Consider the following 255973-nt stretch of genomic DNA (forward strand, 5'->3'; position numbering starts at 1 on the left):
TGGCTCTGAGCTGCTCCCTTCCCGCCTCCCTGCGAGCAGCACACGCTTGCTCCCACACATTCAAATCACCATCGCTGACCTGAGCTCTTAAGCAGGGGGCAGGATGAAGGGCTGAGCATCCCAGTGGTCCTGCTTCCCAGGGCTCCCTGCCCCGTGGGGTTCTGAGGAGGTGGCATCAGCACTTGGCTGTGTGGGAAGTAGGGGTTTGGGATCAGCTGAGGATCTGGAGCTGGTCCTTCCAGGGTGTTTCCAGCAGAGCTGCAGCACCATGGAGCAGATGAAGGTGCTGTAATCCACAGCTGGAGCAATGGGCAGAAGTAACCTTCAAGTATGTGACACCGCAGGTAAATCACCTATTTTACAGGAGCTGTAGAAGCAGAGGTACAGCCAATGCTTGGGAAAGGGGGATGGAAGGGGGTAGAACTGAAGGAGAGCCAACAAGTTAGAACAACAACTGGGCTCTACAAGAGAAGGTTTTGGTGGTAACTGAGTTACCCTGGTGTTTCCTTGTTTTGAGGCTGTCTTCTGGTTCATCTTGGAAGAACTCCCTAAAAACAGGAAAGCATTCCCTGGACTACTCTGTTTTTAGGGAAAAGCTGCAGAAAGGATTAATCTTAAATTCCCCAGCAAAGCCAGTTCTCAGAAGTCAGGTGAATTCCCCATGGTCAGCAGTGGTAATGTACCAAGCTTTTGGCTCTTTTCTTGCACTGAGCAGAACAAGGAGATGGTAATTCCTGCAGAAACATAATTAGAATCAAATGCTTAAGCATTTAGAACAGCTGAATAACCTGATCTTGATGTGCCTCCCCAAACCAGCCCTGAACCACCCCAGCTGCTTTGGAGGCCAGGCTGAGCTTTCTGTCACTGACCCTGGTTCATGGAATCTCTTTATGACACTTAACCAGATAACTTGCTCCTGGGCATTTATGCTGGAATAGATCTTGCTTCTTTAATTTGAGTGGGATTTGGTCTGTAATCTCTTTTCTGGGACTCTGGTCATCACAAATACTTGCTGTGAAAACCTCCTGTAAATTAAGGGAATTTATTTGGGGAATTTGGGGTTTTTTTCTTAATAATGTTTGGTCTGCAAAAAGACTCTGACTTTTCCTGAAGGGCAGGAGCAGACCGGGGTTAATATGGCTTGGGCCAGATGCAGCAACCCTGTCCACTCAGGCTGGCTTCTCAGTGGGTTGCAGGAGGGGAGAGACTCTCTGGGCTTGTTTTGCCAAGCCTGTTGAGTGTATTCAGTGCTGCTCTACTCTAGCTCAGCTTTCTGGAAATCCTGCAGACGTTGCCTTGTCTTCATTTATTTTTAGTAGTTAATTGAGTGATGGACATCCTGGCTTGAGAAGACCCCAGGGAGGATGAGGCTGGGACTGTCTGCCTGCCTTCTGTGTCCCTCTTCACTGAGAAGCCTTTGGTGCAGCTGCTGCCCAGGGGCCACAGAACAAGCCCTAAACAAGTCCTCCCTTCATGCTATGGCTCTGAAGAACCATGGAGCCACGGAGGGCTCCAGCGTTGCCTCCTCCTCGTTTGGGACAGAAAAGCCATTTTCCCATCCTTGCTGGCAGGTTTTCAATGCACGGGGCTTCGTGCCCTCCCCTCAAGCGAGCATCTGCACCCCCAGCACTGCGGCAGCAAAGAGGAAGCTGTATCCATCTGCCCCCATCCTTCCCACCATCAGCCACCCTAACCTCTGCTGCCTGGGGCTCATTTATCTTTCTGTCTGGCAAACCTGCAGGGTTTCAGCTTTTATTCAATGCTGTGGGAATGTCACAGCTCCTCTTCCCACTACATAAAGGTGCTCCTGAGGTCGGCCCTGCCAGCAGCTGCCTCCCAAATCTGGGATTTTCCCAGCCAAAGCTTTACAGCCCCCCCAGCACCTTCAGTGCTGGGAAGGGGACACCAGCACTTCACCCTCCCTCTGTGCTCCAGCCTAGGCTTGGAAAAGAGAGGTGCAAGGCAGCAGTGGCAATGGGCATTGTTTATTGGGCTGGGACCCTGCATATCCCCTGGGGGGGGTACAGCTGCCCCAAATGCAGAGGCGAAGGTGGCAGGGGGAAGCCTCCTACAGCCTTTCTATGATAAATAGTTAAACTGGGGAGCGCTGCAGGTGGGGCAGGGCCAGAGCTGCTGCACTGCGCCAGCAGCTGGGCATGGCTGTAAAGCCAAAGCACGTGGCTGAGAGGGGTTGGAAATGCCAAGTGGCTGCTCAGCCTTGGGATGCACTGCCAGCATTCCCCACCGCTGCTCTCCTGGCTTCCCTTTTCCCCTCAGTAAAACAAGGCTTGTGCAATGAGCGTCCACATTCCTAGCTGCTTTTGATCCTCTTGGATGCCCACAGGTGTGCCGGTGGTGTGTGAGATGGAGCAGGGCTTGCCAGGCTCTAAGTAGGGATGCTCTGCCCTTCAGGGTTGCTGTTAGTGGGCGATTGCTTCTCTCCACAGCAAGGCTGCCCTGAGCTGGGGAGGCCTCCCCAAAACTGCTGCTGCTGGGTGGCTTGAGGGGCAGCAGTGGTGCTTGTGCCCAGCCTGAGCCTGGAAACGCAAACTCTCAGCCTTGCAGAAGGGATGGCTGCTTGCAACCAAAGAAAGCATTTATTTTGAGGTGGAACCCCCCAGGGCAACCTCTCTCAGTTTCCAGCACCTGCTATGCTCTGCCTTTGCCATATCTGAGCCCTCCCTGCTCTGAGTGTGGTGTGGCCAGGCTGGGGCATGCTCCAGCTGCTCCTAAAGGAAGGGAGCACCTTAGGGCTGGGTATTGCTCTGGCCCATCCAAAACCCACTGAGGCCAGGGAGAGGCATTTCACCAGCTCGACCAGGCTCTAGAAAAGCATTTAATTTCCCTCTGCTGCACTTGAGCACAAGGGGGTGTTGCTGGAGGAGCCAGCAGGGACAATAGGGACCCCATCGCAATGGGGCTGGTCAGCATGTGGCCCTCACGGTTGCCTGAGGCTGTGTGAGCTGGTGCTCCCAGCCAGGCTGGAGGGAGCTGGGAGTGAAGTGGGATGCAGAGGCAGACAGGGGGTGGGGGGTGTAAGGGGCTGAGCAAGTGCATCCCTGGCCCCACCTCACATGTGGGAGAGGCGGATGGGGTAGGTGACCATGTTGAAGCTGTCCCAGGCGAAGAGCTGCCGCTCAGCAGGGTTGTAATCCACCATGCTGAGGTAGCGGAAGCGGTTCTTGAAGGGAATGCTGAGGGCCCGGCTGGTGCTGGTGGTTGTGTCGTAAGCGAAGTTGATCGTGGCATTGGGTGCCGAGTAGCTGCTGACAGTGTAGAGGGTGCCACAGATGACAAAGGAGTTGGCCACCCCCTGCTTGCGTATGTTGGTCTCCCAGGTGCGACGGATCTCCAGCGTCTCAGGGTTCAGCTTGGAGAGGACAATGGCTCCTCTGGCCTTCTCAGTGCTGTAGATCACCCAGAGCCCTGTCTCATCCACCGCCAGGTCGATGTCTGTGTAGCCCCCCCAGGAGTAGGGATACTGCCCGTGGTAGCCAGCGCCAGGGATCTCTCTCTCGGCCGTCACAGCCTCTCCCCGCAGGTCGTATCGGGCCACAATGCGGGAGTGACGGGGCTGGAAGAAGAGCCCACCACGGTACACGACGGCCCCAGTGCTCTCCAGGGGCTGTGGCAGGATGTGCACTTTGGCAGGGTAGCCCTGGGCCAGCTGCTCGGCTGCCTCATACTGGAAGAGCTGGCGCACCTCTGTGCCCACCACATCCACGCGCCAGGTGGTCTCACGCGTGAAGGGGGGCACGGGCTCAGGGTCCTTCATCCACACACCGTATTTGCCAGCAATGGAGTCTGCCCGGCCAAAGACAACAGGTTCCCCCACCCACACCAGCTCGCCACAGCCTGCACAGGGACAAGAGGAGAGAGAAAGGGGTTATCGCTCGGCAGCACTGGCCGAGGCCCCCAGGAGTTGGAACTGGGAGCATGGCGCTGGCCGTGCTGGTGGCAGTACCCGAGTCCTCGCTTCCCGGGTGGCTGAGCGCAGTCTCCTCCAGCAGCTGCGATGCAGGAACCTCTGTCCTCTCTGACTGCAGCTCCTGGTAGGTGAGGGGCTGCGGGTCCCAGCGAGGGGCTGCGGCAGGACCAGCAGCAGTGTGAGCAGGGGCTGAGGCCCCTTTGCCACCCCGTGCCCCCTGTGCCGGACCAGTGACCCCAAACCGTGAGGCTCTGGGTGGGAGCCCAGTGCCCTATCCCATCTAGGACCGCTCTGCACCCACTGACACCGCTGATCCCCGGCGCTGGGCTTTGATGCTCCGTGGGGGAAACCCCTGGTGTCCTTGGATCGGCTCGGTGCGCCAGGAGCTGCTCAGCACCACTGCAGCCCCCTGTGCTGTGGGGTGGAGGATGGGAGGGAACAGGGATGGGGATAGGGATGGGAGTGGGGATAAGGATAGGAGTGGGGATGATGGGGGTGGAGGTCGGATGGGATGCTCCGGCCGCCAGCCCCGGGTGAGGGCCGGAGCAACCGCCGGGCCGGGCAGAGGGGCGGCCCCGGCCCCGCTCTCACCTTTGCCGGGGGCGCCGGGCGGACAGCGGGCAGCGCGGAGCCGGGCGGCCTCCCGGGCGCTGCTCTCCAGGCGCCGGCCCAGCTCCCGGTTCTCGCGCTCCAGCCGCCCCTTCTCCTCCTCCAGGCGACTCCGGGCGCGCAGCAGTTCGGCGCAGGCAGGCTCGGCGCCGCCGCGGCTCTCCAGGCGGCTCAGGCGGGCGGCGAGCGCGGCCAGCTCGGCGCGCAGCTCGGGCCCCGGGCAGCTCCCGTCCTCGGGGCTCGCCACCGTGAACGAGTACGTGCAGCTCCCGGCGCCCGCATCGCCGCGGCGGAGCGAGGCAGGCTCGGCCCGGCAGCCCAGCGCCAGCGCGGCGCACAGCAGCGCCCACGCCGCCCGCATCGCCCCGCGCCCTCCGCTCCGCCGCCGCTCGCGTTTATAGGGGCGGCGAGGAGGGGTCGGGGCGGCCGGCGCGGAACCTTCCGGATGCCTGCGGCGGCTCCCGCCCGGCTGCGGCCGCGCTCCCCCCGCTGGCCGCGGTCCTGCCGCCCCTGGAACAGCAGCGTGAGCGCCGCCCGCCCGGAGCCGCGCCAGACACGGGGCCGCGCGCCCGCGTTAGCCGCGCCCCTCACGGACACCGCCTACACCGGGGCCGCCCGCCCGTGCTATCCACGCCCCTCGCCGCCACGCCCCCTCGAGGCACCACGGCCCCGCCCCCTCACCGCCCCGATCGATGTCTCAGCGGTCGGAGCGCCGAGGCGGTCGATGGGGCAGCTGAGCGCGCGCAGCCCCGGCCGCTTCCCGCCCCCAGCGCGGAGCCCGGTGAGCGGCGGGGACCCTGCCGGGCCGACCCTCCCCACCCCTCCCCCCGCCGCGGGGCTCCCCGGTTCTCTCAGGCCCGGGCGAGACCCTGCTCGTTCAGCCGGGTGACCGGGCCGTTCCCATTCCTCGCCGCAGGCCTCTCCTTCCGGGCGCGGAGCCGCCCCTCCCGCGGGCAGAGACGATGCCGCCGAAATTCAAGCGGCACCTGAACGACGACGAGGTGACGGGCTCGGTGAAGAGCGAGCGGGTGAGTGCTGGGGGGCCGGGCACCATGTCCCCACCGCCGGCCTCCCCCTGTTCGCCCCTCCTCCCGTGGACCCCATCGCCCCTTCCTCCGTGTCTCACCGTCCCTGTGCCCTCATCCCTACCCTCTCACCATGTCCCCCTCACCGTGTCCCCCTTCTCCCCTTTCTCTCTGTGTCCCCCTCCCCGTGTCGTGTCCCTATTCCTCCCTGTGTCCCCTTATGTTGTCCTCCTTGGGGTCCCGCGGCTGTTCCCCACCCTAGGGAGCCCGCGGTGAGGTGCCTGTGGCAGGCAGGGGGCTGTTAGCAGGTCCCCGAGGCCCCTGGTGTCACCTCAGTACAGTGCAAGGTGCGGCCCTATCGCCAAAGAGATCATGCCACCAGCCTAGAAGCTGTGTCATTGATAGCAGCAAGGTTTAGTTTATGAGGGCCCACCGGTGCAGCAAACCTTATCTGTGTGTTTTAAAACAAGACTCCTTAGGTAATAGGCCTGTTTTGAGAACCTCTTTCAGTTTCCTTAGGTAGTGTCTCTGGCCATGGGATCCCACTGTGCTCCAGTCTCCTGCCTCTCCACAGGGCCTGGCTTGAGCACATCATAGTTTTCACCACATAGCCGGCTGAAGGGCACATGTGAAGGTACCCTGAGCTTTACAGCTGATTTTTCCTGTCACCAAAGTCCCGTAACATTTCAGGCCTTGAAATACAGATTAAAGTGATGCAGTTGCCCATGTTAGACAAAGTGGATTTAACCTGATGCGTTTGTCCTGGGGCCATACTGTGCCAGGCCGTAGTCAAAAATACTGCTCCAGCACGTGATAGCTGTGGGTCGTGAGGATCCCGTGTTGCCAAGAGTGGTTCCTTCATCCCTTGGGGGACGCAGTGGCTGAAACGATTGCGTGGTCCCGTGCATTGCTCAAATCAACTTGAGCAAATGCGACCAGGATGGAAGCATAAGCAAGCTTCAAAATAGGAGCACTGCGCTTGCAGGTAGGAGCCCAAATTCACATACATGGGAAGCAGCAGCTGCTGGTACCATAAGAGTCACCAGTGTGTTCTCCACTCCACGAATTTACTGTGCAAATTTCCCCTTTTGATTTACTTTAATAAATGCCGAAGTAGATGTTACTGGGTGCCCTCAGCTTGACTAGGAAATTCCTGCTGCTCTGGTGGAAGAATTGAATTCTAATAACGTCTTTGTCTGAGACTTTCAGGCTTAAGGGGGATTGTGAGGTTGCTTTTAAAAATCATTTCGATTGTCTGATGTGGTGTAGTGGACCAGCAAAGCTGAGTCCTAGAGGAGCCCTTTGGCACAAATTGAAAGAGCTATCAGACCGCTCTGCTTTTCCAGCCCAGCCGTAGCCTTTGCTGGAGTCAGGGCTTTGCAGTGGCTGATCCCTTGAGATGTGGCGTGTGGGAACACAAGCCTATTTATTCCTTTTCAGTTGTCCATCTTACACCTGCAGCCATCAGATTGTTGGAGAAAGCTTGTCCAAGGAGTAGATCTGCCTTCCCATATAGATGGGATACCCTAGGGTGGTTGTAGGAGACGCTGACATCTTTTGAGCAGCTGCTGTTGAGGAGTGCAGCCCTGGGGATTGTCCTTTAGGCAAGCAGAGAGGGCCTCCCTTACACAGCTGGCCTGTGCAGGGGCTCTCCCTGCTGCTTTCCAAGGTGGGGCCTTAAGTGCTGGTGCACTGGTTGCTTCTGCATCACAGGGAGTTGTACTGATCCTTAGAACTGGGATCTGAATGTGTGCACCAATTGGCCACCGGGGAGAATGTGGTTTGGCTCAGTGGCAGAGGTGTGAGTTGTTCCAAGGCAGAGCTGCAGAGCCCTGTGTTGCTCTGTGCTTTACAGAGATAGCAAATGCCGGTGAGGTGATAATAGCGGCACAGAGGCAAAGCTTGGCCCTCAGTCACAAGCAGAGAGAAAGAGCACAACTCCAGACACCTAAAAGGTACTGTTGATGCTCTCCGAAGAAGAGCTGATGTGTAACCTGTGGTTGGAGACTGCTAATTGCGTCCTAATGGCTGGAAATGTGTGCATGGAGTGGTGGTTGTTTATTGACAAAGTGGTTCGGTTTTTTCTGTTTGCAGAGGAACCTGTTGGAGGAAGATTCAGATGAAGAGGAAGACTTTTTCTTGTGAGTTTCTAAGTGGCTGCTGTAGGGAATGCAATATCGTTAACTGCCTACGTGTCCGAGACTAGAGGTGTCGAGTACCAAAAGATGGAGGCTTGGGAGTCAAACCCTTTTATTCCTTTGAGATTATCTCCTGGAGCCTTGGCATTGAGTGCAAATTAAGACTTAATACATGTGGCCTTTGTAAGAGTGGGGTGTCCCACATGTCCTGGGATGTGGGAGGGACTGATAGGAGGTATGAGAACAATCCTCAGTCCACAAGGCATTGATTCTCTTGCATATCTTTTGAGTCTGGTTTAAAAATGTGGTTTTGTTTTGTCTTCCAATCCTGATTGCTCTCTCTTCTGCCTGCAGGAGAGGACCTTCTGGACCAAGATTTGGACCCAGGAATGACAAGATCAGGCAGTAAGTTGTTGTTCCTCAGTGTCACACAAATAGTATTTTATTCTGGCATTGCAAGCTCCTGCTGCTGTCCTACCAAAATATTTGTGTAGTTCTAAATGTGAACGTGGTTTGTGCTCACTTTCTTCTGATTGATATCTCCTGCCTTATGTGTCCACAGCTAAGAGAAATATCAAAATTGATTCCAGCTATGTAGAAATTGGGCATCCACAGAGGCGAAGGGGTAAGATTATATCGCAGTAGCACAGTGCAGTTTCTAAAGCCCTTGCTGTATTCAGGTGATGACCTGTTCTATGCTTTTATGAAACTCTTTTTCTAGAGCATTAACCCTGGATTTTTACCTTTGCTAGCACCTTTTTTTATTGTTTCATTGCTTTTTTCTTCGTCCTGTAACTTGCTCCTCAGTGTTTCAAGAAAGCAAGTGGTCAGGAGCACACCAGAACCATGTGTTTTGGGCAGCGGCTGGTCCTCTGGCCACTTCTCCAGATAAAAACCTGATACAGGTGACCTAGAGATGAGCAGTGACTCAGCAGCGTCAAAGCAGCTGGTAAACAGGAAACTATACAGCTGGAGGAGGCTGTAACAGTGGGAAGGAGGAAGGAGTGAACACTTTGGATCCTTCTCCCATCGAGTCATTTCCTGTATGATGCTTGTTCTGGTCTCCAGTTTGTTCTGCCATTTCCTATGAGGCATGCGATGGTGGCACTTAGTGGAAAGGGGGGGATATTCCCAGATCTATGGTTTGCGGTTTCCTTTGCTGATCTCCACCAAGCCAGAACAGAGATCTGTGTGGGGACTGGTGACCGATCTTATTCAGGCTTGGTTGTCTTGCTTGCCTCCTGAATCTTGCTCTTCCTTAGGGATTCTTTGCATGCCAGGAGGAAGTGAGTGCAGCTCTGAGCTGATTCATTGCCAGCATCAGTGTCAGGCAGCGCTTGCCTGTGTTCCCGCTTGCCATGTTACCTTGAGGGGCACAGTGCACCTGAGTTACACAAGAGGCAGCAGGTGGGTCCCTGTGCCCTGAGTCTGGGGTCTCTGCTCCCTCCAGGGTGCGGTGGTGCTGTTGGCAGAGGCACCCGATGTTTGTGGTAAGCCAGAGTGGATAAAGCCTCCCTTCTAGGGCAGAGCAGTGCTGATCTGGAGTGAATGGGTGAGAATTGGCTTTAGGAGTGGCGTCCTGCCCCTAGAAAAAGGTGGAGAGGGGATCACACCCATCTACCCCTTTGTCCTTCTATTCTGGAAAGGAATTACAGAGTCTTCTGTCTTCCTTGTGCGATGGGGGAAAACGAGAGCTCTTCTAATCCTACTGCCAGGCAGAAGGGAGTGAGGGCTACGGTAGAGGATAGCACGGCAGCTGTGAAAGGGAAGAGGAACAAAAGAAGAATTCACCCAGGAAGAGTTCATAAGTGTGATGTGACTGATGCCCAACACACATGAGGCTTGCCTGCTGCCAGAGATTGCCTGTCTAGCAGACCAGGAATGGGATATGTCCCTTGGGATAACGAATGGCTACATCTGTCTAGGATCTAGAGGATCTGGTATGAAATACTATCAGTTTTCTGCTCTCTTCAACATTGATTGCTTTGTTTAATAAGTACTTGTAGCATGCAGTCATCACTTCTTGTTGGGGAGCTTATTATTAGCCCTTGTCCTGCATGGATTGATGCCTGGTCTTGTAATAATGCAGTTTGCTCAGGTTTCATCAGAGGAGGAAAAGGAGTGTTGGGTTGCTGCTGAAACACTGTAAGGAAAAGACATTTGAAGGAGGAATTTGGGCATTTGGAGAGTTGAGGCATAGCCGGGCACAGCTAGAGAGACTGGGTGGAGGATTGGTCAGAGGAAAACGTGATGGGATCATGGGAGCAAAGGTGCAGAACATGTTGAATGTGAGGAACAAGAGTGGAAAATTTTCCTAGCTGTCCTTGGCACTGAAGGGGCTTAGGTCAGGGTGGAGAGTTTGGCAAGAGAGACCTTCAAGGCTGGCTCAGCTGCAGAAAGAGATGGGGAGCCTGCAAACCTCAGAGGGCAAAGAGGCGAACAAGAGCCAGTAATAGTGCCAGAAGGAGATGTGACAATCCTGTCTGTACAGTCTGTTGTGCTGACAGGTCTGGATGTTCAGGCTCTGTTGTCCCAACAGCTGCTCATTTAGGATGGAAGTTTTCTGATGACTAAGTGGCCACATGAAGTCTCCTGGCCTCCAAGAGCTCCCTGTCCCTGGGCTGGGCTGGACTGGAGCTGAAAGGTGGCTTTTAACAGGTTTTATCATTTTCCACAAAGTTACAAAGAACAGGTAAAGGAGAGCTGATCTCTCTTTTCTGCCTTTGCTTCCAGGTCTTGTGAGAAGTCCTGAATGTGTGTAGTAAGAGCTCCTAGTAACCTTTTGGGGGAAGGTGGGATACTCATCTTACACCTGGGTTTCTTTTATTTTAAATAGGAGCCTCTCATCACAGGTCATCTCTTGAAAAACGTTAATAAAATCCTCCCCCTTTTCTGCACTTCTTGACTTTCTTCATCGCTGACATTTCTACTTTCAGGGGATTGTGCTGCTGGATTTGGGTTCCGGCATGTGCTGACAATGAGGTTCAACACGCTGCTGGGGATCTCCAGGAGCCAGGTCTTGGTCCTTGTGATTCCCCCATTGCAGTGCTGGGGGATGGGCAGCATCCCTAACCCCAGTTACATCCCAAGGAGGGGGAGGGTTTGAGGAATGGTTTGAAGTTCACAGTAGCTTTCCATGGTCTGGCTGCTCGCCACGGGAAGCTTGATGTGCTGTGAACCCCAGCCATAGTCTAGGCTTTGATTTGAATGTGATACTGTGACCATGCTGTCAGATATTGTTGATTCTAAGCCTTTTGAGGCCTGAAAGTCTTCAGGGCAGCAGAGACTACTGTCTTCCTCACAGTTGTAATGAAGCAGCAACTTAAAGACTAGGATTGTGGCACTGTTCAGTGCCAATACCTTGTTATTAAGTACAGCAGAGGTGTCTGCTGGGCAGCCCCTCTGCAAAGCGTCATGCCTCATGGAACACCGTGCTGCAATGGCCTCCTGCCTTTGTGCTGTCTCTCTGGCTTGGCTCTCCATCCTGTTCCATTTTCCTTGGGTTACAGCCACAGAGGGGATTTTGGGAGTGATTTGCACCAAAACACACTGCACTATTAATATCACTGGGGTGGAAAACAGAAGTGTGTCATGCTGGCTGTAAACAGCTGGCTTGGAGACAAGATGCAGCCTTGAGCACCCCATGTTGCGTGCACGGCCTGTTTACGGTCTCTGAAGAATGTAGCACTGTTGTTAGTCCAGCACCATGACCAGCCCCAGAGTTTTTCAGTAGCTAACCCAGTGCGGCCAAAATGGAAAGGCTTATTCCTCCTTCTCTGGACCAGGCAAAGCACAAGACAGAGGAGCTTAAGCCAAGATAAGCACCGTTAGGTCTGTTGTTGTGGCTTTGATGATGTGCACTTGCTCTCCTTGTTAAATGCGTCATATTTGCAGTAATTGGTAAGAAGAAGGGTCGCGGGAGACATAGTTTATGCTTTCGTCCTGCTCCCCTTCCTGGCAGGTATTTATTCTACCATATTTCTCTTGAAAATCTGGCAGGAGTGAAGCATATGAAACATATGTGTCAAAAGCCAATTGCTCCCTAATGGAAGATATGCTTCCTATCAGAGGACTCATTCTCTCTTGCCAAACAAAACAAGAAAATATTTTCTTCATAATGTGATTTCAGTTTCCAACCTCGAGCATGCCAAACTAGTGGGAATTGTTCAATTTCCTCTGATAATGCAGGGCCAATCCATAGGCTGGGCAGCTTTTAGTCCCCTCCTAGAGAGGCGTCTGTTGCAGCAGCGGTAGGTGGGAGAGAGCAGAAAGCAAGGACTGCCTTAAGACTCTGTGTGGAGACCAAACTTTCATTCCATGGCTCAGTCTCTTCCTTCCTGTTTTTCCAGGGTTTTCTCTTAGAGCAGATAGCAAAAGGTATTGGGGTGCTTACATGCATCTGTGATCCATGGGAGTTACACTCCAGTATTTGCCAGATTTGGAGCCTTGATTTCTCTGTGCCTTTGTTCTCTATCTGTGAAATGTTTTGATCCCTCGGGGACAGCTAACAGCACGCTGGGCTGGTAGCAAAGGCACGCAGCATCTTGCCAGCAGCTCAAGTGAAAAGTGGGATGCTGAGATGCAGCTTGGGCAGTGGGACCTGTGACCATAGGTGTCTCCCAAATGCTGGTTTGCAGCAGAGCAGCTGGAAGTTACACACCTGCCCACTCTGCCTGGAACACGTTGGGGTGCTCTTGGACTGCAACAGCACCTCTCCAGGCTCTGACCTGCACTGGTAGGGATACGGGTGGCATTGCATTGGCGCTGCACTCTCCTAGATGCTTGGTAACCTTGTGTGCTCCAACTTGTTGTACCAAGATAACTCAGTTACAAATCTGTTGTGAGAAGAAATCTATTTTTTTCTTTCAGTGACGTTCCTTGCTTGGTTTTGGAACAGTACCTGCAAGCAAGGTGTGTGCATTTCCATTGCGACCACTATTGTTTATGGCAGCTGCTCCTCATGTGTGTGTCTCAGCACAAGAGAGCTGTGTTCTCAGCTAGAAGCATGTAGCTGGTAGGAATACAGGAGAAACTGGTCAGTGTGAATCTGTGTCTCTAGTTAATTAATTAGCGGCTTGGTGGCTAGGATGGGGCCCTGCTCCTGGTTCTGCAGTGTCCCATTGACTGTCCTTAGGCAAGTTGCTGAACAATAGCTTCTTCAAGGGGTGCAGTTGAATCTGGTGCTGATGTAAAAACCATGATTTTAGCAAATAAATTCAGCTTCTGTGTCTGTGAGATGGGGAGGAGAATGTTGTCAGTGGATCCAAAGAGGAAGATGTTGTGACTGGATAACGTGGGGAGCAGGAGAGTGCTGGTGCTAAGCAGGCACAAATGCTGAGGTGGTAGCAATCCTTCTTCCCCTTGGGCACACTGGAGTGGTGCAGTGTTAATAGGAGGCCTGTGTTTCTGGTAATGTGGAGAGCTGCTGAAGTGGCCTCTTCCTGCTGCATTTTGTTATGCTTCAAGTCCTGAAACATTTTTAATCAATGCGACCTAGGTTGTCAAACCTAGGACTTAGGCAAAGACGGAGCTATTTCTGTTTTGTTGCCCTGTGTGTAGTGTTGCCTCCAAGACATTGCTGTTGCAATTTACTTTCTGGGAATGGTATGTCTCAAACAATGTCTTGTCTCCCTAGGGCCCCAAGAAATTTCTTATTTCTATCTCCAGGAAAATAAAAGTGTATTAGCTCCAAAATACAGACCGGAACATAGCAGTATTTTTCCACCAGGAGAATTTTTCTCTCTTACCAATGTGGTTTTTTTATGGAGTGAATAAATGCATTTATAATAACCCTGTGGGTGTGATTCAGGCTACTTTTTTTCTGGAGTGACTACCCACAGAGTTGCGTAACCTATGAGAAGATGAATTATAAAACTTTGTTTAGTTCATATCATCCATTTCCTTACTGTCCTCTCGATGCCCTTGGCAGAGTGGGTTTCATTTAGCAGCTTGGTTCCCAGAGGAGGGACTGCACCTTGCTGCTCCTATTTCACCCCAAGTTATTTAGCAAAGGTGTGGTGTCAGGTTCTATGAAATCTGGAAAGATAAGGTACAGTTTTTATATTTCTTCCCTTTCATGTGAACTCTTCTGCAGCAGAGATGCCCACCAACAGCAATCGATACCTTCACTTATTGCGTGTGTATGTTAAAAGTGTTACAGTGGGTGTCCCGCTTCTGCTGACTTTCCAGTGTTCCCTTTGAGCCCCTTGTGTTCCCCTGCCCTTCCTGGGATTGCCGGAGACCACCCCAGGTGATGCTGTGCCTCTGGCTTTCTTGGCATCCTGTCAACCTCCCTCTACTGTTGTCCCATTTTGATTTTTATTGGTGAGCTCCTGGACCCTGTCAGCCTGAGCTACTCTGAGCAAGGGCTGGTGATGCAATGTAGCTTGTGGTGTCTGCTTCTGCTCCTCACGCTGCCTTTGCTCTGCTCTAGTGTCCAGAACCAGGTGGATGAAGTCATCGACGTTATGCAGGAGAACATCACAAAGGTGATTGAAAGAGGCGAGCGGCTGGATGACCTACAGGATAAATCAGGTGCAAGTCTAAATAAGCTCTGCTGGCCTTTGTCCAATATCTCTTCCCTGTTGCTGGGCCAGGTTACCCATTTTTAGTTCAGAAAGTGCCTAATGATGGACCTGGGCTTGTATTTGGAGCAGTTTTTCCCAGCCTTGGGCTGCAGATAACGCTTTCTGCTGACATTTTCTTCTTTCCACCTTCACCTCCTGCTGCTCTGCACAGAAGCATTAGTTTGGAGGTTTTTGGTTGCTGTGATGTAGGTGGTCCATCAGGCTAAGGTCGATCAGTCTGTCTTTGAGCAGCCCTGAGCACTTCAGCTCTCTGCTGGCTTGCTGAGTGTATTTGTGTTCTCAGAGGGCAGCCAGTACAAAGGGGGCTCAGTGGGACTCAGCAGGTCTGTGTGTGCTCTAGCGAAGGGCGTCACATTGGCGTCTGCTGAGGCTTTGGTGAATCACGCTTGTGGTTGGGTCTTTTGCCCTAATGCTGAGTTTATTGCTTACAAGTTGGTGAAGTGAGTGGAACGAGTGGATGCCCTGGCTGTGTGTGCACTGCTGAATTGCCTCTTTCTTTCCTTCAATAGAAAGTTTATCAGACAATGCAACAGCTTTTAGCAACAGAGCCAAACAGCTTCGAAGACAGATGTGGTGGCGAGGCTGCAAGGTGAGCAAGAATGGGAAGAGGTGGGGAGGTTGTGGATGCGGAGTTACATGTCCTCTATCGGAGGGGATAGAGAAGCTCTGCTTCCTGCTGAACAGATGCTGGATGGCAAAGGCCTCCTTTCAGGTAGACGCAGCTACGCGTGGCAGCCTGTGTAACATGTCTCTGTGCATCTCATGCAGATGAAGGCAATCATAGCACTGGTGGCAGTCATTATCCTGCTCGTGGTCATCGGTGAGTAGCTACAGGCCACTTCAGCCATGTCTGGCATTGAAATACTTGTATTCCACACTGAGTTACATCTGAGCTGCTCCTGTCCAGCTCCACTCTGCCTTAAGCAGTCATAAATGGTGCCTGCAGTCCAATCCATGCTGCTCCTCTGCAAGATCTAAATGTGCATACAGAGCAGCTGGCTCAAACCACATCCTACTATTGCCAAAGAAAGGCAACGTTGCCCTCCCAATGTTGTACTGATCCAGGGTTGGCATTGACTGATTCCAAGGCTGATGGGAGTAGATGGAAAGAGTTTCAGCCTGGAGTAATCTTAACCCAAAGGCTTCTCCAAATATATCAACCGTCTTGCAATGTGTCTGGTCCCTGTAAGTGCTCCTCCCTGCAGCTGCTGGGGTGCTTAATTTTCAGCAAATAGCTGTTGTGACTTTGCTGTTGGCCCCTTCCCTTGCTCTCTGCCCTTCCTGGTGTCTCCGAAGCTCCCAGAGCAGACATGTCACTGCTTTTCCTACCAAACAGGTAAAAATGACCAGAGCATGTTTCTCTTGGACACAAGTAGTAACTTAGCCCTCTGCAAGCAGAATGATGTGCTCCCAGGTTCCAAGCAGCCCAGCACAGCAGCTCAGCTCCTCCATGCCTCTGGATCCGGAGGGTTTTCCTCCCACCAACCGTAACCAGGGGCAGCCGTTACTTCAGCAAAAGCCTCACGGCCTGTTGCCCTGCTGACACAGAGCCTGTAGCGGGAGAGGCAGAGCTGGCAGCAGGGTGGGAGCATTGGAGAGAGGGAGAGACTAATGGAAAATCCCATCTGGTTTAATTTTGGGAAGCTAGAAGGAGATGAAGGTGGCAGGAAATGTTGTCTAGCATGTGTGCGGGCAGCAGATTGCAATAGCTTAAGCTTGGAAACACTTTCCCTTGCAGCTGCCTGGTGTTTGTCACTACAGAAATGGGAGGAGGGGGATCTCTCTGGCAGGGATGGGTGTTGGACACAAAGGTGTGTGGCTGAGAGCTTGTTTCTCTTTGTTTTCCAGTACCCATAGTCCTGAAGTACCATACCTGATGGGGCAGCTGGAGGCTTCGGTGGAGCTGGCTCTGGTATAACTTAACTGCTGTGTAATTTAAGTGAGATATCTGTATATAGCTTTGAAGTTGTTTTTCTCCAAGGAGTGAGGAGGCAGCAGCAAGTAGCCAGTTCTAACAGAGCATTTTAAGAACTGCCAAATGACCCCTGTTTTTTTTTTTTTTTGGTTGAGTACCTGTTCCTGCTGTCAGACTCTCTTTATAACAGTGGATTCAGTTCAGTTCTGTTTTGCATGGAATTCTGGACCTCTTGTTTGGAGCTGGCTACTTGCTGCAACAGTTTATCTGTATATATGGTTGAGTTGCAATATTAATACCACTTCAGCAGTTCCCTGCTGCCCACTGTGGAAGGCAGAGGGGCCTCTGTCCTTTCATCAGAGCGAAGAAGGTGAAAAGTGTCTGAAGAGGGAAATACCACTATGTTACAGGGAACTGACCCTTCTGTGGAGAACTGCAAGGGTGGTTCTCTTGTTCAAAAAAAAAAAAAAAGAAAAGAAAAGGGGGGTGGCACAGAGAGGGGATGAAATACAATCTGGAAGACTTTCTGGTCCTGCCATAGGAATGCACAAGCTAAGTGTTCTCAGTATTGCTGCTTAGAGCTGTGACTAAAGACATTCCAATAAACCTATTTTTGACTGTACCTCTGGAGTTCCTGCATGTCTTCATAGTGTTGTGGAGGATATTCAGGGTGCTCTGCTGCCGGGAGCCCCTAGAAAAGGGCTGTTTCAGTGTTTTCTTCACCAGAAGCAAGAGTTATTTGTAAAGCCCACCTCGCCCACTGATGTAAGAGACAGCAGGAGGGGAGCAACTCTCCTGAAGTCTGCCCAGGGTAAACAAGTCCATTTCATATTCAGAGCCCTCCACATAGATGTGATGGTTGTGATCCCGAATGCCAGCCTGTTTTCACTTCCCTGTGATCTGGTGGGGTGAGGAATGTTTCCACACAGATGCACTGGAGGGCCTGGGGAGGTGTAGTGCCCCTGTGCTGGACTAAACTTGTGCGCACGCAGCCCAGAAGGCCAACCATATCCTGGGCTGCATCAAAAGAAGGGTGGGAGCAGGGCGAGGGAAGAGATTCTGCCCCTCTGTTCCTCTCTTGTGAGACCTCATCTGGAGTATTGTGTCCAGTTCTGGAATCCTCAATGTAAGAAGGATATGGAAGTGTTGGAACAGGTGCAGAGGAGGCTACAAAGATGATCAGGGGGAGCACCTTCCATACGAGGACAGGCTGAGAGAGTTGGGGGTTTTCAGCCTGGAGAAGAGAAGGTTCCGAGGAGATCTTATAGCAACCTTCCAGTACCTGAAAAAAGCCTACAAGAAAGCTGGAGAGGGACTATGTATAAAGGCTTGTGGTGATAGGAGGAGGGAGAATGGGTATAAACTGGAGAGAGGCAGATTTAGACTAGACATTAGGAAGAATTTCTTCACCATGAGAGTGGTGAGACACTGGCCCAGGTTGCCCAGGCAAGTTGTGGCTGCCCCATCCCTGAAGGTATTCAAGGCCAGGTTGGATGGGGCTTGGGCAGCCTGATCCAGGGGGATGTCCCTGCCCAGGGCAGGGGGGTTGAAACTGGGTCATCTTTAAGGTCCCTTCCAACCAAAACTATTCTATGATTCTAAACAAGAGCTGAGCTCCTCTATCTGTGGGTGGGATGACTGTGTTTTGACTGTATGGTTGGGTTTGATGATCTCAAAGGTCTTTTCCAACCTAGTGATTCTATGATCTGTGGTCTCTGGTGTCAGTGGTATTTCTGTCTGCCCTTTATTTTTGGGACCCTTGTTCATCCAGCCTGGAGCCTGTAACTTTAGCTGAGCTGAGATCAGGCTTTCCTAGTTCTCTTTCGGCTGTCTTTATTTTGCTAAGAGAAGCATAGTTCTGCTTAGAGTGTCTGAAGTGATGTTGGAGAGGGGAAATTGTGCCCCAGGGAATTCTTAGTGCTGTGTTCCAGCTTCCTTTTTTGAGCCTGCCACCAGGACCTTGTACACAGTTTCCACCTAAGTGGCAGTGCTGCCCCATGCAGAGAGGGGGATTAAAAGTGAGCACAGCAGGCTGGAGGGTCAGCTGTGATTACAAGCTCTGCTTGCCCACCTGGAATATAAACAGGGCTTTTCCCCTCTGAGCCTGGGTCTCTCCAGGTGGGAGCCAGAAAGCCAAGCTGTTTTTTTCCTCTTGAAGGGTAGACTGCTTTTAAGATCAGGCACCCAGCAAAAGGGACAGAAATAATCCTGCCTATGCTTTTGGCTACTCTCCACCTGCAGAAGAACAGAAGGGTGGATGGAGAGGGACTGTGTCTGTTTTTGGGGAGGGCTGGAGGTCTCGCTGAGCTATCTGGCACCTTTTCCAGCCAGTTGGAAAGTGAGTTGATGTTGCTGTGAGCCTGTGTAACAGCCGTGTTGTGCCTGCTCTGGCCTTTCTGCAAGGGCTGGCTGTACTCTTGGTGCTGGAGAGCCCTGCCACTACCTCTAGCCTTCTCTCCCAGCCTCGTCTTTCTTTTGCTGCTGCCACCTACAGAAAGAACCTGGTGCCACAGCAAAGCGTCAGGACTTCAGATCCTTGCTGGCACCAGGTCTGACCAAGAGAAGTTTTGCAGTTGTTTGCTAGAGGCAAAGACTGGCTTTAAAGCTGAGCTAAGGGCCTTGGAAAATAGATGCTGATAGAACAAAGGCTTCCCTACTGTACTAAAGAACTGCTTATAGCTGCCAAATTTTCAGCAACTTGTCCTCAGGGAGTTTCCAGATGGCATGGAAATTGCCTCAGTGGCAGCACTGGTGTACCACCCCAAGAAGTGCTGCTGTTATCACCATGCTGGCAGTGCGCTGCTTCGGACAGGCACAAATGCTTTTCCAGCTAACCCAGATCCATGGAAAATGAGGTGGCAACGTTAGTGCCCCTGACCCATTTGTGTATCGTGTCTGCCTCGGACTCATCCTTCGGTACCCAAGGGACTGGACCAGGCCCAGCCCAGGCAGCCTGTTCTTGCCCTGGAAAAGCTGGCTTTCCTTGGCCGCACTGCCAGAGTGCTTTTCCAGCTTCTCCCAGGAGGCTTGGGTGCAAAAGTTTATACTTGAGATGCAGGACAGGGAAAGCTGCCATGGCCGAGCTTCTCTGGGCTGCCAGGATTAGGTGTTGATCAGTTTTAGATTCAAGGCACTGCATACAGAGGTCGTTGTGAGCACAGACATCAAGAGACCAGCTCTGGCTGCAACAGGCACCACCAGCAGCAAATCAACTGTCCTGGTCAAAGTCTATCACTGTGATGTTACTATGGAGCGAGTTTTATAGAGTTTTTCAAGGCTAAAAATGTCTAATCTCAAGTATGCTACAGTGCAGTCCTCCTTATGGCCTGTTGAGATCCCATGGTATCTGTATCATAGAGAGGACTGCTGGCTGCAGCGAGTGGAAATTGTTGTTTCCAGTAGGGCTTTGGGGTTGGTTTTCACTTACATCTTATGATGGGAATTTTACAGCAAAAACAATTGCTTCGCCCAAGAGTAAGGTCTGTTTTATCCATTCCCACTTCGCGCAGATGGAGCTCTTCCTTAGCTACTGTTTTCCGCGTGATCGCTCTTCTACAGGGAACGGCATGTTTGGCTGGAGCTGCGTCCCTGGGGCAGGGCTGGCTCTGCCTCCGGAGTGGCTAACGCGGTGACACAGCGAGGTGCCCATGCCGAGGGCGGCAGCGACCGGGGCACCAGGGCTCCCCGCGCCTGGCCAGACCGCAGGGGAAGGATTCCTCCTGGCAAAAACCCCCTTGCAAAACGGGAGCTTCTCAGAGGGCGCTCCAGGCCCCCTCGGCTGGGGAGCGAGGGTGGGAGCAGGGCCCTGCAGCCGCCCTCGGCTGGACCCGGAGCGCTCCCGCGTCGGAAACCTGGCTCTGGGGAGTAAACAGTGGCGCTCCTCCCGCCGGCCGCTAGTGACCCCGCTCTGGTGAAACACATAGGCCCCTCCGCTGAGCCGGGGCGCAGGCCCCGAGCCGTTGCCGTAAGTGCCCCCGGGCTCGGCTTCGGCGGGAGCCTCCCCCATTGGCTGGGAGGGGCGCGAGAGCGGCTTCTGATTGGCGGAGCTCACCGGGCCGGGCGCCATCCATGTTCCTGATTAGCTGAGCTCAGCGGGCGGGGCTTACGGGTGGGTCTCCACGTGTGATTGGTGAAGCTTGGTGGGCGGGGCGCTACCGCGGCTTGTGATTGGCGGAGCTGGCGGGGGGCGGTGACTCCGCAGGCGATTGGCGGAGCCCCGCGCGGGCGAGGATGGCGGCGCCGGCCCGGCGGAGCGTGGTGTTCGTGACCGGGAACGCCAAGAAGCTGGAGGAGGTGGGGGACGGGGCTGGGCCCGGCGGGACCGGGGCTGGCCCTGGGGGCGGGTTTCAGCCGCTTTTCCCTCCCTGCCCGCAGGTCACTCAGATCCTCGGGGACGCGTCTCCCTACGCGCTGGTGGCGAAGAAAATCGACCGTAAGTTGGCGGGGGTGGCACCGAAAATGCCGGCAAATAAACGCTCTCAGGCTCCTCTTGGAGTTTTAGAGAGCAGGCGTCCTTCATCAGGGTGAACTACTGGGTGGAAGCGTGGATCTGCTGGAGGGTAGGGAGGCTCCAAAGGGATCTGAACAGGCTGGACCGCTGGCCTGAGACCAATGGCATGAGGTTTAACAAGGCCAAATGCCGGGTCCTGCACTTGGGCCACAACAACCCTGTGCAGTGCTACAGACTAGGAGAAGTCTGGCTGGAAAGCTGCTTGGAGGAGAAGGACCTGGGGGTGTTGATTGACAGGGACTGACCATGAGCCAGCAGTGTGCCCAGGTGGCCAAGAAGGCCAATGGCATCTTGGCTTGTATCAGAAACGGTGTGGCCAGCAGATCCAGGGAGGTTCTTCTCCCTCTGTACTCAGCACTGGTGAGACCGCTGCTCGAATCCTGTGTTCAGTTCTGGGCCCCTCACCACAAGAAGGATGTTGAGGCTCTGGAGTGAGTCCAGAGAAGAGCAGCAAAGCTGGTGAAGGGGCTGGAGAACAGGTCTTATGAGGAACAGCTGAGAGAGCTGGGGTTGTTTAGCCTGGAGAAGAGGAGGCTGAGGGGAGACCTCATTGCTGTCTATAACTACCTGAAAGGAGGTTGTAGAGAGGAGGGTGCTGGCCTCTTCTCCCAAGTGACAGGGGTCAGGACAAGAGGGAATGGCCTCAAGCTCCGCCAGGGGAGGTTTAGGCTGGACATTAGGAAAAAATTTTTCACAGAAAGGGTCATTGGGCACTGGAACAGGCTGCCCAGGGAGGTGGTTGATTCACCTTCCCTGGAGGTTTTTAAGGGACAGGTGGACAAGGCTCTGAGGGGCATGGTTTAGTGTTTGATAGGAATGATAGGACTCGATGATCCAGTGGGTCTTTTCCAACCTGGTGATTCTGTGATTCTATGATTCTAGGGCTGGGCAGCACAAGGCAGTGATCTCCATTGGTCCCGTGCAGCGAGACAGGAGCTGGGGCAGAATGGGTTCCACACTTACACACACGTGTATAAATTTCCCCCAAACTTTTATGCATATTCTGTCACGCTCCGAGGTCTAATTTTAATGTTATTATGAACTTCACAATAGTCAAATTTCTTGCTCATTTGGAGCTTTGGCTCCAGCTCTGCTTGACCTTGCTTTGAGATGGGGAAACACTGCAAACAGGTGAGGGTAGAAGAAGACACCTCTGTTCAGCACAGATCATGCTGAACACAAGACGTTATCATCTTCAAAAGATGAATGGTGTCTGGAAAAAAACATCCTGTCTGAGGCACATTCTGTCTGACTGTCAAAAACCACAATTACTTAGATGAAACTGAACTCTGCTTTACCTTATATCTAAATATTCTGCTTTTTGTAATAGTAACTACGTCTTGTATTGGGGGGCGCAGTGGTGTGACCTGGCCCAGCCATTCCCTCAGCAGCAGCTTTTGTGTCCACAGTGCCGGAGTACCAGGGGGAGCCAGATGAGATCTCTGTGCAGAAGTGCCGTGAAGCCGCCCGGCAGGTCGCTTGCCTTCTCCTTCCCCTTTGCCGCTGGCTGGAGCGGCGATGTGAGTGCGGTAGGGCTGGCAGACCCCAGCCCTGCAGGGCGGGAGGCAGCCAGAGCTGCTGGGGCTGCTGACCAGACCTGTGGAAACTCAGGGACGCATGTGGGCTGCACTCCTGCCTCCCGCTATTTCTGGATGATGATGAATTCTTGCTAGTGACACAGTGTTTAGGCAGTTCCATTGCTGCCCTTCCAGCCTCTTGTGTCCCTTGGGCAGCAGGAGAACATGACAGCTCTTTCAGTCCAGCCCCAGCGCTGTGAGACACAGGACTTTCAGTCAGCTGAAGCTTGTAGTGGATCACCTTCTGGAGCTGTCTCTGGGATGGGTGTCTTAAAAGAACCAAGCAAGGACTGAGACTCGAGGAGAATGCAGGTGTTGTTCTAGAACATGGGCTTTCCCACTCTTTGTCCCACAATTCCTGCCCCCCAAGAGGGCGGGAGGTGTTCAGCTCTGCTTGTTTTTCTCCATGTTAGATCCTCCCTACCACACTTAAGCTGCTCTGGTGTCCCTGGGGAGAACATGGGTTTTGTTGTGTCTGCCTCTGAGGTGAAGAATGTCACTGGCTGATGGATTTTTGTGGTGTTCCCATTATGGAGATGTGAGAATAGGATAGAGCTAGAAAAGGGGTTGGAAGCAGTGCCTTCCTCTGGGTCTGACATTTCCATCTCTTGGACTTTTGCGGTAGGTTCAAGGACCTGTTATAGTAGAGGATACCTGCCTGTGCTTCAATGCCCTGGGGGGGCTACCAGGACCATACATGTAAGTAGGAGGGCACTTGCTTCACCTTTCCTGTGAACTCTATGGAGTTAGGCTCGCAGGCTCTGCTTCACAGGGGATTCTCCACATGCCAGGAGAATTAGTGCTGGGGAGGTGGAAGTTGACCCGTGCCCTGGGCTTCATCCTGCATCCCAGGGACTGGGCTTGAATTGTTTGTGCCTTGCTGTAAGGCACGGTGCAGGATGAGAAAGACAGACCTGAATCAGTGGCTTTGGCTCCCGATCTGCAGCACCTGCTCTTGCAGCCGGCTGGGAGCCTGGTCCCACAGCGGGCTCGTGTGTCAGTGAGGCATCATGTGTTTCAGCTGAACTCTGGGATAAGAATACTATGGGTTCTCATAGGGATTGCTTTAACCCAATAGGTAACAAGATTATTATGTTACGGTGAATCTCCTCTAATAAAATGCTGCCTTAGCTCCTGGAATTAACTTTTAGTGTGATTAATTCTTCAAAGCTATCTCTGCCAACCTAAGTGAAGACATAAAAGCTTTATGTGATGAAGTTGGCACTAGAACTGGGTGTAAGATGTGAATGAGTTGAGAACTGTATTTTGGCATGTTGTTGCTCCTGAGTGAGAACAGGGCTATTCACACAGACACCCCTACTTCAGTAAATTAAATATCCTGCTGTTTCCCTTGCATCCCATTCAGTTCAAGAGCTATGTCCATCTTGTTGGTGAATAGTTCAGAACAAGGTCATTTGGCAGCACATTTAAGAGGTATTCAGAGGGCTATGAAAATGTAGACGACATCTCAAGGATGCCTATATTTCTGAAAAATAATACCAAAAATTAATCTTTATTCTTCCCCTCCAGAAAATGGTTCCTGGAAAAACTCAAACCAGAAGGTACTGCCATTCGTATTACTGCTCTGTACATAACTTGGTCCTTTCCAAATGAAATTAATCCCTGCCTGTGCTGGGTTCTGCTGAACATGCTTTCCCACCTCACTGCCCATTTCATATCTGGTTCCTTTTGGCCTAACCAGCTCTGTCCCTTTGTGTTCTTCCCTTGAGTCTCTTCTGTGCCCTTCACGGGATGTTGTTTCCCCCATTAGCTTCAGCATCACCCCTAGATGCTCAGACTCCTACCTCCACAGGCTGGTGGCAGGGCTTGTGAAACCCCGCACCTGTCATCAGGGTGACCTAGAGACCTTCTGCTCCCTTTGGCTTCTGTGCCAGCACCTCCCCACTAATGCTCACCTCCCCTGTTGTGCAGTGACTGCCTTTGATCCTGCAGTTAAGAGTGTGGCTCCAAATCCCTCACTGGCATTGTGACCGTTAATCACAGTAATTCAGAGTGGACTCGAGTCCACTCTGATGCTGCACACTCTTTTGCTTCTGCTCCCAGATTAATAGCGAACCTCTGCAGATCATGCTACTTTAGATCTGAGGTGCTGGCTTCTGTCATTTGAGGGACCCAGAGCATCCTTGTGCCTGAGCTATGTCACACCTTCTGTAATTCCTCTCCTGTGTGAATGCAGATGCTCCCTCGATCCGTCTGAGGGAATGGCGTTAACGCTGGGATCCTCTCTGTGTCACTCAGGGCTGTACAAGCTGCTGGCTGGCTTTGAAGACAAGTCTGCCTACGCTCTCTGTACCTTCGCATTCAGCACTGGAAACCTGGAGGAGCCCGTGAAGCTATTCAAAGGCCAGACTCATGTAGGTGGTGTCCCTAGGGAAGGGAAGATGCCTAGAGGAAGGGCTGGCATGTGAATTTCCAAGCAGAGTTGGCTCTCTTGAGGACAACTTCAGTGGCCTCTGGTTCACTAAACACCCTTGGAGCTGGGAAGAGGCTGAGGGAAGGCGTGGGTCTTGGGTGTTGCAGCCCTTTTGTGCAGCTGCACATGGTGAAACACCGTAAACGTTCCCTTGGTCTCTTCAGCCCCCTCGCCTCCCTCGGGCAGGTTTATGTTTGAGTGTAGTCATTCATTCTGTTAACTGGGAGGGTAAAGGGGCTGCCAACATAGAGCGGCACGATGTTTGGGACCGCTAATTCTGTTTATGCCCTGGGAACAAAGACAGCAGCATATACCGGGCCTTTGATGGCCACCGTGTGAGGTATGGCTGTGTGCAGCTCTTCCGCCAGTGTTTGAAATGTGACTGCAAGGGAGGTGCTGCCAAACCACGGCTTACAGTACTTTTTGCTTTCTCATGGCAGGGGCTGATAGTGGAGCCCAGAGGCCCTCGAGACTTTGGCTGGGATCCCTGCTTTCAGCCCGATGGCTACAACCAGACGTAAGTGGTATTTTACGTGCAGCTCTTTCAAGAAAGCCAGAGTCGAGGTAGTGTGTGCTTACAAGGAAGGGTGGCAAGGGCAAAGCACCCGTGGATCTGAACGCGGTGGGTTCTGGGGGTCAGGACAGCGTTGGCTTTGCCAGCGCGTCCCTGCAGATGCCCTGCTGGAGTCCAGCAGGGAAGCGCTGAGCCGAGACGGAACTTGCTGTCTGGGGGAACTCATGCTGTACTGTCTGCTGCTGAGACGTGTGGCTTCTCTCCCTGCAGCTACGCCGAGCTGCCCAAGGCGGTGAAGAACTCCATCTCCCACCGGTACAGAGCGCTCAGCGAGCTCTCCACCTTCCTTCTGCAAAGCAACGTGACAGAGCTCTGCTCCGCGCCCAGCTAGCCTCGGCCTGCCCTGTCCGGGTCGCCTGACACCCAGGAGAGCCCTGCTGCGCCGCGAGCTGACATTAAACCTGCTCCTTTTGAAGGCGACGGTGCCTTTTGCCTCCTGTTTTTGGTGCTGAAGAGGCGCTGCGGGGCTGGGGGGCGTGGCCTGTGTGCTGGTGGGCGCGGTCTGGGTCGCTGGGGGCGTGACCACAGCTCCACGGCCAATGGGAAGCGACCTGTGAGGAGGCGGCCAATGGGCTTTGCGGGCGCGCGGCGCCCCCGGAAGCAGTCAGCGCGCGGGCACGCGGGGCGGGAGCGGGCATGGAGCTGCTGCCGAGCCGCCCCGGGGAGTTCGGCTCGGCACGCTACTGGGATCGGTTCTTCCAGCAGCGCGGGCAGCAGCCCTTCGAGTGGTACGGGGCCTTCGCGGAGCTCTGCCCGGTGCTGCGCAAGTACGTGCGGCCCCGCGACAAGGTGAGCCTCCGCCGGGCGGGCGCTGGCGCGGGCGATGCGAAGGCCCCGGTGAGCGGGAGGGGCTCAGAGCGGCCCCGGGCTGCTTAAAACATCCACGCGGTCCCTAAAGAGATGCGGCAGGGGCATCGCTTCTCCGCCCGTGTGGCCGTTCTGCAGGGAAATGCAATCTCGGGGCCTCGGGAAGCAGGTGTGGAGGCGCCCAGGTGTGGTTTTCGTAGAGGGCTCGTGGCTCTGGCTGATATTTGTCCGTAAGAGGCCTTGGGGTGCGTTTCCAGAGCGTTCTCACCATCGCGCCGCGCTTGTGCTGCTCCCCAGGTGCTGGTGGTGGGCTGCGGGAACTCGGAGCTGAGCGAGCAGATGTACGACACGGGGCTGTGCAAGGACATCATGAACATCGACATCAGCGACACAGTGATCCATCAGATGCAAGAGCGGAGTGGAAGCAAGAGGCCGAAAATGAGCTACCTGCTGATGGACGTGCTTCAGATGGACTTCCCTGATGGCCACTTCCAGGTGGTGCTGGACAAAGGCACGCTGGATGCCGTCCTCACTGACAAAGAGGAGGCCACTCTAGCTAAGGCAGACAAGATGTTTGCTGAGGTCAACCGGGTCCTGCAGGTAGGAGGGCGCTACCTGTGTGTCTCCTTGGCTCAAGCCCACGTGCTGAAGAAAGCAGTGGAGTACTTCTCCCGGGAAGGCTGGGTTGTGCGTGTCCATCAGGTGGCCAGCAGTGGGGACAAGCAGCAGTTTGTCCTACCTGTCTTTGTCTATGTCATGACAAAGTTCAGGAAGATCTCTGACTCGGCACTGCAGATTCTGGAGATCTGCTCTGAGGAGCAGGACAAGCCGATGCGAGTGGAGAGTGCAGAGCGGCTGGTGGCAGCAGTGAAGGACAGGCAGCACTATGCCCTGCTCTGCAGCCAGCTGAGCAAAACCCCCTGCAGAGAGCAGGTTTCCCTGGATCTGTGCAACAGAGAGAGTGGGAAGCCTCGCTACACGCTGCATGTGGTTGACAGCCCCTCAGTGAAGCCATCCCAGGACAATCACTTTGCCATCTTCATCAGTGAGTACAGCTTCTCCTGCCTGCAGTGGGACAGTGCTCTGGCCAGGAGCTGCAATATGAGCAGCAGTCCTGGCCCTGCTGAAATCAAGGCTGGAGAAGAAAATAAACCACCTGTGCAGGGTTTGGTTGATGTTTTAGTCCTGGCTTTGTGGTGAGACATGTGTCTGCCTGCAAGCAGAGATCTGGCTGAGGGGTTCCCGTCTGGCAGCAGAGGGATGCTGCCTGCCCTGCCTCCAAGGTGGTGATTCCTGTCTTGATGCCAGTGACAGCCCTTGTAGTACATCACTGCATAAAGCCAGGGCACAGCAGATGCAGCTGGAAAGGTGTTGCTGGTCATTGTGAGCAGCCTGACTTGCCAGGCCACTCAGGGCTGTGCTTTGCTTTTGCACTTGACGTCACCAAGATGAACCAGGCTCTGCCAGCAGCTCTGTTCCCTCCCTGTGTGCCTTCAAAGCTGGGGCTTAGCACAGCCTGGAGACAGGTTATGAGGCTCTTGGACACCCCTTTCTTATAAGATGTGTCTTTTCCAGCCTCCTGCATGCGCCTGCCTGCCCAAAATGGAAAAGGTCCTGGCTCTCTTCGTGGCTGTGGAGCAGGGCTGTAGGCATGCAGTGGTACCTCCTCATCATGTCTTGCCATTCTCTGCAGCTCCTCTCTTGGGGGCCGGGGCGGTCACTTGTAGACCAAGGCTGGCCCAGGCTGATGGCAGCTCCTTTTGCAGTCCCGCAGGGCAGAGAAACCGAGTGGCTCTTTGGGACGGAGGAAGGGCGGAAGCAGCTGGCCAGCAGCGCGGGCTTTGGGCGCCTCGTCACCGTGGCCCTGCACAGGGAGCAGCACTACGAGGGCATGGCGGGCATCCAGGCGGAGCTGTCGGGGAAGGTGATGGAGCTGGCCCCACTAGGACTCCCTGCCCGGCAGCAGGTGAGCCCCGCCATCTGGCTCACCTGAAATGGACCAGGCTGGCTCTCTGCCAGCAGGGAGTCCCTCTTCCTCGAGAGAGACCAAGCTGTCACGTGTGACCTGGCTGCCTTGGCAGGGAGGAGGCTGGTCTCAGGTGGAGCCCCTTTGGTTTCTCAGTTCTGCTGGCTACCTTGGCTAGGAGGTAGGATTTGAGGTGCCTGCATGGTAGGGTTCAGTGTCCTTGCCCTCCAAAACCCAGCATCTTAAGAAAACCAGGATCCAACCCCCTGAGAGCATCCGACCTTTTATTAATCCTGGCTTTAACTTCTCCTGTCCCTTCTGTCTCCTTATTCCTGCCCCAACTCCTCAAACCTGAGCTCTTGCAAGAAGTCTCGGGCTGTTTGCTTCTTGTATCCCAACACCTGTATAGGAGGGGAAGCCAGTGTCCCATGGGCTGATCACCAGGTTCCCTGTGGCTGCGAACAGCACATCCCACTGCACCCATGACATGTCTGCTTAATCCCAGCACTTTAGCCATGGTCAGGACAGCGGGAATGCCCGGATCTGTTCCTGTAGCCTGTCCTTCCTCACGTTGGTCCCTGTACTCCCTGCAGGTGCCCTTCTTGTCTGCGGGAGGGGACATTGGGGTGCGGACTGTGCGGCAATGTGACACCAGTGCCCTGAGCGGGGAGTATGTTGTGGAGGACGTGAAGGGGGACGGCACCTGCTACTTCCGACGCCTCATCTTCCTCTGCAACAGGAATGTGGTGCAGTCGGAGGCCCGGCTCCTGGCCCCCATGCCTCTCCCAGGTATGTGGGGTGGGGGCCAAGGGGGACTTTTTGGGGTGACAAAGAGTGGGATTGATATGGAAGGATGATAAAAATGCTGCCAAGACCTATGTGCCTTGTCCTGGGGTGGCTCTGGCAGTGTTTTTTTACTCTGCTGCTTGCCCCTGGGTTGGACAGGGGCTGAGGGTGGCTGGTCCTCAGAAAGCATCCTTGTGTCCTACCTTGCTTTACCAGCTGATGCCTCCTGTCATTCAGGCCAGAAGAAACGGAGGAAGGACAAGAAGAAGCTCGGCCCTGCTGAGCCACCGGCAGCCGTTGATAAGAGCTACCTGTGCTGCGAGCACCACAAGGCCATGGTCGCAGGGCTCTGCTTGCTGGGGAGCCCCGACTCCCTCCCAGGTGACAAGGACAGTGGTGGGTGGCTGTGGCAGAGGTAGGCATGTGGATGTTCCCATGCCCCAGCTCCTTGGGGGAAGGGCTTTCCTGGCCAGGGCATCCCCAAAGCAGTTTGGGCAGGAGGGAGGGATGGGTGATGCGAACACAGCCATCCCAGCAGCTCACCCGTGTTCTCTCCCTTGGCAGGAGCCCCTCTTGCAGTGCTGGTGGTGGGGCTTGGCGGGGGCAGCCTGCCCCTCTTCATCCACGACTACTTCTCGCAGGCCCATGTGGCCGTGGTGGAGATCGACCCCTCCATGCTCGAGGTGGCCACGTGCTGGTTCGGCTTCTCCCAGGGTGACCGGATGCGTGTGCATGTCTCTGACGGCCTGGACTACGTGGCCAAGGTGGCTGCTGAAGGTACTGTCTGATGGAGCATCCTAGGCACCCCATTGCATCCCAGGTTCCAGTCTCGCCAGGTCTGTGCACCTTGGAGGCCTGTCTTTGCCAATGTGCACAGGGGACCTTTGATTTGCTGCCACCCCCAGCACCAAGGGCTGCTGCCATGGGTTTCATTTAGAAAGAGAAACCTGGGAGAGAGAGTAGTATCCGTAATGTGACAGAGAGACTGTTCTTACCAGCGCATACGTGTGTGCCTCGTCCCTGTCCCGTGGGATAACAGAATCCCAGAACTGTCGGGGTTGGCAGGGCCCTCTGGAGCTCATCCAGTTCCACCCCTGCTACAGCAGGGTCACATCAAGCATGCCACACAGGAGCGCATCCAGGCATGTTTGGATCTCTCCAGAGCAGGAGATTCCACCCCCTCCCTGGGCAGCTGGTTCCAGTGCTCCGTCACCTTCACAGGAAAGAGGTTTTTCCTCATGTTCAGGTGGAGCTCCCTGTGCCCCGGTTTGTGCCCACTGCCCCTTTTCCTGTTGTTGGGCACCACTGAGTAGAGTCTGGCTCCCTCCTCCTGACTCCTGCCCTTTAGGTATTGATCAGCATTGATGGGATCTTCTCCATCTGCTCTTGCTGAACAGACCCAGGGCTCTCAGCTTTTCCTAATAAGAGGTACTCCTGTCCCCTCATCTCTGTGGCCTCTGCTGGGCTCTCTCCAGTCATTCCTTGTCTTTTTTGAGCTGAGGAGTCCAACTGGACACAGGACTCAAGATGGGGCCTCCATAGGTCAGAGCAGGAGGAGAATCTCCATCATCCTGCTGGCTACATTTCTCCATGCACCCCACCTCCATGTACCACCATCTTCTTGGACACAAGGGCGCAGCACTGGCTCATGGTCAGCTTGTTGTCCACCTGGACTTCCAGGTCCTTCTCTGCAGAGCTGCTCTCCAACAGGTTAACCTCTACCACGTACAGGGGATTCCTCCCAAGGTGCAGAGCTTTATGCTTGCCTTTGAGCTTCATAACAAGTCTGCGCTCCCTCCTGCAGCCCCAGCCCAGTATGACACCATCATGTTTGATGTGGACAGCAAAGACCTCACGCTGGGGATGAGCTGCCCGCCCCCAGCCTTTGTGGAAAAGCCCTTCCTGCAGAAAGTGAAAACCATCCTTAAGCCAGAAGGTAGGAGGGGAGATGTAGCTGTGCCTCTGCAGCCCGGCTAGCCAGTCCTGGGTGGCGTTTGAGTATTGGGTCTGTGCCACTGTGTCTCATACTGGAGAACAACAGCTGTGGCCAGGATTGCTCTGTGGCATCTGCTGCTCCTGGTTGGTTGCGGATGTGGGTGTTTTAGTGGGCGTTGTGATAGCAGGGAGCGGGTGGCCTGTGGTGCTGCTGGGTCAGGCAGGACAAGACATCCCCAGGGGACAAAAAAAGTTTGTGGGAAGGCCAAGAGAGTAGGTGGTATCTGGGAACAGATCGCGTGTGAGCCTGCAAGCCGTGTGGCAGCAGGGATGTCGAGACGGGCCAAGGACAGCGAGGGGATGCCAGTATTCCTTGAGCTGCCACAGGGGAGCCGTTTGTGCCAGGGTGGCACCGATTCAGTGGTGTTCCTGCACGGAGTGGGGTGGTGTGCATGGGCTGGCCTCAACTCCCCTCTCCCCACCAACTCTTCTGCAGGAGTCTTCATGCTCAACTTGGTGTGCCGTGATGCCCGGCTGAAGGAGTCTGTCCTGGCCACCCTCCGCGAGGTCTTCCCACTGCTCTATGCACGTCACATCGAAGGGGAGGTCAATGAGATCTTGTTCTGCCAGCTCCGCCCCAAGGGCCGGCGGGACCCTGTGGAACTGGGGGCACGTGCCCAGGCACTGGAGGGGGCCCTGCAGCAGCCTGGGCGCCCCTGGGACACATCGTATGCATTGGCAGACATGCTACAGGCCATCAAGATCCTCTGAGAGGGGCCCCAATACTGCTTGAATGAGAGGTGGCCCCACATGGGTTCTGTGGCCCCTCAGTGGAGGGCTGCCCGTGGCAGGGGCTGCCACCCCTGAGGGGCTGATGGTGGCCTGGGTCTGCTTGAAGGACTGGTGCAGAGAGGGGCTTCCCAGGAAGGGATTTGGGACTATGGGAGGCCGTGTGGCCCACGGGGCAGCACTGGGGCGGTGAAAGGAGGGGAGATGCTGTGGGTCCGGCAGGACTGTGGGTTTTGGTCTGTCCACGTTGATTTCCTGTTGTGGGATCCCTCTCATCATCCTGCTCTCTTCAGTGCTGCCTTTCCCCACATCTCCACTATCCCTGGTCACTGTGTTTCACCATGCCCCAAGCCTGGTTGTGGATATGGGTGGGTAAGCTGAGAACTGTGAAAATAAAGTGCTCGGGGCTACTTGGAAGCCTGAGGTGCTTTTCCAGGCTTGCTTCTGCAGCACCCAAGCATCTCTGGAAAAGGTACGGTCATTTCCACTCCTCAAGGGCACATCCTGGGGACAGGCAGCTGCCCCCAGTGCCCCACTGCCCACTCCCTGCTCACCTTCCCCAAACTGGACCCCACCATGTGTCTGCCCCTCTTCTGCATCTTCACCAGCCATTCCCACCATGACCTGGGCCCTGTAAACTGTGCCCCTCCCCCCCCGTAACCCTCTTCCCTCAGCCCCCTTGGACCAGCAGGGACCCAGCCCTGTGCTCAGGCTCCTGGGCACACCAACCCATGGCCACCACCTTGCGTACCCAGTGGTTTCAGCTCAGCCTTCCTGCGGGATGGAAAGGCAGCAAGAAAACACACACTGGGATGTTTCCACAATACCCCATTCCTGCCCAGGCAGCTCAGTTGTCCCTCTTGAGGGTTTCTGCCGCGATTGAGAGACGGGACAAGACTTGAAACAAGCAAGAATGTCCATTTTATTGTGTTCTTAAGACATATTTATACTAGTTACAAGAAGCGTGTTTCAAACTGATTGGTTCTTACACTAAACTAGGCGATCACAGATTGGTTAATACAAAGAAGCCTTTTTCAAACGTTTACTTCCTTCAGCAACAACAATAGTTCTTCTTATCAAGGTAACTGTCTCCCAACCACAGACACCTGTGCTCATCCTCACATAGCCAGTACTCTTTTGTTCCTTCTAAACAAAAGCCTTATCTCGCTCTTCCCAAGGCCTGCGGCGACAAGTTCCAGCACTTCCAGCACATCCTCCTTTATTAACTGATCCCTGCTGGGGGTCTTCCTGAAGCTAGCCAAATCCTGTCCTACAGGTTTCAAAACCTGGTCCCTCACTGAGATTCAGCTAAAGAGCTGGCCCATGGGTCCCACAGCTGGCCTGTTGGAGCTCCCTCATTCATCAGAAGTCATTTAGGGGCCTTGTCTTTCTCCCCTGCAACAGTCGGCACCAAAATGAGTCTGAGTCACTGTACCAAAGTAACCAGTTTGCAGATGCCGAGGTGACAACCTGCTCAGACCCCATAATGCTTTGCTACTGAGCCTGCACCCTTCTCCTGTGCTCTCTTCCACCAGTGCCCTGAGCAAGGACATCTTTCTGGCAGCTGCTTCCTAAAGGAAATCCTCCACAGGCAGTCTTGACATCCCAGGGTGGTAACAACACACCCGAAGCAGCTCCAGGAGGGATCTGACCCAGCCATCACCGTGGAGGCAGCAGCAGTTGTATCTATTGCTGCTGAACCCACCTTGCCAGCTTTGCAGCTTGTGTACCCTGTCCCATCAGGGTGGTGGTGGGCTGGCACTCATCATCCTGTGCTTCCTCAGCAGGACCTAGGTCTCCTCTACCTGTGGGAAATCAGTTTTGTTTAGAAAGCTGAGTGAGTGGGAGCATGAGCTGGAGGGTTTGCAGTTCCCCATGGAAGGGACACCTCAAGAGCTCTCACCCTGGAACTGAGTGGAGATTGCAGCTACTGTGCTGATGCAGAAGACAAGACTGCTGGTGCCCAGGAGGCACTGTGGGAGTTGTGCCAACAGCGAACACATTCCTCTGATCCGTGACTGTGGCTATATTTGAATTTTAATTTGCCGGCAGGTTCTGCTTTGCAAACCGCTCTGTTCAGATCCCGTCTCCAATGCTCCCTGCCTCATTCCCCTTCACAGAGAGGGACAAGCCAGTGCCCTACTTTCTCCCTCAGCTGACCCACCAGTGCACAGAGGGAGCAGATGCTTTTTTTACGTAAGTGCTTTTGATGGTTCTCGGGTGCTGCAGAGAGGGGCTGGCCTGCTCCCCGCCTCAGATAAAGGGTGGCAGTGCAGCCACATACCCTCAATACGCTGCTCAGCACCTAGCTGCTCCTCTGCACTGTGGTGTGCTTGGGGCAGTGTGTGGGTGCTGGTCAAGAGGAGAGTCAAGGCTGGAGCTTGGGCTGGGTGGAAGGCTGCCTGCCCCATGAAGCTACTTTCTAAAGCTGCTCTGTGATGAGCACTTTTTTTTTTTTTTTGAAAGATACCTATCATCCAGCCAGCTTAGCGATGGCAAAATTATCAACTGGATCAGCATTTATTCTATTTTAAACTTTGTTTTTAGTCCTCAACATAATTCCAATGACATAGGTTTGCGTGCATGCCCTTTATTTTACTAAAATCATCTCCTTTCTTTCCCAGGAGCCCACACAAAGGTTGTGTTCATCCCTCCCTTGTCCAGTTCTGCCTTTCTGCTGTGCTTCCCAATAGCTGCCTAAGGCTGCATCCTGGTGGGAAAACAAAAGCCATCTGTGAGAAACAACGTGAGGACAAAATCTCAGTTCATTGCAGCTGTCCTTGCAGCTACTCATGGTCCTACGAGCTTGGTCTGGAAATGCATTTCGGCTGGAAAATGGAAAATTCATAAGTCCTGCAAATACCTGAATCCTCCTCTGCAGATAAAATGCTCTGAGGCTGGAATAATTGATGTGTAGTAAATATTCCCCTCTAGACAGCCAAAACATTCAGCTAAAGTATGCCTTTAGCAACTGTGTTTCTGCTGAGCATTTTGGCAATTTACTCATGTTTACATCCCTAACTCCTCACTTCCTTCCTTTGCAGCTTAGGCTTGCTGGAAGCGGTGGGATGGAAACAAGCGCTACTGTCACTTAGCAACCTCTGTTTTCTCCTTTCTGGATTTCCCAGCACAAAAAGAGACAGCTACATAACTCATCGCCAGCTGGGGATGCTCCAGTCTGGTCTAGCCTGGATCACTCTTGGAGCATCATTTCTGTGTCTTGCCACTGCTCCAGTGAGAGGGCCAGTGGGAGTTGATGCCCTAGGTTTTGTGGTCCAGAGCTGTGAAAACGCCTTGTTGGGGTAACTGTGGACAGGCAGCTGGCAGGACAGTGATGCTGTGAGGCAGGCAGTGGTGAGGTGCCACACATATACTGCGTACAGTATTACCTCCTCTGGTGTCACAGCCCAGCCCCCTGCTCTGCAGAAGGATTGGAAGTGGCTGGGCTCTTGGGAAGAGGATGGAAAGGGATGAGGGATATGCAGTCAGCCATTTAAAGTACGTCAAGCAGCTGGGAGAGGTTCTGTAGTAATAAAACCTGCAGGGACAGAGAGCTGAGGCTGATTCCCTTCAGCTGGGAAGAGATCTGGTGGGGGTGAACCTGGCCCTGCTGGCTAGGGCTGCTGCTGCTGCTGCTGCTGCTGCTGCCGCCGCCGCCGCCGCTGCTGCTGCCGCCGCCGCCGCCGCCTTGGCATGGCAGGGTCACAGCACAGCAAGGGCTGCAACAGCCACATCCCGGAGGGTGAAAGGGACAGGAAAGAAATGCAGCAGCCGCTACTTCTAGTCACTGCTCTGGAGCCTCTCTGGCTTTTTTTCACTGGCTTTAATTCTGTCTTTTGCAGCTTTGAGGTCTGAGCTCTCCTCCTGCCACACATGCAGGCATAATGCTGACCAACCCATTCATGCCAGCACTGCAGAGTGAAAGCCACGGAGCTCCCCTGTGCATGGTGCCCCTTGCCCGCAGCTCCTTCAGCTGCCTGAAGAGCTCTGCAAGACTCCGGATTTGTGTCTGAACCAAGGAGGAGGTGAGGAAAGTCCCTGGAGAGAAGATTATGCGTGAAGGAGCCTGCCTCTTCCAAACGGCTCCTGGGGGAAGGACGCAGCCTCATATGTGCTCTGATTCCCTGGGGCTCTGCCTGCTCTCCTAGTACGGGAGTGTGCCTGGCATCTGCAAATCTCCTCACTGGTAGTTTATATATAACCCATTTTTCATGAAGAGAATTGTGCTGGTGTGTGTTTATAAAGGAGCCTAGAGACCCGATTAAAATCTCCTCAGTTTTAATGTCACACTGCCTGGTTAGGAAGAAGTGTCTGTTTGTAAGTTTGTAGGCTACAGCTGTGCCTTGAAACCAGAGTTTTCTTGCCATATATTTTTCTGGAAGTCGGGGCAGGACAAACTTGTGGTCCATAAGCTTGATCTGAAAGGCACTGGAGGGTTCAGCAGGGCTAGGGAGCCCAGGCAGGCTGTGCTGGAGCCAGTGACATCTGGAAGTGAGCAGTCTCTACTGACAGAGCTCAGGGTGCCACCCCAGAATCAGGACACCCTTCCTGCCATGCCAGGGAGAGGGGGTCAGCGAAGGTCATCTCTCCTTGTCGAGCCTGGCATGTGGTGAAAGGAAATGATAGATATTGTGGGGCATAATGGAAGCACAGGGTAAAAATAGAGTATGTTTAGCTAGCTGACCAGCTCTGTGCTCCTGCTGTGCTCCTAGGGATTTCACTCTACATTCACCAGGAAAACTGTTTCTTGCATGGCCCTCTTATGCTGGTTTGGGTAATTTTTTTTCAGGGTTATTCATTACAAGAAGCATTGCAACTGTCTCCGCTAGTATTGCCCCTGTTTCTTTTAATTCGGTCGCTCTGAATCTTGACAATTTCAGAAAGCCAGGCTGGGCTCTGCATGGAAGGTCGGAACAAGCTGCCTGGAGAAGGCAGCTTGGAAAACCAGGGACCCGAAGATACACATGGGTGTCTTTCCTCTCCTCTTCACTGCTCTGGAGCTGCTGGAAAAGCAAGCACCCTCGTGATAACATGGGCATGCATAATGAAAATGTTCCTGCTTTCTCCAGGAGGTGGGAAATCTATACTTGGCTGCTCATGACTTCTCCCTGGTGGTGGAGAGATTGTTGTAAGTGATGGAATTGCAGGGTAAGGATGGCCACTTAGCGGCTGTAACTCCATTTCAACAGACAGTTTGGTTTGGAAACTTCCCAGATTTGGTGGAATAATACAAACTTTTCCTAATCATAGATTTTTTGTATTATTATTTAATTATGGAAGCAAACAATGATGTAATTTAAAGACATGATGGACAGATCTGTTCCCCATATTATCAATTTGAAGCTGTTCACAGTGTTGCTCCCAAGGCATCCTGTCTTTCTTTAATCTTCATTTGTCTCTTGTGGAGATGCGATCCTATGGCCAGGCTGCTCTCCTACTGATTGGAATTATTTCACTAGGGCAGCACAAAATGCTCCAATGTTCAGACAGGGCATATTTGGCTGGAACATGATACTGTTCTTCCCAACTTCCAGCCTCTGTAGAAACCCATGAACTGGAGTTAGGCCAGGCAGCTACTCCAGTGCCTCCAGGCATAGCCTGCCCACTTGGGAGTAGGGAAAAAAATAATCATGCTGCTAATTGGTATAATTATGTCAATAACCCCTGGGCCTCATCTAGATAGAAATGATCCCAGAGGCTGTGATGCTGGGGAGGTGACTGAGCTCACTGCAGCGGCAAAGCCTCTGCCAGAGAAACCATCTCTGTGTTACAGTGATTAAAAACTCCTTAGCCTGAGCTAAAGCAAAGCTGTGCATTTGTTTCCTAGGTTAGAAGTCAACCTGTTGTAGAGCATCATTTTTTTACACTTATTGAGAGCTCTGGCCAAGATGTTTTGATAATCTTCCAGCTCGTTAGTGCCTGCCAGCCTGTGGGATGTTTGCAGTTCCCATTGTTTTGCTTTTCACACTGAGTGAGGCCAGCGTCTGGTTTAATACATTGGATAACTTATCGCTACAGGACTCCAGACCCTCTGGTTTGGGTATTTTTGTGATGTGACCACTTCCACTAATCACAGCTAAATCTCATCTCTGGTGTTCTCCCATCATACATTTTTTTGTATGCTTCAGCATAAAATTTTTAATCAAACCCACTGTAGAGATGTGGCTCGGACCTTGTTATTGCTTCCCAGCAACTGAACCACCCACCTGCTGCTAGCCCTGCCGGACCCAGAGTCTCTGAGTGTCAGTGCCGTTTCCCAGGGCTCTCTGTGTGCTGTAGGGGTAGATGTGGTTCCCACTGCTCCTGTTCCCATCGCAGGTAGGAGCTGGGAGGAATTTGGCCAGTTGGACTGCTCCAAAATACCCTGCTTGGCAGACCAGGAAGCACTGAAGACGGCTGTCCAGCAGCTCCCATGCCAGCAAGTGGGACCCAGCTCCTCTGTGTGCTCCTGGTTTGGCCTTGTTCCCAGTTTGATGCTAAAGTCACAGATAAAAAGCACGTGCCAGGGGGTCACAGGGGATGCTGTAGCCCTCTCGGCCAGTGGGATGGGATGGTTAGCTGGGGTCACAGCAGCAGGACAGTGTGGCAGTCCTGTGGGTTGGTGTGTGGACTTGGGCAGGCTGTAGTCCTCACACCCGAGGTTCCCAGCACTGAGGCCAACTTGTCTGCCTGTGGGGATAAACCCACACGGCTGCTTGAATGGACTGAGCCAGCCGTGTGCCCAAATGGCCCAGAAGGCCAATGGCATTCTGGCCTGTAGCAGGAACAATGTGGCCAGCAGGAGCAGGGAGGTGATTCTGACCCTGGGCTCAGCATTGGTGATCCCACACCTCAAATCCTGCATTCAGTTTTGGGCTCCTCGCTACAGGAAAGACATTAGGGAACTGGAGTGTGTGTGGAGGAAGGAAACAGAGCTGGGGAAGGGTCTGGAGCCACAAGGGTCCTGGGAGTGGCTGAAGGACCTGGGGCTGTTTAGCTTGGAGGAGTCTGAGGGGAGATCTCATTGCTCTCAGCAGCTCCCTGAAAGGAGGTTGTAGCGATGTGGGTGTTGATCTCTTCTCCCAAATAACAAATGATGGGATGAGAGGGAATGGCCTTAAGTTGCGCCAGGGTAGGTTCAGATTGGACATGAGGAAGTATTCCTTCACAGAAAGGGTTCTTGGGCCCTGGCACACACTGCCCAGGGAGGTGGTGGAGTCCTCATCCCTAGAGGGATTTGGAAGACGGGTGGATGAGGTGTGCAGGGATCTGGTTTAGCAGTGGGCAGGTACGGTTGGACTCTATGGTCTCAAAGGTCTTTTCCAACCAAACGATTCTATACCGTGCCCGGGTAGCAAGGGCTCCAGACTGCCAGGAGGCCCCCACGGATGCTCTCTGTGAGCAGCTGGCCCACGACAGTGACCGGGTGGGCGGCTCTGGGGGTGCTGGGTGGGGGAAGAGGTGCTGCCACCACAGCGGTCGGGGCGGGGGGGAAACCACCTCAGCAGCGCGCGGGGGCGGAGCCAGAGCGGTACGGAGGGCGCGGCCTGGCCGAGAGGGGGCGTGACCGTGTGTGGAGGGGGCGCGGTCTGGCCCACAGGGGGCGTGGCCTTTCCGCGGGAATCCGCGCGCGTGCGCAGAGCGGCGGCGCTACCTGGCGGCGGCGGCGCCGGGATGGAGGGTCTCATCCCGCTTGTCAATCGGCTGCAGGACGCCTTCGCGGCGCTGGGCCAGAACTGCCTGCTCGACCTGCCGCAGATCGCGGTGGTTGGCGGGCAAAGCGCCGGCAAGAGCTCCGTGCTGGAGAACTGCGTCTCCAGGTGAGGCGGCGGGGGGCGGGTGTCTGTCTGTGTATGTCTGTGTGTATCTGTCTGTATGTCTATCTCTCTGTCTTGGTGTTTGTGTGTGTATCAGTGTGTGTATGTATCTGGCTGTCTTGTCTCTGTGTGTATGTGTATCTGTCTGTCTTTCTCTGTGTGTGTGTCTCTGTGTGTGTGTATCTGTCTGTCTCTGTGTGTGTGTATCTGTCTGTCCTGCTGTTTGTGTGTGCATGTGTGTGTGTATGTATATCTGTCTGTCTTTCTCTGTGTGTGTGTGTATCTGTCTGTCTGTCTGTCTCTGTGTGTGTGTATCTGTCTGTCCCTGTGTGTGTGTGTCTGTCTGTGTGTCCCCTCCCTGCCCGCAGCGCTGCACTCCCATACCCTCGCGGCAGCCAGCGGGGATGGATGAGGTCTGGGGGGGCCTCATTCCTCCTCCCTGGGACAGAGGGGCTCTCGCTCCCCCTCCTCAGTCCTGGAGGACTTGTTCCCCCTGCCCTGGTGCCGTAGGGGCAGCCTCGCTTTGCGCACTGTGGCTCCGCTGTGAGCACCATGGGTATCAATGTCTGGGTCAAAAAACGACGTCCAAAGCCCCAGATCCTGCCAAGGGCTCTGGGTCTTGTCAGTCGGAGGGTCTCGTACTGTTCAGTACACTTTGTGCCATCCTATGGCACATATGTGTACTGGTGTTATTGAAAATCACCAGGAAAAGAAAAGGGAAGCCCCCTGTTTCTGGTGGCCCTTTGGATGGGCAGACCACATCTCTGAGGATCTCCCAAAAAGTTCATGCAGTATTCGCTACAGATAGTGTGCTGGCTCCTGGAGGGAGTTGGGTGTCCTCGGAGCGTTGCTTTGTACAGAGGAGTTAAAACAATCTTGTATGGCAGCGTCTGGCAGGCCTTCAGGTGCAGAAGTCTTCATTGAAGGTCATATTAGATGTTGTGTCTCTCCACAACCTGGCCACATGTCAGATTGCAATATCTCATGATACATGGTATAAAAATACTGTACAGTAGTTGATTGTCTCTACTGCAGAATTTACTCTTGCTGTGTTAAATGTCAACTCTTCCTCATCTTTCTGCTTAAAGACTGTAACTAATTACTGGTATTGACAGAACTGCCACCCTCTCAAGTTTAGAAAGTGCAAGTGAGGTTCTTGGAAATCACTACTGGCCGTCCAATAATTAGAGTTGTTTTTAAACCGCTTTAAAAAGTATTTTTGTAACCTTTTGCCTTTTTGATCTATGTGTTCGCAAAGCTGTGCAAAGCATGTGTGTTGAGGAGGAAAGGCATCTTCATCTTTCTTGCCAGCAAGCATATCCTAGTCTGTGTGTCAAAGCCTTGTTGGGGTGGTACCCGCCTGAGATTTGGGCTGAGTGTGGTGGGCTGTGGGCTGATGTCTTTCTCTGGATCCAGCTGTGCTGATGGAAGAGGCAACTTGTTGCCCCCCTGCTAGAGGAATGTCTCCGTCTGATCCTTAGGTGGAGGAGCAGTTCTTCTGAGTGCAGCACACTCAAGCTGCTTGGATGTGCAAAAGGTGAAAATGAGCGCTTTATGCTTATCTGGCCCATTTGGACAAGAGGCTTGAACTCACAGAAGTGAGCTGTCGACATTTCTAGGAAGAATTATGGAGAAAAGCTAAGGTCGATGACTTTTTTCACCACCATAATTATGTGTTATGCCGCCTGCAGACACTGCAAGAAAGTCTCTTCAGAGACTTACAGACTACTGTGGAGCCTCAGGGTGTTTCTGTCAGGAATGATCTGGAATTTGGATTTTTATTCAGCCTGGTCTCAGAATTTCATGTTTTATGCAGTAACTTCTTAAGATATAGTACCAAGTGATGTGTTGTGTCTCCCTGCTTGCAAGCTTGGAGCCTATTGCAAGTGTGACATTAAAATGCATTAATTCTAACCGATTCCATGAGACCTAAACATTTGACTTGTGCCTTTCCTCCAGACTGAGTGAGTATGTGTGGTCAATCCATGTGTACTTGCTAAGCCATGAGAACTTGATTGTGAACCCTTGAAACCAGATTCATAAATATCCAGGAGACAGGAAAAGCATTTTGCAGAATAATGAAGCTGCTCTCTGCAGAATTTTATCACTTAACATGGTCTTAATATGGCTTATAGAGGTAGTACATCTCGTTGTGTAGACCTGCTGCACTCATTTCTTCTTGTTAGTGGTACATTGCATGACACCTGATTAACCACAGGGCAAAAGTTAACTAGTAGCGACACAACTTTGAAATTCACATAAAAATAAAACAGTCCCGGCATTGCTCTCAAGTTTGAGCATTAATTCTTATGGAGTTTTGTTTGGTTTGTTGTTGGTGGTGGTGGACATCTAAGATCTCTTCAGGAGCAGCTGTATTTGGTAAGAGGAAGGTAAGGTCTTGCTACAAACACTGTTGGGTGGTAGCGCTAGTATTTGTTTGTTAGGTGGTTCTTAACTCTGGTATGAGATTGGTTTTCTGTTGCCTGTAGCCACTAGACCGTTGTGCCCGTTTCAGTCCTTCACGGAGTCTTTAACTGTGTAAGGATGACTTTTTTTTTTTCTACTTGGGCAGAGGAAACTCATTTTCTGGCTTGCAGGTGGAGCTTCTTCATGGAGCCTCTCTGCCCAGGAAGCATGTTGGACTATAACACGTTACCCACCATCTAAGTTATGCATGGCCAGAATTTTTCAGAAGGGTTGTGAGGGCTCTGGCATAGTTCTGCGGGCTGTCAGGTGGTTCTGGATGTGCGATCCGAGTCCCATTATTTCTGAAGCTGCTGAGTGACATGCCATCCATCACTGTCCCCAGGGCAGCACCAAGCCCTATTTAGGTGCATGCAGCGTCCTTAATTACCAACCACAGCTAGAGAATATGTTGGGATTAGGTTGCATGTGTGAACTGCACCAGTGCTGGTGTTTCATGAGAATGAATCCTGCATGTTTGCCTGCTCCAGGAACTGTGTGACACCCAGAACCATGTCACTGTAGGTTGGCTTGAAACAGGGCTGGAGAGAAGCAGTGTCAAAACTCCCAGTGTAGCCGTTACTGTTACTATTTGGATTAGCATCTGCTAAAGGATTTGGAGAGTTTGCTCTTCTCTTCTTGCTCCCCTGTGTGCAAGTAGACGTTGCTTCTTTTGGTAGTCAAGGGCTGTGTTTGAAGGGTTTCCTCTCTGGATTCTGGTAATGCTTAGATGGAAACAGATCCCAGAGCAACCTGAGGACAAGAGACATTTTCATCTATGGGTTAGACCTTCGTCTGTTCCTAGCTCATGGTGCTCGTTTGAGGAAATGGTATTGTCTGAAAAGCAAATGATCTTCTTACTTGCCTCTCTTTGTAACGGGAGTGAATGTGCCCTTGAAGTCCTGAGCCAGGGTTTGAGGCAAAGGATCTAGTGCAGTCTTCTGGTGGGAGACAGATTTAAAAGCACAAAGGGGGTCAAATGTCTAATACTGATGGAACACAAGCTTGCTGCTTTGCTTCAGAAGTGCAGGACCATGGCCTCACCTAGTTGTTTGTGCTTTTTAAATGTCTTAGTTTTGATAATGATAGGGTTACTTAAAAGAGAACTAATGGCAGGAAGCAATGCCTGTAAACTGTATTTGGAGAGAAAGCATTTTGTACTATTTCCTATATCCAAATGGGCTTTTATGGTAACTAAAGGCACAGATGGCAAGCTACTCTGTCAGGGCCTCTTTCTCCAGATTTTAATCGGAACCTTATCTTATTCTTACAAATAGCAAGAAATTAATAATTAGATTTCAAAGCTGAAAGATCTTTACTTCCTTCTATGCTTAATATAATATAAACTGCATGTGGCCAAATAATTGTTTTATAAGAAATGTGAGCTCTGGATTGTAAGCCTTTCAGTCATCATCAAACAAGTGCTTTCATTTTCAGAGCTGGAGGTCTAATTTTGTAATACAGCTTTGCGGCTTTTTGATCTGAGATGCTTTTGATAACCTTAAGGCCATGCATGTTGTACGGCTATTTATTATGACATACGTGCTTAGGGTTTTTTTTCCAAATTACAATTCTTTGTGTGCTCAGCTCATTCTTTTTCCTTGAGATGGCGGTTGTGAAAAGGCTGCTTTGAATCATTTAGGGGAAGAGAAAGGGCTTTACATCCGGCTGCTGAAGCAGAGGATTTCTCCAAAGAAAGTAGGCGCAGACTTAGATTACCTGCTTCCTGGTGCAGATCGGTGCAGATATTTTATTCTGTTAGGTGCTACTCATCAAAATAAAAACTTTTAGACAGAAAATTCTCCTCTTTTGTGGAGCAGGCATGAAAAAGCGAGGCAGTCAGAGATACTTACTGAAGCAGGGTGCTGTGTACTCTTTTTCTAATCTTGAGGATCTTCTGGAAATGAGAGTCAGGCACTCCTTTTCCTGGCTAATTAAGCCATTGTACAGCTGTATTGAGTGTGTTAGTCTAGCTATCAAAATACTTTGGTGCACTGAAAGCTAGAATTGTTTCTGGGTATTCCATTCCATAGAGGCAGCAGTAAACGAGAGGTTTACTCCCCAAATACACATTTACATTTGGAGCCTGTAGAACAAACTTGGCCATTTAGACAGGATATAGATGGCCTAGTTTTGTCCTTAGATGTAACTCCAGTGGGAATTTTAAGTTCATTTTTGTATCAAGTCTTGAGTATTGATACATGAAAATAAAGCAAACAAATGTACAGATTATTCTTCCCCACAAGTAAAAGTTTTCCTCTAAAACTGTTTTGAGGATCTGTGTCTCTTATTTCTAGCATTTACGTTTTACAGATTTCTTCTGTTTAAAGATTTCTTCTGTTTCAGGAGAAGCTGTACTCCATAATGAGGCATAGTATCAGGAGCCATGACCTATATTCTGGCATTTAAGTTCAGTGTATTGAGTGGTTTAGAGAGATGCTAAATGAATACATAATACTTAAGACTTCTGTAAAGTATACCTGTGAGAATACCCATGCAGATGGTCATTGGCGTACTAGATACAATTAAGGCTTTGCAGTGGTTTAGTGAATGCAAGCTTAGTGTTTGTAGTCTGAGATGCAGACTTGAGAAAAAATTCAGAATCCTGCAAAAAGCATCCCTCAAGCCCCTAGAGTCTGGTGTCAAGTGTACTGAGACATCGGTACTGCGAACTCAGGGGCAGTTGTTACTGGAAGTTCAATTCATCATAGTACTGAAGGTGACTGCACTCCTCTGAGCATTTGTAAAGGTCACCTCATGAAAGGTTAGGGATGTGTGAGGGTTTCTTTTCTTGTCCTTTTTTGTTTTCAGACCACAGGTATCCACTTTACTTTAGATAAACTTCCCTGATCCTTTATACAGAGGCGCTTCTGAAAAGGCAGCAGGCTGTCTGGCTGTGGGCTCTTGTGTAACGCTTGTAAATCCCAATACTCATGTAGCCCGCAGTTGGGATTTGATATTGATGAAATCAAGAGATAACAAGCACCTTTGTTGTCTCGCGGTTTCTTGATGGGCATTGCTGCTGTTAATGTTTCAGGCTTACGGTATTGCCTTTGTAGATAAAAGAGAAAGCAAGGCTTTCCAGTTTGTTAAACAGATGTGAACAATATGATTGTTTGGACTTCCACCTGTAAATATAGGCAGTGATGCTGCTGTGGATTGCGGCAGAGAAGCGTGGACACTGGTGGCTTCTCTGCTGCTGATTCAGTGTGACCTCAAGCTGGCTTTTAAATACTACCTGTCTGTGTCTGCATGGATATGCCTTGAGTCTTTACTCTGTCTTAGCAGTATGTGTAGTTTTTAGTCCTTTATTTTGAAGTTACTTCTCTTCTTAAAGCATATACTGTTAAAACCAGTGTGGGATAACTACGATAGCAGTCTAAAACTATTATGCTATTATGCACTTCTCTACTTTGTGTGATGGCTGCTCTAGATACCTGTGTGACACCAAAACTGAACATTGGGTTCTGCTTTCTACAGCTAAGATGCAGCAGTGCTTCTTTCCAGAAAGGGACCCTTGCTGGCATTCAGTTTGTGTCTGTAATAGCTTAGTCTTGAGAGATATTGTGTTTGTGGTTTGATATCAGTTGGTCAGTGAATACATTGATGATATTCTCTTTAGTATTCATGGGTTTCTTTAATATCTGCTTAGACTGCAAGCACGGAGAGGCAGAGGACATTTTTGCCTTTTCTGTTTGTATTTTTTAAACAGTGTTTCAAAATAAAGCCTTCTCATATGCAGAAGCCTGTGAACTCCCCATGTTTGCTGTGCTGATGTGTCATGGGTTGCTGGGAATCCTTTTAATGCCATCTGCCTGTAGCGTAAATATGCTGAGAGCAGGAAATGAGCATTATTTAACTGTGACCTTGCGTCTTTTTCTTCAGCAAGTTTTGTCGGGATGAACAAGGCAGCATTATTGAACCAGAGAGGAGCACAATCCCATTGAGCTGCGTGCTTGGCTTTGATGTACTGCCAAGAGCTGTTTTCTGTGATAGCTTCTGGGATACAAGGGAGTCTGAAGATAAGAGAGGTTTTCAACTCGAGTGTCATGATGTCAGCTTGTATAATTTGTATTATATGTGAAAGTTACACTTTTCATTCAGTACCTAGCATAATATTTCTGCATCCTAGCACCTGTGCAAAATCACCAAGATGTCATTTTTCAGCTCTACGGGAGATTTACTCTTTGCTGTGATACTGCCACGTTTCCACAGATGATATAATCAAAGCTGGGTTAATCTTAAGCACTCAGTATTTTGTTTATGATGCACAGCCCAGCTGCTTCAAAATGCATACATATATTCAGTGATGCTTAGCTGTAGAGGATGCTCTAAAATGGTCTGTGTGTAACTCACCTGCAGAGAACAGGCAGGGCTCTACGTGGCAGGCATGGGAACCGCTGTAAGACATCTCTAGCCTCTGCTGCACAAGAGTGGATGGGATGGGCTGTGTTCCAGATCTGCTCAGCAGCTAAGTGAGAGGCTGCTGAAGAAATTTTTGTCATGATCCATCAGAGGCAGTGTTGTGCCTTTGCCTCTCACCTGTCAGTTTGTTCAGGTGCTGAACAAATGTTGACAGAAGATCCCGTGTCTGTCTCATCTTGGAAACAGGCTGGAAAGCCACAGGAGTCTGGGCTGAGACCTCCCGCGTTACGACTTTGTTAGCACTCTGGGAAGTAGCAGCATTGAACACTGTTTTGGTTTGTGGTGAGAGGAGAGATGGAGGGATCATGGCTGATGTTAAATTTCAGTGTTTAGCTAAGCAGTCTTTATATTGTCACAGGTAATATGTTCATTTGCACAAAGCAGGTTAAATGGAGAGGTAAAAAAAGGATGAAATGGCTAGAGAAGAGAAAGTGTTTGAGAGACTTGGATCACTTGTTTTGGAAACATCCCCCTTTTATCCCTTCCTTCAGTAGCTGTTCTGTCTATAAATTCAGGCTGTCTCTATTCTGCAGTTCCCATTGTGTATACATTCTGGAGGGAGTGGAAGAATTGAATCCAGTTACATTGCAGCTCTGCAAAATAATCTAAAATGGCTTGTGTTGTACCAAGAGAAGTAATTGTAGAGTTTGATACCTTGTTGGCCACAAAAAAGATAAACAGATTTTCAGACTGCTGCTGAAGAGCCAAGGCTTTTGGATCTGAATTCAGGACAGGTTGATTTGGGAGTAAAAGCAGGAGCTTATTTTGTGTGGATTTTTGATGGCAGCACTGAAATTTGCAATATTTAAAATTGTCATCATGACAGGCTATCCATACACAAATTATTTGCTAAATGCAAGTAAATATATAGTAGTTAGCTTCATGTAGCTGCTATGCCTACAGTGCTGGAGACATGTTTTCTTTCAGATCCTTGCAATCAGGTGTTTTTTTCTGTTTATATCTGATTATGTCATAGAGGAAAATTTTACTCAAATATTTGCTAAAAAAGCATTGTTAATAGCATCTGGCAGCTGTAAGTGATTAAAAAAAATACAACTTTTATTTAGAGCACTGAGAACAATTTAAAGTGAATAAAGCATTTTTGTTATTAATTTCTTATGTTGAGGTACAAAATCTTGCTGCATTAGTATTCATCTTGAGAATGCATGGGCTTTTATGCACCAACATCCTATGCAAATTAGTCCTGTCCTAAGAGCGAACATATCTGATCCGGGAGAATGCCGTTGTCCTGCAAAGTCTGCTTTTTTCTTTTCAACAGAGAAATTCTGTTGGGGGAGGATTTGTTTTGTGGTTCTCTTCTCCCCTGGAATTGATGGAAGGCACCGTTGGGCAGGAAATAGTTGAAGCTTTTGTAAAATCTTAAAAGAGAAAGAGGAAAAAAGGCATTTTCACTAATGGAATTAGGATGACGCAGCAAAGGTTTGGATGCCTGCCAGGGTGGACAGATGCATTGCGCATACAGTGCCTTCCCGGCAAGGGTGCACATTGGCAGCTTCCCACTCTGTTAATACAACAAGCCTGCGGCCCCGGCACAATCACTGCAAACAGAACACTGTTCATCTCACCACTCTGGTGGGCTTGCCTGGCAAGTTTTCATAGTTGTCCGTGGCAGGTTTTCAGTCCTGTAAGCATTATTGAGACTTTAAAACTTTCTATTTCATAAAATGACGTGCATATTCTTCCCTGGTTCATTGAATGGGCTTTCCTTTTTCCATGCAGAAATGCACACTCTCTCTGGTGTTGAAATACAACATTAGATTTGGGGTACTAATAATGCTTTGTGCCTTCTTAGACTTCTGTTCAAAAGTCCCCTGCTTTGGAGAACCTTTGACTCCAGTCATATTTAACGGAAGACTTCACCACTAGGACTAGAGTAGGTTCTGATTTTCTTATAGCCCTATGATGTTTGCCTTAACAGGGTAGATGGAATAATTTCTGGCTCTTCTTGAGCAGAAATGCTGCTGCTCCTTAAAGAAAGCATCTTCCAGGTAGAAGTGTAGTGATAGTGTTTTTTAAGCCTGCTCTGTCTCCAGTCTTCTGCATGAAAAGGAAATCTCAAGTTTTAGGCTTTCTTGCTTTAGTGTTGCTTAAGCATTGTCACTGACCATAGTTGTTACAGAGATGCCCAGCTAGTGTGACTAAAATCCCTTGCCATCCTATTTGAAGTTCTTCAGGGGGCTTCAAAAATACCTTGTTTCTCACCTTTGGAGTCAACGTGAGCAATATCCCCATAGTTAGGTCTGTTTCTTTTTTTTTTTTGTACTATTCCTCTTGGGTTTTTGCATGGTTGGTCTCAGCTCCATAAAGGGCTGGCAGAAGGGAGACCCAAAGAGGCATTTTGGGCTGCCAGGTTGTAGTGCTGTGTAAGAGTTTTAAGACTGTTTTTTTTTATTCTTCTTGATTCAACTTGTGTGCTTACCTGAAAGTGATGGACAGGGTATCTGGGGTGTTTCTGGTTTGGTTGTTCAGTGCCAGTAGTAGGAGGACAGTGCTGGCTTCTCAAAGACACCAAGTTTATCCACCCTTCTTGAAAGGGAGAGATAGTTAACAGCCCTAGGATGTCTGGATACTCACTTTCTCATTCGTAAAGACATGCCCAAACTGCATGGGCTGCAATGTGTAGTTACTGCTCCTGTTTTCGTTCAGCAGGTTAATTAAAATGATCTCTCAGTTGAAGGAAGATTTACCTTGAAAGAATGACTACTGCCAACTGAGACCAAATGTTGTTAGAAAAGTTGAATTGAGTGCTGAAATGCCATGATAAAGATGCCAGCATCTATGCTGTGCGGTTTACAAAAAGCCCTGAGAGGCTAGTATTGAGCGTTGAGAGCTAATATATATGAAATCACGAACAATACACAGCCTTTTAATGCATTTAGCTTGCCTGATAATTAAGATAGATATCATTGGTGTTCAATAAAGAGGCTTAATTATTTTGTACATCTTCATGTGAGCCCCATTATGTTAGGCTGAAGTTTTGCAGTCATTCAACAAAACTGTGGGAGACTTCCTTGACTGACAGACATTGTGCCAAAACAAAAAGTGTTTACTCCTCTGTAACTAATGAAGGGAGGTGAGGGATCAAGTGGTGACTGATAATAAGAACTGGTCTCTGTATTTTGAGCCAGTTAGGAAGAGCATATGTAGCCAAATATAAGCATGATGTAGAAAGCGATGTATACTACTTTATTACTGAAAAAACCCCCTCATTATGTGATTGAGAACATCAAGGCAGATGTGGTTGACAGAGGCAGTGCCTTAAAGCTTTTGTGATGTCTTGAAAATGAGTCTCAGGTTCATCTTTGTACTGTTGTTTGGAGAGCAGGGGAACTGTGCTTCCAAAGCCGCTAGGGAAGAGTGAATACAGTGATATCCAGTGTCAGTGATGACAAGCTTCCTCTAAGAAAGTACTTCACTTGACATTATGAATTTAATGCTGAAGAAAGCTTCTGCTTAAATGCAAATTATGTTTCCCATTGCTTTGTAGAGAGCAAAAGTGTGTGAAGGCTCTGTTGCTGGGTCCTCTGTGGTGGTGGTGAATACAGGAGCAAGAACTGGTGTATAAGGTTCGTCTATAGATATCAGTGTGCAAAGACAGGACCACTAAATCAATGTTCAATCATATATGTGTTATTGTTCAAATAACCTATTACACCTGACTACATAAAAACTTATAAACTTGCTGACTTGCCAAATGGTGCCATTTTGCCCAGCAGGAGATGGCAGCAAGTTCCTGCCAGACGAAAGAAACCTGCTCCCCTCACCCAGACAGCAAAACCCCAGATCCCCCTGGTGAACAAGTAGCAGGTGCTCCAGGTGGAATCCAGCCCTCAGGATGAGGATGATGGCTCCCACAGCCTAGAATCCTTCCCTAGGCTGCACCATCCTCAGAAAAAGATAAAAACATCCTCTATCAAGAAGAAGAGGAGGGTGATTGTTGTAGGGGACTCCCTCCTAAAAGGAACGGAGGGACCCATTTGCAGACCGGACCCGCTCCACAGAGAGGTCTACAGCTTACTGGGGGCATCAGTGAAGGAGGTAGCTAGAAAACTTCCTTCCCTGGTCCACAAGACAGACTACTATCCTCTGATAGTAGTCCAAACTGGTAACGATGGTCTAGTAAACAAAAAGACCAAAACCATCAAGAATGACTTCAGGGCCATTGGGAAAATGATGGAGGGCTCTGGGGCACAAGTAGTATTCTGCTCCATTCCAAGGCTAAATAGAGAGGAGCGGGAAGCCAGGAAGAAGAGTTCGATTAATGCCTGGATCCGAACCTGGTGTGAGGAGAGAGGCTTTGGCTTCTTTGATCATGGGATGGCTCACGCGCCCCCAGGCTTTCTTGCTAAGGATGGGACACATGGATCTCCTAGGGGGACTAAAGCCCTTGCTAGAAACCTAGCCAAGCTCATAAATCAAGCTTTAAACTAGATGTGAAGGGGGAGGGGGTTGAGCCCAGGCTAGACAGGAATGAGCCTGGACGTGGGGAATTGGTGATTGGGAGAGGGTGTGCTGGTGAGGACCACCAGTACCTCACCACACAGAAAGTGGGGAAGAACACACCCTGGGGTGCTAAGGGAGATACGGGCACTCTGGTGCTAGCTACTCCAGTTACCAGGCAATTGGGAACGAACTCTGTTCCCTCTAAGAGGGCTGAAGGCTCGGCAGCTCAGCTGAAGTGCATTTACACCAATGCACGAAGCATGGGAAATAAGAAGGAAGAGCTGGAAGCTGTCGTAGGGCAAGGAGCCTATGATGTCGTTGCCATCACGGAAGCGTGGTGGGACAACTAATATAACTGGAGTACAGCTGTGGTGGGGTACAAACTCTTCAGGCGGGATAGGAAGGGTAGGAGAGGAGGTGGGGTAGCCCTCTTTGTAAGGGAGGAGTTGGACTCCATTGAGATGGATTGTGGTGATGAGGAGATTGAGTGCCTGTGGGTTAAGATTGAGTGCCTGTTAGTCTGACCTCAGTGCCAGGGAAAGTCATGGAGCAGGTGATATTGAGTGCTATCATGAAGCACATGCAAGAGAATCAGGTGATCAGGCCCAGTCAAGATGGATTCACAAAAGGCAGGTCTTGCCAAACTAACCTGATTGCCTTCTATGACAAAGTGACTGGGCTGCTGGATGAGGGAAAGGCTGTGGATGTATCTTCCTGGACTTCAGTAAAGCCTTTGACACAGTTTCTCACAGCATTCTGCTTGAGAAACTGTCAGCCTCTGGCCTGGAGAGGCGCACACTCTCCTGGGTGGAAAACTGGTTGGATGGCTGGGCCCAGAGAGTGGTGGGAAATAGTGTGAAATCCAGCTGGAGGCCAGTGACAAGTGGGGTTCCCCAGGGCTCAGTGCTGGGTCCAGCCCTGTTCAATGTCTTGTTCAATGACCTGGATGAAGGCATCGAGTGCACCCTTAGCAAGTTTGCAGACGACATTAAGCTGGGTGGAAGCATGGATCTGCTGGAGGGAAGGGAGGTTCCAAAGGATCTGAACAGGCTGGACCGCTGGGCAGAGTCCAATGGCATGAGGTTTAACAAGGCCAAATGCCGGGTCCTGCACTTGGGGCATAACAACCCTATGCAGTGCTACAGACTAGGAGACGTCTGTCTAGAAAGCTGCCTGGAGGAGAGGGACCTGGGGGTGTTGGTTGACAGGGACTGACCATGAGCCAGCAGTGTGCCCAGGTGGCCAAGAAGGCCAATGGCATCTTGGCTTGTATCAGAAACGGTGTGGCCAGCAGGTCCAGGGAGGTTATTCTCCCTCTGTACTCAGCACTGGTGAGACCGCTGCTCAAATCTTTGTTCAGTTCTGGGCCCCTCACCACAAGAAGGATGTTGAGGCTCTGGAACGAGTCCAGAGAAGAGCAGCAAAGCTGGTGAAGGGGCTGGAGAACAGGTCTTATGAGGAACAGCTGAGAGAGCTGGGGTTGTTTAGCCTGGAGAAGAGGAGGCTGAGGGGAGACCTCATTGCTGTCTATAACTACCTGAAAGGAGGTTGTAGAGAGGAGGGTGCTGGCCTCTTCTCCCAAGTGACAGGGGTCAGGACAAGAGGGAATGGCCTCAAGCTCTGCCAGGGGAGGTTTAGGCTGGACATTAGGAAAAAATTTTTCACAGAAAGGATCATTGGGCACTGGAACAGGCTGCCCAGGGAGGTGGTTGATTCACTTTCCCTGGAGGTGTTTAAGGCACGGGTGGACAAGGTGCTAAGAGGCGTGGTTTAGTGTTTGATAGGAATGGTTGGACTCGATGATCCGGTGGGTCTCTTCCAACCTGGTTATTCTATGATTCTAGGATTCTAGGAGAAGGAGATGTAGCATAGTGCTCAGAAGTGCTGCAGCTTCAGGGACATGCATATATTCTTCTCCACTCCACCTATCCAGCCCAGCACCTTTTATCTTCCTCTTGGAAAAAGGGTGAGCAACATCACCCACTCCTCATGTGGCCAGCGTGTGAGCAGGCTCAGTGTCAACTTGTTTGTCCCACACTAACAGTGATTATGACACCATGCCCTATTCCTATAACACCTTTCCTGAGTACTGATGCTCCTTCAGCTGTGCTTCAGGTTCTTGTAAATAGCAGGCAGTTCCAAACACTTTTCTAACTTTTCTACTTTTTTATCCAATTCCCTGCCTGTTATCTGCCTAGTTAAGTACAAACACCCACATACTTTCTCACTGCAAGCTGGCTAAAAATTGTTGCTTAAGCTAATTCACTACTTTAAAATTCGCGTGTACAATACTTTAACAATATGTATGTATAATTTGTCTATATATAAATATATCATGTCCAACAATGGGCTGTTATTTATTATCTCTGATACAACTGGCGAGGTGGAATGAACACATCTGCCAAAACAGGTCTTCAGATGTGTATTTTTAGGGTTAAGAATTCTTTAGTTATATATTAACTGGTTTGAGCTCACGGGTTTGAAGAAGTGAACCTGAGGGAAGAAGTTAGATGTTGTCAATTGTCTCTCTTCTGTAGGCTTGCACTGGACCATGCCTTTGTTCTTTTGTAGCACTTTGAGGCAGAATGTGATCAATGCAAGAAACCCAAAAGCCTTTAGCAGTACTTTTGGACAGCGTCCATTCGCCATAGCACTGAGAGATGTTTGCCTGTCTTGACACGTGTTGCTGTGCACTATTAAACAGTGCCTTCTTAGTTCAGCAGCCGGTGCAAACCATGGGTGCTAGCAGGGCTCCTCGGGTGCCAGGCTGGAGTTGTGTAATAAACACTGGGATGGAAAGAAGTCTAGGAAAGCTGTTGGCTTTTGGCACAATTCTTTCCTATTGCAATTGAAACTGCATTGCAGTCCATGGCAGATGTTGGGAACAAAGGCTGTTGTATACAGTGTGGTTGGTGTGGTTGGTGTGAGCACCCATGGGATATGGCCTTTCTGTGCTTGAGGCTAGGCTAGTGGGAAAACTTCTACAAGATTGTTTAGCCTGGAGAAGAGGAGGATGAGGGGACACTTCATTGCTCTCTGCAGCTCCATGAAAGGAGGTGGTAGCAATGTGAGTGTTGGTCTCTTTTCCCAAGTAACATGTGATGAGATGAGAGGAAATGTCCTCAAGTTGCACCAGCGGAGGTTTAAATTGGATATTAGGAAATATTTCTTTACCAAAAGAGTAGTGAAGCATTGGAAGAGGCTGCCCAGGGAAGTGCGCACTCTCCATCCCTTGCGGGGTTCAAAAAGTGTGTAGATGTGGCACTTGGGGACATGGTTTAGTAGGCATGGTGATGTTGGGCTGACAGTTGCACTGTCTTAGAGGTTTTTTCCAATCTCAATGATTCTATGATAAGTAACTGAACCAATGTTGTTTGGAAAAATGAAGTAGATTCAGATGGCTCATTTATGCTCTTCTGTAAGAGAATTATGACTCCTGTTCTGATGTTTTTGACAATTCATCACTATCAGTTTTAGTTGTTTCCAGCTATTTAATTAATGCAGTTACTGTCTCATCATTGGCATTTTTCACCAGTATTTGATTTCCTAGATTCCCCCTATGTTTTATATGAATTAATTATATTGTTATAAGTGTAAATTAATCACCATTTATCCCATACAGTTCTGGCCATGGAGCTGATCAAAGTGCAGAACATTTCTCAGCGCTGTACTGGCAGACCAAAGCAGATTCAAGTTTCTCACTTGAAACCAGAATTAAAGTTTACATGGTGGTGCATCATTGCTCTTCACGCAAACTGGGGATTCTTCTGTTTTCTCCTTTTTTAACATAATAAACACTGCTGGTGTGCTTGAGAGCTCCTAAATGAAAGCTTCTCCCCTACCTGGAAATCCCCTCAGGGCACATGATGTTTAAATTTTGTTTGTTCCATACACACTCTTTTCTTTGGAAACTTTAAGTCTGCCTTATAATAAGGCAGCTGCTCTGAAGGAGCCCCTGGCTGATTTGCCTTTCAGCACTTCGCTATAGCTTCTGCCCTGTCTGAAAATTGAAAGGGTATTCCCATTTTTTCCATGTGTCTCTTCCCATTAATGATTTGCCTTATTACTTTTTCAGCTTATTTGCTTCCTGAATGTCAGTCAGAGAGGGTGATGTGATATGATAACAGAAAGACAACACAGACACTTCCTTTTTTGCCTTACAGTGAAGTTGTATACTGTACCAAAGATCTGGCCCCTGACTATCTGGTTCTTCTAATCTTCTAAGGTGATAGCATGGACATTGGTAACTTCTTTCACTGTCCTGTGGCATCAGTTTTTTGAGACCTGGGTTTTAGAAAGTCAGATTTATACATTTATACATTAAATGACATTTCAGTAGATATTTGTCCAGATCTCTGATACTGGAAGTGGGCTGTATGTCCAACACAATTTACCTGAGACTAATGCTGTAGCTTGGGAACCAAGAATGGGAGGGGAGAGACAGAGATATGGGTAAAGAGGATGTTCTAGTCTGTCACAGTGAGACAAGGCTCAGCTCAATTGCTTCACTCGGTACCAGTGGACGTGTTCAAGTACAGATATTTTCTTACCCTTGGTCAAGAACTGTCACCATGCAAGAGCAAACAGTGAGTTAACATCAAGTGTCTTGTAAAACTGAAGAAATCCATGACGGAAACTTTTCAGTTACTGACTGAGGCAGATAGTGAGGAGATCCCAAAGATCCAGTCAGTGCTCAGAGGAACCCATTTCTTGTCAGTAGACCATCTGAAAGCAAAACTGAAGGAGACCCTCAGCAGCCCTTCAGAAAATGTTCTGAATGTTGACTGCATCAATGCAGCCATGTGTCAGCTCTGAAGGGAACTGGTGTGAAGAGGATTGTAGCTGATTTTCTTAAGTTGTTAAATAAAATGTTACATGGTCTCATTTCTTTTATGTGTCAGACCTTGCTGTAAAGAGTGAAGACAGTGTAGTGTATGTTGTGTGGTAAGACATGAGTAATTTCATACCTTTTAGGGTAAAAATTATTTGGCCCTAAAAATATTTTCCTCTTGAAAATATTGAATGGTATTCTAACAGATGAATGCATTCTAGGGTGGATGTGTTGCTGAAGTGATGTTCTGGAAGAGCTGGCTGCCTTTGCATTTGATGTATTCAGTACTGCTGAGGCAGCACTGGATGGGCTTTGCTGCCGGGCTCCAGGCTGTCCTGCCACAGCAGAGTTGCAGCTGAGCTGCTGTAGCTGTTACCAGCAGAGCACCTTTTGCTTGAAATATTCTGAGAATAAAGATGTAAAAGCGGTTTGCTTCTTAATGTAGGATGCACGTCTTTTAAAGGAGCACATCTTCCATTTCCAAATTTATTCCTGCACAGCGTGTTTCATCATTGTTTCCAGCACCTTGTTATTCAATACCCTTGCAGGTACCCACAGGCTCACTCCCCCACTGCAGAAGGCAGCCTTTTGTCTTGTCACTGTCTTTGTGCACAAATTCCCAGGCATGTCCTTTTGAGGTGGTTTTCTTTGCAGCTGCTTCAGCTCTGATTGTGATTTTCCTCCCAGCTCTCCCTAAATGGATCTGTAGACACTAGCCACAAGGCTTGGAAAAGTGTCTCAAACTGAGGTGTGCCACTGGGATGGAGGCACACAGTCCTTTTAGCCAGAAGGAAACTTTGTGACTTTGCTGTGTTCTGTCCTATTATTATATACTTGCTGCTGAAGCTTTGAGCTTTGCTTTCTTTTCTTCTTCAAGAAGCCATTTAGTTAGATGTTTTAGGGAAAAATGAGGGTGTGGGGCCATTCCTCATACACTGTTTTTTTGGGGTTGTTTTTTTTTTGTTGTTTGTTTCTTTTTTTTTTTTTTGCCACCATTAACAAACCCTGTGTAGAAATTTGTCCATATTGGGGCTGGGAGGGGAGGAGGGAAGACCTGCATCCATCTTTTCTGCAGTGTTTCTGCAGAAGCAGTTGTACAATATTTAATCAGATTCGCTTGCTGATAGAGTTGTAATGTGGTCTTACATTTAATGAAATAAAAAAAAAAAAGCAAGTTATGTCTCAGCTTTGACTTAGGCTTCTGTGTGTTTAACTGCCTTTTTCTACAAGGAGAGTTTGTGTATTTATTTGTGACATCGGATTTGGGCTGTGCAGAGAAAGTGCACAGATGCTATTGCCTTGTGGCTAAACTGAAACTTCAAATGGTTAGAACAAAAGTATTTCCCTGTCCCTTTGGGGGCAGATTTATCAGGTTGAGGTCGATGCCTTTTCCATAGAGGTAACTTACCCATTTCAGCAGTTAATGGGGGGAAGATTTCTCCTGAACTCTCCCCGTCAACCCCTTTTTAGCCTCATTTTTTTGTCATTTTTTCCACATCAAACTGTATATTTGAAGCAGAAGCCTAGTGCTCTCCCACTGCACAGTGTTTAAGCTCCTTATGTGGTCAGCACAGGTCACCCTCTCACTGCACAAGAGTCTCTCTCTGCTGATGCTTGCTTGAAGCCGATGCTCTTTTTGACAATAACCGATTTTTTAGATAGAGAGGGTTATCGGATGCTGTCTGTTTTGGACATGTTAAGAGACCCATCTGAAGGAAAATTGCCACATTTCTCTCCAATTTTGATGTTGAGGGAAGGTCAGTGTCATGTAACAAGGATTTGCATTAATCCAGTGTTCTTCATCTCTGAATGTGCTTACTCTGAAGCAGAAAATCAATAAGTCTTTTCAGCCTTTGACTCCCTAAGAAGCATTTTACTGATGCATGTAGTGCTGTTGAGGATGCTGCTTTGTTTTGTGTGATCAGTTTGTCCTGAATGGAAGTTCCCTTTAGCTTCTTGATGGAAAAAGGTTTTATTTATTTTTTTAAAAGATCTGAAATGCTTGAAAAATAAATGTATGAAACTGCCATCTCAACAGGAGTTTTCTACATCCTGGGCTGCTTTCATTTCAGTGCATACAGAGAAGTAGATAGGTTTCTATTAAAAGTGACACTTACTGAGACACAGGTTTCTCTCTGTTAGTAGGTACTGAAATTGTGATAGACAATGCCTTCAGCATCTCTCTAAGGTAGATCTTGTACCCTGTTGCCATCTCAAGTATTCTTAAATGTTGCAGCTCATATAAATCAGTAGTTGTGATGTTCTTGCATTATTTTTGGTTTAGAGATTACTTGAATTCCTGATTAATTGTACTTTTGCCTGCAGATCTATATCTGAGTATAGAAGTAAATGAGCTCACCTGAGTTTGAGCAACCTCTCATTTTATGGTGTGCTTTAGCTTCAGTTTGCAGAGTAATCACACTGTAAGCACACATGAACAGATACTGAGAAAGCGAAGCTTTTATTTTATCTAGAAATTAACATTGTTCTGTTCAAAATGCTGTGGACTTCTAAAAGAGTATGGACACAGCTGGCAGCCAGTCCTGTTCCTCAGAGCCTTAGAACTGCTCACTTACGTGATCTTTTTATTTCCGTTTTTCTGTGCCTAGATGTTAGGTTAGGAAGGAAATCTTCAGAGCTTGTATCATGGGTAGGGTTGCCATATTTCTCTTCTGCAGGCAGCCAAAGTTCTGTTACCTTGTTGATGCTTATGGAAAAATGTTCACTATTGTTACATTCCTGAGCATGTCTTGACCAGGGACTCCTCAGACCTAATATCCTCTGATTTGCACAAATAAGTATTCATAGATTTACTGTCCAGGTTTGTTTTAAACCTTGTAGGTTTCTGTGCTGCCTTAAAGTAACTGCTAAAATCAGACATCAATTAATTAACACATATGGAGGTACACAATGATTATAGGTAAGATGTGGTTCCTCAAGTGGCTTGAGCAGCCCCACCTAAGCAGCTCTGTCTAAAGGGATGACAGGGCTGTATCTTCTTGTTTTGATTCTTGTGTCCTTCTCCCCACCTCTTCCAAACACGCTGCAAATTCCAGCCTCGCCCTTCATACTGGCGCTAGTGTATGTGACAGAATGGCTACCCAGATCAGCTCTGCCATTTGACTGGAAATTCACACCCTAACTGTTTTCTGGATTGCTTTTCACCTAAGCTGGAGAGGTGAGTTAGCAGTGGTGCTACAGCAGGCACGGAGGAGGTGCAGCATCCCTGATAAAGCAGGAAAAAGCAGAGGATTTCAGTGAGCTAAAGCTGATTGTGAAACTGTTAACCTCTGAATTTTATTCTTGTAAAGATGCTTATTTGCAGGCTGTGCTCTTCAAAGCCCCTCACTGAACCTCATCTCAAGCTTTGTATGAGTTTAATAGGTGTAGCAATTAAGGAAGACCCTGGGAAAAAAGGTCTGTTTTTTTGCTTTGGGTTTCTGATCACTGGTTTTGTAACTAACAGTTGGTTCCAAGTTTTTGTAGGGTTTCCATTGTATAGGCCATCTCTCTGTCTTTGGAGGCATGGAAAGGATCATGGGGATGCATGACAGAGTTTCTCTTTGCTTTATTGCTTGCTTTCTGGTCCAAGGAGACTCCTTCCTGCTGTTCCAGACTCTTTCTAGGGTTCAGCATTCACTCAGGGCCTGTTGTGACAGAGCAGAGCGTAATGATTTTAAACCAAGAGAGGATAGATTTAGACTGGATATAAGGAAGAAATTGCTTACAGTGAGAGTGGTGAGACACTATCCCTGGTTGCCCAGGAAGGTAGTGGATGCCCCGTCCATGGTAACATTCCAAGGTCAGGTTGGACAGGGCTCTGAGCAACCTGATAGAGTTGAAGATATCCCTGCTTCTGTAGGGGGCATGGACGGGATGTACTTTAAAGGTCCCTTCCAGCCCAAATCATTCTAGGATTCTATGAAAAACGTCCGGGCAAATGCATTGCTGGGCAAGTTATTTGGGGATTTGATCTGGCAGAAGTTAAGTGTGTGAAAGAGCAGGTGTGGAGTGCTGGTAATTTGGTTTGGTCAGAGCTTTTGTGTGGGGTGTGACAGTTCATGTGTTCATATGCCCATTTCCTCTTCAAATCAAGCACAGGGTGAGGACGTGTTAATTTAGAGAGCCCAGTAAACATGGGTGTGGTTTCAGATAGTCTTACTGTGCAAAATGAGTTTTGAGGTGTTATATACAATGGTCATGAAGAAGGAGAATTGGTAGTGCCTCAAGACAGTAATTTAGTTTTAATACATATTTGTCTAATGACCTACTGCCATCCCAAACTAACATTTAACAGCCCTACTTTATAGCAGTAAATCCATCCCCACCAACTTTCCATTTTCATTGCAGCTGAAGGTATACAAGAAGCTCCAAATTAGTCCAATTTCTTATAAAATTGGACAGTGCTTTCTGAGTAGTAAACATTTATTTTTTGTTTGCAGGGATTTTCTTCCGCGAGGTTCTGGAATTGTAACAAGGCGACCATTGGTCTTACAGCTCATCACTGCAAAAACAGGTAACCTCTCTCTCTTTTTGGTTTAATGCCTAGACAAAGTGCTGATGTACTTCAGCAGGGAAAAATATTCCAGGAAAACTTAAGCCTTGTGAAGAAAGGTGCAACTCAACTGTCTGGAACAAAAGCCTGCTGCTTCAAAACTGTATGCTCAAGACCAGTTGATCTCATTGTCCTATCTGGGAAAGCAGTGAAATCTCAATCCTAGCACACATACTAAATTTATTACAGGATCAGACTTGAAGCTGTTCAGGAACATGCAAAGTGTTTTCAAAATCAGCTTTGATGTATTAATATGTTTTGATTGCTTTTTGTGACTTGTCTTTTTTTGTTGGGCTCACTGCACTAAGTAGAGCAGAAGGCAGACTGGGGGAGAAAAGGCTTCTGGGTATTTATTTGGTCATAAATAAAAATGCGGTATATGTGTGCCACTGAGCTAGGTGACGTATCAAGATCTTTCATTAGAATTCACCACTTTCAACTTTTCCAAGGGGCACTTAATTGTGACGACGGAAGAAATGGGACCACACACAACGATCAATGTGATCCAAGTGAAGCCGCTTTATTTGGGTTCGTTCTGCTTTTATAAATTGTTTAACCTTAGCCGGCCTTCAACAGCCAGCTTCCTAATTTACATAACACAACAGAGTCGTTATAACCTTTTATAACCCTGGCTAAGGCTTCCCAACTCCACCCAGCCTCAGTGCTTGGGCTGCTCATTAAATGCTGTAGCCACCCATCAATTCCCCCGTTTTCTTTTTGAGCAAGTTTTCTTTTTGACCCAAGCACCATTAAAAGCATCAAAACACTTAACACTACAATAATGGCAATCAAGATAAACAATCCTTGCTTTAACGCTCCAACAAGCCATTTTCTTGACTTGTGACACAGCTTCAAGAGCTGCAACTCCTGGGGCTAATAAGCCGGTGAAAAATTTTTCCTCAAAACTCCAAAAACGTATTGTATACTCGGTGTAAACAACGTTAACTTTCCCAAATAACAAGGTCCACCAACTGGTTTGCTGGGTATTCCGCCCCATGCTCTGTCACCGCAGATTAGGAAATATCCGGGTGGGAGAGCCTTTTCAGAACCGTTATTCCAAATTCCCTTTTCTGTAAAAAGACCCCCCTAGATGTGACGTCCTCTTGCTCCGTCGTCTTCCGTTCTTTCCAGGGCTTGATCCACTTTTGTGGCACCCAGCGAGGTCCAGTATCTGTTAAGACACAAGCATAACCTCTTCCTGTCATTTTTAGTTCAACAGGTCCTTTCCATTCACCTGGGTCCCAGTCTTTGTATTGTACCTTGATACCTTGCTGGTCTTGATTATTCAATCCTGACTCCAGCGAACGATGATGGATTACAATAGGAGGACTAGTAAACGCAAAAAATTCAACACACAAGTCTCTTTTGCAAGTCGTTCACTAGGGGGCAATACATCTCCCCCTTTTTGTTTTTGCAAAAGTGACTTCAGGGTTGCATGGGAGCGTTCAGTGATTGCTTGACCTGTTGGGGAATGTGGGATGCCTGTATAATGATGGATTCCCCATTGAACACAAAAATGTTTAAATTTTTGAGAAACATAAGCCAGACCGTTATCCGTTTTGATTGCCTGAGGTATCCCCAAAGCCATTATCGCCGCGTACATATGTTTAATCACATGTTTTGCAGATTCCCCAGTCTGTGCTGTGGCCCATAAAGCCATAGAAAATGTATCCACAGAAACATGTACATACTTCAATCACCCAAACTCTGGAATATGGGTCACGTCCATTTGCCATAATTGTAAGGCTTGAAGTCCCCTAGAGTTTACTCCAAACCCTAAGCCCATACCCTGTTTTTGTCAGTCCGGACAAGAGTTAATTATACCTTGTACATCAGACAGAGGAATATTAAATTGACGTTTAAGTACCTTAGCACTTTGGTGAAAAAATTCCTGCGAGGCTTTGGCTTGCAAAAAGAGATTTGTTCGGGGATCATTCCAAATTGTGGCAACAAGGCAATCAGCATGATTATTCCCCATCACCAAACCAAAATTAGGCTGATGACTATGTATATGAGTAATAAAATACTTATGCTTTCGTTACTCCAACAGGTATAGCAATGGCAACAGTAAGGCATGTAACACCGTATTTTTAACTTCTCTTATCATGGTTCATTCTATTTTACAAACTGTGCCCACAACATATAATGAGTCAGAAACTATATTAATAGGCTGTGATGTATATTGTTGAAATACCCATACCACTGCTCGTAGCTCCATTGTTTGTAACAAGTCACCTGATTGTATGGTCAATAGCTTATGATTCCATTTTCCTTGCGTCTGCCATGTAATAGCGGCCCTCCCAGACTTTTTGCCAGCATCTGTGAAAAATGTTACACCTCCCACCGGTGTTTCTGGACGCTTTGGTACCTGTTCAAAGGTTTGGTTCTGTATTAAAGGTAAAATTTTACTAGATGGAAACGTGTTAGTAATATCTCCCGTAAAGCCTGCTAATGCAATTGCTATGTCATACGAATGTTCCATAAGCCACTCTAAATATCCTTTGTTAATTGGTAAATAAATTTGGAAAGGCTCAGTTCCAGATAGTTCTAGACACCTCTTCCTACCCTTCATTATCAATTGACCAAAAAGTTCCAGTCTAGTGACCACAGTATTTTTTGGCTGATACAGTAAAAATATCCATTCTAAAATCTGAAACTTTTGTTCTGTCTGTCCCAACAGACACAAAGGATGTTTTCGATCTTGACCAGAGGTAACCAATACTAGCTCCAAGGGCTTATCTGCCACATAACGAGTTACATTAGCTTTTAAAATTTTTTCTATGATTTTGTTCAAGGCTTCCTTCTGGTTATCAGTTAATTGTCGTTTGTCATCTGCTGAACAAGTGGCTTGTAACAACTCCATTAACGGCTGAAGATCATCATTTGTAATTCCTGTCAGTGGTCGGACCCACTGGATATCTCCTATTAACTTTTGGACATCAGTCAACGTTTTTATATTAGTATGTATAGTCACCTTCTGGGTCTTCACTATGTCATTGGTTATTTGCCACCCCAAATAATTCCACGGAGATGATTTTTGTATTTTTTCTGGAGCTATTTTCAAACCCTTTTGTTCTAGCATACATTTTAAGTCTGTTAATACCCGATTAGCTTCCAAATGCTCTCCAGCCACTAATATATCATCCATGTAATGATACACCAATAAGAAGGGATATTTTTGTCTAAAAGGTTGCAATGCCCAAGCAACAAAATTCTGAAATATCGTCAGAGAGCTTTTCATGCCTTGGGGTAATACTACCCATTGAAAGCACTTTGCAGGTTCCTGCTTGTTAATAGCTGGGACAGAGAAAGCAAACTTTTCCGAATCTTCTGGATGCAATGAGATTGTGAAAAAACAATCTTTCAGGTCCACTATAAACAAATTCCAATCCTTGGGTATCATTACTGGAGATGGTAGGCCAGGTTGTAACGCCCCCATATTCTGCATAACGGCATTAATTGCCCTAAGGTCGTGTAACAAATGCCATTTTCCCGATTTTTTCAGAATAGTAAAAATTGGAGTGTTCCATGGGCTGGTTGAAGGTACTATATGCCCTGCCTGTAGTTGCTCATCGACTAATTGTGTCACTATCTGCAGCCTATCATGAGATAGCAGGCACTGATTGACCCATACAGGAGATTCAACGAGCCATTTAAGTTTTAGTACGGGCTTGTCTGGCTGCCCATCAGTGGTCGCTCCCCAAAATTTGATACCAAACATGTCCCCATTTGAGACAACACGTTTCGTCTTAATAATGCTACCAATCCACCGTGTATTTATTTTGTAGTCCTTTTCATGGGCATTGGTGGCTACCCATGCATATAGATTAAGTGAGGTTTGGGTTTTTTTTAAGTAAGGGATGCCTCTCTAAATTTGGGAGGCTCCCCTGGACAGGCTCCCCTGGGCAGTATCTTGATTTGCTGAGGGAGAAAGTAGCCAATAAATCCCCTTGTCTGTTTTTTGTGAGCAGTGCAAAGTAAGCCCACTGGCTGCTTTTTGGCTCGGCTAACGATAGCTCCGCTAGTTTTCTCAGCCTGGTGGAGCTGGTCCGCTTTCCAAAGGGAGCTATAGTAGCGGCTATTAGTCCCTTTGTCCAAGCGGCTGCAGGCATTTTCTTTTCTCGAGTGGGGGCGCAGCTTTTGTCTGGGGGCTGCCGCTTTTTTGCCGACCAACGTAGGTCAGATAGGGGCAGGTCAGGCATTAAATATCGGGGAAACCCCTCTCCTATTCCAGGAATAGGGATTTCAATCTCATCATTCTGCTCCCAAAATCTATTTCCTCTACCCCAGCAGAATCCTGCTTGAATCACAAAGCACAGTGCTCCCTCAGGCTCCTGCAATCCAGCCAGCTCCCTTAGGGCACATGCATTTGCTTTCCCTACAATAGAGGTTTCAGACTTCTCCCCCTTATCAATAACGATTGGGGGTTGGAGTTTGAAGTCAGGATCTGCATCAAGAGCAAGATCAGGTTCTGCCACCCCGTCATTAATAATGATCAGGGGTTGGAGTTCGGGATCAGAATCGGGAATATGATCCGATTTCACCACCCCCTCCTCCCAAAAACAATGAGCCTCGTGCTCCGAACGAGAAAAACCAGCCTCATGACACCCCCCACTGCCGTTTAAAAGCGGCAATGTGATGCCTTCTGTTTCACCAACAGGACCCGCTCGAGCCACCCGCTCGGACTCTGGGGCTGCATCCAACAGCGAAAGAATTCTTGGACTGTAAGGTCCCTCAAATTTTTGCTGAGAAACTCTAATCCTATCCTCTCCCTCATAAGCAACCTCTGTTTCGAACAGGGGTCAGAGCTCAGGGGCATGATGAGGCAGCGCCCTCTCATCCCAACAATAAGCGTCCGCTTCCCGATCACACAAATGCTCCCATGATAAAAAGCAAGACGTTGGGAGGGGGACAAGATCAACATGACTAGTTGTCAAATATCTGCAGGACAGAAGGTATGACCCGTAAATATAAAATCTAAAAGACTTTGTGTAAACGGCGATTGCAAACCGTACTGCGTGCAAGCAGCCTTAACTTCTTTTAACAATTTCCAATCAAATGGATCCCACTCGCTACCTCCCGTTTGTGTATGAAGTAAAACAGTGTTAGGAAAGTTACACTTAAAGTAGGATAAACACTGATCATCGACTAATCAAGAACTAAGACTGAATGTAAAAACTGCATGATTCTGTTGATTCTTAACGTATCCTAGCAACAGACCCCAAGGTACTTGCTCAAAGGACCTCATGTGACAAATAGAATCCAGGTGTGCTTAGGAAAAGTACGTACTAGCTACCCTACCCAAGTAGAACATATACCTGCAACAGCCAAAAGACCATCATAAATCTTGTGAAAGACAGAAGAATAGGTTTCAGGAGGCAAGAAAGATATACCTGAGCGGTCAAGTGGAGATAAGTGCGGGTCCAGCCAAGAAAAATCGACGAGTTTGCCAAAAGAACAAGAAGTAATAAAGACAATGCGAGGAAGACTACTTACTTCATCTGAGGAAGACTATTTACTTCATCAGGATGACCCCCAGAGGGGGCCACGCAGGCGCAATAGAGACTGATGTCGCAATAAGGCGATGAAGTAACCTACCTATGCATATGTATTAGATAATGAAGTAACCTGTTGAATATACAATAGATTGCAAAACTTTTAGAGAATAAAAAGCGGACGCGATGTGACGGTCTTTGGAACCAGATCTGGGTGTGTACCCCTGGTTCCCGGGGCCTCGAAATAAAGCACCACATATAACCTCCTAGTGTGGTTATGTGTTTGTCATTCTGCTAACAACAGGATAAACTTCCATAGTTACCCCTCCTAAAACTGCATCCCATATTACCCCCTGCCAGCGCGCTCCCGGCCCCTGACACCTCGCCCCCCCGGCAGTTCCCACAGTATCAAACCCTGTCGGCACTTGGAGCAGAGCAGTCAGTTCGGGGCGTGAAGACTCTCCAGGATAGTCCGCTGGAGGCGGTTCTGGCAGGCAACTTCCCTTCTCCTGACGAATATGAATTTCTTCCAGTTTTTTCATCATCTTTTCAAAATCTTGTCTGAACATGGAGTGCTCAGGGGGTGTTGAGTGCTCGGAATTTTCACTGAACGCAGATGCGGAGGTACTGCCAGTATTGTCCTGATTCTCGCTCATAGCGGCGTAAGCCTCTCTCTCCGTTTTCACTTCACAAAGTTTCTTTAACTAATTGCCAGAGGGTGAGATATTGCCAAAGGCCCTTATTTCCTTTAGTACATACATCACTTAATCTGCTATGGTGTAGCTCAGTTCCCTAGCGTACAGAAAAGCAGCTGTAGTTGTCCATCATCTAAGTTTTTTTTGTGCTGTTGTTGCTTCTAAACCAATGTAAGCAACAAAGTCACTAGTTTACTATGACTTTTACTTAAGATAATAAAATCAAATGAAGCAACATCTCAAAACAGCATATAAAAATAAAAAGTGCTCTTTAAATAACGTAACACGATGAAACAGGGGAAGAAACAAAGTTGAAGCTGCCCGCAGAACTTTAGTCTGTCCCTGTGTATGAGATGCAATTAAGTTTTTGTATGCATTTTTTCCCTAAAAGGTCTTTTTGTTGCTCAGCAGGAAGGTACCCTTCTGTCTGCCTGGGCTCCCATTTTTTTTCTGAACGGGTGCTTGTAAAGCACATTTAGTGTCTCTATGAAGTTTTCCATAGTGGTTATACTTTGGAAGAGAAAGGAAAAAACTGTGGAATCCAGTATTTCAGTATGCTCAGCTTAGAAGTGTCAGGATTTTTGAGTGTGTAGTATGTGTATAGTGCTTTATATCTATTGAAAGACGAAGATCGTTTTAGATGGAGATATGAATACTTGCCATTTCTGCATATCTGGCTTTTGCTTTCTAACAGAGCTTGTGGAAATGCAGGAATAAGCCTAGCTATGGAGAATCCAGCACCATGTTAGAGCAGAAGGAAGGAAAGAATTGAGCTCTGAGCTGGCGCTCCTAACTGTGGGGAGATATAGAGTAGTAAGTGAACTCCTACACTCTCCCCTCAGCTAGTTAAATACTTATTCTTAGATATCCATCCTAAACTTACCCCAGCTGATCTGTATCACCTTGTTTCCTAAAGTCATCAATGTTACTTGGTTAAGAGGGCAAGGAAAGGGCTTTTCCCTCTTTCTGTTTTCCCTATTAATTTGCTCACATAGTATTGCCAGCTGTAGGCAAGCCTCTAGGTTTTGTACAAGTACCTTTCTGCTGGGAAGTAGTTCTTCATTATAACTTAAATGGCACAACAAAAACTTTAAAAATTCTGAGAACAGACCTTCCACCTGATTTTGTGTTTCCTGGATGTCAGGGCATATTTCTCCCTTTGGGAAATGCTGTGCGTTTCTTGTTCGGGCTTCAATGTCAAGATCTTTAAAATGCAGGCTTTAATTATTTTGTTACTTTCTTTAAACTTTATTCCCTTGTTGTTGTTTTTGGAGGTGAAATTCCAAATAGCTTTGTCTTTGAAGCCACCTTTATCTTTCTGAACTAATTTTAAAAATGAAAATAAAGAAAAGCACTTAAAGAAGCACAATGTTCTTTTGCAGGAAGCAGATGCTGGACTGATTTTTATTAAGTCCATAATTATCTAAAATGTTATCAAAAGTGGTTAGAGGAGTGTATCAGATTCTTGCTGCTGTAGCTGGATCTCTAATGCTAGGATCTCTCTTGACTCCTTTAATCCTCCTTTAATCACTGACATATTTTGGTGGCAGCGATACAATTCCGAAATGGCTTTATGGCGTTTGCACTTCCACATCCATGCAAATACTGTATTCTGCTGAAATCTTGGAGGCAAAGACAAAGGTTTTAATTAAACATTGCAACTAACAAGTCAGTCTTTTAATAGTTGTGACTATTTTTCTCTGGTTTTGACAATATGAGATATACCTGGTAGCATAGAAAAAAAATCAAAGTGTGAATGTTAAAAATAATTTACAGTCCTCTGGAGGACTGATTCGTTCTTGACTATCCTACTTTGAGTCTCTCTTGGGGCTTCCCAGCTGCATTTCAAATGAAATTGTAAATGTAGCCTGTATCCAATAAATTACTGTACTGGCTAAAGGAGTGGGGGGGACCAATCTCCACCTTGTGAAGCCAAGGTGGCTTTCTTCTTGCAGCAGGGCTAATACTCTTCCCAAAGTAGTTCTTTGGCAGTCCTGCAGGCAGGGTCACAATTTTTCTTTCTTAGTCTTCACCTCATGTTTTCAGATCAGTTGTTCTTCTTTTACGGAAGTGGCATATACCATGTCTTGCTGGAAGACAGATTTGAACCATGTAAACACCACCTAGAAGTCACAACTAACAAATAGTTCCCAACTGATGTCAAGCATGCCATGTTATCCAAGTGCAGCTTGATATTCTTCTCTCCTGGCCCTGGGCAATTCCACAGTGCTGGGAATGTTTAGTGTCAGGTCTAACCAGACTGTGGTGCCTTTGCTATTGCTAGTTTCTGAAGGAGCTCGCAGTAGAGAATGGATTTGGTGAAAGTAGTCCCACTTGGGAAGGTGCGGTTTCATGGTTAGCAGGTGCAGGTGTGGACAGGGTGCTGTTAGCTGGGAGGCTGAATAGCAGTTTTTACCTGGCAGCTATGGTAAATCAGCTTTGCCATCCAGAGGAGGTACCTGGGAGGAATTCCACTGGGCTTTTCCTGGGTGAGAAGCTGGATGTGGAAGCAGTTTATTTGGTGAGTCTGATGTCTGAATTCAGGCAAAATATATGCTGTTCTTTCTGTATTTGACTACATCTGCCTGAGATTGAGGGAGCTCAATCTCTCTGACCAGAAAGCGTTTGTTCTAAATACTAAACTGATATTTCAACAAGTTCCAATGAATGTAGGGTGCTGGTCTCTGACTTTTTCTACCCATTAGTCCTTTTCAGGATGAGGAATGCATTGTGAATTCCTGTAGCTGTTCTTCTAGAAGGTTTCTTCCCCGTATGTCTTTAAGATCTAACTCACAGCTGAGCTGCGACAGGAATTTCAAGGCTGTGTTAGTTTTCAGTGGTCTTGGAGCAATGTAACTAAATTCTGCATACGGTATTCAGTTCCATTTCAGCTCTCTGCAAGTTTTACTAGTAAACATGCTAACCTGTACCGGTTTGTCATGTGTTACCATAATTTCGTTAAGGAGGACTGTGAGCTGGTTTTTTTTTTTCTTCCTTGAGTTGATGTGCCTCAATTTATATATTAAAACCCGTTTCTTAAACATTCTGAGTTTTTGTTTCGCAGCTTTCAGTATGCTTGGTGCTTCTTTGAGCCAATACATCAGGAAGATTAAATAATTCTTGTAGGAGTTAATAGATAGTTTTAAATGGTGCTGCTGAATAGGCTTTGGGAAGGCAATAGCTTGAAACGACTGAGAAGGTCTTGAGAGGTTTTTTTTTTTCTTTTTTTTCTGCTGCCATACATTCTGTCTAATCTTAGACAACTTGTTTTTCATCTTGCTGTGCTATCTCCTTCCTGTGGAAGTGGAATAATTTATCTAGATTTCTTGAGACCTTTTTAAATAGCAGTGAAAACAAAAAATGTACTTAGGTTATGAGTGAAGGCTCTGTTGTAGGTCATCTCTTTGTTAAAAATACATTGGCTGCTGTTTGAGCCCTCAGCACAGGAAGGGCATGGATCTGTCTGTTGGAGTGAGGCCAGAGGAGGCCATGGAGATGACCTGAGGGCCAGAGCACTTCCCCTACGAGGGCAGGCTGAGAGAGTTGGTGTTTTCAGCGTGGGGAAGGCGCCAGGGAGACCTTAGAGCAGCTTCCAGTACTGAAAGGGGCTCCAGGAAAGCTCGGGAGAAGCTCTTGATCAGGGAGTGCAGGGATAGGATAAGGGGAATGGTTTTAAGCTGAAAGAGGGGAGATTTAGATAACATCTTAGGAAGAGATATTTTCCTGTGAGGGTGGTGAGGCACTGGAACAGGTTGCCTTAGAGAAGTGGCTGCCCCATCCCTGGAAGTTTTCAAGGCCAGGTTGGATGATGCTTGGAGCAACCTGATCCAGTGGGAGGTGTCCCTGTCCATCGCAGGGGGTTGGAACTGGACGAGCTTTAAGGTCTCTTACAACCCAAACCGTTCTATGATTCCATATAAATCCTCTTATGAGTTATTTACAAGTTAAAACATCTTGGCTCTCAGAGGGTTGCTTTCCTAATTTTGTTCACTATTTTTGGAGGAATTTCAGGTTTTCTCCTGGTCTTGTTTCAGTTTCTTTGCTAAAGAAGCAGCAGATAACAGATTTTGAAAATCATTATCCATTTTCCATTATCCAGTTTCTAGATGAGTCATATGCAGTATCCACATTTGTTTTAGTTCTGTTAATTAGAACACTTAAGCGGGAAGTAAATCACCATAAGGTTCAAAAGACACTGTGTCTTTTTTGTGATGTCTTGTAGATGCTGTCTTCTATAGAATTTGCTGAGCTTTAATACAGGGATCTGGTGTTACGAGGTTGCTCCTCTAGCATACTCGTCTTTTATTGCCACCTGGTGGCAAAACCAACCCTCTAACAGAAATGAAAAAATTATAAAAGTAATTTAGATTGGTTATTTTGACTAACTCAAATGATCTTCCAGCCTTCATCTGCAGGAAGGCATTTGGAGGTCTTCAAGGGCAAAAACTTGAATAGAAAGGTGCGGCAGGACCAATGGGTGCTTTGCAGGGAGGGGAGGAAGGCAGTGGCTGCAGCTGTCTCGGTCCCCTCGCTGGCTGCTGCTTATTCAGATGGCAAACAGGGATGCTGTGGAGACCAGTAAAGGTGTGGGAGTTGCGTATCAGAAAAGTTAAAATGTGATGTCACCATTGGGAAAAGGTGGTCATGACTGGTGAACTCCTTCTTGAGGTAGAGAAAGGCTCATCACCCAAATAGGGCTGCTGTGCTGGAAGAAAGGGAGGGCGTTGCCAGTCTGGCACCTGGATTTAAGCTGTTAGTGTAACCTTACAGAGGCTGCAAGTCTTCCTTGCTGTTGTCTGCATGTGTGTGTATTGTAACAGTGCCTGGAGTGGCCTGAGCTCTCTGCAGCACAGTGACTGTGGAGGTCTGGCCCACTGGCCTTTAGAGTTTAGCCAGTTCTCCCCTCGGCATCCTTAAGTGGGGCATGGGCAACAGCTCATGGTGGGACCAAGGAATCATACCCCCAGTACTCGATTTTACAAGTGGTTCTGTCTGGAAGGCTTTTTTTCCTTGATCTCAAGTGGATGATCAGTGACAACAGGAAAGGTGGAATCCCTTCACTGAAAGGCTGGAAAATGGCTCTGTATTTGCCCATCTTCAAAAAGATAATAAATAAAAGTTACAGAAAAAATCAGTCAAAGTTAATTTTTAGGAAAAAGAAATCTGTAATTAGTTATTAACTAACAATCTGAAAGGAACTTGACATGAATATCAGCCAACACAAATTCATCAAGGGAAAAAGCCACCCATTGTATCAGTCTATTTTTTTTTTGTTTATTACAGGGGAACAGGCTTGTAAATAAAGATGTGGTAGGTGTCTTTAATCTTGGGTTCAGTAAAGGTTTTTAAATTGTCTCAAGTGTTTCTAAGGGTTGTTCCGTGTCTTATCAGGTGGCATACCTAGCTCAGCTCTCTTTAGCTTAGAGGTGGATTTATCAAAGATCTCAAGTATGTATGTAATTTAAATGGTTTGAAAACAACAATGACATCTATTGTTAATAACAACATAACTTTGTGCTAGATGAAGTCATAAAGGTGCAGGGAAATAACTCGCAGGAAAAACAAGGAGCATTTTCAAAAGCGCTATCCCATAATGCTTGTTTGTATTTGTCTAGTGTAATCAAAACTGAAGAGAGAAATAATCACTTATTGTGACACTTGTGGTTGGATGCTCTAAAGAGAACTATGCTGTGATAGCTTTTTAATTTCATTTTCCAAGTTGATTTGGACGAGTCTGATGAAAAACAAAGTATTCCACATGCCAAGACAATGTGTTAATTTTATATCTAGTTGTTCTTAATGTAACTTCAGTTTATGCAGTTTTATTTATCTTCTCTGTATGCAAGCTGAAAACTGAATATTGCGTTAAGCCTATGTGTATGCAGTGTAGCTAATGGCATCATTGCCAACGACAGGCTGAGGCTGAAAGGAGCAAAACAAAACGCTGCTTGTTCCTTTGAACTTTCATTCCGGTAGGCTGTGTGTGGCACCTCATGTTATGAGCCATTGTAAAGTCTCTTCCTTGAGAACTGGTGGACCATAGATGTCACTGGGAGGAATGGGCTATTGATAAATATTAACACAGCTAAAACATCGTAAATGTTTTCATTTGAGTTACCTTGAAGCCATTTCAGACAGGAACTGTTTCTGTCCTGAGTGTTAAGCAGAACAAGAAGAAAAGTTTCCTTGATTATCAGCTGTGTCAGTCAATTGATTACAATTAGGCACTAAGTATTAATTGTTGAATTTTGAAATATTTTTCTGAGAAAATCCAATGAACCACTGGAAAGAAAAAATGTAACTGAGAATACAATTTATTTAGTGCCAGAAGCAGTGCATGAAGAGCTGGGATAAAATAAGAACCACTTGTCAGCTTTTTTTTTTCAGTAGGTAGCAGTTTTCCAGCTTCCAAGGTAACAAATCTTACAAATGTGAATTGTCAAATGTGCTGGAACAACTGAGATATTTTATTTTGTGCACAATACTATCTTTCACTTTGAAATTTTTGAATATTCCATGTGTTTTTTAATTAATAGTTGACAAGAAAGATAACAACCCCTATTTATTGTAATTTTGCTGCTAGACCTAAAAAGGAATACAAGATATTCTTAAGTTATCAAAAGGAAGATGGAGGTTTTTGCTAGGTTGTCCCTTATTTTAAAAATAAGATGTGTATTATTTTTGCCTTAACAGGGGTGGGGTTCCATGTCCTTTGAATCTGGAGGGATTATGGTATTGTTGCGCAGAAAGGTCATTGTTCTTTTTCCCTTCCTCTCTCTCCCTTTTGGCTTTCAGTTAGCTTCAACTGTTGTCATGATTTCCTGTGTGGTTTTGACTGTGTGTCTGTCTATCTATCTATCTGTCAACAGGTCTGTCAACAAAGTCAAAATCTTTCTATAAATGCATCAATAGTAAAAGGGACAGTGTCCAGTCTTTTTTGGATGCAAAGGGAACAACTGTGACAAAGGATGAGGACAAGGCTGAGGTACTTAATTCCTTCTTTGCCTCAGTCTTTAATAGTAAGGAAAGTTGTTCACTCTGTGTACATCCCCAGGAGCTTGAGCAGATCAAAGCCCCTTGATCCAAGAGGAGGTGGTTAGAGACTTGCTTGCCCAATTAGACACCCACAAGTCTAGGGGGCCAGATGGGGTCCATCCAAGAGTATTGAAGGAGCTGGCGGATGTGCTTGCCAAACCCCTTTCCATCATCTTCCAGCAATCCTGGCTGCCTGGGGAAGTTCCCCTGGACTGGAGGCTGATGATGTTGCCCGTCTACAAGAAGGGTCACAGGGAGGATCCAGGGAACTCCAGGCCTGTCAGTCTGACCTCAGTGCCAGAAAAAGTCATGGAGCAGGTGATATTGAGTGCTATCATGAAGCACATGCAAGAGAATCAGGTGATCAGGCCCAGTCAACACAGGTTCACGAAAGGCAGATCTTGCCAAACTAACCTGATTACCTTCTGTGACAAAGTGACTCAGCTACTGGATGAGGGAAAGGCTGTGGATGTATCTTCCTGGACTTCAGTAAAGCCTTTGACACAGTTTCTCACAGCATTCTGCTTGAGAAACTGTCAGCCTCTGGCCTGGAGAGGCGCACACTCTCCTGGGTGGAAAACTGGTTGGATGGCCGGGCCCAGAGAGTGGTGGGAAATGGAGTTAACTCCAGCTGGAGACCGGTCACAAGTGGTGTCCCCTGGGCTCAGTCCAGCCCTGTTCAATGTCTTTATCAGTGACCTGGATGAAAGCATTGAGTGCACCCTTAGCCAGTTTGGAGATGACACTAAGCTGGGTGGAATTGTGGATCCGCTGGAGGGTCGGGAGGCTCTGCAAAGGGGTCTGAACAGGCTGGACTGCTGGCCTGAGACCAATGGCATGAAGTTTAACAAGGCCAAATGCCGGGTCCTGCACTTGGGGCATAACAACCCTATGCAGGGCTACAGACTAGGAGAAGTCTGTCTAGAAAGCTGCCTGGAGGAGAGGGACCTGGGGGTGTTGGTTGACAGCCGACTGAACATGAGCCAGCAGTGTGCCCAGGTGGCCAAGAAGGCCAGTGGCGTCTTGGCTTGTATCAGAAACGGTGTGGCCAGCAGGTCCATGGAGGTTCTTCTCCCTCTGTACTCGGCACTGGTGAGACCGCTCCTTGAGTACTGTGTTCAGTTCTGGGCCCCTCACCACAAGAAGGATGTTGAGGCTCTGGAATGAGTCCAGAGAAGAGCAACAAAGCTGGTGAAGGGGCTGGAGAACAGGTCTTATGAGGAGCGGCTGAGAGAGCTGGGGGTGTTTAGCCTGGAGAAGAGGAGGCTGAGGGGAGACCTTATGGCTCTTTACAAGTACCTGAAAGGAAGTTGTGGGGAGGAGGGTGCTGGCTTCTTCTCCCAAGTGACAGGGGACAGGACAAAGAGGAATGGCCTCAAGCTCCGCCAGGGGAGGTTTAGGCTGGACATTAGGAAAAAATTTTTCACAGAAAGGGTCATTGGGCACTGGAACAGGCTGCCCAGGGAGGTGGTTGATTCACCTTCCCTGGAGGTTTTTAAGGGACAAGTGGACAAGGCTCTGAGGGGCATGGTAGGACTCGATGATCCAGTGGGTCTTTTCCAACCTGGTGATTCTATGTTTCTGTGATTCTGAAGTGATTTTTGGGAAACAGACCTCAGTAATGATATGTAAGGCCCTTTATTAATCCATATTTTCTGATCAGGTCTCTTGAGCTGCTGTTCTTTCTTTGAGTACCAAACAAGCTCTTTGCCCTGATGTATGAGGGCTTCTTACCAAGAAACGTTTTCTTGGGTAAAACATCTAAATGGAACTTGGAGATCAGGCCTTGATTGTGGTATTAAATGAATATACACAGCTCTGTCCAGCCTTCCTCCTGTACTGATGCCTAGACCTTGTTGGGGCAGGGTGTAAGCTTCTGTCTGTGATCACCACTTGTGCTCTTATTTCTGATTACAGCCTTGCTATGTGAGATACATCTTTGTGTTCTGTTTCATCGTGTTTGAAGCAAGAAACTCCAGTTTCAGAATCCTGAGTTGTGCTGCTTCTTACATAATTTTAGGGCAGGAAATTCAGAAGGATGCAGTTGTTAGTATTTGGATTAAAGAGTCAAAACAGGGACCTGGTGTCAAGTTGGAGTTTAACAAATCAGAGTTTATCTATCCCTGATTCATAGGTGATGCTCTTTTAAGGTAAGAGGGCAAGTAGTATGATATTGAAGACTTAAGAATTCCTTGTTTTCTCCCACTTCAGCAAAATTGCAGCTGTAACTATAAAAGCTTTTACAAACTTTGTAGGCGTGGTTTGGATTTCAACTACAAGAAGTCTTTAGGAAATGAGGAGTTGTGTTTAAAAACCATTACAGTGTTTTTAATTTATCTTATTTTTAGAACGAACTTATAAAAATGTACAGAACTCCTTTGTTAAAATAATTTGTGACGTGGATTTCAAAAACAAATGCCAATTATTTTTTATGATATAGAACTTGAATTCCTTGTATTCAATTTTTTGATATATTACTGGCAAACATAAAAATAAAACCTCAGAATCTGATTCACAATCTCTTCCTTAGTCTGTTAATGTAAATGGTATCTATTTGAATCTTTCAGGTTGTTCCAGAAGATGACGTGCTGAAGATAAAAACAGCAAATCATACCCAGTCTGTTTGACTCTTTAACTAACCCTTTCTTATTGCAGACTGGTTTTCATCTGTGCAGTCGTATCCTGAGCATGTGTTTATATATAATGCCTTCCTGACATTGATGATGACATCCTTTTGTGCTTACACATCTAAAGAATACTGGGGGCTTGAAAGTGGGTGTCCACATCTATAAGCTTGTGAAATACAGAGTTGCTATTGGTGTTTTTCACAGAGTATGCTGAATTCCTACATTGCAAAGGGAGAAAGTTTACTGATTTTGATGAAGTTCGTCAGGAAATTGAAGTAGAAACAGATAGAATAACGGGAATGAACAAAGGCATTTCTTCAATTCCTATTAATTTAAGAATATATTCTCCACATGGTAGGTAAAGTCATTCTACTTTACATTTCTGTCATGTAATGTATTATTTATCTCTGTCTGTATAGCTGTCTCCTTTTGTATATGTTCTTGTTGTTGATCAGAAGTCTTCTGGGTTGAAAAAAACTTCTGAAATGAAAGTTTAGTTTTTCCAAAGTAGAAGTAGGTATGTATCTGGAAGAATCCTTGACTTCTGTGTTATGAAGCCACTCTGTGGTGGAGAGCTGTTGCCACTAGAGCTGGGCGGAACATGGACCCTCCGTCCCATTTGATATTCTGATGTTTTAAAAATATTCTCACTCTGCATCAGGGAGAATACCTCCCTAGTTAATTAGTACCTCCCTAGTAAAAATAAATAATTGGAGATGGGAGCCTTGGTGGCAAAACTTTTTGCTACCCTACAGATGGGTTCCCTGATCCGTGATCTGGAAAGCCATTATGTTTCCTGCCCTACTGGATGCTTATTGTTCACTGTCACTAAAATATATATTTAGACAATAATAGTGTTTGAAGCTGCTTTCTGTTGTACAGATCAAAGTTAGGTCCTCTGGTTGCCCTCTGCCCAGTTTGATGAAGGCAATCTATAGAAAATGTTTTGCATTGAATCTATTCTGAGAGAAGTGTTTGCCTGAAACACTTAATTTTTCTAACCACCTCATCTAATGTCTTCATTGTGAATCAAAGGACAGAAAGATTAAAATGAGAGGATAGGTAATTAAAGAGATGCTGAGCCTCTCTTTGATATAGCACAAGCAGCCTTGGATCTAAACATATGCCTGTGAGCCCTTCTCTGCAGTGCAGATGTGCCATAGCTGACTGGAGAGGAGCTGGACTAAATGCCCCACCTCAAACCTTGTTTGTTGAACATGCTGACTCCAGGAGAAAGTGAAAATTTCCTCCCTAGTGCTCTTACTTAGTTTTATTGGGATCAATCTTCTAGTACAGCAACTGTAACCTGTATTAGCCAGACCCCAATATACTTGTGGTGTTTCCTTTCTAGGAACTGCATTTTCTCCCTTGTCTAAACGATCCACTGCTACCCCAGCACTGGCTGAACAAGCTGGGGTGCTTCTGATTGGTGTTGTAGCCTGTCCTGGGGAAACCATGCTAGAGCAAAATAATTTTGTTAGTAGATAAACTTTGTTTCTTACTTTACTTTTTTTTAAAAGAACTTGCACAGTAAAAAAGAAAACCAAACCCCAAACCAACAGCATACCACCAAACCCCCAACCAACAGCATACCACCAAACCCCCTAATGATGATTTTTGCTGTGTAAGTTAGGTTAGCTATTGACTTGGCTAACTTCTCTTAACTGGAGACACTGTTGAAAGCATGGTCAGAGGAGGACTGTGTTTTTGTTTTGTTTTGTTTTTTAAAAAGAAGCCTGTTTTGGGTTGATTTGAAGGATGCAGTGGGAATCGTCTGTTGTCTGAGCACCTGTTGGTGGAAAAAGCTCAGAAAGCCATGTTCATTTTTCTAAGAGCATTCAAGGATATGCAGTGTAAGTGTTGTTCTGTGCGAGTAATTCTTCTTGGCACATGTGGATGGGATTCACCCTAGGGTATTGAGGGAGCTGGCAGATGTGCTGGCCAAACCCCTTTCCATCATCTTCCAACAGTCCTGGCTGACTGGGGAAATCCCACTGGACTGGAGGCTGGCTGATGTTGTGCCCATCTATAAGAAGGGTCACAGGGAGGATCCAGGGAACTCCAGGCCTGTCAGTCTGACCTCAGTGCCAGAAAAAGTCATGGAGCAGGTGATCTTGAGTGCGATCATGAAGCACATGCAAGAGAACCGGGTGATCAGGCCCAGTCAACATGGGTTCACAAAAGGCAGGTCTTGCCAAGCTAACCTGATCGCCTTCTATGACAAAGTGACTGGGCTGCTGGATGAGGGAAAGGCTGTGGATGTATCTTCCTGGACTTCAGAAAAGCCTTTGACACAGTTTCTCACAGCATTCTGCTTGAGAGACTGTCACCTCTGGCCTGGAGAGGCGCACACTCTCCTGGGTGGAAAACTGGTTGGATGGCCAGGCCCAGAGAGTGGTGGGAAATGGTGTGAAATCCAGCTGGAGGCCAGTGACAAGTGGGGTTCCCCAGGGCTCAGTGCTGGGTCCAGCCCTGTCCAGTGTCTTCATCAATGATCTGGATGAAGGCATTGAGTGCACCCTTAGCAAGTTTGCGGACGACACTAAGCTGCGTGGAAGTGTCGATCTGCTGGAGGGTCGGGAGGCTCTGCAAAGGGATCTGAACAGGCTGGACCGCTGGGCAGAGTCCAATGGCATGAGGATTAACAAGGCCAAGTGCCGGGTCCTGCACTTGGGGCACAACAACCCTATGCGGTGCTACAGACTAGGAGAAGTCTGTCTAGAAAGCTGCCTGAAGGAGAGGGACCTGGGGGTGTTGGTTGACAACCGACTGAATATGAGCCAGCAGTGTGCCCAGGTGGCCAAGAAGGCCGATGGCATCTTGGCTTGGATCAGAAATGGCGTGACCAGCAGGTCCATGGAGGTTCTTCTCCCTCTGTACTCGGCACTGGTGAGACCGCTCCTTGAGTACTGTGTTCAGTTCTGGGCCCCTCACCACAAGAAGGGTGTTGAGGCTCTGGAGCGAGTCCAGAGAAGGGCAACAAAGCTGGTGAAGGGGCTGGAGAACAGGTCTTATGAGGAGCGGCTGAGAGAGCTGGGGGTGTTTAGCCTGGAGAAGAGGAGGCTGAGGGGAGACCTCATTGCTCTCTACAACTACCTGGAAGGAAGTTGTGGAGAGGCGGGTGCTGGCCTCTTCTCCCAAGTGACAGGGGACAGGACAAGAGGGAATGGCCTCAAGCTCTGCCAGGGGAGATTTAGGCTGGACATTAGGAAAAAATTCTTCACGGAAAGGGTCATTGGGCACTGGCAGAGGCTGCCCAGGGAGGTGGTTGAGTTCCCTTCCCTGGAGGGGTTTAAGGCACGGGTGGATGAGGTGCTAAGAGGCATGGGTTAGTGTTTGATAGGAACGGTTGGACGCGATGATCCGGTGGGTCTCTTCCAACCTGGTTATTCTATGATTCTATGATTCTATGAGTTGTGATGTTTCAAATATTAATAGTACTAATAAATCCAGAAGTAAAAGAACACCAGGGAAATGAATGTACTTTTCAGATTGTCAGACACACTGTTTGAACCACTGACAACACTTCTATACTTATAATGGTGATCCTGTGAGATTTATGTGATTAACATTTGTCTGCAGACATAGATGCGTTGACCTCTTTAGACATGTTTGACATACTAACCAGTTTTATGATCCTGTGTTTTCCGTGTAGTATTAAGCTTGACTCTTATCGATTTGCCGGGAATCACTAAAGTGCCAGTTGGGGATCAGCCTCCAGATATTGAGCAACAGATCAGAGACATGATAATGCAGTTCATCTCTCGAGAAAACTGCCTGATCCTGGCTGTAACTCCAGCTAACACTGATCTGGCCAACTCGGATGCCCTGAAGTTAGCTAAGGAAGTGGACCCTCAAGGTAAGCATAATTAAACATAACCAGTTTTTGTTCTCAAGTGTAATATCATAGTTGGAAGTATTAGACCAGCCCTTGGTGAAATAAAATTTATGATATATAGATTCTATGTGTGTATGTATATATTCCATATATGCTTTAACATCACAGTAACTGTTTTTTAATTCGTTATCATTCAAATAATGATGCTGTAAATGTATTTTTAAAATTCTGTCACTATCTTTTATAAGCAAATGGGACAATGCCTATCTAGGAATTTTTGTCATACCTTGCAAAATGGACTATGGTGCTGGTGGGATTTCTGGATATGTCATAAATTTTATACAGCTGTATCGTAAGAATGCTGAGTCTTGTTAAAGAGACTTGAGGAACACATTACAGCACTGGAAATCCTGATCTTTTCTTTTCCAGACATATCATAACGTGCAGTATTGTGTGATAAAAACTTTGAGAATGTCACATATCTGTTGTTATGTAATTGTAAGATGCAATTGTTCTTCCTAAATATGAATGATTCTTCATTATGTTTTCCTCCTGCCTCCACCCTGGTCAGGCCTTAGGACCATTGGTGTGATCACAAAATTGGATCTGATGGATGAAGGGACAGATGCGAGAGAAATACTGGAAAACAAACTACTCCCTCTTCGTAGAGGTAAGAGTGTTCAGTTTCCTATTTTCTTGTAAGTCCAGAAGTAGTTTGGATATGGATGGTGTTTGTGAGTCCTGGAGGTGAATCTAAGGATACACTGGACTAGATGTGTTCCTAGCTTTTACTGTTACTTGTTCAACAAACACGAAAGGTGACTGTGCTAAAAATACTCTGTAAGTAAAGTAAGTTGTTGGGTTTTTTTTCCTGGACCTGAAAAATATGCTGTGTATTCCAGAGGAAGCAAGGAATGTCAGCAGAAGTTTCTAGCTAGTTTTCTCTTCTCTGCCAGGTTGCTGTTGCTTATAACAGAAGAACCTTTTTTTTCTTTGCATGCGACAGAAGCAGGCACCACAGCTTTGGTGATGACACTGTAAACCAGGTTTTGACCCCTTCCAGCAGTATTCCATGCGTTTGTTCTGGCAGCTACTGCCACAGTTGCTCCTTCTGTTAGCAGTATCAAGAATTTTGATTCTACTTGTAGTTTATTGATGAGACCACCATCCCCTCCCATGGAGCGTATTGGTCCAGCATACTAGAAGATGTTTTCCTGTATTTTGCTAATATTGTATTATTTATCTATGTAGACTTGTGTGTGTGTGTTTTGATTTTGTTCTGAGGGGTTTTGTTTGTTTATTTTTGAAGTGGTTTCTTTGAGGTACACCAAAGTTTCAGATACTTATGTATTTGATATTAGTGATTTAAAAGGAAATACGTTTTATGCACAAACAGGATGAACGATTCGGACACCAGGAAGGTCTTTGCAGTACTTGCAAACAGTATCTGAAATAACAGAATCATAGAATCATAGAATGGTTTGGGTTGGAAGGGTCATTAAAGATCATCTGGTTCCACCCCTGCTGCCAACACCTCTCTTTAGACCAGGCTGCTCGAGGTTCTATCCAACCTGTCCTTGAACACCTCCAGGGATGGGGCATCCATGACTTCCTTGGGCAGCCTGTTCCAATGCCTCGCCACCCTCATCATGAAGAATTTCTTCCTAATGTCTAATCGAAATCTTTCCCCTTCCAATTTAAAGCTATTCTCCCCTTGTCCTATCACTCCTTGCCCTTGTAAAAAGTCCATCCCCAGCTTTCTTGTAGGTCCCGTTCAGGTACTGCCAGGCTGCTATAAGGTCTTTCTGGAACCTTCTCTTCTCCAGGCTGGACAAGCCCAACTCTTTCAGCCTGTCCTCATAGCAGAGGTGCTCCAGCCCTCAGGTCGTCTTTGTAGCCCTCTTTTCAAAGACTGAATCAGACACTGAAGGGCAAGGAGTGCAACAGAAAACTGTAAGACAGCAGAGCTGCACAACTGAGTGGATAGTCTTCCTCTTAAGGACTTTTTTGGCATTTGCGGGGGCTTGGGGGCATTTTGCAAGCTTAACTCGTGCACATTCCCTCTTTGTACAAATACTAAACATAAGGCACATCCTGTTACAGCTATAATAGCGATTGGCAGTGCTTTGCTGCCTGAACTGGAAAGCTTTCTTTGAGCTAAGGCAGTCTAGTTCAATTTATTGTGAATTCAGTGTTTCAGGCAATAGCTGCATTGACTAACCTGTTGGTTTTGTGTTGGTTTAGGTTATATTGGTGTTGTAAACAGAAGCCAGAAAGACATTGATGGGAAGAAGGACATAAAGGCAGCTCTTCTAGCAGAAAGGAAGTTCTTTCTTTCCCACCCAGCGTACAGGCACATGGCAGATCGGATGGGAACTCCGTATCTCCAAAAAGTTCTAAACCAGGTAAAACTGGAAGCCTTTGTGATGAAAGGCAGCTTTTATAATGATAGGAGCAGTATAAATCTTTATTAAAATTAATGTTGATCAGTGAACCTCACTTGGTGTTTCCTGTATTAACCTTTCTGATATTCACAATCCAATAAGCAGCTGTATATGATATGTAGCATATGGAAACTTCCTGTGAGATGCAGTTTGAGTGTTACTGACAGTTCTGAACTCCCTTGTTCTCTTAAAACTGAATACAAACATGAACAAGATTTGACTCCCTTCCTGGAAGTATAGCTTCTTGTTCCTTAATTATCACATTTCTTCTAGTTTAAAGAGATTTTTAGAATTCAAATTTATAAATTTGGGGGGAAGACATTTTTAGAAATCATGTATCCTGAGGGTTCACTGTATGTCTGTACTTTAACCTCAGAATCTACGCTTTATTGTAGTTTTTATTAGAAACATTGTACTGTATGCTAATGATATAAATGACAACTAAGCAGTCAGAACACTTTGTTCATACTGCCTTTGTTTTTCCCGAAATATTTGGAGTCCCATGTCAGATCACATCTTCCTTCAGCAGGATACAGAGGTCTATCTCCTGGTTACCTCAGGGAGAAACCCTTCCTCACTGTCCAAATGGGGACACTACCTACAGCAGGCTTGGAGTAGATAATTCTCTTCACCATTTTATGTCTCTAGGCATTACTCTTATTGTAGCGCCATTCCTTAGCTTGAATAACGTGTGACCCTAGTGACGATACATCGCAGTGAGTTTGAAGAGGACAAGATCAGGTCATACCTGCCTCTCTAAAATTACTGGTGATGCTAAGATTGTGTTTGTTAAACTTAGTTTATCAGCTGACCAGTGTCAAACTTGATAGCGTTTTTTGCAGTTCACTATCAAATTGCAGCCTTTGATCTGGAATAGACAAAGACCAGGGAAGCCTGGCTTTGTCCCTTTTGGACACCAGCTGGGAACAGCAGAAAAGTTATTGATTAAGGTAGGAAACAAAGTGACCGGCCTGCTCAATTTCTTGCTACGCTGACTTTGCAGCTGTAACTTGACAGCCAGCTTATGGCATGCTCTGGACTCACTCCAAAAGAATGCTAATGCCTTCAGAACTTCAACAGGATCCAAGAATTCACTTGTATCCTGTAATTTTGTCTGCATTTAGGATGTTGTGACTTTTTTTATATCTTAGAAGTTTAATCCACATGTCTTAGTTTTGAGGTGGAAGCATGAGCTGTGTATTCCTTTGGACTGTCTTAGCTGTCCTAACTAGCCTTCCTTTATGTACTATTAACTTGTTTGTGAGCTGTTTCATAAATTTACCTATTTCACTATGAACTGCTGGTCTTCTGTTGCTGTTTGTGGAATATTAGATATGGGAAGGTCTGGTAATGTTTTGGTTTCTCTGCCTCCACGAGGTGGTGCTCCAGGGAAACTCCAGCTTTTGGGTTTTGTGCCTGCTGGGTCTGCTGAGCAACTTTTATTTTTAGTTTACATATCTTGGTATATAACATTCTTAATTTATCACTTATCTGACTGGAGTTGGAAACAGGGTTTGCAGCATAGAGCGAAAAGTCCACTTTGGTTTTAATCAAGGAATGGGAACAATGGAAGAAGTTTATTGTGCAGGTATAAATTGATGTAAATAAATTGATAGTACTGTTTAAACATGTTATGACATATATATGCGAAAATAAGTGAGATAAGCTAAACACAGATCAGGTAAGCTTTTTTCTTCTCTCCTTCACATTATTTTCTAGTGCTTCTAGGTATATTTTCAGAAATTGAAAACCAATAATCTTGAGTGATAGAACCTTTGTCAGCCAAAAATCAAGTGTTTAAGAAAGGTAAAGTTATATAATCACTAATATGAGGGTAAAATCTCTTCCCTTTAGTATACTTTGTACAAGGGAGCAGAAGTCACATGAAGGTGTTTTTTTCCCAGTGGTGGAGAGTGCTGAGTAGGTACTCTGTATGTCTAGACTTCCCTCTGTATCTATTCTCAATGGGCTGTGGATGCTCAGAATCTTCCTTGTCCCACCTTGCCTTGAGGCTGTAAAGTAAAGGGGTCATCGTGCTGAACAAGTATGTAGAGAATTGGGAAAAAACTCCCTTAGGAAACCAGCAAAATGGGACTGGTGATGAGAGGCCACTTCAGGTTAAATATGTAATTTTTATAACTTTTCTGTGTGTGACTAAACAGGTATGTAGTAACAGGGCTCAACGAGCGAGAGGACGAAGGAATTTTTCAAGCTTCCTTGCAATGTGTATGCTAAAAGGACATGTTGGTGTTCTATAAGTCTCTATTGCATCAAAGATCAAAAGGAACACACTGGTAAAGTAGCACAGGTCATGGCTGACATGCTTGGCTGTCAGAAGGAATTGGTTGTCTCCTTTCTTTCGTCTTTATTAGTATAAACGGACTTTTATTTGCCTTTTAGCAACTTACCAATCATATTCGGGACACCCTGCCAGCCTTCAGAAGCAAACTCCAGAGCCAGCTGCTTTCTATAGAACATGAAGTAGAGGTATACAAAAACTTCAGACCAGAAGATCCAACCAGAAAAACGAAAGCGCTCTTGCAGTGAGTGTCTAGTCTTCTCTCTGGTTTTCTGCTTTGTATAGGTTAATTTTAGTAATCCTAGAAAAGAGAGAAAGTGAAAGGAAAAGGTGCAAAGATGGTCAAAGGTAAGAAACTGCTTCTGTTTGTATAGACGCATTTTTCAGCCTGTCAAAAAGATGATCTGAAGCAAGTAAGGGTATTGTATTAGAAGTGTGTAAGGTGAGGACTGAAAGAGGAATAAGGAATGCTTCTTTTCCCAATACAGAAGCTTGGCTGTCCAAAAGAACTTGAAGATAGCCACGTCAAAATTAATCGTAGGTGGTAGTCCTTCATGTGATGTACACCTAAGCCACAGAGCTCTTTGCTGCAGGAGCTGTTACTAATAATCATGTGCTTTCAGAAAGCAACTAGGCAGACTCTTGGGGATGGGAAGACATTTAAGGTTTTAAGTACAAGAACAAATTCCTGCTGCTCTTTGGAGCCCACAAACAACAATTTATTGAGGTCAAATGTGTTTTCTGGAAAATATTACTGTGTGCATGCTCTGATCTCCTAGGCACTTATTGTTGGTAACTGTCATGATAAGGCTTTTGTTCTGCTGTAGTGCAGCCATTCTTATATTCAAGTGATATTGTATTGCGTGGGTGAGAACCTCTTTCTTGTGCTTTGCCTCTCTAGGCACACATCTGACAACTGGCAGCAAAATAGGTGATATGATGAGCTACTTGTGCTTGTGTTAAAACCGACTTGCAGATGTTGACCCTTTGGGGCTCAAGAGGTTGTGGATTTAATATTGTTGTTGTTTGTCAGTGGAATTGCAATGATTTTTTATTTTTTAATTGTAGCCCTTTCTAGTCACTTCTCTCTTCATATGTGACTAAAATCTACCTCTTAGAAGAGGAAGCATCTAAGGAAGAAATAGAGATGTAGAACGGCTCTATCTCTTCTTTTTGTATGACTGTTGTCATATCATACTCTGACTGATTTTAAAGGTTTTCAGCCTTTTCAGTTCTCTGGGATGGATGGATACCATGGTATCGTAACAGTGCATAAGTTCTGGATAGGACTAATTCTCTACTTAGAAATCTGGAATTCGGAAGGAAAAATAGTCACCTGAATGAGAGAGGCTTTCTTGAGCCAGCTGAAGACTCTGATTTACTCCTTGTTTTTATAACAACTGTACCCAAAAGAACAGCTGTAAGTCTGTTGCTCATAACTTTACTTCAGATATTTTCGTTGCAAAAACAGAGGAACATCCCCTTTGAATCTGCGATGACAATGCAACACAGGTGGTTTTATAGTTCTGTGGTTTTGGTGTCTGAACTGCTAGAAGTACATGAATAAGTGTTGTGAATTGCTAGGCATTGCTGGTATCTCATACTTGTTCTGCTATTGTAACATGTTCTAAAGAAAAATAATTTCACTCCAGTAAGTCATCCTACTCAATATTTCTCTGCATAGTTTCTTCCGATTTCTTCATTATGAGTAGATGCTATAGTTAACTATTTTGGTCAGTAAAAACTCTCTTTTTTCCTTTTGGGCTGTGGAAAGTAATGTAACTAGAACTCTTTCCTCTGATTCTTGAGGACAATTTCCGTAATGCATAGAAGGAAAAAAAAATCTGCCTCACTTTACCCCATAAGATGCTCTTAAGCTTCTGCAGTCCTCTTCAGAAATTGAATTTGGGGCCCTACACTTGGACTGTTTTTCTAATTCTGTTAATCTGGCCATGCAGGTAGTTGAGGTTTATGTACAGCTGATCTGCAGTGTTACATTTTTGGCAAAACCTGTCATTTCAAGTTTTATGACCAAATGCCTGTGCTTACTTTAAAAGAAAAAAAAAAAGGTTAAATGGAGCTGTCTCTGAATCTTTCGTAACTAGACGAATGCTCATGTGTGTTCTTCTGAATGCGTCTGCTGCAGAAGCCTAAGCACAACCAAGTCAACTTGGGCTTGTGGTACTGACAGCTGCCACGCTGATGTGTTAGTCCTACTTCTGGTGCTGGCTTTTTGACGTAGGAAAGTAAGTTCTTTAGGAATTTCTTCCAAATTTTCCAGCACTGGATCAGCTTAGTGGCTTGATTCACATTATGCTATTGGACTGTATATTTTGAAAAATACTAGGAAGACCAAGGTGTCTATGTGGAGACGCTCACTCTCCGCAAATGGAACCTTTTGCCATACGATTGGAGATTTTTGCTTCTGGTGGTCTGTCTTGTTGAGCTCTGTGGTTTCTGTAACAGCGTCTGAATATGAGTGTGCTTTTGTATTCAAGTACAATAAGTATTATAAATTAAATGTTAGGGCTTTTATTTGTTTATCCTACTAAAAAGACTACCATCACTTGTTATTCTCTTAAACAGTTAAAAATATATGTAATAAATAATTATGTGATCCCTGATAAAACATAAGTGTACTCCAGTACCCTGCGGTATTTGTAGCTGAGTTTGACCAACAGTTTCATAAACAGTATTTTTTTAACAAACACAACATTTATAAGGAAAGAAAATAATAAACTAAGCTGTGTCCTGTGGGACAGAATGGGTGTAGGAGTGCGTATGTGTAGATATGGATTTTATGGATTGGCAACTTGGCTGAATGAATTGTTGATACAGAGACTTTTGTCAGTTCCTAACTGGGAATTTAATTGGGCAATAGTTTAATTAGGGCACTAGTAGTTACTGAAATAAGAGTTGGCAGCTGGCATGCTTAAATGGTTGTGTTTGTTTTGGTTTTTTATTCCTCACCCCTTTGAAATTTAGGATGGTGCAGCAGTTCTCAGTGGACTTTGAAAAAAGAATTGAAGGATCAGGAGACCAGGTTGACACCCTAGAGCTCTCAGGAGGTGCCAAAATCAATCGTATTTTCCATGAACGTTTTCCTTTTGAACTGGTGAAGGTATTTATCCATCTTACTGGCATGCTTTGTGTTTTATTTATGTATTCTTACATTCACATTGATAGTAGCAGAGTCAAGATAAAATGTGATTGGAAGAACATGCTCTTAACTGGAGAGAAATTATATGAAGTGATAATTGAGACATTAGACTTCATTTCTAGTTTTGGATGCTGAGATATGCTAAAATTCTGAAATATAGTAATTAGAATGCAATTATAGTCTGAGTTGTTACTATTTTCCATGCCTTTCTATTGTTTTGTCACACCTTCTTGTTAGGTGGGGCAGAGAAACAACTGCAGCTTGTAAATTTAGGTTGTTGTGTTGAAGTACCTAGTACCTATTAAAATTAGAGCTGTGGAAAACAGCCGTTTTCTGTGTTTCCTACTTTCTGTATTCACAATGTTAAACCAAAACCAACTTTCAGTCCTGCATTTTCATAGTGGGAGGTGGAAGAGAAGCAAATATAGTGTTTTGAGATAACATTTCTCCTCTTGATACATTTCTTGCTTACCCATCCTTTGGGTAACAATGGATGGAAGTTCAGTGGGATGTGAACTTGTGAAGTTTGGCTTCCTGTGAATTTGTGTTACAGATACCTTGAGATTTTTTCTTTCACTGCAGTGACTTCAGTGTCTCCTCACCATGAACCTTACTGTATCTCTGGTTCCTGTTCTTTTACACTTTCCCTAAACTTCCTTTCCACCTGTTTTATGTTCAATTACCTTGATATCCCCTCACTTTCAGTTGGATAAGAATCAGACAGGGTTGTGGCTGGTTCCAAGGTTTAAATATGGTAGGTGAACAAGCAGTCCAACAGAACAGAGAACAGTTGGGCTTAGATAATGATGCATTTGTTTATGATGACACTAGCTTCTCTTCCAGCCAGCTGGCTTTCGAGAAACTGAAATAAAAGCTTTAAAACTTCATAATGGAGACTACTCCTCTCTTAAATTTGGTAGAAAAACAGTGGGATGGAAAGGGGAGGATAAACAGAACGTATTCACAGAGGTTGCACCACTTTGGGAAACCAGGCTTGAAAAAAAAAAGTTGCATCTTTCCATATGCTTTTTCTAGCTTTACTTGCTCAACTCGCAAAGTCATTGCAGCTGTTGGTATATTTGGAACGGAAGGGTCCATAATTTCCAACAATCTTTATTGCTGCCTATGGCCTTAGTGTTAGAATGTTTTAAAATACTTGTGCTTTGGTTAATATGAGTAGAAACTACTCTTTTGCCAGTTAAACCTGCCTGTCTCATAGTTATATTTAAGAACTTCCCCTAATATGATCTCATCTGCTTTTGTTCCTCTAGATGGAATTCAATGAAAAGGAACTGCGGAGAGAAATAAGTTATGCAATCAAGAACATCCATGGTATCAGGCAAGTGTTCCTGTGTTTTCAGGCCTAGTCACATATAAAGGCTTTAACCTGTGGATGCACTGACTGTTGAGCGGTAAACTGTTACCAATGCAGGGCTTCCAGCAGCTGACTTTTTTCCTTTTGCTCCTTCACATTCTGTTTTTCAGGTGGCTGGTTTTGGCCGAGCAGCTGGTTTGCCCAAGCAGGTTTAATTTGCCTGGAAATCCAGGAAAATTATTTTATCAGAAAAAAATACATCAATTTTCTCTGTAGTGTTTGCAGTCCCATTGAACCTGTTTTCTTGAAAAGTTATAAATTTTAGAGGGAGAACTTGTGTCTTGATATGGAAAAAATTCATTCACCTCCTGCTGCAGAATGTTCCTTGCTCTCTCTTATTTCCCGTTATTCTCAACTGTTTCTTGAAATGAAAGATTTATGAGTGAGTTGGCTAAGGTTGCGCTTTGTGGATATGTCTATGGTGTATTATTAGGTTTGGGAAAAGGAGGTATTTGGCTTGGAATGGCTTGATTATCTCACTTTGGAATGATCAGTCTGCTTTGGGAGGACACCTTGAGATGCTTACCCATAACTTGTTCTTTTGACAATAGAACAGGTTCCAAAAGGCTTGAGTTCTTTTGTATTTTTGGGGGATTGTTTGGTTGGATTTTTTTTCCTTCTCCTGCCCACTTGTGCATAATATCTTTTGAAAGCATTGCTTACAGGCTTTGTTGTTCTTAGCGTTTTGAAAAATGTTCTTTGTATTACTTGTGCAGTAGTTATCAAGGTGACTTGGTGAGCTCACAGCCCTGAAACCTTGGAACAGCAGAATACTTTGCACCAGCAAATGATGACCTGAGAATGTTATGTACATCATTTGTAGCCCATTTCAACCTTATTTTAGTAGTATATCTTGTCAGAGGATGTAACATGAAATACACTACCCCAATTTTTCCAAAGGTGTGGGAACCAATATTTTAGGCCACGATAAAGGGCTGAGGTTGGGGGATGCCATTCATCCTTACCTAAGGTTTGATGCACTGCTGAGAGATTTTACTGTATTATATCTGTACTCTTTAGAGTTCCTGCAGTCATCTTCAAGTAGTAGGCAGGTTTCTACTTCTATTCCTACTCACAGTGGTGCATTGTTTTTTAAAGAGAAAGGAGCAAATGCAGTTCTGTGGAAGGCTGTTTATGTTATGGTCTGTCATCTGTAAGCCTCTGAAAATGAAGATATGAGGGATTCAGTAGAAAAAAACTTCCTTGCATGATATTTGTATTACTGTCTTACATATTCTTTTCTCTCCACAGAACAGGTTTGTTTACCCCAGATATGGCTTTTGAAGCCATTGTTAAAAAACAGATAGTCAAGCTGAAAGGACCTTGCTTAAAAAGCGTGGATCTGGTGATGCAAGAGTTAATCAACACTGTCAAGAAGTGCACTAAAAAGGTAACTTGTTTTGGTAACATAAGTGTAAGTTAATGATAATACAAGGCCTGTCTTACGTTTGAGGTATTAGGAGAGATTCCTGATCTAGTTGCTGGCTGTACAGGGGAAGGGTATGTAAAGTAATTACAATTTCTGCAAAACTCAAAACAATGTAATACTGAAAGTGTTCATTTTTTTTATTCCTGTGTCTTGAAGGAATAATATACACGTCATGAGTGGAGTGTTGTTGAGTCAAGAATTGCCCCCAGATTCCTCTTTAAAACCATGTTCCCATTGGAACTGAAAACAGAACGTAGGCAGTGATCCTGTGGATGTGTAGATCAGGAATAAAACTTGTATTTTAAAGTTTTCTTTTCCAGTGCCGATAAGAAGAAGAATCAGTGAAACTTCTCTAAAGCTAAGGCCTCAAATGTGTTCACAGATGTCTATCAAGGAAAGAAAAATGCTCTTTCTATATTGGAAGTAGCACCACACTTCTTTGTGATCTACAGCTTCACCTGCACTTTATTTTGTACACAACCCCATGATGTCTGATCCCCAGCTGTCAAGAAGTCAGAAGTGGAAAGCTAGGAAGATTTTTGTCTCCCTTGTATTTGTACGTCTTTGCATTAGTCTTGACAAATCAGCTTGCTGCACAGAAATGTTGAATGTTTAATGGGAAAGAACTGCTGAGCATTGAAATTCCTGATGTGAAAGTTGTGTGCGTCAATTAAACTTTTAGCTCAAGGGCCTGCAAGCGTCACAAGTTAAGAAATAGGTTCATCAAAACTAAACGTTGCAGTTTTGTGAGTATTTTGGGATGGTTTTCCTGAAGCATATGCTTGTGATGATATGCTCTTAGAAAGAACCTCAAACTTCCTTGCCCCCAGCTGTGGCTGAAGAAGCATGTGAGATAGAGTAATATGAAACACTTTCCCCCCCGCCTTTCCACTTCATAGGAAGGTTGTCAGCTTTCTGTGACTCACTTGTCTTTGACAACTAACATTTTCTGACTTTCAGTTATCATTTCTCTGCTGCTCCTGTGTCTCACCTGCCATCTCAGAGTGCAGAGTACCCAAAGGGTAGCAAATACAGGGGTGGTTCTGGCATGTGAGCACAGATGTGCTGAAGTTGTTGAGAAACAGCCTGTTGTCCTTTGCATTCCTTTTTATAGCACATGTTTTTGTACCAATGAGTGGGTAAGGGAGCTATTTCTCAGTACAGGAATGGATCACAATCTTTGACAAAGATCATAGAGAAGTGGATTCACTGCAGTATTTTAAGTGGGGTTTCCAGTTTTTTCAGCTTCTGTGAAAGTTTGGAAGATACGTCATGTGAATTAATTGTGCAGATTAGTTTCTCAGTGCTATTGGCCAAACATAATGTTGTGCTTTGCTGTTCACATTTTAAAGTATTGTTGAAATGTAACGATGTTGCCACAAGGTGGAGTCTTCAAAGAACAAGAAACTTGGTAATTACTTAAAGAAGCACTCTGGAATTGGGCTCAAGAGAAGAATAGCATGGATAAACCTCACCCCAAGGCTGATAAACTATGGTTCACGTGTCTGAAGTGTCTTTTCCTTAATATTCCATGAGGCAAAGCACAGAAACAGTCCAAGGGTTAGGTCTTTCCAGTTTCTCTGGGAAATGACTATTAATACCAAGCAAGACTTGATTTGTAATGTAATTAGCTTTTAGCCCAAGCATTTATAATAACTTCTTCCCTCCAGTGAGGAAAGCTGGAGGCTCCTCTGTTTGTATTCTACTGAAGCCACCTTGCAGGTGTAAATTTCTGTTAATTCTGCTTTTCAGTTGGCAACATATCCCAGGTTGTGTGAGGAAACAGAAAGAATTGTCGCTGGCTACATCCGTGAAAGAGAAGAGAAGACCAAGGATCAGGTGAGAATAAATAGGGGATCTAACAGTTTGTGGAGATGTATGGAGGAGGAAAGTTCTTGTGTACAAAGTACAAGAAGACAATGAAAGGTTTTTTACTACTTTTTTCCAGCAGGCTCTTAGAAGGGGAGAGAAATTGTTCCAAGAATCATAGAACCATTCACAGAATAGCTTGGGTTGGAAGGTAACTTCATAGGTCATCCAGCCCAAGCCCCCTGCAATGAGCAGGGACATCATCAACTCGATCAGGTTGCTTAGAGACCCATCCAACCTGATCTTGAATGTTTCCAGGGATGGGGTAGCCACCACCTCCCTGGGCAGCCTGTGCCAGTGCCTCGCCACTCTCATTGTAAAAAAATTCTGCATTGTATCCACTCTGAATCTCCCCTTTTTTAGTTTAAAACCATTACCCCTTGTCCTACCACAACAAGCCCTGCTAAAAAGTTTGTGCTATCTCTTGTAGGCCCATTTAAATACTGAAAGCCCACGTCTCCTTGGAGACTTCTCTTCTCCAGGCTGAACAGCCCCAACTCTCTCAGCCTTTCCTCATTGGAGAGGTGTTCCATTCCTTGGATCACCCAGACTCGTTCCAACAGGCCCGTGTCCTTCCTGTGTTGAGGACTCCGAATGTGGATGCAAGGCTTCAGGTGGGGTTTTACCAGAGTGGAGTAAAGGGGCAGAATCACCTCCCTCAACCTTCTGGCTGTTTCCTTTTGTGCAGCCTGGGATACGGTTGGCCTTCTGGCCTGTGAGTGCCCATTGCCTGCTCATGACCAGTTTCTCACCCACTAGTACCTCCAAATACTTCACATGTGGGCTGCTTTCAATCCCTTCATCTCCCAGTCTGAAACTAGGGATTACTCCTTGCATTTGACCTTGTTGAACCTCGCAAGGTTCTCGCAAGCCCACTTCTCAAGCTTGTCCAGGTTCCTCTGGATGACATCCCGTCCCTTGGGCATGTCAGCTGTACCACTCAGTTTGATGTTGTCTGCAGACTTGCCAAGAAGGTGCATTTGATCCCTGCTGTCATGGAAGATATTAAACAACACTGGTACCAGTATGGTCCCCTGAGGGATGCCACGTGTCAGCGATCTCCATCAGGACAGTGAGCTGTTGACCGCTCTCCTCTGGTAGCTGATCTGTTTCCTCTGAGAGGACAAAGGGCAAGCAGCGCGGTGCCTTGCTGTAGGTGCTCTGTTGCCATCGTGGCGTGTACAGCAGTGAAGTGTGCTTCAGAGGGACCCCTTGCAGCCACACCTTATGTCACGGACCACTTAATGTTTACACCGGGCATCAGGGAGTGCTGACCGGTCACTCAGGTGCTGTTCTGGTGCTGCAGCTGTGATCGAGAGAGTGTGGAGCCAGGAGAACTGCTGCAGAAGATCAGAATTAGCGCCAAGAGTCCCTGGGGGAGCGAGAGGAATGACTCTGGCTCCATGCTGGCATGTGCTGAGAGGATCCCCCCAACACCTGGAGACAGAAGTGTGTGACCTGGAGCTGGTGCTCAGACTTAGGAGTTTCAGTGCCTCCCTCCTCTCCCACCAAGCTTTGGGAGATAATACTGGAATTGTTACAGAACATCCTAATCTGGTCTTTCAAGGTTAGGATTGGTGGCTTAAAGTAGTGTCAGTTTGTTCCTGTGCCACAGTGCGCCATCTTAGCTGTGCCTCTACAGATGTTTGTGGAAATAGATTAATGATTAAACAAATGCACACAAAAATACCCAGCCTCTTTTCTGCTTTGTTCCCAGTTTGGTTTTTGTTTTGGGGGTTTTTTTTGTTTGTTTGTTTTTTTAACATACCAATCTTATGTTCTAATTACAGTGTGGCCCACAAGCAATTGTGCTGGGGCTCTTGTGGGGTTGACAAACCAACAAGCCAGGCAGTGGATGTCTCAAATTTTGTGTTGCTGAACAATGGCATTGGTGTGTAGGCTCAGCCAAGCAACTTGGCCCCAACTGCCTCTGGTCATGTTGACAGGCTTGCTGAGGTGTGTAGTGCAGAACCACTGGAACAGACTCCTAAGGAATACTGTATACTTTGAAAGGAAGTGGCTCAAATCTGAAAAATAACAAATTTCTCCTTTGGATTCTAAAATGAGCGTGAAAGATTCCTCCTGTTACCATTCTGAAAGGCAGGGACTGTTATCGAGTTGGTAATTTTAGGTTGTGGCATATTTTCAAGTGTTTGTTAAGTGGTACCATTTCAGATTAATGGATATACAGCTTTTCTGAGCATTGCTTTCCTTGAAGTTTTAAGAAAACCCCAAAACTATTTCAGAGAAACTTCAGAACGTTCATCACCCAGCTAAGCCTTCCAAATCCGGGAAACTTCAAACCTTGGATTACATGTGAGAAAATCTACTGGACATGGAAACAGGAATTACTTTCTGGAGAGTGCACAAAGTGTGACAACAGAACTCCCAGCCCTTTAGTCCTGTCCCTGTGCGGGCTAGGGAGCTGTTCAATGTGTGATGCTTTTCCTTTAACCTGTGTTGTGAATGTAGTCTCACAAATAATTTTTTAAAAATTGTGTTTGCTGGGCTTATGGTTGCAGCAAATTCTAATTGGCAGTCTTGGTTATTTAAAAAATTGGAACATACAATTTGCTTAGAATAGTTGTCTGTTATTCTTATTATTCTGTTCTTCATTGTGTGTACATACCTCGCAGTTTCCCAGAACAAAGAACAAAATGCCAGCTTTCTGTAAATGCCAAGAGTTGGTCAAAAAGGTTTAGGTCACATATTCACATCATTATTTATGCTGTTAGCAGTTATCATTAATAAATTAATGAGGATGTTTTCAGGGGTAAGAGCTAGACCCAAATCTCCACTATCTTCTGGAATATCAATATATTCCATCTATATCTTCTGGAAATTGTGAAGAATTTGGGAGTGATGCTGTATTTGAGGAGCTGTACAGAAAAAACTCTACATTTCAAGGAGAGTAAATGCTACCATTTGATAGCAATAGATTTTTTGCCTTGCTCTCTGCTGATAAGTGGAAAACTGAAAAGATGGGGGCAAAGTGTGGTTTTGTGTATGTTAGAAAAGCTGTTCAAGAGTGGGAGTGAGCCTTTTCTAATATCTTAATGAGTTCTTTGCCAAATTATATTATCAAGTTTGAATGAAATTCTGTCTCTGGGCTATTGAAGGCCTGGTGACTGATAAGTACAGAAACCATTCATTCTGTTATTTTATTGACTAGCCTATCTCTCAAGCCAGATGTGTGCACCAGAATAGCTGTCTAGTATCTCGACTGTAAATTTCCTGGGACAGGCCTAGCTTCCCTTTCACTTCTTGCTTAACTTGCAAAATGTAGAATTGGAGTCTATGTTATATATTATTAAATGCTTTCTGGCTTTGTAGGATTGATCTTAATAAAGTGGTCAAGTGCCAAGATAGTAAAAAATGAGGTCCATCAGGCAAAAAAATAGGGATAGGTAATACCTCTTCTGTAGCCTAACTTATGAAACAAGCATGCAAAAAGAAGTGGGGGGATTTAGAAAATATTGTTGCTTTTGTCTTGAATGGTATATTGGTATATAATGGTATATTGAAAGGAATATTCAGTGCTGCAGGAAACTCACAAATTCTGTTCTGTTTTCCCATCTTTTTCCTCAATCTCTCTCCTCCACTGTACCCAACCCTTTTTTTTTTTTTTGCTGTCCTGTCTCCCCTAATAGGTGCTGCTGCTCATTGACATCCAAGTTTCTTACATCAACACCAATCACGAAGACTTCATTGGCTTTGCAAAGTACGTATATAGAGACTGTTATAAAAACACTGCCAGTTTAGGTTTCTTAAACTTAATTCGAAACACACTGAAGAGTGACAGTGAAGATGCAATCTCTAAAGTCCTAAGTGTGCAGAAGCACACTCTTTCTAAGTATGCACAGTATTGAACACTTGTACAGGGATTCTTCTCTGCAGTGTACAAGCCTGGTTTCAGTGAAGCTAAAGCTTATGTTTTGGTCTGGAATCACGTGCATCTTGGGAAGCAGCTTTAGCAAGCAGATGCCACCACTGTATCCATTTTAGGACCAGAGAAATGTATAATATTGGTGGTCTTTCCACGTTGTTGGGAATGCATCTTTTGGGAGCTCTGATTCCGTGTGAAACGGTTTTGCTCAGAGTAATGGATGTCACTGAATTAGAAGTGTGCCTGTTGTTTGACTGTAAAGAATAATAGTAGCAGAATGCCCTGCAGGTCCTGGTTTGACGTTCTTCTTGCTTAATTGAAAAGGCTGTGAGAATATTCTCCAGAATGTTCTCCCTCAGTTTCCAGCAAATTTATGCCTCAGGGACTTCATACCAGCATTTTGACACCAGTAAAAACATTAAAGAAGAATAAATATTCTGAAGAATAAATATTCCTTCAGTCATATTTAGGCTGTATTTGCCATAACAGTTTTTGGAATTATGACTGGTTTCATTCATGTAGGATGCTGGCAACAAAGTTTGGCACTGCAATATGTATTATACTATGGCCTATTCAAGTTAGCGCCATGAAGGAAGGTCTGCATTTTTGGTAGTATGCCTTGAAGGTTTAAAACATGGAGTTCAGTAAGCTAGGAAGGGAGAAGGCAAAGCCAGGCACTGTTTATGTGTTTGGTTTGAACAACTTTCTCTGGAATTGTTTGTAGGTCCTAGATATCTTTCTCAGTTCTCTTGACAAATGACAGGATGTTGTAGGAATGGTGGCTGGCCTTCTAGAGGTCAAGATAACAACCTGCCTGCTATTTACTTCTCTTCATCCTTTTCTGACAGGAAAAAGCCTGCTAAAAACACTCCATATATATTCATGGAGTGTGATGTGACCTTGGGAAGTCACATAGTCCAACCTTCTGCTCAGATGAGGGTCAATGCTGAGTTCAGACCAGGTTACTCAGGGCTTTGTCTGATCAGATCTGGAAAAATTCCAAAACCAGAGTTTCTCCAACCTCTCTATACAGCCTGTTCCAACGCTTGCTTCTTCTCCTGTGAAAAGACTGCTTTGTGTCAAGTTGGAACCTTCTGTGTTTTATAGTCTTGGATTCTGGAGTGTCAGGTATATCTGGAGTTGTTTTGTTGTCTGTCTTCCCTGGGAAAGTACCCCTCGTGGATGCTGCTGGTGGGACCATGGACAGAATGGTCCACACTGCTGTGTCTTTTCCAAGGAGTTGCAATGCCTGAGTTCATTTTCTTGAGAAAGCTGCTTCCTCTTTTGCCAGTTGAGATCTAGAAATCCTGGCCACTTTGTGTGGGGCATAAGCAGGTAACAAATGGCTCCTTTAAGTTCACTGATGAGTTTAAGCAAGTGTTTCTATCTGTTGAAGCTGATGGGAAGGAAAGCATCTTTGACTTGTGCTCTACTGGAAGAAAAAACTTGCATAACTAAGAACAATTTTAAATGTAGAATATTTTAATATGTAATCGTATTATCATTACAGCAGTTAAGATAGAACTCAAAAATCAAATTATTTTTGGGTAGCATATGGGCTTCTGCAGTGTCTAAACATCCTGGGCTACAGATTGCCTGGATTCCTTAGTATTTCCTTTCTTCTGCTGAGTCTTCTAGTCAGCTGTCTCATGTGACTGCAGTGTTCTACAAGTGCAAGTCCTGTGAACCTTGTTCATAAAAATGAGAGCACAAGACATTATAACTACCTTGCAGCACTGCAAGGCCTAAGGCAGGTACAGTGCAATGTGAATTGGCTTGAGAAGGATTTAAGAATGCCAGTTTTTAGAACAACTTTGTGTAGTTATCAAATTGTGAAATCTTAGAATATTAATGTTTGTCTCATTTAGCAAAATGAGTGGTAAAATATTTGGACTGGGTTTGTTTCCAGTTGATGTAACTCAGACATAGCTACATGCTTCAGTCTACATAGAGTCATTTGTATTTGTAACAGTAAATAGAGGAGCAATGTCTGGGCTATTTCTAAATGGTGTGGGTTTCTTAGTATGATGTTAGTGGTGTAATTACCCTTCCTAAGGCAATAAAATAAAATGTAAAGAAGCAAAATGACAGGAAAAAAACCCAAACCAAAAGAATGGCAGTTAGGTTTCCTAAAGCCATCTCATGTGTTTCTCAAACAGCAGATCAAAATTAGTGAGGGATTAGGGCTGTATTTTCTATGCGCGTGTTATTTAATCATTATTTATGCACCAAAGCTTATGCAACTTGAACAGAGTACCAGAGATACTCAGTGTTATTTGGTCATAGAATCATAGAGTGGTTTGGGTTGAAAGGGACATTAAAGATCATCCAGTTCCAAACCCTGCCATGGGCAGGGACACCTCCCATCAGACCAGGCTGCTCAGAGCCCCATCCAGCCTGGTCTTGAACACCTCCAGGGATGGGGCAGCCAAAACTTCCCTGGGAAACCTGTTCTAGTGCCTCACCACCCTCACCATGAAGAAATTTTTTCCTGATGTCTTATCTAAATCTCCCTCCATCCAATTTAAAGCTATTCTCCCCTTGTCCTATCACTCCTTGCCCTTGTAAAAAGTCTCTCCCCAGCTTTCTTGTAGGTCCCGTTCAGGTACTGCAAGGCTGCTATAAGGTCTTTCTGGAACCTTCTCTTCTTCGGGCTGAACAAGCCCAACTCTCTCAGCCTGTCCTCATAGCAGAGGTGCTCCAGCCCTCTGATCATCTTTGTAACCCTCCTTTGGACCCGTTCCAGCAGTGTCATATCCTTCATATGTGGGGATTCCAGAACTGGACACAAGACTTCATTTGATGTCTCATAAGAGCGGAATAGAGGGGCTGAATTGCCTCTCTTGCCCTGCTGCCACGCTTCTTTAGATGCAGCCCAGGATACAGTTGGCCTTCTGTGGTGTGAACGCACATTGCTGGCTCATGTTGAGCTTCTCATCAACCAGCACCCACAAGTCCTTCTCTGCAGGGCTGCTCTCAATCATATCATCCCCCAGCCTGTATTAAAACTGCAGATTTCCCTGACCCAGGTGTAGGACCTTGCGCTTGACCTTGTTGAACCTCATGAGGTTCTCAGAGGCCCACTTCTCCAGTTTGTTCAGGTCCCTCTGGATGACATCCTGTCCTGCTGTGACAGCTTCACCACTCAGCTTGGTGTCATCTGCAGACTTGCTGAGATGCAAGTGTAGTAGATCTTGCTGTCCATATCATTGATGAAGATATTAAACAGCACTGGTCCCATTACGGACCCCTGAGGGGACATTACTTGTCACAGATCAAAAGGGTCTGGATAATTGAGCACTAAGCCCAGTAAATAGACACATGGAATAAACATCCTTATGGATCTTCTCACCAACAGCATGTGGACTGCTGATTTGATACTGTATGGTCCGACAGGTGGGATCTGAACTGGGACAGGGCTGAGTTTGGTGCTTCAGCAGTTCTTAGGAGCAAACCAGCTGCAGGATTCGCCTGTATGCTCTGATCCAAACACACCTTTCTTTCTGACTCTTTCAGAGCTGTGTGTGTAGCTGATCTAATCTATATGCTTCTTTCTTTAGCTAATCAATGTCTGCCCAGATGGTAAAATCTAGTCCAAAACTTGGTGTCACCTGTGGCTGCTCTGGTGGTGAAGTAGCCAGAGCCTGCTGGTTTTCCTCTTTCCATCAATATTTTAATTTTGTGGCCTGACACTTTCAAACACTTCCAAACCCCCACATAATACAAATGCTTTTAGAATTGATGGCAACTTTTTGGGACAGGAGCGTGATTTGTTTCAGGAACTGGGTTTACCAGAGTTCAAGAACTGAGCAAAATATTTAAAATATATTTTAATTTCAAATGTGGTTTATTCTTTTAAGTTTCCAGCTTTTTGAACCAGCTTTGTGATGGCTTCATCTGTTGGTTATATTTACACCCTCAAAGCACATATAAATATTAGAATAATATCCAAAACAAACTGTCAAGACAAAGCTGTTTAAGGAACCTCCAGCAGGGGAGGATTTTTGTTGTACTGCACTGCATAACAGAAGTGGCTTGCTTTTTGTCTCCTCTGAAAATTTTTAGAGGCTAATGTCTTCAAAGTGACCCACTTGAGCCATAATTTCTCTGTGCTCTGTCAGTAACCTCTACCAATCCTAGTAGGATGTTGTTACAAAGGAGATGAATAGTAGAACCTGTCTGCTGTGCATCTCCTTTCTGTCCCAAGCAGACAAGTATAAACAGACATTCCTATACTGTAAGAAAAAGTAGTTGAAATAGGCACGTATATGCAATGATTTTGCTGTGTTTCTTTGTTGCTCTAGCTTTCTGTGCTGGAACCAGAAGCAACTATTACTGCTAAAATCTATTCCTCAGGAACTGGTCTAGTTCAAGTTTCTTCAGTATAACTTTTTTCCTCTGCTTTCCTTAGTGCCCAACAAAGAAGCAGTCAGGTTAACAAAAGTGCAGTGGGAAATCAGGTAGGCACCTAACAGAGAATGGATAATGGCATGCGTAAATTAATCCAAGCTGTTTGGTTTTCTTGGCTGCGTTTATTTGTTTTAAGTGTATCACTTACCTTTTATGCTTTAAACACATACAAAAACGCGTTGTCATCATCACCACATTGTTTTATCGAATTTTTAGAGCCACCTGACTTTCATTGTTATCATTTAATGTTTAATATTTCTGCTACTGCTTGCGCTGCTGGTTAGTGCCTCCCCTCCCGTGGCATTTAGTACATCGACTCTTTCATGTTACACATCAATGTATTTTGTCATTAACTGCAAACTTGCGAATTTCAGAATCCAAAACTCTGGTGAGTACTTGCTTGTGTCTGTTTTTATCCTAGTTGTTTTACTAGTTCTTACATGTTCACAGCTTAATAGCGGTGAAAGGGCAATTCAGCAAGGAAATGCAGATTTGCCTTTACCTCTTCTGAAAATTTTCATTTGAATACACAAAGGTGTTAAATATGTACCGTAGTCGTCTCTCAAATTAAATACAGAATATCTAATTGATGGTCTAATACTAATTAGCATTTTCACTGAGATTCGTTAATTAAATTACCTGTTTGTTTCTTTTTATCATGCAAGATTATGGGTTTGATTCTGCAAGATGCTAAGTGCTCCTGAGCTGTGCTTCTTTCTTTGCTATTGTGTGGGCCAGGAGTGCTCAGTACGTGGCAGGATCAGTCCTGTTTTTCATATGAGATGAAAATAATGAAAATGCTACAACTTTGGTGGTTTCTGCTCCCTTTGAGGGTTTTGCAAAGTCTTAAACAGAAAGAAAATATTATGGAATTAGTACATACACGAAAAGGATATTAGAAATGCTAATTAAAATAAGACAATTTTTGTATAAATAATTACCTAAATTGAACACCTTCCTGATGTTTTCACATGCATTTTGGTCAAACAGTGCTCAGAGTGAAAGATCAAGGTTTTCAAATGTGACCACTGAGTTCAGATTCCTCAGGTGATAAACCTGAGGTTTCAGAAAGTCTCTTTTTTTCTGCTGTTGTAGATGTGAGTTCTAGCATTTTTTAAAAACTTAGTCATCTTCTTGGGAATAAAATCCAACCTCTTCCTCCTACCAAGAAATTGCTGGTGATTTTTGAGATGTTAGTTCAAATAATCCATTAACTTCTTGGATATGATGGTCTCCCAGAGCCTGGCCAGCATGAGTGGCATTTTTGATGTAATGTATAGTTTGGACTAGAATGAAAAAAGTTGAAAGGTCTAAACACTGAAACAGCTTCAAAGACTAGTTTCTCCCTTCAGAGAAGAGATTTCCTTCTTATCTAGCTGTGCCTGAACATGTGTCAAACACAACAACCACCATCACTTTGGAGTGTCCCATAAAAGGGAAATGGACCAATTATCTGACTCTTCAAAAATACACAAATGAAATAAATTATTTTTTTTAGTTAAGTGAATGTTATTTTTCTAAAGAAGTGAAGAAAAAGCTTGGCATTTTAAATTAAATGTTGAAGCTGTGTTACTTTTGGTATAAAGGACTTTGCTGAACCTTTTATTTTAAAGATAATGAACAGATGCTTGTAAGTTAATTGTTTGGAGTTGAAAAGAATGAGAAAATATTTCTGAAATAAAACTTCATTTTTGCAATTTGCTATTTCAGGGAACCAATCTACCGCCTTCAAGGCAAATTGTACGAGCTAAGTTCTGTAAGCTTTATTGTTGCTTTTTCATTTAGCTTCTCAGGGCGCAAAGTTTGTCTCTAACTTATTGGTTTGCTGAATACGTGCTACTAAACTATTTAACATTAAACTGTCTTGTCTGTAACATTTCCCCAACAAAGTATAGTTGCAGTTCATCACTTAACTGCTACTAACCTGCTGTTACAAGTATGAACTAGTATAACTTAATGTTATAGAAAACTTGAAGTAAAATTAATGTTTTATAATTTTCTGAGTTTCTCAAACTAAAATGACTAATCGATGTTTATTTTGTTATATAACTGGAAAGCAGTATTTATCTGTTGTAAGTGCCTCTGTTCTTAGGAAACCTCTTTTTGAAAGGTGGGCAAATAAGTTTCTGGTAATCCAAAGGAAACATTAGCTATTGCTTAAATGAACGTGCTGTTTATGGGTACAGGTACTGCTACTGATATTTTGTTTATACAAAGGAACTACTTCTGATAAAAAAGTGGGTTTTATTTATAGGCATAGAGATATTTAAAGCCTTTTTAGCATTCTTTTCTTAGCACCAGGATGATCAATACATCATGGACAGACTCCTTTTCTAACCCTTCTACCTCATGAGTAAATAAATATCTGAATGCCTTTAATATTACTAATTAGAATTAATTGCCTAAACAACAGTTAATTTTATAACAAGTTACTCTTGGTTCAGTGGTGGTTAGGTGTAAGAAATCAATCAAAGTACCATGTGCATTCTTTGGTGATATCTATGATGCAAACATAAACATTTTCCCAGTTTGTTGCCACATCATCAAATTATGTTCATTATTATTTCAAGCAAACTTAAACTAATGTTCAGTGAAGGAAAAAGGACTAGGCAGCACCAATTCAAACAGCAGTTGAATTTAATCTCTCAGGAGATCAAGATTGTTAAGTTTTCCCCAGATAGGATACTCATTTGCAATCCATTGCTTTTCTTCTTTGTAGCTTGCTTTGAACTGGAATGAAGCAAATAACTGTTAACTATGTCTGTATATCTTGGAAGTAAGATGAGTGCAGCAATATTGCATTTTTGGAAAAAGTATAATGCCAATTCCTCTTAACATGTTTTTTGCTCCTTTTCCCTCTACTACTAATTTATCCTCTCATGCTTAATCTTTGGCCTTTTTTGTTTGTCTTTTCTTTGCTACCGCCTGAGGTTTTGACCTGACTCCACAAAGTTTCTTTTTAAGCCACAGGTTAGTCTGTCTTCTAATTTGCTTGAAATAATCAGTGTAATGCTTGGATTTACACAGCGCACTAGCAAGATCTGTTTTTTCAAAGCTGACCCACTCTGAACTGTGCATTTTTTGTGTTGAGATTTGTTTTGGAGACTAAAATTTAGTGTTTAAAGCTCCCCTTCATAATAAACCTTTGAAGATGGAAGTGTCATTTCTCCATATGCGCAACTGATACTCTATCTGTGAGAATGCAAGATACTCAAATTAGAGGTTTATATATAATTTATATGAAATTATATTTTGTGTTTTAATTCTACAGCAAAATCTGCTGCTGTTCTTCAGGTAGCCCCTGTAGTTGGAGAGAGGCTTAATCTGAACTATGAGATTCCAGTCACTGTCAAAGTGATATGGAGGTTTAGGTTTGAAGCATTTGTTTGACCTGCCTGTTTTACAGCCTTAGGCCAACAATCTGATTGAGCTTGTTCTGAACACGGGTAGCATTCAGACCCCATCATTGGCCTGAGCTATTGTGCTAAGTAGTTTTTTCTTAGTAACTCCTTTTTTTTCTCTTAATCCTGCTTTGTAGCATACGTTGCTGCTGCTTTTCTTCAGATATATTTAAATCTTGTTACCTTGCATGACCTAGAAAAAAAGTGTTTACAGAATTTTTTTAAGCAAGTAGATGGAAATGGAAAATCGTGCCATGGTCAGTCAGGTGGTCACAAAAAATCACGATAAGGCTGTTCTGTTAGGAAATACTTGTGTTTCTGTAAAAGAGGTGGTGCCACGTACAACCTAATGATGCTAAATTTTGAAATATCCTTGAATAAGACATGTTGCTGTTGAATTTTCGTCTTATCAAGAGTAGAGAGGGGTTGCTGTTCTAAATGGCCTTTAACTATACTTATTTTTTAAGTCAATGTTCCTTCATGATTGATTTAATTGTCTCAGCCTTTGTTTAACTTTGGAAGCATATTTCAGTTTTTCACTTATGAGTACTTTGCTTCAGTAAAGACTAAATATTTCTTTAAAGTAAACATGCTCAGGACTTAAGCCACTGTCATAATTTATGTGATATATTGTGCTGTGGACTTTGGGGAAGCAATGTCACAAGATCTCATCTGTGTTCAGTATCAGAACAGATCTGAGCAGTTTATGTTCTGACATTTGGCAAATTACAATGAAATACTGTATTAGGTTTTCCCTGTAATCTCTTGTTCCTTTTTAGCTTCTATAGTATGAGAATCTTCTTACGTGAACCCAAAGATCCAACTTTTAAGGATGACTTAGGGAAGTTTTTGTAGTTTCTCTCAGTGAGCTTACTATTTGGCAACACTTGCTGTTATTACCATGACAAGAAGACAGAGTAGTGCTGGGAGCCATGTTATGCATTCAGAATTATTTCAATGAAATTACATAACATAATGTTAACAGAGTTGTGTTAACTCAACAAATGCAGCTGCTTGTATTGTTGTGGAAGTAGCCAGTCTCATGATTTTCCCACTTGCATTTCTGTCTGCCCAGCCAGTTTCACTTATCTTGAAATCATATTTCAAATACTTCTTTTAAAGAAATATAATACTTTGATTCTGTAATGTATTTCTTTTACAAATAACTTGTTTGATTTAATGGAATGAATAAGTCATGCAGCAATACATAAAATGTACTTATTGTGTCAAATCCTGCTTTCCTGTTCCATGAAGTGATGGAGAATAAGAACAACAGATATAATTTGGGTTTTGTATAGCTGAACTATGAGAAAATGACTTCCTTCTGGCTTGTTCACATGCATTCGTATCCTCCAAGTTTCATTTTTCAGATACCCAGATTAGCTATCTGGACCCTGAAGGAAGGAACTGTGTCATCTCTTATTCATCCTGTACATGGTGTCCAACTACTGGTCAGAATATTGTCTTCACTAGCTTCTGGCAGTGTCCATATGAACTTCAGAAAGGTGAAAAGTAACTCATGTCACTAATGTCTGGTTTGCAGAGAGTGACATTTAGAAATATGACAGACAATATTGAAATGGATCTCTTAAATCAAAACCAACCAGAAAAATGAGCTAGTGAAAATAATAATGCAACACACGGCTTTAATTTTTCTAGCTGAAGTGCTATGCAACATGGCTAACACAATGGTTTAAAAAAACCTAACACCCCCCAACTCCCTCAGAGATATTTTTAATTTCAAAAGTCTCTTTGAAAATGTTTGCTGCTTGTTGCCTGTGGGAGGGCACTTATTTATAAAAATATAGCTTGAGTCTGGATTCTAAGCTGTATTTTGGCTTCTCTGGAAGGTAAAACAATGTTGCTTAATCTCACTTTGTTTTGTCCTTACATTTTGATCTGACATCTCCATTGCCTTGACCCCGACACTGATAATGAGAGTGTTGAAAGGGTAGCTTTTCATAGTTAACGAAATGTACCTGGAAATCAGGAACAATGCAATGAAAAGAACATGAGGCTTAGCACACTAAGCTCATCTTCTCTCTCTTGATGTCCCCTGAAACTACTTCCAAGTATTGTGGTTGATTGTGATCTGTTTTAGCATCCAGGATATTTTAGAGAACACAGTACTGTATTTTCCCTGAGGGGTATATATAAATAGTTCTAGAAATTTGCATGTGAAAAATGTACCCAAGATACTGCTGTAGCTTGGTGCCCTGCTTTTCATGCAGTATTGCATGGGAATGACAGCTGGATCTAATCCTCAGCACACAGAATTTTTGAGGCAACAACTCGCAAATTTCTTCCTTTACAAGACAGTGACCAGTGTTTGTATTAGTAAGTCAGCTTGTGTCTGTCCACATGCAGTGGTGGTTGTGCATCCGTGAGAAGATGTGTTGGACCAGAGCAAGACAGTCTTAGGGCTGTGCAACTAATGTAGTTCCTATGTTAGATGTATTAAGAGCTTCATTACTTCTTAAATGGATTGTATAGTTTAGATTTTAAAATCTTGTCTTGGTCTGTTCTGAGACCTCTACCACGAGTGGATGTGGTACAAATGGCACGGGTGGATGAGATGCTAAGGGGCATGGTTTAGTGTTTGATAGGAATGGTTGGACTCGATGATCCTGTGGGTCTCTTCCAACCTGGTGATTCCATGATTCTATGAATGCATTCTTGTCAAAACAGAAAATTTGACTCTGCTAATGTGCTACAAAGCCTATGGTAATGATGAGGGAAAGCATAGAATAAGCCGAGTGTGATACTTCCCTTCCTTCTTAAGAGTTCTTCAACTGTAAGGTTCTTGAACATGCTACTTCAGGGTTTCTCACTGGAGTGCTTCCAGAAACCACTGCTTTATCCCCACTATTGCATTTTAGCGATCTTTTACCCTCTCTAAGCTGATTGTCCAAGCCAGTTGCCAGTAGTGTGCAGGCCTGGCTGCCTGTGCTTCCTGCATGTGGGTATGTGGGCATATGCTCTGTAGGGAGCAGCACAGCATCTTCAGCTGTAGACAGTGTGGTTCAGCAGCATCTTCTCTGATAGCCTCTTACTGCAGTTTATAACGTGGGAGTAACCACCTTTGCACATTCGCTGTGAAGTGTTTAGTACAAATATAGCTCACCTTGTTGTGGAGCTCAGTACAAGTGTTTGGGAAACCTTAATTGCCTGGGTTTTTTTTCCCTAAAATTTCTTCCATTTGCATTTGTGTAGATCAGCACAGAAAGAAATGAAATTTGCTTGGTTCTGCAGCTTGTTCTGTGGCAGCGGCCTGAAGGCCAGTACACTGGCTATAAATACAAGTCGCTTGCTTCCTGATTAAAGTTCGCTTCAGTAAACATCATAAAATAAAATGAGGATGTGATGGGTAATTGAGTTCATATCAGTGTAATTCCCTTAACTTGCACTTGGACAAGCATTCTGTGCCTGTTTGTAAACAGTAATGCCCCCTCTCCACTTATTTTTTTTCCAATGAACATAAGTATTAAAAATTATGACAGACTTCTGCAGAAACTTTTCTGATGCTGGCTCTGCTATCCAGTCTGCTTGGCTGCACCCTTGGGTCTCTTGGTGGGCATTGTATCCAGTTATCTCAGTCTTCAGAACCAAGTCAACTTAGCAATTTTCTTACAGACTGAAAACCCACAGGCTGTTTCTGGAACTTGAGTAGTTTTTTATTTGCTTCCTTGAAAAGAAGTTGATACTCTTGGATTATGCACATTAATGATACTTTTGCCAGCTTTTCAGATGCAACTTTGGATCTCTTTCTTTGTTTAGTTATCAAATGTAACTTAGTCCCTTGCTCTATGCAATTCCAAGGCTGTATATTTCAGGGAGCTTACATGGAGTGTATGCTGAATTAGTGTGAATTCTAATTCTAAAACTTTTATAGATGGCAAGGAATAGCTATTAAGTGATGTTTTTCTCTGACGCTGTTGATACTGGAGTTACCAGTCTTGTAAAACCCTATGAGGGGAATGTCACGTCATTTTCCCCAAAGCAAGAAGAAACTCATACTTGATCACCCAAGTCCATGTTTGTGAAACTTGCTGAGAGAGTTCTGAAGGGCTTCTCTGAGCACTTCTTTCCATCTCAGTACTTCACAGGCAAGTTCAGAGTGTTGCTGCGGGGAGAAACAGAATGGCTGGTGTTCCCTGTATCTGTGTAACTGGGAGAGTTCTGTTGTCTTGTTCAGAATATGATAAGAAGGAACATTTGCTTTCTCATATATATATGTGTATATATTTGAGAAAATAATAAATGTTCCAATAAAATTGGAAGTTTCTACATTTATTCTGCATTTATAAGCTGGTCTCATTCTTCTTAATTTTTTTTTGTTTCTTTCTGTCTTTGCATCATGTAGCCTCCTGGCCTTTGTATTTATAGCAAATGCTGTTCCCATCTGTTCTTTCATCTTCACATTGTATCTGTTTAATGAAGTTCTGCTTTATCCATTTCCCCCCTGATTTTTATTGCTGCCCTAGGTTTTATACCTGTTTTCCTCTTCTGCCTTATGAGAGGAAAATAGCTCTAATATACCTCTCCTAACCACTTCCTATCTTAATTTTAAACTAACTATATAAGACGTCTTTATCACTCAATTCAACCACTTCTGAACATTCCCAATGTATGCCAGAAGCCACTTGCTTTGCGAGAATCTAGGTGCTTTTCCTGGTATCTCGGTGCGTTTCCTAGAACTACCTTAACAGTTAGACTAGAACAGAGTAGTCGTGTATAAAGTTGTATGGACTTTTACGATGTGTAATTATACAGCAAATAAATATCTTTACATTTCTTTTAAATATCTTTTAAAATGTCTTAATTCGCTTATACTTGCTATAAGCACAAAACATTAGTACTTAGGTTTCTCTTTCTCCAAACTTTTGACTGAAAATGCTGTATTCACTTTGTTACCTTTTTTGTCTTGTTTTATTTAGTAACCCTTTATTTAAAAGAATGAATGCAGAAGCAGTATTATATCAAGTGAGTTATGAACTAAACTGCACCTCTGCACAGGTCATCCGGAAAGGCTGGCTGACCATCAACAATATTGGCATCATGAAAGGAGGATCCAAGGAATACTGGTTTGTTCTAACTGCAGAAAGCTTGTCCTGGTATAAAGATGATGAGGTAAGGAATGAAGAACATTTTTCTACTGGGAAAAGAACTTGTATTTATTCAGTCTTCTAATATCAGCTTAAAATATTAAATCAGCTTGTACAGACTTAACTGAAAGATCGTTTTAATGTTTTGCCTGCATCCTCTAAATTTTCTGGTTTTGATTTATGGAGAATGCTGACCCTCTAAGACTTCTGTTGAAATGTTGGTGGTGTAAATATAGGGTGTTTTCTGGGGTGTTTCTGTTTGGGTTTTCTGGGTTACTTTTTTCCTCTCTTCCTGTGGTTTCCGCATATGGGTCTAGAAAAAAAACAAACCCAACCCCCTGTTTTGGAATGTTCTGATTATTGTCCTGTGCCTGTTTGGACTGCTCTTGCACATCTACTATAGCCTGGTATGGATTTTAAAGTATGCTACTGAAAATCAAAAAAATATGAGAATATGTGTAATATGAGAACTGGAAAAAGCATTTCTATGATAAACAAGACAAGTCATGCTCACTTTATTGAACATGTTGTTATGCTTTGGGAACTGATTTTTTTCTCTTCTGTTCTGTTTAATTATTTTTTTATCAATGCTAGTAGTGATACTCTTTATCTAAAACTCAACAGCACTCCTGTTGTTAACTTTTGAAGGTTAAAATGGGGTTAATGTGTGCAGTATCAGTAATTTTTAGGGCAGACCAGTTCATTGGATGGAAGAGGCACAGGTAAAGAGAGTTTTAAATAAGCTTTAAAATATTACTCTAATTTTCCATCTTATGCTAAATAATAATCAAATCACTGGTTTACCCTCACAAAACTGGGAGGTGGTTTATGGGGATTATGCAGACAACTGATATTCTGTTTAACTTAGAGTTTTACTGCAGTGGATTTTGTAGAACCAGTAGGAGGGGGTCATACAATGCATGCACATAAGCCAGAGCTCTGCCAAGTCCTGCAAATCCAGAAATTGGTCCTTATGATAGGATGGTACTTCAGGAATACTGCTGGTGGTGAATGTGCACTGGTCAGACTCACCTGGGAATCTCAGAATAGTACATGAAGGGAGTTGTCCACTGTCTAATTTCAATATATATATTTTAAAATAATCTCTCAGTTGCGTAACAGTTGTGTTTGGAGAATCCTGAAAGTACTAGGGGATCATTCAGGCCAATATGGAAGATAAGTTGGGAATTTCTTAGAGTGCTAAAAGAAGATAACAGCATAGAATTCCATGCTTTGCTGGTGAAAGAAGTTTCTCCTTAAGTGCAGATTTATTGTATAATTTAATTGTTCTGTCCTGCAAAAGAGCTCATAAAATTATGTTGATTTTTTTTTCCCCCCCTGGGCCTTTCTCAGTAGGACTTGCAAAATTAGCAAGGTTTGCTTTAGGTCCTTTCTGAAGATGGTCAAAGCTGCAGCATGACCATTAGGTTAATCAAAAGAAAGGGTGACTTTCTGTTTCAGAGATAGAACTAATGACTTTTGAAAATAAAGAAGCAAATATTTGATCTCCTGGCTGAATTCCAATTTTTACAATTACATTTTGTCTCCCTAAAATGTTCTCCTTGCTTTCAGCATGGTTTGGTAGTTGTCACATCCTGTTCTCAGATGATCATTGAAATGATTGCGTGCTGTTGTGTTCCCCCATGCCTGTACGATCCGCAGTTTTCAGTGATGTGTGAAGAAAATCAGGTTTCCTGTTTGATCTTCTGCTGCAGTGATGAGTTCATCGCCCTGCACCTCTACCCCTTTGTAAGGGTTGTTGTAGCAGCTTGTGTGCCACTGAGCTCTGCCAGCGTGCTTCCCAGAGCTAGAGAGCTGCTGGGACCTCTGGGGCTCTGTACCCACTCTAGTGTAAGCTGAACCTGTTTCTGGAGTCTGGAATTTGCTCTGAGATGAAAATCACTCTCTGAATGCAAGTGGTTGCTTGCGATTGCTATTAGAAGGATGAGAATTGTTTCCTTTATTTGTGAGCTGCAGCTTTTGTAAGTGAAGAATCCACAGTGGAATGCATTTTGAAGCGAGTTGCTTTGGTAAAAGATTTTAAAATTTGTTGTGTGATATTGGTATAACAAAAGGAACAGTTGGTTTCTTGATACATTTTTGTTGCTGCTCAAACGTACAACAGGATTTCATTCCTGATGAGACGGGAATCAGGGCTTAAGAATGCTTTTAGGCTTATAAATATGGAAATACCCAGTTGATGTTTGAGCAGTGTGGGTAAACCAGTTATAGTATCAGTTACATGAATACTACTCTGGATTAGTTTCTGATACTGCATACAGTTGCTTGTGTTCGTAACTTTATTGCGTGACCAGTACCACGACTGTGCTTTTCCACTTGCTTAAAACCAAGCAAGGAAAATACTGTGTAGCACTGTGAGGCTGTTGTCAGTATGTCCAAGATGAGCACATTCAGTGACCTCACAGAGTATTCCATCTAATACTAGTTAAAGTATTATAAGACATAACTATACAGAAGAGATTAGATCTGTAATGAAAACAGCAGAAAAAGCTATGAGCTTTTGTGCTGGAGTTCATTTGAGAGCCAACCTGCAAATCTGAGGGTTGGGAATTAGCCACTTCTGTCTTAGGATAAAGTGGACTTTGGGAACATGGAACACCATTCGAGCTTGTGAGTCAGAAAACCCTTTGTTGTGAACAGAAGGATGCCATTTGTAGAGTGGTGTCGCATTTTTACAGGGCATGATCAGAGAATGGGAGTTTGTTATTCTTTTGAAAGCATCCAGCTATCTCACTGGCATTACTGGTGTGCAGAGGATGCCAAGCTGGGTTCTAGGAGAAGGAATTCTGAAAATGTGAAATTGCATTTGTTGGAAAAATCCCCTTTAGTCTTATTACCAGATAAAATATTTGCATTCCCTTTACATAGGAAAGGATAGTGTCATCAACATCTAGTGACAGATGCAGTTGGTATTAGAATTTCACAGTTTGTTCCCAATTGTAAAATTCTATGTGGTTTGGAAGTGCGATATGGAAATAAGTGAGGAGGTGAGAGAGTGGAAAGGGGAGAAGTTACTCTAAGGTCTAAAATTGTGTCTGTTTATGGAATTAACTTGCCACAAACGATCTCCTCTGGCTTGTGTGGCTAGCAGGAATGTTAGTGATTTTTATACCGACAATAATCTCTTAATGCAAGTTGCTTAGGTTATGCTTGAGAAGTAAATGGGAGGACAAAACACATAATCGTGCTGCAAAGCTGCTTATAAATAACACTTATTGTTAGTGAGTTAATGAGAACAACTAGGAAAAGAGTACTGTAGGAAGCACAGTAAAAATTTCAGCAGCGGGTTTTATTGTGCTTTATAGGCAGTGTTGGTTTGACTCTAGGTGGGTTGCAGTACGCGGCTTGGTTACTGACCGGGTGGCTGAGATCCAGAGTGACTCCTGGCTGGAGGTGCTGGTGAAGATGCTCTGGTGTGTCAGAGCAGTTTCCCACTGGCGGCTGTCCCTCAGGCTGGGTTGTCATGCGACTGCCTGTCTGTGCCTGCTGTACAGGTGAGAGGATGTTCTGCACAGCAAGTGTAGACAGGCAGACACATGACAACTCCGTCCAGCCAGTCCCTTGGAGCCGTCACCGCTGGTGTGCAACAGTTTGTACCGTTCCGCTCTGGGGGGCTTGGGAGGGAACACACATAACAGAATTCAACTTTAAAACAATGGGAGCTGCTGAACAAGAACAGAACTTGGTTTTATTCAGAAAAGAAGCATTTTGGTACATCAGGGGTCATTGTGCTGACTCGGATCAGAGATGCGTTTGCAACAGACTGGTCACACTGAGCAGTTGTAAAACCAAAAAGGATTGAAACCATGATTTATTTTATATGCAATTCATACAGGATTTTTCCTGCATATTGTACTTACACATAGTAATTTAACCAGATGTTTTTACTCTTCTTGGAAGCACAGAAATACTGAAGTTCAAGATAAAGGATATGTTTATACAGTACATATTTTTCTAGGAGCAGATAAGTACAATAATCTTGCATGTTAAAAATAAAAATCTTTCTGTATAAATGGGGGCAACTGCTTGTACATTAACCCAGTTAAAGGAATTGTGCTGGAAAGAGAACTGGTTGCATTGTATGTCTGTTCTGCTATATTACAGCTATACACTTATAATGGTATTTCTTTGTGGTTTGCTTTGCATATTATATAAATCTAGCTTTCTCTTAACATCCATACTTTTTACGAAAAACAACATAAGTTTGTAGAGCCTTAGTAAGTTTTCCAGTTAAAGATAGACTATGCTATAGATCAAAAGTGTGCAAATAGCATCGTTTCTTTGCTGAAGTTTCCTGTATATAGAATACGCACAGTGACTGTAATCCAGTTGAGCAGTGACACTTGCAGCATCACTGGGGGATTGTCTCAAAAGGTGTAAAACACATTGGAAGTTTAAAGGGTGGAAAAATAGTTGTAGTACTTTTCTTAACAGAAGAAATGACTGTTTTATAATGGTGTTCTTAAATCACTGTTGCTCGCTAGTGCCTCCATAGGTAAGCAACAAACTTGGGCTTTCCAACCCTTATACAGAATAGCAGCAAAACGTTTCAATTGCAGCCTGAAAACTAATTATAAAGGAGCGAATTTCCTAAAAGGCTAAATGTGGGGATAGCTTTGAGGTTTTAAATTATACTACTAATAAATGGATATGTAATTACTCAGGTGCTCTAGCTCTAATCATTATTTTGCCATAAAGAAAAAGATACATTGTAGCTAATATACGATTTGAAGCATACAAATAAAGTTTATCAACTGTTTCAGTAAAACATGCCTTGAACCTGACAAGATGGAATATGATGTCTTGAAAAATAAATGAAGCACAAAATATGATTAGCTAATTCAGGTGTGAAAATGAATTCCAGGACAATAAATATTCTTACTTTATAGTATGCATACTTAAAATTTTGTAGCTCTAAGTAAAATTTTATGTGGGTGCTTTAAGCTGGCATGTCTTCCTACCGGCTTGGCCATTGTAAGGAAAGACAAAACTGACAAATTAGAATTACTTTTAAAACGAATATAAAACACTGATTGTTTTATAGATTTTATAAAGTTTAATTTCCGTCTTTAGTTGTTAAAGAAATTTAAGATTGTTAGTCTGTGAGAAAATTAGGTCTCAGTTTCCATGCTATGACCTTCTTGAAATAGCAAAGCATTGTACAGTAAAATTCATTAGCAACCTGTAGCATGAAAGGATAGGAAGAACAAAAGTACACATTTTAATTAATGGGTTTTCTGTTAGTGGCTGTCAGGGATGCTATACTGGGAGTAAAAGTTGTAAGTGGAAAGATTGTGCGGTCTTTCTAATAACTGTACACAAGGAGAATTCATGAGACATCAGCAAAGCGTTGTGCATCTTGAACTGAGGCAAATTCATTTTGCCCTTGGTTAATTCACTGGGTACTGCTAATGACTGGAGAGTTAACTCTGCTTGATTCTTATTTAAAAGCTGATACTCCTTGAAGTTGTATTTGGTTTGCTAAAAGGGCTTAGCGTTTTTGGGTGCCGTATCTGGTTGGCTGATTGATTCAGTAAAGGGCTTGAGAATAGTTTAGAATACTCTTAAAAACAACAAAAGTAATCTCCTGATTGCCAATATTGTATTTACAGAAACCACGAGTAAGGAGCTGGCTTTAAATATTGGTAGCTTGGAAACTGAATTGCAAATTGTATTCTCTCCAATTGTGATCAGGAGTTTTTTTAAGGGCAGTTTGTTATTTTTAGATGCTGTTTTGCAATGCAGCATAAAATGCAGTGCTGAAGTACAGTAGCATTATTCAGGAAAGTTTCATTCTTAGCTGTGGCATTTCCTGTCGTTTTGAATGTTTTAGCCTGACCCTTAATATTATTTCAATTAGGATTTTTTTTTTTTCTTTAAATAAAGTACAGTTCAGGAAACAAAGCCTTTGCAAGTAAAAGTAAAGTAATGCTCTTGATTAAAATTTATCATTTTAAATAAAACACCAATATTTAGGGGGTTCATTTTCCAATCTACTTAACGTATTTTGATTAAAATATTATAATAATTTAACATTCTATTTAGAAGTTTGGAATTTTTATGCAAGTATTTTGCTATTTTGGTTATCATATTTTCCATACAGCAGCAATGCTTGAGTGGTCTGCCGAGTTGTCTGTGGGCGCATGGCGGTAGTGCAGGAAGAGGGGAAAGGAGTGTGGAGAGGAGCAGTGCGCTTTAGGCTGCTGAATATACAGATGTGTTAAACAGCGCTGGTAATGGGCATAAAGAAAACAATGTGCAGCTTAATAACAGGACAGAAAAATGTCAAATGACATGGTTTTTGGGTTTTTTTTTAAGTAACTAGCTTTTTTTCACATTTGGATGCTTATTTGATCTATATTTATTTCTGTAAACTTAAATGACTTTTCCCCCACCCTTCTTTGCCTTTTTCCTCTTTTTTAACGTTAAAGGGATATATAGAAAAGGGTTGAAATATTTTCTTCCTCTTCCCTATTTAATAAAAAAAATATGCTTCTTAAAGATGGAAGTCCATTTTATACACACTCCCCTATTATATATATTATATATCCATTATATATGAACATTCCCCTATTGAAATATTAATACAAACTTCAATTTGGTTCTTCCTGGTTTTGTGGACTTAAAGGCAATATGAACTGTATTAATTAGTTCATAGAACAGGCTTAAGCCTTCAAGATCATCTTATTTTCACCATAATTTAATATGCATTGGATCCTGCTAAGTTTTTAATGATTACGAAAGTAATGTTTTGGGGTTTTTTTGAAATATTTTTCTTGAAATATTTGCATACGGCTCTCTTATGCTTATTGACTTGCATAGTTTAAACCTTTTGTTTCTTAACTATGGAGATCTTTTCTGTATGATTATGATCGAGTAGAACTTGTTTCAACTAAAACAGCAGTGTTTTAAGAACCACAGAATCACTTAATTAACTTAAAAAATGTTTTGATTACTGAGCTGAAGTAGATATCCTTCCTTATTCATTCCTAACAATACATCCTTTCTTTCCGTATCTGCTGCTTTGCACGCTGTGACTCCCCCCCGCCTCCTTTCCAAGCCCCACGCCAAGGGGCCTCCTAGACCTCAGCCCTGCAGTCTAAAAATGTAACTTTGAAGAGTCATGGGTGTATGGGAGGGGAATTGCTTCCTAAATCCAGAAAGGTCATTTAAAATAAAGATTAATGCAAACAGTGGACTAGCGATAAGAGAAACACTAGTTCCACGTGTTTTCATTGTCCTTGCTTATTTAGCAATAGCTAATGTGGGCTATCGTTAGCAGGATTTTCACTGAGATCCTTGTTACTGACTCGGCAACAAGACCTCCTTTCTCAATTTCTGGATCAGCATTATAAAAAATAAAAGTAGCTATGCAAGTAAGCACTAGAAAGAAAAAATATTTGCAAACCATCATATTTCCCTTGAAAACATAACCGAACAAGGTTCATAACAAAATCTGAAAACATTTTTCTACTGTTTAAACAGAATCTAAGTCATAAAACTTTTCAAATTTGCTATGCCTAACCCAGCAATCATGCTTGGAGAGACTGAAAAATACTAATGCGAATTTGAGTCTGGTTCCATTCCTTTAATTTCTTCTTGTCTCTTTGGATTTTCAATTAATAGCTACATTAAACTGTGGTATAACTCCACTATAAAGTAGAACAAGAATAAAAATTCCACCTACTCATACTATAATGGGTTAAAACCCACTAATTTAATCCTAATCCAAGAAACAATCTTCCAGGAAATAAAGGAAGAGAGAGTTGATAACCCGTAAGTGTATATATACATTTAAAAGGCATTCGTTTGGTTGAAATGCATAAGCTTGGGTGGGAGGCTAAGGGAAATGACAGTGCTAGTTCTTGCTCTGTAGGCTCTAAGCCAGCCACTATAGACACAGTCACACTAAAGCTACGTGACCACCTCTCCCTTGTAGGATTTATATTGATTATTGAAGGAGGAATGAAAAAGGTAACAATAATATATGTATAATTTAAAAAAAAAATTATTTTACAGCATCAAGGCTGACTAAAATATAACCCGTTCTGCAAAATTGTCTGGCTATGATACAAATGGCTGCATATTTATGCTAATTATTTTTATAGTATAGCTAATCAAAGCCTACCTGGCAATAATGAGCCCCATATAGATGGGATTTTTTTTGTTTCTAGTTGCAGTAGTTTGTTGCTAGTGTTAACTTTAGGGGAGCTGACTCTGAAGTTAAGCTGGTATCAAGTTGCAGCTCAGACTTTTTGTATTATTTTGTCTGTGGGGATTTCATTCAGCCAGAGGGTTTTTTTCCCCTACCAGGACAGCTGGAAATTCACCAAAGCAAACTTCTGCCTTCGTTTACAAATTCCATTTTTATCAGTGGGATTCAGGACAAAGTAACTTATCATTTAGAATGTTAGAAGAAATATCAGCGATTCAAAGTATATGTGAGAGCGGCAACGATCAATCGATGCTGATCACCTATTGGCAATGGCCAGCCAGGTATTGGCATGGAAAGCCGTTTGTTGCTTTTTGTTTGTTTGTTTATTTATTTATTTATTTATTTATTTATTTATTTATTTATTTCCATCACATCCTGAACTTTCAGAGGTAATTTTTCCTGATGATTAAAGATTTTGTATTCTACATGGCAGAAGCCTGGCACAGAGTAGGCATTGATTTCCTAGGGTTTCCCTCCCAGTTTCCATCAGCACATATAGCATAGGTTACTTTCAAAGACATTTCAGCTGCATATAAAATCTAAGTACAGTTCTACCAAAGGTGATATAATATATTTTACAATAATTAAAGATAATATTCATGCATTCTTTTCTATTACTTTATTACTTTAAGAGAAAATTATTTCTTAAAATTGATCTTCTGATCATGGTTCACAACAGGAGCTATTCGGAATACATACTTCTAGCAAGGCTTTTCTGCATTAAAAACATATATATACTCCCTAAATATTTATACGGATTACTACAAGTAAAAAAAAAAATAAATTTACCTTTTTAGTTTGTGGGGGGAAAAAAAAGCTTTATTTTAAATTAAAAAAATAAAAAAGGAAAAGAAAAAAAGAAAAAAAGAAATGCCCATCTGTAGCTCTGCTCTTGCCCACTCCTAGGCCATACACCTTTAGGCATCACACCTCCCTCTCTCCTCGCGCGGGTTTGGGAACCCCTCAGAGCTCCATTTCTCGTCAGTGATGGCTGGAGGAGGGGAGGGAGTCACCTAGGTTCGCCAGGTCATAGGCCAGGTACTCTTCCAAAGTAGGCCTTACCAGAATGTCTTCCCCGCTTTATTCTGAAGTCCTCCTTTTTCACAGTGTCCCTTAGCGTTTCTTATTCCCTAGTGTGCAAAACCTGCGAAGAAAAATACTGTATATGAGATCTGAAAGGAGCAATGACTGTCTTCTCCTTGGCAAGAGCGACTTGCGTCCCCAATAGTCCGTGCCGCTGCGTTCCCTTGCCCAGTCTAACCAATGTGCAGACTACTGTACAACAGCATTGTCCTGAACAGGTAGTCTGAACACTGGGGCGACGGAGCAGGATCTCCGGACGCGTCTATTTATTTATTTTAAATCCTCTTTTAGTCTCGGGGAAAAACTGCCTTCCTGCATCACGGGTTGTGCTCGGCTCTGCCTCACACTCTGCAGCACTCACTGAAACACACTGAAGTGCTGTGATTTCCAGTCTTGACGTGGCACATTTGCAGCAGACTGGGGATCTGGCAATGAATTTAGGACCGGGAAAAGGGGGAGGGCTGGGTCTGAGAGTCCATATATGGGATGATGTCACCCTGGGGAGGTTTGGGTATGCACTGTGCCGCTGGTGAGACCGCTAGAATTGCCTGCTCTCAGACATGGGTCTGTGTATAAAATGGTACCAGATGTTTTAGTGTAATGTTAAGCAGTCATTTCATCTTCAGGCCAGATTTTTTTCTTCAACTGGGCAGGAAGTGGGCCCCAGTATGGAAAAGCTGTAAAAAGTCAAGATGTACAGTTTCGCTGGAGCCAACAGAGAGCGAGTTAATGGAGGCGCAGAATTTGCTGGTTTGGGAAGGCTGAAAAACTGAATTTATAAAAACGATTCTGCTTGGGAAGCTAATGCAATAAGCCAATGTGTTTTTTTTTTTATCCTTTTTAATGACTCTTAGTTGCGCTTTTCTGTTTTGGCATTTCAGACCAAGAAAAGGGCAAATAGGTTCATTTTTTTCTTGGAACTGTCAGCGGCATGCAGGCTGCCGAGACTTGAACAGTAATTAGAGTTACTTCCTGAAAGCGAAGCCCCCATGAAAAGTCTGGAGAAATGTTCTTTGTCATAGCCTCTACATGAGTAATTAGTTCCACATGTGGCCTTCCTATTTCCCTTCAGCTATTTTGGCTGGCTGGTTGAATACTTTGCTATAGCTCAAGACTTAAAGAAGCTTTAAAGTTTTCATTTCAAGCATCCACTGTGAAAATAGCTATTTCTGGTGTCATAATAAATTGCTTCTGGTAGATCAGTGCTATTAGGCCTGGCATTGTTTTTCACTGGTAACCCTGCTGGTCCCATTTTTCTTTTAATGGCACTTGGTGGAATTATTCTGCTAAATTTTATCTTTGATGTTTACCAGATCTATTGAACTTTGCCAAGTATGACTTTACCGTAGATTTTAAGATATTCTCTCCCCGGACAGCTATCCTTGTCTCCTGGAAACTATTTTTTCTTTGTTACCTGTGCTGTTGAATCTAAGTATTGTGTTTGGGTTTTTTTTTTTCAATCTACTTTAGCCCATGGTCTAAACCAACAGCAAACACATAAAATTAAACATATAAAAGTCAAGCCTGGAGGTGATTGTGTATAGATTGGTGTGTTGGTATGGAATTGTTGCCAGTAGTTCTTTTTCTGCCTAGAAATCTGAGGCAAATGTCAATATTGGGAGTGTATTCCAAAAGGCCACCGAATTCCTGGGCAGGAATATATGTAAATCTAAATGTCTTCTCTGAGCTCTGGGGTCCTAAACTTCTGTGTGATTTGGTTCCTCCTAGGTGGTGGCAGATTCTGTGAGAGCCATAGCTCTTAGAAGCACGGGCAGGTTGCAGAACTCTAACTGCAGGGAGAATGAATGCAATAATCTTGGATGCTGGGAAGTTGGAATTAGAATCTCAGGCCAATGAAAAGGAAAAGTGACCTTCAGGCACTTTGTGGTGGTGGCAGGCCAAGCATGGGGTGTCTGTTTCAGATTCTGCATCTGATTCTGTCGTTTGGGTCACAGTGGGCTAACGTTTGTCCAGTCAGTGGTGGGGTTTCTTTTTTAATTAGCAAAGGAAGAAATTTGAAATAGCTATAGAAAGCTATTATATTTTATTGTATTCCTGCTTGGCATCTGCCTTGTGGAAGAATACAGTTTTGGAAAGACTGAGTAGTGAGATATTTTTGTGAGTGGGACCCTCAGCATAGCGGGTCAGATTTTCCCCAGTGAGGAGCCATCAGAGAGCAATTACTGCATGTGCCACCAAGAGCAAGAAATTATGTTGTCAAAAAGACAACCTTCCATGGATCTTTCCATACCAGCAGAAGGGGAGGTAGGCTGAATAAACCAGGAGGCAACACGTTAATGAGCCAAGCAGGCATAGGGACTGAGGGAGGTGAAGTTCTGAATCTTGTTGCCGAGTGCAGCACCATTAGTCTGTGAATTTTTCCTGAGATGGTTAAATAGAACCAGAATAGCTCACCACACTGTGGCCTGGAAGGCTGTTCCCTCTAAGCTTTCTTTCCTGGCAGAAGCAGAGACTCAGAGAAATGGAGTACAAGAACAGGGCTTTGGGATTGTTCTGGGTGCCCAGAGAGATGCTAAAGCCTTGTAAAGGAGTACCTCTAATATAGCACAAAGCTATTCTGACCCCTTATGCACGTTTTCTTTCCTCTCTAAGGGCTGCTCAGCTAGTCACGCACATCTATGCTAGGCATTTAGACTCTATCCCTCCTTTTCCACTTGATCTCTACTTGGAAAGGAATAGGCCCAAAAAGGAATTGACATTTCCATTCCTTCTGATACCAAGTTCACGCTACACTAGAAATATTTGGAATCTTTCACTAGCTAGCTCCCCCGCTATAGTGTGCTTCTGAACAAGTTCCAAGTCTCTCATTTAGTTGTAGTTTCATACATGGCTGGCTACTTGTATGGTTGCAGTAATCTTGACTCAAGAGTCGATATTGATAAGAAATTCGTACCCAGAGCTTATCTCAGGTGCCTTCCAAAGGTAGTGATAAACTTTGATTTTTCATGCATCTGTCATCATGCTGATGTTTCTGTCATGCCGATGATCTCAACCTCATGATTACATTATTTTCCACAAGCCTAGAATATTCTTTAATTTTTAACTTGCAGGAAACTAAGGATTTTGAAAAGTCCAAGTTCTTCCTTAGTGCTTATGCGGAGGGTTACCATGCAAAAGAAAATGGCTAGGTTTGTACTTGGTTGTTTTCTTTTCCTGGCAGATCACAACACAGTATCGGGCCACTCTTCATACTAAATGGAGTGGGCATCTTTGAAACACCGATGAAGTGTGTGGCTTGTATAGGAGATAGATGCTTCTTAATGTTTGTGGAAAAAACCCCAAACAGTTATTGTAGGAATATCTGGATAATTGTAAATACTGTATCTCTCTTTCTGAAAAGCTGTAAATATGATCCAGACAACTGCAGAACAGGGATGTCTGTAGCTGATAAATGAGAATTGAACATAATTATTTTTTAAATTCTGCGGCAGAAATTTGTCTGTGATGATTTGTTCTAGGGTTTTTTTGCACACCAAGCAGTAAAGGTTAACCCTTTTCTGCACTCTAGAGGCTAGATCATGATTGAAGAGGTTTAGCAACTGGTAGGTATAGGACACTGGGGGCAGTACGGATAGGCTGGTATTGTGATCACAGCAAAAAAACAGGCAAAACTTCCTCCAGGATCTCATTTTGTAGCTGTATGAGCAGAGTGAGTAGAGAATTAAATGCCAGTGAGAGTGAACAAATGCAATGTGGTTGTCATAGTCTCAATTTGCAGAAAATCCCCAATATACACTGTGAAATTATATTCACATTTATCCAGAATGCTTGGGGTATGGAAGCAAGAAAGATGAGGATGGTGGGGAGAGAAGAGGTGAGGGTGGAGGAAGCATCTACATGGGAGGTGACAGTATACGATACTTGCTTCTGAAGTGTCTGTCACCTTTCTGTTCATCAACGAATCTCACTGGTGGTTGGGCAAGGTCTAGTGCAGCCTTGCAGTCCTGTGCTTGGTACTCTGCTGCAATCTGACTCATTAATTTTTTATTTTAATAAAAAAAGAAAAGGAAAGTTTGCATCTTAGCAATTTTGTTACTCCTGGTCAATGCACCTAGGCATGATCTGTGCGTATCATAGCTGTGTCCATTTTTCAGACAACACATTGTAAAGTGTGGTGCTCATTTTGAGCCTGTACCGTCATCCTCATCTATGGCTTGTGATGTTATTCGTGAGATCAGAAAAAAATGATGAGGCTGGCAGTGGTTTGTCACTGCTAATTGAAGACTCCTTTGGTAGGTACCCCTGTATGAAAGTTGCGTGACAGCTAAGAGGCACATCCATGTGCTTCACAGTTTTCCGAGCAGTCTGGAGTCAGTATTGCAGATAGTGATTTGCTCTTTTATAAATGACTTCATACAGCTCTGTAGGTGCCAGATAATGCTCCAGCCTAATTCCCCTCTGTTGTGTGGTTCCTGTGAATAAAATGTAATGGTGAAATGGTGAAAGCCATAGGCTCTAAACATCATGTTCCCAGTCCTTTTCTGTTCCCTAAGCCTTTGTCACCTGTCCTCCCTGTCCTTCTTTCCCTCCTCATCAAACATATAAGTCAGATGCTTTAGTATATTTATACCTCCATCTACTCTGCAATCTTTATCTCCCCAATCCCACCTTTCTGCTCTTCCTGTGTGCTTTGCCTTTCACTTTGAGTTTGTAGGAGAGACATGAACAGGGAGAAAGCAGAGCTGAAAGGTATCAGTCCAGTTCTATTTGAAATACTTCAGATTCATACCATGTAAGTTTAGGAGCCTGTGTTTCTTTTCTCTTCAGTGAGCAGGGGTCAACTTGGAGCTCTGAGGTGGATACCTGTAGTTAGCCACTGCTGATTTCTGTCCTTGCAGATGTGAAGAGCTGAACAGGAGGTTCAGTACTGATGCCACTTCTTTTTACCTCATTACCAGTCTGGTTATTTTCATCCTGGTTGTAGTATGTGCTTTACTTTGTGTTCTTTGTTGTTCCATATTTTATTGCCTTTTAGCCAGTGGTCAAAGTTAACCAATACATAATCGGAAATGCTGGAAAATAATGTGAGTACCATCGAGCAGCAGTTTTCATATGTGGGGGACTTTGTGCTTGCTGTGTGTTTTCCAGCTTAAGTTTTGTGTATGCACTCATGCACGTGTTTGAACACCTGAACAGGTTTTGAGGCAGTAACTTGTTTTTGTGGAGCCATGTACGCTCAGCACAGTGGTAACAAGTGATTAAAATGATTGGCAAAGTTTAGATTGTGTATAGGTTATTTCATTCCTGCTAAAACAAACAAGCTGCCTGGCTGACTTGTTGTGACCTAATGGGAGGTATCCCCTCTCCCTGTCATGTTTTTCTTCAGGAAAAGAACAGGATATGGAATGGCTTTGACATTTCCTTAGTCATTGCTTACTCATACACAACACACAATTAGTGGAGATGCAAAATTAGCTGAGCTAAGTTAATTTTCAGAGTGGTGGTGAAGAGCACAATGTGCCCTGAATTAACACTGTCTTCTTTCTTGACTGCTGTGATCTCCTCAGACTTCGCTTTATCCCTGAAGCACGTCACTGTTGAGATTTTGGACCCTTTACAAAACCCAGATGTGCAGCTGAATCAAGTGTCCCCATTCAGACTCAAATGATTCAGTCAGGTAGCCATGTCATGGGAAGATCAGCGCTTCTCTCACAGATGATGTTACTTCTACCAATTATTCGTAGTATTCAGTAAAGGGAAATAACTGGACAGTAAAAGGGGATGAAGCATTTGAGTGAGTGGGGGGGGGGCATGTTTTTTACTGCTTAACCAAAGCAAAGCTATATAACAGATAAACTTGCAGTGGATTTTATTTCTTTCTTCATTCCTTTCTAGGAAAAAAAAATCTCTTTGAAAATGGAACTGCCTGGGTGACCAAAAAAAGTGTATACTTCGTAGAAGTTTCTACTTAGAAATCCTGTGTCTTGTTGTGTTTAAACTGCTGATTTTGTCTAATTAGAATTTTGAGTTTGATTTGCCCCTCAAACATATTTTTATGAACATTCTTTCTTCTGCCCAACTGAGAGACAGCTTGTTGTTACCATTGGGTTGGTTTTTTTCCTGTCAAAATTTTGTGTGGCAGCTATTTCTATGTTTCAGTAACATAATACACTCTGGGGGCAGGTCTTGGAGATCTTTGACTCTAATGAATACTAGTCACGTGAGACCAAATACATGATTTATTACTTCAGTACATTTTCGATAGGAATGCCTGGAGATTTTTTTTAGTGGGGGGATGGGAAATCAAGAAAGAGAAGGATGCAGTTGGAGGAAATTAGTGGCCAAGTGAAGTTAACTCTCACCTCTGTTCAAGCCTGTGGGTTGCAATGCCAACATTGTGAATGATCCCAAAACAAAAACTTCCATCCTTTCACATTTAAGAATAATCTCCAGGGAATTGTGTTGTAGAAGCAGATCTTAAAATGAACAGCAGCAATATTGCTCAGGGCCTCTAAAACTGAAAGCCGTATCTTCCAGTATTTATTGTCTTTGGCAGAACTATTATCCTCTCTTTATATGAACTGCTGCATGAAGTGTCATCTTTGTCTTGCCAAAACTTCTGTTCATAATGTAATTTTTTCTTAGGTTGACTTACTTTTGATAAAGACTTAACAATAACAAGCCAGGTTCTTGAATGTGAAAGTGAGAGTTACTTTCCTGAGGCTGAACATAGACAGTCATTTGTGCTGCGCAAGACGTGTGCTCTAAGAAGAGGTGGCTGCCAGAGAGCCTCAGTGAGCCATACTGCTCCAGCGCCGTGAAATGAGTGTACCCACAAAACAAAACCCCATTCATTCTCTTTTATGTCTGAGTTCTAAATCACATTTCCAAAGATTGATAAGTGATACCCAAGGAGTAGTTATGCGAGTACTACTTTGTCTGGCTTTTCTGTAGGTTCTGAGGATTTAATCATCCACTGTTACTATCCGTCTTCAGTACGTATCAATAAATGTTTAAAGTAGAATTAAGAGTTAACTTTAAAGCATTCTGATTGCTCATGAAGTGTCGTATGGGATCTGATTTCTGTAAAATTTTCATGTGAACTGCTGAGTTCTGATGCTGCCAGGAATAACTTACATATTTAATTTTTAGGGTAGGTGTTTCTTGGAAAATGTGTGAAATGGAGGAGTTAATAAATCAACAGAACATCATAATTATTTTATTAAAGTATCCCTGATATTTATAGTTACAAATCTTATCAGTGTCTCCCAGGAAGAAGGTTTTCAAAATGATTCATTATTGTTGCCCTCGATCTTCCAATTAAATTAAAACCCAAGAAATTATTATTTGTCACTTAAGCTTCTGTAGCCAAAAAAAAAGAGGTCCTGTCCTGCTTTTATGGCAGTATGTGTTGGGTTTTGTCAGTCAGTTAATCAAGCTGTGATTTAACGGTTTAAAACTCTGATGAAGATGAGATGCTAACAGATTTTCTGTTGTTTACTTCACCTGATTACTTTACAAATAAACTTTTAGTGCTTTGCCTTAGCTGTTGTTTTACATGCAGTACAAGAAAATCTGTGTTTATTGTAGCTTCGCTAATGTCCTCATAGCACTTCAGACAAGTTTTATTTTAGAAACCTGTGAGCCTTTGTATTGGTCAGGTAGATACTTTTAAGTGTTTGACAACATCCAACTGTCTAGATTCACTGCAGCTACTTAACCAGTAGTGTAGTAAAACGTGTGCGGTTCAGGCCTGTTATGTTCATGGTCATGTTTCTTTTTCTCAAATTACTAAGCATTTTCAAATATTTATGTTAAGTTCCAGAGAAACTAAACAAGTTACTGAGATAGTTTGAGAGATGGAGCCATGGGAGAGAGACTATGAAGATCTTTATAATGGTTAGTTGGTTTAGGTCCCTTGTGGATCATCTTAATCACAGGAGATGCTTTAAAACTCTCTCATGACAAACACCTCAACTGATACCTATTGGCACACACTCCTCAAAGGTCAAAAGTTCTTCCCCCTCCCTATTTTTGTCTAAAATCATAGCAATAACTTCACCAGTTGCAGTTTAGAACCCCCAAAGGAAGAGTGTTCTTTCTTTCAAGTCCCTCCTTCTGCTTCAGTATCTTTTTCCTGTGGAATCTTTCTTGGCTCTTCTCTTGCATAACGTGCTATGCTGATAAATGCTGTCACCTCTCCATGATGGTAACTGTCATTGCGTATTGATCTGTTCCTTTCATGATGGTCTCCACAGCTTCATTCCAGGCCTCCCTTTTGCTGATGGAACAACCTTTACTCAGATGTGTAGAATTATCCCCTCTGCTGTCCAATTGAGTACTTCATCCTAAGACAGCAAATACTTTGAATTCTTTATGGATGACAGTTAACATCTTAAATATACAGTCTTGATTTAAAAGAAACTCAAGAACAAAACAACAACAAAATCCCACCACCCTCTCTTGTGCTACTATAAAACCTAAGATCAGATTGCACATATCATGTTTCACGTTTCACATATTTGCAGTGGTTTCCTTCGTTGCTTTACAGACCTGCGTCTCGTATGTGATCAGTGTATTCTGAAGATTGCTTGTAGTTTAGGGATGAAGTAGACAGCTGTCTCTGATTCCCCAATGGAATGACCTTCTGTCATTTTTTACTCCAGCTACAAGGTGTGTTTATTCAACGTGTCTTTTCCTAAAGCCTTCCAACAGCATTTTTGATTGAATGCTGAGCCAAAACAGGGAATGCAGAAAATGCAGAAGAAGCTGCAACATTTTGCAGGTATTAATGTTGCTTACACTATTATTCACTAATGGAAAGCATGTAGGGTGAGACTGAAAAAGCAGCTAAGTGGGTTGATTCAAGGAGGTCCAGGAAAATTAGTATAGATGCCTGAGACATTACGGATGTCTAAGCACGCTTCTTAAAATCACTGCCACCAAGCAGGTTTCACAAGCCTGATTGAGCTGGGCATCTTTACTGAAGGAGAAGATCACAGAATTTATGTCAGTACGAAAAAAAAATAGACTTCATAGAACGGTATTATTTTCCAGTAATGTTTCTCTCTATGCTCTGTTCTGGAATAGTTGAATGAGACTTTTAATCGTTACTAAATGTATTAGTCTTCTGTATAACTTGTATATCCCATGGGTTCAATCATTTTGGCTTTTTGTGACCTATGATATGTTTTATCCACATGTTTGATGGTTACATTGAGGAAATAAAAAAACACTGTTGAGTCTTAGAGCACTCACCATCCAGGTTGCAACAAAAACACATTTTGCAAGGCAAGCTTTTGGCATTTTGTTTGACAACCCAATTTTAAATGACCTTAGCAAAGCCCCAGAGTATCAAACACTTGTCATGTACCGGCACACAGAGGAAGGAAGTCTTCAGCCTGTGTGCCTCATAGACCAGAACCAGCTGAGAAACTCTAGGGAGAGGTCCTGGGTTGTCCTACAGCTTCCCTCCACAGGTAGACATATATCCTTTTGGAAGGTGGTGATCACGGGACAAAGAAAACATGTGACAGTAGAATTAACACTAAAAATTAGCAGACTGAAAAGTCTTGTCAGGTACCTGAGAATCCTCTGAAAGCAAATTCAGAGCTTGGGAAGTTAAAAACTTAACAAGATTGGAAAAAAAAGTAATGGGAGAGTGGAAGGGAATAACTGGTGGAAAGGTTTGTTCATGTGAGCTTGGCTCTTTTTGGAAGTGAGTGTCATATGAAGACTCTGGGATTAGAAGGCGTTCTCCCAAGCCTTGTATACCTGCTGCTTTTTCAGCAGCCAGACCTCTGCGTCAGCACTGAAGAATGCTGAGTTCTGAAGTGCCAGGTTGAACTGCACTGTAGACTTTTGTGGGGACGTCAGGTCTGTTACTGCATTTTAGAGCATGTGGTGCTGTACAGGTAGCTTGCTAGGCTAATATATATAAAAATGAATGTATTTGCATATATTGTGCATTTGTGTATTTAATATTTTTTAAATTTTCTACTGACTGCTTCTTTCCCTAGGTAACATTTTACCTTTTCTTATACACAAATATAAGGAGACATAGAATCAGCAAAACTTCTGTTTCTTCTTTTAACATGTAAAAGAATTCTCAGTCTCCATCAAAAAAAAGACCTACTTAACAGGTAACCTCTGTGATCTTGATTTTTCTGAACAAGCATATAAATGCACAGGTGCTGAGCACCTTTTAAAGCAGAGGCTATGTCTGTCGGCAGGATGTGTTCATTCCGTGCTTGCACATATTCTCTCAAAGACAAGATGTTGCCATATATGATTTTCCTAAGATTTGCTAAACTTGGTCTTTGCTTCCACCTTGCAGCTATGCAAAACTTAAGTGTCTTAACAGGGATCAGTGCTGTGTTGTTCTGATGTGCTAACCAAGTAATGCTTCTCAAAAACAGTTTTCTCCTTGCACATCCTGGCCTACTTTGGCTTTTACCTTGAAGCGGAAAAAGGGAAGGTGCTCCAAGTTTTCTTGTATTACATTTTTGCATCCCATTCCTGACCCCCTTAAGGCTGGTCTCTGAAAGGGAGGAAATCCAAATAATTGTTAGCTCATGGGAAGAATAAATGCATCTGACAAATAGCAGCTCATCATTAATTCTCTTCCATTGACATGTAAATCCCCTGAGAGTGTCTGGGGAAAGAAGGGGCTTGCTGCTTTGTACACCTTCCTTGGTGTCACGTAGAAGCACAGCAGTCTTGCTTTGGTGTTTGTGTGTCACTAGGAAGTAAAATAAGTCAGTAGGGTATATGAGGAATAGGAGGAAAAGATGCATATTATATAAACAAAATCTGAAGGACCTTGGAAGTAATTGTTTATTCCATCAGCCAGGAAAGCTGATGGAATATTTAGTTATGGAGGTTTCTTGGCAGCAGTGTTATTTATTGTCTGGGTTTATTATAGCACAGAGCGTGTCAGTTAAGTATAAAGTTCATAGCGCTGGAAAGCTCCGTATGTTGTGAATAGGCACAAAATGCAACAGGCTGTGTGATGTGGACCAAACTTAGTATGCCTGAAACAAAAAACTCTGGGGCAGGTTTACACAGACACAGTGAGCACCATTTGAGTGTGCGTATTATAAATGTACTATTTACTGACTAGTTCCAGTGGTGCTTTTTAGGAATGATTTATCCTAACGAGACAGAGCACAGGCAACATTTTCATGTACAGAGAGTTGTCTCCCAACTCCTATGCTGACAAGACTCTGAAACTGGACTTTGGATCCGGATTTGTGGGAGGGATTTCTTCGTTGACTGTCTATGAAACATTGCATGAAGGAAAATGGAAACCATATGCAATTCACTACACAGATCTGTTTTTCATTTAAATCTTTTCCTGTATTATATTTTCTGCTAATGTAAGAGAGAAACAAACTGCTAGGTGAATAGTATGGAGCTTAAAATAAAAGACACTGGATTTGTTGGGGTTTTTTGTTTTTTTTAACTCAAGCAAAAATGGTTGTTGATCAGCAGCATAATTACACATAGGATTCCATGGAAACAGGACAATTTGTATATAATATGCTGGAACATCTGTTCTTTTAAGTCTTGAATTGATATAGTATCAGCAGAACTGTAAGGTTGCTGAGTTAGTAGAGCTGAATTGCTGTAGTAGTGGCACCACAATGTAAATTCAATGAATTCTGCATGCAGAAATAAAATATCTGGCTGTTTCTAATACTGGTCAAAAAACTGGTCTGGAGTTGCGGAAAATTTCACCATCTCTGAAAGCAGTCCAGTAGATTTACTCAGAATCTCAGGGTTTGGGCATCTTTCCCTAGTTTTCAACAGAAGTTCAGTTTTTAGAAGCTCACTGAGACTCCTTAGCGCCGAGTTTGATTTTTAAGCCTGGGAAGAGAAGTGCCGCAGGACAAATAAAATAGCTTTTTTTAAAGTGCTGTATTCTGAGCTTTTTAACATGTGGGATATGTTCTGCTTCAAGTTCAGTCTGTGAATGAAGGACTTAACTGGCTTGAAAGGGAAGTTGTGAAGATCTTTTCTGCCTCTTCGACTTTTTGGAAGCTGTACAAAATGGAGATCTCCAGGGGGAATTGTCATGTGTGTGTGTCCACATGGTAAAAACCTACATTTGTTAGGGATTTCAAACCGTCCTGTCCAGCAATGTAAACAGCGTGGTAAGGAATCTCATTTGGCTAGGGTAGCAGTGAAAATTAAGCAAAAGAGATGGATCCCTAGATCCAATTTTCTTAGAACAGTTTCAAGGATAATGTTGTCTAAATCAGCTTGAAAAATAACAACACTAGCATAAAGGAGCAGCACTATTGTAAAGGAAAGAGGTTTCTGCACTCCTGTCAGCCGCACAGATTAAGGAAGGTCGTCGGACCAGTTTCAGTTGCTACATCTCTTTGAAGAGGCTTTCAGTATTGTAATATAACTATTATAAGAATGCTAAAATAGCTTCTGAGCACTGGAAAGGCATAGATCAAATGGTAGCAAACACTTTATACAGTGAAGAACTGTGCAGAGAGGCAGGAACTTGCAGAATTAATGAGAGGGACTTCCGGAAAGCCTCAGCAGATTGCATGCTGATGACGCTGCTGTCGTGCAGTTGATTGGAATCTGGCTTGATTTTATTAACAGCAAAGACCTGAAGGCACATGAGAGCATAACCGAAAAGCAAGTCGGAGAAGCTGTTGAACGTTTCTGCTGTTTTATTGGTGTCGCACAACTCAAATGTTCTCACAGAGTATTTGAATTTTGAGAAGGAAAAGAAACTGAAATGTGATTCAATGGAATGTAATTCTGAATTCTTGCTTTTTTAACATTGAATACAGAAGAAAATTGTTTCTACTTTATTCTGCTTGAAAAGGTGTTAATAAGATATGCCTAATTCCTGTATTTGCTCATTTTTCAAAAAATCAATGAGACTCCTGCCCTGTGAGCATAGCTACAGTGTAATTTGGGATTGGTGTAGCCAAAGCTTCAGCGAAAACCATGCATTGAGCTGGGTGGGGGAAAGGATACTTTTATTTATGTAATAGCAAAGCGCTGAGTGGACAGGAGATGTAATAATTGTATCCTTTTGTCTTAATGACAAAGGATATAAGAGCTTATGTTTACAAATTCTCCTATAGTAATCAACATCTTTCACTCCTCAAAAATCCTAAATTAAACAAAGAACTTGAACAAAATCATGTTAATGCTTATAAAATACATTTTCCTGATGTATCTTACTCCCATTCAGTGCTCTCTGCTTGTGTCTTTAAACTGTAAGCACTTCAAAATATTGATTGTCTCTGTGTGCATCCAAATTTCAGTGTAAGACCGATGAACCTAAGTTCTGGCATTCGGATGCTGCTATAACAAAAATATTTAAAACCAATAATACTAACATTTGGCTTGTGCTGTGTTTCACAAAGTCTCTTTTGGTTATAGAAGTTTTCTTTTTGTTCCCTTAGTTTTGGAAGGATGGGGATTATTTTGTTTTTCAGGTTGAATAAATTACAATGCTGTCTTTGGTCTGAAGTTTTCCAGTTTGCTACAGAGAAACATGTCTTTCCGTGGAAAATTTAGCTGTTTGAATGTATTTGAATTATCTGAAATTTTATTTATATACTTTCCACCTGTTGAGAGATATTTGTGGGGTTCTTTTAGCTTTCATTCAAGCCCCTGTTTTGAAACTTAATATTTGGCATGCTCTGAGGTATTGACAGACTGTTGCCTTGACTAGGAAAAACAATCATGGCCATTTAAAAAAAAAAAAAAAAGCTTTCTTGGTGTTGTCCTTCCCTTCTTGACTTTGTAGATTAACCAGGCATTTAGTTATGTGAAGTCAATATGCTGCTATGTTGAAAGTCTTAGTTATGTTTAAGGATGCTGTGCCTTCAGTTCCAGGGCTGTTAGTGTTTTGTTCATTCATAGAAGGGCTGATAGAAAATTTCCTGTGCAAGATGGCAAGCTTGTATAATCTCCCTGTAATGTGAATATTTCTTTTTATGACTACAGTTTACTGTCTGTTTATTATACCATTAGCTTTCCTTTTTGAAAACTGCACATCTCTTGCCATTGTAGTAAACCATTATGTGGGAGCTGAAACAAATATTTGAATTGATAGGAGCAAGATAGTAATGTATGCAGGCGGCTTTTGATTACTTTGCAGGTGATGACTGTCAAGTGTGATGGATGACACAGCCCACTCAGTGACTGCAGTGCCACTGTCCTCCCAGCAACCACATTGTCCTTACACGTCTACTCATTCTTAAAGTAAGCTAGAAAAGCGAAGGAGGAAATCGCCTCTGATTCAGGATGGCTATAGCCCCGTGTGAGATCTTTGTAAACCTCTCCTGAGGCTGAGATTACATATGTATGTGTAGGTACAGTGCTTCCTATAATGAAGCAATTGTGGGATCTATTCTGCTGTTTTTTTTCCCCCAAGTTGTTAATTTTTATTATAGTAGATGCTTGGGGATTTAAAGGCACAATGGTACTGATTCCTTCCATGGGACGAGATGCTGAAAAAGCAGTAGCTCAGGGAAGACAAGAAAGGGAGGAAGCTTTGTATTTCACCAGTGTTGGAAATATTTAGAGGAATTAAATGTGTTTATTGATGATAACATGAAAAGTGAGCAGTTTGATTGGAGTGAAAATTGAATCAAGATTTTTGCCTTTTTCTATGTCACCTACTTGTATGACCTTGAGCAAATTTTTTTCTGCTTTGGGTTCTTTTCCTTTTCTGTAAAGCCTTCAGAAGAAGAATGTGTTACAACGTGATACAAAATACTTCTCTGGGGCTGCAGTAAAGTTCTAGCAAAACCAAGTAGGAGGGAATGTTTGAAGTTTTGCAAGACATTTAGCTAAGCATGCAACAGGATATGGATGGATTGTGTATGCACTTACGTTTTATCAGCTATAAGATTGAATTCTGCCCCTCAAAATCTCCTACAGTGTCTGCTCTTGGACATCCTGCATTTGAACAGAGGGGGAAAAATCTCTTTACACATATATTGCCTCAGTCTTAGGAAAAAGGGTTTACAGAAAGATTGCATTTGGATACAGCCTGTCTTTGGCATATAATCTGTTAGTTGATGCTCCTAGATCCTTACACTGGTAAAAGTTGTCTAAGACTACCTTGGGCTTCAGTGAATTGGATTCAGTTTGGAATTGCAGTGGAGTCTTGTTTGTCAGGTGGCCCAAAGGCCCTGGTTTTTAACCTGTGTTTTCAAAAGCACGTCACCTGTGGCATCTCTCTGTCTCATTAACTGTTTTTGCCAAGCTGACTCTTGATTCCACCACACTGAATGTTTAATTCCTCCACACAGTGACTTTCCCTTATGCTGTCGTGTGTGCAAGCCATAGACTCTTAATACCTGACATCTAGAAGATGTCGTACTATTCTGCCCCCAGAACCAGCTTACTCCCACTTGACCATTTCTGCACTCTTCTCCTCCATGTCCAGTGTATTTCAACTGCAGCAGAAACCTTAGTGGCATATTTATAGGGCCACGAAAATAATCTGACGGCTGGAGTACCTCCCATATGAGGACAGGCTGAGAGAGGTGGGGTTGTTCAGCCTGGAGAAGAGAAGGCTCTGGGGACATCTTGCAGCAGACTTGCAGCACTGAAAGGGGCTTCAGGAACCCCTAAGCCCATCCAGTTCCACACCCCTGCTATAAGCAGGGACACCTCCCTCTAGATCATGTTGCTCAAAGCCCCATCCAAGCTGGCCTTGAACACCTCCAGGGATAGGGCAGCCACAAATTCTCTAGGAAACCCGTGCCAGTGCCTCACCACCCTCACAGGGAAACATTTCTCCCTAATATCTCATGTCAATCTCCCCTCTTTCAGCTGAAACCCATTTCCCCATGTCCTATCCTTGCACTCCCTGGTTAAAAACCTGAGACCTTGCTATACCATATGTGGTTGAGTTTGGAAAGAATACCTTCTAGGATAGGAATCTGTGGAAATAGCGCCAACTTACTCACCTAATTGCAGCTGCAGTCTAATCTCCCACAGCATTTCTTTTTACATAGGAGTTACATTTATTTTTGCTAGCTATCATAATTTCAGTATTTTAAAATAATTATTAAAGATGTCTGTTAAAGGCCAAAAATCTAATGGTAAATTCCTTTTATGTAGAGTATGTGCACATAATTAAAGAAAAACATTCTCTGGAGACAGAAAGCCAGAAACGAGGTCATACTTCCTGGTATCAGAAGGTAACATCAGGGAGAGCTATTAAATGCATTTCCGATTTATAGTCTTCTGTGCAGAATCTGATACTCAACACTGTACTTCACGCCTTATGTTTATGAAGGTGTCGGTGATGCATTCTTTTAATGTAGCTACACTACTAACTGAATTTTGCTCTCTTTTATTGTATATGTGAATATGCTTATCTGTCTGAGTCTGTATTAAAAACCATCTTTCATGATCTTTGATGAGATTAATTTTAACTTCTGCATAGATAAATCATAACTGTGTTGCATTTGTTTACTCCGATTTGCCTATCTTCCCCAAGCTAATTTGTGACTTGATTTGCAATGATGGCGATATACCTGTCTTGAGGTCAAAAAAGTGAGGATCCTAAGAGAAGAGGCAACTAAAATTGTTCAATGTGCTTTGTGATCATAAATGTTCCTGAAACAGCCTCATCTTGTACATAGTCTCCAGGTTCTTATTCCTGTGGGTCTTGGGTTACATTTGTGAAGAAAGGGAAAGTAGAGGCTGTGCCAGTACAGTAAAGGAAAAATGGCAGGAAAGATGCTGAGGAAAGACTGTCAGGTGGAAGGAAACTGGAAAAGTGGGGACAACAAGCTCAGGAAGGAAGGGTTGGAGAGGGAGCACACTGCATAGTGGAGACTGTCTCATGTGGAGCAGGTGGCACTACAAACCTCAGTATGTGTTGTTAAAGACCACGAGGAGCCTAAATAATTTTGGCAGCCTCCTGGGAATCTTCATGCGATTGCTGCAAGTTTAGTGATAAAAATTAAACTTGTTGATAGCAGCTAAGTTCTCCAAGGATTTGTGGCACAAATGCAGGTGTTAGATGCTGAAAGAGCACCCAAAGGTTGGGCTAGGTATGCCTGAAGACCTTGTTAGCTGGTTAAGAAATGAAGGCATTGGTATTTAGATAATCTTTGAGTCTGAGCTGGATGGCTGCTTTGTGATGAGCACTAGTTCTGCCTTGGGCTGTGTGGAAACACAGAACATCAAAATTTGCAGTTTGTGTCTGTTGTACCTGAAGATGTTTGAACTGGTTTGAGCACTTGAAGGATGTTGCCCAACTGCTCTTACGCAATTAAAGGTTACCCTTAAGAAGCTTTTTCTGTATATTCATTACTTGCTACTCAAACTGATTTGCTAATAATTGTTCTGAACAGCATTTATTTTTAATCAAATATGTTGCTCTAGCATGTGAGGGAAAATCCTGCTTTCCTGTCCTGTAATCATCTTTTATATTTTCTGAAAATGAATGACCCTGTTTATACTTTTCAGCCTAGCAGCGGCATATCAAAACCACCACTAAAGCATAGTTATGTATATTAAGAGCAATCTTTACTTGCCTCCATCCTGCTTTTGTAATAGAGTCGTATCTAACCTGAAAATGCTGGTTTCTGGCTTCCATCTCCATTAAGACTCACTGCAAACCATGTTATGAAAATTCCCGAGTGAATTGCAATTTCAGAGACCTACTTATCTGTTCCCCGTAGAAATGACAACCCCATTTTACCCCAAATACTCAATCTGTCTAGTGAAAAACTTGAATTAGTTGAGGGTTGTCTCCTTCAGAACTGCGTCCCAGCATCTTCCCAACGCCAAAGGGAAAGTTTAAGAACTTACGCAAATGCTGGATAGCATGGAAAGCAACTAGACAAGGAGACAGATATTCAGGGAAATGTCACACCTCTACTTGTGTTCTTCTCAGTGCTGACTTAATTATTTTGGCTTTGGATTTTAATTTTACTGCTTTCTTCTGCTCACTGCCCTACTTGCTTGCACAGCTAAGAGTGAGTAATGCAGAAACAGTAGTTTGCAAAGTTCTGTTTGCTTCCACGCAGTACAAATGCCCTAATGGTTAAGGGAGTTGAATGAGCTGGGTTTAGGTGGGTACCCGAAACTGCAGGACATATATGGCTTCTGGAGACACAGCAGATATCCTGGGTTGGCAGGATTTTCCTCCAGGAGCTCTCAAAGTAGAATCAATGAGACCTTTTAATGTGGGACCCTCCAGTGCTATGTTTATGGTTGTTTTGTACTAACCAGTGCTTTTAGCTGCCTGAGAAATCAGCTCAGCGGCTATGGAATGAAAGTATCGAATCTGTATTAATCCAGTGCCACCTGCTGAGCCAGCAACTGCATTGTGCACTGTATTGGTCCTGATCATAGGGTTGTGTTGGACCAGCCCATGCGCTGATAGTCTAACTTGGGTATAAAAGCTCCAAACTTGGAAGAGGTGGTTTTGGAAATTAGTAAGAGGTACTTTCTGTTTTTCTTTCAAGTTATGTTGGGTAAGATTTGTGCCCGTTGCTGTATCTCAAGACTTCTGCTTTACTAAAACAGCACTATGATCTTGAGTAGCTTTAAAGGGAAAATGGGGCTTATTTTAAGTATCACTATTTTCCTTATATTTTTTGTAAGAATGCAATTAAAATGCTATTTACTATAGGTTGCCCTCCAACCCCCACCCCCATCCTTCTTAATTGTTTACTTAGCACTGAGAGAACAGAGTTCATTGTTAGGAAGAAAGTATAATTCAGGCGACTTGGTCCATCAGTGTGCAGCTTGTTTTAATTTTTACACTGCCTCTATTGTGTGGAAAATATGACTTAAATAAGCATGATAGTGCAATGATGAAATGAGAGTTTTTGAAAATGTTACATCCATAAAATGAGAGGATTTCAAAAATCGATAATGTACTCTTAAACTATACTGTTGTAAGTTGTTGCAATGTTCTCCAGGTGTATGCTGTACAAATCTTATAACCAAAAATCTACATGAAAGGAACATTGTTTGCAAAGTCAAGTATTTAGAAGCTAGGAAATACTGGATTTATGGTTGTTTGTGCAAATGTAATTCGCTCCTCTTGCATGTGCTTTCTGCACACTGAATGAGGCAGGAGTCCCAGGGAAAAATAGCGCACAATCATGTAATCAGATACTTAATCACAATCATACACATATGGAACAGTATTAAGTTTGTGTGTGCAACCATAAATCTGACTTTCCCTGACTCTCAGATAGTTGACGATGAAAGAGTTTTATTTAAGTTTCAACATTTGTTGGTTTTAGGTATGATTTCCAAACTTTAAAAAGGAAAAGGCTAAAATACTTTGTGTAACTGTTAAGGGTTGGATGCAACTCTGAGGATGGAAGTTCAGGGCGAGGGGCTGAACTTCACAGCTGGTCCAGTTCTTGAGTAACACATCGCAGGCTACTGGAAGCAGTGCAGTGGTGGGGACATGAGCTATGCTTGCCCTGTAATTAACCCACTGTAACTGTAACCACTCTCCTTGCCTTTTGGACCTTCCACCTCAAGCACTGCAATGGAAATCACTGCCTGAAGAGCTATAAGGATTAGCCATGGTGGCTGGCATGGCGGGAGAATTGTCTCTGTGCGATGGTAATTGATTGCCAGATTCAGGTATTGTGGGCAAGAGGAATGCCAAACTCAATCTGTTTTCCTTCTGGGTGAAGTGGAGCAGAATTTCATGGTTTTGGGGAGAAAATAAAAAGCCCCTAATTCGAGGAGGGTTTTTTTTCCCTTGCTATGTATTATCAAGAGCCTGCACAGATTTGGGAGATCTTCAAAGATAAATCCACAAGATGGATTTGTAATGGGAAATGAGAGGTAAAATATTTTATATTGCTATCATCTGCTAACTTTGAAATGGTGTGCCCAGATTGACTATCTTACAGTGCATCATGATGGTTGGAAGGGGAGGTGGTTGTAAGGTTTCAGTTCAATTTATCTTCTGTAAATAGCACATCAGACCTCATGGATAATTGTTCAAAACTATAACAGCCATCTTGCACAAAACAAGCCAAGCCAACCCAACCTATAGCTGTACAACTGTTCCTGCCAGCAGTGAACTGCTTGTGGAAAAGCTTCGTAGACTGAGCACAGTTCCGTTCCCTTGTCACCCTGCCTTGAGAGCTACATCGTAATGTAGAATTGCCCATGCTGTTGGAGTGGAACTGTGATTTGCACATCCAGCTCAATATTTGGGTCAGAAAGCTTGCAGTCAAGCGAGTAGCTTCTTGGCCTTCGACCCCTTGCTTTTTAATACATCACCTGGGTTCTGTAGCTCTCATGTGGAACTGCACTGATCAGAGGTGTAATATGAAACTGATTTTGCAAAACAATGAATTGCAGTGAGCTTGAGGAAACAGGTGGTTTTGGTTAGTGAACTGCACATTAAATACAAACCATCAGTAAATGGAAAGCTTGGCCCCAGGAGAGGAGCAGCAGTGTGTAGCCCCCTTGCCTTCCCTGCTCTGGGGATTGGTTTAGGCTCGGTTGCCTTTGGCCCCGAAGGGGGCTGTTCTTGCAGCCTGGACTTGCCAGAGTATGCAGAAGCCCAGTCACAACTTTCCTGTCTGCATTTGCTGAGGATTGTAAATAGCAAGTCACAGCAGCAAGGAATCTGAGCTTCACATGGGAATACTTCTGATACCAGGATTTCCCAAGCTGCTGAATTTGCCAGGTCTGTGGACCCTGTTAGTGGCCAGAGTGGCTTAATCTGCTAGATTGGATGTACCCCTTTGAGATTTTACGCTGCTGATCTCCTTTGTGATGGCATATCATTCACAAAGACAAATAAATAACGCCCAAAAAACCCTAAAAGCTAACTAGCAATTAGAAAAAAAACTTAAAAAAAAAATCCTTCCTTTGCAATTTACACTGAATAACTTTCCAGGAGCCTCAAAGTAACTGCAGTAATAAAACATAGCTAATATGGAATTAATCTTACCAATTTGATGCATGTGGTAAGGATAAGAGTTGCTTCAATCTTTACTGTACCAAAGATATATAAATGTAAATTGTGTTTTCTGAACTGGAGCCCTCTTTAATGTTGACTTCTAGCTGTGTTGCAGCTAAACCCGTGCCCAAATCCAAGACTGCAGACGCTCACACACAATTAATCTCACAAATTTATGAATGCCAGAGCATGGAGCAAAATGAAAACAACTGGAGGAATGTATAAGGGGAATAATTGGACTGTATCCAGATGTGCATGTGTAAAACATCACCCATTGACTCCTCCCCCATATCCTGTCTGAAGAAAGGAATTTTTTCAAAAATAAACTGGGGTTATTTGAAAAAAGTTGTGGTGTCTGAGTAAATCTAATAGGCAGGATTAGTAGTAATTAGGTACATTCTTTGCTTCTTGGGTTTTTGGGGTTTGTTTTGCTTTATTCAACTCTTAGTATCATTGAATTTAGCAGATTCTTCGGCTGTTTTAGTGTTATAGCCAGAGCTTTTGCTACATATCTTTAAGCTGCAGGATAGAAAAGGAGAATCACGAGGATTGTACGAGTGTGTGTATGTTGTGCATTGAACATTTTATGAGTAGCAGCGGGTGCTTGTAATTTGTGAATCAAGATATTTTTGTAGTGAGGGCTGGTTAAGATGCAGAGGGACCCTTGAAAGGGTTTATATAGAGAAAGTTAAGTAAACTGAAAAATGACCCCTCCTCATGTTATATTGGCAGACTGGAGTAGAAAGGAAGGTAACAAACTTGAGCTTCACAGACTTTGTTAACCTGCTGGCTTTCAGCGAGGGAGGACTGTCACAGCATACGCTGTTAGGACCAGTGTCTTTCCTCTCAACCACGACCATCTACTTACTGGCAGATCTAGAATGAGGAGGGGAAGGGAAGGAGAAACGTTTAGACTGCAAAAAGTCAACTTTTGCTTTACTGCTTTGTTGATTTAAAAAAAAAAAAAAAATCTATCATTCCCTTAATTGTTTTGATGCACTTCTTACGTTCTTCCTCTTTAATAAATTGCATTACCCACCTTTAAACACTTGTGTGCTTTCTCAGCACAAACTTTTCCTAGATGTTTTCTAACACTTATTTTTCTCCCTGGATTAAAATAGCAGGAGCCTTGGCTGCTTTTCACAAAACACCCTCTCAGGCTTGCTCTGTTTTTTTCTGTTTATGTTGGTTTTGTACCCAAATAGGCTGAGGAAAAAAAAGGAAAGAAATAGTTCTGAATCTTCTAAAAAGCTGCAATTCATACTTACTGCGGGGAAGACTTGTAATGTTCTGGTTCTTTTTCTAGTCCTTGCTCACACAGCAATGTCTCTGAAGCCAAGGACATGAAAATAAAACAGTTCTTTGGGGTTTGTACCATGAGACTAGCCACCTCCCTCCACAAAAGCCTTTATCACAGAAGCACTCTGCCCAATTTCTTTTCACAAAATCTTGGTTTGGATTTCAACCTTTTATTGTAGCTCTTCTTTAAAGTGGAGTTGAAACACTATTACAGGTTGGCTTCTGTTGAAGGGATACGTTAGACCTTGGGCTTTTTGTGCCTCAGGGACTTAGACATCTCTTCTCCCCAGTGGAAAAGGACATGCTAAACTGTCCAGGCAGGCTCGTATTGTTGCCAGAGATGTAAAATTCCTGCGCTTGAACTGGATAAAGCCAGAGGCATGACACTGATTTTACACCAGGTATAAAATTGCCAGACTCAAATCTGATTTAACAGAATCTGTTTCTCAACTTAGTGGCACAATATTTCCTCTAGAATACAGTGAAAGGTATTTTTTAGAAATAGTGATAGTCCTTGAATAAAGAGTCCCAGAGGTTCATCTGAAAATGCTTTATAGTTGGAAAGACTCTTTAAAAAAGAAAAATATTCCGGATTGCTGTGGCTAGTCGTGTTAATTCGCTGAAGTTGCAGCAGCTGCCGAGGTGAGATCGAGTTGCCTGGGCAACAGCACATATTGTATAATAGAACCACGCCACCATCAAACCAGCGAGGTGAGAAGCAGTTTAAAAGCGTTACTAAATTTTTATGATATGTCTGCTACATTTTCAACCTTGTGGTTGGCTGAATTTACCCAGCTCAGCCTGGTTGGAGCCCAGAATGCTCAGCTGCTGAATACTGGGTTTAGAGAAAAGGGGAAGGGGCAAAAATCCTTAATTTGTGGGTTTTTTTGAAATGCTGAAGTTGAGCTGTCTCTATATAACTGCTGTCTGCTCACAATGCAGAGTTACTGCTGCATGTAAATGCCTTTCTCCTTTTTATTCCTTACATTACAAGCAAGAGTTGACCTTTTTATTCACTGTTTTGGGTAATGAAAGTGGGACATGTTTAGAGAAATCTATTAAAACTTGGCAGAGGAAGCCCCCAAAACATGAAATTGCCCTGGTTTTATGGTTGCATTACAAATTCGGGTAAAATCCCTAAAGCGTTCAAACTGTGAAGTTTCTGCCTTTTGTGTCAACATCCAGGTATTCTGCTTGCTTTCCAGTTTCCTTGTTTTCCAGTCCTTTGTGCTTCCCACAGCTGTTTAATTTAGTGGGATACTTAAGCTCTTCCAACCACACTGTTCACAAGGGATATGGGTTTGCGTGCCCCACCCTCTGTATCGTGTGTTCTGCTAGAGAACTTCAGTCTGTTACTTTACCAGTCCAGTGCTTCCAAAGGATTTTTAAGGCTCTCCTCCTTTTCTTTATTAACAAGTCTGTGCACTGATGAAGTGAGTGGTCAGGTAATTTTCCACCTACCTCCACCATTATTTCACTACTTGTTGGTTAATTTTTACAAAGATTCAGATCACCTTGAGTCTTTTTGGGGTTGTGTAATTAGATGGTGTGAATTATAAACCAGGCAAAAAACAGTGGCTAAAACAAAAAAAACCACCTATGAACAAAAACATGCTATCAACCTTAAGCAGAGGGGAAAAAAGCAGCAAGAGGAGCAAGTGTTGTGAAACCCTGCAAATCACAACCACCTGTTTAGAGCAGTGAGTCCTGTGTAACTTACAGAACTGACTTCAGTTGTCATGTCCAAAAACCAAACCTGTAAGATGCTGCCCAAAACACTAGTTAATAATCATTGTGTGCAACTTGGAGTCGGCCCAGACTCTCCAGTGCTGCTAGATCCTCTCTTGGGTTCACGCATACCACAGTGATTATTGAATGCTTTTCCAAGGGCCATTGTATGTTCTCACTCGTGGGATTTGGTGCCTCTAGTGTTGAGCTCTGGAACTATTTAATAAAGCTGGGTCAACAGCAGGTGTGTTAGCATTGCTCCTCCATAGTGGTCCCATAGTCTGTGTGAGTTCACTTGGTTTAAATGTGCCCTACAGACCAGGATGAAATAATTTCTTGTGTCAGGGAGCTGATCAGACTGTAGAATAGTTTGTAAAAGTTAGTTGTAGGATACTTAAGAGTTGATGGAGTCGCTGCTGCTGTTCTTTAGAATCAGAGGGCGTTCGAAAGGCGCCTCTCCGGCTCATGTGCATTTTTGGTGACCGGGTGACACATTCAGTGTCCTGGTTGGCAAAGAGAGGCTGAAGGTGTGTCCTTGGGCACAGCTTGCTCAACTGCCATGCATGCAACAAGGTCAAGAGTTATGCCTGTTTCATTTGATGCTGCTCATTGAGTGCGTGTACAGCTGTGCTAGAAGTGAAAACACTGTCATCACACCTGCACAGGTACCTGTGACAACCTGTTAAACCTCAGGGCTCACTAAGCTCGGTACAGCCCCTTGGAAACAGGTCTAAGCTACTTTCAGTTCCATGCTTGGGATCTTTGTTCAGTGATGCCCTGTGCAGGATGATACCACAGTGACAAAAAGTGATTTGGCTGGGATTTCTATGTTTTCTTCTGTTGTGCTTTTAACACAGAAGATGGTCTATTCACTTTTCTGGTATTGGTCAGTCTAGCAAAGGATATTCAATGTTTGTGGACTTTGAAAACGAGGAAGAAGAAACTAAATAGTAGTGATGAGGGAGGACTCTTCCCTTACCATAGACTTTAAAGCCTATTAAATTATACAGCCCAAACACTACTTTGTTCCTAGCAGATGCAGTTTTGTTGCATAGTTGCACAGCTTGACACTTCGTACTTAAATTAAGTGAGGCTGCATGGAGGCAGGGCTTAAAAAACAGTTATCAGTTTGTAAATACTCCTTGTTTTCCTAACGTGATATGGTTTTGCAGCCTTTGAAATAGGGTTTAGCTGCAACATTAGAGGAAAGAGCACATTACTGGAAAATAGCCAGATGACCTCCAAGCTTTTAATCAAGATGATAAGGATTATTAGCCCTTGGGGCAAGAAACATTGTTTTTACAGTGCTAGTTTGAAATGTTCTCTAGATGCTCCCACAATGCAAGTGACGGTAATGTTCCTGGTGCTAGTCTTGAGTTTAGATTGGCAATATCTGCGTTTCTCTGACCCCCCTGCCTTCTTTTGCTCCCATTACATCACAGACCCACATATATGAATGTGTATTTTTACCAGTAATCAGGATATAACTGAGTTCTACTGAGTTCTCCTTATTAGCCACAAAACCCAGACTTATTAACTATAGCATTTTTGACTGAAACATGTTTGTTAAGTGCTTATTTTATTTGCTTGGGTGAGTGAGCTTGCCTATTAAATCCTTCAGTAGTTTTAAATAATAGCTTGAATTTTTGAAGCTATTTTCTACTAACTTGGGCAACCAAATTATTGTCTTGGCAGTCAGAGCACAACATATGTATCAGAGCAAAGACCATTAGGACAGGGATCAGAAGACTGATTAGTAAATGAGACTGTTAGTTGTGACGAAAGTTTCTGTGTTCTTTATAGGAGAAGCATTTTTTTTGCACATACAGCTTTGAAGGCAGATTTATCCCGAGTTGGAGAGAAAAGGCATCACTATTTTTGATTTGTTGAGAATCTGCCATTGGGGAGTTGTATAATAGATGCATTCCTTTATTGTTATTTTCCATTTGTTTGGGGATTATCTTACTCCTAGGTCAGATCCTTAAAGAAGTAGTATTTGAATTCATTCTGTCTGTCTTTGTGATGGGGAATTAGAGAGGCTGGTAGTTGTATGCACTTGTTTTGGAAGAGTTGCCATAATGCGTTCCTTTGCATTAATATCCTTTCTCTGCCAGTACTGAGGGTGCAGACCACCATCCACCCATCTGGTAAATAGAGTTGTTGAATTGTCTGCTAGCTCACTTGTATTTCAAGTCTTGCTGTATGTCTACATTGTTGTCATAAGCATTGGAGTTAACATCCTCTCTTCTCAAAGAAGTGAATATATATCAGTTACCATTCACAGCTTGGTGGATTTTGTTACAATGGCCATCTTGTCACTCCTAATTGGAATAGAATGAGAATATTCCTAAAGCTTCACATCTTTGAAACATGATGCCATTTTCAGCAGAAATAGTATTATGATCTGACTGCCCCGTAGGTCCAGGTGGGAAAAGCCAGCAGGTAGTGAGTGGACACCCCATAACTGATAACACTGGGCTACTGTCTGCCATGGAATGTGTGCAGTGAAGCATTGTGCATGCCCTGTGGATGGAGGCTGGTATGGATGCGCGTGCAGTCCACCTGCAAGAGCTGAAACTTGGCTATCTATCATCTGAGAATCCTGAATAAGTGACTATGGCCATTCTTTTCAGTTATGAAAGTGCTGTCACATGGTGCCTTAGCTGCAACACGTCAACTTTACTGGCTGCTAGAATGTGGGACAACAATGTAATTAACACATTGGAACAGGAATAGAAAGAAATAATCTCAGTGTGAGCTGATGTACGCTTGGGTTCTGTTAAAGTGAAATTTGCCATTTTCACATCCATGGAGTCAGTTCATAAGCCGGAGAGACTGGAGATGCCATGAAGGTGGTAAAAAGCTTTAGTTTAAGAGATGGCAACGACTCCAGCCTGAAAATAAGGGTTGTATAAGTAGAAATGTTCTTACTTGATTTAATAGTGTGGGAGCAATCACTGCAGATTAAATAGGTTGCAGGACTGGTTACAATATCTCTTCTGTTACATGGTTTTATATGACTTCTAGTCTATCCTTGGCTACTGATAAAAATCAGGAAAACAGACTATAACATCTTTCAATGTGAGTAGCTTTTCTGTGATGCATCATCTCTCATGAGAGACATCGCATGTACTAATCTAGGTTTCTGAGCCTATCTAATGTGTGATCTGCTTATCTAAAATTTTTGCTTTTCGTTTCCCACTTTTGCACTGCCCTTTTAATTTTATTACCTGACTAACAAGTGAAAAGTAAACTCAGGGTAGTAGTTTAAACATTTTGCAAGGAAGAATAGTCTTGTAACTAAAACATAGGATGAAAAGTTAAAAGCTGTTATTTGGTTCCTGTTTCTACTGTTTATCTTGCTGTTAAATGCACTGTAAAGAGATACTGTCACTGTAAAATAAGACTCAAGTCTCCAATTCTGTTATTTGTCAGATGTAAACAAACCTTAACATAATGAAAAAGCTAAGGAAAAAAACCCTCCACTTTTGACATTAGGTATTTAACAGCGTTTTGAAAAGTCATAATTCCTGTCCTGAGTCAGATTGGTGTGTTTGTGGAAGCAGCAATGCCAGATGCTCCATAGGAACTAAGTCTACTGGGCTGCTACAGTATCCACCGCAGATGGTTGAGCAGCATTTGGCTCACTTGTTGGTTTTATGAAAATTTATTTCCCTTGCACAGATTTCTTTTTTCTTTTATGATGCAGCTGGGGGCATCCGTAGGAAAGGATTCCTGGGATCACACTGAATTCTTAGTGTCAGGGATGCTTGGCATCAGCAGAGGTCATAGCTTAAGTATGTGCTTTGTTTAAAGAAACTTCTGTTTATCAACTTTCCTAGAGGAAATGCAAAAGTCAGTCACTCATTTGAGTTCATCTGCTGTTATGTCAGAGAAAACAAGATTCACAAATGTAGAAAATTAATTTTAAAGCTACAGAGTGGTAGTTGAAGGAACAGATAGAATCTTACACCACTGAATACAGTATTGGATTTGTTTGATTTAAATGAAAATGTGAAATTAATGTCTATGTTTGCAAAACTCTCTTACCCATGCAATATTGTGTATTTTCCCTTTAAGATTTCAATTTAATATGTAATGTTTATATCGAGTGCTTAGATCCTTTATGCACCGTATAAGGGCAAAAAGTAACTGTGGCCTAAGCATTGACATTCCAGCACTCAATAATGGGTTAAAATACTGCACATTTTTGGTAAGTTAGAAGCCCTGATGGGTGGAGTACGGCAATGGATGTTTCAGAGTAGATGGCTTTTACTAACCCTTTGCTACAGTTGAAATACAAAAATACTGATGTAATAGCCAGCAAGAGAGTATAGATTCCCAGAAACTCTGGTTAATGAAGTCTGTTTAAAACCTTTTATGTGCAAAAGAGATTTAGCAGGAGGACCAAGGATTTTAACCACTTTCTAATCACAAACTTTTGCTTGTAAATACTGTTGGAAAAGCAGTGTAAGAACAGCTTTAAAGAGTTAGGAAAGCCCATTAGCAGCCTGTTGCCAAAATATCTGTTTCTACATACTCTACTCAAGTTAGAATAATCAAATGAAATGAAAGATGGGTTTTACATCTGGTTTTGGATCTGCAAATAAGTTGATACAGACAGACTCACTGGACAGTTTAATTGCTGTAATAAATTTGCAGTAAACCTCGTGGAAATAATATTTTCTTTTTTGACTGTAAAGATGAGTGCATCCTTACATGAAGAGAAGCTTGCTTCCTCCCTTCCTCATTGTTGACAGCTATAAATATTCTGTTAGAATTTTTTTTCTGTTAGAAAAAAAAAATCTCAACATTTTAGGGATAGTTTGTTTAGCAAGCTTCATTTGGGTATAACCAACCCCTTTTTAACACAAGTTACATGAAACTTAGAATTCTAATGTCTCTATTATTTCCATAATGACCTTCTTTGCTGTGTACAGAGCACATGTTCCTATAGCCTTCATGAATTGATGCTTTCCTGCAAATCACTGAGATGGTGGATCAACATCCTACCCTACCAAATTGAAAAGTTAACTGACTACTTCTGGGCTAGGCTGGGATCCAGCCAGGAGGGGACAAACAGAAGGGGTGGTGAGTCTTGACCCCCTATTTTTGGAGCAGAACCAGATGTTGGCCTCTTCTCTAGAAGATGAAAGTGCCTCTTTGTATTGAGTCTTGTGCTCAGTTGGACTTGCCATTGCGTTGTGGCAAGCAGATGCCCCTCTTCTCTGGATTTGGTTTGTGCTCACAGCTTGTTCTGTAGACTGGCAGTTCTTATGCTGGGTTTGCGTGGGGTGCTAATACCATTCAGTACTGCACTGATAAGTGGTCACAACATTGCTAGTAAGTGGAGTTCTTCAATTCTCTTGTTAGAGCCCATGTCTCATGCCTCTGTCTCAAGCACTTCTGCCACCTATCCAAGCACGTTCCTGAGGAGCAAAGCATGGGACTTTCAAAGAGCAGTTCTGAAGAGAGGAGCTAGCAATTGCAGGCGTGGAATGTGCAAAATTGTCTGCACTGGGGCAGAGAAGAGAGGAAATGACAACGTGCTTAAAATAGGAAAACCGTTTGAGAATCTCTGAGTTAGGTGATGTTTGCAGTGAAGATTGTATGCCATCTTGTACATTAAAGGGGCTAGCTGCAGTGTGTAAAGAGCAGAGGAAGAGCAGGGCTTAGTTCCAAGGAATTCTTGTGCTTTTTAAGTCAGACTTGTTTCCCCGTTCACACTACATGATCCAGATAAGAGGTTTATACACATCAATTACAGAGTTTTTACTTTAAGCTGTTGATTCCAAACTGAGGCACTTGAGAGAACTGAAAGAATGGGGGGTGGTTATTGAGCTTGTAGGTGTGCTTAATTTTCTTTAACTTTCTTTTTTCCTAATATCTAACCATAATTGCTTTTACTGCTTCTTAGGCTTTTTAGTGAGGAGTAATTTGAAGGAATGAATTGAATATTGGAACATTCTCAGCATTACCTGTTAACAGGTTTCCCCCTCAAGCAAGCGGTGGGTCAGGTTTTTCCATGGTGTCTCTCTCTCAGTTAAAATACTGCATCATTGTTACTCTTGTACCAGGAATCATTATACTGATCACTGAAAGTCCCTGTGAAGGTGATGCACATGTTCTTTTGTTCCTGAGTTACCTCCCAGAAATTCAGGACGTCTCTCCCTGTTTGGTGTCAACCGCACACTAATACATGTGCTTTTGATATAAAAGATAATGCTTTCCCAATTATTTTCTGTGTGACTTCCTGAACAAGGATATAAAAATATGTCAGTTTTCTGGATTATGTGAAATATCTCACTAGGTCTTTGTTAGATCAATTAAGTAATGATATTGATTCTGTATTGCAAATACCTATTTTCTCTGGTTTGTCTTGTGTGCCATTAGTAAGTCAGTCCATAGATATTTTGGATACCTGTGCAGCAGTTCCTTCCATAACCCTTTCCTAGCCTTATTCCTACCTTCCAGCCTCTTGTCCAGGTGACTGTGTTATACTTATCAGTAGGTCTTTCTATGTTCTCATATTCATCCTTGAGATATTTTGCTTTAATGTCCTCCTCACTGGATTCACACCCCCACCTTTAGGATATGGATAAATAGGAAACAGATGTTGTGATTCTGTAATTAACAGCTTTTTTTCTTTTTAAGTAGTGCTATGCTGTTTGTGTGTGTGTGTGTGTGAATTGCAGAGAAAGTCAAGCACTTACAGCCTTATTCAAATTAATTACAAATGTGTTCTTATGAAATTCAGCACCTGACATCAATTTTTGTGCTAAGTGATCCTAATAATGAAGTAATAAAGATCTTTTTGGCTGTTGTTTAAGCTCAGAGAATTATATATAATTATATATAAATTATATATAAAATTTTCCTCCTCTTCGGTGAACATAAGAATAATTCCATGATGTGCTTCTTTTCAAGAGGATCTTGTGTCCTGGTGTTCTGAAAGGGTCTGAGATTTTGTTTATGCCTGCTGAAAGTCTCGGAGGCCACTTCCTTCCCGTCTTCGCATACCTTGAAGAAGGGGGTCGTGTCTATGTTCTAAGACTGCAACCCATGGTTTCAGTTGTTACCAACAGTAACCTCCTCTGCCAAAGGTTCCCAGAGCAGTGATCTTGGTCCACACTCAGTCTGTGGCCAAAGTCTTCTCTGCGTTTCAGTATTTCTTATCTTTAAAAACATTTCTCGCAGCGAATGCCCTCAGCTGAAGAGGCAAGTGGGGAAATGAACCCAAGGAAAGTGCAGGGAATTGAGGTTTGCCTGCAAGGAATCCATGCAACTGCCAAAGGGATTGTGTTCTCTTACACTAAAGTGTAAGTTTCCCCTGTCTGAATTAGGTTTTCCACACCCACACTCCCACCCCACAATTTCTAAAGAGCAATTTCAGGGCAGATTGAAATGTATTTGAGGAATTCTGTTTCCATTAGGGAATGTGAATTTCTTTTAACTGTAAATTTTCCAAGTTTGCATTTGGTAGGATTTTTTTATTTTTTTAATTTTTTTTTGTGTAATGGCAATAGATCTGTAATGTAGTTTTTATTTGAAAAAATACATTTAGCCTTATCTATAGCTATGTGCTTTTTTTTCCTGGGAATTACTAGTAATTAAACAGTTTGGTAATGTGTTAGTCTAAAACCCTCATTATTTCAAACTACTATTAGACATTTAAAACAAATCTAACCTGCTAGACAATGTGGTTTTTATAACCTTGGAAATGGTCTCAAAGGGGAATAACAGAATGTTATTTCAGCAACATGAATGAATTAAGAAAATAATTAAAATATACTTTCAGCTTGGGTAATGTAAATGTAAAAAAATGGAATCAAGAAAATCAAATTGCTTAATATGATGTTTAAATAGCTCTTGGGTGGACTTGGAATAGTTTGAATGAACTTTTATTACGATATTTTTGAGGCATTTGGGGGGAAGAGGGAGAATTTACTGAAACATTTTCTTTGTTCTGTGTTATATTTTTAAAATTTTGTTGCTGGACAACTTTGCACCAACTTGTCCTTCCTGCTTTGTATCTTTGAGTGACTGGCAAACACCGTCAGTGGAAAAAATTTTTGTCTAAAATGTTGTTCTTAATCTTTTAACATATTCTAAAGTAATAGTCCTTGTTGATATTGGGAAACATTGTGTGTGAAATTACTTCATTGACTGCCAATGAGATGTTTTACGCGGATAAGGCTTAGTTATATGAATTCAGGTTTTGGAGTCAGTCCTAGTATGAATTTATATGTGGGAAATGATAAACTTGGGATTTTAGTACTTGATAGCTTGTTTCACTATTACAGTTCCCTTACTTCAAGTTTGTACCTAAACTTGTAAATTAGTTATCGTCTCTGTACTTGGATTTTTGTTGTCACTGTGCCTCTTTCATGTTGAAACAATCTCAGTATGTCAGTGATAGGCAACAGTTGTAATACGTTTTTCCAGCAGCAGTTCCTTGTTGGTTGCAGTGTCTCTAAGAGCTAACGACATTAAGGAGTAACGGAGTAAATCTCTCAAAGCACAAGTAACAAATAATAGGAGTGTTTTGACATAGTGTTTAAAGAAAGAAAGAAAAAAAAAATGGAATTTGGTTTCCTGCCCAGAACTTTGACTGAGTGACTGTCTGGGAATTCAGTGCCATATGTTGAATCAGTGGATGCACTTTGGAGTGATTCTTTGCAACTATAATAGTGTCCTGCAAGTTTAAGGCCAGTGTGTTGATAGTCTACAGTACTTTGAGTCAGCATTGATTAAGACACATTCTTGAAGAAGTGCTGTGATGCCTAATAAATATTTTGTTATCTTCCAGAGGAGCAGAGGTGTTCTCTTTCTTATCTGTAATACAACTCTGTACCATAAAAATGCAGGGCTTTTGCAGGCATGTTTCAACTTTCAGATTTAGATATGACTTTTTTGTTGTCTCTTTTTTGTTTGTAGTAATGTCGTTACCTCTTCCATTGCCATTGTTTAAAGTTCTGAAACTCCTGGAAGTTTTCTAAAACATCATACCTTTCATAGATTCTGTGAATCAGCTAAGGTTAAACATGTAGAGACAGTTCTTCTTGAGCAAAAGTTGAAATCTTTTTAATTGACTATTTAAAATCTTATTTTCATAATACTGCTTCACTGACAATAGCTATATGAGCTGCACACTGCAGATTTTTAGAGCATGAAGAAGAAAGTTCTTACAGCTATTTTGATCACTGGTTACAGAGCCCTTTCCCTAACTGTGTTTTTGAGGAGTCCAACTGACAGTGTCTTTCCAGAGATGGTTGCAGGTGTTTGTTTGTCATCTTAACACGACTTCTAGTCTACACAATGGTATATTCAATTTGTATTTTTCCTCCCTAAGCAAACAGCATGGGATAAAGAGGGGTTTGGGTATGAATCAGAATAACGCTTGATTGCAGGAATCCAGGCAAGGAAGAACTGGGATTCTTTAAAGATGATGTTATTTTATACAGAGAACAAATGACATATTTTTAAATGTCATAGCAAGAAAAGACAAGGTTTGGCATTATTTTGGAATGGAAGAGATACAGAGAAAAGAAGAAAAACAATTAAAATATATTTTAATTTATTAGTGCAGATGTTATTTTGCGATAGCAAAATAATGTAGCTGCAAGATTCTTAAATCTGGCAGTTGCTGAAGAGCTCATCCACCATGCAGAAGCAAGGGGAATTCCTCTTTTTCCCAGATTCAGATACTCTGGACATATATTCTCAGAGTTTCTGTGCTCACAGCAATGACAATGGAGTCTCTGGCTTACTGAACCTTTGTGGCTGCTTTGGTGGAAATGAATCTGGCAGCCAGAAGCATCCCAGGTGACGACTCCTGACTTCAGCACCCTTCGTCTCTTTGGTACCTCTCATGCTGCACAGTGGCCGTCCAGCATTGTTCGTAGGTCTTGGCCATGGCAGTGCACAGTCTGTCTCTTTGCAGAAACTTGCATAATGTTTAACTGGCCCGTTTCTTAGCTGTGAGCTCCTTTCCACCTGGCTGCAAAATGCAGCTTTGGGTAGCCTGTTCCTGGATAAAAGTGCTGTCTGCTCCAGGGCTGCAGGAGAGCTGCCCTTGGTGACAAGTGCTTGACAGCCTCTAAGACTGTATATGTATTATCCTGTCACACTGATTCATTGAGGACAGAGAGATGAGTGTGTATGGAACCCCTGGCAAAGGTGATCTATCAATAAATTAATCAAATTCTGCCATCATACAAAAGGGCAGTAATGACACTTGAGCAGTCATGGTCATTTCTGTTTGAGAATGTCTTTTCCCTTCCAGGGGTGCTGTTCTATGTTTCCCAGACTGTGGTACCTCCTGTTGACTTCTGTCCGAGTTCACCATCTGCTATGGTGTTTAAAGGGAGCGTGGGGCTAAGGCAGTAGAGCTTGTCGGTCCATTTCAGTTGTGTGTTGTTAAGGTACATTGCAAGCTGGATGTACTTCTCCCTTAGGGTGACACTGTAGAACAGGATCTCTCTTTTCTGGGCACTGCTGCAAATGAGCAGCACAATCGAAACAGTCGATGTGTCAATTGTCCTTCAGGGGACACACAACTATGTGTTAAAAACCAATTTGCTGTTCTCAGGAAAGAGTTACTTGAGGGTGGGCATTTGTTTTAATGGCATTTGTTTCCACTGAATATGCAGCATCTGCTGATTGAAAGCCACCACATTTGCCAGCTCTCCTAAACACATGCTCCCCTCCCACACACATCCTAGGGGCAGGAGTCAGTAGTAGACTAACACGATTCTTAGCACCTTGCTATCACTTTTTATGACAGCAGCTTTAAAGAATGCTTTGGTACTGCGTCTTTTGCTGCTGCCCTCTAGTTTTTGATGGTTTCTAAGGTGTAATGGTTTCATGATGTCTTGGGTGTCTGCTAGCCTTTTTCTCCATGCTCCCACGCCAATCCTTGTCAGGTTCCTGAGTTCTGTTAAGAAAGGCTGCAGTCCCCACTCACAGTCAAGTGCCTGAAGGGGCAGATGATGTGTATTGAGAATCAGCCTCTGTCTTTAAAGGGTTAATGTTCAAGACAACCTGAGGTTAGTCTGAGGAACAGCTTTGGCTATGAGCTTCAGAAATGTTTCAGTCTAGGACAATTTCATGGAAACTGTCTCCCTGATTAATGTTTCTAGTCAGGCTTCAATCTAATAGCTATTAATTTCCCAGTGCAGTGGGTTGTAGGTTTCCCTGCCCATCACCATAATTATTTTGGGATATCTTTTGTCAGATTCTGAGACACATTCCAAAGCCCACTCCCTTGAAGAATTGATGGCCATGTGTCACTTAGCATTTGAAGGTTATGTTCGTGAGAAAAAGTAGAACAAAGTGCTTGATGATTATGGTGTATTCTATTTTCTTTATTTATTTAATATAGGAGCATCCCTGGGCTACTTACTTTACAGAAACACAGAAGTGTTGTTATGATAGAACAAGCAGGTGATTTTCTCACTCTTTTGTTAAAATTCAACAGTTTTTCTTAGATGAAATTAAGAAGCCAGGGAAGATTTATACATCCTATGTAGGGCAAGGAAGGCGATATCTTCAGACAGTTGTCTCAGAAGTTAATGTTTTCCATGACCCAAGTATCTTGGCTTTCTTAAAAAAAGAAAGAAACTAAGCTGAAATGTGCCTTTTGGAAAGTGCTGCTATGAGAGGAGAGGAGAGGAGAGGAGAGGAGAGGAGAGGAGAGGAGAGGAGAGGAGAGGAGAGGAGAGGAGAGGAGAGGAGAGGAGAGGAGAGGAGAGGAGAGGAGAGGAGAGGAGAGGAGAGGAGAGGAGAGGAGAGGAGAGGAGAGGAGAGGAGAGGAGAGGAGAGGAGAGGAGAGGAGAGGAGAGGAGAGGAGAGGAGAGGAGAGGAGAGGAGAGGAGAGGAGAGGAGAGGAGAGGAGAGGAGAGGAGAGGAGAGGAGAGGAGAGGAGAGGAGAGGAGAGGAGAGGAGAGGAGAGGAGAGGAGAGGAGAGGAGAGGAGAGGAGAGGAGAGGAGAGGAGAGGAGAGGAGAGGAGAGGAGAGGAGAGGAGAGGAGGGAGGGGAGGGGAGGGGGAGGGGAGGGGAGGGGAGGAGGGGAGGGGGAGGGGAGGGGAGGGGAGGGGAGGGGAGGGGAGGGGAGGGGAGGGGAGGGGAGGGGAGGGGAGGGGAGGGGAGGGGAGGGTGAGAAGTCTTGACACCAGAAGCTCTGTCATAGCAGAGTTTCTCTTGGATGTCTGGAAAAAGTCTTATACTTCTGGGATGCTTTCCAAAATATTTTCAGTGACCATTGCCACTGGTGTGAACTTCTTAATGCATTTTGCAGTGATTGCCACCACAGTGGAACTGATTGGTGTCTGAAAGCTTTTAATGGTAACATGCAAGTAGGGCAGCATAAATGCCATGAACTTATTCGTCTGTGTGTATTTTGTTGCATCTTCAGGAGTCTGGTAGAGACAGATGTGTCACCTCAGGAAAATCCTGCCTAATGTTTTTTACATAATTATGTAATTGCGTATTTATAATTTTGATTTTAGTAAGAAGGATTTCCCCCCACCCCATGCATGAGGACACACAAAGGATCTGGTGTTTCTCCAGATGCTTTTCTTTGGGTGCCAAACGAACTGTCTGGTGACTTCCTGAGTCTGAGCTTGTATAGGATGCATTTTATAGAAAGTGAAATGCATTTAAAAGCTAGAAGAGTTTTAAGAAGCCCCTTTCCAGCAGAAAACAAGGGTACTATAGCAAAGATGCATCTTCTTCATCTACCTCTTTTTTGCATATAAAAATGTGCAAATTAAGGGAGTCCAGGAAGGTGAAAATCCAGTTAAACTTACTAGGGTTTTTTTATCTCAACTTAGTATTCCTAATGCAACAGGGTGTTAGAACTGGAGGGGTTTGTCCACCAGACTACCACCTCCTCAAGACTGAAAGTTGAGCTGCGATTCTATTGAAAGAGAACCGGTTTCAGTAATTATGGTTTTCCTATAAAGAGAAAAAAATCCCAAAACGTGTGTGTCTGCACATATATATAAAATTATTTTTATACATGCACAAATGTATAAGTAATAAGCATAACTGTAAACTGTATGAATGAAAAGATGTATTTGACTGAAAAGCCAGATCTCCCAGGAACTGGTACATCGTGCTCACTCTGTTCCCTCGGCCAGCACAGACATGCTGCCTCAAAGCCCTTCATCCTGCTCTGTCACTCCTGCAAACCAATGTGATCGTTGGATGATCTGCAGTAGGTGAAGAGTGAGAAATAAAAACTTGAGCGCCAGTTGAGAAAAACAAGCTGTCATAAGCAGGCTTCATTGCAAGGGATAAAAAGGTCAAAGGATACATTTTTTTTCATCCTCTACCTTCAGAGCAGTCACTAGCCACATCCAGCAGAATTTTTCTAAACTGACAACTGGTCATTCAGTCGGGGCTTTCTCTCGATTTTAAATGCCAGCACCACTTCAGTTCAGGGGAATTGCTGGCTTCTTTCCCGGACAAGATTTCCCAAATTCAAAATGACCTTTCAAGATTCTAACAGAAAGAAGCTAAGCAGAGATTTCCTCTTCATCAGGCTCTTTCTCAGATTGATCCCTTTACTGACAGCACATCCCCACAGCACAGAACAGTGAAAGACCAGCCCTTCCATCTGTGAAACTAAACACCTCTTTTGAAGAGTGGCAATCTTAAATCATGCTGAATTTGCTCTGTATTCCAGAAACTATTGCACTTCTGTTTGATACACTGATTATATAAACACACAGGGAGTGCCAGTGTTTCTCAAGGCCAGATTGGATGAGTCTATGAGCAACCTGATCCAGTGGAAGGTGTCCCTGCCCATGGCAAGAGGGTTGAAACTGGGTGATCTTTGAGGTCACTTCCGACCCAAATCATTCCATCATACTATGAAATAACTGGAATTTTTAATTATTTGTTTTTTAAAATTCAGCCATTCAGGGTCTGCACAGTCACTGCTGGTTATTGAGGGAAATGAGAGGTGGATGCTGGAGAATTTGAGTGCCATAATATCAGGACTGCTGCGCAGGCAGCAGCCACAGGGAGTTAGCTTGGGTCAGCAGGTTTGGTAGCTCCCACTTAAGGACCAGCTTGGCCTCTCGGCACAGCACTCCTCAAGGATTCTGGTTGTTTGTTGTTGTGTGCTGTGCTCATCCTGTCCTCCAGGCAAGGAGGAGGAGTGGTGGTATGCTGTGAGGTTCTACACTGCTGTGTGCTACATGAGTGCGAGCTGCAGCATCAGCTCCTGGTAAACCCTCAGTTAAAGTTGGACAGCTGTGCTGCAAAATAGTGATGTAGAAAGGTTCTGTGTTGGTGTCCTTCTGGGAAGTCTTGAAACGTAACAGGATAGTAAACTCCTTTCAAGAAAGACACTAGTGACCATTTCTCAAAAGGATGGAGTATTTCAAATACTTGTTGTGAAGAGTTGTGAAGTCTTGTGGCTCTGTTCCTGAAGAAGTCTGGGCAGAAGGAAGGTGCAGCAACAAGTATAATACTGGTTCTAAGGAGAGAAAAACACTATGGGAAGTGAGAAATACACTGTAAAATGAGTGACAAGACCAAGGACTGATGTACATTAATATCAGGTTTAATCCCGCAGCTGGATTCAAAAGAAACGCCAGAGATAAAACACACCTCTTGAATTCTTTTAATGATATGTTGTGAGAAGAGGTACCAAAAGATTGGGCAAACCAAACAGATGATTAAAGTAGCTTAGGATACTTTGCCTTAAAATGGGAAGAGCCAGGAGTGCTCATAATTTCCTAGAAAAGACAATACAAATGCAAAACTTAAAAAGTTGCTAGCTCAAACCTGAAATAACGTAATTGTATGATCAGATCTTCCCTTTTTCTGTGGCAGATTCAGATTTGGAATTCTCAACTTCGAGTTGTAATAAGGAACTCATTATTTCTGCCATAGCAGTGGGTAGAATCTTGTAACACTGGGGGAGTGTAAGATTTGGTATTTGTGCTCTGTGCTGTGCGCTCCTTTCTTCGAATAGCCTGGCTTATCACCTTGTCCTGGTTTCAGCACGCCTGAGGCTGTTTTCACATTTTCATACTGCAATTTTCTATTTGAAGCTCACATTTTATTCCCTAGCACTTTCCTAGAATTGTTTCTTATATGTTGCATAATGGTTCTTCTGTGTCATTGTGATATTTAATTACATGTGTGCCTATAGGTGACAGTTCTCTAACATGTTACATTGGATTGTTCTTGTCAATCATGGAATCATGGAATGGTTTGTGTTGGAAGGGACCTTCAAGATCATCCAGTTCCAACCCTTTGCCATGGGCAGGGACACCTCGCACAAGACCAGACTGCTCAAAGCCCCATCCAATCTGGCCTTGAACACCTCCAGGAGTGGGGCAGCTACGACTTCTCTGGGCAGCCTGTGCCAGTGCCTCACCACCCTCACAGGAAAACATTTCTTCCTAAGATCTCATCTCCATCTCCCCTCTTTCAGCTTAAAACTGTTTCCCCTCATCCTATCCCTGTGCTCCCTGATAAAGAGCCCCTCCCCAGCTTTCCTGTATCCCCTTTCAGTACTAGAAAGCTGCTCTAAGGTCCCCCCAGAGCCTTCTCCTGGCTGAACAACCCCAGCTCTCTCAGCCTGTCATTGTATGGGATGTGCTGCAGCCCTTGGATTATCCTCATGGCCTCCTCTGGACTCAGTCCAACAGATCCATGTCCTTCCTGTGCCGAGGACTCCAGAACTGGACACAGGGCTCCAGGTGGGATCTCACCAGAGGAAAGTAGATGGGCAGAGTCCCCTCCCTGGCCCTGCAGGTCCCATTGTTTTGAATGCAGCCCTGGACACAGTTGGCTTTCTGGGCTGCAAGCACACATTGCCAGCTCATCTTGAGCTTCTCATCAACCAGCACCCTCAAGTCCTTCTCCTCAGGGCTGCTCCCAATCCATTCTCCGCCCAGTCTGTAAGGATTGATTGTCAATATAGATTCATGTAATAAAATTGCTCTTTAGGTAATTCCGTAGCACAGCTGTGGAATTCTCCTGGCGCATGGTGACAGCATACAGGAAGGGGAATGGTAGTGCGTTGTGGAGGTGTGGTCCTGCTCAGAGAATGAGAGTCATTTTTCATTTTTGCCTGAAGTTTTTGTCTGGAAACTTTCATTTGATCATGTAGGGAGTCATTACTACATATGAGGGTGCTTCTTGATGACTGTGTGGCTGGCTTTATCAAAGAATCGGAATCTGTGGTGGTTTGAATCTTGTTTCAGTGGAAGAAACTCTTGGAAAAGTGCTTGGCTTCAGTATTTTTTTATTGACAGCTAAAATCTTGCAGGAGTTGATGGTAGGAGACTGGAGAAAGAGGTGCATAGGTAGAAGAAACTCAGTCTTGTCATCTGCAACTGATTAAGTGTTCTTTTGCTATGCTTTCCATAAAAATGTTAGAATGTTTATGTATGCATTGTTTTTCTGTTAAAGCAGCTCCTTCTTCATTTTACAGACAGTTCAGAATTATATTTTCTGTACCCAGGAGCATGTTCAGGCTTGAATCCCACATTGCTAAGTTGTCCCTAATAAAATAACTTCCCTTGTTTTTCTTCAGAAGTTTGCAGTAATATTGAAGCACCTCACGCCTCACTTTTCAGAGTATGCATTAAAGCCAAGTGTGGTAAAGCAGGGACCATTGTGAAGATGCTGTGTGGCTTTCTAAACCAAGAGAGAAAATAAACCAAAATAGAAACACAGTAAAATTCTCTTGGTATATTTAAGGTTAGAATATGGTTAACTTTTTTATATTAATTAAATACTGTAAAGGTTGCTATGAGGCATCTTAATAGTTTGCTTTTTTATCAAATGCTGCAGAGTAAGCTGTTCTGCACTGGCAGGGAGAGCAGCTTCTAGGTTAAGCAAGCCTGAGCCTCTCCTTTTCAGGAGTAAATAGGGGTCACTTCAGCTCACCACCAGCATTTCCTTACACTCAATATTTTGTCCTGTTTTTTTCTTTCATATAGATCACTCTGGCTTAGCCAGTTCACAAGCCTCTGCTGCTTGTGCCCGCTCCTGTCTGTAAAGTGGGGGTGATGATCCAGCCAGCTAAGAGAGCGTAGTGCCATAGAACATCTTCATTTCAGTATGATTTTCTGCCTTTGCTGCTTAACTGCTTTGCCAGGTAGTTGCTTGGCCTTGGTATTCCACCTACACATGTTAGCACCCTGATCGCAGGAAACATTAACGTGCCCCACCATCACAAACCCAGCAGTACAAAGAAGGGGTCTGGCACCGTGCCTGTGAGCGCAGCAGGGGTTAGGCCAGGGTGATTCTCGGGGAAACAAATACAGACAGTAGTGCAGTGCTGGTTCACAGGCAGAAATGGCAACCTTTCTGTCTGCTGTACCCAAGCTGTAATTCAAAGCTGCCCTTCCTCAGTATACGATTTTGAAGTAGTTCACTGTTTGCCTCATTAATGCCCAATATGCATTATTGCCAGCTAATGGATACCTGTATTTGCTGTAACTGTGTAGTAATAACTCATGAGAGTTGTATTTCAGTTCAAATGATGCACAGAATGAATCCAGTGTGGCCTGCACTTCCAGTTGGGAGTTTGATTTCTTTGGATTTGTGCTCCCCACGGTCTGTATAGACAGGTTTTTGGTTGGTGTCATGACCCCACAATTGGCCAGTGGTGTTCTAAAAAGCATTACAAAGTGTGAGCAGACTGGCTCCATTCCCTGTGCCGTAGCTGAAAGTGCAGTGAAGCCAACACTCAGGCTCAAACCTGCCTTTCAGAACCTGAGCGTCATATGTTGGAATTGTCCTGCATGAATGTTGCTTCTGTTCCTCAGGATGTGAAATGGGGAGTAGCATTTGTCCTGTATGCTGGTGCTGCTGTGCCATAGCCGTCTCAAAGTGACAACTGAAAATGAGCATCACCTTTGATAACAGGAAGAAGCTGAAGTAATTCAACAAAGTAATTTAACAACCTCTTTTCTTTGAAGCAAAGGAGTTCTGTGCCCCTGCTAGCTGACACTGCATCCAGCATTTCTTGTGCTGCAGTTCTGATGGAGCCTATAAAGTTCCAAAGGTGGAGAATGGTCCCTGCCTCTGTCTGAAATGAAGTTCATTAGCTTGGAAGGGCTGACTGAGACCCTGCCAGGGGAGGGGAGCTGCTGTGGTAGTTTTTGCATCCCTTGTGCCATTTTGGACTTTGGCAGTATTTATTTTTAGTAAGTTCAAACACTGCAGAAGGATAGGGCAGTTGTTATGTGGCATATTTACATCGTGCTGCCAGTTCTCAGCAGCCTGCTTGACTGTCGGAGCCATTAAGGATGTGACTATTTCTTATGCCCATGAGTGGCGAAACATTGTCTTGTGGGTGGGAAGGCCTCCCCAGGCCAGCAGGTTAGTTTGTTTTCCTAAAGTTCATTCTGGGGACTTTGTTTTTCCATGTCATGGAGACAGGAATGGGCTCTGGTACCTCCTGCTTTTTCCTTTTGCTCCTTCACACCATATGGGAAAAAAGAGAGGCAAAGTCTCTACATGAGATCAGTGTGTGCTGGTTTTTCCCCTCATGTCATGCTTCAGTTCTCTGCCCCATTATAAAAACAAAAATCTATAAATAAAAAGGAACAAATGCTGAGAGGGACAAACTGGACCCGCAGTTATGTGCGTGTCGTCACTCGTAGAACTGTGCCGAGCCCCATTCCTCCCAGGCTTTGTGCATTCTCTGTTTCTTAGGCTATCAGCCTCGCAGGGTGAGAAATGTGCACACATAGTCCTGGCTGGAGCTTTTTTTGCCCTGCCATAACAAAATATTGATTGAGCTAAGGCTGAAATGATTTTGGGCTCATCTGCTGTTGAATTAGCTCATGCTCCATTATTTTTTTTTCTTTGTTTGAAAAAAACCCCCAACCACTCATAAAGTTGCTATGGGTTTTGCAACCATGCTTTAATGTTGCAATAATACCTTTCTTCTGGAATTCAGAACTATTTAGGTCTGATGCCTCATCTGTGACATGCTGTCTCTGTTCACTTCAAGCACAGGCACCCTATGATTTCCCTTTCTTGGAAACAGCTCTGTCTCAGCGTGTGGGTAGGAGGCCATGTAAATAAATACCAACCACTTCTTAGCCTTCAGTAGGCATTTCCTTTTTCCTTCTGGCTTCAGAAGAAACACTTTCTCACAGTTTGGCATCAAGCATTTATAAAACTTTACTGCGTGTGGAATTTTTGTTTAGACAATCAGATTCTTGGTATAGTTTTTTCATCAGTTTCTATTTTTACTGGGCTGTGGTTGTTTGGTTTGTCTGTCAGAACAAACGCTTCATCAGAACCTCTTACATTTCTGGTAATCGAAGAGTAAATAATTGTAAGCATATTCTCTAACAGTGAGAGAGAAGTTTCAAAGAACAAAAATTAACCTTATCTATTTTTTTCTTTGTTATCGTGGAATAAATTACAGTAATATTTCTGCCTGGATGAATTTTTTTTTTTATATAACGAATCATAAGTATCTGAAATAGAAAAGAAATTGCCTTACATTACCATGCAGTCCAGCTTTCAACTGAAAGAAATTGTTTGTGTTCAATACAAAATGTAATATGTGTTCTGAGTTTATATGCTAGGGTATTTTTCAAGTGTGTGTCACTTTGTCATGGCAGCAAAGCTAACATATTTTAAATGCTACCAAAACTATTTTGGATATAAATTTATAATATCAAAGCAGATCATCATATCAATAAAAATCAGTATTAGAGGGCAGTGTACTTGTAATTTTTACACATAAATATCTGATCTAGAATTTCTTTAATTAGCTTCACTTACTATTATTTATTTACTTATCTTGGTAAATTATGAATTGAATTTGTTTAGTTTTATTTGCTCAGCAGTAATGATGAGTGAATGGATGACTGTACCCCTCCTGCAGGGAGAACCCCAAGGGTTCAGAGAGAATGTATCTAAATACAAACTGTGCCAAATGGCTGTAGACTGGCACAGAAGTAGGTTCCTGCATCAGAACTGTTGTTAGGTGAGAGACTGAAGGATCTATGTATGTATGATCTTCTGTGGGGAATAATCTTTAGGATGGCTAAGCTAGAGGCAGTTTGAAAAATCCATCATATACTTTAATGTAACACTGACATACTAGATGTGATAACTTTTGTATGCAGCAAAATGCAACAGTAGAAACCGTGCTTGAAATATGTTTTTTTCTCTACCGAGGCCTGTTATGAAACTGTCTAGGAAAGTGAGCCACTGTTGAGCCTCTCACTGTATTTTTATAGTTTTACTCAGGTAGGTTCTCATCTGGTTTGGTTTTGCAACCTGCTGAAGCGCAGCTGAGTTGAATTGCAGAAAGGGGGTATGAGGATGCCTGTGTTGCCCCTCTTGCCTTTGTATCTCTTCTGCTTAGCATCAGGTGTATTTGCAATACAAAGTGGAGAGGTTTGCCCTCATTCATCCATAAGTACAAGGACTTCAAAGAAGCTTAACACGATGGGTAACAGCTAATAATATTAGGGCTTTTTTGTTCTGACATCATAAAGTAGCTTGAGTTTTACTAGTCCTCAATCTGGAGCAACAGGAAGCAGGAAGCCTAGAAAAGATGAAGTTATAGTGATTGTGCTGTAAATGAGAGATGTGATGAAAATACAAAAGGAGGTGGCTATAGCAAGAGTGAATAGATTGATCTTGCTCTTTGGAGAAATGAACTAGTTAGGGTAGAGTCTGATTTTGTTTGTGTTTGTGTATGGTATATGTAAAACATTGATGAAGGCATGATTTTGATTGATTTGTATGATTTTTGCATTTTCCGCTGGAAGAATGAAAATTTATCCCTAGGATCATCATCCCTAAATAATAGTAACTCAGATAAACATCAATTTCATGTCACAGGTTACTCCAGTTGCTGTGCAGACCTGGTAGAAGAGTTCTGCATTGATTAGGTACTTCCAGTGTAGTTAAGACTGACCCTTTCTAGGATTCAGAGGAATGAAGAATAATAAAAGTGGATGCTTATGTGTTTGAGGGGGAACTGTTTTATTAAGAAATGTTTTAAAAGTTAGTGAAAACCAGAACTGGACTTAAGGTTTCATTTCTGTTGCAGGTATGCAGACATTTCAATTTTGGATATTCCCTTATGATAATAAATGTATTGCAGGCATTAGCAACTAAACAGAGTTTGCTGAGGTCAGGCTTTTTTGAGACTGCTCACATAGTGTTGTTTTAATCTGTTCCTGTTTCTAGGAAAAAGAGAAGAAGTACATGCTTCCTTTGGACAACTTGAAAGTGCGAGATGTTGAAAAGAGCTTCATGTCTAGCAAACATATCTTTGCATTGTTTAACACGGAGCAGAGGTAAGAAAATGTGCTACTCTGCAAATAATTCTATAAAGCTGTTTCTAGCTGAGCATTTAATAACTGAGAGTGCAGTTCTGGTATTTTCATCATGCTGAGTGAACAGAGATTTTGATACTCTTGACTTACCTGCTTCTTTGCTGTTGCATAACCATGGGATGAAAGGTTAGTGTCCTCCTAGCCACTCATGGGGTGAAACAGCTCCATCATTAGTCATCTAGTTCTTCTGTATGGACTGAATAATCGTCTCCTGATCCTGTTTTTGTTTTACTTGGCAATCATGTAGGCTTACCAAAACATTCATGACTTCTGTACCTTGTGACCAGATTGAACTGGGGTAAATCACAACAGCATCTTGCTTTTCACTTTCTCCAGTGGAAAGTCTTGCCTCTCTGTAATCTTGGGAGTCATTCTGTTGTTTGTTTGGGTTGAAATACTGCTGAATGGAGAACAAAACTGATTCCTTTGCTTCCTTAATTAATTAGAATCATTGCTTTGTAGTATTTTAAAAGAAGAAGTATGAGGAAGGCTCCATCTTCTGATTTCAGTGGTGTGGGTACTCTACGAGAGCCTAATCCAGATGCACAGCTGATTCATATTACTGTGCACAACTATGTCAAGGAAACATGACAACACTGAAAGCCATACAAGTAGCTGTACATTTTATTTTTTGCTACTGAAGAGGAGAGTTGCATTTGCACCTGTCTCAGTGGAATTGTGTTTCAGCAGATAAGGTGCAATTTCTGTAAGCTGTTTTTCAGGAAAATTGATAAAATCAGTGGTAGCGGTAGCATGGATAGTTGCTCTTGTTTTCCTTTTCTCTTCTGCTAAGTCCCTTCACACCAACTTCCCTTTTGCATTGCCAGAGCTTGGCAATACATTCAGATGTTGCTCAAGATGATGAGGCCTGGATGTGGCTCCCTGCAGAGCCAGCTGTTGTTGCTCCTGAGCTGGCCCAAAATAGTCCTTTCAGAAGCAAGGAATGCCCCTCCCTCCTGCAAAGCAAAACCAAAGCATAAGATTTCTGGGCTGCCAAGTTTCTGTTGGCCCCAGAAACATGAGGACGCAATGTGAGTCTTGCTCTGAACTACCCCATGAAGGCTTTGCCTGCATCTGCTGACTTCTCAGCTAGCCTACATGTGGACATTGTCTGCCAGGAGATGCCCTTTGAAAGCATGCCGCACACATACTTGTTGTGAATAAGATTTCAAACACTTGACTGCTTGCATTTCTGCAACACAGAAAAAGAGCTTTAAAAAATGTCACAGGTTTTTAAAAACATAAATCATCTTCAGATGTTGGAAATGAATGTAATTGTGATTATTCTGCTATAGATCTGTGTGAATAATCTACGCATTGCACGTACATCAGTCAGAAAAGATAACTTTGTCCTGCTAGCTTGATATCAGCTGTGTATATTAAGTTCTTTCCATGAGAAATCTGTTTAGTGTAGCTCGTTGTTTCTCCTTTGTTTTGTCTAATGGCTTTGAATATTTTCATCAGGCTAAATACTAATCACTGAACTGCTGTGACAAACCAAGAGAAGCATGTGTTTCCGTTGGCAGGATTGCCATTTATTTGGGTGTTACATTCACTTTTTCACTGAATCTTCATACACATGAGACAGTGAGGATTTTGAAGTCAGCTGTCCAAAATGTTTGCAGTGTCTGTTAATAACCCTGCCCATTTGGGCTGTGAGTAAACCCCCCTGCATCTGCAAGCTGCTCTAAACACATCCTTTTATCTACATGGGCATGCTAAGACATGACAACACAGTGATGAGACAATGAAATAACTTTGCCTTGGGAGAGGCTGTTTATGAAGGTGGTCTCCCAGCTTAAAAGGAGGCAGAATGTGGTCTTGAAGAAATCTGTATTGAATTCTAATTACAACGGCAATTCCTCTTGCTATGAAACAGTTATTTCTAAAAATCTGCCTGCTGGCACATGTTGGTCAAAACAAGTTTAGTGTCACCTCCACTGTTTTCTAAATTCATAGATTGCGTTAGCAGGGATATTGGGTCTTGAGTAAAGTGATCTGGCCCCCAACTGGGGACTGTTCCCTGTCCCAGATTATTAGGGAAACTGGAACAGGGAATCAATAAATGTCTATTGAAAGTCTTCTTTTAGTTTCACTTTATGCTAATCTGTTGATTTCTGGTTTCTCATGGGGTTGCATGTGAGAATATGGCTTGCTTTTCAAAACTCAAGTAAAAATGAACTTAGTTTCTGTAAAAGTTTCAAGAAAAAAATAGCTTAGTTCATCCTTTGGGGGGATGTGTGGTTGTTTTTTTAGTAAAAAAAAAATCTTAGCAATTGAGATAAAATTCAGTTTTCTCCTTCTGAGTTTGCTGACTGAGGGTTCTGGTTGTGGAACCACTTTGCTACTTAAGATGTAGATCATTAAAGAACAAAGGAAAAATCATCTGTTCCAGCTTCTGTGATAGCATGGAGATTATTCTGTATCTTTTTTTTTCCCATAATATGCAGCATTTTTTTTCATCAACTATGTGAACTTTCTTAGTGCTCAATTCAAAATAATGTATTTTAATTCTCAAGCAAAATCCCTTTAGAAAACAAATTTTAATAAGCTCGATCTACTTTTCAATCCAGGCCCCTCACTGCATATGCATTTGCTACAGCCATATGTTTCTGATACTGTACATTTCAATAGTTTCCTGGATTATGCACTGCATTTTTTCCGTTTATGAAAGCCTTCCCAGGTCTGAAATACAGTTACCAGGAAAATGGTCATTTCACTACATAGAAGGAAAAACCATCTTGAGTTAGCCGAGGCTTGGGGATAGATGCAGAAGGAAACGTACACTATCTGTCATTTTGATTTACTGCAGAAGTCAACAGTTCTCTGACAGGAATCAAATAATTCACTAATGTATAGTAAATGGAGACTGTGACGATTGATTTCACAGTGAAGATAAATTCTCATGAAGTGAACATAATTGTATGTTTATGAAAAGGCTGCATTGTGAAATAATTGAATTCTTTCCCTGTTACTTTCTAATTACAATTTAAAAAAACAAAAGGGAGTCAGGGAAAGGGAAATTCTTAGTGTGAAATAGATTTAGTACTGCTCAAAGAATAGGGGGTGAACTTTATTTTTTAGCAAACTAAATGATTTATTTAATGTTTTTGAGTAGACCCATCTAAACACCATTGAAAACCTTCAGAGATGGAATCCTCTGTTACTCACTTTCACAGTACTAGATATTAAACCAATGTATATTAGAGTGCCTTTTGATTCCTGGATCATTTTTGACTGTGTCCATCTCTAATACATGAGTTTGCTTTTAAGCAGCTGAAGTTGAGCGGTAGAGTCAAGTGGTATGTGCCTAAATATAAAGCTGTCAAGAAAGAGAGTGCTGTTTTGTGTGAACCATCCTTTCCTCCTCCCCAGTAAGTTGCTGGAAAGTCTTTTTAGACTGGAAGAGGGATCAAATGCATTAAAAGTATTTGAAAATTATAGAATCATAGAATCACCAGGTTGGAAAAGACTCACCAGATCATTGTGTCCAACCATTCCTATTATTATTCCTATTATTATTATACCATAGGAAAAAGCAATAGTGTTTGTGGTACTGCTGTAGAACATAATGTGGATTTGTGTAGATGTAGCTGCTGATTGACTTTCTTAGGCAGAGCTAAGAGGAAGAGAGGGGATTTTGTCAGTGCCTGTGCTTAGGTGCAGTAGATTAACCTGGAGTGTGCTTATTGATGAATGTCTAAGGCTCTTGTGCAGAGTTCAAGGACAAATAAAACAAATTCTGCCTGTTAACCTTCCTTCTAGGATTTAATTCCAGACACTTTGCCAATCTCCCACATATTTCCTGTAAAAATTATTTGCCGATTGGTGCTTCTTAGCTGTAGTCTGGGACCAGAAATGTGGTCCTAAATCTGCCTTCCTTTAGGATCTATGCAACAGTCGTGTGTGTGTGTGTCCCAACCCTAAGTAAGAAGAGCAAGCAGTATTTCTCATAATCTTGTCCAACTGACTACAGGACCCTCATGGCACTGTTTTTCTAGATTCTGTAGAATCTACATTCTAAAGTAGTCCTTTCCCTTTGCAGTAGAATAGTTACACTTCTTTTCCTGATTTATTGATCAAGAAATTGTATTACTGTATTACAACTCCATCTAAATACTGCTTTCCTTTTAAGTAAAGGAGGACTGATGGGTAAAAACTCACTTCTTTTTCACAAGCCCAGAGGAAGCTTCCTTCTCACCTATTCTCCAAGTCTGGAGAGATGAATTATTTCTCTTTTGTGAGAGAAGATATTCTACTAGGTAAAGATTTCGTGGATTATAAAATGGTAGTAGGCTGTTTGTTGAGTTGGTGAATTTTCAGGCCTTTTCTACTACTACTGGGAATAGCAATGGTACAGTGAGGAAGAGGTACCTGGTGGAGAGTCTCTTTCTTACGCAGGAAACTCTGTTCCTCTTCAGACTCATTCCTTTCCTTGGAGGCAAAGAAGCAGAACTAATGTGTGAAATTCTCCCTTCCTCGCTGGGGAAGATCCCACCAAGTCTCCCAGTCTTTTACTTTTCTGCCCAGCTGGGATCTGGATGAAACTGAACAGCAGTATTGCTTTCCTCACCTCTAGGGTTCTGTGTGGCAGGGGAATGCAAGGAACAAATTCAAAGCAGAGAACTGCTCCTGTTTGCCACCACAAGAATAGGTTCTGGAATGCTAACCAAGAAGCACTGTAGCAGAACCTACCATCCCTGCATGAGAGCTGACTGTCTGGGGCAGGCTTATCATAGAAACAGATCCTTAATCTGAGAAACAGATGAATGTCAAGAGAAAAGCGATCAAAAGGAAGTTTTGAGGGCACACAATAGGACTGGAAATAGAACTGTCAGATGATAGATTTTGGCATCTTGCTCCTGAGTACACTCTAACAGTTAGGAATCATATTGCGCAAGAAAATATGCTGTCTGATAAGGTCCAGGAAAGTACACGATGTCTACTAAGTGAAAGATTCAGCAGAATTTATTTTGAATGTATGTCGTTGGCTAAATGTTGCTGTAGAAGGGACTGGAGCATAGGTCTTCTCTGGGACTCCAAATGCACTAGAGCTTTAAGTACTGAATTTCTTCTTCTGAACAGCAGCTAGTTAACTGCCATCCATATATAGGGGAAATTGGGCAAGAGCCAAAATAGAGGGAACTAGTGAAAGGAGACCGGGTCAGAGGAGGTGTTGGATGGAAGCCAGGCTAAAGGAGAAAGCCTAAGATGAGATGCATGTTTAGTTACTGTTTCTGAATTACTCAGAGAGCTAAGCCCCAGGAAAAGTTGGACTGTAAGCTATTCAGAGCAAGAGTGAGAATCTGTTAAATTAAAACACATACAAATGTAATCCAGAAAAAAACCTGCTAATGTTTGTAAACAAACTTCTAAGATGCTAGTGAATATAGCGAACAGGAAAAATATACAAGCCCAAGGAAATACTAACCTTTATCCCCAAGCCCATTGCATTAACAGAAAAGAAAAAAGAGGGAAAAAAAGTTGGTTTTTTTTCTGGAATGTTTCCTTTATGTCATTATTGACTAGAATTTTTTGTATGATAAATAATACATAGTGTGTTGGATAGGTGGTGCAGGTATTAAGGTTTAAAACTGGTATTGCAGAGCAAAAAAAGGGTTCTTGGGGAGAGGATACATCAATGCCAAACCTATGCCTTAAATATGATAGTTACACTGCACTTCTCCCTAAGACAATTCCCTAAGTGATTGTGTGGGGTCTGAAAGGTTAGTGACACCTACCAGAGGCATGGGTGTTTAAGTATTGGCCAAGTCGTGGCTGGTAAATTTGACCCAGCCTGCAGGACAACTTCACCTTGCTTGGGCCAGCAAGGTCTGGGTCCCACTGCCCCATCCAGAGACACCCAGCACTGGAGCGGGAGATGCACCTCCCTCTGTGCACGATGAGGCTCTGACAGCTGTGATCAGCTTTTGCATCTGTGTGGCCCCAATGCAGATTCTGAAACAGACTTCTATCCCTCACCACGAAAAGGATCAAACCTTCTTCAACAGGGAGTTATGGAACATTTTAGTGCCAGTTACAGTTATTACTGCAGATTTTGGCCAATGTGTTGTTAGTTTGGGCTGTATTTCTATTCTGCGTTACATATAGAACTTTGGATACTTCATTGTCTAGACTTGCCTATACACTGATCAGCATATCTTCTGCACATTTTCACACTAAAATGGTATGGGTTTGCATGTGTACTTGTGTGCGTGAATTTGAGAAGATCCCTATACTTCTGGGAGACCAATTCCATGAGTTAGGTGGTAAAATTGCTTAAGTGCTATTATTTCATGACAGACTCAGAGTTTTTCTCTTTAGCTTTTCTGGGTATTAAGAGAAGATCTTCAGAGATACATGTAATTAGTTTTAAGTAACAGTCACATTGGGCTGATCTGAAATGGCACGCCTTGATAGAAAATGTAAGTCATTGCTGTTAACTCAGAACAGATGGTTGATTTCGGTTTTTTATAATATATGATTTATGGAGGTCCTAGTAGAGCTTTTTTTTAATGAGATATGGTGCATATATTCAAACCAGCCATTGTGGAATTACAGGTGTCTAAGATGGTAGGCTAAGACTAAGGCTGAATAAGCAGAGTATCTACAGTAGAGTTGCAGGTTGAACAAGCAGAAAACATACAAGAGTCGTTCATCCAAGATTATCTTTCTCAGTTGTGCATGTATATTTGGAGTATCTGGATTCTGTTATTTTCTCCCTTTTTTCACTTTAGGTGACTATTTATGAAACCCATATTCTGTATGATTTCATTTTCAATCAAATAAGAAATACCCAAGAATTTAACCTTTTGTGATTTTCATGGGATAAAATTGGGCTGATTTGCATTTGGTTCCAGATTTTTAATGTTCATTTTAACTCTGCTTCCATCCTAATAAAAAGATAAGATATTTACCATAAAAATCATTTGAGGTGAAAAGTACAGTTGTTTGAAATCCCTGTATAAAGGTAATCCTTTATCTTTCAGTATGTGAGAAGCCTCATTTGTTCCAGTGCAACTACTAAAGTTAGATGTGAGTTTGTGTTCTTTGGAGCACAATGCTAAAAAAAATCACTAATATTCCTGCTTTGTAATTGCTGTTCCGTCTCTTCCCATGTTGGCAAGAATAAATGCGTCTTCATTTATCTTGGTTTGTATTTTCTCTATATATGAAAAAAATTACATTCACATATTGTGCATCTTTTTCTACTGAAATGTTCCAGATCAAACTCAATCTAAAATCTGTCTGTTCAGAGTTAATACATAGCTATGCATGAATACAAATGCATGTGTATCAACTGGATTTATGACAAGTCTACAGTGGTTGCCTTTAAAATCTTTCCAGGTTTGTTGGAGATAAACGTTTCACCTCATCTTAGTATTAAGAAATTGCAAGAGATGCTCTACATCTTGAGGTCCATCAGTTGAGTCTGCTCAGATTGCAAGCAGTTTTGATGTGCAGCTCCTGCAGATGGAAACCTACTGGCATTGCTTCCACTGTACTAGGCATCCAGAAAGTTTTTGAGATTACCAGTTGTGTGTTATTCACCTGGTGGTCCTGGATTGTACAGTTCTGCTGTTTTACTGGCATCAACCCTTCCCTATGTAATGGTGACAGCCCAGGCTGGGACAGGAATCTCAGTAACTCTCAGCTTGGCTGGCTTCAAACCTGTCTGTCACTTCTCTGTTTCCCCTTGTACACTTTCAAATACCTTGCTTCAACCCTACATTTTCACGTTAGGATTGTTCTGGGATGGGAGGGATTAGAGAAATACCAATAGACAATGTGAAGGTTATTTCTGCACTAGAAAATTCACTTTGGGCCCTGAAAATTCATTTGGGGGCAAGGAATCTGGTATGCAGGGAACTAAGGTAATAGTAAAGTGAAAAAGTTGTTGGGTAAGCAGAGTTACAGCTGGGTGTCTGCTGGTCTTTCAGAAGAGAAGATGTGTCCTGAGCATGGAACCATTGAGGAGTCAGAAATGATGCTTTTAGTCCAATTGTCTCCATAAGCAATTATGTTGTGTTTTTTTCTGGAATGCAGTTCTTGAGGTTTATTGACCGAGAGTATGATAAAATCTGCAGATAAAAAATAGGAACCTTCTGTATTTTTCATTCGGGGAGGGGAGAGAACATTACGTTCATGTCCAGTAATGCCACTATAGATGTATCTTCATATACTACGTAGCATATGCAATTACAATGATGAGAATCTACAGGAGGAAGCCACTTAAGTAGATGTGGTGTATGCATGCAGCTTTGCACATAGCTTCCATGTTTATGTGTTCATATTTTAAAAAAGTTAAATATTCGAGGGAAATGTTACACACAAATTGTACTTCTAAGTTCCCATTTATTGAATCCATTTTATTTCTACTGTCCCTTAGACTTAAAGGTGTCTGAGTATCAACCAGATTTGTATTATCGAGAGTTCATCTTTACCTTTCTTGGTGTCCTGTATTATATAATTCTCTAACATCCCATTTAGCTGCTATAGGGGTGACAATGAGAACATGACCTTGCTGTATTCTATATGGACTCAGTAGGTGAGGACTGAGTAGAACTGTTTCTCTGCTGATATCTTCAGCAGTTTTAAAAAGTGGGAGAGAGAACAAACCAGAAAATCTGAATTGTTTTCAAGAACAGTTTTACAGCTTTCCATGAGGCGCCAGTTGATTCATAATGAGTAAAACATGTTGATGTGATTCTGTAGAATTCCACTAGTAACAGAAAAAGGACACACTCTTTTCAGAAGCTACTTTGGATTTTTTCCTTTGAAAAGTCTTATACCTGTCAGCCTTTCTGGAAGAAAGGAAGGCAGTGGGAGTCTAGTAGCAAGGAAGCTGTTGTGGGAGGGAGGCATGCATTTACCTGCAAGCTTCCTACGAGTTCTGACTATATGTATATCCTTTGGTTCCTCATTCATGCTGTGAAGCTGAAACCTGTCCTCCTTTGTGGTGAGAGTAGGTACACTAACATGGTGGAGCTCTCGTATTACAGGGAGGGAGACCGTGGAGAGCTGAAGACATCAGTTGCATGGTCATAAGATGTCCCTAGACCTAGGAAACTTCTTGATACAGAGACAGGAACACAGGACTGCGGCTCCCATGCGTTCAGAGCGGTTGGCTAAAATCCTTTCTCATACAGCTACGCTTGATGTAGCAAGCTGCAAAATGCCAAAAAGTTTAATATATAAGATGACAGTCCTGAAAAAATGTTTTCACAAGCTGGTGTTATGTTGTTTTGCTCTTGCAGATAGGTATTTTTGGAACTTCCCTATCACTGTGTTTTACAGCCTTTATTTGCTCTGTTGTTATTTTTGGTCATCTTTTCTGAGAGTCCCCTTTTACCATTTCAGCTTCCTATTTCTTCAAAGTTATAGCTGCTTTGTTAACTTTGCCAAAAATCTTATCTCTGTAAAAGTTTCTCCCAACGATAAATTAAAGCATTTTTCTCTGACAATTTCATTTTGCTCCTCTCTTTATTTTTGTTGAATTCCTTGTTTTGTTCAGTAACTTTTGACTTTGAGTCCCACAATGTTGAAAACTGAATAAAATTCAGTTTAGTAATCAGTATGAGATTAAGGCATCAGAGGAGGTCGTCCAGACTATTATTTGCTTTAAGGCAGGTTTAGTACATTAGGAGTCTGGGAAGAAAAATGGTTAATTTTAAATTTCTAATCAATAAAATGATCCGTAAAGCTTTCAGTCATCTGTACTGTACGTGTTTTTGACCAAACAATGGGACCTGACCCTTTAGGGTCTCTATCCCTTTGTGGGTTGGTTTCTCTGGGCAGGAAACGTGTGCTGTTCTGAGCAGCACTGAAGCATGCTCCCTGCCTGGCTGCTCAGATGCAGCTATTGAAAATGGTGAGAATGTCACTGACATAAGGAAATCAGAAGATGCCTTTATTCTTTGCGGTTTTGAATGCCATCCATAAGCTTGCTGAAACTACCCGATTTCCCTGTTCAGAGGTGTGTATACTGAGATTGCCACATTGTGGTTTCACAGCTGATAATTCAGTGACGACATGTCAATGCTTCAGTGTCACAGCTTCTTCATGCTTAGGCCTGAACACCTACTGTTCAGTTACCTGAGAGTGCCTCAAAAAGCAGGACTAGGAGCTGTCTGGTGACACTGTTGGGAAGGGAGAAGCACTTCTGTGAGTGAGAATTAGATCAAGTCGGTTGTATTCCGGCAGCGTGATGGTGAAATCCTTGAATGCAAAAGAGATTTGTCTAGAATAATAGTTTTATTTCCTCCTCCTATAGTGTATTCAAACCATTTTTCTCAAAATACGGGGTAGAAGTGACCTCTGTAGTTGTGTAATGAAACCAAAGAAGCCCTAGTCTTTGTTGTCTTTGAAAGTTAAGGAATCTCCATCATCCCTCTCTCCAGCCCTACTCCCCCTTCTCCCTGGCTTGCTAAGAAATGAAAACAGTCTGGTTGCGATGGAAGATTGAATCTTGTGCAACTGTTAAGATCTAGCAAAATGTGGTTTCCTAACTTTTGTCAGCTAAGCTTGTGTCCTTTCCTAAAAAGACTTTTGGCCGACAAATTTACAGCAATCTGGTCTATATGTAGAATTTGAATTTGGAAACTAATGGCTAAACCATAAGGGGAAAATCTGTTCTGTTTGTTGGAGAGTTTACAAGTACCACCTTCCGCCTTATTATGTATTTTTCCTCCTTTCTCTTTTCTTCCATTAAGTGATTCCCTATACTTACCTAATTATATAATTACCTGCAAGAGGTGTTACTTAAACATGCTCCAGTTTTCTTACCATCATGGCAGACAACAGACGTTTATATTGTTTGGGGTTTTTTTAATATCTGACTATCTCTCCCCCTTTTACTGATAATATCTAAAAGCTAAAGAGTATATAAGGCACTGAAAGGGCAGTACGTGAGAAGAGGTTGCATCGTGAATTATTTGGTACTTACTGGTTATAGCAGCAATCAGTCACAGGACCTGCAGTTTGGCTGGCGCATCCTATGTGTTTGTCCTCTGATCACAACAGCCTTTTTTTTTCCCCTAAAAGTGCTCCATTTTGGCAAAAGCTGGAAAATTGATTTTTATGTACTTTCATGGTGCTTTCAGATGATTACAATTTCCGGAGCTGTGCTGTAGCAGTCTAAGATATTTCAAAGTACTCCATGTATTTATTAAACAAGCACCTGTCTGATAAAATCTGTTGTCCAAAACAATTACCAAGCAATTTCTGATCCCAAAGGATTTTTAATTTAAAATGCTGTATGCATGATACAGTGCAGTAAAACACTGGTTTTACAATGTGATGCTCTTTGTTATAGGAATGTTTACAAGGATTACCGTTTCCTTGAGCTGGCCTGTGACTCCCAAGAGGAGGTGGATTCCTGGAAGGCATCTCTGCTGCGAGCTGGTGTCTATCCTGATAAATCCTCCGTAAGTTCAACAGCTCCGTAGTTTTCCAGTAGCTGCTCTGTTTGAGTCAGAAAAAACAATTGTGTCATCTGGATAAACTTGATGTCTGCAGATGTCTCAAGAAATGGCAGCCTTTTCATTGTGCTCTTCCATGGTGATTTTGAAATATAATGAAATACTTTAAGATCAATTTGTGCGTCAAACCTCAATATTTAAAAAAAACAAACAAAACAACAGGCAAACCTTCCAAAATGTTATGAATTGCATCTGTGTAGTAAGTGTGTCGAGAAATTTGTGGTTTCATCGGTTCAATTTAGGTCTCGTAAGGTAAAGATGTGCTTTGAAGTGTTTCTTCCTTCAAGCTCTGTGTTACAGAACTGACAGAAGCATTCCAGGCAGTCATGTATATTTATTGCACTGATTCACTGTGTGGCTTTTGTGTATCAAATGCACGCTAAATGTTTCAAAATGCAGCTTGACTCAGCTAATCATCATGTGCAGCAAATTGAATGTTGTATAGTAAAAAAAAAGTATTAATTTAACAGAAGATTCAGAAAGTTGGGAAATGGAATATGACCAATTGCCATTTCATATTTTTGGGGGTTAATTATTTTGATATTTAATATTGAGTGAAGTTTTGAGGAAATTATCTGGAAAGAAGGCTGACTAACAAAATACCTGTCATTTGAGCTTTGCAAGTTTCTCCAGTGCATGGTTCCCCTCTCTTCAGTGAGTCTGCTGGTCTGCTAGATTCCTTCAGCAGAAGATCTGTTCTGAGAAATAATGCCTCAGTTTTGATGGAATTTGTTCTTCCTGCTTATTTTCCATGGGAAGGCCAGGCCCCCTGAGTCCAGGAGCTTGTGCTGTCTCCCACCTTCATCTTTCTATTCCTCAGAGTTCCCTTATACTTTTGATCCCCTCTGGCTGCTGTTCATGCACACAAATGTCCCTTAGCTTCAAGGCTACCATCAAAAGATGAATCAGAGAATCATTGAACTTCTAGGTTCTCCAGTTCTTCCATCATCCAGGTGACAATGATGGGGTTTTTTTTAATAGATCCAATAGGAATTTAGCCAGAGACTTTACGTTTTTAAAAAAAATACTTTTGATCCCTCTCCAGTGTTGGCTGTCCCAGTAGATCAGTTCTTCCCTAAAAACATCAGAAGTCAATTTACAGTGATTACTTTTGAGAGGCTATCCAATTAATTACTAGATTCAAAATAGTGTATTGTTCCGTTTTCTTGCTCAGGTTCTAATAATGGTGTCAAAAGAGCATGTTGTTGCCTCTGGTTTAATCTTGTATTCTGTTACATCTTTATCATATTTATACATCTGTTACTTTATATTTAAACAAGACAGGTACCTCAGAACCTCTGTCTTCTTCTCTCTCCCTTCCCTCCAAAAATATTTTGTATTCAAAGTATGTTTTCTGAAGAACTTTTGGTTTTGTTTAAGTTTGTCTGCCAAAGAAGTCTTACATGCAAGATGAGAGACTTCCTTGAAAGACGAAAGTAGAAGGGAGTAAAAATTAAGTTCTCCTTTGAGCTGGAATTATCTTTACATTTCAAAAAGAGTGAATATCATTGTTCCAAACCTCATAGTTCCAAATACACCACTAGTCTGTCAAGATGTGTAGGCAAGATGCCTGATGCTGCTCTAGTCTAGCAAAGCAGTTTGTTCCTACAGGACTCGAGGTCCCAGAGCCTACCAGAAGCCTGCTGTTAGAAGTTCTGAATTTTGTAAAGCAAAAGCTCCAAGGCCAAGGGTGCCGGAGAAGCTTCAATATATAGCTTAAATAAAATTCCGCAGCATTTTATTAAAATCCTGTGCATACTCAAGTTTCACACCTTCCTCTGTCAATATAAAATAGTTTTAGAGACACCTTCCTCAGTCTTTTATTCTCCTTCAAAGATTTAGAGACCGTGTTTTTATGTAAGAGAGACTGCCAGGAAATGGCAGAAACCTGTGTTTGCTTCAGTGATTCCCCACAGCTTTGCAATCTCAGAGTTAAGAAGTCAGAGAGGTACCCTAGCCCCTTCCCGGACTGACCCTCTCGCTCTTTTTTATGTGTGAGTTGCAGCTGGGAACTCTGAGTATCCAAGGCTTTGGCACTAGAAGTAGAAAAATTGCTGCTTAGAAATGAAAAATAGATTAATAGTGCTGTAAACCTGGAGCACTGCAGTAAGGAGGTTGGCCTGCTTTCTGTAACTGCCAGAGCAGCGTGCACAGCCTGGGGTTTGAAAGCCAAGCTGTGTGCTTTCATTAACAGTTCTGCTACTTGCATACGAGGACACTGATGTAAAACCAAACACAATTGCCCCTAGCTGGGTTCCTTCTCCAGTGGAAGGAGAAGTAGGGATTAGAGATTTATTCTGAATTCTTACCATGGGCAAATTGCTCAAGAATATTAATTTTTCTGTTGTTTTATTACTAGTACTACTGAAAATGGTGTCATTACAATGGCAATGGGCTCAGTACTTACTGCCATTAATAGAAAGTCACTTTTGCTAATTTAATCCTGTAATCTAAGTCCAGGGTTGTTGATTTTTAATTTTACTTTTTGCCTCAACAAATCTCATTAATATATTAAAAAGGCCGGCTCTCACTTGATTCCTCCATTTCCTTGCTTCATTTTGCCTGCCTTCCCTGGCCCCCTGAACGTGGGGGTGTACACTCCACTCGTACTCACATATTCACTCTCTTGTTAACTCTCTTTAATCACCCCTCAGTGTTGCTCTATGAACCCCTGAATTCTTTTGCAGTTTGCCAAGTCAGCTTCTTCCTGAAGGAGATTTGTTTTTGTCAGGACGTGGGCTTTGACAGCCACCCAGATAGCAATGAATCAGTATTTTTATTTTTCCAACCTGTATGCAAGTCATCTTGCTTGATATAAATCAACTTCTGGCCAATTCACTTTGAAACGGGATATCCATTTACCACCTGACTTTACTGCTGGGTTTCTGGACGAATGCATCCAAAACACTCCTTTTTTAACAAATGACTACAACTTTGTGACTAACCTTTCCAGACTGTATTTCTCAACTGTAGACTGGTGTTTACTTTGGCTAACTTCCCACTGTATAATACATACCGGTCATGCCAGCTCGTGGCAAAACTCACAATTAAAAAAAATAACAGCACAGATGTTTTTTGTAACTTTCTCTGCACACTTCACCTTTCTAGCATCATCCATTCCTTTCCCCCTCTCCCCTAATGTCATCCCCCCTTTTTTTTATTATTAAAGTTCAATATTTACTTTTTGAAAAGCATTGGCTGGTGAAACTTGCCATTCATTGCCATGTCGTAGGGAGTGGTTGCCATGCAAGGGTAAGCAGACGTGTTTAGTGGGTTGCTTTGCCTAGTGGAAGCTCAGTGTTACCAGTGCATGAAAATCCCTCTGGCTTCCATCCCATCCCTAGATCACTTCAGGCCTCATTTTCTTCTCCCTAGTGTTAGTGTCCATTGACTTCCCTGGAGCTGCTCCTGATTTTACACTGGAGAAAGCAGAAGTGGAATTGGAATGTTTCTGTAGAAAGGAAATTCTGAAAACCAGTGTGAATTTACTACTTCACTCAAGATTTTACGTCCTTTGTGAATGTCCTGTGCTCCCCTGGAAGCTGCCTAACTAAAGGATTCAGTGAATGCTCTATGAGTCAGTTCCTCACTTGGTTTGAGCTCTTTCCAGAACTGTACAGGCTAGACTGAATGCATGTAAAATAAATGTATCTAATGCTTCTTTTTTTCCCCCCTTCTTTCCTCCTCGCTGCATCCCACAAAGGGGAACAACAGAGTAAGTTCTTTGTACTTTTACAAAATCCTTTTGTATCCTGTCTCAAGGGTTTTTTCAGGAAAATTAGTTTCTCTTGTGGTTCACCCAACTATTGCCTGTATACCCTGAAGAGCAAACTCGTATTACAAATGTGGGGGGGAAAAGTGTCTCCTGGAAAACTGTTATCAGTTCTTTGCTTTAATTTTGGGGAAGGAGACGTGTTAAGTGTTGCTGAGTGTGTTTTTTTAAGGTGATTCAGTAAGAATGACACTATAAAAAGATTTTGGAACCAAAGATTATGAAGGTATAGTAATAAAGACCTTCTGAGGAAAGGTTACTACAGTCTGATGAAACTCATTACAGCTGGATTTTTTGACCATACATCAAAGCTTGTATTAATGGGCAGTTATAAAAACCCCAGCACTAAAGTCTTAAATAACAGATTTGCTGGCGTTGTTGGGTAAGCTGAACTAGATCAGTGTACTGGCTTTGAAGGTGCCTTAAAATGGATGGAGGAGGGTGGGGTCAACATTTGCCTTGGCTTCTAGACCCTTGATGCTTTCCAGCTGGACACCAGCAGAAGGGTGTGGGGTGTGGAGACGGAGAGCTGAAATATGCATGGTAGGTTTTTTTGAAACTAAACAGCACATAAAAAGACAGTTTTGCTGATATTGTTCTGATACACTAATAATCAAGCACTTCCCAGGGTTAGTATTTTTTTATGCTGTTTCTACTGAGCTTAAGAATGGAAATTGCACATCTCACACTTTGGAAAATGATGCAGAGTTTTTCATACAACAGAGGGAAGTTACATAGCTTTTGTTCTTTCTTCCCCCCTGCCCCCCCCGGCCTTCCCTGCTTTGGGATGTTAACCCTTAGGAAGATGTATCTGGAGCATCAAAAGATGCTACATAGCAAATGTTGAACCTAGCACCTGAAATATTGCCTGCAGCATCTCCTTGTGAGCTTGAAGCATTTCCGGGGTATTTGGGAAAGACCCACTTGGTTTTCAAATGTTCTGAAGGTTAAGGAATTATGTCTGCTTTTAATTTTTCTATTTTTAACCATTATTTACCACTCCTGTTGCTAGAGTGGCTGAGCTCAGAAGCACCAAACATCATATGTGTTTCTGGTGTGCCTGAGAACAGGGGCTTCTAGTGTGGATGGGGAGAGGTTAGAGAGGTGGCGTGTTGATGGCATGGAGAGAGGGACTTTACATAGGAGGTGGTGTGAAATGTAAATGTTGATGGTGTAAGCTAAAACATCAATGTAATGTTTATAATGTTTCTTTATGACATGCTGACTTAAGGCTTTTCTGCTGCAGTGGATGCTGATCTGCTTTCCAGGGAGAGAGGTCAGACTGTAGATGCTCTGTCAAGGGAAATGAGGTTCGATGGGGCACCAAAATGCTCTTGGGGCTGGCAGAGCCTGGAGGTCAGCAGTCATATGGACCAGCTTTATTCTCCGGAGACCTGAGCTGTGTGGCATCCCAAGGCAGTGAGGACCTGTAGCATCTGACATAGAATTAACTGCTAGCATTAATAACAAGGCAAGATACATATAAGCAGATATAAGACAAACCTATGAGATCTGAGGGTTGGTGGAGCTGTTAGCTCTTCTTTTACACTAAGCAAAGGGCAATTCTTGCTGTAGGTTCAGAAACATTCTCCCTGTGGCCTGGGCTGTCAGCCAGAAGGTTACTCCACAAGAAATCTCCATGAAAACCATCCCGATCTTTCTTTCTGATCCAATTCCTTGTAAGGACCCTTTGTATTCTTATCTGTGTCCCTCCCTTGTCTTCCACACAGGTCATTCGTGCTGGATTCTGGACATTATGTAGATTCTCCAATTACGTAGAATTAACCTGCAGCTGCCTGCAGGGGCTCAAAACCCACTAATATCTTGAGACATCTGCACTGAATGGCATGGAAAGTGAAATGAGTAAACCTGCTGAGAGGTGACCAGAGTTTTTGAGAAGGGGTTGGGAGAAGAGAGGAGTGGCAGACTGAGGATAATGATGGTTTATTAAAGTTGTGTAATCCTTTCTTACTACACAGGTACAGATTTACTGGGTACCTAGCAGAGCTGTAAACCCTCCTACTAGTGCTGCCTGGTGTGGTATTTGTACTGTGGATCATGTCCTGCGTCCACACATAAAGATCCTGTACCTACCCGTCCATTCAGATTGCGGCTGCTTTTATACCTCTGCCTTTAGCTTTGCTCTCCTAGGTTTACAAAAGTAAAAATAAACATTGGAGTAATGAGTTCCTAAGAAAAGGGAGAGGAAGGGAAGTAAAGAGGATTTATAATCATCAGTGGACTACTTCTTACTTTTTATTGTTGCACAATCATTAGTGTAAGTGAGATTTTTCACATGGTTAAAGATAACTGTGTTTTCAGAAGATTTGTTGGATAAAATCTGTACGGGGGTTGTATGGAATGAGGTAATGGAGACCTACCTCATTCAGCAAGCACATGTTGGCAAGCCCGGTCTTACTGGTATTAAAACTGACCTCCCCTCCATAGCCTTGGGCAGAGGGAGACCAGAGCATTGCATAGAGTCATGCAGAGCCTTTTACCTTCAGTCCAGGTGCTGAAGACACAGAAGCTGGATGCCTTTCAGTGTTTTAATCCACTGTTGTGAATTTTCTCCCTCCCCTGTGCATCTTCATCTCCCTCATTTAAAAAACACAAAAAAATTTCCCCCTAAACAGCCCTTCAGAGCATGCTCTCTGAAAACAATAGCAGCAAAACATATGCCATTCTCATGAGGTCCACCCTCAGAGTATTTCTAGTGTTGTTAGGTTAACAGATGAGATAGATGCTGTGTCCTTAGGAAATTTTTATTCCAAGTCCCTAGGCATTCAAGCAGTAAAACAACAACAAAGAAACCCCCCCAAAACCCAAAATGACACCTTTTAGTATAAAAAAATTCACCTTTCCTTTGCCATGCTCAAGACCCTAGTTAGCCAATCATTTCTGCTTAAGTGAACACTTTCATGCTGAGCCTCAGGCTTGAGAAAATTCAATACAAATCTGATTAAATTAGTTCTTGTGGATGAAGTGACAACAAAATTCCTATCTTCTAAATTCTTTGCTTGCTGGCAGCCTTACAAAGCATGTAAAACTGAAATATATAAATCCTATATTTGCATTGCCGCTAGTGGAGATGTCACAGTGCGGATAGTACTGTGTGTACTGTGTGTGAACATTCACTGGGTATCAAGTCACTTACTGTAATTTAGTTTGAAATTTCTCTTGAGAAAAGCAGAACTTGCTTTGAAAGGAGAAGGAAAATAGTCTCCCTGCCAGCTCAGTTTGCATGTTATTCCTTAAAATACTTCTTGGTGACATATTAATTGCTCAGATTCAAGTCTTTCCCCCTGCCGTGCTACCCCCACTCCATTTTCTTCCCCCTTTTCCCTCCATTTTCCTTTTTCCTCCTTTTTCTTCCTTTTTCCCTCCTTTTTCTTCCCCCCCCCTTTTTCTTTTCCCCTGCTTTGCCCTCCTCACACTTTTTCCTTTCTTCCCTCTTTTTCTTTTTTTCCCCCTTTTCCTTCTTTCCCCTCTTTCCCTTTTTCACTTTTCTCCTTTTTTCCCTTTTCTCCTTCCCTCCAGCCCTTCAAGGGAGGTAGCTTTACTAAAGCAAGATTTCAGATCAGCTACTTCATTAAGACAGCCAGATGTCTTACTGTCTGTTTACACAGACAGTAAAATGGGAAATTTTACTGGCAAACGGGAACTTGGTAAAGTCAGGATACTCATTCTACCTATGAATACAGCAGCTCTTTTGGTTCATCTCTCTCGTGCCTGGCTAGTGACATGTCAATGCGGCCGTAGTGCCAGAAGCCGTATGTACCTTCGCATTGTACATTGGCTGTGATGCTTTCTTTTTCAGATTCCACCATGAGTCTGAAAGGTCCTCTGTCACCTCCAAGACACCAGCTCTGACTCAGGCAGTTACTGGCTGTGGTGGTGCTCTGCGAGTGCCCCAGCAAGATTCAAACTGGAAGTCAGTGGTTCTGCTCTGGGGTTGCTGAAGTACAAGTTTGAGTTCAGTTCCTCAGCTAGAAAAAGTAAAGATTCATCTGGCTTGTTTGCATCATACTAAGTTGAAAAGCAAACTGTGCTGCCATGTCAGAGGATAAAACAGTGTAGTCAGAAGTGTAAACTGGGAGTTTACTTGTTTTAATTCTGTTTCTTTAAAAAACCTCTAATTTATCTTAGAAAAGGAAGGCGCTGAATTCTAGGAAAAGAAGAACCCGCTTCAGTTATGACTAAAATTGGCTTTAGGCCAACTAGGTTTAAAAATAACCTTTGAATGAAGAAGTGTTATTTTATTTTATTTTTTTAGGTGGAAAAATGCCATGATTTTATAGACAGCATTTCAGTCATTGCTTTGAACAGATGAATTGAATTTTGCAATGAAGTCACGGTGTAAAGGAGCAGACCAAGTGAGGGAGTGTGCGTACGCAAACATGCTAGGTCAAAAGCAGTCCAAAATACAGCGAGGCAATGAAATGGCAGGCTGTTTTTCAGTCCCTTTCTTGCTGCCTTACTGTTTTGAGGATGTGAAAACATGTTTCAGATAAAAATTGTCTTCTTGTTTTCCTAAATACTTCATAGTTCAAACAAAAACTAGAACCAACTTTGTTTCCCAGCTGCTCTCTGAGAGGCAGAGCAACCCTGCTTTGCAGTCTTGTAAAAGTAAAATAACTGCTGTCACGAGAGAGTTAAAAATGTACAGGGGAAAAAGAGATTGGTAGTATTGCATTAGTTGCACTGACTGTAACAAGATGCAGGCTGACGGACTGAATGATTTCAAACCCAGTCCTGTCGAAGCTGGTAACTGCCTGTCAGGGGTCAGGGGTTCAATAGCTGTCACTGGGTTTTACGTTTCTGCTATTAAATGGGATTGCTGACATTAGGCAAACTCCAGAAAATTTAGAAATGAGGAAACATTTCTGTAATGGTGGGCTCTTAACTGGGCTTTTGACAAAGAATATGCATATTGAAAATATTTTTTGGTTGTTTGTTCTTTATGGTGCAGCTAATTTCTGCACAACTTGCACCCTGATGAGGAGTTTCATTGAAGCTCTACAGAAAGGTGGAAACTCCCTGGTTGGGAAGTTTCAGATCGTGGAGCGTGATCATTGTGGACATGCAGGAAAGGCAGTGATGTCAGCTAGCCTCAAAGGATGCTTTCCCAGCCCTGGTCAGTGAGCACTGAGAGTCGGCTGGTGGAGAGGAAGGCGTGGAGGGTGCTTCTGCACCAGCCTCTGCCACAAAGGGCCTCTAAGCTCCCTGCCAATACCTGCATCTGGAGTCCCTGTGCCTCCAGGTCTGTGTAGCTGCAGTCAGGATGGTCTGTTTGCCCTTTTAGTTCAACACTATTGGGTCACCCACAAGGGAGACAGAACCGAGGGGAAACACACATGCAGCTATTACAAGGCTTTGGGACAGTCCTAAAATAATAAAATATAATAAATAATAAACTTAATATAATGAAAGAAAAAATATAATAAAATCCTTTATTTTAGAACAATCCTAAAATGTTTTCATTGTCTTCCAAGTCAGTAATTGCACAAAACCCTACTTGTGAGTAATAAATGACAGTAAATACAAATTTGGAAGTTTTTTTTCCTGCCAAAAACGTCACCAGGCTCACCCTTCCGCAGCATTTACAGTGTAACAGGAAATGTAGTCACTGGACGTGAGGGTGGAGGGCAGCTGGTGAATGGCCAGACGCCTCTTTTTTTCTCATTTACAAGGGAAATCAAAATGATCAGGAGAAACTGAATGTTTCCCTTACTCCATTTTGGACAAAAATTAAGTCATGCAGTGTCTAGCCTGAGGCATGGTTCATCTGAGGTTTCTCTAACCTGTCTTTTTTGTGGAGGTAGGTTTGTACTTTCTCTATGGTGAGTCAGCCTCAAGTCCCATGTTCTGTGTGTAAAATCCTCCATTCTGGAACTGCATCCTCCACTCATGTAACTCTCCTTTCATGATGCCATGTGTTCTGTTCTTCTCAGCTCCTCTTTCACCTGTTTCCCAGCTCCATTATGGCCCTTCACTGACTGATGTCTTCCCAGTCCTTCTCCATTTGTTGTATTGTGTGACACTTGAATATCAACTGCCTGCATTGGGAGAATTGTGATTTCTGATGTGGAAAAGCTGGCTGTGAACATTCTGTGGTGTTTGATTCTGTGATTCTTTGATAACTTTCATACCGGTGTTCCTTAACTCCCTGCTCCTATGTCTGAGAAACAAGTGGTCTTACAGACTCTGTTTCCCTCACATTCCATCTTTTAAATCCTTACCACTGCTGTGAGGGCAGTGAACAAAATTATAGAGGTCACCCCTTTATCCACTTTTGCAACTGCATTCAGTCAGCCATCCCCAAAGAGCTCAATCTCACTTTCACATCTCCTGTAACTCAAGAGATATGGCAACAAACATGGAAGAGGTGATGTTCTCATGTCAACATGCACCAAGGAGCTCTATGGGCACAATTTTTCACAGAAGGGGTCATTGGACAGGCTGCCCAGGGAGGTGGTTGAGTCACCTTCCCTGGAGGTGTTTAAGGGGCGGGTGGACGAGGTGCTGAGGGGCATGGTTTAGTGATTGACAGGAATGGTTGGACTTGATGATCCGGTGGGTCTCTTCCAACCTGGTTTTTCTATAATTCTATGATTCTATGATTCTAATTCCTCCTCACCTGAAGGCTTCAATGTAGGTAATGGTCTGACTCAGTGAACAATGACACCAGCAGGCAGCCTTTGAATGTGTTGGTGTCTACGGCTGTGGGATTATAGATGAACCAGAGCCGGTACATTTATATGTGGGCCAACGTATGTCTCTGTATGTATGAACGAGTAACCAGTGTCCTGCACAAAGGTAAATTCTTACCCTTGTTTGTAGGACTGCTTTACTTCCAAAGTAGTGGCTTCTGGTTATGGCTTACTGCTGATTAAAATGTTCAATCTAAGGCTAACAGTGAGAACAAAATACAGCATTGACTGCAGTCCTTAACACCAGCTGGGTTGCCCTTGCTGTGGTGAAAATCAAGGCCCATCCTTCACTTGTCTTTGATAGCTGGAAAACATCAGCTATCAGCCTGTAGTCTTTGTTATATACTGCTCTGCAGGCAATACCTCTTAACCTGATGAGTGGATGTATATGCTCAGAAATGGGTTTTTTGAAACCGATCTGGGTCATGGAAAGGCTGGAAGATGGGCATAGTGAAGTCAATTGCATCCACTTCCAGAGTGAGAATTTCACCTGTTGTGAGTGGGTGAGTTGTCCTTGGTGTTGTATGTTTTTAGCGGATTGTTGTTTTTCTTCTGTGTTTTCTGTAGTCTGATTAGTGTTCTGCTAAAATAAAATTCTCCTTTTTTAGAACCTGTTCTGGAATTGTCTGATTGGAGCTGTGATTTCTACCCCATGTCGTATTTCTTTTATTGAGTTCCATCTTATTTGTATAGTTTCATTTGTAAGCCACAATATGATGCTTTCCTAGCAGCTGGTTTTAATATTGCAAATAGATTATTTGTCTGGAAGACACATTTGTGGACCAGGATCCCATTTCACAAACTGAGACTGAAAACATGGTTCCTTGCAGTCAAAGTATGACATGAGAGAACCGATGGATAGTTACAGAACAGTGCCCTGTCTGTTTTGTTAAAGGTTTGTCACTAGCCATTGAGCACTGCTGGAAACAGAGGGTCTGGAGGCAGACTACCTGTTTGTCACTGATCTGACAAGTAGAGGACATGGGATTTAGGTTTGTTTTGTTACTAATGAATTCTTTAAAGAAGGAGCATGAATTCTTTCTTAGGGCTTGTCTCTTCAAGCCTGAGAAGGCAGTATTAGGACTAGTCTGGAACAGGTTTGGCAAGATGCATTCATCTTTTGTTCTTTAGAAATACCTTACTACAACATTTTCTGAGTATGCAGTGTTTTCTTTCTGCCTGTCTTTCAAGAACAGGTGGTGATTGATCCTTCTGTTCTGCTTATTTACCAGACTGTCTTCAATTAATCTCTAAAATTTGACACTAGTTTGTTGGAGTGTCCGTTCTTACCTGGTGGAATCTTCTCAGCCTGAAGTATGACTGGAAATTTGCTCAAGTAGTTTTGTTCAGCCAGTTGTTCAAGTGATTTAAAATCACAAATCAGTAAACCTCACCAACTAGCCCAGATGTATGCATGCATATGAATTTCTCCATCCTTTTATTTCAAAGGATTTTACTGAAGACAGAGTGAGCGTGCGTATGTGTTTTCAAAGAATCCTAATGGTATTGCTCAGGTACGCTGAATGGGTTTCCTTGAGTGTATACAAATATCAACATTTTCCCATCAAAATTCATGTCTTTCCTGATGGAATCCCACAGGGGAATTGCATGTATTTCTAAGAATCTGTATCTGGAATAATCTGTGATTGTTCCTTCCAAGTCTGGATCTCTTGACCATGTACCACTTCGCTCTCCCTTTCTGGGCAGCAGGCCTTGGGAGCAGAAGCGCAGCTGTTCCGTGCACAGTGTTCCTGGGTAACTGTCTTTGGGCCACATGACACTAACGAAGGGGAACTCCAGTTTTCAATGGAGTACTTAAACACACATCTTTTCTCTGGTGAGGCTCAGGAATATTGCTTCCATGAAAGAGAAGATGATGCAGCACTTCTCAGTGTGACTAGTTTCTCTTTAGAGCATTGCTGGGTTTTCAGGCAAGATCATTCCTGCCTATACTCCTTCTGGTTGAATCTTCCATTTCAGATGTCAAAATGGTTTACTTCACCTAAAAGATGCTCCTCTTTTAAACCAGTTATTTTATCTTACTTGGAGCTGCTTTTGCCTTTTCAGTACTGTGGCCTTCAGGTTGCTCTTTAATAGCATTTTCTAAAATATATTTCATCATATATAGAAGAGCATTAAGCTTCCTACCAGAGTTTATAGAGAGTCACTAATACCTGAAAGATTGTCACAAATGCCCTGTTCCTTTCAACTTCAATGGAAAACTGCAGTTCAGATATCAGTGATGCTACTTTACACTGCTTTACTATGGTAACTCCACAATCCCTTGGGGGTGACTCTTCAGTGCTACCAACCTTAAGTTTTTTTCTTGACAAGTATCTGGCTATATCCTGGAAAATTTCTGGAGTCTCCTATGGATCTACAGCAGCTGAAAATATGGGGAGCAGAATAAACTCCACGTTATGTTTGGTATGAAAAGGAATAACTTTGAGCAAGGGACCTTTCCAGTGCAGATTAAAATGTCCATGTTCACGCTTAACAAGCAAAAATTAGAGAGCCAGGTAAAGTTACTTAGAAGTTGCTGCAAGTTTCCACTCTGTCCTCCTGGATGTGCACAATCTAAGTGGCACAGAACCTAAGTTCTGCTTAACACACAATTCTTTTGTTCATATTTCTACCTGGAATCTCCAACAGTAGAATTTTTTGGTCAGTCCAAGTTCATGCATCACAGTGTTTAAATTTGGTCATTTGTTTGGAAACCACCATAAGCATTATTTTTATGAACTTAACTTTACTCAGTTTAAAATCTCTTTGTTGGAAGATGTGCGTTTTTAGAACGCACTTTAGAACGCACAGAACATACTTCCAAAACATTGTGCTAATTAAAAAGAAAAAAAAAATGATAGAAGAAAGTAAAAGAAAATGACAAGAAAATCCCTTCATAGACAAAGAATTTATACATTGCAAATTGATTCATCCCTTCTCTGGACAGAGTACTATTTCTTGCACAGCTTGCCATCTGTCTGATAACGTAGCCCAGAGAGCCTGGGCATGCCGCAAGCTTTCATTCAGTTTCTTTGGGTGCAATATGGAACCATGTTTGAATCCATAACATTTAGATATAAAATATGCAGGATGTACTGAAATCCAGGCATTTATGTACCTTGAGAGCATGACTGCACGTAGGCAACAGAGAAGCGCTCTCCAGTGCTATAACAACAAGTGTGCTTTGCACATTTCTGCCTAGTTTTCATTAGCTGTGCCATACATGAGCTGGGATATGAGGCAGGCTTTGCTTGGAGCCACGGCAGTTCTTACTGCTTTTTGGGTTTCCCAAAGGGAATTGCAGTCAGAAGGTTGTTCTGCTGCCAAAGGTTTTATCATGTGGACTGAGTATCGTAATGGAACAGACAACACCATCTTCATGTGTTTTTAGATGTGTTATTTACTGGGGCTTCCCTGAAGAAAGCTTAGGGATTCTTTCCTTGTGAGTCACTGACCAAGTGATTGTTTTTATATAAACTTTCCTTCAGCTGGTTAGAGTTGGAACACAGTGTCTTCTGCTCCTTCTGGGGTCTGACTTTTCTCTTAATTTTTTTTAATAGTTGTTCCTGCAGCCAAAAGGATGGCTTGAACCCCATGGCCTTCCCCTACACCCTCTCTGAGTTCCATAGTCTTGAAAATCACTGCTCCAGCCAGCAGCAGTGCTGGTGGCCATCACTATTTCTGTGTAATTCTGCTTTTCAGCTTTCTGCCTTGTGGTGCTTTTTCAACTCTGCACCTTACCTGTGGCTAAGGGAGGATGTGCTGTTGACATTAGCCAAACTGGATTTTGCATTTGATGTGCTGAAATGAAAACAAAAAGTTGATGTTTGACTTCAGCGGCATAAAGCTGTAAAGCGCTATGTTCCATAATGGAAATCACTAAGGCTGGAGACATATGCCTTCTTGTGCATACCCCTGCATCCTTTCCCACCGTCTTTCAGTGGCTGCAGTAGTTGTCTTTTGCCAGTGGAGTGGTGCAGAGTCACTTCTAATTACCTCCTTCTACTGCTTTTGATTTCAAGCCCAACTTATGGCGCCAGGGGCTAAACCACAGGGAGATCTCCAGGCAAGTCCTGCCTGTGTCAGGCCGCCTGGCCAGGCAGATGCTGTACACCCTGCTGCACTTCCTTGCGGTGTTTTTATTATTATATTTTCTATTTTCTTTTTTTTAGCCTGAGACAGGAGCCATGTTAAAATCTTGTAACTCTGTAATATGTTTGTACATGTGAAATTCTAGGTTATGCTCACCAACTTTTCTTCTCCCTGACCTCACTTCATATATTTGTGTTCTGTGTGTACACATGTGTAATCGTATGTATATTTGACTTCACAGGTATGTACTGGTTTGTTAAAATGCATGGTATTATTTTAAACTAAGAAGTATGCAGAGTTCTTTGAGTCTTTTTCATAACTCAAGATTGGATTTCTTTATTTTTACAGGAAAAGGAATGGTTTAGCTGGAATGAAAATGTTCATTCCACTGCATCATTAACTACAGGCAGTCTTCAGTTGAAGCCTAGACCATTTTTCATGCTAAAGCTCTCATAGTTTGACTATTAATCAACATATAGGATGAATTTCTGGGGCTGAGAGAACTTGTCTGTATGCATCTAATTTAAGGTTAACGCTATTTTTTTCCTTATGAAAGGAAGGTAGCTAGAAAATAAATTATATTTTAAAGAGTTCACAACCCTCTCGCCCCCTTCTGCCATTCTCCTTCTGATGAACACCCCAAAAGTTTTCACTAGACAGGTACGGACATTTAGCTGGGGTAGCAGATCCTCAAATATGTCATTTGATCCTCCACTAATTCTAAAGCAACCTTCTGTTAGATGAGAATAGTCAGTAGCATGACGATGCTTAGTACCAAGTGTCCTGTCCAACTTGTTTTTATCAATTTAAATGTTAATTTTAGCATCTTGGATAAAGTTTTCCCTTCCCTTCTCCACTATAAAGAAGCTGTAACCAGCAGCCTATGTGATAACTAAAGCATCAAGATCTTTAGTCTGCTGTTTACTTGCCTTTTCAGCTGCCTGCTCTTCTTGAACAAGGGTCATGCTCTCTAATCAAGTTGGATGCAGGCTTCTGGAAGGATGACAGAAGGTGTCAAGTCAACCTATGGGACTAGCTCACAGCACTGACAAGTGACGGTTTCTGTTTGCTCCTCCTAATGCTCAGATTAGTCACCCTTTATGGCCACGATTCCCTACATATGAGCCAGTGGAGATTCACAGAACCAATCCTCCAGAGACAGGAATGGGAAAATCATGCTTGGAAGGGCAGGAGTTGTTTCCTTACACCACTTCTCCCCTCCAGTCTCACTACTAAATTGCTCTGCACAGAACTGTGGAGCATGGAGCACTTCTCCAGTCCCCATGAAGAAAGTGGTAAAACAACAGGATCTCTGACTGCTGGCTTCTTAAAAATCTTTTCCAAAGGCCACATTCCTCTTTGCTCAGGCTCAGTAAGCAACAAGAGCAGCTTTGGGTCGATCAGTGTGTGCATGGGAATTTTTGGAGACCACTAACCAAATATCTTTACTCTTTCCTCCCAGATGCACTCCTAGCTTAATGAGTGTCTTTTCCACCTTGGAGGTGAGAGAGGAACATGGACAAGGACTCTGTCGAGGAGGAAGAAAGAGAGCTATGTAGTTCATATAAGATGCAAAGCTATTTCAATTAAACTATCTATGGCTCTCAAAGATGGCACTGCTCTGACCTGTAGAAGCTGTAAAGCAGTTTTAATGCTATTGTGCTAAAATCCTCTCATTCTGGCCATGAAGTTTCATTTGACTCATAAGAAAGTAGTGCAGCAACCCTGGAAAGAAGGGAAAATGTAAAAAATGCTATCTTTCACCAGAATGCATATAGCCTCTTCCATCAGTGATCCAGAAAAGATCACACCAGTACTGTACAAAGGGGTGTTCCCTCTACTGGACCTGCATATATTGCTCATAACAGAGACTAATAACGCATTTGGTCCTTTCATGGTCACATGACACCAGTATCTCAGAGTTATCTGATGCTTAGCCAGAGGTGTTTGGGTTTTCTTTTCCTTTGTTATTACTAGCCAATGTGCTCCTGGCCCAGTGCAGCAGCTGTCATTGGTCTGTCAGTGCATAACTATTATTTTATCCTGTTTCTGGTTTTCCAGTTCTTGAAGTTGCATGTCTTCCAGGAAACTGTTCAGTTCCCCGTTGTGTTGACAGTACCTCACAATTTTGTGTTATGGGCAGAAACAAATTTTAACTGGCAAGTTCATGCTATTTTATTTCAACAGGACCAATTCATTTGACACTTTGATGGTGAAATCCTTCAGGGCTGCTAGTTCTTCCCATGTTATAATTTATTTATCTGTTGCACGGGTTTGGGTTTTTTTTGCTGTACCATTCTTTCATTAATACCCATCTTTATAAACTTAACTGCCAGTCTCCTAAGGGCATTGCTTTACTGAATTAAATATCTGTCAGGTTTCCCTTAGATAGTCAATTAACTTACTGAGTGTGGCATGCTCTGACATTTTTCTTGCTTCTTTTTTTTTTAATTTTATTTAAAGTCTTTCTTTCTATACATGTTAAAAAGCCTTGCAGACATAGTTCGACTAACAAGCCTGTACTTGCATCATTTTTCTCCCATCTTGCTGAGTGTGGGTGCTGCACTTGCTGTTCTGTAGATCCAGTTACCACCCTGGTGCCATCATCCTGCACCCACTCCATGGGCAGCAGCAAGAGCTGTTGCGTTACTGGTAGCTGATGGTTGGATATGGGTGTATGTCAGTGATTCTGCACAATGTATCTTTTATTTTTGAGGGTAGTGATTTATTGCCTTCACATCTTCCATCCTGACTTAGGAAAGAATGATAATCACAGAATCACAGAATAACCAGGTTGGAAGAGACCCACCCGATCATCAAGTCCAACCATTCCTATCAAACACTAAACCATGCCCTTTAACACCTCGTCCACCCGTGCCTTAAACACCACCAGGGAAGGTGAATCAACCACCTCCCTGGGTAGCCTGTTCCAGTGCCCAATGACCTTTTCCATGAAAAATTTTTTCCTAATGTCCAGCCTAAATCTCCCCTGGCGGAGCTTGAGGCCATTCCCTCTTGTCCTGTCCCCTGTCACATGGGAGAAGAGGCCAGCACCCTCCTCTCTACAACCTCCTTTCAGGTAGTTATAGACAGCAATGAGGTCTCCCCTCAGCCTCCTCTTCTCCAGGCTAAACAACCCCAGCTCTCTCAGCTGTTCCTCATAAGGCCTGTTCTCCAGCCCCTTCACCAGCTTTGTTGCTCTTCTCTGGACTCACTTCAGAGCCTCAACATCCTTCTTGTGGTGAGGGGTCCAGAACTGACCCCAGGATTCGAGCAGCGGTCTCACCAGTGCCGAGTACAGAGGGAGAATAACCTCCCTGGACCTGCTGGTCACGCCGTTTCTGACACAAGCCAAGATGCCATTGGCCTTCTTGGCCACCTGGGCACACTGCTGGCTCATGTTCAGTCGGCTGTCAACCAACACCCCCAGGTCCCTATCCTCCAGGCAGCTTTCTAGACAGACTTCTCCCAGTCTGTAGCACTGCATAGGGTTGTTGTGCCCCAAGTGCAGGACCCGGCACTTGGCCTTGTTAATCTTCATGCCATTGGACTCTGCCCAGCGGTCCAGCCTGTTCAGATCCCTTTGGAGCCTCCCTTCCCTCCAGCAGATCCATGCTTCCACCCAGCTTAATGTCGTCCGCAAACTTGCTAAGGGTGCACTCAATGCCTTCATCCAGGTCATTGAACAAGACACTGAACAGGGCTGGACCCAGCACTGAGCCCTGGGGAACCCCACTTGTCACTGGCCTCCAGCTGGATTTCACACTATTTCCCACCACTCTCTGGGCCCGGCCATCCAACCAGTTTTCCACCCAGGAGAGTGTGCGCCTGTCCAGGCCAGAGGCTGACAGTTTCTGCAGCAGAATGCTGTGAGAAACTGTGTCAAAGGCTTACTGAAGTCCAGGAAGATACATCCACAGCCTTTCCCTCATCCAGTAGCTGAGTCACTTTATCATAGAAGGCAATCAGATTAGTTTGGCAAGACCTGTCTTTCGTTAACCCATCTTGACTGGGCCTGATCACCCTGTTCTCTTGCATGTGCTTCATGATAGCACTCAAGATCACCTGCTCCACGACTTTCCCTGGCACTGAGGTCAGACTGACAGGCCTGTAGTTCCCTGGATCCTCCCTGTGACCCTTCTTGTAGATGGGCACAACATCAGCCAGCCAGTGGAACTTCCCCAGTCTTCCAGGACTGTTGGAAGATGATGGAAAGGGGTTTGGCCAGCACATCTGCCAGCTGCTTCAATACCCTTGGATGAATCCCATCCGGCCCCATAGACTTGTGGGTGTCTAGTCGGGCTAGCAAGGCTCTGACCACCTCCTCTTGGATCATGATACAGTAAGTTTTGTTTCACCTGAGACAGCTGGTACCAGAGTGCAAGAACTTTTATCTGTGAAAGCTTGATAGCCAGAATGTTTTGCTCTGAGGAACTTGATGGAAATCATCCTCTCAAATTGGCCCCTTCAGGGCCGATGACTCAGGTTTTTCCCTGCTTGTGTCTGGATGACAGACTGCCCATGACAGTCCTGAGGAGCTGAAAGCAGTAATTCACGCTCCTGCGATGCAGCATTTTCTCCTTTGGTGTTATCAGTAAATTGCATCCTGAAATACAGCCTGGTCTTTTTTTCTCTGTGCCTCCTTTTTCTACTATCCTGGCCACTGACTGGTTTTCCTTTTCCGGTCTTTTAATTTTCATACTGGTTCAGTTCCCAATCCTCTTGCAACACTTCCAAACATATAATTGTGTTCCCTCAGGGTTGTTGATCTGTAAGTCTGTTTCACACAAGCCTTCACTTTCTCTAGCTATGGTCAGTCATGGTTCATGTGAACCAGGATTCACATCATTATAGATTTTATTGCCAATAACCATCACCTCTACACATATGCCTGTATCTGTGCATGATGCATTTGCAGGCATCTGAGTTTAAATTGTGCTAGTTTACATTGAGGTATGTTTCAGTCTCATTCTAGGAAGTTTTAAGCACAAATAAGAATTGTTTAATGTGGAGTGTGTAATTATCAGTTAAAAAAAATCTGCAGCCTCTCAGATGCCTTGTCAACACTTCATGTCTCAAAATGTGTAGTAATCCAGAAAACTGTGCTGTTAACCTTCTGTAGTCTATGCTGAACATGTAAAAAACCACTACTTTATTGTGTTTGCATGGGACCTTTGTTCACTGTGATTAATGGTCCCACTAACAGAGTCCAATACAAGTTCAGTGCAATGTACAAAGTGCCTTTGATGCCAGACATTCTACAGTGCTGTGCAGAAACTAAAGCTAATAGTCATAAGCCTGAGAGGACTGGAATGTTTTCAATTTACTTTTGAACAAATGACTATATTGTGCCCTTCTCACATGGGAGTAAATTCCACAGCTTTAGTGCCACATTAGACAAAACTTTTTTACCTGCTGATTTCTGTTTATACTTGGAGAAAAGAAATTAACCTCCGTTAGGGACTGGGGGGAATGGGACAAGGCTATTAAATTCAGTGGGAATTTTGCCAGGGGCTTCACTGGGAGCAGAGTGGGATGCAGGAGTACAGGATGTAGCTGAAGTATGATTTGTGGTGCAGAGTGGAGTTGAGGAATTCCGCGTGCCTGAAAATCAGACTCATATAGGGCACCTGTAAGAAAATCTTCGGAATAGGTTTTGTCGCTCCTGAAACGTAAGGAAGCTGTTGTTCTAGTCTGAGTAAATGCCGGTGGATATCAGGAGGCAGATTCCTGGTTGACTGCAGCTGGAGATAAATAATGCCCAGCTCCTGAAAGTAACAATTCTCAAGTAAGTAATGGACATCTGTAGCTGCATGGGAACATCATCTCTCAGTTGCAAGGAGAGTGTCTCTCAACTCACCATGTTGACTGCTGTTGTGACGGTAAAGATTTTCAGACCAAGAAAGAGAAGTTTTGTAAGAATGGATCTGTATAGAATGTTTTAATACTGTGGATTTGTAAACATATAAAATACTTACAAAATGCCTAAGTAAGAAACATGGATCCATTCAGCATTGCTCCAAGTGGAAGACCGAATAAGTACATGCTAGTCTTCTAGTAAGTATCATACAGAACCCATTTCAGTAACTCCTTTTGAGCGAAACATGAGTGTACATTAATTACTAACAGGACCAAGAATACTGGATTATTTTTTTTAACTGCTCACTAAACCATTTTTGTACTAAAACTTTTTTTACAAGGTTTTTGTTTTGTGCATGTTGTGTGGATTTATTGTTTTATAAATCCATAAGCAATCAAGAAAAGGTTTGAGTTTTCTTTTGACTAATGTTTTTACTTTTATCATCTACAATTCTGTAGTATTTTACATTACACATCACTGCAGGGAAATCCAAATGGAAAATATTACAAGTTTAGGTGATGCTTAGGTAAACTCAGTTGCAGAAAGTAGACAAATAAATCCACTTACTTGAATATAGCTTTAGTGCCTTTTGTCTTCCTCTAATGTTTCTGACCACTGTCTGGTCTTTTCCAAAACATCAGCTCATTCATCTCTGTGCAATGGCTTCGCAAAAAACCGTACCTCAGTTGCCAAATGAGCAATGTTAACGATGCAAATAATTTTGCAGCATCCTAAGAGCCCTAATGCCTTTGCTGCCACTGATTTGGCCTCTAGAAGAGATACACCGAAAGTTGTTGTAGAAGGATAGGGCAAAGGGTCTGAGGGCTATTCCACTGCGGCAGAGAAAGTCTGTCTAGTTGATTACTCCTTGCTTGGTAGCTTTTTTGCTTTTTTAAAAAAAATGTTGGTCATTATTGAAAAGAAAACGGCATATGAATAGAGGGGAACGGCTTTTACGTAGCCAAATGCTGCCATGGGTCAAAACTGAGATCAGCAGCATCATCTGGCAGTGCTGGGATGATTTTGCAGTTCCTTCCCAGGTGATCCCTGTATGTGGTTTATTTCCATGAGCAGAACAATGACTTCATTACTTCGGAAAAGTCTAAGATGTGTTTCTGGACTGGGAATTAAAAAAAAAAAAAAGCGCCACTCTTCCTGCAGTGGGAAAGAAATAGTGTAAGAGAAGGCAGGATCACAGGATGACTTTTGTTTAAACTGGGCTCAGTGTTACTGGGCAGCAGCTCTCTGTCCTGTCCCCAGGCAGTAAGGAACCATGACTGGAGCAAGGAAATATCACCAGGGCTTGCGGCTGTGTTGGCTTTCCAGACCAGGTAGAATAAGGAGCAATTACATGCTTTGACCTATGACTCCTCAAACTCTCTCTCTAGCCCTCTTCCTTCTTGTCCATTAGGAAAAGCAGGCCCCTCACTTGCAAAATGCCTCAAGAAAAGAGAGGAGGAGGGAATACGCTGCAGTGGAAGCATCGCCTCCTCTTTGAATCCTAAATGCCTGGGCATATATGCACAGGCATATAACCTGTGCTTCTAGGTGGCACCTTGGGGGTCCCAGTTTGGCAGGCAGACTGGCAGGGAAGACATGTTCTGAAGCCAGGGTGTCACAAATGAAATTATATTTGAATCTTACCATGCAGGTCTTAATAATCCATGAGTCTTAATATGGCTATAAGGCTATAAATTCAAAGATTTTGACCTCAGAGTCTTTGAGTGTGTTTAAAAATAGCTCACCCATCCTTATTTTGTCACTTCATATACTCTGACACAATCTTGGAACCTGCCTCCATCCCATCTATCAAGGGAATTCTATAATTAAGAATCAGTTTTGAAAGGCTGTTCTCTCGTAGCTTGAGGCAGAACAAGGCTTTATGTATTTTGCAGGAGATTATAAACAATTCATTGGCTAAAATTAGCAGTAAAAAGGGAGCTCCAGTTCTTTCCTGTGCTGTGATTTGTACCACAAAGGCTTAGTGTTCTTAAATCATGACAGAGCTCTCTGAAAACCTTGAAAGCATATGATGTATGTGTCACTTTGGCTCAGTTAGGAATAGTCTCACCTCTAAGCCAGAAGGCCATAGGTTCAAGTTCCATGCCCGCCCTTGGATTTAGTCGTCTTACAGTAATTTTATTACAGAAAACATTTTAAAATAGAGGGATGGGGGAAGAAGAGTGAAACTATAGGGTCAGTAACTGTACTACAAGATGTTCGGTCATTGGGATGATACCTTAAACCACCGCTCTCATCACTTAGCTTTGTCAGCTGGCATAAGCCCTCTAAAAGGAGAGGGGCTAGCCCTAATGATGTGACAATTTCTTCTTGACTTCTTGACTAAACCAGTTCTAATCCTTGGGAGTGTGCATGAGAGCTGCTGTTCCCTGCCTGAAAGCAATTTGTATTTTCATCGTGCTGCCCTAAGGATGGAGTTCCTTGATTGTACATTGCTGTGCCAGAGCAGAAACGTGAGAGATGTCAAATGAGTCTCAAATTTACCCTCTGTTGCTGACCAGTAACAACAGAAGGGAGGGGGATCAAACCTTTGAATTGAAAAGGCATTTAAAAAGTTCATTTACAAAGATATCATAGAATAGAATGCCATGAATTAGAGGGGACCCAACAAGGATCATTGAGTCCAACTCCCATCCCTGCACAAGACAACCCCAACTTTCACACCATGTGTCGGAGGACATTGTCCAAATACTTCTGGAATATGGTCAGACTTGGTGCCTTAACTGCTTCCCTGGGGAGCTGTTCCAGTGCTCCCCCACCCTCTGGGTAAAGAACCTTTTCCTGATGTCCAACCTAACCCTTCCCAGTGAGTCTTCCTGCCTCAGGGTCTTATCATTGGTCACCAGAGAGAAGAGCTCAGCACCTGCTCCTCCTCCTCCCCTTGTGAGGAAGCCATAAACTGCTATGAGGTCCCCCTTCAGTCTTCTCTTCTCCAGGCTGAATAGACCAAGTGACTTTAGCCTCTATCCAAGCAAAGTGCAAGGTTAGGGTTGTTTGCAGCAACAATAAAGCCATGTGATCTCAGCAGCAATGGTGAACTCCATCTTGTGTCTGTTCACGTCGAGTGCTGATCGCTGATGTCCTTTAGCTTCCCCATGGAAAGGAGGCCTTTGTAGTTTCCTTTTGTTTTGGGACAACAAGCATGTGTTTTTATAACACGAAGTGTTAACCTTTGTTGCTTACAGAGGTGTATTAACTTACCAGAACCTCACTGTCTCTTAAATACAATTTGCATTTACTTTAGGGAGGGAAAAAAAAATCTTTCATTTTCTACCAGTTTTGTAGAATAATTAAAAGGGTTTTGGCATATTTATACAAAATGGAAGCCCTGTCATAAGGCAGTATCTGATTTCATTTGGTCCAGAGATATGTGCAGCATAGTTGATCACAACTCATTTCTTCCCTTGAAAACAATTTTACCCATTAATTTTCAGTTTTTATTCTTGTGGCAAAAATCCAAAATGCTCCTGGATGGATGATTTTCTTTTCTTTAGCAAAATTTGTTACACTTCAGTAAAGCTCTTAGTGCTTTCTGATTCCTCTTCTGATCTGTTTTGAGGCTTTTCTGCCACAGGAATGTTGCAGCTCAAATTTTCACTTGCATAGTTAAGGGAATTTTTACATAGGGAATACGGGTGGTGGTGATGCTGTACTGGGGAAAAAGGTCCTGCCAGAATTTGTAGACCACTATCACTCTGCCTGATGGAGGACTTATGGAAAATCCATTAATATGTATGAGAGCTTTGAATCTCAGAACCCATATTGTCAAATGAAAGGTTTTGATGGGTGCTCTGGCCAAGATATGTTTGGCGTACGCGTAACATCTGGGAAAGATAGGCTTATCTACGTAAGATGCTGGTGGTTCTTGTATGTCCATTTGCTAAAATACATAAAATACATTGCTGTTATTTTTTTCAGACAAGCAATTACTGAGGGTGCTGCAGAGACTATAAGAACTGGGGTGAGAGATTGGGGGATAATCCATCTTGTCGGGGCAGGAATGTTGGCCCATTTAGTCACATCTGGGATGTCGGTGGGGTGGTCTGTGCAAGGCTTGAGTTGGTAATGGTCTGTCAAAAAGAGGGGTAAAGGTAGGGCGAGCCAGCAAGCCTGCAGGAGGAGATGTCCACAAGACAGATTTCCGTACTAAGATGTGGTCCACACTTGGAGCAGAAGATTGAGAATCCTTCCCATAGACCCTGGCTCAGCAGAATGGGAGGCAGCAGGGAGAGGAAATGGTGCTGGTCCAGAGCACAGTGATCCAACTGTGTGAAATCAGCGTGGCTGCTATTAAAATGCCATCTTCCTCTCCTTTCCCCTTTCCTTCCTCCCTCCCCCTTCCCCCCTCGGCTGTCAGCCTGACAGAGGAAAAGTCGAATAATGTACAACTGTGTTCCTTGGAATCACAACTGCGATTTCCCTTTAGGGGCTTCAAACTCGAGAATGGGAGGTTTTTAATCCTACTGATTTGTGCTATTCCAGCAAGCATATGTGTGAGGAGAAAGAACAATGCCAGTTCAAAGCAGAAATCACAAGTGAGAAATCATTGCTGCTAAATCAGGTGTTGCAGGGGCCAGAGGAAAAACTGGATGCAAAGAAAAGTAGGAAATGACTTCGTTTAGAGCTGGGAAAATTCATATGAATTAACTAGAAAGTGCTTTCTGTGTATTGAGCCCCTAAGGATTCAAGCAAAGTTAGAGGGATTTATTTACTGATTATCCAGACTACACAACTGGCAATAAGATTAAGTGAGGAATTTTGGAACATGCTGACATTTCTTATTTGCATCATTTACTATGGACATCATTTGTCGGTACTGCACTGAGTTTGTGGTGAACCGGGGCTTAGTCTAGCCCAGCAGAGACAGATCTGGTACTTCTCATAGCTCAAGGGGTGTGGGAGTGAAAACAGTTTAATGTCCTCTTTTGCATCTCAGAGAGGAAGCATCGAGTTTGTCTGGGTGCTTATCAGAGAAGAATTTCAGAATATTTTCCTAGACATCATTTATTATGGAAACGAGTGCAGCTGTAGGTGACACATTGCATTAGATCAACTTAAAATACAAGACAAGGCTGCAATTTATAGAGCCCCTGCACAGGACGCTGTACAGGGTTCCCCCACTACAAGGCCTTCTCTGACACCGTCCCTCCAGCATGCATACAGATACACACACTGCCCTTCTCCTCCTGCATTCACTTTTGTTTGAACCAGGCTTGTAAGTACTGAAAAGTTACCATGCTACCTGGAAGAAATGAAGGAGGACCATGGACTTAGGAGCTCAGTCGAGGATCTGGGAAAAACAGATTATGACTTTAATTCTTTATTCTGAGTGCCTGCCTCTAAAAAGATCACATTTTGTGAAAAACATGCAACTCTTCTGTATTCTGTGTATGTATACTCTTGTATGTATGTACACATAGACACATGAAGTCCTAAGCAATGGTTTAACCGTGTAATTTCAGGCAGTGTGTCTTCCATGATTTGCCTTCATCAAGTCTATGCACTGAGTGCGTACTTACCCCATTTTAATCCCCTAAAGTAAGACAGTTTCTTGTCCCTAAATGAATCCTCCAGCCAAGGCTGGTGCATTGTTGCTGGAATAAGGAAAAATTGGTCAGTGACCCTCTCTTGCAAGGTTACTGCTAAGTAAAAATCCTCAATAGTGATAATTCCCCCAGCATTTCATAGAATGATCTTTTAAGAGTAGTTTGTTAAGGAGCTAAATAAGACATGAATGACAAGGTGTTAGTCTTCGTGATGACTCTTAATACTTCTCTGATCACCATCATGGATGATGAATTCTCCTGCTTTCTGTTTGTATCATCTTTGGTAGACGCTGCAAAACTTGTATTTGCTTTCCTTCTTAAGGGAGCTGCAAGCCACAGCCAGGAGCTTAAATCCTTTAATCCCCAGATGTCCGGATGATGTCTCCACCCATTGATTACCTCCTTTCACAGCAAAGGATCCTGTTCCCTTTACAGTTAATGTCCAATGCTGGATTGGGCTGTTGTCTCTCGTGCACTTGGTAATGAATGTAGAATAAATTTCAGCCTGAACATCTTCTGGGCTAATCGTCATACTTGGAGTCTATCATCATGATTTGAATTCCTGGGCAACTCACCACTATTTGAGACTTCCTAAGATCTACTGAGCTCTTTCTATGCTAAAATAGTGCCAAATATTATGCTAGTATTGTCTCATATCTGAGGTTTTTTTCCTAATGTGTTCCTATAGGGCACTTCATGTGTTGTTATGACAAGGAAATTCTTTGACTGAAAACTTTTCAAATTCCAAAGTAGTATTTGTTTTATAAACAAAGGTGCTGTTTCCCTTATGCCAGCCTTTTCTGCTTTTGCTTGTCCAGCAGTCTGTTCTGAAAGGCATGGAGCAGCTGTTGGCCCCGAGTCAAAACTTGCAGCACAGGGAAGGTTATGTAAAAGTCCTTTGTGTTAGAGATGTGCATGGCAGCAAATGGTGAAACTGGAGTATGGATCCTTTGAGGAGAGATGGTTATTCACAGCAATGTTTTATTTCTTACTGATTTTTTGCATAGAACAATGGAAAAAGTAGAATATATTGTAATTTATTTTGGTTTGTATTTTCAGAAACACACTTTCTTGTGGCAGTACTGTTGGCTCATAATTTCATTCTGCTTTGCACCCAGTATAACTCACTGGATGGAAGGACGGCAGGAGGGTTGTATACTCCTTTCCTCTGCCTCAAGGCAATGTCTCTGTACCTGGGCCAGTTCTGAGGGATGGTGGTCTTGTTTCTGGTGGAGACTCTTCAACTCCACTAGTCCATCTACTTTGGTGCTTTGCTGTTCTTACCGTATAACACTTCCCAAATATTTGTTGACACCCTTTCCTTTCCTTTCCACAAAGAGCTCATTTCTCCTTTTCCACAAGTGATTTGTTTCGAATTTATCAGTCCCAACTGGTCTTAACTTTTCCTTGCAGGAAAAGTTTTCCTTGTTACAGAGCCCTGAACGTCATCTTCAGTGATTTCCTCTAAGTGCTTTCAAAATGCATCACAAATTTCTGTTAACGTGATAATGAGAATTGGGTGCACAATTCTTGTACTGATTTCATAACAACAAGACATTGTTGAATAATACTCTGTTTATATTGCACTGTACACCCAGCTCCTTGTCTGCTGAACTACTCCTTAAGTGGTTGTTCTCATGCTGTATGTTTATGATTGATTTATTCCTGCCCAAGTCAAGTATTTCTATTTATAATTAATTTCATCTAGTTTTTTCAACTGTTTCTCCAGGTCATTGTAAATTCTGGTCCTGTCATCTAACATATTCACATCCATTTTCAGCGTCTTCTCATGTGTAGATGTAACAAGCACAGGCTATGATCCACCATCTTCAGCATCAAGGCATTAATTACCACATTAAAAATTACAGCCCACATGGAAGTCCCCTTGATAGAGTTTTCCATCTTGAACAGTGACCCAGAGACAGCTTTTTTGTGGAAATGAGCATTCGGGCTGTAAGCACAAGGAGAACACGCTTCCATTAATGAAAATATCACTTGAGATTATGTCAAAAAGCTTGACTCAAGTCTGAAATATGTGAATGCCTTACCCATGAGATCTGAATCCTTGCTCTAAAAGGAGATTGGGTTGATTTGGCACAATTAGTTGTCAACCTGGTACGAACTAGAAGACAAAAGTAACTCCAAAGGTGTCTGAGTTCTGGTAACTCATTGTTCCTTTCTGTCTCATGGTTCCAAATCAGTTTCTTGATTGAAGAAGGTGGGGAGAGAGACTAACACAGATTTTGAATCTTTGGGATGGTTCAAGCTCTGTAAATATCTGGGGAGCAGTATGTGGGCTCAGCAGAAGGTTTTAGCTAATGGTCTGTGCTATACAATGTCTGTAACCACTAAGAAGATCCTAAGCAGACAATTGTTTAAGCTAACCCAGAGAGTTAAATACTTTTGAATCAAATTGAGGTAAGCTAGGTCTTTTTTCTGCATGCGTATGAAGGGAGGGAGATGGTGCATGCAAGGGAATGAGGATCATAACCTCTGCTTAGGATAGTTTGAGGCTGCTGATTAAAGCATAGTAGCTGAGAGGGGCTGCTTGTGGGTGGCTCAGTAAAGGCAACAGCACTACAAAGTCAGGAGATGTTGAAAGCATGGAAGCGAGTGGCAAAGTCACCCTCTGTGAGGGAAAAGGACAGCTTCCAAGCTACTCGGGAAATGTTCTTTTTCTGCTTTGTTGTAAATACACAAAGTAATGTATTGTCATTTACTTGTGGTTCCTTCCAGTAAGAAAACCTCACTGTGTGAAGCCATCATGTGGTTTCAGCAGTCCTCTGGCAAAAGGCACACTATGTACAGCTGAGAGTATATTAGCTAAATTATACAGACATACCAAACTGCAATGAAGACAGAATATCGAGAATCATTTGCAAAGATTTAGGAAAAGGTGGGGGGCTTTAGGACAACTGCAGTGTGCTGAGTGTTGGTGCATTAAAAACAGTTTTGGACAGGAATGGATAAAAAAAGGATTACATATTCAGCAGCTGTGAATTAAAGTATAAATACAGTCTGGGGGAATAATTCATTTTCAGGTGGTGGTTGTTATGAACTTGCAGCTGTAAATGAAAGATGGGAATGCAGCTTTTAAATGACTGGTTTCTCACTGCAGCCACGGACTTGTTTCTTAGCGTATAGAGCATTGCTATGCTGCTGTTTTCACTTTTACCCCTTCGTCCATCACCTTCCAGTCTACTTCTTCTGTCATTTCTAATAGAATGCCTTTTTGATTACAGAAAATTGGTTGATACTCTGCTTTAATGAAAACACTAGACAAATGCTTCTTCTTGGAACTGACATCAGGAATGTTATACAAGACATTCTTAAATATGCTGGCAGCTGCCCTGAATGTCATGAAATGATGGAAATTAGAAGTATTGCACTCCCTGTGTGGCCAGCTCAGGACTGTTTGTAGTATGTTACCAGTATTGCTGTGAATTTTCCTGAATTTTTCTTGGGACATTCTTCAACATGCTTTTTATTCTAACAATCGGGAAAATTGTCCTGATATTCTGAGGTACTTCTTCTTTATTTTTTTTTGATTGCACATAATTCCTTGTGCCTACTTCTCTTTGTACCACACTAAATCATTTCTCTTGCAGCAGAGAGCTGGCAGTCTTCAGAAAATCATTAACTTCTCTGGTAGAAGTGCATGTGAAGGGTGAAACCCTATTCCCCCTGAAGCCATCAGTAAAATTCCCACAAACTTTACTGGTTTGGATTTCACATGCAGTTTTTAGTCTTCTTTGGTGTGACACTTTAGTTAATCCTTAATACATTCTCAGTACAGAAGGCACCTAAATGCAGGCAGAAGAGCAGCAGTGTTGCATGTTTTGTGTCCAAAGACGAAAAAGCAGCTTGTGAAGGACAGGTGAGACCTGCTGTGGAGCACAAGGATGGATTTTATTTTTGTTCTCCCACAGTGCAGAGAAAGCAGAAGGGAAGGACCATGAATTTATATAAATGAAAGGACTTCTAAGTTACCTTATTCTCATCCGTGTTTTTATTCACTTATTGCTTCTTTGTAGTTTTGGTATATTTTCATCAGATATTCTGAATTTTAGTTTTCCAAGATGAGTCTAATTGGCTTTATCTCGCATTTAGCACTAGATTCTTCCACAGTTTCTTTGTTGGAGGATTACAAACGTTCCTAAAGTAATTGCAGTTATGTTCATTTGAAGTAATAATATTCCATTCCTGACAGCAGTTAATGGCAGCACTAGGCAAGAGTCAACTGAATGAAAACTTAGGCCAGATTCATAGGCTGCCCCTTGGCACTTGCTATTTGAACTAGCACATCTGGGCTGTAGTTTGAGCAGCACTGAAAGGGGATGGTGGCTGCCTTGGCTCCGTGTAAAGTAGGGACAGAGCCAGTTACCAGCTTCTTCACTCTCCACTTCTGTACAGAATGGATGTTCTGTTCAAGAGCGGTCAGAGAGGCGTATTCTAGTTCGGGTTTGTTCATTACAATAGACATGCAAAAGTCTTTTTAGAATGCAGAGTGGTGGAGACTTGAGTGGCTTGTGCTGAAGCAAGAGTCACTGTGATGCTCAGCAAGAAAACCAGCTGTTTTGAATGATATGGAGATAGGATAGTGCACCTACATCACTTCTCTCTTGCTGTGATGCCCAGCTTTACCTGGCAACGTCACTGTCAGAGATGCTGCTGTTGGAACCATGAAGAGATGGCCTACAAAAAAGAGCATGATAACTCTTATAGGTGTACTATAGAGCATAGAAATCTGTCAGAAGCAGATTTTCATGTGTGTGATTCGATGCAAACAAGATGGTTTCTGGCATGAAAAGCCTTCTGTTGAGACATCAAATCACTAGGAATGCTATGGCCAGAAGCTTCCGTAATAAATTACGGTGAAGTCATGAAAGACTGATCTTTTTTCATTTCAGAGAAAATAAATCAACAGTATGAAGTCAGCTCTATTACGGTTTCAAACAAGAGACAGACTCCTGAAGCATTATGCGCTTTCTGTAAATATCACCTATGAGCCTGTATATAAAAGGTTAAATGTTTGCAGACTATTACCCTGTTCCTTGAAGATCAGAGACAAATTACTGTTGTTACTTTACATTCTCTTGATGAGGATAATGATAAACATCTGTCACTTTGCTGCTTCACCAGCTAAGAATCTTATTGCAATCTGTAGTTTAAATAGTGAAGAAGAAAAAAAAAGAAGGCAAAGAAATACATGGAAGAATTGTGTTTTCTATAGGTAGTGAAGAAGTAAAGAGAAGGAATAGAAAATAAAGGCAGGGGAACTGGGAAAGGGGGATTTTGGTCTGCAATTACTTGGCTAAAATATTTGGGTATACAATAGATATATGATTTTCCATTTATTTGGTATTTCACAGGGAAAATTAGAACTCATTTCTTTTCAAGCATGGAGGCTGAGGAAAATAATCTGCTCACTGTGACTTTTTGGCATATGCAATTTATTAACAAAATGATTAAAGTTTATAGGGTAGTGTGCCTACTTGTGTTACAAAACTGAAAACACGATTTTCATCAAGAACTCTTTCAGTGTCCTCCACAGTCCCAAGATTTTTAGGAAGCACTGCTAATTATTTTTGAAGTCCATAGATTAGCTGGGTTGACAGTAATTCATCTGTAATTAAAAACAATCTGAACTTTCGAAACTTCTTCTACAAACATTTATTTTTGTTCCTAAGTGGTACATTGGATCTTATTTCTTAACCAAACTAACTTAACAAGTCACAACCTTCACCGTTTCATTTGGACTGGACCAATCAAGCCGTATTTTACAAGCGGTAAACATGAAGTGGTCTGTCTGATAATGCTTCACAAGGAGAAGCCGCCCCTGCTTTAAGAGATGAAACTGGGCATCTCTTTGTGGCTCAGCGAGAATGGATTTCATGCAAGGAGAAGCCTCTTTGGTGACATGTTTGCATATCTAGCTGTAATAGTCTTTCACTAATGAGTTAGCTACCTATTTCAACTGCTTGGGCAATCTGTAAAGCACCAGCGGTGTGCAAATTTCAGCCAATTGCTGTATTTTGCATTGAGTTGTGATGAAGGTCTGGCTGTTCTTGTTATTGGGTTATTCTTGTTGTGCAGGGAAGTTCTGTTTCTTCGTGTTATGCCTACAGGTACCAATAGAACAGGTTTAGATTTTGCAGTTCGTACTAATAAGGCTCTGGTGGTCATTTTCTGGGTATATTATATGTCTGAGTTTGGGGAAAGGACATTGTTCTTTGTACTTTCTAGGCTGAAATTCTATTCTTCTGGCATGTTTGAGCCTCAGAAAGCCGTGTGATTTTTGCCAAAAGGTTACTCTTTTTTTAGATTTTCATCTATTTATACAGGCCAGACTGAAGCAAAGTAGTTACCTTTCAGCTTCCGGTGTAAGTCCCTGGTATTTTCTTTAATTACATCAGCTGTTTACGTACAAAGAATTTTTTTCTGTCCAATGAAAAGGAGTCCTCCAATATATAACCCAGCCTATGTTGTGCTGGGCCTTGAGCACTGGAACCAATGATGCTTTAGCTGTTATCCTTCATAAATCCTTTGTTTATATAGGTGCTGTTCACATCCAACAGATTTGAAGCTGAGCTGCAGAATTTGTCACAACGGAGTCGGTATTAAATAACAAGGATGCGTTTTACCCATAGCAGGGTAAAATTTAAAATCCAGACTTACAGAGCTGCTTTATTGCATGGATCAAGGCAGGGGGAATCTGGTGAAAGATTTCATAACAAGTATTGCAGGAAGTGATCTGAGATAATTTCTTGGGGTTTCATTTACCACCACGTACCTTTGTCTGAAAACTTTCTTTAAGACAAATTACAAATTTTTATGGAAATATATCATATACTTTGTGAAAAAGGTCTTGCATCTCATATTGCATTAACCTCTAAAAGCCCAGATTTCATGATAATAAATGCTATATTGTTAAACAGGCAGGTACTTCATATTTAAGCTCCTGACATTTTGTATGAGTCGCTTTGCTGTATTACCATAGCGTAAGTCCAGAGGGTTTCCCCAATGTATCTCCAGCTTATTGCAGTCTGAAATACTTGACTTTTCTTGTTTTTCTACTGTGTAGACTGAAAATGATGAGAATGGACAAGCAGACAATTTTTCAATGGACCCTCAGCTGGAGAGACAGGTGGAGACAATTCGAAATCTTGTGGACTCCTACATGTCTATTATAAACAAATGCATCCGTGATTTGATACCAAAAACAATCATGCATCTTATGATCAACAATGTAAGTAACAGCCAAAGTTCTAAATTATTTTAATATCTGTCAAATCTCTCATGATCATGCAAACACATCTCCTATGCAGCAGCACCAACAGCACAAAGCTAAAAAGAATATGCTTTCATAAATGTGACACTTACAGACGAAGTATTCCGATTTTCTGGGTTTGTAGGGAGTACTGCAGCCTTCTAAAGGCTGGTACACTGCCTTGAGTGATCACTCCAAAATGCTAAAGATTTAATTAATTTACATCTTAATCAGAATATAAGTTATTATTTTTTCTGCTTTGTTTTTGCTATCACAGGAAAAGGTCTGGGAGCTCCATCTGGGCAGTCTGTGCAAGCAGCAGAGCAGAGTTGTTCTTCCTTGATATTCAGTCTGTGGCCCCTTGTCATGGTTTCTTAAAACAGTTCTTATTTTATTTGGATTTCTTTATATTTTCAGGTTACCATTTTCAAGGAGTAAATCTCGAAGCCTTAGACACTGTTGTTTAGATAAGCAGATGTGATGGCTTGATTTATTGTGTGTGTCTTTCTTAGATCTGAAGATTATTTGGTTAAAGAAACAGCTTTCAGATATCATTGCTTTTCCACTGTGCTAGTACCTCAGCCTCTGCGTCTCGGCAGAGTTTGAAATGGACTTTCATGAAAACTAAGCTTAGTTTTAGTGCCACTGCTGCCATATAAATTAAAAATTGAGAGCACAGCTCCTGTTAGCTGCTGGCAGCACCTTTTCTGTGAGGTCATCACACCAATCAGTTTGTAAAATACAATATACTGTAAGGCAAATCTGTTTAGAAAGCAGCATTTAGTTTTAACTTAGAGCCATCTCTAGGCTTAGCCTGATGGATTTCATTAGTCCTGTGGAATTTGTGTTGCACTTGAGAGCTAGGTGGTTGGACAGGAAATTTTAGTGGGATTTCCTGGTACATATAATCCAAGCAGAGTTTTTGCATGAGTTGAGAGATATTCCATTAACTTCTTTAGGTTTAGGGCAGTCAGGCCATTGTAGTCATGGATGAGTTTTTACAAAAGAGCATGGGAACAATGGTACTGCCCCTTTTTTCCCTAAAATCAGCCATGCTCTTGAATTTGTAGGGTTAGCATATTCCCTCTGCTCTTTCCAGGTCACAGCAAGCAACTTGCTTCTTCAGCTTAGCACAAGTTCAGTGCCTTTGGAAATGGCTGTTGTCTAACTCTCATTCCTTAAACTGCAGAGTTTGGTGAGCAGTTCCTTTTGAAAGTTTACATTAAATTTTCTGCCACTCACCTCCTCATATGGAATAGTTTAAGGGACTCTGAAGTGTGTCCTTTACTCAAAAGTAGAATACTTTAACTTTTGTACTTTTAATATCATCAGCTGTGGCACTGGTGAAGTCTGCCTCACTGGCTGACGTGGCACACAGAAACAATGTGCTTACAACATCATCTGCCTTTCAGTTGACCTCACAGTCCATAGCTGTCTTTGGGCTTGCTAGTAAGCTATGACCCACACCTCCGAGAATTTAAATTTGTGGCAAAGAATCAAAACAAAGACTTCACTGTGAAGAGTAAGACTAGAAACATTAATGCACTTGTTTCTGGGCAGCATAGGCGGTAAAATACCATATTAAAACCGATAGCTAAAATATCAATTTTTTAAAATCAGCTCTTTTACAAAGAGAAAGAAATGCTTGAATTAAGACTTCTGAGCCACACCAAAAAGTTGTGCAAAGACCTGGAAAGCAGTGAAGCTGTGATAGAAGGTGGGTGCTGTTCAGTAGTGTGTGTGTGTGTGTTCCTTGGGGTCTTCAGAAGTCCAGCCAATCCACCGGGAATTAAGTGAAAACACCCTCCCTCCCCCTTAATGAGCATGTTTGGTACTTTCTGCTACCCCATCGTGTTGCCTCCAAAACTCTGGAAACAATTTGATCCAAGGAGTTTGTTTCCATGACAATTGTAACCTCCCAAGTCCTGTAACCTCCCAGGCCCACTTTGTGGGCCTGAAAATGAGCACTTACAATTCAAGGGAAGTATCAGGTTCAAACTCAGTGTACAGAAAATAATTGGATGCTGTCCCTGAGCATATTTTGAGGCCTAAGCCTAGATTGTTGTATTCCAAATGCATCTTTTATTCTTCCCTTAGGGTGGATGTTGATTACCATAACAGAAAATGCATTTACCACACAGAACTGCATTGAGTTACCATTAGCAATTCAAACATGCACAAGCAAAACATACATTTCAGAATTTGCATTTCATGGTGCCTAGGTATCACAGATTATCCAAGAGGGATGGTCTTAGGGCAGACAGCGGACCCTCTGTAAGCAGTGCTGATATTAATCTCAGCTGAGTAGGCAAGCTCCAAAGTACTTGTTACTACCAAATGTAAGGTTAAGGAATGGATTGTGTTTGTATCTAAGGCAGTGATGTAAGTTGTAGTCTGCCCACTGATGAATGAAGTTGCAATCTCTTTTACCCAACTTTGGAGTTACAGGGCAGGCTTTGTGGCACTAGTGTTTTGGATGCTTGCTATGGTTCAGATTTGACTGCGGTCCTGTTGTCTGTGAAGGAAAATGTTTTAAACTGCTCTGAGTCTGGTTTCTAGAAAGGAGCAGAGGCATGAGTAAGTGTGACTTTCCCTTCCTTTTCCAAGCTGGAGAAAGTGTCTATTGTGGAAGGTCTTCCTCTGTCCAGTACAGTCCATCTGTTTGCAGACAGAAGGAGGCTGATCCAAGAACCATCCTTAGCACAGCAGTGTTCGCCTTCCAGAAGGGTTCAAGGAGTTACTTTGGTCTCCTACTAGTGGCAGACAGGGATCTGTCATGATAATTGTCACAGGCTGATTTTTTTCAAACAGATATTTGTGGTTTAACAATGCTTTTACAATCAGTTCTGGCCTTAATCTAATTTTAGGACTTTTTTTTTTTTTGAAGTGATGCCATTAAAGTGCTCATTTCATCAAGTTGAATGTGATGCTGTTTAACTATGATATCTGTTTTTAATGTGGAGTTTCTGGTGATTATGAGGAAAGTAGTGTACTCTGGCTCTTGATCAGTACCATCTACTGGAAAACAGCATGAGACTCATGGAAATTTTTTGCAGGCTTTGCTAAGAATTTGTGCATCTCTTGTCATACGTGAATGGGAAATGACAGTCAAGCCCAAGCAATATGGTTTTGTTTCCCTGTAAGGTCTGTTCTGGCTGCCTGCTCCTTGCTAGTGACTGCAGAGGGTCCTGTGCCCATGTAGCTCAACTGCTCTCTTTGACCTCATCTTAACGCAAACTTTGCCTTAGTCTGGCTGTCAGGATTTAAATCAAAGTTGCTGAACTAGCACAAACTGACATGCAAACAGAGCTCAGGTTTATGTAATCAGAATCTTGGGAATGTATTATCATTAATATCTCCAGCTCAAAAAAGCTTTATAAAGCAGAAAGACAGATGAGTAATAGATCAGAACAGCAACACAAGTCTCAAGTGCAAGGATTTAGAAGGTCAGCAGTTGGTCTGTTTACCACAGTCTTATTTAATCAGAGTACCTCTAGCTTTTTATCTCTCCTAATGTGGCCCAGGTTTCCATAACCAGGGCAGGCGTAGCAGGAAATCAGTATGGTAAATTAGATTACTCAGGGACTTCTCCCTTCAATTTGAATGTGTGTGGATGGGGTATTTGGAATCTGACAAAGTTGTTGGAGATGAAAGACACTCTGTTCAGTAGGGTAAATTGTTGCTAAGAAAATAATTGACAGAGATGCTATAAAGCCTGAAAAATCCCATTCCCAGGGAAATTTAGTGTTTGATGCTATTGCTCATAGCTACCATTTCCCTCTCAGCTCTTTAGAATTGGAACACAATGCCAGCTGATTCCTGGGAGCGGTTGGGAAGCATGTTGGAAATAAACTTAAACATAGGTGTCACTTAGAGACACAGACCACTGTTCACTCCAGACATGTCCAGTCTGTCAAAGATAGGCAGCAAAAAAAGGCTGCAGTGCACTGTGGAGCGACTGCACAAAACCATCTGTCTTCACGTGGGAATTGTTTTCTCGGAACAGGGCTCTGTAATTGCATTGAGCCCATCTGCATGCAGGTAGCTGCTGAAAGGTCCAGTCCATCCTTTTCCAGCTGCTCTGCCCAGCTCCTGTTCCAGCCTTTGACCTAACAAAAACTGCATGCCCAGTAGAACTGGTGTTAGGTAGTTGGAGATCCAGATTAAATTTAGATATGTCCTCTGGTTCTGTGGATCTCACATCATATTTGTTCAGTATTGTGTTTTTAATAGATTTGGGGATTTTGCTTATCCGTTTGGTGGGGGTTTTTTTGTATGATGAAATAGGTAAAAGAATTTATCAACGCAGAGCTCCTGGCTCACTTGTATTCTTCTGAGGACCAAAACACTCTAATGGAGGAGTCAGCTGAACAGGCACAGAGGCGCGATGAAACGCTCCGCATGTACCAAGCGCTAAAGGAAGCCCTAGCAATCATTGGTGATATTAGCACTAGCACTGTCTCAACCCCCGCACCCCCTCCTGTCGATGACTCTTGGCTTCAGCAGGCCCGCAGGTAAGGATCCTCAAATCTGTCCTGCAATTAGATTTAGGACAGGCAGACATTGTCCCTCCCTCCCCGTCTTCTCAGGCAGATACTCCTCCAGGTCTTCAATGACTTTTGCGAGGGAAATCAGAACATTTTCCCACATATGCACTTTCTATGGGTATGTACGTGAACAGCAGGTGGGATGTTTGCCTTGTAGAAGACCATCCAGTGGATTTATAGCTTGTCTGATGCTTCAGATAGCAGCCACTTCTGTCATCCTGATTGTGTATCCACATAGTCTCTTCTTGCAAACTGTTAGAGGACTTCAGCATGTTAGGCTCCATGTCCTAGAAAACCTGCTTATCAGAACATCATTAGAACTCTTAATATTAAAATCTACTAAATTTACCTCTTTGACTGTGTTTTTATTTCTGACTATTGTAAGGCCTTCTGTCTGTGGGAAAGGTAAGTGTGAGACTTACATATATATGATGCTCTGACACTGACAACAAAGGAAAATGCCAAGAAAAAAAGGGATTTAATTTCTGTTTAGAATTTAAAAGATGAAAAATAAAATTTAACCCCCCCCAAAACAAAACCCCAAAACCCAAACCTCACCTTACTGAACTCTTTAAATCTCTGATATTTCCCTAGATCACCTCCTCCAAGTCCCTCAACTCCAAGGAGACCTACATTAAACAATCCTCCAACGAGACCTTTATCTGGCCGAGGACCCGCTCCTGCAATCCCATCTCCAGGTCCTCAGTTGGGGGCTCCCCCAGTCCCATTCCGCCCAGGACCACTGCCTCCATTTCCGAGTGGCAGTGAAGCCCTTGGAGGACCTCCCCAGGTTCCTTCTCGGCCATCCCGGGCTCCTCCCAGCATCCCAAGGTAAGATGTCTAATATTCCTCGTGGTGGGCATGGTTCTCTCCCTCTAGCATAACAGACAGATTCTGCACTGTGTCCAAAAGTCGAACACCATTGTTGAGTAAGTCTTGCAACAAAACAAAATTGGGCATTCCTTGCAGAGTCCAACGCATTTTGAGGAACAAATTTTTTGCACAAATTCAGCTTTTTGAAGAGACAGGAAGCTTCTTCATGGAGGAAAAAAAAATAAAATCCATCAATCAGTTTGAAGGCACTAGATTTTTCTACATTAAGAACCTTTGTTCTGTTCATGTTGCACCCATGCAGAGATTACAGAGATGGAGGTTATCTACCCCTCCAGAGAGGGGCACAGGTACGACTGGGAGAGAACAAGAACAAACCTTGTAGTGGAACAAACTGATAGGACCCTGAGTTTTATTCCACAAGGCAAGTAATTTACAGCCAGTTGAAAATGGTCCATAGTTGTCTCAACAGTGCAGGTCATACAGCACAAAAGGATTCATTAAGGAACCACATTTTCATGAACACATTGTTTCTTTTCCTTCCTCGGGCTTTGCATTTATCAGTATTTTTTAAAGTAGCTTTGCATATTTTATAATTTTGTGTGGTATTCAATGCTTTTTTAATATACATTATATGAACAAATGTCCTTAGTATTTATTTTCACAATGACATAATACACATAATCACTCATATATATATGTATATGAAAGCTTCTGATTCCAAAGGTTTCAGTAACTTCCTGAATTACAAGAGGCATGGGCAGATTATGCAAGCTTGGAACAAAGAGGTCTCTTCAGTTCTAATAAATTAACTGTTACATTAAAATTAGTCAGTGTTTGGGGAAAAAAAAGCCAGTTAAATAGAAACAAAAAGAAAATGTGCACTTTTTGAATTTGGAAATGGTAAATGAGAAGAGAACCTTTAGAGAAAAACTTTCTTTTAAATAGGTGAGACCTGTTGTGGTTGTCAGTAACCTAAATTGGAGGCTCAGTGTTTCTTACATAACTGTCTTCTATAATATGAAGAATAAATAAATTAAGTCTATCAAGAGAATGAAGTATTTTTATATATTTGTTGTGGAAAGGGTGTTGTTGCATCAGTGCCCAACCATGGAATGGACTCTTTTGTCTTAGAGGATACCCCATAGATTTCAGTGGGACTAGTGGGGAGAAACCTGGAATGGCCTTTCTGGGTACTAATCTTCACACTGATAAGGAAGAAGTCCGAGCAGGGTCTTCTCACTGGGAGAGCCTGGGACTGAGCCAAAGGGCACTGGCATCCCTGTGCTATCAGAGGCTTAATCACATGCTAGATGCAGAAATGAGGTCCAGTGTTTTGTCAGTTGTACTACTGGAGAGAGAACCATAGCTCCCTGAACCATAGCCTTGCCCTGCAAGTGAGCACGTCTCCTTGGTCCTGCCTGACTGTTTTTTTGCATGTGCATTGCTTTCCTGAAGTGGCTTGCCAAGAGCATGTCTGATAAGCGACTTTTTGATGCTGGAGCAATAGGTGGGATGGAGAGCAGAAAGGACACAAAAGGCACTTGGGTAAGCAGGCTCAGTTCGTGACTGCCCCTGGTGGCATGCAAAGCAGTGGCTGCTGAAGGAGGTCAGTGTTTTTAAAACGCTGTAGCTGGATATAGAATTGAATGTACAACTCCCTGACATTTTTGTGGAAAAACTGTCTGCCATACACATCTTCTGGCCTGGATCGTACATGGCTTTTTTAGAGCTATGAAAGCCTCAGGCATAAAAAAAAAATCTCAGATGGTTAAGAGTGAAGGAAGGGTTTGCTGTTCTGCTGAAACTTCAGGTTTCTCCTGCTGACTAAAGTCCAAGAGAGGAAATCCCAGGGAAGGGGCTGTAGAGATAATCACCTAAGGGGGGACAGCGTGGCTGGGTCCTGTGCCTATTAGACTTTTCTTCTGAGCCCTGGAATTTCTGCTACGCTCGGTCTGGTTTTAATAACAGCCTTTGCAGGATCACAGGAAATTGACTCGGAAAATGAGTCTGAGATATTAAAAGGGAAAAAAAGGAATAGTTTTGAGGAAGATTTCTTGTGGAAACTAGAGCTTTCTCCATGACTTATTATTGAACTGGCCTCTGTGCTCCAACTGCTCCACTGCCATTTGCTGCAATGATTCCTTGAAGTGTCGGAGACTCTCCTATCTAAGGAAATAGTTTAGCTTCCTGAGAAGAAAGTTGTATTTTTAAAGTTCCTCTAGCGTTCCAAAGGCGCTTTTTGTTGCAGCTGCCATCACTGTCACATGGAGCTGAATATCTTGACATGCTGAAGAAATATAAGCTTTCTGTTTTCTCCTGTTCTGCCCTAAGATAAAGAGATCATTTCCAGGGGTAAGATTAGGACCGTCCATTTCCAGTGAGCACGTGAGTACACATTTAGTTTGGAGAATTGACCACCTTATAGTGCCGTACAAGCCCTGTCTTTAAAAAAATCCTTTTCCTCTTCAAGTTTTAATCTAAGGAATTGTACCAAAATTGTGAGCTCTCAGCATTTTCTCACTGTTCCTCATTGAACAGGGAAGGAAAAAGGGTTAAGGGAGCAGGAAATAATTTTCTTCCTTGCTTCGCTCTGATTCTCAAGCTGGTTTGCGTTATGTGCTCTGAATGTTTCTGTAAGGAAACAGAAACTATTTGCATGATACATGCTTCTTTTAATTAATCCCACTTGAGGTGGGTGGATCTCTCCCAGCAAAGCCTGTGAGTAAAGGCCTCTGGCTTTAAGGGCCTGATGCCAAAGCATATATGAAATACTCTCTGCTGCCAGAATGCAGATTATTCTCCCCCTCTCTTAAAAGGCTGCAGTAGTATTTTGAAAGAAAATGCAGCCATGCACTCAATTTGTTGAGATGGCTTTAAGCAGGCATTAGAGCCACTTCAGCTTACCATGATGGGTGTTTGCCTGTTTGGAAAGCCTGATCTTGACCAATTTTAGTTCTACTGTGGATGCTTTGATTTATGGCTTTTAAATGTCCTGAATGGGAATCTCAGCTTTGCCACAAGGAAAACAATTGAATTGGAAATGGTTTCCTCCTGGCAGCAGAGCCCATGGTGTTCATGGGGGTGGGCGGGTGCTCCCCCTTTCTCTCTGTGTCCTCTGCAATGCTACTGTGGATTCATGAAGGCTTTCCCAGCAAAGCACTGGAGATTGTTACTCACTTTGCCATTAAAACATAACTGACCCCACTTGATGTGGAACCCTGGGATCTAGTTAAATGGAGGTATTGAAGGGCTGGATTATCCACTCAAGCAGGCAGGAATGTAAATGCTCTTGAGAACATATATCTCGCCCCCAGGCACACTGGTGCTGGGTCCCTGGGAACTGAGGGTGGTCTTTGCATATGAGGCAAGCAGCAGGAAGAGAATTCATGTTGTGCTGTTCGTTAACAGTCGCATACTCTCCCTACAATTTACTTCAACCCACAGCCAGCCAGCATGGAAGAGGTGATGGCTGCTATGCAGCTACATTTTATTATGCCACTGAGGCTAATTACATGACCTGTTGTAAGCCATGATTACATATTTCTGCCAACTTGGCACAAAAGAAGTATTTATACTTGACAGTAATTACAGTTAGAAAATTCCAGACAAAGCCAGAAGCACTGCAGAAGGCATCACTGCCTGACATTTCCTGGTCCTCAGGCTCTGTATTCAGTTCTTTAACTGCCAAATATCAACCATATAGTAGGTTTTCTATGATGGATTTTTACGGATTAGAGTTCTTTGTGAAGTTTTAATGTAAAGTCTAACACTGTGGATTGAACATTAATGGTATCTCTTGCAAAAATTACATGTGATCCTGTGATGAAAATCTGTCATAGTGTATAGGCATGTGAGGCCTTTTCCTGCTTTAGGCTAGGAATCTCCTCTCTGAAAGTTTGGCTTTGCAGCCTTACAAGTTTACTATTGTATTTTCTAATGGAATATAAATAATAATCAAATAGCTGTTGCATCAAACTCTTCTGGTAGGATGAATAAGTGCCCGTCTTAAAGCATTTGCATGCTGAGCTGAACACCCAAGGAGAAAAGAACAGCTCTATCCAACAGTAGCATCCATTTATCCCCTTTGAATGGATCCTAAGTGAAGGTTATATTCAAAAATTATGATCCGCAAGTAGGAGTGGTTCATGCAAGCACAGCAACAAGAGTGTTATCTGAGGGGATTTCAAAACTCTGCTGAATTTAAGCAGAAAATGAAAGTCAAAGAATAACTAATTTAATTCTGCCTTTCATGCCTGTCAATAGAGAGCTACACAGATGATGCAAAGCCTGTCACAGGAGGGGATGCTGCTCCCCCGTAGTCAGTATGTTTGCAGTTCTGCCTCTCCAAGGACATCAAAGTCACAAGACTTATGAGAATAGCAGTTATTTTTTCCGTGATTTCTGCTCTGAGGGAAGAGACCCTGTGTAATTTGTCACCAGTCTGATTTACATGTCTGGTTGTAATGCACGCCCAGAGATATGCTCCTTTTGCTGCCAGCTGCTTTGAGCAGGAGACTCCATTTATTTCCCCTTGTCTCTTAGAAAGGAGGTCTGCTTTTTCCCCTCCTCCACTGACTCTTTAATCAGTATTTTGTTTTCTCTTTTTTCTGCCCTTTTCTGGTTGTCCCTTTCTTGACCATCCTGTTTGCTTCCTCCTTCACCTTCTCCTTTCACTTGGTTTTCTGCCTGTTACATTTGTCTTCCTTCCCCACGTATTCCCTCCTTTCCTTCTCACCATCTTGTCTTCGTTTCTTTCCAACTTATTCCTTTCCCAGCACCTTTGTAAATGTCTGCTGCTCCTTGCATTTCTGTCTTCTTTTAAAGTTTTTTTTCATCTAGCCTTCAAATCATAAAATGTAATATTTGGCAGTCTTTCTTAACAGCAGCCTAGTGTCATTGACTGTGACAACCACTAGCTTAGGGGAGCCATACTGCCACATGCAAAAATAATGGTCATCTTGCCTGGGGTCATCTTGCAGCTTCAGTCCTTACAGAAGCAATGAAAGAAGCAGCATTCTGAAGGAGGATAAATATTGGAGGGGTTAGCCAGAAAGCAGGTCACAGCAAGTTTTAAAAACGTAAAAAAATCACAATACAACAACTGATGTGGTTCCATTATAGTTCTTCAATACTGATCTTACAAGAAATTTGGGATGGCATTTGCACAGAACTTATTCTTCAGCTGCTTGAACTGCAGTGCCGTGAGAAATACGGCAAGGTTCCCACTTCTGCTCCAGGAACTTCACTGACTGTTGCCCCTGAAAGGATGGTGTTCTTCTAGACTAGCAATAGGGGTTTGTTCACTGCCTTCCTTCACATACCTCTCCTCCAGATGACTGTCCTGAAGATTAAGTGTAACAAAGTACATGGCAGGTCAGACTTTACAGCCTAGGTTCTGTATCTGCTGCCACTGACACTAACTCCCATCAGCATCTCCTATCATCACCCCGAGGCAGGCTCTCCACTTCCATCTTAAGTGGTCTAGGAATTTTATGATGGACAATACGCTATGACAGTTGAACAAATGCATTTGGAGAGTGGCATGTTCTATGTGGACTTCAGGTTTGTTCTTAATTGTTTTATCACAGATAGTTTTGATTGTATTTAGTATTGTTGCTGAGCTACTTGCTCCTGCCTTATTCAACAGAAATTGCTTTTAAATGGGCTCATGTGATTAGGACTGTTGCAAGTTACCTTCAAAGCTCAGCAAAGTGGATCAGACTAGGAGACAGCTCTTCATTACTCTTAGTGTAGACCAGTCCCATGGGATGGGGAAGGGTAAGTAAAATGATGAGAGAGAGAAAAAGACGGAGAAAGAAGGAACCTGTAAAGAGTTGAATGAAGTGATCCCTGGATAATGGTGATGTGGTGAGTGCAGTTCTCAAACACAGTTGAAGCCTGCTTTGGGAGTGTCAGCTGGTGAACTGAATGAATAAGTAATTTATTCTGTTAGTTTTTTTCACCAAAAGCTCTTTTTTTTTCTTTGCTTCCTTGGCCTTTTCTCTCTCCAGATAACTCCTAGTAGAAGCAAGTGGAGTTTATTTTTGGCATCTTTCAACTTGAAAAAGGAGAGTAGGGTCAAACAGTAGCAAATGTTTTTCAGAAATACAGGAACCTGAAGAAGTGTTTTGTCCCCAGTAACTATTTAATCTCATGGCAGAGTAGTTTACTAACAGTTTCTGTGAAGGGTCTGCAGGATTAGTGCAAGGGTGTTAAGCAGGGAATTTCTTGCCTTGTCTGAAGTGAGCAGAATAGCAGTGCATTGCTCGCCATCCTTATACTAGAAGAGACAATGTATGACAGTAACTAGAGAGACAGAAGTGATGTTGTGAACCTCCTGAATCTGCAGGCATCTTGAAACGCTCTCCTAGGAACTGTCCTCTCCCCTGCAAGCTGTACTGGATTGTTAGTGAGTGAGGGGACTCACAGGCACTCAACAACGACCCTGATAATTTAGTTGTTATCATGGACAAGAAGAGGTGCAACTCCAGCTGCAGGTGACAACCAGAATGCTTGCTTGCTTTCCTGCACCAAGGTAAGAAAAGAGGAGAGAGACAAAAAGGTAGAATGGGTGGAGGCAGATGTGGCATTCAAAGACAGGGTACATGATTCATATTGAAGCTGAACAGTACAGCTAAACACAGACCAGTACCCAAGATTTGAGCTACTGTGCAAAGATGAAATGTCCCTCATACTGATTTTGTGGCCCTTCTGTTGTCATCTTCTCCTGTGGGTAGAGAAGGGTAGAGCAGTGTTGTGAATCTATCAACACTCCTAACTTTCTTCCATGGGCTGTTTTGGTAATCTCTGCTATCCTGACTTAGGGTTTCTGAAGAGCTGAGACAGTCCTCCATGAATGTGTTGCATGCTTGCTTACTTGACTTGTTCCCTGCTGAAGGGCGAACAAGAACACATAGTTTGTTAAGAATAATAGTCTTTCTTGGTCACTTCATTGAATTCACTTTTGTTTATTCAAGCTGCGTTTTTCATATGACACGTTAATTCCCTGAAATGACTAATGGTGGAATGCAACACCCATATAAATGTGCAAATTTATTTGTATGTGTGTGTGCTAGACATTAATTTATGATGGTCAGATAGAAAATGTGGATGGAGTTGCAAATAATAAATTAATCTAGTGGAGCATCATATTTTGGACCTCTTTGCCACTGAAAGGAGTATCTATATTAAGTTAAATCACACAGAGTGGAACCTCAGTAGCCCTAATGCTTTAGAACATTATTAGCATTTGAATAAATGGAGATTTATATTGCTGCAGTGTGGTGGTGGCCAGTGGAAGGACACTTTCTTCCCATTCACTCTTACTCTTTTGTTCCTTTCACTTAAAAGAAATAGACATCAGATAAAATAGCATAATCTAACAACTTTAACTTGCTTACACTTAACACAAAACTTCTTCCATTGACAGGATGTTGTGCAGCTGGATCATTTGAAATAGTGAGGTTCAGCTATATGCATAGCTGTGCAAGTATCTGGCAGAACAGTCGCAGCACGCTCTCTACATGTTCATGGAGCATACATATGTGTTCAGCTGGAGAGCTATTTCAGAACTGGCATGCATCCTCAAACGCTGTGCTGTGTGCCTCACTGCTTCTGTTCCTGACTTGCCTGCCGGTAGTAATCCTGTGGGCATGCTTACTAGAGGCATTTTATGTTTGACAATATGACATTTTTCAGTACAGAAACTAATCAGAGAAATTTTCACTCTCTTGAACCGTTACATTAGGGTAAGGGACCATCTTATACAGATATTCCCCAAATGCTTTTCAACACCATAATGCTGTTTCTCTTTTCTCCCATAATCGTAATCTCCTTCTGATTCTTGTCTATGATTCCTGCTTTACTCTTCTTAATGTCATCATCCTTTTTCTTCTTTTCCTACTTTCCTGTGACTGGTAATCAAGTATCAAGTGCCTTTACTCCTCTTGGTTTTCCCTCTTCCACTCAAGATCCTTTCTCCTTACTTTATATTTAGGAGACATCACAGTAGCCATGCTGCGTCTGCTGGACACCAGAAAGAGTTTTTAGTATGCATGGACATAACTAACTGGTAGTCAGCTTAACTAGCTAGTTAGACTAACTAATCAGGCCTACATCCATGTCTCACCTCTGTTCTTCAACCGTGATGGCTACAGTAGCTTTGGTTCTGGTTTAGATTTTCTGCCAAATCCAGAAGCTGACAGAGGTTGAGAGGTACCATATAAAAGTTAGATAGGTTGATATAAAAGCCCAGGAAAGTAGAATGTGAGTTTCTTGGGATCTTACTGAAACAGACAAAACTGTATAAAAATAAAATTAGCCAGGGCATTTATAACTACCCCAAGAACAAGCTACCTAGTCTCTCTAAATTACCACCCAAATGAGAGACTGTAAGTATTCCTCATCTGAAGTGGGTCCCTGTTTTATCCCCTTATTGTATGCCTCACATCCAGATCTGTACTGTCATCTAAAATAAAATCTACCTGCAGTCAGACTTAAGGCCAATTGGAGATTTTGTTTAAACATTTTATTGTTAAATTCTGCAAAGATGATGTCACCTATGAGGGTACTCTGAGAGGGCTGCATTATAGGGAAACCAAGATCACGAAAAAGGGAGAGCAGAATGGGCTTTTATTTACAATTTCAAATCTATAGGATGTATCATAGAAACCTAGTTACGCACATGCCTTCCGCAAGTGCTCTCCAGTGGTCACAAGCAAATAAGAATATCAAATGTAAGTGGAAATGAAAACCTTTTATTTAGAAGCACGTTAGCTGTGCTCTGCTTAGAGAAGCCATCTTCTTTGAGCGGTGCCTCCCGTGGTAATTACAGCCATGCTTTACTGAAAGCATATTTTGTGGACTCTGTGTGGGGAGCGATAGCACTACTCAAGAGGCAAATGCTTGAAGAGCTTCCATATGTTTCTGATCAAATTTTAGGTCTAGACTTGCTTTACTTAGTTTCTTTTGCTCTGCATTTGCCTAGCTAAAACTTTTAGGAGTTCTTTTAAAGCTGGGAAAATGCAGTGTGCTGCTTAGGTTAAAAATAAATGTAAAACTTTTCCTTTTAAAAAACTTTTGTGCACGGGGGTAAAAGTTATCCTCTATTCAAAACCCCACTGAGCTCTTCAAAGGAGGAGTCTCTGCAGCAACATGAGGGAGTTATTAAATACATACTTAGTCCACAATTTTCATTGGTAAATTCTTTATGTCTGCTTAATGTGTGCTAGTTAGAAGAAGTGATTCTTTCTGCAGACTCGTTTACTCAACCCTGGGGACCTATGCCCCTTTAGCACTAACTTTTACAAACACTGTTTCCCACCGCCTTTTTTTTCTAAAGAAAAGAAAAGCCCCACACCAGGCTGAGCAGCCATGAAAGGGGCCAGGCAGCGGGTCTCAGTCCCAGCACTTGGACCCCTGGCAGTAACATTGGAGACAATGCCCAGACGGGAATTAGGGCAGCAGTGACATTTGTATAAGAAGGTGCTTTCTATGAATGGGGAGCAGCCTTTTTGGGCTGGGAACAGCTCAGCACCTCAAACGCACCCCAGGCTAGCGGAGTCCATCCGATAGCGCAGAGGAACAAGGTCCACGCCGCTATCATCTGCTGGCCTCAGACTAAACATTTAATTGGGCTTAGTCATATATTTACTCACTGAGATGGCAGGATCTGGGGGAGGTTGTTTTCCTCTGGTTTTTGCTGCGCCTGTCCACAGGCATGCGGGAGCTCCCCCTGCTGCTCTCCGCTCTGGATTCCTGCCCCTTCGCTCCATGTTCAGAGGGGTTGGCAGCGTTCCTTGATGGACCCTTTGCTCTTAGAGCGATGGTGCTGAAAGCATGCTCAGCTGCCCTCAGACCTGTGTGTTTTGGAGCACTTGGACTCCCAGCCACCTCTCCAGGCATAAGGGACAGGGAGAGGCAAGAGACCTTTGGGTTGGCATCTCCACCTTTGGGGTTGGGAGTCCTGTGAGGGGTGGGAAAAGTCTGAATCCTACTTCCAGTGTCACATAATGACTTGGCATATTGGCAGAGAAGTCTAGTGATGGCAACTTAATGGGCTTGTCCTTTCTCTCACTATGAGTTGAGCTGCAGCTTGTACTGAGTGTTACTGTGTGCCGGTGGCTAACAAGGCTGAGGTCTCTTCCCCAAGCTGAACTGTGCTCTGACAGTGGACTCGGGAACATGGTCCCTCTTGCATAACTGACACAAGGAGCCAGAGACCGCCCAGGAGACTGTCAGCAGCAGGTGAATGGAGCTTTTGCAGGTCTTTTCCCAAGTGCTGCCTCTTCTCAAACATCTGTCACACCTCTGGAATGCACCTCTGATTTCCAGGGTGCATGTCCCACTCCCTAGTCATGATGCACAGGGTTAAGGAGCTGGAAGGAAGGCCTGTGCAACTGCTGGAGAGGTCTGCCCATTCCTCATGTACCTCCCTGCCCGTACTCGTTGGGAAGAGACACACAAGCGTATGTATGCAGAGCATCGCAGACCCATGCATGCATCTCCTCCAGGAGATATTCAGAGTGGGGAGCTGCATCACAGCAATTGGTCCCAGGACCTAGCAGTGGCAGAGGCTACTCCTTGGAGAGCATCCCCTTGGGGGGTATCAGCTTCTCCTTGAAATACATGATGGGTATTTTCCTGTTCAGGTCTGGACTGGGCTTCAGTGAAAATTTAGAATAATGGTCAGAGTGCAATAGTGGCTCTGGTTCAAGGGGGAAATGGGGCTCAGACTCCATTTTGGTTCAGGTTTGGTGTGGCTGATTATTTCCAGGAAATCCTCCCACTGCGCTCTCCAGTTTCTGATCCTGCTGGGCTAAATGGCAATTTGACTAAATTACATTATTTGAATCCAGTGTGCTGCACTCAGCCTGGTATTAAAATGCATGCTTGGGCTTGTATCTTTTAAATTCGATATGAAGACAGCTGTATGCATTTTCCCTTGTTTGTAAATTGTATACACATGATACAATTTTTTCAGTAAGCGCTAAACAATGCAATGTGAGGCATTTCAACAAAGGAATAATTTAATGCAACCCAGCTGAAATGCAGAGCCTTAGAAGTGGTTCTTTATGAAACTACAAATTTTGGAAATGGGTCCAGAAGACCTACACTGGAGCAACGCAAGAAACAATAGTTAACGCAGTAACATTTTTTCTGTAAGAAAAATACACCATGAAGAAATGACATTTTGCCTATTTTTTTAGCTTGTTGATTTACTTGAATGCTTCATGTGGCGTATTTTGTATTTGTTGCATGTTAGGGATTAATATTCTCATTTCTTCCCCAAAAGAGAATATTGTCATACAAGACGCACTTTATGCCAAGCAAGACTTTTTTTGTCAAGTGTAAATTTGTCTCATATATGATGTTCCAGTTCAAAGATTAACAGCAAATTGTTACATTCTTTTTTCTTCCATTTAGCTTTAACAGAATTTCCTTTGTAACCTTCAGAGACGAACTGTTCCTACTTTCACAGGTGGAGGACAGTGTTAGAGAGGGCTGTACAATTTATCTGGGTCATAAAAGAAGTCAGCTGAAGCTGGATGGGAACTAAGGAGCCCTCAGCTCCCTACCTTGTTCAGACTCTGGGTTCCTGCCTCTCTTAGAGCAGCTCTGCACTCTTGTGATGATCTGGGCTGGGTTAAGGAATAGAGAGCTGGCATTTCCTATTAAAGAAAACAGGGAGCAAAAACACTGTGTAAGAGATGGCTTGGAATAACTGCAGCAACAACACGCTGGTGGAGGGTGTTGTACAGGTAGCTAAGGGAGCAGGCTGGCTGGGAGTAACAGTCTCTTAGGGATGTTTCTGTGGCACAAATTAGTGCTGGAAAGAACTGTCTAAGCTAGAGCAAGTGCTGGAGGCCAAACAGGTATCATCTCAGATTCTGCATAGGCGTTGCTCAGTGGTGAGGTGTTTCAGCCCAGATGGAATGGAGAGTTAACAAAGTACTCTGTGCAACTAAGCTGATGGAGTTACCTCCACACAGTGCTGATACGAGCTTTGTACCCTAAATACACACAAAAATGTGAAAGGCAATTGTGTAGCTACTGGAGAAAATCTGTTTACAACTCCTGCAGGATTGGTGTGCTGTCCTTGGACAAAGTGAGGGAGGGTAAGTTCTCAGCCTGGACTATCCCAGCTCAGCCTGGACTGCAGGTGGAACATGCTCAGGGATGTACTGCTGTTGACTTGTGCATTGTGGTCTTCTATTAGATGATGCAGTACTCTGAATTAAAAGGTAGGGGTTTGCAGTACTCAGGAACCTGTGCTGAATCAGCCATTTGAAAGGGGATAAAGACCTATAAACCTTCCCAAAGAAATCTAGGACTTAGCAGTTATGATGTTGATAGAGGAACACATTTGTGGTAAATGAATGAATCCAGGAGCCATAGCCACGCCTCGCATTTTCATAACTGGCAGTTGATATAAAGCTTGAAATTTGTGCCTCAAATTCAGGCATACTGGGATGGCTCCAGTGGCCCAACTGTGCAAGGAACTGCAGGGGTTTCTGCTTCTGCAAACAGCAGCTGAAGTTGCTGCAGGCTGTCTTCCTGAATCCAGCTGGCCGCTCTGACACATGCCTGTAAGTCTGCTCTATGGCTGTCCAGGCTGGGACTGACCCTTGAGAAAATGGGAATAATGATCCTGCCCTGATGGTTTCCGTGGCACAAGAAGGTGACTGCATTCAGAGAATACCCAGGCTGTGGACCAGAGAGAAAAGCTGGATGATGCATGAGAGGGCTGAGGCACTGTATGCATGTGGCAAACACGTCCCTTTCTTCTGGTGGATGCTCAGGGCTGTCATGCCTCATTGTACGTGGAAATGATTGTTGTGTTCACATGCATGTGCATGTTCACATAGTTACAGCGAGAGGAGCCAGGGTCATTCTAAGTGTTTGTGCTTATTGTTTCTTCTCTCTTTCTCTCCAGTCGAAGACCGCCCCCTTCACCTACTCGGCCCACTGTAACTCGTCCATTAGATTCATCCCTGTTAGACTAAAAGAAGTTTCTGGCATGTCATTTATTGTTTACCAAATATGTGAAAACAAATTGCTTGATAACTGTTGTAATAACCAATGTATAGTCGCATGTATGGACATCTATAGGCAAGTAACCAATTTTACTGAAATACTGTGTCCATTCTGCATTATTTATGAGGTCTTAAATGTTTTGGGAAGGTCTGTGCTGCCTTGACTTTTCCTTTGCAATAGCTGGTATTAGCTAACTTACTGACACATGTTCACCCAGGCAACTGTGCTCACAGTCCTGTTCAGTCCCAGGAGATCTTGACTTTGTATGTGTTTGTGCACGTGTTGATTTGAGCTGCTTCTTTTTTTCCTTCTTATCTGAAAGGAATCTTGCTTTTATTTGTATTCAGGTTTTATTTGTATTCAGGTTTTCTGTCATTTGGAATTACACAGTTATGCCCATTTTCTTTTTGAATGGCTAAACTGGGCAGAAAAAATCAATGTGGTTTCTTGTCAAGCTCTTCTGAATGCTCCACACCCCATGTCTCTCTTGCAAGAAGCTTGCTGGATGGCTGCTTCTCCTAGAATGTCTCCTTATCCGAAGTCTAGTTTTTTAAGGAGTGTTGTTAAACAAGAAGGGTGTGTATGGGACAATGCATGTTTTACCTTATTTCCACACTGGCCACTGACATGCAGGGTTGGTTGGGTGGCTGGTAAGGACCAGGCTGCAGTGCCCCAGCTTGCACGGCTCAGTGTGGAGCCATCTCACCCTGCAGCAAGGGTGGGAAAGGGTGGTTTGAAGAGCCAGTATCTGACAGAGCAGCACATGCCAGCTTGCTTTGTCTTCAGCTAGTGGTTGCTCACATTTGTACTCCCACTGAACTCAGGGGAAGCCTTGTGGGTGTATGTAATATGTATACCTGTACTGTGCGGCAGGGTCCAGAGAACTAAGCATTGCTTTTGGTTGTTCTGTGAAGCAGGAGATATAGGTATATACACAGCTGTAAATGGGCTACTGCTCCTCTTCCCACTGTGTGAGCCAGTTCACGGAGCTGGATTTGGATTTGAGATACTTGCTCACATCAGCCAATAAACTTCCACTCCCTATACAAAGGGACCTCTTTGCATCACTTGAAGTCCTGCACACCTCAGGTTAGGGTCACTTTATCCAGCTGGGTAGTGAGAAGTGCTCAGCTGTGCATCCTGGCAATGGATTATCTTAGTAGATGTTCACTGCAGAGGTCCTCTGCCTACTGTTTTGCACATTATATATTAATACATTATAAAAACCTTTTGTCTTAACTGCATTACTTCACTTTAAACACTTAGCGTCAGTGTCACCCTTATAGCTTATAACTTACTGAGTTAACAGAATTAAACTAGAGATTAATTTGGCCTTGTTTCTTTAGAAATATTAATTGCTGTTATTACAAGTATGTTTACAGATCCCTAGGCAAAACAGCTGGTGGTTTTAAAGGCCCCAGTATAGTGATTCTAACAAATTTATTTATTGAGACTGCATGTAGGGCTTTGGTATGCTGTACCCTCATGATTAGGAAGAATCCAATCAAAAAGACACAAAAAATAGGGATTTACACTCATAAGTATTCCCAGACTGATGATTAGTTGTGCTTGCCACTGAAGCAAAATGTGTTTCAGCTTGTGTAAGAGGGAAAGGCTTGGGAAAGCTTCATGATTTGTATGTTAGCGTAAATTTTATTTCCTGTTAACCTCATACTTGTGACACACACCTGGGGAGCTTAGAGGTCAACATCTGAAGCACAGCGAAGATGGAGTTTGTCACAGTGCTGGTATCTTGGTGATCTCAGAAGGCTGCTTAAGTGGCTGGTATTTGTTTGGAGAACAGGCCCAGACCTCCAATGCCAAGTGCACAGAATCAGCTTGCAATGGAAAAAAATGTTGCAAACCCATCTATGGTTGTATCGGTTAATACTACAAAAAAAAACCAAAACCAAAACCCATATTTTTATTATTTTTCTTGTGTTCTGCACAGTTTTCCACTGTGCAGCACTCTCTGCTGTAAAACGCAATGCATCTAATAGCTGTATTTTTCTAAACAGCTGTAGCAGCCCACGCAGTTGCCTTGCCAGCAAGCCTATCTATAGCTTATCAGAACTCACTGTCACTGACTGGCAGCTGCCCTCTGCTTAGCCCCTCAACCACAGAAAGTCACTTTAGCCCCAAATTTTGATATTCATGCAAGGCTGTGGTCTGGTTTTATGCCACCATACCCTACATGCTCGACTTCTTAGTTCTCCAAGGTCCCTTTTGTTCTGTAGAAAGAGGCAGCACCTCCAGAAGATGATTCAGACCCATGTGGCCACATGGGAGGCAGAGGTGGTAATGCTGGTAAGTTAGAAGCTGCAATTAGATGACATAGATCCTGGCCTAAAAACATGTTTTTAAATTGTCTGAACTTGAGAGCTTAATTTACTTTAATGATTGTTCCTGTTAAGCATAGGGAAGTAGGTAGCACAATTCAGCACTGTCCTTAACTCTGCCCCCCAAGAAATTGTATTTCTCAGCAGTCATCTTGGATTGTAAATGAAGCTCTCAAGGGTGGATTTACCCGAAAGAGGAGGAAAAGGCAGTGAGGTGCCTGTGGGCCCACTGTCAGCACTATCTGGTTCTGTGCTTGATGTCGAGGTCATGGGACGCAGCCCTCCCTTCCTCTATATCCTTGTTCAGATCATGTCTAAATCTGCCCTTGTGCCCTAAATGCAACTTTTTTAGGTGTGCAGGTTGATAATTAACCTTGAGGACAGATCCACTTTGAAGATTTTGCCTCTAACTTCTTGCATATATGCTTTTCAGAATAAACTGAATGTTTGTTTCTGGGAAAAATACTAAGTTCTTCCCAAGAAATTGCCACATCCAATTGAGAAAGCACTGTCCTTAAAGTTGTCCTGAGGTTGGAACCTCATCCTGTTTCTTCCTGCTGTGCAGTGCCTGGAAGGGTTTTTGTCCCACTTGCTCCTGATGCTGACAAGTCATGTCTCCCCTGTCCCTTGTTCTCAGAAGAGCAGCCTTGGCGCAACTCACTCCATGCCTGAAGGACAGCAGGATGAGCACCCCATTGATCTGCTAGAGGAGCTGGCTATCTCCAGCTGGCCATTGTCCCCTCTGTGGACACTCTTACACAGGGTGAACTAAGCCTGAGCTGCTGTAGCTGAAAAGCACGTGTTGCTCTCCCTTTCTTCAATTCCTCTGGCAAAGCTCGGAACATTGCCAAGGAGTAGTGGAGATGCCTGTTGAGCAACAGCAGGATATCTGATCTTATGTGAGGTGTGTGATGTACATAGCTAAGTTTCAGGAGGGTGGTCATCTGGTATTGCTTTTAGGCTATGCGTGGGTCTCTGCCTAGAAAACATGTTCCATCTCACCTTGTCATGGCTGACCAACAGATGAAGAGCTTGTGTGTGCCATAAATAGCTCTCGGCTTTCAGTCTCAAGGGATCTTGTGTTAGGGTTAAAAATACTGTATGTTCAATGAAAAGGCTTATGTACATAGTTAATGTGTGTTTATTTTATTGCTGATCTTGTTGCACTTTCTGAGTAAGCCTCACAAAAGTAGATTATTTATTATATTAAAGATACATTATAGGTTATAGCATCTCGTATTAAAGCATAACATCGAAAATATAATACTCTCTATCATAGACAGCTACACTAAACAACATATATACAGTGTATTGAGATTACTGGCTAGTTCTGTCTTTCTGTCTTAAAACAGCCTGAACCTCCTGAATTGAAAGCAGCCCTATTCTGCCCCTGTGACACTGGGAAGGCACCAACCTCTCGGTGTGCTTCTGGCACAGTTCCTCCTGCCGCAGCACTGAGCCTCCTCCCCAGGCCCTAGCAGAACAGCTCTCTGTGTAAATGAATGTTACTCTGCCTGTCTTTCCTCTTGCTTTGTCTGCAGGCGAGCTGATACCGATGGCTCCTCCAGTCCCGACAGTCCTCAACTCTTGGTTGATATATGATTTGTCCCGTCTTGCCGGCCATTTGCTTTACTGCCTGTCTCTTTACTTTTCCAGGATGGTGTAAATGATTACTTCTTTTTGTAAGAAGCAAATGCTTCATTTCTTTCTGAATTTTGCTCTGTATGTTAATGACCTACTTCATATGTGCCAAAACATCTGCCTTTGGTTTCATGATCTGTACATGGTTCCCGGTGCTGACCTTTGAGCACAGCGAGTTGATTCCCAAAACTGTTACTGAGCATCACACACACTGGCTGGAAAAATGTTATGCTGCATTTCTGAACCTGAAATAAACTGTAACTCTTTATGGGGTTTTATTAGTACTTTCTGGATGTGGATGAGTGGTCTTCTGTCTCTCGCACCATAATCTTGGCATGCTGCAGTCCACCTCTGCTGGGACTGCAGTGTGTGTTGCACTGAGATCATTGGACATGTCATTAAAGGGGGTGAAGGGGGAGAAGTAACCCATGGGAAGCATTCGGCCTGCTTCTCTTCCAGGGGCTTGGAGAGCTGCAGGGATGTTTTGCTGGGAAATGGATGAATGTTTTTCAAGACATATGTGGTATTCATTTCATTGTTGGGGAAAGCACGTTTTAGGGGTGGTTCAGAGCTGAGCAGGCAGCCAGACTGAGTCCTACAGAGCAGGTGCCGGAGCAAAACTGTGCATGTATATTCAATCAGGCCTAGAAGAGATCTCCCCCTAAAGTGGCTTTGAGGATGTCTTGATTACTCAAGTCCTCCTTCAGATCAGTATGAGCCAAGTGGCTGGAATTGGTGCTTGGAGGAGATGGTCTGCATGGCACAACAAGCACAACAGCTGCCTACAGGAGAGGATGTTCCTTGCTGAGCACAACAGTCACCACACTGGTCCTTAGACAGGCTTTGGGAAAGAGGGGGAGCAAAAGGTTGGAGGAGCAAAGCAGCAAGTCCCCACTGTCTTCACTTGTTGGCTGTAACGTTTGGAGATGTATTTTTTTTAATAGCCTCTAGTGGCTATGCCTGAGGCAGTCTGTGCACTCCCCTCAGTGAACAGCAGTGCCACACGTGTCCCACCTGGCTGGAGTATGTCATGTACCCCTGCAGGAGTTGGTTCCTATGTTGGTAAGCGGCACTGCAGTTCTCTGTGCTGCATAACAGGAGACTCCACTCTTCTCTAAATGCTGCACTGGGCCATCAGCTACTGGGGTTGGCAGTGGATTCATTGCACTGCTGTCACCCACATTGTTAATCTTTCCCAGCAATGTCCTCTCCAGATACCCCATCTTGTTTGATCATTCCCAGTTTCATAAGAATCTCACTTTAAAAAGTCTACTCCGAGAACAGTGTTTGAAGAAGATAGTGGTGCCAATTTTAAGCTTGGCTGGGGATAAGATCCTCCAGAGAATATCATTTGCTGCAAGAAAATTAGAAGGCCTGTGACCAGCGACCTCCACACCTGTGATGTGATTGTCCTAGTTCTCTGGTGCCAGCAAGTCATATGGGAAGTGGTGAGGATGAAAGCCAGACTGTGCTGATAGCCAGCTGATTCTAATCTTGCTCTTTTCCTTAATGTGTATGTTCTGTGCCTTTTTTTCTCTTAACCCATTTTATTTAGATAATTTTGTACATAAGTCATTTTATTGTATCTTGACCTTTTGTTTTAAATCTTTTCTTCCCCCTCCCCATGAATTTTGGGGTTTTTTTGTCTTTTTCCTAGGCGACCTCCACCATCTGTTCCAGGAAGATCGTCTTGACACAAGTGTTTCTTTTTTGTTACATGCAATCTGCCTTTTGGGGTTTTTTTGTCCAAAATTATCTTTAATTTACACTAGCCTATTTGTAAATGAAAGATTTTATTTTCAAATGTCAATGAGATATAAAGAAAATAAAAATTCTGTCTACAAAACAAAGGCATGCTGTTTTTCTGTTAAGGGTGTACCCACTCTTTCTCAAATGGAGCCATTAACACCCCATGGAAGAAATTGCCTGGGCTCTGGGGAGACTCCCACCCTCTGAGGTGGTGGAGGGAGGGATGTTCTGCTGGATTCCACCACTGCTTCCGAATTCATTAACCACCAGGATTGCTCCACATAAATGGCTTTGGCTTAGCATTATCAGCAAGAATAGCCAGCTTCTTTAACAACAGGAGTCCTGAAGGATGTGTAAGACACCAGTGGCAGCACCTGGCTGAATGGAAAGTAAAAGGGGAAGATTGTAGCAGTCTCCAGGCTGATGAATCTGCGCAATTATAAATAATTCACAGCTGCTCTGATAATTTTTTCAAGCTAAATCTCCGAATTCCTTGCAAGCCAACATTACAAGAGCATCAGGGCTCAAATAGCTGTAAGTAGCTACCTCTGTAATTCCAAATGTGTCTGTCCCTGTAGGAGAGAGAAAATCTGGGATTTAACATTTTGAAGATATGCTTGTTTGAGGCACCAGAGAAGTCCCCTGGAAGACTGGGGAAGTTCCAGTGGACTGGAGGCTGGCTGATGTTGTGCCCATCTACAAGGGTCACAGGGAGGATCCAGGAAACTACAGGCCTGTCAGTCTGACCTCAGTGCCAGGGGAAGTCATGGAACAGGTGATCTTGAGTGCTATCATGAAGCACATGCAAGAGAACCGGGTGATTGGGCCCAGTCAAGATGGGTTCACGAAAGGCAGGTCTTGCCAAACTAATCTGATTGCCTTCTATGATAAAGTGACTCAGCTACTGGATGAGGGAAAGGCTGTGGATGTATCTTCCTGGACTTCAGTAAAGCCTTTGACACAGTTTCTCACAGCATTCTGCTTGAGAAACTGTCAGCCTCTGGCCTGGAGAGGCGCACACTCTCCTGGGTGGAAAAATGGTTGGATGGCCGGGCCCAGAGAGTGGTGGGAAATGGAGTTAAATCCAGCTGGAGACCGGTCACAAGTGGGGTTCCCAGGGCTCAGAGCTGGGTCCAGCCCTGTTCAATGTCTTGTTCAATGACCTGGATGAAGGCATTGAGTGCACCCTTAGCAAGTTTGCGGACAACACTGAGCTGGGTGGAAGCATGGATCTGCTGGAGGGAAGGGAGGCTCCAAAGGGATCTGAACAGGCTGGACCGCTGGGCAGAGTCCAATGGCATGAGGATTAACAAGGAAAAGTGCCAGGTCCTGCACTTGGGGCACAACAACCCTATGCAGCTACAGACTAGGAGAAGTCTGTCTAGAAAGCTGCCTGGAGGAGAGGGACCTGGGGGTGTTGGTTGACAGCGACTGAACATGAGCCAGCAGTGTGCCCAGGTGGCCAAGAAGCCCAATGGTGTCTTGGCTTGTATTAGAAATGGCATGACCAGCAGGTCCAGGGAGGTTATTCTCCCTCTGTACTCGGCACTGGTGAGACTGCTCCTTGAATCCTGTGTTCAGTTCTGGGCCCCTCACCACAAGAAGGATGTTGAGCTCTGGAGCGAGTCCAGAGAAGAGCAACGAAGCTGGTGAAGGGGCTGGAAAACAGGCCTTATGAGGAGCGGCTGAGAGAGCTGGGGTTGTTTAGCCTGGAGAAGAGGAGGATAAGGGGAGACGTCATTGCTGTCTATAACTACCTGAAAGGAGGTTGTAGAGAGGAGGGTGCTGGCCTCTTCTTCCAAGTGACAGGGGACAGGACAAGAGGGAATGGCCTCAAGCTCTGCCAGGGGAGATTTAGGCTGGACATTAGGAAAAAATTCTTCACAGAAAGGGTCTTTGGGCACTGGAACAGGCTGCCCAGGGAGGTGGTTGATTCACCTTCCCTGGTGGTGTTTAAGGCACGGGTGGACGAGGTGCTAAGGGGCATGGTTTAGTGTTTGATAGGAATGGTTGGACTTGATGATCGGGTGGGTCTCTTCCAACCTGGTTATTCTATGATTCCGTGATAGGAAAAGTAAGTCTAAAAAAGGGAAAACTGATGGGGTTTATTGACTGTTTTTCTCATATGAAAACAAAGATGGGATCTCTCGCAAAGTGTGCAGATAAATCAGAGGGCACAGGGCAGACATGAAGCAGAGATGCAACACGTCAGGACTCTAGCCTGTTGTTTCAGGAGCAGAAACAAAAAACATTCCTTTGGAGTAGGAAGTTCATGTTGAGAGGCACCTGCAGTAGGGCAGCTCAAGGGACCAGGGCAGAAGAGACCAGTATCTTGTGTGTAGATGGGGCCTGACAACACAGGCTGTGCTCTGTTTCAAGCCATAGCTTTGCTGAATTTGGGCAAGTCCACATTTCAGCTGATTTAGGTCTCTGCTGACCTATTCAAGGAGCTGCTGAACCACCTGCATGTGCTGGTAAACATCAGACGCTGAATTTGCTCAAAATATAAAGGGTTGCAAGCCCAGAGAGCTGTAGATTTACAGATTTTCCTTTTCTCATGTACTTTGTCTTTTGGTAGAGTACAACAGAAGAAGCAGCAATGGTGTTGGCCAAAAAAAAAATGGGAATAAAACCACCCCAAACAAACCCAAGTACAGCAGTTCTTAAGAACGGGAAATAAATAATAATTCCTGCTACATCTTTGAACTGCATGTGTTAAACTAGGAATTGCTAAAGCTGGAAAGAATACAGTGATAGGCAACGTGCTTCCCAGCACCCCAGGAAAGGGGAGACGTGGAGGCTCCCAACAGTTCCATGAACACAATTCTCCCAAGAGTAGAGGATGAGGAGGGGAGCTCACATTGGTCATGTCTTTCATCTGTGGAACTTGTCACTGTCAGGTACTGAGGCAAAAAAACCCACCCCACCCCAGCAGAGTTCAGGAATTGTGTATTTTCAGGACTACTACAGAAGCGAGGGCGTTTATACCTAGGAAGTTCTTGAGGAGGTTCTGGCCATGCTTCACCTCTCAAGTAAGAGGGAACAGGAACAAGCTGGATTTCACAAATTGCTTTTTATTCCATGCTGTTCAAAAAGCTGTTCTACACTGCAGGAAGCTCTCATGGCATTCCCTCTGGGATATGGCATGGTACCAACAGATGAACCAACAACAAATAAAAGGTGGCTGATATTCTAATGGTATGGCCTTACCCTCCAGCACCCCAACCTGGAGCTGCTGCTGTCCCAGCTGGCAGCTGACCTCCATGCATTAGGCTATAATGCACAAACTTTTTTCTTGGGGCATTTTATGGTGTTAAATGCTTTCACAGAAATCTTTACCTTCTTATGAAGTATTTGACAAAACATATTGTTGGAAATAGGACTCTGAACTTCATGGCTTTGTGGTAGCTATTCCTAAAATCTCCAAAGTAGAAAGGCAGAGGTATTGGTGTGCTGGAAAGCCTTGGCAAGCTCTCTGTTATCAACTCGTGGGATGATTTATTGAAGCAGCTGTTAAACTCTGTGCCATTTCTACTCTGCAATGGTACACGTTCTGTGGCTAAGGGTGCTGCACCAGCTGGTGGCACTACACGTCCTAGATGGCTTTTCAATCGATGGTTAGGACAAAAATCCTTGTTTGGTTTCCTGATCATACACGTTGTTGCTCTCACCTCTCATGTCACAAAGCTGCCTGATGTGCAGAGAAAAGCTTGGTGATTGTGGTGGGAATTGAAGAGGTGAAAAGATCTTACCTTCAAAGACTACAGTTTTCCTCTTTCCAAGCTTCCCAGATTCCAGTCTCCCTCATGCGGAGGGACACAGGCCCCTGCCAGTACAGTGTGGGTGGCTGGTGCTTGCCTTTCCCTGCAGCAGAGGCTGTAGATGGAGATTCCAGACAGCACGTGTCAGCAGCACCCCTAGGAGCAAGGCTTATCCCCAGCTAGTTTACAATTACTCATATTTCATAGAATCATAGAATAACCAGGTTGGAAGAGACCCACTGGATCACCGGATCATCAAGTCCAACCATTCCTATCAAACACTAAACCATGCCTCTTAGCACCTCATCCACCCATGCCTTAAACACCTCCAGGGAAGGTGAATCAACTGCCTCCCTGAGTAGCCTGTTCCAGTGCCCAATGACCCCTTCCATGAAAAATTTTTTCCTAATGTCCAGCCTAAATCTCCCCTGGCAGAGCTTGAGGCCATTCCCTCTTGTCCTGTCTCCTGTCACTTGGGAGAAGACACCATCACCCTCCTCTCTACAACCTCCTTTGATGACAGAAAGCAATGAGGTCACCCCTCAGCCTCCTCTTCTCCAGGCTAAACAACCCCAGCTCTCTCAGCTGCTCCTCATAAGGCCTGTTCTCCAGCCCCTTCACCAGCTTTGTTGCTCTTCTCTGGACTCGTTCCAGAGTCTCAACATCCTTCTTGTGGTGAGGGGCCCAGAACTGAACACAGTACTCAAGGAGCGGTCTCACCAGTGCCGAGTACAGAGGGAGAATAACCTCCCTGGACCTGCTGGTCACGCCGTTTCTGATACAAGCCAAGATGCCATTGGCCTTCTTGGCCACCTGGGCACACTGCTGGCTCATATTCAGTCGGCTGTCAACCAACACCCCCCCGGTCCCTATCCTCCAGGCAGCTTTCTAGACAGACTTCTCCTAGTCTGTAGCACTGCATAGGGTTGTTGTGGGAAGTCTTAAAGAAACTGTCAGGCCTTTGCATCTCCTCTCCCTGTCTCTCTCTTGCACTTTTCCTGCCTTCAAAGTCCCTTTGTGCATGCAGGCTGTGGACTGGGCTTTGTATTTTCATCTCCCAGGTTAGGGAGAGAAATTGCTTGCAGCAGGCTGGACAGGACACGGCCTGCATCCTGCCTGGCGTGGGGCCTACTGAATCAATTGGAGCGCAGGGACCCACATAGGCAGTGGTGGCAGCCTGTGCCCATTCCCACCTGGAATGTCTGGGTAGTTGATGAGTGCATCTTTTCCTAACTCAGTTGCTTTTGAGTCTGAATTTGGGAAGAGTATTTTTGGGGAGATATATTTCTCCTTAGGGAATAGGTGCAGCAGAAACTCTGCTTCCTTGTAGCCTCTGTTGTGGTAGACATTAACAAGTGCCAGGCAGGCCCAGTTCGATTTACACTCAAGCCCTGCCCTACCAATGTACTCTGTGAATTGGCTTTGGATGTCACTGGCTCAATGGCACTGGCTCAGTGCAAGATGGAACATCCCGCTCACTGAGCAGCTTTCTGGGAGTCCTCCCCATAGAGGAAGAATCTTATTTCCAAGGAACTAAAAAATGTCATCCTCACTGTGAGCACCTGGCTACTCTGTGCTCCCTGCAAGACTGGAGCACAGGCTCTAAACTTCCACAGGTTTTCTTTAATTAAATGCAAAATGAGATGCAGTCATCACTGTGATGACAACAGCAACAACTAACTTGGCAAGAGGTGTTGGGGACTCGACCGGGGCTAGCTCATTTCCGAGAAAGCCTAGGGAGCATGCAGCTGTGGCGAGACACTGGCACACAAAGGGATGGGGTAAACCAAGCAGAAAGTTGCACTTCTCCAGTGTTAGGTTTTCAAGAGAGAAAAGTTTCATCAAAACCAGGGTAATGCCAAATGCATCCCTGTGAGGTGGGGCTGGGGCAGATGTGCTCATCCCTTCCCTCTGGCGGTGTCAGCTTCAGCAGGGTCCACTCCCTGGAGTTCCAAGCGACTTTTTTTGCTGGGAGGACCCTCAGTTGCTGTATCTGGTGACAGATAGATGGCCACTTAACAGACAGCTGCCAGACAGGACCTCACTAAGCACAGCCACTGTTGCAGCAGCGTGGTGGGAGCACCCGTGGAGGTCTGTGCTGAGCCTCATCCTTCTGGCTAGGGGTATGGCCCCGCAGTGAGGCCAGATTCACATATGAGAGGGGGCTAGAGGAGGGAAGAAGGCATCTTGCCTCCTCATACCTCCTTCTCCTAAACAATTTAGGGTAGTGTTATGCCTGGCAGCGTTGTGAGGCTGTTCTGGCATCTTTGATGGGCAGGAAGCAGGCAAGTAGGGCTCTTGCACCACATTCACACCAGGCACCCTCATGTTTGGTCTTGCGGGTCCAGCAACACCCACCGCCCTGCACCTCCACCTTGCCTGCAGCGACCCTCACCCAGCCCACCTTCTCCTCCAGCCCTCCCAGGGATGTGCTGTCAGTGCCTATCACACACAGTGATGCCCCTGGGGCTCAGGACCTCCGTGGGCATGCTGTGGGATTGGTTGAACCAGATGTGCATTTCCACACGGAGTTTCTGCTCAAAGGATGCAGCTCCTCTCACCCAAAACACAGCTATGGGTCTGCATGGCTAGAGCACACACCACCCTGCTTGCCTATGCTCCGAGCGGTGGCAAAGGCTGGCCACTCTACAGGGTTCAGCTCCTTCCTTTCACAAACGAAAGCAGGTTGGGTCTGGAAACAGATGCTGAGGGCAATGCAAACATGGTCCTCATTGATGTGCGAGAGGCTTTATTGAGCTGGTGTCCTCCCCCCAGGGCTGTCCCCATCGAGGACCTTTGCACTGCTCACACCAGAAAGTCACCTCTCCCCCAGCCTGGGCCTACATGAGGAACCTTGAGAGGTCCTCCTTGATTTCAGCCTCATCCCACGGCCCATGGATGTTGTCCTTGAGCTGCTGAAGGCGGATGAGGCAGTAAGGGCAGAGGCAAGAGATGATAAGCAGCAGCGAGGTGAAGAGCACGGCACCCACACTGGAGACAGTGGCCAGCCCCGCCAGCGCCGCCAGCGCAAAGAGCACCGTCACCCCGACGTAGCAGCGGGGAGCCCGGGCTTTCAGTTTCTTCTGCAGCATGGGCCAGAGGGCAAAGATCTGCATGGCGAAGGTGACCACAACGAAGGTGTGGAGGGAGCGGGGCAGGCGGGAGGCCAGGCACACCGAGGCGAAGATGGCCATGTTGAGGGACAGCGTGCTGGACACGATGGCAGCATTGGCACCGTAGTCAAAGAAGATGAGGTGGCCAAGGAGCATGAGGGCTGACATGGCGTAGACAGTGTCTGTGCTGACCGATTCGGTCAGCGTCTTCAGCACGGGCGAGAAGCCGTAGGTGAAGGCGATGAACACCAGCGTGCTCTTGAGGTCGGCCCAGCGCGTCCGCCCGCTCTCCCGCCGCCCGGCCCCGCCGTCCACGGCGTCGAAGAGGACGTAGCCGAGCAGGGAGGAGGCGAGGGCGGCCCCGAAGAGGCGCTGCGGGCTGAGCGCCCCCAGCTCCAGGTACCGCCAGGTTAGCGCGAAGACGCAGACGCTGCACAGCTGCTGCACCACCGCTCCCGACTGGAAGACGACGGCGCCGTAGCGGTAGCGGCGGGCGTGGACGTTCTTCCGCAGCTCCGCCAGGAACCGCCGGTCAACGTAGTTGTCGGGGAAAGGCTGGCGCTCGTACAGCACCTTCCGCCACCGCCGGCCGCCCGCCGCAGCCATCGCCCCGGCCCGCCACGGCGCAGGCGCCGCGGGGACAGCGCGGGGCGCCCCCTGCCGGCCAGAGCGGGGCGGGCGGGGACACGGCAGGGGAGGGGACAGGGGAGGGGACACGGGACACGGCAGGGGAGGAGCGAGGGGACAGAGGAGGGGAGGGGACACGATAGGGAGCACGGGAGGGGAGGGGCGAGGGGACACGGGAGGGGAGGGACGAGGGGACAGGGGACAGGGGACAGGGGACAGGGGAGGGAGCTGCCCGCGCAGGGACAGAATGGGATGGGGATGGGATGGGGCGGGATGGGGATGTAGATAGGATGGGGATGGGATAGGGATGGGGATGGGGATGGGATAGGGATTGGATAGGAATGGGGATGGGATGGGGTAGGGATGTAGATGGGATGGGGATGGGGATGGGGATGGGGATGGGGATGGGGATGGGATGGGATGAGATGGGATGGGATGGGATGGGATGGGGATGTAGGTGGGATGGGGATGTAGTTAGGATGGGGATGGGATAGGGATTGGATGGGATGGGATAGGGATGTAGATGGGATGGGGATGGGACGGGATGGGAAGTGGGCTGTGCGGGTCATGTTGGCATGGGGCTGCCTGGGCCATGTCAGGATGGGGATGGGGAGGGGACTGCCCGGGGAGGGGACTGCCCAGGCCGGGGGACTGTGGGAAGCAGGTGGGAGAAGGACAGGCAGCAGTGCTAGGCACTGCCTGGCTTCAAGGGCTCCTGTGGGGCTGCCTTCCCTCTCCCTGCACACCAGGCTGTTTCCTGCAGCCAGCTTCTTTTGGGGGAGTCAGGGGAGAACTTAGCTCCGTGCCAAGATGTGAGTGCTGAAAACTCCATTGCTTTTGCATGGAGCTGCTACTGAGGCTGCTCACTTCTGCCTATCTTCCCAAAACATCCAAGCTGGCCACTGCAGGGAGCACCACCAGCCCCTCGGGAAGGATACAGGCCTGTCTTCTCCCAAGTGACAGGGGACAGGACAAGAGGGAATGGCCTCAAGCTCCACCAGGGGAGGTTTAGGCTGGACATTAGGAAGAAAATTTTTCACAGAAAGGGTCATTGGGCAGTGGCAGAGGCTGCCCAGGGAGGCAGTTGATTCACCTTCCCTGGAGTTGTTTTTAAGGACGAGTGGATGAGGCACTGAGGGGCATTGTTTAGTGTTTGATAGGAATGGTTGGATTCGATGACCCGGTGGGTCTTTTCCAACCTACTGATTCTATGATTCTATGATTCTATGATTCTATGATTCTATGATTCTATGATTCTATGAGGGGAGGTTTTTCAGAGGCAAGAAGTGTTTTCCCTAAGTGTGTGTGTGTGTGTTTTGGTCAGGTCATAGCCTTCCCAGCCCCAGAGAGGTGCTTGCTGCAGAGGAACTGCTTACTTTGGCCTCACTCAAGAGGCCTCAGCCCAGGGCAGGGCAGCTCCAAACAGTGCCCTATTTGTACTTCAAGACGGGGTGTTTGTGGCCATCCTGTCACTGTGGGAGCAGGCGGAAGGTCTGATGGTTATTTTCCCCCCTGAGCCCTCACATGGTTTCCCTTCATATGCCTGGTCAATTCTTCAAGTAGGACCCCACCTCATCCAGATGTGTGCAGAGCAGCAGGTAACCCCCCACACTGCTAGTGCGCTTTCAGGGAGGCCTCAGGCTGAGCCACCCCACAGTGACATTGAAAAGTGCCACCTCCTAGCCCCACATCAGTGCATTTGCTCTGCAGGGCAGGAGCAGCTGCCTACTCCGTGCAGGTACCCTGTGCCAAAGGGCGAAGCTGACAGCCTTCAAGCCAGGACAGAGCTGATTTCAGTTTTAGCTACCCTACCTAAAAACGCTCATCGCTGTGCTCTGTATGGGGCCGTCTGTATGTCTCCATGCGTATGCCTCCATGTGCACAAGTTGGTTCCTGCAGAGACAGGGAGTGCTGCCAGGTCCCACAATTGCTGGCAACTGCCTTGAAGACAAGGGCCTGGGAACTCGAGATTTTGAAAAAAAATATAATTCTCCCACAGTAGCAGAGTAAAGATGGGGCGCCAAGAGAAATGCTCAGAGAGCAACGTGCCCCTCTGGCTCCCTTGGGAAGTGACAAGGCTATGGTAGTGGCGGGATGTCACCTCCATGGGCACAGGCAGGGCAGCACTCGGCTCTCGCAACCGTGATGCTCTGGGCACTGGGAAAAGTGGGCTGGGCTGGGGCATGATGCTGCCTAGATGTGGTCAGGTCCCTCTGCAAATCCCAGTGGTGGGGCAGATAATAGAAGCAAGGGGTGCTTCTCCTGCCCCTTGGAATCTCCTCTGCTGTGGGCCACTGAAGTCCCCCTCAGTGACTGGGACAGGCAGGAAAGTGCTGCTGCTTGGTGTTGCACAGCACCCGTGGGCTGTGCCGGGTGATGCCAGCCATGGCAGCAGCAGAGCGAAGCTGCTCCAGGAGCTGCCAGCACAGCCGCTGTAGACCCTCATGGGGTGCCCAGCCCTGGGATGAGAGGATCACCTCAACACTGGCTCCGCACCCTCAGCAGCACTGAGCGGGTGCTGAGACTCGCTGAGCTGGGTGCCCACTTGGTGCTGGGGAGACCTTGATGGGCTCCAGTGAGAAGCAGCTGCTGCTTCGTTGGTGTTGCATCCCTGCGGGAGGGGACACTGTGTGCTCTACCAGGGTGTGAACGTACGGCCCACAGTCCAAAGGGCAGCGCAGCCTTGCTTGAGTGGCCCAGGCTTTGCCTGCAGGGAATGACTCACTTGCCTGCACAACACTCCTAGCAGGAAGTGCCATGGGACCGTCCACAGGACCAGCCACATCACCATCCATCCCCGCCAGTCCGAGGGGAATGTGCACTGTGGAGTCATCCCTCAGCTCTCCTGGAGCTACGCGGCTGGTGGGACTCTCTTGGCAGGGCTGAGCAGTAGCTAAGGTCAAGGATGCCAAAGCCCTTTGTGAGCATCTTAATTTCTGCTCCTGACTCTGCAGAGCTCCCTCACCAGCTACAGCTCCAAGTAGCTCATTGCTGAGGGATAAGGCAGGCACAGCCACAATCAGGAGTCCTCAAGTGGACGAGGTTGCTAAGGGGCATGGTTTAGTGTTTGATAGTAATGGTTGGACTCGATGATCCGGTGGGTCTCTTCCAACCTGGTTATTCTATGATTCTAAGTGCTACTGGCCCCTGGAGCAGTTGTAAGATGGCAAGTGCTTTGAGATCCTATGTGGAAATGCAGGAATGGGGAGTGGGCTGCCATAGCACTGCAAACCCTGGGCAGGTGAAGGCCCTGTTCACTGGGCTGTCCCCTGCTCTTTGCAAAGGGACCCCCACTGCAGATTTATTAGGCATCTGCTGGCCTCTGAATGTCTGAATAAGCTGCTAAAGCTGTTTGGAAGGAAGGCTGGAAAAGGTGACAGTCTGGGACTGAAATAGCTGTGACTGGTCTGGGGCTCTGCTGCAGATGCCTCACTATCAAGGTATGGAGGGCACTGCATCCAGCTCTCCAGCACAGGCGAACCCCAGGGGGCTGCGTCCTGCTCCACATGGTGGGACCAGCACTTGTGCTGCAAAGAAGGAGGCTTTGTAGGAACTAAACAGCACACCCTTCTTAGGTCTAGAGCTTGGCTGAGGCTGCAGGGATGAGGGCAGATCGCACGCCTCTCCCTGTCCCATGGCTGGGGCTCTTCCCCTGCACCCCGCACACATCAGTCCCAGGGATAGGACTGCCCCAGCTGCAAGTCTGCAATGGCACCCACAGTTTTGTGGGCTGCTTCGTGGTGAGGGCTCCACCTTTGCTCCCCTATGACACCAGAACACGTGAGGATTGTGCTGTGTGTCCTGGGCTGCTAGGACAAAGTTGGGTCTCTCTGTTGGTCCTAGGGTAGGAAGGATAATGGAGCTGCCTGTAAACACAACTATGGATGCTCTGGCTTCATTTCTCTGCTAAGTGATCTCCTGGCCTTCCCCTGTGAACCTGGAGCTGAACCTTTCCTCTGCAAGAATGGCTTTTTGAGGGAGGTTGGCTCCGCTCCGGCTGCTGAATTTTTCCGTGCCCAGACTGTCTCTTGCTTTACATGGCCCATAAAATGGCCCATAAAAATGGCCCACAATCACCTATTTAAGGATTGTTTGGATTCAGACTGCAGCATGGAGTGGGACACCACCAATCCAGCGCCTCGCAGCAGGGCTGAGCCTCGTGGAGGTACCCTGGGGCACACAGGGCTTGTTGCCCCAGGGTCCCCTGCAGAGGTGTGCCTGGGCACGGGGGAGTCTGGTGCTACTCCAGCTCTGCCAAGAATATCCCTTCCCTGTGCGCAGGTCAGGTTTCCTGGATCCAGGGCTGCATCCCAGCCCCAGGGGGACCTGGGCCATGATAAGTGTGTGAGCCAGCAGGAACATCTGTGAACAGAGATGCTGTGGGCAGCCTGTGCGATCAAGGGATGCTCCTGGGCCCCTCGGGCACAGCTCCTGCCTCAGGCCTTGCTGGTCAGAACCCCAAGCCCCACAGCAACTTCTACCATGAAGGAAGCCTCCCTGCAAGCTTGGGTGCGGGATGCTCTGTCACATATGGGTTCAACAGAGGCCATGGTGCAGCCACGGCAGGGAGCACGCCATGATTCTCATGGGTCTCCATTCTGAGAGCATGGACAGCATGGAGCAGCACCAGGAGCTCAAGGTGGGGACATTACCGGTTTTGGTGTTGGAGGTCCCTGTCCCAGGCAGGTCATTTCTAGAGCACAAGGGAGGCTGCTACCCACTGCCACAGCTGGGAAGCAGGATTGCACTGCTCTCAATCCTCCTCTGTGTGCCATCACCCCATCCATCCTGTGTGGAGGAGCCTGCCCCAGAGTGCAAGCTGGGACCTTGCTGGAGACCCCATGGAAGGGGTGAATGGCCCCCTGCCCAGGACACAGAGGCTCTGAAGGCTGGTGAATCACCATTTTCCTTGTGGTAGCATCCTAGGAGCATGGAGAACAGGCTGGGCAAGGCATGGGGGTTCACAGGGGAGACCTAGGATGGTGGGAAGGGAGGCAGAGCAGCCAGGGAAGGGGGAATGTAGCATCCTCCCAGGCAACAAGCTGAGACAAGGAGGTACTGAGGTTGTTGGATAAACCAGCGATGCTGCTCAGGGCTGGGGAGAGCAGTCCAGGAAACTGGGATTGGGTCTGAGGAGCCCAGCTGGACCAGCATCTCCAGGGTGAGGTTTGGGATTTGCTGAGCCATGGCAGGGGATGAAAGATGGGGAAGCTGCTTTGGAGCTGGGATAAGGAACTGGGGCAGGAGACACATGACATGGAAAGGCACATGCTTGCAGGAATGTGACCTCTGGAAGACACAGCCTCTGGGGTGGTTGTGAAACTGAACTCCCTCGGTCCTAGCATTCCTCAGTGCTCAGCACGAATCAGTGAAGCCCTGAGGCAAAATGCCCTCCCCACCACCCACACTGGGCTCCAAGGAGAGAGACGAGCCAGCCTAGCTGGGGTCCCGGCCAGCTCTGGGGCAGTGGGTCAGTAGAGTCCCATTTTGTAGGGGAATGCAATGAAGGTCAAGCTGTCACCTTGTGAAGATGCTTTTGTTCGTAAATCTGCTTTAAAAAATAATTCATAGGGTCTCTGAGTCCATTTCCCTTCGTTTAACCCCTATTTGAAATGTGGGGATGGGATGCAATGTGCTGACCCAGCTCTGCTGCAGTTGGTGAAAAGGCATCAGGAGCTACAGGTGGCAAAATGCTCTGAAAAAACCAACTCCCCAGAGAGTGAAGGCAACATACCCTTAGGGATAGCTGCAAACCAGGGTGATGGTTGCTGGAGCCCCAGCTGAAGCTGTGTGCCAGTTCTCCAGTGCCAGCTCTGCATCACCCCAAGCCTCGTCTAGCAGTGTCTTCCCTCCCGTGGCAGCTCTGGGATGTGGAGAGAGAGGCACAAAGGGACTCAAGTGTTTCATAACGAGGTTTTTACTGTCTGCACAGGGGATACGTTTGTTCTATAACTGTGCAGGTGCAACGCAAGCCAGAAATACATGGAGATGGGGACACGGGATGAAACTGTGCATGCACGTGGGCTGGCTAGGGAAAAAAATTGGCATGTAAGAGGTTGAAAAGAGGTTGAAAATTGGCTTGAAAGAGGTTGTAAATTACTGCTTTGGCTTGATGTGCTGAGAAAGGATCCTCCTCTTTGCTTACCCTCCCACTTCACTCATAAAGAAGCATTTGTTCAAACACAGCATGGCCTCAGCCTAGAAATGCAGCTGTTCTGGAGGAGATATGCACCCCAGGAGCCCTTCCTGCCTTCTTCCCACGACCGTCTACCTGGAGCCTCCAAGCAGGACCCTGTGTGCTTGAAAAGAGCAGTGTGATGGCAGGACTGAGGGGTGTTTTACACATGCAGTGCTTCTCCTTGCAATGCAGGCTTGTCCTACCCCAGCACACGGGGATAAGGCTCCTGCAGGACGTGCACAGTCCTCTGAAGGCACATGGGTTCCCAAGGAGTGGCACTCTCTGCTACCGGACACCCCCTGTTTTTAAATTACTGCCAGGGAGAGAATGGAGCCAGGTGGGAATTCAGTTTATTTTAGCACTCGGCAGAAAAGGAAGGGAAACAGCTGAGCTTGCGGCATTCCCTGTGTGTGCCTGGCCAGCCTTTCTCATCTCTCACCCCCACCATCCTCCCAGCCCCAGGTCGCAAGCCGGTGTCTCAGTTTTGGTTCTGTGTTGACAAAGCCACAGATCTGCCATTGCTGGATCATGCATCTGCGATGTTGCCCACTTCAGCCTCAATTTGCATGGGGCTGTGGAGGAAACCCAGCACTGTGTTGTACTGGGTGCTTTCCTGAACCCTTCGCTCACCCTTGATGCTCTTGGGTAGCTTGGGTAGCTTCAGTTCACGCTGTCCTCCCAGAAATAAAGTCCAAAAAAAGCTTAACACCTCCATCATGAAGTTTTTACATTTCTCAGTTTCTGTGGCAAGATTTGCTTTTTGTTTTCCCAAGGGGGCTCAGATGGTGGCTGCTGGGAAGCAGCAATTTAGAAGCCCCTGGCCCCATACCACATTTCCATCATGCGACCAAGAGTGTATTTTTATTCTCTGTGTCTCAGCTGCCAGCAGCCTTTGGACTTTCCCTGCTTCATCAGCCTCCCCTCTCTCCTCCACTCCCCCGCCCCTTAAATGGCAAGAGCTCCTCGTTGCTGACCATGTTGTCTTCTCCAGCTGGTAAGTAGCCTCTGCACCGGCATTAAGCTGAGATGCTGCTGAAGATTGGACCTTGAATGCCTGCCAGCTGGGCTAGGAGAAAGTGGGTTCCTTCTGGAAGCTGTTTTCCATCCATTCCCAGGTCCTGGCTGTAGGAAAGGGTGTTTTCTGTTGCGCGGGGGCTCTGTGGTCCTGTGATGGGGCCAGGAGACATCATGGCTTTCTGCTGCACCTTGTCTGGGCATCCCTGCTGGAGCAATCATTTTGTCTCCTGTTCCTAGCCAAAAGCTTAACATTCATATAAAGCCACATGAAATGAGCAGTCCAAATGCAAATGTGTTCAAAAATGGAATTCCCATTTCAGTTATTTTTCATCATCTTACTGAGATAAAGCTTTGTCTTTAAGGTTTTTGAGCCACTAAAAAGGGGGCTCAGAGCCAGGTGGAGGAAATCTCTCTCTGGATGTGGCTGTACTACTGAGAGCTGTGTGAGGGGTCTGAGCCTGCTGCAGGAGGCCCTGGCCATGCATCTGTCACCACTTTTGGGAGACCCAGGACTGCACTAGTGCTTCTCCAAGCCAGATTTCAAGGCTCACTCAGGCAGGATTGAGGCCCACTGGCTGGGGATCAGAGCAGTCGCTCTCGTACACCAGGTCATGCAGCCCCTTCCAAATGTCACGTTGTGCCATCATCCCCACCTGCCAAGAGGAGAGCTGCCCGCGACTCCTCATGCCGTCACACACCACCACACTAGCCCATGTTAAACAACCCTAATGAGGCTCTGTGTCAAGCAAGCGCTTCGGAGACCCAGTCTGCTGTTTGATGAGCCGGTTGCTGTGGCTGTGGTCACAACCCAGAGTAGAATCCCACAGGTTCTCACTGATACAGAAGAGGGGTGTGGAAGGAGGAATGTGTCCATAAAGGGGGATGTCCATGACCCACATTTGGGGTTGCAGACACATGAACTCTTCCCTGCAGTACAGCGTGGCAGCCCCAGCCCAGCAGAGGTGTGACACAAGCAGAATCGCCAGTGCAAACACCCGTGGTCCTTGGAATGAAACCCTGTAGCAACCCCCTGATTGGTGAAAGAGCAATTATCAGCTGGGCTGGAAGCAGGAGCTGCTCCTGTTTGGTTTTGCAAGGAAAACAATTCCAACCCCATTTTTTGCACAGCTTGTTCCCCCTTGGTGTGAGCTGCAAAAAGAAATAAATGCAATTCAGTATTTCTTAAACATTTGACACTGGTTTGTGGGGTTCTCTCCTTCAAGTGGTTAACAGTTCAGTTATGGTCAGAGGCAGCTCTCTGAAGCAATCTTGCAATTTACAGCTTTCCCTTTACTAAATAAGAATCAGTCAGGAAATTAAACAGGAAATTGTGTCTGGAAGGAACAAAAGTTGCATTGTCAGAACCTGCTTATAAAAGATTTACTTTATTTTAACCAGTAAGGAGCCAAGATCAATAGTCAGAAGAGGAAGGAGTTTGTGTGAATTAAATCACGTGGGAAAAAAAAAATCCACTGGGGAAGACAAGAAGCATTTGTAAAAAGCAGGTAGGGATGAATGGGAGAGAAGGGTTAACATCTGCAGCAAACAAATGCTGGGAAGTGCTAAAAGATGAAATACCAGGTGTAACCCAGAATCTGATGTCTCTCCAGTGTCAAACGTTGCTCCATGGCCTGTGTCCAAACCTTTGGGAGGTACTCTGCAGCCTGTACAACACTCCGAGGTCCATTTGAGCATTAGATGTGACAGACAAGCATTGCCCATCACTGCATAGAGTTTGCAGAGTGAAACAGCAGCGCCTTTTCTTTCCTACCGCCCAGAAACCCTGCACTGTGATGCCCCTTGGGTGGCCACTTCCAGATCTGCCTGCCCAGTGTGCTGAGCACCATGACCCAGCTTTTATTCCTGGTCAGCAAAGCGATGCTCAGACCACTGTGTACACAACACTGCAGGCACAGAGACTCTTCCCCTCCACAGGGACACAGGTATATACACCATCAGGGATGTGGTGGCTCAAATTCAGCTCCACAGCAGGTCTTGCCTCTGTGGGAACTGCACCAGCTTGCTTCATCCTGGAATTTGGCCAAGAGAAAGCCAAGCCCCTGTTGCAAACCTGCAGTGTTTTTTGAAAATCCCATGCGAGTATTTGCACTGAGAGAACCCTACAGTACGTTGTGCTTCAGGCTCTATTTGGGAGATTGGGTCATCTGTAATTTTTTTTACCATAATACTGCTCATCTTATCAGTAGTTGAGCAATAAGCTCAGCAAGTGCTGGCATGCAGGTACGTCAGAGGTGACGATGTGAAACCTCTGTCTGCCTGATGATACGAGGCTCTTCTAGTGGACATGTGTACCTGGTGGGGACAGACTCAAAGGGGCTTCTTCTCTGGGAAGAGAAGTCACTGTAAGGATTTCCCTGAAACGATCCATCCTCCATGACAACTCTTTAACTGTGTTTGCTCTAAGCTGTATGTGATTAATTCCCAGCTGGTAACGGGACCATAGCATGTGGGAGCTGTGCCATTTGAGAGCAGCCACATGGGCTAAGCAAGCATTGCTTCACAGCCTTTTCCCCCTCCTCTTGGGGAACAGCTCTTGGCAAGGAGGCTGAAGGGATTACTGCCCAGGAGCATGGCAGAGGCTGACAATGGAGCTGGTCACAGCCATATGCTGTGTCACGGCCCTGAGAAGAGCACCGCCTGCTAGCGCCAAGGCAAGAGCTCTGGCTGGAAACACTTACCGATGGGTTAATAAATGCTTACCAGCTCTTCTAGCAGGCAGCTATGAAGGCAGCTATGCTTCACTGGTGGATTTCTCTCCTGCTCTGGTCCTGACTATCCCCAATGCACAGAGTTTGCAGCTGAGGCTGTTGGTGGGATGGGGAAGGGCTCTCTGCTGGTTAAGGCGGCTGTGAGTGGAGGCTGGGTGTGCAGGTGTACACCTCTCCCGGCATCTCCCTGTTCTAACACACCACTCTCACTTGGAAGGGAAGGTACCAGTACTCAGGCAGCATCCATGAAGGAGACTTCCCTGGGGTCCATGTCACAGAATCACAGAATCACTAGGTTGGAAAAGACTCCCAGGATCATCGAGTCCTGGCAGAAGGCTGCAGCCAAAGCCTGTGTTGCCCTGCCTCTCTGTATCACCCTCCAGCCCTGGAGGGGGAGGTTTGGGACACTCTCTGCTGCGATTAAAACAGCTGCAAGTGGGACGTGCTGTTGCTGTCACAGCTCAGGAATTTCCCACCAACAAGGCAGATCTCTGGGGCCAGCATGGAGGTGCATCCCTGGGCACAGAAGCTTTACGCTCACACGCTGCTCTATTCACAGCCCTGCTGTGGGTCCCTGGAGGGATGCCTGGGCCCTCTGTGAAGCATTTCTGCTCATAACCCTCCCATGGACTGTCAGACAACACACAGCCACTGCCTCATGTCTCAGCACCAGCATTGCAAAAAGCTGCAGAAACCCTGGTGGTGAAGGTGCTGGCTCATGCTCCAGTGGTGTCACAAAGAAGCTTCTTGGAGTCTTTCAGGACTAGCCTCACTCCAATAACCAGTCAGACTGCTTCTGTGTCATCACTCCTGCTGGGGTATCAAGACCTAACCAGGCTGACCGCTGACCTGCTGGGAAAGCTGCCAGCCAGCTCTGCAGCAGGCACTTATGCTGGGGACACAAAGCAAAGCTGCTTGCTGTCAGAATCACTCTCCTGCCCACTTTCATCTCAGTATAGTCCATGTTGTGGTTTACTGAGCCCATTTTTTCCCTGCTAGAGGTTCACATGAAATCCCATGGGCTTCCTCTAAGAGAAGATAGGCTTCTCCCTGCACAGGAATTTCCTCCTGTTCAACCTCACAAGCCACAGCCTAGTCCAGCAACTCCATGTCAGGCTTCTGGATATGCTGCATGGTATGGGGCAGCAAGCACTGCTTTGTACCCTGGCTTGCTGTCCCCTGCCTCCTGTGCTGTTATCCCCCCATTTTCCAAACAGCAGTGATCTGCCTGGGATCCTCCTGTGACAGCCCTCTCCTCGAGCACCACAGGACAGGCTGTTTCTGTCGTGGGGCAGCCCATGGTTTGCTAGTCAGGGGATTAAACTCTAGCCTGTGTGGAGACGGGGCACAAACCAGGAGCTTCTCCCTTTTCTCCTCCATGTGTTGGCATACAGGCCTGTCTGTGGAATGAAGAGGTCTCAGAAGGGTGGGGGATGCCAAGAGTTAATGAAAGTACAAAATTACAGGGTGAAAAATCAGGAAAAGCACAGAGACAAAGACTCCCACGAGGTTTCCACTGCTGCTGGGTTCATTTACCCGCAACTGGATGGTTCCAGTCACACTATCTTGGAGCTCCTGTTTGTGAGCACCCCTGGGTGGGTGCAAGGGCTGGTTCAGGGGGCTGGGGCCAGAGCTCCTTTGGGAAAACAGCAGCTGTGGCCTGAGAGGGTCTTGCTCCTGCCAGAATTGTTGCCGTTCACACCCTCCTCTGCCTCCCTCCAGGCAAAGCTGTCCTTCCGTGTTCAGAGCCCTGACCTGTGCATGTTTCCGATGCAGTGTGCTGGTGACTAACCTGTCTGTGCTTCTCTGGGCTGTCAGAACACCCTGCAGGCTGGGAGAGCCGCAGGAACCCCAATCCTGAGCTGCTTTTTTGGCAAGAGGAAGCTGTAATGGTGGTTTTCTTGGCTACCGAAGCTCAGTGTAAAGCCCACTTTGCAATGCTATGTTTCAGACAGGCAGATTTAGACCTGGCTATCTACAAAATCCCTCTGGTTTTGATAACAGCTGTTGTTTTTCTACCAACCTACCCAAAAGTGCCAGTACAGGGGAAGGCACCACTCTTCTGTCCCACACTGGGGGTGGGTGTGCACACTTGAAAGCTGCCTGGCCTGCGTTCTCCCAAGCAGGTCCCAGAAGCATGAAGTTTAACAAGCGCAAGTGCCAGATTTTGCATCTAGGACAACCCTGGATGTCGATACAAACCAGGGAGTGAAATACTAGAGTGTAGCCCTGTAGAAAGAGATCTGGGGTTTCTGGTTGATGGCAAGTTGAACATGAGCCAGCACCACGCCCTGACAGCCAAGAGGGCCAACCATGTCCTGGGGTGCATCAAGCGCAGCATTGCTAGCCGGCCTAGGGAAGGAATTGTCCCGCTCTGCTCCCCACTGGCGCAGCCCCACCTTGAACACTGGTTGCAGATTCAGGTGCCATAGGATAAAAAGGGTCTAAAGCTACTGGAGAGTGTCCAGAGGAGGATACAAAGTTGGTGAGGGGTTTAGTGGGGAAGTTGTATGAGGAGTGGCTGAAGTAATTCCGTCTGTTCAGCCTAGAGGAGACTGAGGGGAGACCTCATTGTGATCTGCAGCTTCCTCACATGGGGAGGAGGAGGTGCTGAACTCTTCTCTCTGGACCTGAGGGAAAGGCAGGAAGATGTGCTGGGGAGGGTTAGGCTGGACATCAGGAAAAGGTTCTTCATCCAGAGGGTGGTGGAGCACTGGAACAGCTCCCTAGAGAAGCAGTGACGGTGCCAGGCCTGACAATATTCCAGAAGCATTTGGCCAATGCCCTCAGACACACAGTGTGAATACTGGGGTTGTCCTGCGTAGGGGTGGGAGTTGGACTCGATGATCCTTACAGGCCCCTTCCAACTCATGACATTGTATGAAATGCTCCCCCAAGCTATCACAGCAAAGGCAGTGCCAGAGAGGGAAATATGGAAAATCCGCTGAGGGATCTGCATGGCTCAGGAGAGAGGCTGGGCCGGCATGGCTTGTCCAGGCTGCCAGAGCTGCACCCAGCTCCAGGGAAAGCACTCCCCGCGCAGGCCCTGGGATGCACCAGGCAGGCTGCTGGGCAAACCCTGCCTCAGCTTCTTCTGATACCGAAAACACCAGGAAAAAATGCTGTAAGACTCATTTTGGAGTTTTAGAAAGCAAGCACCCTTTACTGGGGCTGGGCAACACAAGGCAGTGATCTCCATTGTGCAGCGAGACAAGAGCTGGGGACAGAATACATTTCCCACTTACACGCATGTGTGTAAATTTCCCCAGAAATCTTACACATATTCTGTTATTCTCCAAGGTCTAATTTTTATGTTATTATGAACTTCACAACAGTCAGAACTCCAGTTAATTTGGAGCTTTGGCTCCAGCTCTACTTGACCTTGCATTTGAGATAGGGAAACACTGCAAACAGAGGTGATTGCAGAAGACACCTCTGTTCAGCACAGGTCGTACTGAACACAAGATGTTATCATCTTCAAAGAAGGAACAATGTCTGGAAAAAAAACACTGAAAGAACACATGCCGTCTGAGGGACATTCTGTCTAACTTTCAAAAAAACACAATCGCTGAGATGAAATCATAGAATGGTTTGGGTTGGAAGGGACCTTAAAGATCATCTAGTTCCAACCCTCCTGCCATGGGTAGGGACATCCCACTGGATCAGGCTGCCCAAGACCCCAACACACCTGGCCTCCAGGGACGGGGCATCCACAACCTCCCTTGGCAACCTGTTCCAGTGTCTCACCACTCTCATGGGGAAGAAATTCTTCCTCATGTCTAGCCTAAATCTGTCCCTCTCCAGTTTATACCCCTTCCTCCTCATCCTATCACTCTGCTTTAGCTAACTCTGCTTTAGGTAGGATAAAAAATACTCCAATTTTTATAACAGCAACAATACTGGAATGTAGCCACCTCTGGGTAGGATAAACAGCCCATACAATATTAACTTATCTGCCTTGTATTTTCTTCATCAACAGTGCTTCTTTGGGGGCATTCGTGACTCTTCACACATGTTCCCTGTCCCAGGACAAGGGGAGCTGGAGTGCACTAGCAGGAGACTCTCCCAGACACAAGAAGCTGTTCCTTGCTGCTTCTTGCAGCCTATTCTGCACTCCTCAACTTCAGCAGCCATTGCCCCAGCCTTTCAGAGGAAACAACAGCTCCTCACCTCTTCATCTTCCTCTCCCTCCACAACCAGCCATGTACCCTCCTCTGCCTGGGCACAGAGCCAGTTGTTGTACAAACTGCATGGAGAGAAGCTGCCTTTGAAGATGTTGTATCAGGTTTAGGCACTGTGGTAGATGGGAAGTAGTTCCATTTTAGACAATCACCCACATACATACAAGCACAATTGGCTGCCACCCGCCAACATTTGCAACCGAAGCTATTTTTTGCCCACCACAGGCACAGCATCTCTACTCAAGTTCACACTCCCCTCATCCTCAGTAGCATTGCCAGCTACTTATTCCAATACGTAATATAAAGTATCTCCTTGGAGAGAACTTTGAAATAGAGTACATCCTAGACTTGAATTCATACAAACATTAACAATGGTGAAGGAAAAACAAAACAAAACAAAAGGCTAACATGAAAAATATGAGTCACTACAGATTGCTGAGAACACCTCAGTAACACCTGTAGATATGCACATGCACACACCATGATATATCAAAGCACACTAAATGCTGGCAAGAGGCGCATAAATCATTGAACCAGATAGCAATGAGAATCATCTGTCACTTTGAAAGGCATCAAAAAATTATAACCAGAAATAAAGAGCAAAGAACAACACAAGGCAGAGCGCAAACCACAGCTACAGGTTTCAGCTGCCAGTAAAGGCTGTGTGGGAAAATGCTGCCTGGGGATCAAACCTGTGTTGTGCTGGGTAAAAAAGGAACAACTGCTCCCAATTCCACAGTTTTCTAATTTCAAAGGGAAGACTGGCTCCCATGAAAAAAGCCCAGCAGTAAGAAAAGCTCAAGAGACCTGTCCCCCTGTGCTTTTGTACCTACAGTGTCAAACTCCTGCACGCTCCTGATGTGAAAGGGCTTGGTCTCAGGATGTGTGACAGGGTATTCCCAGGATGTCAAGCCAGAAACAGAGGCAACAAGACTCTAACCAACAGCTAGGAAATGCACTTCCTACCAGGGCTCCATAAGGCAGCATCCCATTTGGCTATGGCTGTCTTCCCACCTTGCACCTCACACAGCTGCTGCAGCCGTTTCAAGTGTCACAGGGGGCAGGCATCAGGACCCTCTGCTGCAGGTGCTGGACACCAGTCTAGGGCATGAGAGTAAGACACCCCTGAGGTATTTGTTCGCCATCCTATGCTTGATGGTTCTGCTCCATACTTGTCAGGGAGGCAGCAGATCTGAGGACCCTCCATCCTTGGGAGGGATGGGCTTCACATGTTGCTTACTGGCTACTCTCTGCTGTTAAGACTTATAGACATCCACTCCTTAAATTCCTCATAAAGCCTCATGTAAGGGACTTTGTGTGTTCACCATTTCTTACCTGCTTTTAAGAGGAGATCAGGTGGGAACCTGTCCCATCCTCAGGGAGGTACTGAGCCTTCCTGGAGAAAGGGCCTCAAGACTTTGTGGGGGGGAGGGAAAGGAGCAGGGTGTCAGGCTGTGGGACAAGGACAAGCCTTGGCGTGACAGAGACCTCACAGGGGCTTCAGGGGTACGTTAGTTTCTGGAGGCAAGTCCCGGGGAGCACTGCAGGGAAACCTTTTTCATAAAATCATAGAATAATTAGGGTTGGAAGGGATCTTAAAGATCATCTAGTTCCAACCCTCCATCAGGCTGCCCAAGGCCCCATCCAACCTGGCCTTGAACACCTCC

The 255973-nt window shown here is 44.1% G+C and overlaps 6 protein-coding genes across 16 annotated transcripts; 4 read left to right on the top strand and 2 right to left on the bottom strand.

Annotated features, from left to right (window-relative positions):
- Positions 1-1957: 1957 nt before the first annotated feature.
- MYOC (myocilin) lies at positions 1958-4913 on the bottom strand. The gene is made up of 3 exons (XM_069862367.1): positions 4520-4913; positions 3965-4084; positions 1958-3855 (listed from the first exon to the last, which is right to left on the bottom strand). Exons 1-3 carry the CDS (start codon positions 4896-4898, stop codon positions 3071-3073), a joined length of 1284 nt encoding a protein of 427 aa, XP_069718468.1. The 5' UTR covers positions 4899-4913; the 3' UTR covers positions 1958-3070.
- A 307-nt stretch (positions 4914-5220) lies between these two features.
- VAMP4 (vesicle associated membrane protein 4) lies at positions 5221-16684 on the top strand. Its single transcript, XM_069862414.1, has 8 exons — positions 5221-5318; positions 5454-5565; positions 7657-7703; positions 8055-8105; positions 14134-14234; positions 14797-14876; positions 15056-15107; positions 16136-16684. Exons 2-8 carry the CDS (start codon positions 5500-5502, stop codon positions 16162-16164), a joined length of 426 nt encoding a protein of 141 aa, XP_069718515.1. The 5' UTR covers positions 5221-5318; positions 5454-5499; the 3' UTR covers positions 16165-16684.
- Positions 16685-20408: 3724 nt separating this feature from the next.
- On the top strand, positions 20409-25711 carry ITPA (inosine triphosphatase). Of its 2 annotated transcripts, none has more exons than XM_069862368.1 (8): positions 20409-20495; positions 20577-20634; positions 22122-22186; positions 22915-22988; positions 23820-23851; positions 24549-24664; positions 25164-25240; positions 25508-25711. In XM_069862368.1, exons 1-8 carry the CDS (start codon positions 20433-20435, stop codon positions 25626-25628), a joined length of 606 nt encoding a protein of 201 aa, XP_069718469.1. In that variant the 5' UTR covers positions 20409-20432; the 3' UTR covers positions 25629-25711. The 2 variants fall into 2 exon arrangements, with proteins under 2 accessions (XP_069718469.1, XP_069718470.1); XM_069862369.1 differs by having other exon boundaries at positions 20426-20495; positions 22122-22232.
- Positions 25712-25900: 189 nt separating this feature from the next.
- On the top strand, positions 25901-31997 carry METTL13 (methyltransferase 13, eEF1A N-terminus and K55). The gene is made up of 8 exons (XM_069862401.1): positions 25901-26086; positions 26402-27149; positions 27871-28070; positions 28664-28859; positions 29094-29237; positions 29421-29633; positions 30661-30792; positions 31288-31997. Exons 1-8 carry the CDS (start codon positions 25934-25936, stop codon positions 31560-31562), a joined length of 2061 nt encoding a protein of 686 aa, XP_069718502.1. The 5' UTR covers positions 25901-25933; the 3' UTR covers positions 31563-31997.
- Positions 31998-39197: 7200 nt separating this feature from the next.
- On the top strand, positions 39198-233324 carry DNM3 (dynamin 3). Of its 10 annotated transcripts, XR_011337866.1 has the most exons (22): positions 39222-39379; positions 60002-60075; positions 76171-76320; positions 79622-79825; positions 80376-80474; positions 82049-82209; positions 84649-84791; positions 87533-87668; positions 88979-89046; positions 90334-90472; positions 92264-92350; positions 96031-96101; positions 100678-100726; positions 102387-102416; positions 109094-109207; positions 163650-163759; positions 175113-175224; positions 208370-208534; positions 212843-213069; positions 213697-213933; positions 226871-227046; positions 227336-227460. XR_011337866.1 is itself a non-coding variant. In XM_069862400.1 (21 exons), the coding sequence occupies exons 1-21, from the start codon at positions 39234-39236 to the stop codon at positions 226938-226940; spliced, it is 2592 nt and encodes an 863-aa protein (XP_069718501.1). In that variant the 5' UTR covers positions 39198-39233; the 3' UTR covers positions 226941-227460. The 10 variants fall into 10 exon arrangements, 9 of the variants coding, with proteins under 9 accessions (XP_069718501.1, XP_069718495.1, XP_069718490.1 ...); XM_069862400.1 differs by having other exon boundaries at positions 39198-39379; positions 226871-227460; XM_069862394.1 differs by lacking the exons at positions 226871-227046; positions 227336-227460 and adding an exon at positions 232609-233324.
- Positions 233325-238961: 5637 nt separating this feature from the next.
- PIGC (phosphatidylinositol glycan anchor biosynthesis class C) lies at positions 238962-240183 on the bottom strand. Its single transcript, XM_069862023.1, has one exon. The coding sequence runs from the start codon at positions 240178-240180 to the stop codon at positions 239302-239304; it is 879 nt and encodes a 292-aa protein (XP_069718124.1). The 5' UTR covers positions 240181-240183; the 3' UTR covers positions 238962-239301.
- Positions 240184-255973: the final 15790 nt, after the last annotated feature.

The sequence above is a fragment of the Phaenicophaeus curvirostris genome, chromosome 8 (genome assembly GCF_032191515.1).
Source record: "Phaenicophaeus curvirostris isolate KB17595 chromosome 8, BPBGC_Pcur_1.0, whole genome shotgun sequence".
In the NCBI taxonomy this organism is placed as follows: domain Eukaryota; kingdom Metazoa; phylum Chordata; class Aves; order Cuculiformes; family Cuculidae; genus Phaenicophaeus; species Phaenicophaeus curvirostris.

Excerpts from the sequence above, each read along its gene's own strand:
- MYOC (XM_069862367.1), bottom strand. The coding sequence starts at position 4,898 with ATGCGGGCGGCGTGGGCGCTGCTGTGCGCCGCGCTGGCGCTGGGCTGC. Across the intron at positions 4,085-4,519 it reads GCCCGGCGCCCCCGGCAAAG|CCCCTCGCTGGGACCCGCAG; the intron begins GTGAGAGCGGGG and ends GTCCTGCCGCAG. Across the intron at positions 3,856-3,964 it reads CCCGGGAAGCGAGGACTCGG|GCTGTGGCGAGCTGGTGTGG; the intron begins GTACTGCCACCA and ends GTCCCTGTGCAG.
- VAMP4 (XM_069862414.1), top strand. The coding sequence starts at position 5,500 with ATGCCGCCGAAATTCAAGCGGCACCTGAACGACGACGAGGTGACGGGC. Across the intron at positions 7,704-8,054 it reads GAAGAGGAAGACTTTTTCTT|GAGAGGACCTTCTGGACCAA; the intron begins GTGAGTTTCTAA and ends TTCTGCCTGCAG. Across the intron at positions 15,108-16,135 it reads TATCCTGCTCGTGGTCATCG|TACCCATAGTCCTGAAGTAC; the intron begins GTGAGTAGCTAC and ends TTTGTTTTCCAG.
- ITPA (XM_069862368.1), top strand. The coding sequence starts at position 20,433 with ATGGCGGCGCCGGCCCGGCGGAGCGTGGTGTTCGTGACCGGGAACGCC. Across the intron at positions 22,187-22,914 it reads GCCGTGAAGCCGCCCGGCAG|GTTCAAGGACCTGTTATAGT; the intron begins GTCGCTTGCCTT and ends CTTTTGCGGTAG. Across the intron at positions 22,989-23,819 it reads GGGCTACCAGGACCATACAT|AAAATGGTTCCTGGAAAAAC; the intron begins GTAAGTAGGAGG and ends CTTCCCCTCCAG.
- METTL13 (XM_069862401.1), top strand. The coding sequence starts at position 25,934 with ATGGAGCTGCTGCCGAGCCGCCCCGGGGAGTTCGGCTCGGCACGCTAC. Across the intron at positions 26,087-26,401 it reads ACGTGCGGCCCCGCGACAAG|GTGCTGGTGGTGGGCTGCGG; the intron begins GTGAGCCTCCGC and ends GCTGCTCCCCAG. Across the intron at positions 28,860-29,093 it reads GGCCCCCATGCCTCTCCCAG|GCCAGAAGAAACGGAGGAAG; the intron begins GTATGTGGGGTG and ends CCTGTCATTCAG.
- DNM3 (XM_069862400.1), top strand. The coding sequence starts at position 39,234 with ATGGAGGGTCTCATCCCGCTTGTCAATCGGCTGCAGGACGCCTTCGCG. Across the intron at positions 87,669-88,978 it reads TTCCTTTTGAACTGGTGAAG|ATGGAATTCAATGAAAAGGA; the intron begins GTATTTATCCAT and ends TTGTTCCTCTAG. Across the intron at positions 208,535-212,842 it reads TGCATCTTATGATCAACAAT|GTAAAAGAATTTATCAACGC; the intron begins GTAAGTAACAGC and ends ATGATGAAATAG.
- PIGC (XM_069862023.1), bottom strand. The coding sequence starts at position 240,180 with ATGGCTGCGGCGGGCGGCCGGCGGTGGCGGAAGGTGCTGTACGAGCGC.